This window comes from Ammospiza nelsoni, chromosome 2, assembly GCF_027579445.1.
Source record: "Ammospiza nelsoni isolate bAmmNel1 chromosome 2, bAmmNel1.pri, whole genome shotgun sequence".
In the NCBI taxonomy this organism is placed as follows: Eukaryota; Metazoa; Chordata; class Aves; order Passeriformes; family Passerellidae; genus Ammospiza; species Ammospiza nelsoni.
Genome location: NC_080634.1, coordinates 84562181 through 84850538, shown reverse-complemented (window position 1 = coordinate 84850538; position 288358 = coordinate 84562181). Strand labels below are relative to the sequence as shown.

The following is a 288358-nucleotide window of genomic DNA, read 5'->3' as shown; positions in this document are numbered from 1 at the left end:
AATGTAAATATTTATAAAACACGCACAGTCACATCACTCACTGTTACTAAAATCATTAATAGTGTCTGGTTCTGGTTTTTATTGTCACAGTCACAGGAAGCTGCAGTGATGACAGTAGGAAAATACACATCCACAGTAAGTTTTAGATACACTTTGGGGAGGATTTTCTTCACTATCTTACTTAGGAGAGGAGTTATAATGGTGCATTTTAATTTATTTTCCACATGTGCATGTTGGTTACATTTCTTATCTGAAAGAAACTGTGAAACTCTCCCACTGCTTCTTGCCTGAAACTGCTCTCTGGATTGCAGTTCTGATTGTCTCCTCTTGAAATTATCATTAAAATTGTACACTGGCAAAAAAACATTTGTCATGGTTGGGGGTGCTGAAATATTTTCTGTTATTTTTATAGCAGCAGTTAATAATTCCCTGAAGCTATCCATTCAACTAAATACCTCATCTTTTTGCAGTCCTCTGAAACAGTGGTAAAAAATCACTGCTATTTCATTTCAACCTCTCAAGTGATGGGCAAAAATCAGTTGCCTAGCAAGCAGAAGTACTTTTGTTTGTGCTAAAAGGTCAAGACAAAAATGTGCTGAAAACTTTCTGGATACTTATATAAAGAGATGAGTTATGACTTGGGAGTTATTTATTGCACAAAAGAGTCTGTATTTGACCCTCTGCATCCTGCTCTCACATACTTTAAGGAGAGTAATAAATATTTCTCAAACAAACATTCTGATATTACAGAAAGATAACAGCTACCTCTGTCAGTTTAGATGAACTCAGAAATGTGCCTAGAAAATAATTTTTCATCTGCTATAGAAATGTCAGAGTTCCAGCTTAAGCAACAGCAGTATGAAATCCTTTTCTCTCTTTGACCACGTACTAAAGGAGCCAGCAAATGAAAAGCTATTGTGTTTATTTTCTATGGGCAGCTACCACATAATAATGTGGTAATACTTTTCATGGAAATCCATCACAAAATACATATTACAGTTCAGAATATACCATCTACTCTAACCTATACTATGCTTCAGTTTTTGAGATCTTTGTACTGAGCAGCTCACATGTCCCATGGTGCAAACAGGCTGCGCCTCTCAGATGGGTTGGGTGTATTTCTGGGGTGCTACAAGCTCAATTAGAGTGCAACATGAATTTCATACAGAAAACTTTGGAAGTGAGAGCTCAGTCTAGGTTTAAGCTTTGTGCAGATAATAGTGGGAGGGTATAAAGAGAATCTATGTGTTTTATACAAACATATTGGGCACACCTATAGCTCCTATGGTCTGGAAGTGCAAATAACTGCCTGTCTGCAACCAGCAGTAAAAGCAGCAAATTTAAGAGGGGGGTGGGTGGGTGTAGATGGAACCTCAGCTATCTTTCTTGTGATTTCTAGGTAAAAAAGGAGAAAGCACAGCACCTCTGTCACATATTGTGCAAAGCTGTCCTGTTCAGCCACACAGTACACTAGAAGGCATCACTGCATCCTGTGTCTCCTAGGGTATAACAAGAAAGTCTGACAGACAATGCATTCACTTTACTCTCACACCAAGTAAGAGATCTGTCTGGAGTAGGCAACCAATATGAAGCAAAATGCTTTCCCTTTCCGTACCTACTGCTGTGGATGCATAGAAAGTGGATTGCACATGAACACATGAAGAGAGAGAAAAAGCTTCTTATCTTTATTAAACTCTCAAACTTTGCCACCAAGTTTCCAAATTCAAAATACCTTATTTTTCTGCCTCATCTGTCTCAACCCAGACCACCAGCTAACTCATCTCTTGTCCTGCAGTGAGCTCAGCTGGGCTGGCACAGCCTCTGGCAGCAGCTGAAGTTCAGGCAGGTTCAGCATCCCACCTGCAGGGACTCTGGCAGGGTCAGGACTCTGGCAACTGATCCAGAAATCTAAATGGCTAAGAAAATGTTTACAGAAGCATTAAAATAAAATTTTGTTTGTGTTATTAATTATTCTTTCCCTTCAACTGTATTGTTTGTATCAACCATTTCTGAAATTACTGTTCTGGAAGCAAATGTACTTGCATTCTCACAGACTTTTTTAACTGATGATCTTTCTCAAAATCATAGAATCACAGAATCTTAGAATGGTTTGGGTTGGAAGGACCTTAAAGATCATCTAGTTCCAACCCTCCTGGGGGGTGGAAGTGGCCAGGAAGACCTTCCACTATACCAGGTTGTTCAGGGCCACCATCCAATGTGGCCTTGGACATTTCCAGGGATGAGACATTCACAGCTTTACTGGGCAACTTGTTTCAGTGCCTTGCTATCCTTATAGCAAAGAATTTATTCTGGATATCTAATCTAAACTTGCCTTCTTTCAGTCTAAAGCCATCCCTCCTTGTTCTATCCCTACAAGCCCTTGTAGAAAGTCCCTTCCCAGCTCTTTTGTAGGCCTTCTTTAGGTACTGGAAGGTGCTATAAGGTTTCCCCAGAGCTTTCTCTTCCCCAGGCTGAACAACCCCAACATTCTCATCCTGTCTTCATAGGAGAAGTACTTTTCAACACCTTCAAAAAAAAAAAAAAAGGAAGAAGAAGTGGAGAGGTGTTTATGATCTAATATCCTTCCTAATAACCACAGTAACCTGAATCTTCTACAGAAAATTAGCATTTATCTCTTCCCTCGTGTAAATCATTCTAGCCCACTTTCCCAATTTGCCTGATGGTGAAGGATTGCTAAGCAACACCACACTTGCAGGTCAGCTGTCACTTCATAACTATGCCAATGTCAATTTTTTTAAGGCCCACACTATATATTTTTCAAAGATTATGTTGCCATTTAAGAGCATTTAAAAGTACTTAGCTAATCTTCCTACTGTAATACTAGCTCTTGCTTAGTCTAAAGCTGCGTTGCTATGGATGAATATTGCTTGCAGTGTCTAAATATTTGGAAGTAAAACCAGCCATTTTCTTCAGTGGTATAATGAAGTGTGGTATAAGATCAAGCCTGATTTTAATTATAAGTTGTCCTTTCTCTTACTCTGCCTGCCTTCCCTGTTTTTCATGCCAACAGCAACTGTTTAATTTGACTTGAAGGAAGCTAAACAGTTAGCCTCAAGTAGCAGATGAATCATTCTAATATCTGATAACTTTTCCAAATAAAGGCCTCTCTCTCCAGGAGCAAATGTCAGTCTCCATCACTTAACAAGCTTATCTGAGCCCATGAAGTGAGCAGGGACATGCTTACACTGCAAAGCTAATGGTGGGGTTTTCAGTGTGTTGCCAAACTGCTGAGCAGCACAGTGACATTGCCGACTTCCAGACAAAGTTCAGCCCTCAGCCTGTGCCTGAGCAAGCGCTGAAAAGGAACAGGTATAGGACAAATTGCAAAAGTTCCAAAGCACACAACCCCCAAAAGCGTAAGGTGCTCCTCAGTGGGCCTCCACTGGGGCTGGGGCATCTCCTGCTCCTGCTCTGCTCAGGTGCTCCAGGGGTGCCCTCTCCCTGGGAAGCCCTAGCACGGCCCTTACAGTTTGATCCAGGCACTCACTGACTTCAGAGTGCCAACTAAACATGGGTTTTCATAGAACTAAGCACTTGGATACAGCACAGAGACCTTTTTAATGCCAAGTATCTCATTAAATTGTCAACTTCCTTGCAAGCAGCACTCGGAGTAGCAAGAACAAGCATGGGAGATGAAATTCTCCGGCGACCTGCGCTGGTAAACCAGGACTTCCAGAGCCAAGTGCTCAGGGCTGTGAGTTGAAACAGGGCTTGGCTTGCACCCGAGCCCCAGGAGCCCAGGGGAGCCAAGCAGAGCCATGGAGCAGGCTCTCCTTATGCCCTGGTGGCAGGTTTGCTGGGCAGCATCTCCCTCTGGAGGCTCTCCCCACATCCTGCTCCCCCCAGCAGCCCCAGCTGGGCAGGAGGGTCCACCCCAAAGCGCCATCTCAGTGTGAGGCCTGGGTGAACCTGACTTCTCTTGGTGCATTTTAGCAGATGTCTGGCTCAAAATAGCATCTTCAGACTATAAGAGCATTCTGTAAAATAAGCATTTCAGGAATTGTTTTTCTAATCTGTTACTGAGCCTGGGAACCTTTCAGGATGGTGAAATGCTACTTTTTCTCCAATACTGATCATTAGACACACACTTTTCCTAAAAGTATGGGGAGGCTAATGGGATCAGATGAAATTAGAAAGTCAAAGTTGGTGATTCTAAGAACAGAATCTAATCAAACACAAACATGAAAATTGTCATCACTTTTTAGTGATGACAGCAAATTTAAATTTACAGCAATTTTTCTGTTAAATTATCCATGTGTTTTCACCAACACAGAGGTTAGTCATTCAAGTCATTTTAATTATATGTTTGTATTGCTGTCTCATTTTTTATTTGTTTGGATTTCTTGTTTATTGGATCTTTGATGGGATCCATGCATACTGAGGTTTCTCATACTGCTCTGAAGCTACATTTGGATTATCACAACCTTCAAAAACTCGAAGATGATCCTAAGAAAATTGAAAAGATGGAGCCAGAGTTTTCAGAGAGATTCAGTGACTCCAGTAAACCTCTCCAGAGCCCCAGGATCTCCCTCATCACAGGGACAGCAATATGCTGCCTGATTTTTTTTTTTTTTTATGGAAAAGACAGAACACTCACATGCATTCAGCATGATAAACACTGAAAGTGAAAAATTTCTATCCAGCTTCTAAAATGTCAAGCAAAATGTCAGGTAGCACTGTAATAAAAAAGGAACATCTAACATAAAACAGGAGTGCTCTGATTAGCACATTGCTTTCTAATGAATGTCACACATTCAGCAAAACCACTGGGCTTCAGAAGTAATGAAGTAGTGATTGGATAAAAAAATCACAGAGGCTCACCAGTAACTCCCAGAAAAGCTCCTTTATGAAGCGAATCTTTATTTGGCTGCTTCTGTAATTGGACACATCTTAGGATCAAATTCTCTTATCAAAGAGTAGATATTAAGACCTCACTAAGGCAGTGGATCTTTATGGATCTAAGAAGAAAAGTTGGCATTCATTGGTGTTCCTCTAGGGAGAAGGGAGAGTAAAAAAAAAAAGTTTTAATTCATGGTGTTCAGCTGATGGAGAATGGCAGACCTTTGCAGAGATGGTGATCCAAGCTAATTAAATTAGATGATGGAGACTTCTCTTGCTGCCACTCAAGATAGAAAATCCAAGGAAGAATGGCCATCCTAAAAATAATCATTTATGAATCCCACAAAATAAGTCCAGTGGAATAGACTCCTGTACATTACAGGAAATGAAACTGAACTAAATCCTGCAAGCAAAATTTGTCTTGCAAATGGGGAAAGTGAAATTTGCAGAACACATCCTTGATTTTTTAACCAATTATCATTACCACCCTGCAATCCGAGGGAAGTCTACTATCATGTTAACACAAGACCAAGGATGCTTCTGGCCAAAGGAATCTGTAGTGAAGGCAGACCACTCATGAGATGTGAAATAAACTACGACTTGCAATTTTTTTTTTCACCCATCTCACTGCAAATGGTCCCAACTCCTGACACCTGCCACCTTTAACGCAGTGCTCCAGTAAGCTGCTTGTCAATGTTAGTACAGTGTTTACTGTACCAAAATCAGTCTTCTCTTTTTCAACACAGTGCTTTGAGAGACACAATCCAGAATGTTTTATTGCCCTCTAGACATTTTACAATATCTAGCAATTTTTTTTTCTCCCCAGAGAGATGGGGCATTATCTGCTTTGATTTTGTACTTTTAAATTCATGTGCGCTGCTCCTCATTTGCTCATACTTCAGAAATTCAAAGACATCTTTTTCTACCATTTGTATCAGTAATTAACCATAGCTTAACAGGCAATTTACTGAATGGCAATGGTGGGATTCCTAGCTTCAATATATTAAAGAATTGCATCCTTTGTCCCCTACACATTTATTGTTATTTACAGATTTATTGTCTCTTTAGCTAGCTACACAGGTGTTTTTCTTCAGCTGTTTCTCAACTGGTTACAAATATCCAAAATTCTTTACAGACGATCAGACCATTATTCTGACCTAAGGATCGTGTGTAGGTTTTTTTACATGTATTTTTAATAATTGATAGAATTTGTATGCAGTTCTGTTGATACATGATTATCCCACTTCCTTTTGACAGCCTCTGTAAACATCCCATTTGAATTCTCAATAATTTGGTGTATATTGCTATCCTTTTACTGTCCATTTTATTGGAATACATAAAAAATCCTGACATTTTTTGGAATCAGCTTCCTTTGAAGTTCAACAGGATGTCAACACCTACTGTCTTTTGCATCTTTTCACAGTTGCACCCACAAAATACTGTGCATTTATAATATAAAAATAATCACCTGGCAGAATAACAGCAACCCAGAGGGCCAAGGTATCATTGCTTAATAGATCAGAGCTATGGACTCATAAAGAACAGAACTGTAGAATTATCCATATCTAAAATGACACAAATTCTCAAATTATAAAACCACAACATTTGAACAGTTTAGTATTTTCCTTATACTAGCCACAATTAAATTAGATTTTGCAGCTATTGCTATGCACTTCTAGAACTAAAAAATATTATCAAGTTGTTGCTAAAAAATGTTATCTGGATGTTGCTAGATAAAGAAGAGTCATCAAATACAAAATACCCACGATGGAGAGCTTCAGTTGCTGGTACACAAGCTGCCCAAATGTCATGAGATTGACTTTACAGATGCAGTTTCTGGACTCCACCAATGATTGCTTCATACAGGTGAAAATCCTACAAAACATGGGAAAAAGCATTTTTGTGGATTCAATCCTAACCAACATTGTGGAGTAAGCTCAGAGGTAGATAGAGGCTGAAGCACTTAAAGTTGGAGCTTCTGGAAAGATCTGCAGCTTCCAAAAGACATCCATATTTTTCTGGCAGCTGTGTGTGACCGGTATCACTGCTAAACAACAGCTGGAGCACATCAGGAGAGCTTCTAGACTGCACTCTGTGCTGCTCAAAGAGAAGATCTCTCACGCTCACTGGGAGATCTGTGTGTGATGTGATCCAAGGTCTGCAAAATGGCAATAACCAGCAGTCTCATTTTAAACACATGCTCTTGATCCAAATCAAAACACTAATGTAAATGCTTTCCACTAATCCCATGCCCTGGTAGTTAAGTCCTTCTATTACAAATTTGCAATGCTGTTGCTGTGTCATGGTGTTGGTTCGTGACACATTTTATCTTCGGTAAATAAAATAAAATTAAGACTTAGGAAAAAATATTGCTTGACAGTGGGTCAGATGAGTACCCTGAAAGTGCAATTTAGCTTTCTGGGCTTTTGGTTTAAAATAAGGTTTTTTCCTAAAATAAGCAAAGCAGGAACCTTTGCAACTGAACTCAAACGTTTCAAAGACCCTGAGAAGGCTGTGTCAGTAAGGAATTGCCACCTGTAGATAAACAGAGATGGCAAGAGAAAGGAAGCCAAACCCAGCCAAGCCAAGCTAAGCCAACCCAAGAAATGGAAGGCAAAGCAAGGCAAAGCAAGGCCAGAGAAAGCATATCATAGATTGTTGTGAATTTGGTGAGGTTTATTATCTCAACACGTTTGGTATCACAGAGCTGCTAGTGCAAGATAACTTTCAGATCTGTCAGGCAGCTGTGTTAACAAGCCTTGCCTGCTCATGTCCAGGACTCAGCTGGGCTGCAGCCAGAGCTCCTCTTCAGTGTCTTTAGAGGAGGAAGGTAGGCATGTTGCTAAAGCCATATAATCTCAAAATTCACTGGGGCCAAATGTAGATCTGATCAGGAAGAGAAAGGGGCTCAGGAGTGTCCATTTCCATATGTCCTATTGTCACCCTGTTTCTCCTCACAGAGAAAAGCAAGGCAATCTTCCCAAGAATATTTCTGGGATTCACATTCTCTGAACCTCAGAGAATGATCAAAACAATTCTTGTCTCATTTGCTGTGCCTGTGTTTGTGCAAAAGTAGAATACAATACAGAAATTGTTTACCCAAAGTGATGTTGTTTTGTTTCCTTGGCCTATCAGGGCCAAGCATGTGTGTGTGCTGGGACTGTCAGCTGACAATCATGAAAGGCTGTGCAGTGGAGTGCAGTTGAGTGTTTAGCAGATTCAGTTTAGATGTAATGTAATATAGTATAGAATAACACAGTATAACAAAGTAATGAATTAACCTTCTGATAAGATGGAGTCCTCCTCATCATTCCTCCTTCGTCAGGGGCAAAAATACCCACTGTATCCTAGCACTCCTGCATGCTCTTAAGGTGCACTCTGAATCTCTAGATTTGCTGCCTCCTCGAAACAGCTCTCTCTGTGCAATGTTCTTTTGCCTCCCAACAGCCTTCTCCATTTCTTCCATGCATCTCCCCTGCTCCCAAACTTCAATACTGCAGTGGATACCCTACTGCATCACTGTTTCACTGGTGGAAATATCAATTAAAATATTTGAGTGGTTATTTTCAACAGCAACAAATGAGTTGTCATAGGAAAGCATAGAAATAAAAGTTAAAAATCCTCAGAGTATTTATTAACTCTTCACATTAAAAGCAAACCTTGGTTAGATGCTATAAGCCAGATTTTGCAATTCAGAGTCTAATAATCTCCAAAAAACTGATGTTAGAGGATGTACACGCAACGTACAAGCATGAAGATTTTCCATGTCATGTGCTTCTGTATGTTTCCACCTATATTTTTGTACAAATAATGAATGCATAAGAGGATGATTTCCCCACAAAACACAAAAATTAAAATGCTTGCTGTAAAAATGCAGACAAACAAGTTTAGCCAAGAGATAGCTCTAGTTTAGGATGGATTAATTTGTTCATTATTATTCTTTACAAACTTTGCAGGAAGCCTGACAGATAAAAACTGGTTCAAGATCTGTATTTTCATTGTCAGTGATGCTTGTGCAAAATCAAAAAAAATATATGTCTTGGCATGACAGTAATGCACCAATAGCCCAAGGCTATTTCTTTTCTACACAGATTTTAGTGTGAAAATGGTAGGAAAACCAAAATAATTTTCAAGCTGCTAGAGGGTACTGTCAACTGTGAAAAACAGAAAGACAACTATAAACATAATTATTCAAGTGCACCCTCTGAACTAACAGGGAGATTTTGAAGGGCTAGCAGAGAATTTTTAAAACGTGCTAAGCAAGACCGAGAGATAGTAAATTATTATGGTGGTTTCCTCCTTTGAAAAATACTTTTACAAAAGAGATATTAAGCAGATTGATTTGGTTCTCAGCAGAATGCATGTGGAGGGCAAGACCTGATGGCAGTTTTTAACTCCATTTCTTCAGCATCCCTATTAGATGTTTTGCATGGCAGTACCTTCTAAACAAATTTGCTTGGGATCAAACTCTAACTATAGATTAAGACTTAACTGGAAAATCTGCAGAACTGAAGAATGAGTATTTGGTCCTTATGCATGTAAATGAAGAGGTCCTATTCAGAGTATTTTTCCTTTTGTAACATGAAAGAGAAGATTCCCAAAGGATCGCTTGAGTGCTGTCCCTGGTCTGTGAGCCCTTTCAAAAGGCACATGCCCTGGAAGGAAAAGGCACCCATTGCTGTGGTGGCACCTGTTACTGCAGCTGCTGCTGCTTTTCCAGGTGCATGGCAAAAGAGGGCAGTGGAGCACTGCACATTTCAACAGATTAAACTAATGATCCCTGCAGGTCTTTTCTCTACATTTCTTTGCTGCAAAAATTATTACAATACCTAGAAAAGCAATCATGTTGTATTAATAACATCCGGACAGTTTAAACAGAACATCTCTTTTGCTTCCACTGAAAATGGCATTTCTCTCCTAGGGAGCCTTATAATCGATTGACTGAAATTTCATTACTTCCAAATCTCCAGTCACAGGAGGTATTGCATTTTCACCCACTAACAGGATTCTCCAGGTTGGTTTCTTTTGCATTATCTCTTTCACATGCTTTCCAGGGAAGTTTGCCTGTAACATGTCTCCAAGTTTAAAACAGCCAAGTCATCTCATGAAATGGGTTTGGTTTCTATTTCTGTGTCCCTAACAAGACACCATGTTTGTTTTAGCCAATGTACCACGGACAGTCATTGCTTATGCTGGGTTCTTTCTTAATTTATTAGGCAGTTCTACCTTCTGAATCTTTCCTAAGTGTTTCTAGATTTTGTCTGCACCACATCCATTTCAAAATGTGTTCGTTCATGCAACTTTAAACATTTAACAATTCACTTCAAAATGTGATTGTTCATGCAACTTTAAACATTTAGCAACGTCATTTGCTGTTCCCATATTTAACAAAAGAGCTTGAAGGTCAAAGGTATCTTCAAACATTTCTAGTTTTACACTGTAATATAACCAAATCTGCAGTTTGGGGTTGCTTTGGTTTTTCTGTTGGAGTCTAGGATGATGCTTCCTTTTGTTGAAAGTGGCAGTTCCCACTTCAGTGTAAGTTGACATATATTATATGTTGTTAAAAATAATTACATATTACTTAAGGGGAATGGTCACAGTAAAGAACCCTGCCCTCTCTACCAAACAACCCTCTTTCATCTTGTCAGAAAGCCTTTAGTCTTCCTTTAAAATGACAAAGGTTTACAGTGTCAATATACTCCTTGGGATGGCAGTGCTCTAACCACATTTATTAGCAAAGCTCTTTACCATTATAAGCCAAACTCTGGTACTCAAATGTCATTCATTACAAAATCTCACTTTTTATTTAATGGCTATAACATGTCAGCACTGTCTTCAATATTCCTTTGATGCAAAAAGGGGATATGGCATGATAAACTTTGATGTGCCTCATCCAACCTGAAGTTTGAATTATTTATAAATGTTTGGAAAATTACATAAAATTATAGTGTATGATATGCAATCCATTACCACTACATTCTCAGATCAAAACACAGTAATCACCAACATCATTATCTTGTTTCAGAGCAGTGCCAAGGGCAGCTCACTGGACTGGGATTTGCTACTAGTCCAAGTAGCAAATTAAGGAAGTGCCCTAGCCTCCTCAGCCTCAGTTTCCTCTCCTTTAGCAGGGGGACCAACACCCTTCTTTTCTGTTTGGACATCATGGAGTACGTAGTTTTTGTATTTACAGTATAGAGGCCGGATATTATTTCTGTTATTACAGTTTTTGTTCTATTTTTACAGGGATATTGTATTATTGCTACTGCTACAGTCTTCTGCCTCCGGGGTGCTGGGTCTTGAGCAAACTCAAATGCAGGCTGGTCAAAGTCGACTGCTGTTTACATTTGAAAAATATTTCAGAAGTGTGAGACCATCCTTTCCACACCAGTGCACTTAAACGTACAGCAAAATCAATAATTTTCTCTACGACTGACTAGGCTTTTTCCAGTAGGTCTTGCACAGTTAAAAAGGCATAAACCACCCTCAAATATAAACAGAAAAAACTTGCAATAGTGCTAACAGCGCAAAAGAAAAATATTTTTGTGAGATGTTTACAGAAATACTTTCATGCTTTGGTTAACTCCCTGAGACAGAAAACCTTTCTTAAAGGAAGAAATATTGTTGAGTCTTTATTTTTATTTATTCAATTTGTCCTTAACTAAGTAACAAAGCAATATTCTATTTCAGAGGTGTACCTAAGAAGTAATTTAAAACTAACTCTTCCTTTCTCCTCTCCTTCTGATGGAGATCTCCTTCTGAGATCTGATGTCCTGAAATAGGTTTCTGTACACATATGTCTTTAGATTGCTTTTTAATATAAAAACTATAGATTAGGATTTTATCATTTGCATTTTATATCAAATGATAAAATTTATATAAAGATAGATAGATAGATAGATAGATAGATAGATAGATAGATAGATAGATAGATATAGATAGATAAATAGATAGATAGATAGATAGATAGATAGATAGATAGATAGACAGATAGATAGATAGAAAGAAAGATATACACACATACAAAAACAAAGAGCTGAGCCAGTTCAAGTCAGGTGAAAATCAAGTGACTTTCCAAATCTCAGTGTTGGTTATAACACCACAAGAGTTTCTGTGGTGCAACAGCACCAAAATAAGGGCATTCCACACATGAAAGCTGAGGATTCCCTTGAAAGAGAGAATCCTTTACCCAAGGTGCTGAGTAGAAAAGGAGACACCATCTTGACCAGGGGTAAAACCCACCCAGAAAGTTAATTCAGAAGTGCCTTTAATTTGCAAAGGGGTTTATTTCCATTCTCTCTCCTGTTGGTATAAGTGTAATGAATGGCCAGAGAAACCTCACACTGTCAGGAGTTCCAGGAGCTGCTTTTACAAGCCAAACCAAGTGGTTTCACCCTTCATTTCTGGGGCAGCGACCCAGCTCATAAACTATGTAAAAAACTGTAATAAACTGTGACCTAAAGTTAAACAAAACAAGGAAATCAAAATGAGTTTGGTGGTAATAGGCAAATGAAGTGACCACTTGCAATTCAAGCATCACTGATAATAAATGTGTGCTTGTATAATATCTCTTTTAATTTGTGATAATAAATCCTCTTGGTGCAAACCTTAATGTAACAGATATTACACAGAATGCTTTGAAAATTAGAACCATTAAACTGGTAAAAAAGAAACCAGCAAAATTCAGGTAAGTAGAAGGATTTACATGTGGGAATATTTTTTTAAAAAAATGACTTTTTGCACATAGGAAAAAACAAAATTAAGCTTTCCTTAGCAAGGTCCATTATTCAAAGGACAAATTATTCTGGTCCACAAGTACCATCTGCTACTATTACAGCAAGAGAATGAAAAATGTAGTCACTTTATGCTTTGAAAGTGCTTATTCTCCTCTCTCGTGACACTCAGAGGGGATGATAATTTTGCATTTTTCAGTTTGTCCCCTATCAGGGCACAAAACCTGCTGCCTACACAGGAGCAAGGAAATCAGGTTTCTAGCAGAACACCTCTGGTGGGAGGAGGATGAGTCTGATAGGTGGCTATAGGGCTGCATGTTAGGATTAAAAAGCATGAGGAGATTGTGTTGGAACTGAAATCAAGCAGTAGACACCATCCAGCCAGTTATGAAAGCAACATTACACTCTTACAGCAAAAGTGCTCTGCGACTACCTACTAACTGAAATGCTAAGAGAAAAATAAATGTATTTCATAGTCTATGCAACTACTCTACTCATACAAATGTAGGTCAAAAAGAAATGAAGTTACAGTTCTAGTGCAGAAATCACAGGACTATAAAAGAAAGGTTATTCACAAGCTTAACTCAAACAACAGCTATCTTAAAAATGAGAAATGAAGAAATGCATTTTACTACACAGACCAATATGTTTTTTAATTGAGTATCCAATAACAGATAGCTACATGCCCATGCTGGGTCACAACATCATGTTGTTTGATAAGGCACATCACTCTAAATGTTGTATTGTGCATCTGAGCTTGTTTTCCAGACTGCACCAGAGTGACTGCCACAATACAGCATGGCCTGAAGTCACAGCTCTGCAGTCCCACTCCTCGCCAGACTCTGGAGAGCCTCTGTCAGGGTCGACTCTTCTGTCTTCAAAGTGCCTGTCCACATGAGAAATGCACCTGGGAAATGCCATTCCCCAGAGGATTTGTCTGACATCCATCCATCCATCCATCCATCCATCCATCCATCCATCCATCTATACTAATCTTTTTCAACTAAATTAATCTTTTCTTCCAGCTACTAGCAAGGTATCCGGCAGAACTTTTCCCACCCCACATGGCACACCTATCACTGGTACATCCCATCCAGGATGGTGCCTTTCAGTGAAACCCCTCCTTGCTGAATTTCAGGAGGCTTTAAGTTATTTTTACAGTTATCACAAGAGCCATTTCATATCTGTAGTCATCCAGATGACCACAGTGTCTATAAGAAGTCTAGATTGCCCAGCTGACATTCATAAATTAGTAGTAGAATATCCATAAGCTTATCCAAGAGTGACTCCATTTTGGTTCATACAGAGGCTCTCAGGGGTGCTGATTCTTTCACTTTCTTTCATGAATTCTGCTGAACCAAAGGCACACATTACACAGCTATATTTTCCAACCAACTATCATGAACATTTATATTTCCTGAGATAACAGTTTGCCTTTTAATTTAGCAGCATTTTGTATAGAACACACATTACAAATTAATAGATGTTACTAGTTTTAAGTTCTGTGTATTATATCAATCATTGCCAAATCAGCTCAAAAAAGGTACCTGGCTACACAGGCTGAAGAGTGACAAAGGTGGCTGGATGTCACCCTAGCTGCATGCCTTACTTGGTTGCTACTTTCTGCAGCCTGGAGAAGGACTCCAATTGTTTATTAATGCCTATATGTATCCTCAGAACCAACGCCTGTGCTAACAGAAATTGGCACCACTCCACTGAAGTCAGCTGAATGTTTGTAACAAATGAACAGCTCCTCCACAGCAAGCAAAATTCTGCTTTCCTTTATGTATCATCCCACATGCCCATAGGATTTTGCCTTGGTGATTAAAAGAGAATGACTCACAATAGTGGCTGCAGTGTCTTCCAAGCCAGTCCCCGCTTCTGTAGTGCTCTACCCTCCTTCCAGCTGACCTTGTTTGTGTGGTCCAAAGTAAGAGAAGAAACCCTTGGCTCATAATAAAGATAATATTATTTCATAATACCATTAATATTATTTCATAATACCATTACATGTTTATCCTTGGAATTCACAGCGCCTCCAACATGCAGACTCCAAACTAAAGGAATTTGGTGTCAATATCTTGTTCCTGGGACAAGAACAGTCAAAACATTTCATTCCTAAAGTCAGCAGCAGGTTCACAGAAGTCTGGAATAAATAGATTAAATATACTATCTATTCACCTGAATACTGTATAAAATTTTAAAAAGGGAATTGTTGTGTGAATTTAATATACGATACAGAACCTTACTGCTTCATACATAATTTCGTTTTAGAACTAAGAGAGCTTTCATGAACTCAGGTAAAAAGCAAGTTTTCTCTTCCACTTTCAATTTAAAATCTCTCCAGGCTTGTAAGCCCACATGAGAGAAAAAATTAATGTCACTTCAGAATTCTCAAAAATAGCAGTTTATGCATTCAAATATGTAAGTTTTTTTCCTAGGCTCAAAATGTTTTCATCATTTTTGATACATCTCTAAGCAAAAAAATAACAACTGAGGTATAGAAATGTGGTTTTTCATGTGTTTAATAAGGTGGGGAATGGCAGTGAGCCTGTATACTAACAGGAGAATCAGTGTTTAAACCCCTGACAACAGATGCACTGTAGCTCTCATTTATCTTGGATTTGCACTGAAAATAATTATTCTTGATAGCTCCATCTTGTAAATTTGGAGTAAATTTCACCATACACTTAGGTGTAGGATGAAATGTCAGAATAAAGGGGACCCTTGTGCAGCTTCCCTGAGTCTGCCCACCATGCAGTCAGGCAGGCAGGTACCGCAGCACAGCTCCGAGCGCTGAGGAAAAGGCTTTTTCTGCCTGGGAAGAAAAGGTTCAATGGCCTTTTGCATTAAGTGCCTTTTTCTCTAGTTAGCAATCTGCTTTCCACCTAAATATAAGCTGTGAGTAGCCTAGGTATGAGATGACAGGTTTGGTGTTGAAGCATGCCATTCCCATGAGATTGCTTGTTTCGTTAAAGCCACAGCTCACATTTTAGCCAGGCAGTATCTGAAAATCCTACAGTACCAACTACCTGTATAGCCATGACAGCTAATGTGACAGGCTTTGTACAGCTGAAGATAAACATAAAGATAAAAACTGGACCAGATTACAGAAAAAATTACACTACACAAGGGTATGACCAGCATGCTTATACTATAGTCAGAGCGATGTAACTGAATTAATTTCTAGCTCCTAGAAATGTGCTGGAGTCCCCACAGAGGTGTAAGAATTAAGCAGGCTATAAGTATATTGCAATTTTTGTCTTCAACCTTCAGGCCACTGTGATCTGTGAAGGCTTCACCCTCCACATATGAGCACAGTGATCATCCTGCTCTAGCAGTGCACTGCCGGGTTCCACTTCAGCTCCCACCTCACCATATCCAAGAGTATTGTATAGGATAGGAACTGTAGATGTAAAATGTAAGGATGATTAAGATTACTGGGAACTCTCTTCTGGAGAGGAGCCACATTTTCCTTAGTCTTCCTTTTATAACCCAGGTCTGTAGGTATATACCTATAGAAGGCGTTTTTTGTTGCCCTTGATGTCCCCATCCAGATTTAATTCTCTCAGGGCTTTACCTTACCTAACCCTATCCCCAGCTGCTTGGCCAATCTCACTGTATTCCTCTCAAGCTGTCTATCCTTGCTTCCATCCTCTGTAGGCATCCTTTTTGTGTCTGAGTTTGTCCAGGGGTTTCTTGTTCATCCACATAGGCCACATGGCATTTTTTCCTTATTTCTTTTTTGGGATACATTATTCTTGGCCTTGGAAGAGGCAATCCTTGAGTATCAACCAGTTGTATTGGGCCCCTATTCCCTCCAGGGCTTCATCCCACAGGACTCTACCTAGCAGATCCCTGAGGAGGCCAAGGTCAGCTCTCCTGACAAGCAGGGTAGAGAGCTTGCCGTGTTCCCTCCTCACTGACCTAAGGATCCTAAACTTCATTTTTTCATGGTCACTGCAGCCAAGCTGCATTATGCTGTATCAGTCACTAGAAACATACTGATGTCCTTCTGTGTGCTCAGTGTCTCCCTTTTATCTTCACTGATACCAAGGCTTCATTAAACTCCCACTCAGTTATCGTACCTCTTAAGCCAGAATGGTGTTGCAGTAGAAAATAAAAACAAGTCATTAGAATGCAGATTAGTGGCAAACTCATTTTTAAGCCCATTTATATACACATATCTCACAAGGGAAGTGATGATAGCATGTTCAGGAGTGCATTAATCATAAGAGCTATATAAGAAACCTGCACTGCAGGTTACCTAACTATGTCACATATAGTGTCCATGAAGAGCACTACTTAATGAAGACCTTGTTTCATTTTTGCTGTAGGTAGCACAATGACTTTGCTGGGTATCCATTAAATAGGGTTCACAGCAGTCACAACTCAACACTGAAATGGATACTGAATAGCAAATAAAATTTTCTACATGAGTTCAGCTTTACCCCAATACCCAATAAATACAGAAGAGGCTATTCATACAAAAAACACTTTTTTTCCCTAGCCCTTGGTAATACACTGCTGTATTTCATGCAAACCAAAACATTTTCTTACTGAGGTGTTACATAAAATATCATAATACCCAAAAAGCATCATGATCCTGCATCAGGTTTCTCTGTGAATAAGTTTTAACACTCATAACTTCAGGAGGATTCTTTCATCGTTTGCACTCAAAACATAAATACAGAAGTTTGATTGCATCAAGGAGTTGTACATTTGTACTTTTGCAAGAAGATACTGGCTATTACTGGTTTGAGCCAAAATATTAGAGTTCTGCTATCTTTTCTCTGAGATGTTCTTTTCTCACATATATTTCTTGGTCATAACAGGTTAATTACCTAATAGGATTTTTCCCTGTTAAGTAGCGACTTTGTCTCTTTGAGGTCAATGGAAAACACAAGACATAAAATCTATTTGTTATTAATGTAGTTCTTCCAGCCCACATAGCCAGAATTTTTTTTTCCAAAGTGAATGGAGCCATAGCAATTTCTTTATAAAATGATTAATTTATAACCCCAATATTCAACATCATTCATCTCTGATCATTGAGTCCTCAAGAAAGCACCTGAAACACTATCTCGTTTTGAAGTAAATTCCAACTGGGCATTAATAGAGTCAAGTTTCAAGGAAAAAGGAAAAAAAACATTCATGTAAAGAATCTCAGCTTGCTCTAGAGTTGAGTTGCAAATTTCTAATTTCATCACACATATTGTGCAAATGTATATACATATATACAGGCATATGTATGCATGTATATTTATATGTACATACAGTTTCTGTACAGGAAAGTGGCAATTTTTGTGCTCTAAGCTTCTCATTTTCCTTTCCATTAGCATCACTTCTTAAAATTTAAACACACTGGAGTCTCTCTTCTATTGCCTTGATATAACACTTCTTTCTTTTCCCAAACCTTTGTCTTTCTTCATCAGCCACAAGCAATTTTTTCCACATTTTTTTCTCAACTGTAATCCACATTCAAACTATGCTCTACAATGAAATATTTAATGTCTGAATGTCATCTTATTTGTATCCTTTACATATCATTTAATGACTTGTAAAAACACCAGTAAATATCTTTAGCATTCCAAAGTAATATATCAAAACATTCAAAATAAGAATGCAATTTTCAACAGCAGAGAGTTTTATGACCCTCTCCAAGCTAAAACTCACATTTTCTCACTTAGGTAAAATTTTAAAAGTTATCAGAAAGCCTCTAAGAAGAGCAGATGCAACTACATATACCATACCAGCAACGCATATTAAAAGTAAACTGTAATTTTTTAAAGTTATTTTAATAGATATTAGGATATTTCAACAAAAAAAATAGCTTAATGTAGAACAGCAAATAAGCAAGTGTGTGCTGCTTTCCAATACACTCATCATTTGGTCAGCCCACTTCAGGAAAATCAATCCGTGCAGTTTGTCTACAAACCGCATTACGCACAAAGTCACAGCTCTGAGGATTGATGCTTAGAAGGAAAGGAGAAAACACTCATGCATCAAAGAAAAACTGGGGGAAAAGTCATCCATTGAGAAACAGCAGTGGAACTTTCCTGTATGTTTGAATGCCCAGCTGCAGCCCTGACGTGCCATGCAGCAGGGAGAGAGCAGCCAGGCTCATGTACCCAGAGCAGAGATGGATCTTTAGGTGAGGAGCAAACATGCCTGCTTTCCATTACTCCCTCAGACCACCTTTTCAATAACTCCTCACACACAGAGTTTGTATGAACACCAGCAATGCAGGACTGTTATTCTAGCCAAGCAAGATGCAAGATATGGCCTGCTCACGCTGCAGGTTTCATACACTTGTTACAGTGACACTGTATTCCCTAATACTGACCCCAAATTTGTCATTTAAAGGGCCCTGCCACTTTCAAGTGTTAGAATGGTGGCATCAGCTGTACAATTAATCGCAACCATCCCACCTATGAGCTGTTTAAAAACAAATTGGGCCAAGTTCTTGTCACATTACCAATAATCTAAGGCTCACAGATTTTAAGACTGTGAGGAACAACTACCAAATCATCGCCTTGCATAGAACAGACAGTAGAAAATCTGTCCTAGACTGGGCCCTCCAACAAATGGGGCTGGAGCTGCATAGGGCAGATCTACGTGTTCTGCCTTACAGCGGCTGGAGGCTCCCTGCTTTACACTCACCTGGAGGGGAAAAAGTCTAGCTGAGCACTCGTTTGACACAAGGACATCTCGAGAATGCAGCACTGTCCATCCCTGGACCTCGGCTAACCTTTCATCTCTGCAGAGACCCTCCTGTGCTGGAATCATCTTCAATGCTCATTTTAAGCCTGTATAAGGGAAATGGTGTAAGATGCACAGAGGGCACACCATGAAGACACTGATTCTTATTAACCCATCTTATAGGGAAGAAAATGGAAAAAAAGAAAATCTGTGATTTTTTATTGCCTGGTTACTCTTGTTACATGCCACGTACAGAAAATATTTAATAAATCTGCAGGGAATTTGCCTGACTAGGAATTGAGTAAAGAATGACTTATCCAAAAAACATACTGCATGTTTAAGTCTGATGTGACAAGACTGCTAGGACCATGGCAAAGACGCTACCCTGCAGTAGGAATTAATCCATAAAATTCATTACACTTCTGCTGATGAAGCAGTGGTAACTTCACAGTCTTTTTCCACACAAAAAAAAAGGCAAAGATTTGAAATATCATTTAACACAGTTTTTGAGCAGCCTATTAAATGGACCAAAAACATACTTTCAGACCATGAAATTACTAATTTTTGCAATAGGGTAAAAAATTTCTCTTGGCTTAAGTAGAAACACAATAACAAGTTATCTGTGCTTTAAACAAAAGTGCTACTCATTATGCTACAACCTATCTTACTGCAAAAAACACTTACAGGTGATCTATATCTACCTGATGCACTGCATCTCAGTCACAGGGGATATTTCAGAGTTCACCTTTGAAACGCTCTCATACATTAAAAGAGAGCAAGATGGTGAAAATTGTTGAGTTGAGGCACGAGCACAAACCCAAAAGAGAAATAAAATCATCACCAAACTTCTGAGCAAACAAGTAAACAATTACAAAAATAAGGTCTCTACGTATTCCACGATAATCAATTCTACCCTTTTTACTGTTTTAATATCTCTCTCAACTTAGGTAACATCATGCTGTTACAAATTCACATGCTAATCTGACAATGTATCTCTGACTGTCAAAACCAACTGCAAAATTCCACACACAGCTGATCAAGGCCAGGATATCATTCCCTTCTATGAGGCATTGCAGCAATAGGAAAAGGTGTGTTTTAGATCTTTAGGGTTTTACATTTGCTAGTACACAATAATGAACACACAGAGTATTGAACTAAAGCCAACACATCTGTGACTACAAGTACAAATCAAATTCCATACTGCTAATCATTGCTCTGCTTATTTTTCAGTTCTGTCAGGCTGGAAAATACCTATTTGATTGTATGCAAACCTTATATGCATATTTATATATAAATACATATATATTCACCTTATTTAGGATAAAATCAGGCATTAAAAAAAATTCTAAATCTTGTCTCCTAAAAACAATATGCTTAAAAGAATAATGAGCTAGCTGGGAACGCTAATGATCAGACAATAACTGAAGGGACTGTTTCATGTTTTCTACAATTATTAAGTTGATTAATGTCAGTTATGATAGGTAGTACAAAATATGTTTGGTCATATCAACAATTCATATATTTAATCACCCGCACACATATCTCTTGATATTTAAAGATTTCTGAAAATCACATTAATTTGCCACACTTCATCCAGTTCTATAAATAACAGTTTGGTTTACTGTGAAATAATTAACACTAAATGGCAAAGCCTCTATAACTGTCTCACCCGCTAGCTCCTGCCAGCTGGGAGAGGGGCAGAAGGTGTGCACTGCTGTTAATTCGGAAGGGAACATGTGACACAACCTGACATGTCAAAGTGTGAAGAGATTTTTGCCACCTTGGTAAAAAAAAAGTGTACTGACTGGAGGAAGAAAAAAAAAAAAAAGATGAAGAGGACTTGGAGGTTGTTTTATTTCCACATCATTACATGGATAAGGGAAAGAGAGCTATAGCCATTTTTAAATGTCTGTAAGTTTCCCCCTCCTCCTCCCTGTTCCCTTGCTGCTCAGAGCTGTTGAGTAACAGACATTTCAGAGCGTGCATGGGGGAAGTAAACAAATGCATTGCTACTGTAGTTGCAGGGCAAGGAAACATTGATGTCACTGCTTTTATAATCACATTAATAGCGTGTGTTAACGGTAATGTCATGTTTGATCAACTAGTCAGGTCAAAAGCCCTTCAAAATACAGTCTGAACAGAAGCACAAACCAAAATGGCAAGAGAATCGCCTTCCGACAGTTTCCTCCACGTACAGACCCCCGTTGCAAAGGTGAGCTTTCAGTCACCAATACTCAATGTCAAATCACCCCAAATCACACGATTACACTTTACAGTTGGCTGAGTCCCTGTTCCCCTGCTTGAAATGTGAATTTGATGTTTCTCCTCCTCCCCACGGTGTACACGCACCCACACCCTGCGGCACCCGAACACATCCCGCCAGGGATAACGCACACCAGGGATAACGCACACCAGGGATAACGCACGCAGCTGGAGTTTGCTCCTATCCCTGACAGCTTGTCTGTCAAGGACAGAAACAGTTACAGCCCAAGTGTTTGGGACCATTTTCCTTTCAGCAGGTCTTTTCCACTTCAAACACAATGTGTTGCTGTCTCTGCTTCAGCACAGGGTATTCAATACAACCAAACAGTAAGAGCAGAAATCGCCAACAACAAATTCTCTCAGGTGGGAAAACGGTTGGGCAGGATACATCCCCTCTTGTGTCCCAACAAGTCAGCATGTACATGCTCACCAATTGTGTACTTTTGATGAACATTTTCTGAAATTGCCCAGCTTGTGGTAAACCCTTTTGAGTGTTAATCCTTTTACAGAGAGTAGCACATAGGAAATGCAGTGTCAGTGAGACCAGACACGGAGCGCTCCTATCCAGAACTTCCCATGCACATTTTTCCATCATCTCCCCCGTTTCTTTCCATCAACCTGGCCCTAGAAAGGAGAAACTCATCCTGCTTCACATCGCCTCCCCGAAGTCTGCCTGCTGGCACTAGCCGGGTACCTGACATCCTCCCTTAATTTTCTGTAACTTCCCGATTTGCCCCTGGACAGATGAGGCATTGACTTTCCCCATCCCCTGGGCTCACCTTTTAGGTCTGCCTGGCGGCGCAGCCACCGCCTGCATACCAATGTGGGGCCGCAAAGGCAGCGCGGCGGCCGCGCTCCGGCACCCGCACCCCGCCGCTCCCGTGGGCGCGCTGCCTTTGGCGAGTTGGCACCTCGAAAAATTTAAAGCGGGGGGACACGGACACGGGGGCAAGCACAATTTATCCCGGCCAGCAGGACGGGTCCTTCTTGTCCCCAAGGGACACGCATGCCTGCGTGCAGCGGGCGCTCAGGCACGCACATCCACGGGTGTGTGTGTAAGCGGCGTGTGTACGGGGCGCCTGTGCCACATCCATGTGCGTGCGTGTGCGAGTGTGTTTGTGTGTGTGTGTGTGTGAGGGGAGGGGAGCGGAGCGGGAGGGAGAGAGGGAGGCAGCCCCGCCGCACCCGCGCATCCCCCGCGCCGCGGAGAGCGGAGACTCACCGGGTCACCCTGGTCTCTGAAGGTCAAGCTCAGGTTGGTTTCTTGATCGCAGTTGTCCTCCGGGCTCTTTCGGCTCGGTCCCTCGCTCGCTTTCTTTTTTTTTTTTTTTTTTTTTTTTTCTTTTTTTCTTCTTTTCTTTCCTTCCCCTTCTCTTCCCCTGCTCGGCCGCGGTGGCGGCGGCTGCCGCCCGGAGGGGCTCCCGCTGCCGCTCCCGGCCCCGCGGGGTGAATCCCGGCTCCTAAGCCCTGGCCCCGCGGCGCCGCTCAGATCCCATGGTCGCAATCCACATCGCGGCAGATGTACCACAGAATCACGTAGAGGATCAGCAGGATGGCGAAGATGAACAAAGCCACCAGGATAGCCTTGGTCACCGGAGAGATGAGGGACTGCATGTCACCCGCGGACCGCCGCCGAGGACAGACGACTCGAGAACTACACGGGGGCAGCGAGCGCGGACGGATCCCGCGGCCCCGCCGCCACCCCCGCCGCCGCCGCCGCCAGCGACCCGGCGGGCAGCGGCGGCTGGCGCCGAGCCGGTGGCGGAGTGCCGGGGGCTGCCTCGCTCAGCGCCCCCGCTGCGGCGCTCGGGCGGGCGCGGCGGCTCCCGGGCGGGCGGGACGGGGCGGCGCGCACGGACAGCTCGGCGCGGCGGGGCGCCCGGCCATGGGCACCGCGGCCCCCTTCAAGCCCGCCCTGCGGCGGCGGCGGAGCGCGGCCGGGCGCCGGCAAACTTAGGCGCGGGGGCGGCCCATGGGGGACAGGTGTCAAGCGGCCGGTTGCCCTGCAGGTCTCCGACGAGAGCCATCCACGGGGGAGGGAAAGTTGCGGGCGGGACGCGGCGGCCGCCGCCGCCCCCGGCCCCAGAGGGAGCGTGCGGGGGCAGAGGGAGCCGCGGGCAGCGCGGGCAGCCCGGCCGCGGCAGCCTGGGACCGCGCCGGCCGGCGTGTTCCGCCCAGCCGAGGTGTTCCCTCCTCTCCCCGCCACTCGCCCCCTCCTCCCTCCTCCTCCTCCTCCTCCTCCTCCTCCGCCGCCTCCTGCGGTCCCCCCGCCTCCCGCGGCCGCCGCGTCGCGGGGGAGCCCCGGGTGTGTGCTGTGGTTCCAGCTGTAGCGGGGTGCGAGGGAACGGGATTCCCTTTCCCTGTCCATCCCCTCCGCCTGCATTTAGCATCTTCATCCCCCATATTCCCCATCAGAGACCGACCTGGAGCGCGGGCCGGCGGCGGGGAGGAAGGCTGAGGCTTGTCTCCGTTTTCTAAGCAAAAAGGTCACTCCTGCCCACCTCGAAAAAAATAAACTTTTTTTTTTTTTTTTTTTTAATTCATGCAGGTCGGCATGGGTCACAGCCTGCCAAGCTTCCCTCTGCGGTTGTGTGGCCTTTGGCATATGCACCAAAGGTGCACCAGGACAGATAGCACGAAAATAGGACAGGAAGATGGAAATTGTACAAAAGAGCATCGCTTGCATATTCACCCCCAGCAGCAGGTCTGGTTTAGCTTTCAACTCACCCCCGAATTCTGCAGCGCCAGAAGTGCCCGTGTAGTGGCACATCACGTGCACACCAACCTTGGCACTCAACACCTGAAGTGTGTCCAGACACCTGCCCGGCACAGCTGATCAGGACCAGGCTTCCAGGCAAGGAGCCAGGTGCCCCAAGCCCAGCCCTGCGCTGTGAGGCAACCAGGGATGCAGGCACCCCTCCCTCAGGTCACCCAAGCCGGTGGCCGCTGAGGGCACCCTGGGCGGGACACAGGCTGCTCCTGTGGTGTGAGCTGCTTCTGGTACGATGCAAGGAGTTGCCACCCTTGATCTCCAGTGGGGACTGACCAGGTGCATCTTCACAGAAGATTCTTGCTGGATTTCAGTTCTGACTGCAGTTGTATCAAAAATACAGAAATGCAGAACATAATTGAACCGTGTAAGAAAGGGCTGAAAGAAACCCTGAGACATCAACCCCCCAGGAAGGACAAGAGCAACATTATCAACAGGGAGAAAGAAAGACTTAAACTTCAATATACAAAAAGTGGATAAATGAAGGATAATCAAATTTGAGGGGAAGAAGGTAAGATACTGCTATATAAGTATTCCAGGCAAAATACTCTAGAGGGAAAATACTCTTGTTATTAATGCCAAGCATGGGAGTTTAAGATGGAGTGGAAAGAAAATATTAGGAAATATTAGGAAAGACAAATATTAGGCCCTTAAATAAGAAGGCCTCTAATGCAATGAAATGTCTAAAGGGTATGAGGTAATATCTCAAGAGAATGTGTTGCAGGACACATTTTACAGCTTTTCAAAAAAACTAAGCTTTTTTGTGCAGAAGGGATGGTTAGCAGCACACCACCCCTGTCTCTAGTGCTTTGGTTCCCCATCTGCAGTATGCAGATGGCCATTTTTCCACCTTTTTCCTTTCGTATGACCACCTTGCCTTGCAAAATTTTCACTGAACCTTTTTTGTCCTTTGAAATGATTGCATCTTGTTCAGAGCTGTCTTGCTGCCGGGGTGCAAGTACCAAGTTCATACAATGCAGCTTGGACTCCAAACAGCAACTCTGCTCATTGGTTTATAATTTCTAATATAAAGGAGTGCTAGGTTCTGGAGGCAGATGGCTGGGTGGTCATGTGCTATTCTTTGAGACAAATGTTTTCTAATCCACTTGCTGGACATTAGTATTTCCTTTGTAGGAAGGTGACAAATCCACACAGAATAGTTGTTCAGCTCACACTCAATGGTTTGTGCATTGCCATCAGCCTTCCTTGGCTTGGCAGCTCTCGATGAAGTGGTACCAAACCTGGCAGGGCCAGGCACAGCAGTGGGAATGGCAAGGCATGGCTGATAACCTCCGTACTCGTCAGCAGGAGAAGCAAAATAATGCACCATCATTTCTGAGACCAAAATGTGATTGTGTAATGTGCAATCTGTTCTGAACCCGTTTTGAAATCCGTTTGTTTAATTTGCATGTACTTATGCATGAGGGCATTCCTGAGTAATTAAAAATATATAGTCTCTCTGAGTTTGATGTTCTGTCACTGGTGGAGCCTGAGCCAACACAAAAATCACAAGTTAAGCAACAGATATATTGCCAAAGCTGTCCTTAGTTAAGAAAGCTGATTTAAACAAGGAAGTAAACATAAAAACCATCTTAGTTTTCAGATGTCTTATTAGTAAGCAGCAGGGAAGAAGGAAATCAATCTTTGCCAAGTGAAGAGAGATAACAGTGACAGAAAAATCATTTTAATTTCCACCTAGTAAGCTGATATTAAATTAAACAGGAATACTAATACGTGTAGCTTTTAGTTTTCTCTTTCTTGATTCCCTTTGAAAATGTGCTGCATCAAACATACATTTGCAAGGAGGAGCATGCAGAAAAGAAGGGTAAAAAGACCCAGAGTCACAAGATAATGCAGGCAGCTTTAAATGCCCAAATTAAATCCCATGCTAATGTGAGGGATGCTTGTGCGACGTAGATGGTGCAAGGAGCCCGGGCTGTTTCTTGGTAATTTCACCAGTAATCTTAGCCAAAATGAAGTTATCCTTGCTCCAGTTGGCTTTCCAGTCCTCCTGCCAGGATGTTTATTGAGACCTGCTCAAATCTATTGGAAAGACAGGGTCAGCTTTAAATTCCCCAGGCTTGGACAGTCTATGTCATCCTGGATTCCACTAATGGGAGCAAATCCTGAGGATTCATGGTGTGTCCCTGGCTTAGGAAGGGTCCAAAACCATTGGATCCCTGGGACTTGGCTGCTGTGTTTGACAAGGAAACAGCCAGTGTTGTGTGCTGGTGGATAAGGCTTGTACAGACAGAGATTGATGCTCAGAGAAGTTTAACTGTTATTATTCTCTCACCATAACCCCAAAATTGGCAGCTAAGCAAAATCAATGTGTTTCCCTCTTTCAGTAAGGACAGCAGCAAACTGGGCAGGACACTGATGAGTTGAGATTGAAATAAATCACATTTTTTAATTCCTTTATCAATGAAAACATCTAACCAGCCTAATACCTTTTTTTTATAGGGCAGTTGCTTTTGCATATAATTTCAGGGGTGTCAGTGAAAGGCTTGTGATTTACACTGGTGTTGGCTAGAGGCAATTCTGGTGCAGGTAGTCAAACACAGACTGATCATTTCTAAATATGTCCTCTCATTGCATGCCCAGTTTCTAATGGCTTAGTGGGAGTTTTAAATCCAAGAAAAATACAAGAAGACATTTTCTGGTTTATTAGAATGATTTTCAGATTTACAGAACAATTCCTTGGAGAATGAGTGTCAGAAACATGTCTAAGATGCCCAGTGAGTGCACATGGCCAACTGTTCCTGGAATGTGTCTGCATTGAAGAGGGTCACACATGTTAGAAACACTAAAGGCAATTGTGAACAAACAAGCTGGAGTGCAACGGTTTGTCTGGGATTGCTGCACAGTGCTCAATGCATGTTAATTTACCCCAACTCTCAGTCTATTATCTTAAAAATTTATATAGTCAGTAGTTTTTTGCTGTAGAAAGTTTTATTACCCACTGACTTCAACAAAACCAGTATTTTACCTAATTACAAGAAAGTACAGTTAATTAGTGAAAAATTGAGTCTAATCTACTAAAATAATAATTGAATGTGAGCAGAAACAATGGAAAACACATTTTTAAGGGACTGAGGTGCTTATCAGAGCCCTCCAACTCTATAGCATCTTACAAATCATTTCCAAGCCAAAAGTGATGGAATGACTGCCTGGCAGCTACCTCTGTAGCTTTAGTGATTTTTCTGAGTGGATGCATGTCTATATCACAAAAACACTGATGGAAGTGGCAGTAATTAGATTGGACAAATCCACAGATTACATGTCGGGCTTCAGGTACCGCTTTTTGGGCCAAAATGCACTGTTGCTGAGACAGTATTTGTTCTGTAAATCAGAAGAGAATTATCAACCATCTCACATTTCATGATGATGGACACAACGCAAAAGCCTGGGTAGACATGAACACGCAGCATGAAGAGCAATCAAACAAACAGAACATATCTTTCTCTCAAAAGAGTGAGCCAGAAAACAAGATCTGAGTTATCAGATACCCTAATTAATGGACCTCCCTTTGGGAAGCTATTTGGATGAACAAAAGTAATGAGAAAAACCATAGGAGTTTATAATCCATATGCAATATTCAGAAGATGCAGTTTAATGTAAGGGGGTGTAAGAGTTTACATTTTGGAGAAATTCACAGCAAGGAGAGGTATAACATAATGGTCATTTAAGGGGAGAAGAAAAAGCTCCTATTGGCCAGAGCAAAGAACAGATTAACTGAGTTTTAGGCATAATGCAGCTTGGAAAAAAGTGTTCTTTATAGAATACTTGAGAGTAGAAATGCAGGAGGGAGACAGGAGTTACATATTGTCAGGCTGCATCACATCAGTAATACCCTCCTGGGGTACTGGAGTTCCACTTACAGGTTAGAGTGTTTGGGAAAAGAAAGGCAAGAAAAAGGAACTAAAATTACTCAAGGCTGTAAGAATTGAATCTTTATCAAATCAAAGCTTCAAATTGGGGCAGAAAATCAGGTATGTCTACTTTCCCAGACTCTCCTGAAGCTACAGATATAAGCCTTCCCATGTTTTCAGGGGAGATAACAGCAGAGGATGGACAGATCTGTTTGCCTTTGTGTTTACTTAGAGGCCCTCTCAGCCTCTCACTACTCATCTGGCTTATGGCACAGGCAGTTACATTTGGGGTAGTCCTTGTGCTATTGCCTCACACACTGCTGGGCCTGTCCTTGTGCTGCTCCTGATCCAAACCTGACCTCATCCAAGAAAAAGAGGGAAGATGGTTTGTGTGATGATGCAGGAACTGGTATGGCCTGGCCATAGGGACCATATTCACTGTATTCCCCAGGTTGAATTTCATCCTGTACCTAGCTGAGGCTGTGTTTGATACCAGCTGGATTTATTCTTGATATCATTGTCTGCTAGAGTGACTTGGGGTTTCTAAGATACCACGAGAGCAAGTTATATGTCCCTTGGTTTTACAGTGGGGTTGGGACTTGGGAAAGCTCAGTTGTACCCCTGTTTGTGGCATTGCTTTGCTAACCAGGTTTGGGTGATTTACTTATTTCTTCTGTCCAGGATGAGTAGAAAGGGGATGTGATTGCGTTGCTGTATTGTTGTGGATGTAACTGTGAAATACTGCACGTTCTTGAATATCATCCTTTTTCAGATATCAGCCAACTGTTACTGGCTCTTAGGGAGAGGAACATGTGATTTGACAGATACACTTCCCTCACGAGAAGAGTCAAGCTGTTTCGAGAATGAAGGTACTCCTAAAATTGCCACTTGCTCAAACCCCAGATGCACTTTTTTTCTTCAATTTTATCAACAGGAATTTGAAAACCTGGAATAAACTCAGCACGCAAGTTAAGAGAAAGGAGGTTCAAATGAGTTATCTCTGACCTAATTGTCTACAAACACTTTTGATACATGTCTTTTGGATTAGAGAGCAGAAGAGAGCTTATGTTAGGTATGTGTTCATCCTAACAGATAGCTAATATGGCTCAGTTGTGTTTCCATCAGATTTCAAAAGAGAAATTCGATGAAATTTTAATGCCTTCTCCTTTCTACCTGGTACAATTGTGGAGAAGTCTATAATTTTTTTTTGTTTGACTCTTTAAATATGCTAATCTAGTCTTTTTTTAAGTTAATGCAGGGAGAGAGAAGTATACAAATTAATTAGACCCTTCCCTTCCCTTCCCTTCCCTTCCCTTCCCTTCCCTTCCCTTCCCTTCCCTTCCCTTCCCTTCCCTTCCCTTCCCTTCCCTTCCCTTCCCTTCCCTTCCCTTCCCTTCCCTTCCCTTCCCTTCCCTTCCCTTCCCTTCCCTTCCCTTCCCTTCCCTTCCCTTCCCTTCCCTTCCCTTCCCTTCCCTTCCCTTCCCTTCCCTTCCCTTCCCTTCCCTTCCCTCCCCTCCCCTTCCCTTCCCTTCCCCATCCTACACACTCCTACACAAACATTTTACAAATACCTTAGGTTATAGATTTATTTGCTCTTAAATAAAATCTGTCATTTAATATCATACATTTGGAATGAAAAATATCTACTGAAAACCAAGCCCAAGGTGAACCATTTAGAAAACATCTAGAGGTTGCCTGACATCATATTGAGTTCAGTGGAAGAAGAGCTGGTGGAGAAGGTTTCATTTGTTTTTGCATGCCCCTTTAGAGAATCCCTAATGAGTTAAAGATTTGGATATTAGACATCAAAACAGAATCCTTTCAACTTTAAATCATTTTCTCTAGCCAGTGACCACAGAACTGTACTTTGGGACTAATGGCTCCATTCCACCACTAGATACACAGTTTTGCTGTGATGGAGGTTGGCTCCAACAATCAAGTTGTCATTTAAAGAGCAGAAATATGTCCTGAAAAAAAATGATAGTCCATGTGCAGCGTGAAAGTGATTGATATAACTAACAAAAGGCCCCATCCTGGGTCTGTTTGAAAGATGAGGAACAATGTATTCTGCAGGGAGTGAACTGGTTTTGTCTTCTATCTGTCTCTTGATAGTAGTAAAGAGAGGTTAGACGTGGTCACTGTTAAATGCTGTTATCCTTTAAGGGCATTTGTATTTTCTTCTATAGATTTTTCTTTTGCAGGAGTCACATGTTTATGTTCAACTTGCTCCTCTGTTTCCATGCCATAAGTCAAACTGGCCAGCTAAGAGAAATGAACCCCAAGCTTGCTTGAGGAGCAGGTTAATACCTCTGGCTTGATGGGTGCTGGCAATATGTTGTACTTTCTTCTCTGTGTAGCAGAGTGGGGGTGGTGTCCCCTCATCAGAGCCCACTTTGATTTGAGCAATTTTTCTAAGGGATAGCAAAAGGCAGCCTGTGTTTCGAGTATAGTCAGTGGAAAGACGAAACGTGTATGCAGCAAATAAGGCATTGGGAAAAGTAGGTCAGGGCTGGTCATGACAAAACCACTTGTTTAAAAAAATGTGCAGGATTACCAGGTTTTGAACAGATCAGTCCTGCGTGAAACATGTAACTCGGCTGGGAAGCTTTGTTTATCACAGATCTCAGGAGCCTCTCAAAGCACCTGTGTTTACTAGCAGATGCCCAGCCACTGACAGGATGAGGCTTTAATGAAGTTTAGGAGGAGGAGACTGCTACTAAATAGGAGACTGAATTTATTCAGAGCAAATAAAAACTTGGTTTAAGAAGTATAATGAGTTCAGCTAATTCAACTTATTCACACTAGCAGAAATTTCTAACATTCCAATAACCTACTGTGATACTGGGAAAAAATATTTTTTAGGTGGTCCCAAGAAGCCTTTCAGATTCAAGTTTGACCTAAGTATAGCACTCAGAATGCCAGATTTGTCTTTAAGGATTTTATTATTTTTCCCTTCATTGCTATAGGCTACACTGTGCTGCAGTAGGGGTGTGTTTTCTGAAACAGATATTCAAAAAGAAACCATATTGGAATACACAGTACAAGCACTGAACACTTTTCCAAAAAGATAGGCACAGAAGTCAAGAAAAGTGGAATTATGCTCAATTCAAAGCATCATGCCTGATTATCGGGCAAAGAAAAGAAAGATAACAGTGCAGCATGATCAGTAACAGATGAGGATTTTGGCTGTGTAAATGTTATTTTCCTATCAGAATCACACTGTCTCCATTCTGAGCCCAGAGCACGTGCACTGGCTGTCTTCTCAGACCGTCCTTTTCAAAGGGGCAGCTCAGCTTTGGGTGCATGGGTCAGATGCAAGCTGAGGAGATCCATCCAAAGGTTTGTGTGCCTGCAGCCTCCTGAGAAGTAACAACCTGCTATTCCTCACCAGTGTTTTGTGAAAGAAGCACGATTTGCTGCACAGCAGAGCTTATCACCCAGATTTTGACAAAGCTAGTCACAATAGCTTGGCACTTTTAATTGAGCTTTATGGAAATCCTGGCAGCTAAGTTTGCCTGTCTGTCTTTTAACTGTGCTGTACTTTAGGGAAATACTGAATCATGGAAAAGCAAACATTCTCTCCCCTTCAAGGACATGGACACTGGAAAGCAGGAGGGGAATTAAGAGGGCATATAGTGGATTGTTGAGAATTTTCTGCTGGAAAAATTTCCAAGGAAAAATATTCATCTCCTAAAAACAGGCACTTGGTAGAAAAATTTCAGATTTGGAAAGAGCATTTTGGTTTTCACTGGGAAAATGGGCGTGTTGGTTCTGCCATTCCTAGCCAGATGAATCTTACCAGCTGTGCTCTCTGCCTACAGGACTTTATCAGAGGCTCACTGTGGAGCACCAAAATAGTTCAGTTCTGCACCATCTTGGCCCTTCTCCTGCTCAGTTCTCTCTGGAATCTAGGCAAGTGGGGTAAGACTGCCATAACCTGCATTCCCACACTTTAAATCAGACCTACACTCACCTGTTTGTGCAACATCACCTTATCTTGCAGTGTACTTCAATGGGCAGAGCTGGAATGCATCAGAATTGGGTTCAGTTTCCTACTCTGACCTGGGCTCCACAGAAAATGCTAAAGAAATCAAGTAGCCTGAAGGCATAAAATAGGGATAATAATAATTCCCTTCATTACAGGTAAGGGTCTCAGGATAACTATGGTAGAGACTATGAATAACCATATATGACCAAAAATGGAGCATATCAAAACACAGATATGTATTGTCATCAGATAGGGGAACAGATTCAGAGACAAGAGCTTGAAAACTGCCTACCCATGCTGTAGTCATTAAAGCCATCCTGAAGGCAGGCAAGGGCAAAATTAGATGTGCTCCTGATGCTTTGGCTTTTTATGCCTCCTGCATTTGAAACAAGTTGTGGAAGCTACAAGGCACCAGAAGCAGTGTTCTTTGCCCAGTATGACCAGAACAATCCTGCTCCATGTTGTCTGTGCCAAGAAGGAAAGGTCAGATCTGACCTGTGACCCTTTTCTAATGTCGGTGGCAGGTGCCCATGGGAAAAATTAACAGCTTAAAAGATACTCCTTGTTGAAAAACATTCCTCTGAGGAGAGGAATATGGAAGTGCAGAGCAGAATATGGAAGTGAGGGAGAAAGCTTCAGTGTTGGGGAAAGACACCCTTCCTACATTGAGCAGACTGTAATATTAAAAGATTTCTTTTTACATTAGTGAAAAAATCTAGAGTAATATGTAAAAGTAAAGCCTGCCAAATATTGAGGCCAACTGATTTCAACACAGAAACGAAGTTGCAAGTTCTCATGTCTCAAGGGCATTGTATATTTTTTATTTTAGCACAATGTGTTAAAAGGTGGCTTTGGTACAATAGAGTACAGGTTTTGAAAAGTCTGAAAATGGAATAGACTTGTAGACTGTTCAAGTGTCCTCAAAATATTTTACTGCAAAATCTGGAACCAGACATGATATTCAAACACAAAATACCAACCACTTCGAGCATCATACCTCAGAAGTTATTAAAGGATCATATTTTTGTATCAAGGATAAATTTAGGAGATAGGCTAAGCTTTACTGAAATTGTTGGTTACAAATGTGTCCTGTTTGTCTTCATAAAAGATAAAACTGGCAAGATTTGATTACAGTTAAATTGATTAAATTAAGTTAATAATTTCTCTTAACTAAGGTGTAGAATCTAATAGAAAACAGTTTGGAGTCTTTCCTTCCGTATATCTCTGGACAATCTCTGTCCTAATTAATTTCTATTAATTCAGATAATATTCTTTATAATATTGTTTCCTTTTTTCCAATTTTGTCAAAAGCAGGAATTTATTTGGCAAAAGTATTGACATTTCTAACTTACCGCACCTAACAAGCAAGTAGTATAAGAGCCAAAATATCTTGAAAATATGCATTGAGCATTCTGTCCTTTACTCATACAGTGCTTCAAACAGGATTATTTTCATCCTTCCTGTTGTGTAGGAATTGGGAGAGCTTGTCCGAAACGTTTCAAAAATGTATATGTTAAGTATGAGATCAAAACAAAAGTAGAAACTAGAATGGGAAAGTGGCAGAAAATCATGTAGCAAACACTTTGCCATTTTTGTTTGATTTATGCCCTTGCATTTGCATGGCAACATTTTCAGCTGAATCCTGAACCATTAATGTCAGTGAACATCTATCATTAATGGTCAATAACTTGCTAGAATGATCTGATTTTTATAAATTGCTCTTCAGTTCTGTATCTGCTCTTTTCCCCTGTTCCATAGCTATTTCTTTGTTGCTCTGTTTATTTACGTTGAGACCTGCAGCTACAGATCAAAGTTTGCAACTTGATCTCAGCAATGTCTGGAGCTAATTAAAACCTAGTTGTAGAGGCAGGTTGCTGAATAATAGCAGTTTTGAAAGGATGTAATAAGAGTTCTAGTTGGATAAAAATTAGTTCTATCAAGAAAAGAGAGCTCCCAGCAGGTAAAAATACCCGCATAGTACAGTACTAATAATTCCTAAGGGTGCCTCTGCTGAGTTGTTTTTTTTCATTCATTTCTTCTTGTCTGAGAGCTCCACCTAATGGAATCAAAAGGAAGGTATCAACCTTTCAGATTTTCCCCTAAAATCCTTTTTACTTTCATGCTGGTGTCTGCATGTTGCCAGGGAGTGTGGGAAGAGGTGCATCTTTTGACTTTTGGAGTAAAGGACAATTAGTGAACAGGAATTTTGTACTATGAAATCTCCTTTTTTAGTAGCAGAGAATTTGAACTTGCTGCAGTTTCTGTAAAGGCCAATTTAATATAGGTAAACTAAATGTCTCTGAATTTTTGCAATCAGTTTTCTTAGCTGCAAGATCTGTCATCTTGCACAGTCAGGGCTTCTTACCTGTGCACACCACTACTGCATATCACTGCAGCACTTTCCAGGGGTAGCTTTCAAGATCAAGGTCTGAATCTGCAGAGAGAATAAATGAGACAGTAGGACTACTCTTATTTACACAAACTCAGAAGAGAATGCCATTGTTACTGCTCTAAAGTCTTTGGTGTCAAAGCATTCCCAAAGATGAAATTTCCACCATCAGTATTACTCCTGCAAACATTCAGAAATAATGAATGATTGTCCCTTCCCTCTGCCCTCACCAAAGTCATGTATAATCATAAAAATCATAAACCTACCTTTTATATTACATTTATTCCAGATTTTTTTATTGTTGCTGCAATAGTATTTTCAAGGTTTTCTTTGCAATAGGGAGGGGTAGATATTTGCCCTTTTTGCAGTGAAATCTGAGATCCTCACAGTAAGCAAGATCCTTTACTATCCAAGACCTGAGGGACATGATGTAGAACATCATTAAACCTGCAGCCTATAAAACCAAGACAATTTTGTGTAATATTTTTAATAGCTTAACCCCATTACATAATAGTGTTATTTTGCTTCAGCACAGAGAGTTAAACCCAACAGATGTAACAAGGCCAGCAAGAAAAGCAAACCAACATGAATACTTGAAAATGCAATAAGAATGCAGTTTGTTGAGGAATATGGCTTCCTGATACCTGTCAGACTAAAATCATTTTACTCTTCAAAGTCTAATTATAAACCAATGGGTTCTAGATTAGAAAGAGAGCTGTAGGTGCTGACAAGTGTCTAAGGAAATAGAGAGAAAAGGCCATCAGCAGACAGGCAGTTTCTACTGGGATAGAATGAGAGCAGCTGAATCAGATGCTCTGCATTCAAGGTTGCAATGAATGGCTGGAGGTCAGGTAAAGGGAAGTATATCCAGACAATTGTGATGCTTTAAGTACCATATCAGTATGCCAGGACTCATACAGTAGTGTTATTATTGTATTGATATTGTTACAAATATTGCATTATAAGCCATGTAAACTGCTTCAATTCAAAAGGAAAGAACTCAAATAACATCCCTGCATGACTTGGTGGAAAAGGTAAGGAGGTCACACTATTGCAAATTTCAACTTATGAATGAAATTACTGGATTCTGAGGATGTACAGAGGGAATAGAGTGTGGGAAATGGTAAACTCACTGTAGGAAGATGACTGGGCTGAAATCAGGGAAAACTGCGAAGTTGTATTTGAATTCTGATGAAAGTTGCAACAGTCCTGAAGTTACAGGGTGAAATGCAATTGCTGCTTCCTGGATGGAATGTGGTTTAGCATGCATGAAACCTATTCCACAGTGACTCCCCACATATTCAACCTGCAACCTTAAGCACATTGAGAGGGATGAAATGGAGGGTAGAGCATAGTGGAGACATCTCAGCCAGGCTCTGTTGAAATCCTTGCAGGGAGGGGAACTCGATGGTAACGTGAAGCCAATGAAGTGCACAGCACCTGCCAGCCAGGGGAGATGGGAGCAGATGTACTGCTGCTGAACCAGCCACTGTGGCAAAATCCCTCCCCTTGGGTGAACTTGGTTCATTACAGCCTAATTGTAACATTAACACACACCTCCCAGGTGTGCCTGCCTCCAAGGTACAACCACCCCTCACTGGGCACATGCTGAATATTTTCCTGACCGCAGAGCACAGTGTTAATAACACCAAGGCTGTGGGTTTGAGCCCTGTGTGTGTAAGAGCTGGCCTTGATGATCTCTCTGGGTCACTTCCAACTCAGAATATTCTGTGATTCTGGGATTTAAGAGCAAAGCGAGAGAATTTTACAAAAGTATGTATGACGAGTCATTTAAGGTCCACCCAAAATTAAAGAAATAGTGTGAAAGTTAAGAATGGGAAGAAGTTATGGAAGACTCCATCATAACTTTTGAGATCAGCTGACAAGGCTGAACCTGCCTTCTCCTCCACAGAAATGCCTACTGGATGAGAAGAAACTTACTCTGTGTGCTGAACCATTATCTCAAAATAGCTTTCATTGGTGATTACAGTTTGTCTATTGCTTTAAATTTGGCTTTTGCTATTAACTGCAATCTTCTAAACTTAATTTCCACAATTTTCTATTATCAGACTGCTTATTGATAGTGTGTTATTCCATAAACTATTTACTGTGTATCCTTCAAGGGTGCTAGCAGTCATACTTCATAAAAGTGGGGAGATCCAGGAGGAGGTTCCTATTCCTAAATTTTTATAAAGCATTCAGCTCTGATAGATTGTGCTGATTGCTCAGCACAAGTTCCTGAGCAAGTCAGCCAAACTGCCCTCCAATACAGCACACTGATCAGTGGAGTCCCTGTAATAGGACACTGGCACACTGGGCAGACACGAGGGTCTCAGATTTCCCAGGGCACTCACAGACCAAACAAATATAAATGGTTCAAGGAAACCCCCCTTTTATGTGACATTTACATGCTTGCCCCACAGAATATATCATGCTGCCATTGCTGAAGTCAGAATAATGGTTCCAGGGACCACTGGGGTGATCCACATGGGTATTCCTACATCCCTGTCAAATCTTGTGGTTTGTACCTGTGGATAAGTGCAGAAATAAGGCTTTGTTCTGAAGGCCTTCCTTACACATCACTGTAAATTTGTTCTGCTCTGGGAAACTCAGAAATGACACATATGGCCATGCTTACACTTTAAACGTGGTGAAGAAAAAACATGAGGGTGTGAGTCTCCCAGAACACCACTGCTCATGACTGCTTCTTGCCTCAGGCTGGAGCTAGGAAAGGCTGCTCCCAGAAAGCTGTGAGGGAGCAAAAGGCTACAGGTACTATAAGCTTTCTTCTTGGCAAGGAGGCTTAGCTGATTCCTAGAAATGAGCAAGCTGGCACCTACTTCTAGCAACAGACAAATTTTAAGTAATCCTGTGCCTAAAGTCTATGTAACATCTCATGTTCTGGTTTTGGTAGATCCTGATTTGTCGAGTGGACACTCAAGAGCAATACTACAAATAATATTTCATTCACCAGTGTTTTCTATATTAAATAGAAAATGAAACATGCCGTGGGAAATGCAATTTTTTTAAAATGAAACCTTGATTTTATTAATTCAGCTACAAGGCATCCTGGACTGTAACAGTCTGTTTTCTGGATTATTTTATTCCTTATATACAGCAACAATGAATGATCTTCACCTCATTAACTTTATGTGTCTACAGTCTTGTGATTATGTCTGAAGCACATCTGAACTTCCTTTGCTATCAATGGAGGGAAACAAGCACTTTCTAGTGTACCATTCATTTCAGAAAGCAACTTTAGCATGAAGTGTGTCACTTTGTAGAAACAGCCTTTTCATTATATGATAAATGGACTCTAGACAGCTAATTCAGATATATATGTCCAGCCTTGGTCTTATGAATCAGGCTCCTGATGCCTACACTAGACTGCCATGTACATTTGGAAGAGCAGCATGACTTTCAGCTGGGTATTACTGAGAAGCCATGGGTTAAAGCAGTCTCTTTTTTCCTCCTCTCTGATTAGGAGGAAAAAAAAACAGTGAGAAGTCTGGAAAAAGAGGATGGTGAATAAAATTTGCTGAGATTTACTTCTCAGTTGTTCCACTGGCCAACCCCATGACTTCTACTGTCAACAACAGCTGCTCCATGAGGCACCAGAGTCAGGCTGCTCCTTTTGCTCTGGTCTACAAGTTCCCCAAGATGCTGTGATGTTTTTATCCTGTCAGCTCTCTGGGGCTTCCCCTCAAGTGGAATGTGGAGGGAAGTTTTTGTGAGAAAGAGTTTGACTGCAGTATGAATGCTGCTGATTCAGTGCTCCAGCTGAAGTCCCATAGGACATTTGCTAAAATTGGCAGATGATGCAGAACTCATTTCATGTGATTCCTGTCATAGCTAATACTTCAAAGTAGCTGATTTCTGCTATGTTGTATGCCATGCTTTTTGTGCATTTCCTGCTTCCCTCCTTTTCCCTGCCCCAACTCCTCCTTGCTTCAACATCTGCTTTTCCTCACTGTACTGTATCACTGCCTGGCCTGTGCATCATTTTTGTGATGGCTGTGTCTTTTGGGGTAGTGCTGCAATAGAGAGACAGCATCTGAAAAATGAGAATCAGCAGCAGTGCAAAGATATAGTTTTATGGATCTCAAAGAAAAAATTGTGTAAGGTGCACCGATCTTTTTACATGCTTTTATTCTGCTGAGGATCTAAAATCAGTAAATGCTGCAACCATTACTTAAGAAAGAGGAAATTAATACAAGTGTGAAGTCAGCTGACTGTAAAGATCAGGCTCATTCTTTCATCTTTGCGAAAATTGTTCATCCACTCTTGATGGACATGAAAATTAGTTTAGCTGCCTCTAAAGCTTCAGCTATGCTAGTAAGTTAAATATGCAGAGGATTGTTCTCTGGCAGGGGCCAACTGACCCCAAAAACCTGCACCCTTTGAGCTTGCAGACACCGACAGCAGCATGGTTACTTGCACACAGTGTGTTTGGACCTGTCAGTGGCCCGTGCTGACCCCTGAGCCATGCCTGCAAGTTCCCTGGGCATCTGGTCAGGCTAAAACCATGACCTGAAACATTTTTTAAGTTTAACAAACATTTCCAAGGCGTGTTTGGTGTGAACAGCCTGCATGTGGCCTCAATGTCCAACCTAGTGTGACTGCAGGGTCAGGTGGTAAAGGGGTGCTTGTCATAAGCAGTCATGGGGAAATTAAAACTGTGTATAAACTATGCTGAATCCTGAAAGTGACTGTTATTGCTACTATTTTATTCTTGGTATTCAGCTCATTAGTTACCATGAATTCAAAATTTATGAAGGTTGAAACTTTATAAAAAACACCTCGAACTGGAGAACAAATTAAGAACATTTCTTTAGTTGTGATCAATTTTATAAAATCTTTAATCTTAAAAGTCTATTAAAGTAATAAAATTTAGAAAGATATGGGAATATCTGCAATTGACTATGAACACTTGGTAGATTGTTCTGCCAATTATTTATGGAAATATGTATTCCGTAAATATGGAAGTATATTTGGTATTATAAATGAGTATTTTTACATAAACTTAAAACTGGAAAAATTTTGTGATTAAACTCATTAAAACTAACATTACTGCAACACACTTTGTTAAAATAATTTCTTTTTTCTAAGTCAATAGCTCATAGGCTGATCTTTTTATTTCTTTAGGGAGTATCAGCTGTGCCAAAGACAAAAATTGTCTGCTCTGAGAAGTTAAATTATTTCCCTGGCTAAAATCCAGAGACAATATTGTTCTGTTTGAAATATCCAGGCAAATTGGCAAGATCTATGCACCACCCCTCTTTAACTGCGCACTGTGAACATCTCTGTGGAGAGGTCCAAAGGTTTTTGCATGTGAAAACAGGGAGAGGATAGTCCTACATACTATCCCATGAGGACTGAAAAAGTGATTTTGGAGCTATATGCTGTCTCTAACTGTCAAATAAGACTTACAATGCATTTCAGAAAGTCATCTGTGAAACAGCTCAAAGAAGGAAAATGCAAACACACCACAGTCAAAACCAAATAAATATGGATAAAATTGAGGATTCTCCTGCTTCCTGCCAAATTGAAAGTTGAAAACAAAATTCCTCTGTCTGGTCAAATAAAACATCTTTCATTTAGAAGAAAATGTTTCATTTGTTTCTGTGACATTTCTGGGAGAAACAAAGGGGTTTTGGTTAAAACCAGAAGTAAACTTCAAAATCATCAATTTAAGGTGCTATACTGCATGCAACTTGACATTAACTGGAGCACAAAAGTCATTGAATGAATGAGTTGATTTGTCCTTGTGGGGATTATTAAAATTCATAACATCTAACATTCTTTCCATGCTGCAGTGCAGGTTACTTTGAAGTTTCTTAAATTTCAGACCCACTCCCATGAAGTTCTTAACCAGAAGCAAATCTGTTCTTTGAGATAAACCTCTACGATTCTGTGAAATCGATGTTTCTTTTCCTGCCAGTGTAGCACATTAGGAAACACCACTGAAGATGCCACTTTACTGCCATCACCTTCAGAAGCATGTCTTCCACTGACTTTGCTGATAGCAAATGGGCTGTTGCTACAGAATACAATATTTTCCTCTGAAACCAAGATATGTGCTGACTTCAATGGAAAATTTCCTGCTAATGGAGCATAGGATTAAGTAAGATGATTTTATTTTTCACCTCAGTGAAAACATAAATGATGCAGTTGCTTTCCTTACCTCATCTTTTGTAAATAATTAGCTATACTGCAATGATATTTACTTTGGAAGTATAATTTAGTGGGCCAGAAATTGTGAAATGTAAATATTAGAGCCTAACAGTGATTTAGTTTGAATATATGACAGCAATTGGCTAAGTTCTTCCAACCCCCCTGGACACACTATCAGTGCTTTTACTTAAACTTAGTCTTTAAAATAAAAAAGTCTTTAAAAATAAAAAAAATAGTCTTTAAAATAAAAAAACAAGTCTGTCTAGTTTTGTAGGGATATGATTTGAGTAGCAAGGCAATTATTAGATATTATTCATACTGTCATTTGAATCATTCTTAGCTTGAGGATAAGATTATGAGTTCATATTCTGTATTTGTGCTTGGAAGTTATTTGTTACTATTTTATGTTTTTTAATAGACCAATAAGAAATTCTGTTCTATGCACTTGTGGTGTAGTGTTCTTAGAAGAGGTTTCAGATTAGACATGGTGCAAATACTTCTCGTTCCTGCCTGAACATTAAAGTGAACAGCAGAATCTGGGGGAAAAAACCCCAACAAAACACTGACAATGGATCAACCCTGCATGGTATGTGGTCCTCTACTGTGAAAGCCTTCAATAAGAGAATTTCCCAGAGAAACTAGTGAGATTGCTGTAGTGGCTTTAATAGATTTAGAGAAATGCCAGCAGCAGATTCTGGTGGAAGACACAGAGAGGGGAGCCCAGGCAGCTCCATCTGAGTCTGCCACCATGTGCCCCCTGCTCCCATCCCCTGCTGGAGGGAGAACTTTTGAGGGGCTGGTCAATCATAAACAGCATCTCAAGTCACACAGAGAAGGTGGAGCTCCAGAGTGCAGCTCCCCACTGTGATGCTGACCTGGGCGACACATTTCCCAGCAGGGCCCCTTTCTGTCCCAGGGAGACACTTTGGTCAGAGCAGCCCCTGCAGTAGAGTCCCTCTGGCTGCAGCAGCATCACTGCATAGAGCAGCTGCTGCACGTGTTGGTGGTAATCCAGTTCTGCAGAAGACTCTGGTCTTAACCAAACCATATTTTTGCAATCTATGCCCTGGGTCTAAATGGAAGATGGCTGTGGCTTTGCTGCAGTGGATGGCAACTGCCAACACAGAGGAGGGTTTCTGTGTTTCTGGGACTGTGTTTCAGGGTCACAGATTTTCAGCTTCAGCCCAGCTGGGCATTCTAGTTTTAATGCAAAAGCACTTAGATTCAATTAGGCCAAACTATAGGAAATCATTAAGAGCTCAAAGATTTCTAAATTAGATCTAGCTGAAGGGTGAAATGTACATTTTCACATAGCAGGCACAGTGTCTGCCAGGGGAGGTCTGTCAGGGCCGTTCCAGCTCCCTGCTAGGAACTCCCTCCTGACAGAAGGAAAAGAACTTTAGCCTGCTTGAGGCATTATATAAAATCAAAAGTAGGGTTAGAATGAAATTACAATTACAAAGTGCTAATTGAATCATGGGCACAGTAACTGCTGGAGCTAATTAGAAAGGGACAGGGATGTCTGTGTACCAGTCCCTCACTCAGGAAGGGATTTGCCCCAGTTCAGGTTCTTCATATCACTTGATTTCCACTCAAAGCAGCTACTGGCAGACAGAGAAGTGTTTGGCTAATACAATTTCCCATCTTGGCATTTTAACATAGAACACTTCAAAGAGACAAGGGTTGAACCACATGCAGTGTTCTCCCATGACAGATTTTTCCATTTAAAACTCTGATTTAGTGCAATTTAGTGCCAGGTGAATGAGAATTGTCCTGCAATTGTATATAGGCATGTCAAAGCTGGAATGCTTCTAAGAAAAACAAAACACAAAGCAAATCAGTTAAATCCAGTATGAAGAATTAAGCTTCCCTTCTTTATTTTATACATTTATTAGTTATTAATTCCATTCCATATAGTGTAGTATACCTTGAACAACAAAATAAAAAGCACTGCAAAACTCATTTTTACCTTTCTGAAGCTTATTGTGCTTTTATGCTTCTTATAATGTAGATACTATACAAGATAATAATATGCTATTATGGATGATTTATTCATACATTGTCCTTTAAAAAGGAAAAAAATGGCTGTGTTATCATTGCAATTTTTGGCTTTTTTCACTATTCTTCTACATTTGTCATTTCATCATGAAGTAGAGCAGACAAAGCCACGTGCTAAATAACAGCACCTCTCTCTCAGCTGGAAATGTGAGGAAGGAGAGCTTGCATTAGAGGGCTGGCTACTAAGGAAAGAAAAATCACAGCACAACTTCACCCACTGTTACTCAGTAGGAAATGAAATTTAGATTTTTTTACCATTCCCTGGCTTCAGAAATATGCATACCTCCTTAAGCATTAGGTGCACTCAGGTATGTGTTATGTCCCACTGTCTGAGACCTACAGAAATCAATGGATACTGACACTGACTTGGAAGGGGATGAAAGTGGGAGGAATTTTGCCCACTGGTACCATTAACTCTTTGACTTTTCCAGGTTAGTAATGTGAAAAATGTTAGACAGAGCAGGAACAGATTACATACTTATTAACCATTTATACAATTTCTACCATTAATTTGCTTCCAACTGTCACAACTCAAGCAGGTTTTTTTAGTGTGTTAGCCATAATTATAATTGATTTTCATCGCCCCTTCTGTAAGTAATGCTCACAAAAAATAAAGGAACTTACTGTTATCTTCATGTTGAAATTATGTGAGTGGGGATTGCTGCTAAATAGGGTGCTAGGAATTCATGAGAGGGACGACAGAATGACATTGATATGTTTGCAAACTCAGTTTTTACTTCCATTGGTACTTGTAAATATCAAATGTGTATAAATTGTTAAGTTAATATTGTAGAGAAAAAACACTGCTGCTCAAGGGAAAATGAGAACAACTTCTATCATTGTCTAATTTACCATAGAGCCAGTCTATGGCAGCTCTTCTCAGGGAAAGAATGTCATATCATGATGCATAAGAGATGTAAACAGAATGAAGTCTTCCAAGTGTGTATCTTTAACAGCACTGAGAAACCAACCACAGACTGAACTGTGACTTAGGAGCTGAATAGAGTTTAAAGATTGTTCCTAACCCAGGGAATTTAGAAAATGTATACGGCAGAGGAGCTACAGCAAGGCTACCAGACTCAAATAGAGGAGATACAGCAAGGCTATTGGACTCAAATAGACTTTTTAAGCAATACCTTGTGAGGCTGGTATGTGTAAGATACAGATTTTTGACCATGTTAGGCCAAAAAGAGATGACAAAGGAACATGCAAGCCTGAGAAGATAGGGATGGTGTAAGGAACAGATGCTGCTTCCTGCAGGAGAAAGGAACCTGGTCTGCATACGGCTCCATGCCTGAAGAGTGAAGAGCTGTTCTGAAATGCACAGGCCATTCTGAGTGTTTCTTACAAGAATTTTAGGAGTCTTTCTAAAAGGATAAAAATAAAGCACATTTTCTTTAGCAAGTTTATCTTGGGAAATTAAATAATGGTAGAAATTCAAGCGTCATCAAAGTAGCTCAGCATAATTAGCTGCCTTGAGACCTTCAGGATTTATTTGATGCCTATCACAATTTCCAGAAAGACAGGAGAAAAAACAGACTTCTCTAGGCTGACTCAAGCAATCCTAAGTAAAGGAAATGTTAGGCAGAAGTGCAATTATGGACCTGATCACATTACTCCAAATATATATTGATTAAAAATATGTAAAGTTAGAACAGGAAATCAAACCAGATCAATAAAATTAAACAAAAATTTGCTAATTTCCTTACATGTTTGTAACAGTTAAAGATTTCTTTTCTGTCCTATCATGGAAAAAATGAAAATTAATTTTCTTCATTGATTTAATCACTGCATTTACATGTTAGGAATTTAAAACTCTAATTTTTCTCACAAGCTGAACAAGCAATTGTTGATTTTATGGACCTAGTCAGTTTGTATCCTGTCATAATCTCTTGCCAATTATTTTCCCTATAATTTTAATGGCACCCTATGTACTTCAAGCAGTGTGGTCAGTAGCTGTAGCAAGATCCTGGAACATTATCCTATAGATGAAGAATTTTCCAGTCGGATTTTTAAGGACAGATGAGGTTATCAATCTTGGATGAGGTTTTACTGAGCTCCCCTAGATGGCACTCGGTATGGATACAACTCAAACCGCTGCAGTAAATCTTTCTTCACCTCAGCTTTATGTATTTTGTTAACCAATTACTCCAAAGTCATTGTAAAGTGAGGGTGAAAATTCAATTTCCATCTTCAGAAGCAATAAGAGATAAAGCCAAAGAGGGGGAAAGTAATATTCACAGTGCTTTGCACAGCAAATGGGGTTGGAAAGTTCTGCTTCTAAGATCATAATCACATAATCACTCATTATTCTTTTATGTTCTTTTTATCTTTGTTTATTTACAGATGATCCCTTCCATATAATATCTTGCCACTGGCATAACTACAACGTGCATGACTCTGGTTTTTTGCACCTCACAAAGCTGGAAGAAAGCAACTCACTAACAGAATTTTCATGCCACTTAAAGACACATTCATGTGTCTTCTTTTGTGTGAAATGATATTAACAGAGAAGGACGCTTGATTTCTTGTTTCTGACACTTCACCAGCTCCAGGAGGGATTTTTTTCATCGATGGTGAAGATGCTAGATTTCTAAAAATCCCCTCTTCTTAATTTTTCTACCATCCTCTGAGTGCCTAGCTTGCAAGTGGCAAGCCAAAGCAGCATACTTCCAGCCTAAAGGGTTAAAAGGGGAAGTGTATTTTTGTGCTCAGCCTGAGTTTTGAGCATAACCTGTTGTGGTGTTGATGTGAGGGTCCCCAGGACAAGGTGAGAGATGAGAATTGACTCCAAGTTCTCAGAAGGCTGATTTATTATATTATGGTATTATATTATATTAAAAGAAAATAATATACTAAAACTATACAAAAGAAAGAGAAAGGTTACAGACAGAAGGCTAGAAAGGAAAGATAATAAAACCCCATGACTGACCAGAGAGTCTGACACAGCTGGACTCAGATTGGTCATTAAGTAAAAACAGTTCACATGGAACCAATCAAAGATGCACCTGTTGGTAAACAATCTCTAGGCCACATTCCAAGGAATCAGATAATTATGGTTACATTTCTTTTCTGAGGCTTCTCAGCTTCTCAAGAGAAAAATCCTGGCAAAGAGATTTTTCATAAAATATCATGGTGACACATAACCTAGAGGAATATGTGTGGGACTGCAGATGCATCCTCTTGGATGTCCACTTGGCTGTACCTCCTGGTGCCTGAGTATGTACCCTGAATATGCTGGCTATTGGGGACAGGTGGGCTGCAGGATGAAGTGCTGCCCTCAAAACCCTTGCTCATAAAAGTGTAGTCTGCAAAATCCTTTAATAGCTTATAAAACACAGCTAAATTTCTGGGCTTACTTTCATTAGCATGTTCTGTGAAAACAAAATTGAATGGTTATGCCCAGTGGCTGCTTTGTCTTTTATTCAAAATACGACACACCAATCGATGACATAAGGAAGGAAACAGAGCTACCATTTCTGGGAAAAATCTAAACAAATCCTAATTTGCAAATAACTTTCACTCAATGCCATGCTGTGAACCAGAAAGAAACACAACAGAAGGGAAAGAAACAATATACAGTCACAGAATCATCAGTGCTGGAAGAGACCTTTAGGATCATCAGGCCTAACTACCAACCTGGCCCTACCACTGCAGCCCCTAAACCTCTAAACCATCCCCAGCACCAGCCCCAGGCACCACTTAAACACCTCCAGGGATGGTGACTGCACCACATGCCTGGGCAGCCCATTGCCTGTCTCAGCCCAATGCCTTTTCCCCTGCTCCTCTCATGCAGCCTCAGCAGAGCAGACACATTCTCTCATCCTGTCATGAGCCTTGTTGCCCTTTGCTGGACACGCTCCATCACCTCAATGTCCTTTTTCACAGTGAGGAGTCCAGAACTGAATGCTGTATTTCAGGTGTGCCTTCACCAGTGGTAGAACTGGTGAATCCCTTTCTTAGTCCTGCTGGCTACACTCTTGGTAAAAATGTGAGTTTTTATCAGCAACAATTATTTGCTATAATCTTGAAAATAAAGGTGCTAGAAGGAGAATCCCGTTATGAAAGAGTGAACGGTGTAAGACAGTTTGAATTTTTAAGTCACTGTCAACAATTTCACCAAAACAAGAAAAATATTGCTGCCTCAAGGCCTGAGCAGAATTTCTAGGAGTCCAGAGAGCTGACACACGTGTCTGAGATTGGGTCCATGATGGCAAGGTGCCTGACTCCTGGTCCTCTGACCAAAACTTTTCATTGTCCAGGGGACTGTTAGCTATCTGGGCTATTCTGGAATGGATTTTTATAGTTGTTTTTATACAAAAAGGACAAGTCTTTCTAATTTCCCAAGGAATTACTGAATATCTTTTAAAAACTTTTCCACTTGCAGCTCTTGACACTTAGAGCCACTAGGAATCATCAAAGGCTTTTGCCAAAATGGGGAAGGAATACAGCAATAGGTTTCGAGGTACACATAGTTATACAAGCAAGGCCCTTGAAGTCAAAGAAATGAAAAAAACCCCCACCATGGATAATGCTGTCATTCTATAATCCCTTCCAGACATAAGGGTTTGCCCTCAGCTGTTTGAGTCAGTAAACAGGCTCTCAGCATCAAGCCACTGAAAACAAAGCCTAGTGCAGTGATGTGTTTAAAAGCAGCTTGTGCATTGCACTTGATCAGCACATTTTTCCTCTTTATCACTTGCAGAAAGCCTGACTGCTGTCTCTTGAGAGGCAAATCATTTAGACTGTGTCTAGGAGAGCTGTGATCTAAAATAAATAGCTATCATCAGAGTGATAGAGTGGCACATACGAGTCATGGAGCCTCATGATGGCAGTCTGATTGCTAGTTTGGAATCTTGTTTTATCTGTGCTAGCATAAGAACAAATTTCTATAAATATGTGGTAGAAAGGGTTCAATTTGTTCTTCATATAATACTTGTTTTATGCTCTAGTGGAGCCAACTGAGTCACTGAAGTATCAGCACACTGTTACAGTGCTTTTTAAAAGAAATATTCTCACAGAATCCTAAATTGTGTATGTCACTAATCATGTTATCATCAAAATTTGCAGGTGAGTATTAGCACCCTGCTTCTTGCAACCTGCAGCTTAAACCCAAGTGCTAATATAAGGTGCTCTCAAAAAACCAGGCTGCAGAGGATTGAGGCTGGACTTTCCAAAACAGTGGGAAGATTTTCCCTGGGGTCTCCTGCATCTCAGTTGCTTCTTGCTTAAATGAAGGGTACAATCTCCCTCTTCCACAGGAACAATGTGGTGGTGAATTCATTCAGTTTCTTGAAGCACCTATATCATGGGACACAGAAAGAGTCATGGAAAACAGATACACCACACAAGCTGGGCTGAAATAACAACCAGGGAACAAGGCAAGAGACTTCCAACAGAACAGCATGCTGACAAAGGAAATAGCTGCTCAGGAAATGATTCCTGCCCCCCCGGGCACAGAGTGATATACCAGGACCAGTGGGAAAAACCCCAATCTTTTTAAGACTTGCATCACACTAAAGATTCCCAAATGGTGCAATACAGCATGTAGCAGCTGCAAAATGTGTTTCCCCCCTGGTATATCTTAACTTTGGAGACTAATTTTGTAATTTTGCCAAAGTACCATTAACAATTTGATTAATGTTACTGAACACCTCTATTCACACAGCCTTGAAAGAGTAAAAGCTGGAGTCTTCTACAAAGATCACCCTGACTAAAATGAACTTCTCAGCTGTGCTTACCCTGCAAGTCCAAAACTGTGCATTTTCCCCTGTTGGAAAGATGCTCACTGCTTTGCACTGGAAAAGCTGAGCACTATGTGCTACTCTATCAGTACTACTATAAGGTTATGAAGACTTGGGCTGCTTCTGTAGGAAAATTTGATAAACACATTGAAATTTTATTTAGCCAGCTCCCAACCTTTATCATGTGCTTTCCCACAGTGAGTAACTAAGGCTCCCTTTTCTGTCTTGTAGCAAGGACCAATGGGAATTACATTTCACAAAGGATAAAGGAACCTAAACTGTTGGTGTCACTGCAACAGGAGATGTGTGTTGTATACAGCTCTGTCCTGGTAATTGTGACATTAGAGATCCTGAACATCTTCATCACATTTTCATTGACAAGGGACTCAGAAGCACACAAATTCCATATTGCTTTTGCTGACTAATAGTGTACAAAGAAGTATCCTGCTTTGATATTCTTACAAATGGCTCTATTGAACAGTAGGGAGGGAAACATTCCCATGGAGAACTTAGCATAATGCTCAGTGCTGCCTGTGCTGCTCTCCCAACAAGTCCCAACAAGCTTCAGAGAGAATAAGGCACTTTGTGGTGCCACAGATGCCAGTGTTCAAAGTACAAACATAAAATGAGCTTTGTCTACAGGGAGATGCAGGCAACTTCCTAAGTCTGTGTGGAATCTGCAGATATTGTTTTGCTTTAGCTAGAAAGGCCTTAGTTGTTTTTCAAAGAAGAGTGAATATAAGCTGACACCCCTTCTTCATGTCTTCTGTATCAAGTCCCTTGATAAAGAGACAGCCCAAACCCAAATGTCCTCCTCACAGCACTCACGTCTCAGGAGTACCTCATGGCCTGTGAGATATGCTACTGTGAGGTTCTCTAAAACTCATTTGCTAAAGTTTATTTAAAACTTCACTGGATAAAATGAAGAATCAGAGGTAGAGTAATGCAGAAGGCTGCACACTGCACCTGTAGGAGGCATGCTCTCTTTTCTGAAGACAAGGAACTTTAATCATTTCATATGAGGTAAAAACCACACCAACATTTAAAATATTGCAATGAGAGGGTTACTATGGAAAGACAGCCTCCTGCATACTGATGGGAGTTTTGCAATGCAGCTTTTAAATGTTGCTTCAGCTTCCTTTGGTCTTCTTTAGACTCACTCATATGTAAAGTTAGAGAAGGAATTAATAGCCAGTGGGGGGGGGGGGTTGTGGTTTTTTTTAGGTTTTCAGCATATGACAAATGCTCTGTTTCTGGTAGAAAGCATTTTTTTTTCTACTCCTTTTTGTTTGGCCCATACTTTCTTCTCCTTCCTGGCATATGCTGAAATGACAGAACAGCTCTTCTACTTCAGTTGCTGGATCTGTGTCTGATTTCATTAAACATCTGCAGATTTCCCGTGCCTCAGCTTCTCCATGTAAACACTGTCTTGAGATATCATTGGCTGAAAAGTATGAAGAAAAGAATGAGGATGTAGGAAGTGTAGAGAGCTGGGCAGGGTTGTATTTCTGGAAATTTTATTTTAAATCATTATTAAAAAAAACTTGTCAGTTTCTGCAACTTATTGGTAGCCCAAAGGCATACTCAGGAAAAGGGAGATTTTATTTATATGCAATATAAACTGTGAGGCCAGGGAGAGAGACATCATAGGGTATTCTTAACAATGACAAAGAAGGGATGGAGAAAGAAAGCACTGCTGATATGACACTTTAAGAGTATTAATTTATATTGTTTGCACTGGCCTAGGTATACTTTCTTCTTTCTGCTGTAACTAAAATAATTCTTCAAAATTTACTAGTATTCCTATTGGAAGCAGGGGGAGTTTATAACAGTGGAAAAATTAATTCTGGAAGAAAGAAACTCTGAGTCTTTGGTGTGAAGCCAGTTATAGTTTGGAAAGCAGAGGCTGAATTATGGAGGAAGTGGTTTTTCTGCTGGTTTTGGCAGGCTTTTGGGGCTTTTTTTGTTTGTTTTTATTTGTTTGTTTTTAATTTAATCTCCAATGCATAGAGCTGGATCAGAGCAGCTACCCCTCAAAAATCTTCCTTAAAAGATGAACAGGACTGTATATATTCATTTAGATGTTGACATCAGTTCCCCCTGCTATGTTTCTACTTTGCAACCTCATCATAAAATTTCACACTGGGTTAAATTCTGGCATGATTCAGAAGAAGATGAGCCAGGAATTAATGAAGAGGAAGATTCAACAGCATGATAACCAGAAGCTAATGCTACTACTGCTTGAAAAACTAGGGTAGGTGAAAAAGAAAGGGAAATGTTATGAGCAGAAGATATTTGCTATTCTTAATTTCTTTATAATCTATTCCTTTTAACTTCAGTTCTCCAAAGAGATATTTTTATCAGTCCTTATTGTTAGCAACATCAGTTGCTTCTGTGATTTTCTTACAGTCTAGTTATGAAAAAAAATTGTGAAGTTGTTGAATATCAACTGCTACCTAGAGCCAAGTTTTGCTTATAAAGCCAGTTAGATGAAAATGTCAGATTCAAAGGCTGAATACAGAAGAATTTGTATAATTGTAAGTTGAGCTCATCCAAAACAAATGTTAGTAGAGCAGATCTTATGTTTCCTCAACCAACATAGGCATTCACCTCTGTTAAGCTGTCTTGCTACATCTCTTCTACCACTGCATAGTAAAAAAAAAAAAAAAAGAAGATCTTATAAAAAATCCAGCAATTATTTCCTTGGGAATATGCATTCATTACAGTGATTGCATAGTACTCTGACTGTGTGTCATTTTGCTCTTTACTTGCTCTCCAAGGAGCTGGGATTAGTGTTAACATGACATCCCAGCTAGCTCAGCAGCTAGTCCTTTATTACAGGTTCTGCTCTGCATCTGAGATGAGACTGCATGTCTTATTAAGCACTGGCCTTGTGATGCATGCTAGTAAAGTCACAATTTTTCTGTTTATAAAAGAAAGAACAAATTATGTTGTCCTGGAGTTTTCTCATAACAAGATTTTGCTGTACAAAATCTAACTAGTTTCGTCCCTCCATCACTCTTCTTAAGTCTCACCTAAAAGGCCACTAAAGTGATTTGTTAAAGGCTTGTTAACAGGCTGTTCCCTTCCTGTGACTTTCCCCTCATGGCTGTTGTGTGAAATAACTTTCTGTAAGAGAAAAGGAAACTAATCATGATTATTTTTCAATGTATCTCACTCATCATAGGAGCCATCAGTGTTTATCATGTAGGCCCTACAATCATCAGCGATGACAAATGCAAAGACAACGAAGTCATCACCTAATTTTGAGGCTCATTTACCTCTTTATCTCTAGGAAAAATTACCTGTCTGGAAATAGAGGGATTTTTCATTTTATACATAAGACAGGCAATTGTGGCTGAAGTACAACAGAGCCTTGGGAAGCATATAAACATGGGTATACTTGCTCCCCCTCATGATGTTCTAACGCTTATACATACGTAATACAAGGTAACAAGTGAACATTTCTGCATACCCAGTGCTGAAGCAAAAGTGTGTGCATAACTAGTGGTTTTCATCAGGATCCTAAATACTCAGTCTCTGCCTGTCCAGGTTGTTACAAACTGCTCTGTGAATGGTTGGGCTACGTGACCTCTGTACCATGGCTGGGTGCTTTTTTCCCCCAACAGATTGTCTTTGTTATCTTCAACATTCTCAAGAGTGTTTTCTGATTAGAGATCTAACATTGCCAGCTGTATCTTCCTGATAACCTCAGCATGCTCTGCGGTCACTGAACAGGTCACATGCACTTTTTACGTGTCCACAGCTTACTAATAAAATTCATGTCTGTACTGCTTTTGGCAGCACCTTTTATTAATACATATTAATATATATGACATATATACATTAATATATTTTTATTAAAAATATGCTAGTAGTGATCTCTTCAAGTTATAGTTCAGAGGTAGCCATAAGAAGATAGTGTGACCACAAAAGTAGGGGCTCTTCAAGACATCCCTTGAGGAGATGTGGGAGAGAAGGAGTGAGAAGCAGTCTCCTACTCTGCCCCTCCACTGCCTGCTCTCTGAGAAATGGTGTTCTGGGAAGGAAACTGAAGCCACCCATCCTGCCAGTGGCTTGCCATGTCCCACCACCATGTCAAAAGTCACCATCTGCATCTTCACCTCTAGCTCAGACACATCACATGGCCCCACAAATGCCAGCCTCTACAGTGACCAGAGGCGCCTTCCTTCCTCCCCTGAGGCCCAGGAGCTGTGCATTCATTTAAAAGGGAGATCAGTGAGTGGTTTGTGTGCAGGTGGCTCTCATGTGAGGGTCACTTTGCTTGGGACAGGGTGTTGTGCCATAGCCAGCTGTCTTCCCATTGCTACGGCAGAGATCTGGAGTGCTGGTGGGTCAGCTCCTGAACAGCTGCAATTTGCAGCATGGATTTTTCTGGTTTATAACCAAGATCTGTCACAGTTTTCAGGTTTGGAAAGGACAAGATGGGTTCAATGCACCAACTATATCCAACTTCAAGCTGTCTGATGAGAGAAAAGACACAAGCAGCTCACTAATCCTTCTCTCAGGCTTCTGCATCCATTATGTTCCTTCCAGTCAGATGGAAACAAGATGAAACTTTGGAAGACTCAAGTGGTATTGAAAAGAGAAGCAGTGCAGGAGCACTGCCCAGAGGAAAAAAGATGAAAGCACCCCTAAAACAGGGAGATGAAAAAAGGAACTTTGCTTAGCTTCCTTTCTCCTTTCTGAGAGGCCTCAAGAACCTTCCTCAAGATTCACATCTATTGGACAAGCTATTCTTAACAGGAAAATTGAAGGACCTGCTCCAGGAATTAGGTATACATTCCAGCTTCCTGGCAATAAATAATGGAAAAGGATCTGAGTGAAGGTATCAGTCAACACATAGGGTGTTTTCTTCCTTAAAGCCAGGAAGCCCAGTCTATATTTTCTGCTGCACTGCAGTAATGGTGTAACCACAGTCACTAAAAATTACCACACAGCCACTGGCTCTGTTCCCACCCCCAGTGGGATGGGGAGAAGGATCAGAAGAAGATGAAATCCATCAGTTTAAACAAGAACAGTTTAATAATTTCATTAAAATGTAATTAATAATAATAATCATCACCGAAGTGGTAATGGAGAGAAAAGGAGAGAGAGAGAGAGAGAGAGAGAGAGGAATAAAACTAAAGAAAGACAAATGATGCACAATACAATTGTCAGCACTTTCTGACTGATGCCCAGCCCATCCCCAAGAAGCTATCAGCCCCTCTTGCCCAACTCCCCCAGTTTATATATTGATATTCTGTGGTATGGAATGTCCCTTTGGCCAGTTTGGATCAGTTGTCCTCGTCATGCTCCCTCTTTGTTGCTTCTGTACCTGCACACTGGCAGAGAGGATGGGAGCCTGAAAAGTCCTTCACTTAGTCTAAGCACTACTGAGCAACAAAAATCCAGAACACAGCACTGTAATTTAAATTAATTTTGTCCCAGTCAAACCCAGGATGTCCACTCTTGTGATTTGAAGTATCGTTACTCCTTCAGAAACATTGGGAGGCTGTCTTTTAATTTCACTTGGCAGATCACAAACTTTATTATAAAATTTGTCTATTAAAATTGATGATTTCTTTATTTTTTTAGTAAGTGTTTATTGATCATAATTTCTAATTTTCTCCTGTTCATTCAACTCTGTCACAGCTGTGTTTTTTGGTCAATATCCACTTTCTAGTAGCTAATCAACTTCGACTTGCAAAGTTCAGATTTTATTGATTGGCTTTTTAATGGCCGTTTTCAAGGAAAAAAAAAAGACTGTAAACATTTCAACAAATATTTTTAATACAAAACTAAACACTCCAAAACCAAATCCAAATTAACCTCAGTAATCTGATCTCCATGTAATATTAATTATTTGGTGGCCATTATCCTTATTTTTATGTGAACTCTGCCCCCCTGCCCCTTGTGCTTTTGCCCAGCCTAGAAGCCTCTTGAGGTTGTGCAGTTCTACAGTTCAGGTATGGATGGGAGGGCTGCCAGTACCACTGCAGAGACAACACTCAGCAGTGCAGTAGTTCTGTAACAGAGCTATAGAGAAAATAAGAATATTAGCAGATCTCTCACAGCTCTCTCCTTTCGGTATTGTGGGGTTATGCATTAGAGCAGTGTTCATCTGCAGGGGATCTATTTGAAAAAAACTGAAGTCAGAAGAAAAAACACAGAAAATCAGATTTTAAAAGAAGCAGCTTTTAGAAGATGTATTTCCCTAAACAAAGCCCAAGATAAGATGCCCTGTATCTGAAAATAAATAGGAATAGAAAATAACCTACCAAGTAGACCCATTTTTGGTAAAAAAAAACTCCTCTAGGTCATCTTGTAAAGTCAAGTCAGATCAGGTTTACTTCAATAAGAGATAAAAAGCCATTTTCAAGGTCAATAGCATCTTGTTGAATAGAACCCTTGATTGATGCCTACTGGTAGCTGGCAATATGATGTGAGATGAAGGAATTCATAGTACCCATGGGAAATTTTAAAACAGTGTCAGCTTTCTCAGAAATGACATAGTATGCTTGTAGAAAAGTTAGAGGAGCAAAAAATTCAATTACCACTACTGACTCCTGCAGCCAAACCAAGCCCATCAGAGGATCTTTTAAAAAAACCAACCACCAACCAGCCAAAGAATCTTCTGGCTCTATCTGTTCATTAATTTTAATAAACCAACCTGGTTGGATCCTTTGAAAATCCTACATACATCATGCCTGTGACATTACTCACATGAGTAGGAAAAAATCTCCTGTCTCCAGGACCTTTGTGGAGTACTTAAATGAGTAAGAACACGTTATTTTATAAACAAACAACCTCAGTGTGGGGTAGATGTAAACAAAGAGGGTAAGAGTTATGACAAACAGGAGATGGGGATGAATCACTAAAAGTCATGTGATGGAAATGCAAATGACATAAGAAAGAATTTGAAGCTTCCAGAAGAAGAAAGCAAAGAATGCTTATGACTATTTGCAGATTTCAAAGTAATTAATCAACATTTCCCTCTCCTCTTCTGTTTTTGAAGCAATCAGTCCTTGCCAAGAACAAGTGGAGTGGCCCTTTCGTTAAAAAGTCCTGAAGGAAGCTGAGTTCAGCTGTGGTTTGCTGAAACAGTTGCTAGTTTTCACCCCTGAGATGAGCAAAGCCTTAGGGGAAAAAAGCAAGTTCTTGATTATAAAATACATTATTTTCACAGTACAAGGACTTAATTCATATCAACTGCTCTGCTCAAGGGCTGGATGTTAGATCTAGATTCTGTACAGCTTTGTGTGGAGTCTAGAATAATGGTAACATGCTGTTTGCATAATTAAAAAATCTCTGCTATTTTTTTGTCCTAAAATTTCAGCTCTTGAAATGATGTGATTAAGAACAGACCTTTTTGTTTTCTCAACAAAACAACTCTTCACTGTCCGGTTTCAGAGAAATAGTTACAAACAGGAATCATGAATGTTAAGTACAGAATCTGGTAAGACAAAGTACACTATTTTAATAAACTATTGTAGTTTTTTTAATAATCTAGTATAATTTGATGATCAGTATGAGGTTCGTCCAGAGCAGCTTGCTCTGGCTGACCTTGCTTCAGATGGGGTGTTGACTAGAGGATTTCAAGAGATGCCTTCTGATTTTAATGATTCCGTGATTCTGTGTTTGCAATGTCAGTCTTCATTATGATTGTAGAAGGGTTCATCTTATAAATAGCAAAAAAGTCCTATTGTTTTCTGTTGCTATGTGCCAGTCATTTCCCAAATGTTTCTCCCTGTAGTAGTGAGTGTGTGAATGGAATACCCTCACATACAAAAACAAAAACACAGTCCTTGCTCTTATCTACTCTGTATGAATAATGACTTAGGTATGATAAAAAGTAGAATTGGAATTTCTTTTAAATACCTGTGTCAGAATGATAATTTGAGCCAATATGAAGATGACATTTCATTAATTAAGTCAGGGACAAAGTTGAAAAGTATGCAGGTGCCCATCTCATAATTCTCTCAAAAGAATGCACCTCTGATGTGTCACATCTCCACCCAGGAGGTAGGGAAATCTGAGAAATGAGCCTTCATATGCAGCCCCCATCTCCCACTGTGACCATGCCAGTGTGTGGATGTGTGAGAGTCGTGGTATTTCAGAGGACTCTTAGGATGCTGGCACCATTCCTAAGCAGCCATGTGTGAACATGCCTTGAATACATCACCTACAGAGCCTGAGCATTGTAAACCTGAAACACAGTAAGAGATCAGTAGAATCAATTGCACTTTCATTCTACAGAAAATAAAAATCATAGAGTATTACTTGCATTGAGACAAGCAATCACACGTTGCCATTTTTTTCAAAAGATATCTTTCATGGTGTGTCTTAAGTTGCTGAAGCCAGTGCCTTCCAGAGCTATAGTGAAACTGTAAACAATAGTCCAACATGTACCACTAGTTTTAGAGCAGCTCTTTCCAGCATTTACTTTCTGCTCTGAGCACTGCAGAACTAAGGAGAGTAGTCTACTTGCCTTTTATTAGTCAGTATTTTACCAGGAAGACTCAAAATATTTTTTTTTTAAGATAAAAGCATGGAGAATTGTTTTGAATGCAAACCCCTCTACGAAGGACACTTGAGACTGTAATGTACTTTTGGAGGACAGTGGAAAGAAAGCTTATTAATACACTTTTTAAAGTTTTCCTTCGTTAGAAGTGGTTACAATATGTTCAATATACTGACTGTACAGCAAAGAAATCCTGCAGGAGAGAGAACAATAAATCCAGTTACCAAAGACTTGGAGTTCAGAACCCATAGGTATCATACTAAAACTCAAGTTCCTACACAATACTGTGAGAGAATAGAATACATTAATTGAAGTTGCTTCCACCCTCTTTTTTATGGAAATCTAGGCTATTACAAAACTAGTCCTATTTGTAAAACAACTGAGTGTCAAGGGCACACCAATGAATCATCACTCTGCCAGAACTGATGCCAAGAGAAGCTGATCTGGAACAGAGACTAGATACAGTTAAAGGAATAAAGTAGGTATTTATTAAAAGCATCAGAACCACAAACCTCAGGAATGGATGGCTTGCAGGGAGGGGGAAGCAGTATTCACGAAGCTGTGAAGATTATTTTGCACTTGCTGATCATCTTTAATGGATGTATTTTACCCCTTCTCTCATTCAAAATGAAGGATGTTATTTCAAATTCTCAAGTTCAACTAAATAACATCACAGAAGGAAAGGTCACAAGCTGAGAACAAATGTCAGTCTCTATCAGCATTCTCACTAGCAGTTCTCCTTATCTGAAAAGCTACCCAAACTGTTTCACACAACTGCTTGCACTAATAATTACTTATGTCCTTGCTGTGTTAGTTTAAATGCTTATTGAAGTTGGCCACAAAAACCTTACATCTAAACAAAACAGTCCTTAGCTTATGGACTGTTTGCAAATGAATGTGTGTCTGGGACATCAAGACTAACATTTCCTTCATGTAGTACTCTGTGCATTGCTGTGCTTCAACATGGAGCGTATACAAAACTGACTTAGCTGGTACCTCAGTAGCAAGTCTGTGGCTGGAAATGCTACTTATCTGAGCCTTCCAATAAAATTTTCATATTCAGCATGTGGAACATCATCAACTTCATCTGGCTCTTCCAATACAAATCCAGCAAGGTGAATGCAATGATCTCTTTGAAAACCACTGTCTATCAAACAAGGTTGTAGGTTGTTTTTCTTGACACATTCAATCTATCTGTATGGAAAGTTTTGCACAATGACATCTTCCTTATTTTCCACTCATCTAGTGGGAATGTTCATGCATTATCATTTTACTGAAAAACAGAGCAGTTATTCTAGCTGCAAGGATAACCTTGTTCTCTAAACTGCTTAAACTCTTTTTGCATGTCCTTTTGCCTTCAGAAAACAAAGTAGTGTAAATGAACAAGGACCACAACATTTAACAGAACGTTTGTCTCTTGTTCTGTCATATTAATCAAGTGCTAACAGTGCACTCGTAGTAAATATTTACAAAATGCTTTCTCTTGTTCTTTGGGAACACATTCTAATTGCTGATGCAAGCCAGGAAGGATGTCACTGGTCTTCTTACCCATCCAGGCACACTGCTGGCTCATGTCCAGCCAGCGGTGAACACAAACACACAGCTCCTTTTCTGCTGGACAGCTTTCCAGCCACTCTGCCCCCAGCCTGTAGCTCTGCCTGTGCTTGTTGTGACCCAGGTGAAGGATCCAGCACTCTGCCTTGTTGAACCTCACACCACACACCAACCCAGATCCCTCTCAGAGCCTTCATACACTCCTGCAGATTCAACACTCCAGCCCAACTTGGTGTCATCTGCAAACTGGCTGAGGGCACACTCGATCCCCTCATTCAGATCCCTGGTGAAGACATGAAACAGGACTGGCCCCAGCACCGAGCTCTGGGGAGCACCACTGGTGACCATCATCCAGCTGGATGGAACTCCAGCCACCACCACTCTCTGGGCCCAGCCATCCAGCCAGGTTTTATGGAGTGAACAGTGCACATGTCCAAGACATGGACTACTAGTTTTTCCAGGAGAATCATGTGGGAAGTGATGAGAAAAGTTTTGCTAAATTCCAAGCAGACAACATCTACAGTGTTTCCTTCATCCACTAAATGAGTCACTCTGTCATAGAAGGAGATCAGGTTGGTCAAATGGGACATGCCTTTCCTAAACCCATTCCAGCTGGGCCTGATCCCTCATTGTCCTGTGTGTGCTCACAATGACACTCAAAATGATCTGATCCATGCTCACAATGACATTTAAAATTATCTGCTCCAGCATCCAGGTCTGGCTGATAGGTCTGTAGCTTCCTGAATCCTCCTTCTGACCCTTCTCGTGTAAATGGGGGTCACATAAGGCCCAGTCAACTGGGACCTCCCTAGTGTGTCAGGACTGCTGGTAAATGATGGAAAGTTGCTCCGTGAGCTCTTTCACCAGCTCCCTCACCTGTATCCTGGTGGTGACCACACAGACAATGAGGAACAGCAGATATATCATGTCTTACTACTCCAGAATGATTTTGAAAGCATCACAGAGGCGACGTACAGAAAAAGATAAAAGATAAGAAAGTAAGTATACTTTTAGTTAGCAAATTACCTCCATTTTATTTTCTCTAGCATGAATTTTCTGCACAGGAATCAAAATTAACTCTAAAACAAGGTAGCTACACTCTAATTGTAAAAATTTCTTTTTCAGGGCAGGCAGGAAGCGGGATGATTTCTGGGCATCTGTGAGTCATAGCATGCAAACAGAAGACAGATGGGCATGCTTACTCAGCAGAACTTTTTATAATTCAGTGTAACTATTCTTTTAGTTTTTTCCTTAATTACATTTACATGAGGTGAAAAGAATAACAGGTCCTAGGATGTTTGACTTGGATTTGCCTGATTTGCACAACTATAACAGAAAATATTTCAGGATTCCAGAGGCTAGGACCAGATAAAGCCAGAGATTTAAATAGGCCCATGCTTAGTACTCCATTTCTATGAATCACATTTACAAAATATTACATTAAAAAGAGGACTAGAAAAGCTTGGACTTAGTGCTGTTTGTACTAAAAATCTGCTAAAACCCTGTCTGTCACTGTAGCTTTAAAATATATTTTTAGTATTGTGTTTCACTAGTCTCAACAGTATCAACACGCCAGAAAGCCATGCATGCACGGAAGAGCTGGAGGCCCAGGAATAAGGTTTAAATGTTAGGATTTTCCATGAGCTGAAAGGATCTGACCAGTTCAACTGCAGTGGAAATAGGTTGCTACTGCCTAGCCCTGCCCCAAGCACCAAGTTTTTGGCTTGCAAATGCTTCCAAGAACCTAGGCTATTACTTAATATCCTATTATCTAAGAGCAGTATTTTTGTATTCTGATCAGTGTGCTGCATGCTCCTCCCAGAAACACAAAACTAGCTTAGCTCCAGTTTGAGGGAAGAAAGGTTGGAACATGCAATAAAAAGTCCACTGGGCAACAGATCCCCTTCCTCTCTTTGCAAGTCCACACCTAGACACAGACATTTTGATTTTCTTCTAAACCCAATACCTAAGATGAAAAAAAAAAACCCAAACAAACAACAAAGCCAAACTACCTATGATTTTTCCATGCTATCAGGTGGTAATAAATTAATTTTGTTATCTGGATGATGTCTGGGAACAATGAAAATAGGAAGCCTCTGGACTGCAGCTGTGCTGATCTTCAGCTCTCTTCAGAGACCATCTATGGCAGCAGGGCTAGAGACTTAAATTGTAAAGATTCTTCACAAACCACAGGTGCTGTAGCAGTTAGAGTTTTGACATACATAAATACTGCAGAAAAGAAAGAAATAGTACCTACAACTTGGCAAACTTTCTGGGCTAGGCTTATTTGGAGTTAGTTGAGTATGCAGTCTTAAATGGATGGCCCATGAATTCCTGTTATCTGTTTTTTTAGCCTCTATGAATAAATAAACCACAAACCATGAAAAGATTAGCAGCGTTTTCTCACTGTTGATAAGTCAGAATCCAGTCAACCAGTGTAGTACTCCAGGTTTCTGCTGATTAAAAGGCTCTCAAAGATTTAACTGATAGAAATTTAAAGTCCCTTCGTTTCACAATGGACCAAATCTCCTTCTGAGGGGATGATAAGATAAACTGTAGTGCTTGGCATAGTGCCATTCAGCAGACATTTAGTCAGTACCAGCTAGGACTCAGCAAACAGTCAGTCTTGACTGAGGTTTTGAGGTTTTGCTCTGTATTTTACCAAATCCAGAGTGTGTGGAACTCCTGTGAGAAGTCAGATCCTCCACCTTGTCAGCAGAACGTATACTCCACAGTTGCTCTATTGCTGAGTGAAGCTCTCGGGAGGAAGGGAAGAAAGTTCAATCTTTGTTCAGGCAGAAAGTTTGGACCCCTCCACAGATGCAGCTGGGGCTGTACACTGCCCTGCACAGCTGCATCTGGCCTAAGCAGGCAGCTGGGATCTGCCAGTGTAGGAGCACAGAAAATACCGATGACTAATACTTGCCACTCACACCCTTGCATTACTTCCAGCTTGACTTAGACAAGACTGCCCTTTTCTGATATTTTGTCTTGCCATATTCTCAGTCACTTCCAGAGGGAAACGTAACTGACATTAATTTTTGTTATTTAGCATTTGATCTTTTGACAAAAGCCAGCATTTGGTCCCCAGCAGGCAGTTTGAGGACAGCTGAACTGCTGTCTAAGCAGTCACAGAGGAGCTGGTTATATCACATAAAAGCCTTTTTGTGTCATGACTAATTTCAGATCCTCCCTGTTTCTTATGCAGATTCCAGCCTTGCTTCCTCATGCACAGAGAATTAAATTCTATGCCTGCATCTCCTTCTGGCTTCTCCTCTGGGACACAAACTTATTCAGACAAGCTCAGGAGGCAATAGAAAGACATCACCAACAGCACTGGCTACCCACCCTGCAGGACTCCTTTGCATTTCAGTGCATGACTGCCCATGGCACTGTAGGGCTCCAGGAGCCAACCTTCTTCCTCTAAATGTACTCTAGGTCAGTGGCCCTCTTTTTCCTTACCATTTCCCAAGAAAACTGTCCTGCTAGGTCAAACTCTAGATTGCACTCTCCTGCTCACTGAGATTTTAGCTTTCCTGACTTTGGTAGGAGAAGAGACACCTATGTCAGGTGAGTGAGTATCTCTGAAGTTCTGTTAACTACAGCACTCCTGACTAACATCTGCTGAAGGATATTCCTCTTCACAAGTGTAGCAGGGCTTGTTACATAATTTTATCTGACCTTTGCACCTCTGTAGCCTCATACATGCAAATGCCTGATACTGGTAAGAAAAATCTGAGATGAGGTAAAGTGAAAGTATGATTGCCTGCCCTATTTTAGGTTAATTTATTCCCTAAATGAAATTAATGCACACAAAGGTGTTCTGTCCTCAGAAACCATACTCATTATGAAACAAAATTCAAATATGAATAATTAACTTACTTTATTGTGTCAAATTTGGGGCAAAACAAGACTACAGAGAGGAAACAAAAGACAAACAAGCACATAGATTCTACTGAAACAAAGGCTTCACTTCTATTTTAATTCTGATGAGACAGCTGTCTTGCAGCTTCTGCTGCTCTGAGTAAATCTGGCAATTTTCTTCACTCACAGACTACTGCTTTCGGAAGCAAAACTTATTTTGGTTACAGCTCATTACTCACATGTTTCTGTAAATATTTTATGAAAGTGACATCAGGTGTGTCAAAAGGCACTCCTTATGACTGCTTCTGCAATTACAAAGCAAGTCTCCTAGATACTATTTTCTCTTTATTTGGGTAGATTAACTCCTTATGTAATAAACATGCCTTCAATTTCTGAGCATCTGTACTGTATTTACCTCAAAGGACAGACATACTCCCCAGAAGGAGCATAACATATTGTGATTCCCAATCACCCTGATTATGGGATCTCCTGAAAAATCCTGCAACTTTATCCCATGCTTAACTTTTCAGGAGATATGTATATCCAGGTCTTCACCTTACTCAATACAGAAAGGGTGCAGAGAGATACATCTGAAGCCAAGGGGTGGGAATCACTCCCAGGTTGCCCTGGTAGAAATGCAGCTTGTGCAACTGTTGATGGAATTTTCCCATCTATTTGAGAAGAAAGCGCATGTTTCCAAGACAATTTAGGTATCTTTCTGTTGTGCATATCTCTCTATCTGCCTGCTTTCCCAAAGACAGACAGCAAGAATAACGACATATAGCCTTGGAGTTTGAAGAAATTAGTACTGCTTTTTTAGGAACACTGGAATAAAATCTTTTGCACTCCATCCATTACATATTTAATAGTAAGGGGGAAAAATGCTGAAGAACCCAAATCTTCTCTGCCAGTGTTTTCCCTGAACTATTTTCCTTTGCATCCTGTTGCCTTTGCTCTAAGTTTTCTCAGATTGCAGCTCCATAACACAGCACCACTGCCTGTGATCTCTTCAGGTTCCCCATTTCTGAAGAAGAACAAAAGGTCTTGGCTTTGCAGGTGACATGTCAGCTTTTCTTCTCAGTACAACACAAGGTTCTGGTTCCTTGCCCAGAACCTTGAGGACCAAGCACCAAGCCCAAATCTCTCTGAGCCTTCTTGTAGAGCTCTGAAATCCAAATCAAAGCTGAGGTTGAATTCTTCATCCTGATTTTCCCCTAGACAGCAGAGGCTAACTTCACTCAGCCAAGAGCAGAAACACTCCCTCAGCCCTATCCTCATCTGAAATACATTTGAGCAACCAGTCAGCTGCTTTAAGCAAAACAATGTTAAAAGCAAAGAAAATATTTTAAATTATATGCAAAGCCTATAGAAATAATTAGTAAAGTATAATCAACCTAAAAAAATCACACTGAATATGACTGTTTGAGTATGCACCAGAGAAAACAAAATCAAAATTATAGATATTCTAGCACAGAATTTATAAGAGAGATACATAAATAATCTAGCCAAGCACTGTGGGAGTTGCCTTCGAGCTAAAGATCTGAAAATACTTGGTCTTTAAACTAAATATTTTGTGACCAACTGTTATTTGGGACCAGCTTTGTTAGTAAGATTCACAACAATTTAAGAAGAAAGGTGCAATAGCCTGAGGCTAGAATTCAGTAATTTTCCCCTGCAGTTCCTTTTTCATACTGCATTTAGTCAAAATATTACAAGTCCAGTGCAGGGAAAAAAAAAAAAAAAGAAGCACAGAAATTTTCAGCTTCAGTTGGTCACAGCACAAACTATGCTGACCTTTTCCAGACAATTACATAAACCAGCAATGATAAGCAGTAGGGATCCCTATTAAAATACAACCCACAGCTTTTTTGTGTGTGCATGCCTTCTTTTTGACCCACTGTTGCTGGCTACACAAAAGAAGATCTTATGAAGAAAAACAACAGATAAGACAAATTCCAACAGAAATAACTTCCAAATACGAGCAGCAAGTATAATCACAGCTGAATCCAGCATTTGCTTAATTCACCAGGGATGGTCTGAGGCATTTTTTATCCTTCATATTCAACTCAAACTAGGCATGCCAGTAAAACCCCATTCATCTGTTTCATGAGTCATAAGCATCTTTGTTCTGTACGCTTTGCTGACTGCTTCCTCTATCTGAGGGTGGAGAATGTGCTTTGTGTAAAATTTCAAATTGCGTGTAAGTTCTCTCTGGCAGAGTGCATGTGCCCTACCCAAACAACCACCTTCCTTTACCACATATTTCTGCAGCTGAAATTAGCTGAAAACTCTCAGGCAGGAAATCCCTCAACGTGAACTACAGAGTTGTGCTTCCTATAGCTCCTATTGCTCATTCATTGTGTCTGCTGGAACTCCCAGCTCCTCTTTGCCCAGACATGGTAAAAAAAATGGAAATAACTGAGAAGGTCATTGGTTGCTTTGGTTTGGTTATTTTAACAAAAGGTGTAGGCAATTGCATCTAACAAAGAGAGTAACTCAATCTAGCATCGAGCATTAATGTTGCCTTGTTGGATCACCAATACAGTGATTGTGGTTGGGAAATAAGGTATGGTGGGTTTTTGTTTGCAGAAAGCACCTTTCCATAGAAAAAGAACAGCAACCTTTCCTGCACAGTTTGGAGGAGATCAGGTATCAGCTCATGGCTACTCCTCTTAACTTTTCCAGCAAGACTGGGCATTTCTCAGACATTCCCCAAACAGTGTCTGAGGATGACAGCATAAATGAATGATATTTTCTTCTTGAAAACAAGCTCAAAACCACAATCAGTAAAGCACTCATGGCAACATAAAACCTCATCCTCGTCTCAGCAAAAAGAAAAAAAAAAGTTCAACTTAAGCTTCTGAAAAAGTATACTTCTGAGGATGTATAGTTAATTTTTTTCTTCCACTCTTCCCTTCTCTACTAAGGAATGTTTCTGAGCTCTAAAATAGCTCCACACAAAATTAATATTGTTGAAATAATGAAGGGTCTGCAAGCCAGATGCCTGAGAATTTGATCAAGTGATCAAGTGTTGATTTTCACCTTCCCATATGATAGACTAGAACACTTGAAAGAGGATGCAAAAACTTAAGCGATGTAAACTTAATCTAGTTAAACAATATTATATTTCGTTTATATAGCAAATTAGTTGTGTGTATCAACCTCATCTTTTATGCTTTAAAATCCTTTATATCACTATAAAAATGCTTCACTGAAGACATGCTGAGCACAGAGCAGAAGGCAATATATATTATATTGTAAATTACACTGGTAATTAAACATACTTGTAAATTCACAGAAAACTTAGAGTAGTATAAAAAAATTAAAGTTGTATAAATTATTATTTGTAAATAAAGACTAACAGGCATGTGCAAGAACAGCATAAACTTGACATTCAACTGTTGCCAAAACTGATGTGCTGAGCTGATGTTTTTCTGAAATCCCATTGTGTTGAGTTTAAAAAGTTCACTGCAAAAGGGCTGGGTGAGAACAGAACTTGTCAGGTCAGATGCATGTTTGTCCATTGCTTCACCCTCTTAAAGCATCCTCTCCTGCCCAGCATTACTTTTGAAGCAGAAAATTCACTACTCTAAGACAAACAAGCAAATCTTGATTTTCCCTCTCATTAGCCAATCTTAAGATGTGAAGACTAAGGCCAATGAGTAGAGGTAATGCAGCAGAGAAAAATGCTGTGAAACCTGAAGGCGTTTCAAAATATTCTCAGCAGTGCATAAGACAGTAAAGAAGAGATTCTTCTACCTCTGTCTCAATGCTGTCTTCAGAAAGTGGGCTGGGAAGGTAAAGTAGAAAATGGCTGGCAGAGCAGGGAGGAGGCTTTGGACTAAGTTAAGCCTCTGGAAATCAATGGGTTGTTGCTGCTATGTCAGAGATTGTAGACATCTGCTTTTTCTGGCGGTATCGGTTTCGTGATGCCAAGTTCCCCCAGCACCAGAACGTAACACAGCTGAGGCTCAGTGTGCTGCATGCTCCTGCTCACACAGCCTCTGCAGGAATGTTGCAATAAAGCTTTGGTCAGTTTTTCAGCTGTGCTAATTTCAGCTGTGCAGCCTGAAACATATCCTTCCTGGTTCTGTATCCAGGAAGACATAAATTATGTTTATGCTACCTGTGGTTTGTTCAAGTCATCCAATGAATCTGCATTAGCTGTATCCAAGGTCAGCACCAGGCACATTTTATCTTGTTAAAAAAATCTGAGCTAAATTTTGGATGTTTTAAGGGTGTCAGTCCACAAGTAGAGATATGGAAAGAAATTAGAAACAGAGATTCTGGTGTTTCAAGATCACAAACCAGGAACAGAAACCTCAGTTTGTAACCTCCCTATTTGCATCACTAAACAATCACTGCCTTTGCTCAAAATATGGAAAGTCCTCTTTGAACCTTTACACAAACCAAAAATAATTTTGTACATTCTGTACCCTAATGTAGCAGTGGAGGTCTGTAGGACTAGGCTACTTTAATTATAAAAGACAATTCATTTCCCATAATCACAGAATATTCACAGAAATAGGCTAAGGGCACCTTTCTCTACCTTCCTGCAATGTTCATCTAAACCACAGGCTGCAGCTGTCCCCAGTGTGCCATCACATGGTAGTCTCCTACAGGAACCCATGCTAACAGGATTCATATGGAGGGAAAGGCAAAATATATATATTTAGCATACAAAGCACAGATGTGAACACACAATTAGTTCTTACTAATAAGCAGGAGGAAAGTAATTACAGACTTCTGTAGTGTTTTTTACCTTTAAAAAGATTCTCAGTAGCACATACATCAGCAAATGCTAAGTAGAACTGGGGACCACCTGTAATAAAATATATAATTAAGGAAGAAATGCCCTTTGCAGATCTATAAACATTACTGCCCTTCTGAGATGTAAGATATGATCAACTGATGTGTTCCACTTTCTTATCTGGTTTTGAAGTACTGAAGTCTGTCACTGCATTTAACACAGTACAGGCTGAAGCATAACAAACCATCCCAGTCATTAGGGCTTGGCAACAAATGAGATGCAACGTAGTCAGTAGCAATGCAAGAACTCATCAATACACATTTGTGTCCTGATCCCTACTCGACATCTGATATCACTGTGTAGTTTTAGCGTCTTTTAAATCTTGGCAAGCAGATTTTACATTAGAAGGCTGCAGGGGAAGGGTCTGCAGTTAATCTCTCTCTCAACATGTTCTCCTCTCTGACTTCATGGCACCAGACATAGCTGGGGGTGCTTAACATTAAAGCTGTGGTGAATTCCTTTGCTGGCTCCTGTCTAGTGCTTTCTGCTGACAGCAAGGGCAAGTCTAATTGACTTTTCCTCTTACCCAGATGCAGAAGAAGGAGACAAGGCAACAAAATGAAACAGCATCTGAGGAAAATAAGGCAAAGCAATGATAAGAATAGCAAAGAATAATAACTGAGATTTTTAAACCTGGCAATAACAAGCCCCATAAGTGAAAATCCCGCTCTATAAGGACAAATAAGACGTCACTCCAATTCCCCAGTCCACTCCTGACAAAAAAAGGCAAGAGGATTTGTTGTAATTTGTTTAAGCTTTCTGATAGCACTCCAGGCACTTAGGAAAACAGCAGCATAAAAATAAATGAGTCACAAAAATGGATGTGGGAATGACAAATGCAAGAGCTATTTTTCTCAAGTGACGCTTGCTTTCCACATTTCCTACATTCTGTGGAGAAGTTATTCACAGCTAGTGTTCTCAAGGCAGGAAGAGTTATGCTAGCTTGTTTTATGAACCCAAATTTTACGAGTTCAAATGGAAAATGCTGTATTGTTTGACTGAATGGCTTTTCTTAAATTACACAGGCAGGAAAAGGGGGTGTTCTAGCTGTGTGGTTTGTGTTTCACATACATACCAGTTTGCCATTTTGCCTTGTATTTATCATGTTTTGGTTTTTTTTTTAATTTTGCAATGTATTAAAATTTAGACAATCAAGAACATTATAATTTTACTTTAGAAAGCTGCACTTTCTTTTTTGCTTTAGATAATAAGAGGAAAATCTAAAAATACAGTTGTGAATGTTCTTGATAAGAATTAAATTGCAGATCTGCCTCCCCAGATCCCAGCATTAGCAACAAAACCACATATAAATATGTATATTTTTATTCATAAGATATCCTTTAAGGGAAAAAATAAAAGAGAACTTGAATTATTTAGTCATACCAAGTGCCCTTCTGTTGTATATGCTTTTATTTTGCATGCAAAGGGAGAAAGGCAAAAGTGAAAAGGAAGCAAATAATTAGTAGAGAATAGGAGGAAAAACTATTGTCGTCTATATATGGAGAAAACTCCCAACCTGCAGTTTTACTCTTGACCTTCAACTAAATTTAAATCACTAGTTCAAAAATATTTTAGAAAGAAAGTCCAAATATGAATGAACTGATTAATTTGTGAAACAAATTATTACTCCTTGCAAGTTGAATCATGTAATAATTTTAACTGCTTTTGTTTTCTTTTCAGCTGGACCACAATGTCAAAATCAGCAACTCCTCAACTCTCTGTTTTCTCCACCCAGAGAAATATCTAGACTTTCCTATCATTGCACTGTTCTTTCCACCACTGTAGTACACACTGCAAGGGAAACGATACTAACAGCCCTCCTCTGGGAGCCAAACTCAGGAAACCAACTTCTTTTCACCAATGAAATGCACAAGAACAGCCATGTATTTCTGTGTCATGATCTGAAAAAAAGCTCTCTGGGCTGGGGAGGGAACCTCGTGTGCCGGCTCATCAGTATCATGGAGCACAAAGACACAGTGTCATGTGCTCCTAAACAGATGAAGTGATGAACCACGAGAAAGATGCTAAAGCAGAAAATACAGTGCAATGCTGAAAACGATTTTTTAAAAGGAGAATGTTAAAGTTTTCAAAGGGAAATAAGAACTATGGTTTCCTAGACATCTTTTCAAACACCACCCCCACTGAGGGGACATTTGACTGTTTGGATTCTTTTGTTCCTCAGACCATCCATGACTAGCAATGTGTTCAGTTCTCTTGTGCATGACAACAGATATATTCTGGGTATTCCAGTATTTAAAGCACTGCAAGTTTCTCACAGCCATGATTTTGCATTCATGTTTATAACTATGCTTTTTCTAGATCAATGTCTTCCTGTCTTCATGAACAGGCACCAAATGGAGCATCTTTCCCAACACATACATGACTTGAGTTTCTTTTGGCCTCTTAGTCCGTAGCCAGGCTATGCTTTGACAAAGACCACTTTCTTTCAAACTGTACTAGGGCTTGCAGCATTAATTTAAAAGCTTTAATCACAAAATGGTTTAGATGGGAAGGAATCTTAAAGATCATCCAGTTCTAACCTCTTGCCATGGTCAGGGACACCTCCTGCTACTTTACGTTCTCCTAGGCTACCCCTTGTCATCTCATTACACTCCCTGACAAAGAGTTCCTCCCCCTCTTTCCCATAGCCCCTTTAAGGCCAAGGGCAACAACAGTGCACTTCATAACATACTGGAGCAGCTGCAACACAGGACTAAAATAGTTTATTCCTGTCAGACTGTAGATCGCTGAAGTTGCCAACAGCATTTGCCACAGCATCTTAATGAAGGAGATCTAAGCAAGGAAAACAGAGATGGTTTTGTTTTGTCAGTGGAGCTCAAAAGATTTTGCCCTGATGTGATGCATCTCGCGTGCACATACAAAAGTCATTATGAATAAAATGCCTTCACAGATGGCTGCTGAATTCTTGCCATGTTTGTCAGATCTGCTGGCCTCTTTCAAGAATCCAGCTACACCCTCACCGTGTTTACGAAACGGAGCAGTCACATAACTCATCCTACATAACAGAGGTGGAGATACAGAAGAACAAACCATAGAAGAATAATTAGCATTCATTAAACTTTAGTTTTCTTCCTTGTTCTAAATCAGTTTTTTTTTAACCCAAGCCATCAACACAGCACATAACCTGGGATTATCGCATTGGAAATTCCTAAATCCTGGTTATCTTAGAGTTCATGCTGTTGGTATCAAACTAAAAGCCCCTCAAAGGCCACTGAGGCAGCTCATGTCCCTGGGCCAGGTGGCCTTGTGGCCCACTGCAGGAGGCTTTAGGTGCTTGGATCAGAGGCCATGCAGGAAAGAAAGCCCTAACAAGCCCTGGTTACACAGAGCTGCATCCCATGCAGTGACATGTATGACTGCTTCCTTCCATTCTTATGGGAAAGATGTCTTAGGCAACTTGATTCTGAAACAATGAGACATGCAGACTTGAGCTTGAAAGGAAGATATTCAAGAATAAGGGAACTTTTTTTACTGTCTAGACAATGTCAGTACTGGGAATACCACAAACATTGCTCTGTTACTGAATATGAAGGCATTCCAGCTCTGTTTTACTTCTTGTGAATATAACAGTTTATGAGAATGAGCTATTTTTCCTTTGAGGAGAAAATGCAAATGGGAACAAAAGCCTTAAATAGGAAATGTTTAGATAATTTGGCAAATGGCAGCAGTACTTGAACAACTAAAACATATACTTACATGCTCCTGTTTTATTTGATAAAAGACTCTAATATATGTCAGGAATGCCAAAATCACATTCACTTAGACTTGGAAGGATGCAGCTCAATCAAACTGTATAAACTGAGTGTGACACCTGTTTAAGAACAGCTTCAGTCAGTTTTCTCGTTCATTTCTCTCTGAAGAGCAGAGACAAACAGAACTTAGCATCAGGAGAGACAACATACAAAACCTGCATTAAGTTATAATTTTAAAATTTAATTATTTTCTCCTTGAAAAAAAGAGAAAGAAAAATTTGGACATCAGATGTTTTTCAAAAGGAACAAACATTGCATTACTAAAAACCTCATTTTGCCAAAAAGAGAGGAAAGGTATTCCAGATTTTTTTTTCAGCAAGTCAAACATTTATATTAAATAAAAATTACTTTAAATACTTAAAACAAAATTTTTATGGTAAAATGAAGAGATAGAAGAAACAGGTTTGGAAAAATATGTAGTAAGCCACTAAACCTGAATGTCAGCAGTTAAATACAAAGACAAGTCTATACAATTAGCATAAATTTGAAACATTATTAGAAGAATCAAGAGCTCCTATCAGCAAAAGGAAAAATTTCTCCTTGGAAAAATTTATACCATAGCCTGCTTTAAAAGGCTTTATCTTAAAAAAAAAAAAAAAAAAAAAAAAAAAAAAAAAAGAGAAACCCAAAAAACAAACAAAAAAACCCCCAATCTTTTCATTATAATTTATATATAATTTATATAATTTATAGGCCTGTGTAGAGGTCTATACCATCTACTGCTACAACCAGACTACTTACAGCATTTATACTAAACTAGATATTTCTAGCTCACATTTTATGAAGAAAAACTGCCATAAATGTCTCTCTAGACACCAAAAAGCTTAATTTTCTAGAATTCAGTGAAGATACTGTAGTCTAATAAAACAAGAGTTAAAGAGAAAATATGTTAAGGGTTGTTTTTGAAAGGAGTGCATAAAAAACAGTATCTGTTTTAGATAAAATACAACATTACTAAGAAAATTGTTTTAAGAGATACAAATTATTTCATTAATCAATAAATTGCATATTCTCTTATGGAACTAATCTTTGATGGCATCCATGTCATAAAATAACAGTTACTTTATAAACAACTTTTTGCCTGATATCTCTTCCAATGCAGATCAGTATGCAGAAAACTGATCTAAAAATCATATTTCCTTTTATGAACTGTTATGAAAAAAAAGGTGTAATAGATTTTGGACATAGAAAAGTAAAGATAGATAGACTGAAAGATAAAAACCAACAAAACAAAGAACAAAAATTCCTGTGGAAAAATCTGAAAAGGAAATAATAGCCAGCTGGTATTTATAGTGGGAGAAGTGGGCTGAGCTTTAAAGGAGATGGGCTTTCAGTTGCCATAGATCTTGGTACCAAAGCACAAAAGCCAGTGCTGAAAGCCATGTAAGCACACTGCAATTATTGCTGCTACGGGAGGGAACAAGAGGTACCAACAGAAAGAGGACATTTACTGCAGGAAAAGCTCAGGGTGGCAAAGATCAGGTAATTTGCAGAAGTTGTTCAGAACCACCTGCAGAAACTCCTTTCTGAAGCACTATTTGTTATCAACCAGCTCGTTTTAGAGGAATATAGTTTGCTTCCTTGGGAAGAAACACTTAGGCTACAACTCCCTGAAGGGGGCCGTAGTCAGGTGGGGTTGGTCTCTTTCTCCAGGCAGCAGCTGACAGAGCCAGAGGACACAGTCTTAAGCTGCACAAAGGGAAATACAGGCTGATTATTAGGGAAACATTTTTTTATGGAAAGAGTGATAAAGTACTGAATGGTCTGCCCAGGGAGGTAGTGCAGTCACCATCCCTGGATGTGTTTAAATAAAGACTGGAAGTGGCACTTGGGTGCCATGGTTTAGTTGAGGTGGTAGGGCACTGGTTGGACTCGATGATCTTGAAGGTCTCTTCCAACCAAGTCATTCTGTATCTTAATGTCTGCTCTCTTGCAAAACAAAGAGCATCAGAAAATAGCACCCAAGGGGGAGTCAGCAGAGATTCTGGAGCCTCTTTGGACTCTTGCTTATTCTGAATATATCTTTAGAATTGGGAATACTACTGTCACTTTAAAAAAACAAAACAAAAACCAACCAAAACCTAACCAAACAAAACCCAAAGAGAACTGATAAAGTTTTTATAATTTCTGACCAAAGATTAAATAGGGCTTAACAAATTCTTTAAAAAAAGTCATTATTCTATTGACTGACTACCCCACAAGCACTACAATTGCTTGTGGCCCTAAAACTTCCCTTACTGATAAAATATTACAGGAAACTTAGCTGGTGGAACTACCCTCTTGTCACAGCTCAAGATGAAAACACTGGGAGAAAATAAGGTGCTACATGTTTGAGTTTAAGTTAAAAATACATACAAATGTAAACATTTATATCCTCACAGTGAGAAGAAACCTAAAGACCAGAGCATATTCATCAGTAGATGCCAGGACAGAAACCAGAGATGAAACTCTGCCCTTCAGTTTGATCTCCAAATGAGTAAAAAACATGAGATACTTATGGCAAATATTCTTCTAATACATGCTGTTAGATGGAGCCACAGCATCAACACACCCAAATCCACTCAAATGTGTGTTTTTAGCCTCAGAAGAATTGTATCTGAGATATAGTCAGTACAGAGTATTGCCAGATTCTGGTGAATTGTAAAAGCAGAAAAAGACAACATAATTCCTAGGGTTATTTTCATGCTCATACAAATTTTATAGCATGTAACAGAACACAAGGGTGAATCAAAACTTAGTTTGCCAATCCTGCCCATCTCCTTTATTTTTTCCTTAGTGCTGTGTTTCTCCATCTGCTTCACCATCCACAGACAGTGGCCTATTACAGCGACCTGTTAAGGTGTCCAGGGTGAGAGAAGGATGAGAATCTTGTTTCTTGATCAGAAGGCTGGATTTATTCATATACGATATATAATACATTATAACTATACTAAAAAGAATAAGGAGAAAAGTTGCCGAGGCTTGCTAAGCTAAGAATAGAATAGAAAAGAAGGAATAACAAAGTCCTGTATCCAGGGTCTCTATCCCCGAGCTTGGTCCTGTGATTGGCCCCCAACTGTAAACACGGAACATGATCCAATCACAGGAGCACCTGCTACATTTCACAGCAGCCGATAACAATTGTTTATATTCTTCTCCTGGGGCCCTTGCTTCCCAGAAGATGCACAAATCCCAAAGAAAGGATTTCTATGAAAAAAAGTCTGCAACAGTGGCCCTCTGATTGCAAAGGGTGTCCCTGGGGGACAGAGCAGTAAGGTTTTAACTGCACCATGAAGATCTGGTTTTTAGCAAATAAAAACCTATTTGTCTTTCCTTTGCTTCTTTGGACACCTGGAGAGCTATGATGTTTCAACCTGGCAAGGTTGAAAACTCATAAGTAAAAGGGGAAAAAATTATAGTGAGACAGTAAAAGAGCTATAAGGATCTTATTTCAGACGAGGAACTGGGGAATCTAAGAAAGAACATTTCCCTTCATAGCTCAGAGACAGCTCTTCAGTTGTGCACACCACAGATTTTATTCAAACTTGAACAGTTTCAGCTAGGTTTACAACTTCCAGCCTTCATTGTGATGCTGTGTAAGTCACATTTTTATTCAGGTCAAACCACAGACCATGCATGCCTTTTTAAATTCCATTAGAAATAAGCCATTCCTATTTCATTAGAAATAAGCCATAAGGCAACCTCTTCTCCTACTACAGCATCTTCAGAGCAGGACAATGCCCACACTTTCTGCAGAGACTTCCTGGCAGAGGCTATGGACAGTACAGAGAGAGTAAAAGACCTGCTAGGACAACAATTGCTGGCTGGGCAAGACAGAGGTGGGTGCTATTAGAAGAAGTGGGTCTCAGATTGTAACTATTACTCTCACAATAGGAAAAAGAGCTTTATTACTAAATGATTTTGATCTTTTACAGATAAGTTTGCTTTATGTGTGAAACAACAAAGCCTGGATTTTTTTAAAATCAAGTCCACACATAGAAGACCTGGTAACAACAAATCAGGAACCTCATTTTCACAAAATATCAGTGAAAATTTCAGATCATGAGATTATCATATATCATTATATGTCATAGGATTGAAAAAAATTACCAGATACCTATAAATTTGGAAAATTTATTAGCCATAAAGTGGCTAGTGCCAGCTAGCTGTGCTCCTGTCTCAAGGACTGAATTAAGTGGAAAACACAAGCTGTAGTACAAAGTCTAGTTATCTCATGTCTGTTCAACAGGAAGTTGCTTTTACCTCATCTGAAGAAGGTAGCTTAGATGAAGAGTAATTTTGGCTACAGGAAGCTACAGAGCCCCGTTCTGACACAGTAATATCCGAGAGATAACTAGGTTTTCTCTGTTAGCTCTGCAGCTCTTAGGCAGGTAGCATGTTTTGGTATGATGTGATTAAAGAAGTGTGCAGTAGTCTAAGGAGTCAGGTTCTTTTTGGCAAGGCACCAACTGCTTAGGCAATTCTTAACAACCACCATAAACACTCTGTTAAAGTATATCCTTTGAGTAACATTAATAATTTCCTGTACATAAGCACATAGCATTAATGGCAAGATACACACTGATGGATTACACAATGCACATATTCAATCTTACCTTCTAGGCTTGGAGTCTGGCACAAATGGGAGCTGCTACCCACTACATAATGTTGACTTCAATACTACTCCTGCAAAACTCAGATATTTTAATGAAAAAGCTTACCCTTAAATTAAAACACAGCATAATTTTAAGTGTTTTTATTAGTACAGTTAAACTCTTTTCTGCCGTAGAGTAAATCTGAAAATAACCTGATTAGGCACTGTCAAAAAAGAAAAAAATAAACATTCATCAATTTATGAACTGGCAACAATGATTTGACATTCCACCTTTCCAGCTGGCAAGGTCCTACAAATGTTAAATAACAGATATGGACCTCTCTGAGGAAAGTATAGGTCTATGACTATGAATCCAAGTCAGCTACCTTCTAAATCACACTGTGTCACTATATTGTTTATTATCCAGTCAATAAACAGTGCATACCTGGGAATTGAAGAACCACATTTGGTGGCAGAGTATTTTTTGATACATGCCCCTCAACACAGCTCAGCACAAGTGTCAAGTACAAAACTCAAAACTATTTTCTTCTGACTAAAGAAAAAGCAGGTGCCCTGGTGTGTTTTGCGATGGGTGACTTTTCCTGAGGAAAAGCAATGAACGGGAGTGCCTGGTTTAAGAGAGGGCAGCGGTACTTGAGCACCTGAGCATTCATCTCTGCCATTAAAACCTGGGACCAGAATTAAGCCCCGTAGCCTCCTTTCGGAGCTCCTTTCAGTTCGTAGGCAGGCTGCACGGCAGCGGTCAGGGCTGAGCAGCACGGCAAAGTTCCACCCCTTTATCTCTACCGGCAGTGAAAACCCAGTTCCCGGCCCCAGCCGGCGGCTCCCGGAGCTATCCCGCCTCCCAGCTGGAAGGAGGGCCCTGGGGCGCGGCGGCCCGAGCGCGCTGGGGCGGTGCCCTGGCCCCGGGGCGGTGCCGCCCTCGCCGCCACAGGAGCAGCTGAGGCGGTGCGGGGAGCGGCTGTGGGCAGCGCCTGGTGTGTGTCTGTGTGTCTGCGAGTTTGTGAGGCGGGCAGCCATGTGGCGCTGGAGGTTCCTTCTCTTGCCGGTGCTTCTCGCCGTCTTGGTCTCCGTCAGAGGTGAGGAGGGGTGGGAGCTGCGGAGCGGCCCTGCCGCGGCTCGGGGAGGCAGCGCTGCCCTGCCCTGAGCCCCTGGGGCGGGGGCCGAGCGCTGCCGCTCGCAGCAGTGCGGCTCGGCCAGGCTGTCCCGGGAGCGAGCCGGGCGGGTCCCTGGCTGGCCGTGTCTCATAGACCGGGGAAACAGCGCTCTCCCCCTCCAGGCTTTTATTTTTCCTTCTTTCTTCCCATTTTACTGGCTGGAAAAGTATTCCTGAGCTTTCTGCCCGCCTTCCGCACTGTAAACTGACTAGTTGATCATCCGCGGTGAATTACATGGTCCTCGCCCCAGTAGGGCCCTTGGGTGCAGGGTGGTCCTGAAGGGGGGTTCGGCTCCTGGGGAGCTCGGCCGGAGCGCAGCTTCCATTTTAGGAGAGAAAGCGGAGTCACGGCAGTCCCAGGGCATCGGATGGTTACTCACCAGAAAGTCTGCCGTCACACGACCGCCTTTAAAAAATAATTATGGCAAAACTGCGCGGTGAAACACGTATGTTTCTGAGAAGCTTCTCGTTGCTTCAGTTTGTATCAGGAACAATTTTCCTGAACCCTGATCAAAAAAGTCTGTATGTAATAGCACGTTGGTATATGGTAAAAAGAAACATTTGGGGGTGGAGAAAGTAGTAAAGTCCCCAGCAGGAAGGTGTTTTTTCCAGGCAGAGGACTGCTGAACTGGAATATGCAGTCCAAACTGTCATTTCCCATTCATATGACTTGTTTTTAAGAAATTTCTTCCTTCTTTTTACTATAATAAGCCTACTTGTTGCTATGCCTGAGTTGTTGGGGTTTTTTTTCAGGTACTTCATAAAAGCAACACCTAAAATCTTAAATATCTACCTCTTCACTGTGAAAGAGAAGGAGAAATGCATGCTCTTAACGTTGATTGGAAGCCGTCGGTAGCGCACAGGTGATGCCAGATAAGCAGTTTGACAGCAAGGCTGCTTGAATTCAGTTCTCCTGGGGCCCTGTTGTGGTCTCGATTTGCAGGTTGAAAAAGCTGAACTCTTGGAAAAAACAGTACAATTTTATAGAAGCCAGCTTTAAAACTGACAGATGACTCAGGCTGCTTGCATTTATCATCTTACTACTTGTGTGGAACATTTCCTCCTCTACTTCTGCAAGCAGTCCTTGTGGTTGTAGCAGCAAGATCTTTGCTGTGATGCTCTTAACAGGTGGAAGTACTTGGGGACACTGAGAAACAGTGTCTTCCTATACTTTTTGCCAAGAAGTGTGGAGATGAAAAGAGATGTCAGGATTGTGTTTTACTGGAGGGAAGGTACACAACAACTGCCTCTAAGGTTTTTGTTTTAAATTCTGAGGAAAATTATAGATTGCTTTTAGAAAGCTAGTTAATTTATACGAGTGCTGGTTAATGCCAATAATGCAAACTGAGTAGGTAGGTTATAATTAGTTTGGACACTTTAAACAAAATGTGTAAGAATTTGAGAACTGCAGAGAATGTCAGCCTGGAGAGGGTGGGGCTCTCCAGGGGAATTTCAGATTTGTGCTCATGCCATCTTAAATGACAAGAGCAAAACCTGAATTACATGCATTTGAAAAACTCAATTTCACTGTTGGTGGACTGTCTGTAGTCTGAATTTACAGAACTACTATGGAAAGTTAAGCATCCTGCTTTATCAGCAGTTCAGCTGTTTTGAAACTGTGTGGAGTTGACTATTTTCACTGGGGGACTGCTTGCTTTTATGATTCAAGCAGAAGAATCTGTGCTCTAGACTGATAACTTCTTACAGGATTATTCATTTTAGGCATAGCAAAGTTGCAAGTGTTAAATCAATGTTCAACATATCAACAAGGGTTTGAATGTATTATTAAGCAAGGTTTTACTGTGTTATTTGAGCTTGCTTAGAGAAAGAGCTCACAGTTTTAACCTTAAAGCTGCAATTTAAGTGTTGTCTCATCTGCCAAGTATGAACTCTGCCAGTCTGGCAGAGCTGGAATTTAGATACCGTTGGGGCTGTATCCATAGGAAGGTAAAATACGAGTTTTTGTATCACGTTTCTATAGGCAGTCTGACAGCTTGCCCCTCCTGAGAAGCGGGATCTCTGCTTCCCTTCCTTTTTTTTTGTTTTTGGTCTGGTGCCCATCGAGGCGTGCACTGAGATGATTCAGCAGATGACTAATGTGCACTGAGTTAGCTCTGTGGAGTGTTTGATGGGTGTTCCTGCCGGCACAAGGGAGTGGCAGGGCCGTGCATGGGAGAGTGGAAATGAGCTGGGGACAGGGAAAAAAGGGCAAGAGGTTTCCTGCTGTGGCTGGCTGTGAGGTGTGAGACCAACTCAGCCACCTTATGCCTGCAAAATCATCAGGTTAGATCTGTATCCAGTTTGAGGCATGTGGTTTTCAAAACACAATGCAGAAAAAAAAAAGGATTAGGCAGCATGACTTCTGTACAATGTGTATGAAGACCACAGCAGATGAAGAGTGAAACAAAAACAAAGCCTTGCATGATACTCTACATGTGAACTTGATGATCTTAGAGGTCCAAACCAAGCTCAGTGATTCTCTGATGAGCAGCAAGAAACTGCTGTATTCGGACACAAGGCTCAAAAGTCTCCCTTATCTACTGCAGAATGATCAAAGCATGAAAAGCTGTCTGCTTACTGTGGGCCTGGAGTTTGGACTGGGATATATGGTTTAAGTATCTGTTGCAAGTCCTGGGGAGAGCTTGTTGATTGAAACGCAGCTGCCAAAAGGAGTTGAGCAAAATACAAGCTGGCAAATGAGGTACCCATGTTGTAAGATCAGTAGCCTGGGGTGAAGTGTGGGTAGAGATCCCTTCTTTCTAAGACCTCTGTCATACAGGGCCCTGAGGAAGGGAAGGAAGCACTTGAGCTCCTGAATTCTTGCTGAGGCAATTCAGTGTTGAGAGAGATGACTAGTTGGGTGGAAGATGGTGAAATGATGGTGTCTGTAATCCAGTAGATGGAGCTTTCAGCTGGGACAGGGAGGTGCTGTAGGGACTCCTGGAGAGTGAGCTCTGCTTTCTGGGCTCTGGAGCTGTTTGCCTTTTAAATCTGATTTTAAAAACCTCAACAAAACCAATAATAAGCCAACAAGCCACCCCGTAGTTTTCATTGGAAGAATTTCAGTAGCAGTGCTAGAATGCATACATGGCAGCATGAACATGAAAAACAAAGTGCTTGTTTCTCCATCTTTCTATTTTCTCTAATGTGAAACAGCTAATAATTTTTTCATGTGGTGTTATATAAAATGGCCACTGCACTGTTATATCAAAGTGATGTCACTGCAACAATCCATAAGCTTTCCTTAAGCCATAACTGTTAGTTACCGTGATTTAACTTGGCAAGAGCTCAGTGTGACTCAGCCTACTGCCATCTAGCCAAGACCGATTTCAATATTTTCCTGACGTTTCTCTGGTTCATATGATTGGTTTGCCTGTGCTTGAGACTCTTGCCTACTTTAACTCTTGCTGTCTTGAATTTCCCACTGAAACGACTGTATTTCATCAGGTGTCAGCTGTGTCAGAAAATGCAACGATAGTAGTATTCATTGGTTAAGATCATTTTGACAGGAGCATTCCACTTTCTTCTAGCCTTCTGCAAACTGCTTTTGGCACAGGAACCTGCTCTTTGGAGCCTAGTAAAAATGTTTTGAGAGAATATTATGAGCAAAACAGTCTCAACTCATAGGACTTTTACTTAACTTATTATCAGTTAATGCAAACTTCTAATCATGGGTTTGAGAATTAAGAGAAAAAAAGTTGATCCATCAAACCCTAAAGGTTTTAATTTTAAGCCCAAACAGTCCTATCTACTCTATATCAGCTTCCCTGGTTTTCACTGCAGGTTGTGCTCAGCCCATCTTCTGTGCCTTTGCTGGGGTAACATGCAGAGCAAGGAGGTTGTAATGGGCTTAGTGGTGTCTTTCTGCTTCTCCTTCATGCTTCATGCTGATCTTCTTTTGCACCTCTTCACTTTTTAGTGTTCCAGCCACTATGAGGGTCACTTATGGTCCCTCAGGGCTGTCACTGTTCCGTTGTGGGTGGTCCTGGTGTGAGTGGCCACACTCCCTCGGGGGTGTCTTTGCCACAGTACTTCCAGCAGGTCTCCTGTTGGCATGGACCCTCTACTATCCAGAGCACATTTACAGCCACACGTTCCCTCTCCAGTCCCCCTCTGAGTCTCTCAAACCATGTCTTCCTGTGTCTCCTGTCCCTGCTGGCTGACTCTGTGTGTGCTCCAGCAGGAATACTCTGTGCTTCTGAGACCAGTAGAGGGTTTGGTGTTATTGGAGATTAAGATCTTTCCTATTGCTTCTTTCTCTCATGGAATTTTGTCCCATCTGTCACTAAGAAACCATGACTAATACTTAGGAAAAAAGTTTCCACAGGAAGGATGTAGCTGGCCACTCTCTTAGCTGGGGGATTTCTCTTGGAGGGGGAGAGATACCACAAAACTGGGCTGGGGAAAAATGGGGCTAGGGCAGGTCCTAGCTTTCTTGCTCTCTTGACTTTGGAGAAGGATGGTTGAGCTGCTGCTTGGTGGGGGAATTTGCTGCCAGAGCCCCAGCCCTGCTCTATTTTCTCCTGCCATTGCTCATGAGAGCAGCCATTGAACTGGGACCTTATTGGCACCCTGCCTCACTGGAATGGACGCTTGCCATCTGCTCGGGTGCCTCAGGGGAAAAAAACCGATACCCCAGCCGTGTCCCCTTTCCTGGAGGGTGTGTCTGTCTGCCTGGCTGCATGTGGCAGCTGCTGAGGAGGAGCCCGGCATCTGCCCAGCCCTGCTGCTTTCTGCTGCTGCCTCAGGCTTTTTCACTGCACTCTAACCCACGCCTCTGCCTGCTGGGACACCCCATGGCCCCTGCAGCATCCGTGGAGTTTCTGCTGCCCGGGCTGAGCCCACCCTGGTGTCCCAGCCGCCTCTCCGAGGTTCCTGCTGCAGCCCGTTTTTGCCATCCCCTCCATCCACCATTACTGAGGGTGACATGGCTGAGCTGTCCCACAGCGCCCCCTGCAGGCGCGGGGGCATCATGGCACGGCACGGCCCGGAGCCAGCAGCGCCCCCGCTGGCTGCGACCGGAACTGCAGCGAAGGGGAAAGTGCCTGTGGCCAAGATGGCCGGGATCGGATTCCTCCCGGTTCTGTCTGCTGTGGCTGCCGCTGTGCTGGCGTGCTTGTCTTCTTATCCATACACACATGTAAAGGCATAGGAGTTCTTTACTATCTTTGCCTGAAATCCCTGCAATTTCCAAGTTGTAATAATTCAGCGGGAAGGGGGTCATGGTCTCTTTTCCAAGGGAGGTTTCCTCCTTTTCAAACCAAGACAGTTGTGCAGTAGCAGTGTCAGTGCCACTGTGACATAACTGTAAGTGGCACTGGGCAGTTCATGGCCTCTTACCATACAGGGCAGCCTGCTGCTGAAACCCTGCCAAATTCATGTCCTGTACTTTCATTGACCAATGGAAAAGAATCATAGGATGGTTTGGGTTGGAAGAGACTTAAAGATCATGTAGTTCAAATTCACTGCTGTGGGCCTGGACACCTTCCATAAGACCTTCAAAGCCCCATGCAACCTGAACACTTCCAGGAATGGATCATCCATGCAACACATTTTTGAGCAGCCTGTACCCAGGAACTGTTTGGATATAAGTCTTCAGATACCTACATCTTCTGTCTCCAAAACACATGGTATGCTTTTGAAGTAAATTAAGACTATTTATGGTACGTAACAGCACATATCTAATTTCTTTATCATTTTTCCAAAGGCCTCCTAGTAGGTAATTCCTGGTCCTCAGGTGATGAGGACTTCTTCCTTAGGGATTTCAATGGCTGTTGGAGGATAAGTTGTGTTCTAATTCCGGCACCCTAGGGGCTGGCTGGTACTTTGTCACCCAGTTGAAATTGGGATAAATGGCTATTGGTGAGACTGCCATGATGTATTCCTGCATTTGTGTTCAGTGGCTCCCCCCAGCTTCATAGAGCTGAGGTCTGCTCTTCCTGGAGTGCAGACATTGTAGAGTTCTACCTTTCTAGATGCCAGGGGATTAGAAGGAATATGATACACCATGTCTGCTCCACGATCTTTCCCTCATTCTTCGATAGCTGTGGTTTTGATTACTGCTAAGCCTAGCCAAGGCTGCATTCTGTCATGCCAACACACATGTGTTTGTTGTATCTAGGGTGCCACCTATGTTATCTTGCCATGTAGAAAATCTTCTGGCAACTCCTGTCTGACTTTGCATGGATTGGTGTTGTGAACATAAAGGGGCTGCTCTACTTGCCAGGCTTCTTCAAACTTCCCTCTCTCCCATCACATTTACTGTTTCAACAACTTTCCATGCATGTCCTATTATTCCACTGATTTCACACTGCCTGATGCTTGCACTGTGGCTTCTGAGACGAGTCTAAGCTGTGTTTTCTCCCTCAGTACATAAGCAGAAATTTCATGGACCTACTTGGCTAAAAATAGCTTTCTTTTGTGCCCACACCACAATCCTGTACTGGCAAGTCTGGTTAACTGATCAGCCTGGTTACTATGTTTCTTAAATTGCCTCTGAATTTCAGATGTTCTTATTTACAACATATGTTCAAGTTATTTCTCTGAATAGCTGTTGTATTACTTTGCATTCTTGTGATGTTGGAAATGGTTTTCCTCATTGCTGATGATTAACATGACTCCAGTCTTTGAGCCATTTCTGGACTGCATTAGTGATCACTCAGGAGGCTGTGTATCTGTATTCTCAGGGCACTGGGGCTCCCAAGTGTGTTCTAAGGCTAACAGAGGCCATTGCTTCTGCAAACTCATGGCAGCCTCTTCAGCAAATAACTTGTCATATTTTACAGCCTTCATGTTGATTTGCTGGCTTCAGATTAGTAAGTTCAGGCTGGGGAAAGACAAAGATTACATGGTGCCCATTCCTTAGTACTGTTTTGGAGGTTTTTCCTTCAATCAGTATAGCATCAGTACCATGGAAAAATTCTCCAGAGATGTTGAACCTTTGTGGATGGTGCCATGGAAGATGGTAGGGTTGCATTCCTACCCCTTGTAACAGCCAGTTCCAGATATATTGCACACCATTCCAGGTGAAGGCAGACCCAAAGCTAGTGTTTGGAAGGTTGCTTGGTATGATACAAGGTAGTTTTGTTTTTCATTTAAAAAGAATAATTTATCTATATGTTTGTAAATTCTAGTCTGGAAAGATTTCCCAGCTTGCTGCAGAAAATTGGTTGCTCCTTCCACAGGTACAGTTTTCACCTGTTGAAAATAAAAGCAGTGGTACTCATCACAAATTCCTTTTCAACTGGTTTAGCCTGTGCATTTGATGTGACTGTGAAGCCCGGAATAATAAGATGCAGAAGATATTTTTACAAAGAATTCCAGAAAGTCATAAGGCAAATTCCTGTGAAAGTACACGAACTTACATCTTTGTGGTGTAAAGCCGATTTACAATAGTGTTTCTAAATCCTAAGTGGGTTTTTTAAATGTAGAACAGTGCCTTTAAAATATATAGTTGACATGTCAAATGCAGGAGTAATTCAAACATGTTTTGGGAAAAAGATTATTTCGACAGGAAGCATTTACATTTTAAGTCAGCTCTGATCACACAGCATCGTTGGTTGAGTAACAAATGCATTTGTTTTACTCCATGCACATTTCAGCCACTTGTGAAGTTTCCACATGCTATAAACAGCTAAAATTGGCATCCTTCACAGTACTTGTAAAAGAAAAGGAAGGCCTCTTGACTGGAGCAATGGTTAGTTAAATGCAGATGTTAATTCTGCTCTACTTTTCTCATAGCTTGCATCCTGTAAAACTCCCATTGGATTTCTTCTTGGTCCCAAATTTTTCACAAGTAATGGTATCCATTTCTTGATGTGAGTAAAGTATCCACAAAGCTCATTTCACTCTGAGCCCAAGAGTTTTAATGATGGTAAAATCAAACTTTTTTTTTTTTTTTAGGATAACAGTCGTTCTTTCATTGGTTAAAAGTTAAACTCAGTGTACAAGTTAATATTTCCATGAAATAGAAGTTCTTTTCAATTAAACACTCATCAATTTAATTGGTAAAAATCTATTTTAATTATCAAACTGTCTTTGTATGCTTTTTTGCTTAACCACAGAAAAATATTTCTTGTATATTTTCTGTGTGTGAAGAAATCTAACATTCTGAGGCTAGCATCAAGTGAAAATTTTTGAAACTCCACTATTTCCAGGAAAGCAAATTAAAGTGATATTGGTAGGATTACTGTTTTTATGACTGATGCAAAAATATTACACTCTAAACCTTCTCTTTCTGGAAAAAGTGCAGTTAGAGTGTTTAGACATATGTTTTACCACCAATTTTTTTGTTCCCTGTGATTTGGAAGAGAAAACTATGTGAAGATGAAAGGAACTAGTAGTGATAGTAGCAGTGGTAGAAGTGAGATGTGAATAAGACGTGAGGCTGTTGTGATGGGTAGTATACAGTGTTTATTAGAGCTGATCCTATTGTTGGACAAACCAGGCAGCTCTAGAGTCACACAAGTCCTTGTTAATTTTAGAATGAGATTTTGGGATACGCTTTGGGGGAGGGGCTTGGGGAATTCTTTGCAGAAAGCTTTTAGATAAGTCTGTCTTTTTCTGCATTTTATATCATTATCTTTCAATCTACGGATTCTTCCCTCACCTCCAGCTACCCATAGCTGTCTGTGATTTTTCAACACCAGAAGTGCCTTCCTGCCTACTCTGTGGTTCTCAGTCCACCCTGGATGCCAGGCCTCTTGCAATTTGATCCCAAATTCAGTGGTTACTTCACCATCTATTCCCTGCTCTCTCCCTCCCCAAACGTTGCAAATGGTTATTGAGACATCTCTTCTTCACCTCAGAGCTGTCCCTGCTTGTCTTAGCCAACAAGTTTGCAATCTGATGTACAATATTCTTCTCCACTGTTCTCACAAAAACTTTCAACTTTCCTTTTTTCTAATTTGGCCTTCTGTTAAGGTCTTAGTATACAAAGCAGAGATGTGGACCTTTTTTCCCCAAACTTCAGGCAAGACTCGTGATTCTGAAGCTTGTGGCTGTAGTGACAACTCCTCTGCATCCAGATTTCTCCTCTCTCTCCCTTCCCTGTCAGTGTTGCTTCTACTCCAATCCCCTGTCAGTGTTGCTTCTACTCCTATCCCTTGGGCATTGCCATTGTGTCTTTGTCACTGGCTTCATTGCAGTTCTGTGTCCTGGCACAGCTCCTTCAGCCTGCAGTTCTTACCTGTCCTGCATCCATTCTTATTGCTTTCCTGTGATGTTCTATTAAATTATTACATTTTTTAAAATAAGTAAATTTATAGTGCAAACTAAGTCTGGCATGTGAAATGGCAGGCTGCAAGTGATTAGCATTGGAACATAAAATCTAATTTGATTTTAGGAGGTGATACAGAATCAAAGTGAAGATGATCCAGATAATTCTTAGAGTGGACATGCAGAATTCTTGTTAAAGGTTTTGTCTAAATATAGCAGTAGTACTTTCACAAGATGCAGTTGAACTGGAAATGCTTACAGTTCCACTGTGAACACATTCCAGCTGTTTTTCTGGGCTCATGAACACACTGAAACTACTAAGAACATAGCCTTGGTACAAAAGGGAAAACTTGCCTTTTTCCTCAAGTACTAAAGGATAGGAAGTGGAAAGGAAAACCTCTCAACCTTATTTTAAATGAGAAATAAAACTTATACCATGTTTCTGGCTTGCCATGTATTTGTGCAGACTCCTGTGATTCAAATCATTGCAAACACTGTGCTGAGTCTGGTTTCCTCAACCCACACCTTCCCCACAGGAAACCCTCATCATAAAACCCAAAGTCTTTCTCTTTCTGTTAGCACAGGAGGTTGTAGCTCATTTCAAGTACACAGCTTAAAAAGCCTGAAGAGTCTTTTTAGCCATAACTGAACAAGCCACAGTTAAAATGAAGAGCCTGGAAAACCAAAGTCAGTTTTACTGTTCAGTTAATGTTTCTGGTTAGATTACAGATTTTGTTTGAACTTTACTATTAGCACACAAACTGTATTGAATTGTTAAGAATTGTGGTGAGGAAGGTAAAAGAAACAAGCTGTGAAATTGTCATCTTACAAGTGTCAGCAGACATAGGAGTTCTGCTTTCTGTGAATCTTCATTTCAGTGTGCTGCTATAAAAATAACAGTGTTGATTTGGCTCTGTAAGCATTGCAAGTGTATATTTCAAATACATTTTATTTTAAAGAAGGAATTTGTAAATGAAGATCCAAGTTCCATTAATTTGTTCAACATAAATTATAATTTGACTTATTTTCCTTGATCAGAGTGAGGATTATTTACCAGTCCAACAGTTGAGGTTTTGGGACTGGTGCCTATGCCAATTATTATGTCTGCCAAATCACAAATTTTGGGTTTTTAGTACTTCATCATTTCTTATGCCAGAACTTCACCATACTTCATCTAATGCAGATTGCCCCAATCTTTTCCTCCCTGAACCTTGCTGCTAGACTTTCTTTTTTTCCTCTGAGCCCCCCATCACACCGGGATTCCTCTTTCTTCCATTCCTTCCTGCCCCAATCCAAGAGGCCACCTGAGATGCAGAGTATGAGGATCAAACAAAATGCTGATTGATTGCAAACAAATTCCTGACTGTTAGTTGAGGAGTGAAACCTTTAATTATCATCTTACACACTTTATTGCTGTATTAAATGTTTTACTGATTTGGGATGAGCAGAAAAAGCACACAGCCCTTGAAGTCATGCCCCAGACATCACACAGTTGCCCCGAAGACACTTCTCCCTTTCTCTGCCCTAGACTGGGCAGGGTACTGAGCTCTAGAAATGCATGAAGAGGTTTGGCTGCTTGTGATGTGGCCGCTGTTTTGGGGTGCACACTTCAAGTCAAGAGGCTGCCTGGAAGTCAGTCAGAATGGTTCTTATCAGGAACTGCTGAAGCTATTGCTAGATGTAAGTGCAGAAAACCTCGAGGAGTAACAAGAGTCTTCAACACTGGAAGAGGGAGTGGTGCTGATGCCGTAATGGCTTTGAACTTCGGAGGATATTATGAAAATTTGCAAGGATTGCACTCCTCAGTCCTTGAGGACTGAGATGCTTTCAAATGTTGAATATAACACAATTTGACTAGTCACTGACACCCACAGTACTGAATATTAATAATGGTAAAACTTTGGAAAGCACCTGTATTTCTTACTGCTTTTCAATTAATCCAGACATTCTTGGAATCGGATTCACTTTAATTATCTGTGATGCCAGCCAATACTGGGAAGGTTTCTTAAAGGTGTTAGAGGGGTTAGGATGCTGCCATTATGTTGGTTGCCCAGGCATACATTTTATTACCTCTAAGCTTCTAGGAAATAAATTCATTATTTACAGGGCCAAGCTGTCCTTTGGTTTCTTTTTACTTTAGCATGATCAGTACCAAAGTGTCCTGTAAAATTCCACTGCCACATTACAATGCAGTGTAAAATGTGAACTAATATACATTAACAAAGTTAATATATTTTTTTGCTACAAAAACTGATTGGTATAATAGTTAGGGAAAGAATATTACATAACAAGAGTAAATGTGAGCCTTGTGGTCAGAATGCACCCGGTTATGGAAATTCAGGGTGAGTAGTAGCTGCAAGGCTTGTCAGCTTTGTGGAAGCTTAAAATCCTGTCTGTTGAACAGCTTCAACTTTGAAGCTGTAGACTGTGAGCAACATGTAATTAAAGAATTTTGGTGTCTTAGGCTTATACAAAATGAACTACTGACATTTCTTATGCCAAGACAGAACTTCAAAAGTGTCTGAATGCAAAGCAGGTGCACAGTCCTTATTGATCTTGGTGAGATTTGGGAACAGGTTTTCTTAAGACTGCTGCAGAGCTCCTGATCCAGCCCCATGATCACAGAGGCAGTGGTGGAGATCAGAGAGGTCTTGGCCCATTGTGAGCCTCTCTAGAGGGACGGTGATTACCCTGAGACCTGGGAGGAGGGGCAGGGGTCCTCCTTGCCTGCTCCAGGGGGTAAAGGACAGGGCTGGCTTTGCTCTCTTGGTGCAAGAGAAGGCAGTGGCAGCAGCGGCTCTGGGGCTGGCCTTGATGACATCAAGGAACTTCATGCTTAATGCACAGAGTGACCTCAGCCTGGTTTAGGGTTGCTGTGAGGAAGGTGCCATGAACTGCTGCACACAGATGCTGACAAGCCCATGTTTCTGTCTGCCAGTGTGTGTTGCTTTAGTCCCTGAATTGACACAAAAGGTAACTTAGTAATAACTGAAATGCTCACTAATTTTAGTAATGCATTTATGTTTGGTAAGGGCAAGTACATAGGTGAAATAGCATTAAGCATAGTATATGATACTTGCAGTCTTCAATTGTGGTCAGGCCCTCCTGAAATTACCAGTAAGAAGAATGGAACAAAAAATTCAAATAAATACATCCAGTGACTTTTGATTGCTTGCCATGTGGATTCAGTACCTTTGCTACATTTTGCAAAACACTTTTCCTCTCCTTCGACTTCACATCCCAGTGTTCCCAGAACTTGTCATTTCTTGGCAGAAGTTTCATGCTTCCATCACCCAGATGTTCTTCTAGCAGCTCTTGTTAGTGTAGCTTGGGTTTCTGCTTACAAACTTCAGGAAGCAGAGCAATGTATTTCAGTTTTCATTTATAAAAAGAATTGCAGACAGAGTGACTTACTTTATTTTTAGTTCTGTGACTTTGCAGCACAAGGAGTATAGTCCAGTGGCTAGGATTGGCCCATGTCACAGAACCATAGGTTGCTGAAGCTGGTGCCCTTTCAGTCCCACCCTCTGCTTCAGAAGAGTCACCCTCTGTAGGTTGCCCAGGACTGTGGTCAGCTGGGTTTTACTTATTTTGAGTTTGTGTAGGTGGTGCTTTTCTGCTTTCTGCAGTGGAATGTGAATATGACCAATCTAATACTGTAGCAGAAGTATCTGAGAGCAGTGACAGGTCTTTGCAAAGGTCTTGGCACTGTTATTTGCTTACTTGGATCTCTTGGATACCCTCTAGTTCATCAACTATTCAAAGCCTGTGTTTGCTCTTTTTCTTCTACCTACTGTTTTCCCCCCAGTTAACACAAACTGTGTTGGTTACTAGCAATGGCCTGGGGAAATTCAGGACCCCTAGACAGCTAATCAATACGATTAAGCAGAAGCTGTCTATTGTTTACATTGTGCATTTATTTATACATTCTAGCTCTACTGCCCATGCTGCTCATGCATTTCTTATTGGTGCCTTTGCTTGTCCATGCATTTTGCATGCACTTCTCAGAATATGTGATTGGTTACAGTCCAAGTGGCTCACAGCTCTCTGGTATCTCCTTCTTGTGGTCTTGGAATTCTGTTTCTTAGCTTCTTTCTTATTTTAGCACAGTTTATGTCTTAGTAACCTTGATGAATTCCAGAGAGCCCTAAGAAGATTCTGATAAGAACAGTTACAAGTGAAATGGCTGGTGCACACTGTAGTCTGAGTGGTTCAGGTACTTTGCTACAGATCTGTCTCTTGAGATCCAGGTATTTGAGATACAGAGGTGAAAGGAAAATAGTGTAGATACTTCTTAAGTATTCTTGAATCTGCTCATGCTCCTAGGAGCTAGAAATACCTACTGTATTGTTCTTCATATGCAATACAATATCTGCTTTATTTGTAAGTATTCTTGTTTAGACTAAGAAAATGCTCATAAGCCCAACTGCTCTGGGTGTTCCTTAAATCTGTAGGGAGTGCAGCAAATTCTTGCTGACTTTTCCTTCTTGGGCCCTGATAGTACCTTTTGTTCTTTAGCTTTATCTCTTGTTTTATAATTACTTTTTTTCCTGGAACCAGCTGAATCATACTGAGCTTTTCTCCTTTAGACTAAGTTAGTGAACTTCTACTTTAGTTGGACCCACCCATACCAAAAGTGGAGTGAGTACATTTATAAAAGCAACTGCTTTAAAGACATAGGAAGGTTTGTCATGAACAGTGGAGAAATAACTTTGTTTGATGGGAAAGCTCACATCCAGCATATCAGAGGGCAGATTTTTATTGTAATGAGTTCCATAACCTAAGTTTTGACATTTTTTGCTACCTTACCTCAAAAAAGTAGTGTATATGAAAAGCCTGATACGCTTGCTGCATGCTTGGAAAGCAGAATTTTGGTGTCAGAATAGTAATTCCAGTCAATAAAGCATGATTATATTTTTCTTTTATTGACTCTCAATTTTCTTTATTCCTCTGTCAGAGCATTTTTTAATGTGGGCTTGGCAGTGAGCAATCTCATCCTAAATTATTTCTCTGTGAAGTTCATTTGCAAAAATCCCTTAAAATAGCAATGTCACTGAGCACACTCTTTTACAAAGGTTTCCTCATCTTGAGGGAAACCACTGCAGCTGAAGCCATTCTGAGTTCCTGGTCTGAGTTTTATGCTGGCAGTGGGAACTCTTCATGTAGCCTCTTTTCTGCTCCAGGTAAAATTTCAGCTGCACCAGCTTTCTGTAAAGTTGAGTGTATGTGCTTGTTTTTCCATCTGCCTGGAAAGAAACAGGGTTCTTGAAGTATACACAAACCAGTGTGATGTTCATTGTGTTAGTGCTATACCTTTGACTTTGAGACAGATGGTGTTGTCAGTTCCTGATGGTCCCTCCTCTGGGTGCTGCTCTGGTGGAGTGTTTTGAGGAGTGTATTTTCAACAAATTCTTCTGCCTGCCCTCTTGGAGTTAGACTACCAAATTCTGAGCAGGTCCTGTCTTAGGCATGCCTCCCAAGGACTGTAGCCTGAGAGATGTATGTGCTTGAGAACACAAGCAAACTAGAACTCAGGTTTGAGGAACAGCTATGCCTGTTAAAATTTCTTATGAGTGCTTTGACTTTTTTTTATCTGTCGATACAGAGGTTTCTTGGTGTAGTCTAACCAAAGGAGTAACTTCAGAAGTAACTGGCATTTGTGTCTTAGCACCTTCTAACTTCACAGAGGTTTGTAAAATTGTATTGCAAGCTGATGTAGACTTCAGATAAATGACCTGCTAATATATGGCATTCTCGTGATCTAACAGAGCTTATGGTCTCCATCTGAAATAAGAGATACCAAGTAAAATACCTTCTTGCTTTCTATTCAAGATCTATACCTACTTATTTTATCCAGGAGATTTTAAGTGTGCTTTGCTTGTGCACCACAATAAAGCCATCAATCACCTCTGTTTCCATGAAAGAGCTTTTCAGAGACCAGGTAGGCCTGTCTCCTTACTTTCTCCTTACTTGGCTGTGAGCAAGGTGGTTTTAGTTCAAATGTTACAGTATAGGAATCACTTCTTAGACTTCAGATTTCAGTTTCTGCTGTAGCAGTTCAGTTGGCACATTTGTTTTTATTCTGTTCCAGTTGCTTCCCTATTCCAAAGGGAAAAAAAGAAAGTATCTTACTGTCCTGTCTTTTCTTTAAAAAAAAAAAGCATTATTGATGCAATTACCTGAGAAGGAAAAGGCATTGCAATTTTGACCTTAGTTACATCAAAAGATATCACCAGGTATATAAGCATCTATCATTCCTGATACTAGACTCATGACTTAACTTGGTCTGTCATGTAAGTGAAAAGTGCATTTTGCTTCTAGTTTGATTTTGATGTTTATTTTTATTCCTCTCTTCAGACTTTGCAGTAGCTGCTTCTGATGCCTCTTTGGTGGTTACATTCTTAGAGGAAAAGCCAGACACATAATGCTTTATGCAGGTATCTTCTGAACTAAGGTAGTTTCTGTTTGGACATAACTTTTGCTCTGACTGGCTTGATCCTCAGTAGGTAGAAGTCTTCCGGCTTCTCTGGGGCTGAAGCAGTATACTTAGATGTCTTTTTCTTGAATGGCTGATAGCTACTTTCAGGCCTTTTTCTTTTTCCGTGCTTCAGTGAAAGTAGGGATGGTGAAAAAATCAGAACACCCCAAACAGTTGCTTTAGCTATGCACTTATCTTCCAAGGCTCTGCTGTTGATCACACCACCACATTTGTGCTGTGAAATCAGTTTGTGTCATCTGTGTCTTGAGTTGGTGTGTTTGCAGTTGGCTGGGTAAGCAGCAGTAACTCGAGCATCTGATTTAATACAACGAGAGACAGTGTTCTTTTCCTAAGGACTGAAAATAGAATCTAATCTCCCTGTAGTGGAGACCCCATGGTGGTGCCAGCTGCATTTAGCTGTGTTTTAGGAAGTTGAAAAAGTTCTCAAGATCATACATGCTAATATCTTAACCACCTCCATACTGCTAATCCTAGTTAGGGGGAAAGGTAAGTCATACAAACCCATAAAAATTAATTTTTAATGCCAAGGTATTAACTCCATTACATAACTTCCATAATGGCCTTTGTGCTCCGAAGCTTTTCTTCACACTTGAATCTTGTATGCTCTCATGCATTGGAGCTGTCCCCCAACTTATTTTGTGGTTCAGTGGAAAGAAGGGTGGGAAAGAATATGCTGTGGGTGGCACTAAGGAAACATGCAGTGGCAAGAATAAAGTGCATTATTGGCTGCAGGAATGCATGTTCCAACCCTTCAGGTCATCTCTATAGAGCCAGTTTTTAGTGTGGTTCCTTTATTTTTTCTGAAAAGACATATAGATAGTGACCTGGAGAAATGGAGAAGAATGTCTGTCTTCAACCCTGACTCAGAATATTCTTCTAGATTGACTCAGGAAGCAGAAAGCATACTTCAAGATTGATCACAGACATGTTTAAGACTTTATTAAATGTTGGGTTTGAGTAAGAAAAAGCAGCGTCCTTACTGTTTCTTTTATCGTCTACAGGCCAAGATGACTTTTCCTTAGAAGATGCAATTTTAGGAGGTAAAAAAGTTTCTTTCACCTGTTGATTTCTTAGTATTACTGCATGACCAAGCATGACAATTTGCCACGTATGGTTTGTTTAAACCTCAGTTGAACAATTCAGCCATGTGTTTGTCAAGGTGTTGACCACACAGAACTCAAATTTGTCTTTTGAAGACTTAAAGATTTCTCTTTGAAGTGAAATTGTCTTGCTGTATAGATTTGATCTTGTGCATTTTGATGTATAGGCATGTACTTAGATTTGTCCTTTGTCCTTCATGTAGCTTCTGAACTGTGTGTTAAATAGTATTTATTTTTTCCCTAACCATACCTGACAGAAAGTACAAAGAAGCCTCTTGTAACTCAGAAGACACCATCATCAAATAAAGGTGAGATCTAATTGGCTTGTAATGGCTTTTACTGTGAATCAAGTGTGTAGTATATGTTCCGGTTTGAGATCCTGAATTTTTCTATTTAGTGGCACTCAGGGTTGTGATATTTCTATAAAAGACAGCAGTCCCCTAACAGCAAAAGGGTTTCTTCATTTTGGAATCTGCTCTCAGAAATATGTTTTGTGATTTCTCAAAAAAACCTGTGAAAATTACTTCTGTGGGCTTTCAGTCTACATGTTTGGAGCTTGCTCACCTTGAGCTGGCCCTTGACAGGTCACATCATCTCCAAAAGCAGCAAGTTGCTTGGCAGGTAATGCTGGTAACTTTGTAGGGCTTTTCTGTGAGTCACTGATGAGTGAGCACATCTTTCATTTGTGGAGAAAAGGTTGTGAGGTCCATTTTGTTTATAAAGTAGTCTAAGAGTACATGTTTTATATTAAATTTAAAACTTCCCTTCTTTCTTTGTAGATGATTTTGACTTGTCTGATGCTTTTGATTTTGGTAAGTATTCTGTTTTCCTGGATACTGCTCAAATGTACCTGGTGCAATGTCTATATATCCTTTATGACCTAAGTATAGTAAGGCACTGAGTTTATTAGGGTAGCAGACTCTTGATAAGACTAACTGCAGCCTCGTTTTGTTTGTTAATCTTAAGGTTCTGGATCACCAAAACTGTCGGAATTTCAATAATTTCTTAGCCAGCTTCTACTTGTTTCATTGCTGTTTTTTCACTAGATGGCACTGACTCCATAAACTATTACTTATGGAAGTAAATGTTAATTCCAAAGTAATCTCTCCCATTTCAGGAAGTATTTTTAGTAGCACAAGAAACATTAATCTGTTATAAATAATTTGAAGGAAAGTACTTTTTCTAATGTGAAGGTTGTGACAGAACTGTACAGAGATAATTTCTAAGACCTCTTATTTCCTATTTTGTGGCAAGCCAAATGAAATGTCATTGTGGAGACCTATATTCCCTGTACTTTGTCAATTTTACAAGTGAGATACTAGACTTTATATTTTATTAAAACCTGGTAATTTTAAAAAAGAAAACAGCCAAGTAACCTGTACCTGCTAGAATAATTAAAAGAAACTCAGCCTTTGAAATCAGATGTGCAAACTAAAATGCTGCATAAGACTTAATGAGTTTTTCTGTGTATGTTCCATCCTAGCAAGGATCTGACATGCTGGTTAATGTAGCAAGAAAACCCTTATTGGCATTAAAACATAGTTTCTTTAGCTAAAATAGCCAAAGAAATACAGCATTGGCTAATGAAAAGAAAATTACATGGGGAAGTTTTGATATAATATTTTAGGTCAGATCATTTTTCAATTTTACTCCATGCTCTGCTTTTGGTTTCTTCACACTAGTAATTTTGCTCAATTTATTCTAACTCTTATTTGTCTACATACAGGTGATTCCAAGCCACAACCTCCTGGAAATCCTAGAGAGACTGGTAAGACTGATCTAACAGGAATTTCTGAACAGTAAAAGAGTATTTGTTAATCTCTCCTAGTCCCTTTGAACATAACTGTGTTATAGTCTGGTTTTGTTATCTTAACATTTTCTTTTTTTTTTCTCCTAAATCTCTCTTCTGTTTTTAGATAACCCCAAGAAAGATCCACCTAAAGAATCTGGTAAGGCTTCTGGTACAAACTCTTGGTTTTACTGTCTCAGTTACACTTCCAGTAATTGATCCTTGTTAATTGCCTGCTATGGATGTCAGGTGTGGCATACATCAAACACTGAAGACTGAGAAAAAGTTGTCTTGCAAATAAGCTTTGCACCAGTCTTGAAATTCCATAACAAACCTGTTGAGTCACTTTCACTTAAAAACCGGATGATGTGGGGAAGAGGCAGGATAAGACTCTGTGTGTGTGTGTGTGTGTGTGCGCTTGGGGCAATGCTGTACTTGGCTGCCTGTGGTTAAGCATCCATGTATTGCATTGAGTTCTTTCTTCTCTACAAACTGAATCCCTTCTAGTCATGCTCAAAATTAAGTAGCAGCTGCCTGTGATCTTTATTCTTAAAGGATCTAAATTAAAGGGAAAGCTCTAAGTTAAAGGGTTGCCTTTTTTTTTGTTTTGTTTTATTTAAAGACCCCATTAAGAAATACAACTCTTTGTTTTTGAAAGATAGGTTTTAAATACATGTCCTTTCCTGCATGTTCTGCTTTAGAGGTCCTCCCTATCTTTGCCTAACCTAGAAAAAAAAAACAGATTCAGAAGGATGCAGGTGTGATGATGCCATTATTCACACACATGGTGGTAAAGAGCCCTGGAATGCAAGTCTCAGTTCTTGTTCTTTCACCTGATGTGCAGTAGATAACTTGGATTTGATTCTTGCATGCCTCAATACAGTGCTTTTGGCACCCAACTAAAACATCCTCTGATGCAATACTTTTAGTTTTTCTGCCTGAAAAAAATGATTTGCATTGTGTAAACTAAATATTCATTGGGCAGCATTGGGAAGGAGGAGAAGGTGCCATGAGGGAGACAGGAAGGCTCCATGAGGTAGGGTTCATAGGGAAATGAAGAGGGACTACTCCAATGTCCTGCAGTAAATCAGAGGAGGGAATTACACTTGGACTGTTTGAGACTTAAGAGACTCAACTCTGAAGAATCATTCACAGTTGCAACCTTGAAAGTTAATGGTTCTTTTCTGTCCACATTGTTTCTTTGCTTTCACAGGACAGTGAGATTTGGGCTTTTACAGTTAAGCAGCTTATGAGGCTCCATGCTTGCTTAACCTGATTTGTGCAGTGCTACCTGCTCTTGGACAATGACTTCTCTCAGCTGTTGGAAGTCCAGAGAGAGGAGTGCTGCTGTCAGACTCTGTAGTGCTGGGCTGAAGGGACTTGACATTGTGAGGTCTTTTTAAAAGGTTAAATGCTCTGACTCTAGTGCTGAGCCTAAAGCCACCACAATTTCAGTTGAATGGTCTTGAGAAAATTTCCATGTTATTGTATATGCCTTGATGTATCTTATTCACCAAACTTAAAACTTGGTAATGTTATTTGTATTATTTTATAGACAAATTTGATGATTTAGATCTATTGGATGGCGGTTTACCAAGAGAAGGAGGAAGTGATGGCAGTGGCAGCAATGGTAAGATAGCAGCTTGTGCTTCCTATTGTTTGTGTGCCTACCTGAGCTTTTGATTAAAGCCTGCTCACAAGCTGGTTAGACAATTAGAGACCTAGTTAGAGCTGGTTAGCTCTAATTTGTAATGCATTTGGTTCTGGTATCTGAAACTGAAGAGCATATTTTCGAGTTCAAAAGTAACGTGTTCTGTCTCTGCCAGAAAAAAAGCCCCAAATACTTCAGGGGTAAAACTTATCTAGAGCAAACATTTTCAGTGATTTTTTACTGTTATGCTAAGAAATATGGCTTCTAAAACTGAAATGTGAATGCACTGCTTACTTCAAAATTGACTATTAATGTAGTTTTTAAGGTCATCCAAGTGCTATTTTTGATCTTCTATGACATACTTAGTTTTTTTAGTTATTGTAGGTAGGAAGCCTATGAGTGGGCCAGAAGAGGGTCCACCTTATGTTCTCAAAGATTTCCTTTGTTCCACAGGAAGAACTGTCATTTACACTTCCAAGTGATGCTTAGCCTTCACTTCTTTACTGTGGTGGTAGTGAGGCAGGTGAGGAAGTGAGAAGTTGTAGATGTTCCATCCCTGGAAGTGTTCAAGACTAGACTGGATGGAGCTCTGAAGCTCTGAGCAGAAGGTGTGCTTAGTGGAAGGTGTCCCTGCCCATGGCAGAGGAGTTGAAGCTTGGTGATCACTAAGGTTCCTTCACCACCATATGATTCTATACTCTGAACAGTATAAAACCATTTCATAGCTTGCCACACTTTTTTGGTAATTTGCTATACCTAAAATTACTGCTTTACTGCAATTTTAGTATTTCCAAGTCAGAATTAGTTTTAAGTATCTTGATGGGGTTTGGGATATGCTAGTGTTTACTCGACTTCTCTGAAGAGCTGTCCTAGGTGGAGACTATTGATGCCACTGTTTTGGGCAGCTTCCTCCTTCCAAGGTGCCTTTGGGGCAGTACTTGAAAATTGGAAGGGGCAAGAAACATCTGTGGAGACTTGTGTGGTGGTTTCATCTGCACAGGTTCCTGCCTCAGTGGTATGAGCTGCACAGTGACAAATTTAGAGTTAGCATTTGTAGAACTTCTGACTTGCTTGTGAAGAGAATTGCAAAGGTTGATGAGGCTGGGATTTTAGGAAAAGATGGTTCTGTGGAAATACAGCTGAATGTTACTCTGAAATTATATGAGTTCTCTGTGGTGGTGCACAGGCTTAATAAACTAGATTTCACAAATGTTATTAGCTCATTTTGTAGAAGTGCTGAGCACTCAGGGCTGGAGTTGGCACTGCTCTGAGCCATGCTTTGAAAACAGAAAGTTTCAGTGCCAGTTTAACACTGTATGGATATAATAAATGGCTTGTATTTTTGGATAATTAATTGACAAAATGTTTGTCACTTATGATATAAGTGTTCTTTAGACATATAAAATGTAAACTCTCCATTTATTTTTACAGAACGGAAAGGTCCAGCTCCAAATAGTGACCAAGAAAGCGAAGGTAAGTGCATGAGTGTGTGTGTATGATGTGTTTAGATTGTTTTCTTGGGGTTTCTGATTGCTAATCTTCTGCTAGAATGGTCACTACTGGGAGTGGGTTACAATTAAAAAGCTTTTGTGCAATCTGGAATTCTTTTAAGCTCTGCTTCCATAGCCCTTTAACATTTCTATGTTAAAAATGATTCCCAAGTGTTAAGGTCTCAGAGATGCTGGTGCAGTGATTGCATGCATACAAAGTAGATATGGCAATGAAGGGGTTGCTTTTTTAATTAGTGGAACTTAAAACAGGCATGCTTAAGTTCTTTAACAATGGGCACTGCTAAGAAATCAGTGGTTGTAAAATGAGAAGATTCATTTTTCATTGTGCACAGTGTTGTTTATTACAATTTCATGTAATTTCAGTTTAATTTTTTTGGAAGTGTTCACAGTATTTACTTTGAGACAATATTTTGATGTGGCTTTCAGCTCTGAAAAATGTTTATAAACATCTCTGTTTTTTTCAGGTTCTCAGGGAGTATTAGCTGGAATTATAAGTGCTGTGGGTGCTACTGTAGTTGCATCAGTAGGTAGTTTCATTGCTTACCAGAAGAAGAAACTCTGTTTCAAGCAAAGTGGTAAGAGTTCCAAATTAGTTTTGGTTCCTACTGTCAGGAGAGAGGCATTTTTGTATTTATATATGAACTATGAATTGATCCTATGCATAAAGTAGTTGTAATACCCCAGTGAATTTATGTTCACAGGGAGTAACCTTTCCTACTAGTCATCTAAGACTGACAAATTCCTTGCCCAAAAACTAGGAAGACTCAAAGCTTTACATTTCCTAAAATAAAAGCACTTCTGGCTAAAATTAAGTAGGAGAGACTGCAAAGAATACTTTTTAAGGAGAATCAAGCGAACGTTAGGATTAGAGATATTTGAAAAATACTTGGTAGTTTCTAATTTTGTAAATTTTGGCTTTGTGTCTTCACAAGATGCTTGCCTACTTATTAGTTTTATGACAGCTTACCCCAGTATTCATCCCCATATTAATCTGCAGTGATATACTGCTTGCTTCCTTTCCACCTAAATAAGATACAATTTGGATAAGAAAACTTTGGGAGTACTGTGGGTGATAGGATGGGCAGAAGCTTTGGTTTTGTCTGTTTCAGTCTTTCTGACTGTTTAGTGAAGGGATAGAGCAGTCATTCAGCCAGGCACTGCTGTTTTGTAACTTGGTAAATTTGGAAACCAAAAAAGATCTCTACCGTGTATGTTAAAATTAATGTGTAGACAAAACAGGGCAACTCAACTACTGTCAGTAGCCCACTTTTTCATTGCTGTTTCTTCTCTCAAATGATCTCTATTTATCAAGAACCTCAAATATAAGGCAATTTGAATGCTAAATATCTGGTTTTTTTCCCAGCAGATGAAGAGAATGTGAATATGGATAGCCACAGGGGAGCACAATCTGAGCCACCTGGTAAGACAAGAATCTAGATGGAAGATCAGCTCTTTGCTGGGGATCCTATAAAATGTACTTTATTGACCATACTAGAGAAGATGAATTGTGCTGTTTTGTTAAAAAAGAAACAATTAACAATTTTGGGAGAATATGAGCTGACAGTGTGCCTAGGTAGCCAGGAAGGCCAGTGCCATCCTGGGCTGTATCAGCAATAGTGTGGCCACCAGGACCAGGGCTGTGATTGTCCCCTCGTACTTGGCTCTGGTGAGGCCACAGCTTGAGTGCTGTGTCCAGTTCTGAGCCCTTCACTTCAAGAAGGACACTGAGGTGCTGCAGCATGTCCAGAGAAGGGCAGTGGATCTGGGGAAGGGCTGTGAGGAGTGACTGGGGAAGTTAGAGATATTTAGCCTGGAGAAAAGAAGGCTCAGGGGTCACCTTTTCACTCTCTACAGCCACCTGAAAGGAGGTTGTAGCCGGGTGTGTGTCAGTCACTTCTCCCAGGTAACAAGTGATGGGACAAGAGGAAATGGCCTCAAACTTTGCCAGAGGAGGCTTAGATTGGATATTTGGAAAAATTTCTTCATGAAGAGGTTTGTCAAGCATTGGAACAGGCTGCTCAGAAACTCTTCAGGAAAGCACAAGAGTTGTCATCCATGGAGGTATTTAAAAGATATATAGAAATGGCACATAGGGACAAGGTTTAGTGGTGGACTTGGCAGTCTTGGGGTAGGAGTTAAAATGGATGATCTAAAAGGTCTTTTCCAACATAAATGGTTCTCTGATTCTATGGTTTTACCATGATGACAAACTTAGAACTGAATCAAGCATTCATTGCCACTTTTGAGCTTTTTATTGAACAGATTTGTTTATTGCCTTGAGAGTGCATTGAAATGCAGCAGCTTAGAGAAAGTGAAGAATTGAATTTTCTCTGCAAAAGCATCATTAGAGGCAATTGTGAAAACGCAAGCCTGCTCCATCAGTGTGATGTATAGCTGCAGTTGGAAGCTTATCAGTGCATATTTTTTCTGATTAGAATCTGAAATGTTTTCCAACTATAAACTGATACAGAACACTGCAAGAATGTATAGTAAAAAATTTATGATATTTGGACAGTGATGAAACTACACTGGAAACAAAGATGACTGAACTCACTAGCATGTTGTAATTAAAGCATTCTCTGTTGTGAACATAGAGTGATTCTTGTATGGAAGAACCATCACATGATTAGTCTTTCTACAAAGGTGAGCGAAGCAGTCCAGCTGGAGAGGGACAGTCCTTCTCGGACGTCCTGGCTGGCTATCCAGCACCGCTAGCGGTAGGGGAGCACTATCCCGATCACCGCGGTTCAGGACAGCACCTAAGGCAAACGCTCTGTGCTATGACAACAGTGTTACCTTGTGGTAGGACGTGGCTGGGCTTATGGCTACAGTCAGCAGAAATAAGAAAGCGCTCTCCAGCTGTGGGGAATGCAGTTTTATTGGGTCCCGGGGGAACCGACAGTCAAAGAGGCAGAACAGGAAGTTAAAATAGCTTATAAGGAGGGAAGGACACAGGGGAGGAGTCAGTACTTGGACAAATAGGGTTTCAGAGGGGAGTGGGATACAAAAGATTGACTTAGGGAGAACACCAATGGGGATAACTTGAGGGTGGGGCCTGGCCCCTGAGCCAATCAGTTGACACTCTAGCTGGAAGTTTCTAGAGAGTTCTAGAAAGAAGGGTGGGAGTGCTGAGTGATGGACAAGGCACCAGGGAGGGATTTGAGAAAGGGTACATTCATCTCCAAGGCAACTAGGGAGGAGTTGGGATATCTGGCAGCACAAGGGGGAAGGGGGAACCAGGGCAGAACCATTACGTGATAGGGGGGAACAGAACAGTCCAACGTATACAGACACAACACAACAGGTTAGAGCTGTGGAGGGATCTCATTTAAAGCAGCAAACACTGAGAACCTCACCCTTCCACCTATGGTTGTGTAGGGGATTTGGATGATGGAGCAGGTGATAAGCTCCAGGAATCCATGGACAGAGCTGGAGGAAATGGTGTAGGGGAAAACTTGGCCTTGTGCCTGGTCAATGAAGGAAAAAGCACCATAACCTCATGCTGAAGTTCATTGGTTTTGAAGTACTGAGTATTAAAATCTCAAAGCAAGATATATATTTGCAGTATATTCTTCTGTGAGTTTAAACTTAAACCTGCAGAACTATTTCTGGTTTTTTTAATAATTGAAAAATAATTATGCCTTAATTCTCTTGGGTATTTCATCAGTTTGTTATAAACTTCCACCTGGTTCATTATCTTCTTTATAAACACTTTAAGCTGTTAAATATTTAAAACTCTCAAGTACAAAACATTTTCTTGTGACTGGCTGTAAGCACTGAAGAGACTCAGGTATCCTCAATTCAGCTGTGCATTAGGGAAGCAAGTAGCATCATTCAAACTCCTCTACCAAAGGCAGTTAAAATATGAGCTGTAGTTGGGTTATGCTAAATTTGTGGCCAAGATTCACTAGAACTCAAAAGTGAAATGCATCAGAGGATGCATCTCTTATTTTAACCAGCAAAGTCACACTTGGGATGTTGTCAAATATGGTTACTTCTACCTATTGATCTAATCTAATATTGATGTCATATTATGTCCCAGATTTCATACCTCTGTTATGTTTTGCAGACAAGCATGGTCATGTGTTGAGCTAAGGGACTGGGCAGCCATGGTCATCATGGTGCTGCTCCTGATCTGAGTTCTGGGAGTCAGCACATGTTAGGTCTGCTTCTGGTGATAGATGTGCCTCCATGGCTTCCAGTTAGAAGCAGTCTCTTATTAAGCCAGGTCAAATGGTATAGCAGAATAGATCTGCTATCTGTGTTTTTAAAATCTTGTGTAAACCTATCTTTGACTTCCTGAACCTAGGAGCTTACTTTGAGTAGCTTGCTTTTTGTATGAGCAGCCTGTTTGCATCTGCAGGACCTGCCAGCCTGAACTGAGTGCTGGGTTACAGTGCAAGTGTAGATAGCTTCCCTGTATGTAGTAGGATGTGGTTATTTGTGTGAGAAATCTGGGTGTAATATTCCTTGCTGTGCAGCCTGTTGGCTTCATAGAATCAAGGCTCTGCATTCCTAAATTTATCATAGGGTATCAAACATCTGCTGAGTGTTGTTGACTGCATAAACTGTTACATAGTAATGTATAACTTACATTGTATGCTAACTCGGTGCGCTAATCTTGAATTGGTTTTCACTTTTCAGTTCAGCGCACACTTCTGGAGAACTAAATAAAAAGAAGAGTGGTGAAGAACAGACCTTTGGAACTGGATAAACAACCTGCATTCTGTCAAAAAAAAAAAAAAAAAGGAAACAAAAAAAGCATAGCAAACAGCAGAGCCTGAAGTTTCATGAGAAAACATGAAACTTGTGTGAAACACCTCTGGGACTGTGACTTAGACCTGAGTACTTCTGTATGGTTAGCCCTGTGAAGCATTGTTGCACACCAACACATGGCCTTAATGACAGGAGTGTAGAAGTATGTTGTGCCTTTACATTCTTTCCTTGACTCCTCTGACAAATAGGTGTGTCTTAAGTGCATTCAGTGTATTTAACTTTTCCTTACCTCTCCAAAACCAATATGCAATTAAGGTTTCTGTTATGTTATTGCTCTCAGGCAATAGAAACATTTTTTTAAATAACCTGAACTCAGTGAGTGGACCAACAAACCAGCTTGGTGTATGTTGTGGGCACCTGAAAGCAAACAGCTCACTGTGTATGGATGGTGGATCTGGGTGTGGGTGCTGCTGATCCAGTCTGTGTGGCTGCCTGGGCCAGCTGTCAGGGAAGAGCTGCTTGTGCTTGAGCGTACAGGAGACAAGCATTCTGTTTTGTTTTTAGATATTTTTTCATTGCATCTGTCTGGTACAGATTGAGAAAACCCAAAGTTAATGCACACCAAGCCTTCATCCTTTCTGGCTCTTCCTGCTTGGCAAGTACTGGTCAGTTGTGGAAAAGCCTGTTTTGCAGATTAGAAACATAATTGGACTTGGTATTTCTGGTGACATTGATGTTTGGCATCATCTAAAAAGTTGTGGATGAAGAACTTGGGAGTGGGGATTAACATTTTCAGATTTCCATAGCCAAAAGCTTAAGTAAAGATAGTGCTGAATTCAGAAGGCTTATCATACATGTATAAGGGACAGAAACAGTGCCACAGTTCCAAACTACAAACAGCAAGAATGACCAGAACAAGCCAGTCTCACTCCACAGGCATCCACTGAACAGTAGAAATAGCAAACACGTGAGAAGTGCTTTTGGACTCAGGAAGGATTCCCCTAGGGTTATCACCTATGGTTGCATCCTCCTCTGAAAGCACTTGTGACCAGTGCTGTGGCTCTTGAAAGCAACAGGAAGGTTTCAAGGATCTGTGGAAACACAGAAAACTACAACTCATAGCAGATAAAGGACTAAATTTGGAATAATAACTAGTTCTGTCAGGAAGGAGTGGTCTGACCAGTTGTGTTGGCTTTCATTCTAGTTGCTTTAAATTTTCATGCAGTTTTACCATTTGTGTCTTATTATTGGGCTTCAGCCACCTGACAAAGTTCTACAGGAAGATGGCATTTCTTGGAATATTTTAGAACTTAGAAATTAATGAATTTGGATATTAAACCTGTAAATATATCTGTACATTCAGACGTGAATGTATGCCAAGGATAATTCATTTGAGAATTTCTTGTACATGTTTCTTAGCTTGCAACAAAGCTTTACACAAATTTTAGTATTTTCTTATGGAATTAATTTGTAACTCTCTTTTTGCCGTATGTTTGCTTTTAGTATAAAAGTGCTAAAGCTTTTAAGTGTGTTTGAGTGTGCAAAAATGGTTCCTACATTAGCATTTGATTTATGTAAATACAAAGAAATGTACTGCTTGCCTACATGAATAAACAGATATATCTATGCCAAGTGTTGAATAAACAAAAATAACTGTTTGTTAGGGATAAAATGACAGGAGGAGCTCAAACTAGCTTTTAGCTAACCAAGACTGTTGAATCCGTTTTCAGCTTCTGTGAACCCAAAAGTTACTTACTAAGTCCTATCAACATTGTGATTTTTCTAAAAATAAATTTAAAAAAAAAGGTTTGTGTGTTCTTCTCCTCAGTACTTCTGAAAATAAAAAAACTTGGTGCTCACTCTCCTAGGGAAGGATCCTTTAAATATTTTCACTACCATCGGCAGCTCAGGTTTATTTCCTAGAGATGTTTTAATTATTTTGGAATGAAGTTGGCCAGAAGCAGCAAAGCTTTATGCTGCTTACCTGTGTGAAGTGTAGAGACGACATCTGTCTGTGAAGGACAGGCATGGTTTTTGAAGAAAAAGATTTGGAAACCCTGAAGAGATGCACTTAGATGTCTTAGTATGGGCAAACTTAACAGCATTCAATTTTCCTCATCCAATTATCATCAGATCCTGGAGCAGTAGACACTTTTGCAGGTCCATGTGTTTTCTCACCTGCTGATGTGAGAGGACCATAAGAGAATGAAAAGGCAAAGCAGGGGTTGCCAAGTGCCTAAATAGTAACAAATTTACTGATTTTTCCAACTTACTGATTTGTCCAGTTGTGGTTCTACAGCCTGGAGCTGTGGAAGAAAGAAGAAAGACTGGCTGCTGCCACCTGGATATAAAAGGTTACACAGAAGACTTGAAATTTCAGTCTGTTGTTCTTGTGAGAATGTGCCAGTTTATGGGTTTCTGTTACTTACCTGTGGATAAAACAGCAGTTCACTTGCAGTTACTGGGGTATTAATTGTTGCATTGCTATTTGCCTCACTACCCACAGAAAATTTGATCTAGTTTGTTTCTCGCTCACCTTCCATTATGTTACAGAGCTAAATATTCCAATTCATTATTTCTCCCACACATTGGGACAGGAAATATAATCAGTTAACCATTATTGACCACTCTACTGAAGTGGTTTTGCAGTCACATCCCACAGATCAGCTGCTGCCCATCATGGTCTAATGAGCTGCCATTGACTTTCAGATGTGAGAATTAATGTAGTTTCTATACAGGTTTCAATCAGACTGTACAAAGGAATGAAAAAAATACTGCCCTTTCTGAGTCCAAACTGCAACTTGATCGCTGTGAGGTACCTTCATGATCAAGCTGAGTTAAAATGGCTGGCAACAAAGAGCCCTGTCCCAGTCCTGTGGTACACCTTCTTCCCTTCCATTTCTTACTCTAGTCTACCTCCTTTGAGGATGAGGAGGGGTTACCATCAGTAGTAGGAGGAAAAATAATCAAAGCAGGATCTTATTGTAGAATAATATATCACTTTAGCTTCTACAAGGTAGCTGCAGTGGCAGATTATTCATCCTATTGGTGGAAAAGACTGTTTGAAAAGTGGTTTTCAAATGCAATGTTCATTTCAAATACTTATTCAAAGTTATCCAAATTAATTCATTGGATTGTGCAAATGAAAGCAAGCAAATCTTAATCATAACATTTGGCAGCTTTTTGCTGTAGCTCTTATTTGTGCATATTTCAGTATCTGTGCCAAATTTTGAATGCCAAGGAAAACATTTTAGTGCACTCAGTTTTCAGTATATCTTGGGCTGAATTACACTTTCAGTGCTGCTTTTCTGTGTTGGCTTTTTTTTTTTCACTTGAGGCCACAATCTCAACCACATGTTCTAGGTGTGTTTTTCACTTGAGAGGCAAGTTGAAAATGTTACTTCCTTTTTGCTCTTTTCTGTTACACAGATACAAAGACACCTTTAAAAGGAAGTGAACAGATTATTAGGAATGGGAAAAGGACTTAAATGGGGAAAACCCACAGTTTTCCCAAATCTCTGTATTTGGAGTAAATTTAATAACCACAAGAATAAAATACATGTTCCTCCATCTGCTTGTGAAGTCATTGAACCTTTAGCTAGTACGTAGTAATTTTAATCTTGTGTTGCCAAGAAATTGTATCACCAATTCACTTGTGTGTTTGGCTTACATTTACATGAATGGCTTATATTACTGGATGCTTCAATATTTTAATTAAAGCACTTCTGTTTTTATTAAAAAAGATGAGTGGTGTAGGATATTAGTGGCATTCCCAAGTAGTTCTAATGTATAATTCAGTTGTTTCATGTCCAATAGACACATGCAGCAGGTTACCCACACCAAAGAGCAATGTCTGACCTCTCTCCATGGGAAGATGGGGCTGCCACTGCGATGAGTTGTGACTGAACTCTTGTTTCCTTTTAGCTTGTCTCATCTGAAAAAGGCGTCGTGGGGTAAAAGTATGTGGTGTAAAGAACAGACAGGCACACTCTCTCCTTTTCTGCCTCCATTTAAGTTTCTGAAATATTGGAGTTTTCCTTAAAAGACAAGTAAAAAAGTAAAAAAATGTAGGCAATTCATCCACCTTGTCAGGTGAATAATAGAACTTTGTTTTCCTTTATGCAGAAAAAGAAGGGTCAATGATTTTTCAAGTGATAAAACTGCTATTTATCATCAGGTATTAGCTCATATATTTCTTTTTAATACACAGTATTTTTTACTTGCTATCTTGGGCAAGCTATTGTATGCTTTTGACAGCACTGGGATTAGGAAGTTCCTGTAATGCTCCCAAGAACAGGAGAGGGATAAGCATTCAAGACATCCTGACTCCTACACTAGATCAACTCCTTCCAGTGCTGCCCACTTTCATATTGTTATTTAGCTAGACAGGGCAATAGAAGAACTGAACAAGATGTGCATCATCTTCAAACTTCATTTGAGAATGTTCCATATCACATTGAAGTTGTATCAGCAGGCAGGTGAGACAGAGCATTTTGGGAAGACTTCACTTGCAAGAACAACTGTTTTGAAGTAAAGCTACTGAACATGTGTAAGCTGTTCAGACCTGCCTGGGACTATTCCCTAACCTTGCCAACATTCCTGTTCCCTTCAGGCAAATTCATCACTTGGATGAAGATCAGCACATGTGGCCCTGCTTTTAGCATTCTGAAAAAAAAACAAAACAAAAAAAACCCAAAAACAAACAACCAGTGGATTTATGGGATTGCTCATTTCATGGTATAGTTCTTGTTTTCAACTGACTGAAAAAGTCACCTCTTCAGCCTAAGTGTCCTTAGCTGTTCTGAGACTGACCAATTGACCCTGACATGGAGAATGATGATACTCAAATCGAACTGTAGAGCTTCTATTCGTAGCTTTAAGCCAGCCATTTATAAACCATTCTGCTGCTTCAAATTTGGGCAGGGCAGAGGGAGGCAGTTGACTTACTTGAACATCAAGCTTCTTGAGGACCCAGAACCACCAAGTTCTATCAGTCCATCTTATGCTGCTGCACCTGGTTTTTGTAGTTTCCATAAAAGCATGAGAGCTGATGTATGTTCTGGGTAACTCAACAGAAATGCAGCTGGGGGCAGCCTGTGCCCCACACCAGACTGAATCACCCTGCAACACCACAAGTGCTCAGACTGGCCACTCAGGGTAGCAGAGTCCTGAGCTATTTGCTGCCCTAGATACGAAACAGCTCCGACAAAACCCCCTGCAGCTCGTCCCCCAGCACAAGGGAGGATGCACAGCAGTCACCCTGCTGGTGCTGGGCACCAGGGTGATGGCTGCAATCCAGTTCAAAGGACAAGGCTGGGTTTGCTAGAGAGATGCATGAGATAGCTATGATGCTATGACAAAACTGGATTTAAACCACGTCGGTAATTTTAAATTAAGTCCATGTACAGACAGATGCATGATTTTTTTGGTTTTTCATTTTCCAAAGCTTTGTATCATCACAGTCAGCACTATTTGACATCTCTCCCCATGAAGGATATGTATTGGATATTTGTATTAAAAAAAAGCAAAAACAACAAAAACCAAATTAGATCAATAGAAACAGTCATGATGGGCAATGTTTACTTCTGAAGATAAGCATCTACCGGGGAGCAGAGCATGCTTCAGTTCAGTAATCCAACATCACATTTTAAATTTATGAAACTAGTTTTATTTGTCATCCCTCTGTAGCCAATTCCAAGCTGCTGCAAAGTGGATTCCTAATCTCCATCCACTTCCTTTATTTGGTGGCCTGAGTGAGGGGTTAAGTCTGACATGATTTTATCAGCTATTATTGCTGAGCCAAGAAACAAGCAGGAAAGTGCTGCTTTGAGGACAGAGTATGTCTGAGTGATCCTTTCAAGCATGCTTCACAGAAAGACAGTCTCCTCTTACAAGCTACCTGAGCTCCCACAGCACCACACCCTACTTGGAAGGCAAGGATGTCAAACAGGTTGGCTTTCCCCTCTGGGAAGGAGGTGGATCCAGAGTGTTCAGGCACCCTCCTCATTGGGTGCTGCCGCTGCTTCCCCAGCTCTCTGTGCTTCCTGCCTGGACGATAAATAACTTTCTTGGAGCACAGGGGGCACCTAATGTGCTGCTCACGGCTTGGCTCTAGCAGGGTTGCTTGTTTTCATTACTTGCCCTGTAAGCAAGAAGGTTTTTCTCTCTCTTGCAGAGCTTGGGTGTAGGGGTAGGAAACTTTTTTGAACAGAGGTGAATCCAAGTGTCTCCCTCAAACCTTGGCACTGCAGTTGCAATATCTACCATCACTGCTTGGGAAAAACCAACTGGTGCAATCAAGGCACTGCACAGAAGAGCATGGAGAAATTCAGAAGTATTTTTCTTTTGTGCCTTGGCTTCCTCCTAGTCTATGTGAGAGGTAAGTGACCTTCACCTTGGCTTATTTCAAAGGCTAGATCATTAAAAAAGAAAAAAAAAAACCCTAAAACCAAAAAACCTAAGCTCCCAACCCTTAAAAGAGATGTTTGTTTGTTTAGAAATGCTTGCTAGCTTTTTTTTTTTGGTTTTTTTTGAGCTACTCTTTCATGAGAAGCATTCAAAAGTGTTTATATGTGCTTCACCAGTTTCTAAAGAGATACATGTCTCCTGATTTATTATTCATAATAGCTGTGCTAGTTGAAGTTTGCTTATTATAATTTCTTCTTTTCTTGCTAGTGTTGCTTCCCTAAAATAATTCACAAGCTTAGGCTGGAGTATAAACTTTTTTAAATGGAAGCTGTAAAATGAGAGCTTCCAGGGAAACTTAAGTTTACACAGAGATCTGTGGTCAAACAATGATTTAATGTCTTAAAGCTTTTCTTGATTATTGGTATTTTGAAATCTATGAGTTTTATTGTAAAAACAAATTCTGATGCAGTCTAAAGGTGTTCATGGTTTTATATTGGTGCATATGCTTTAATAATTATAAACTAATATTTCAGTTACCTTAGTAAATGTATTCCACAAGCATACTTTTTCATGCAGGACTAATTAAGAATTTAATAAATTTTGCACATATTTTTTGATGAATGAATAGCAACAGAGAAAATGTAGCCTTTTCATACGGAGTCACTTTACTATATTCAAACATAATTTCTTTCAGCACAATATTCTTTAAAACTTTTGTTGAGGTAAAACCAAATAGAATTATTTTTGTGTGCATCTGCCATGTGGTGTAACCTTTTCTTTTTTGTATATTAGCAATCCTGCAGAAACTTTTTGTACAGTGTTGGCTGCAGGAATAATTCATTAATCACTAGATCATTAATCACAAATACATTAATCACTAGTTCCAAAATAGCAGCTGCTGCTGATCCTCCCACCACCCCTGATTTAAATGAAGTCCCTAGGAGATCTTGCAGTGATGGGCAGTGAAAAACACCTTGTCTTAATTTAGCTTAATAGTTTGATTTTAAGAAATGAGGAATTATTCAGAGGTCTTCAGCAATTAGCGTGGCATAGAAAGAGCAGAGCAGAGACTGTGCTGGCCTGCATGTTGTGTTGTGAGCAGTGATTATTCATGTAGTCTCTCACCTCTTGGCATGCAGACTTTCTTGTTCTGTAGCTGTCATACGTTGAATAGTTCTGTTCAGACAACTTGAGCATGAGCAAGCCAATTTGCATATACTCTGCTATTTTAATTAAAAGGGTAGTTAGCCTAATCATTCTTCATTATACATGCATTAATTTAGAGCCAGTTCAGGCTCTGCTTTGGGGGAGAAGTCACTGCTGAAAGTTGCTGTGGGCTTTGGGCACAGTCTTATGACTCTGGAAACTATTTAATCCACTTTAATTAAGCAAACTTAGTTATTTTAAGTCTGTGGCAACAGCCACTGAATTTTATCATCAAAGTATTCACCATGTTTCAGGGATATTTACAAGAACTTCCTCTCAGACCTAATCAAGACGTGATATGAGAAATGCTTGGCCACATTGGTAAAAAGCTGATCTAAGTACTTATGAAGGGAATGTCTATGGCATGATTCACCCTTTTATAGGCAGTTTAATTCTCTTCTAAATTGTAATCCTCTGTGATAGCATCTATAAACTACCGGACAACCACAGCCAGACCAGATGACATCATTACCCTCTTACCATCCAGCATTTCCTTTATGTTCAATTAACTTGAGTTAGTTAGCTAGACTACCTTGATGGACACATCTTGACAGAAGCATAACAGAGCCAAGAACCATATTGCACAAGGAAAGTGAAATCTGATACAGTTCAGAAACATACATGCTCATTGCAGTATTCGATTTTTAGCTACACTCTAGATTTTGGAATTTCCAGACTTAGGTAGGTTACATGAAGACTCCTATGTATTTGAGCTTCAACAACTAATTGTGAGGCTTTTAGCCCAATCTAAATGAAATAAACTTCATAGAAACTTCTTTCACTGAATTTCATGGGAATATCCCTCATGAGTTCCTACAGCTTGGCTGATCTCTGGTAATTCAGGTTTGGCTGTGTGTACACTGCCCATTTAAGGGCTCAGACACAACTCAGGCTGCTCCCCTGTAACTGAGATCATGAAACTTTGAAACATGGGTCCCACCTGGGCCACAAACCTGCGTGCACTCCTGCAGTGGGGAAGCTGTGCGACCTGGGGGCTCTCCCCGTTATGGACCTGGAAGGCAGCTGAGGCTCCCACTCAAACCTGACTGCTCAGAATGCTCCTCAGGCTCCCAGAGTAGATATAATCCATATATCCATGGTCTTTAAGGTTGACTGATGGATCACATGTTTAGCCAGTAACAAAGACAGTGCAAAGACTGATATGTCTGACATGGTTTACATTTACTCCATCAGGTATTGAATGGTACACAGGTAAAGGGAACAGCATTTGCTAGTCAGTAAACCAAGGACCTCTGTTCAGCTAAGGCTTACAAAGCTTTTGACTCAGTTGTAGTCTCAGTTAATCAGTTGTAGTCTCACTTAATCAACTGTGCCCTTTATGGGGAGAAAATTGTAGACCAGTTTGAATTTGAGACCCTGTGTGACTTAGTGCTGTGAATAATGTAGTTTTCACTGGAGTTAAAAGACAGAACAGGGGAGATGACAAACACAGTCCTGCTTTTTCTTATACAGCTCCATGTATCAGCAGCCCTCACTGTTCTGTGCGAGGTCCCTGTGGACGTGCTGAAGCACTTACAGATTCAGCAGGCAACAAATTCTCTTCTGGTGGCTGCCAAAACTATTTCACTCCCAAGACCTGAACTGCAATTATCCTCAAGCACATCAGTGCTATCAGCTAAGGGTGGAATTGCAGTTTGAAAAATCCACATACCTGAGCTGGTTGAAACACTAACAACGGCAGAACTGTTGCAACATCAGAGCTTGGGAAGAGAAAACAACTGGTGCAGTTACTCAGCTTCTCAGGTTCACTTTTCAAACATTGCTGCCATGCTGCAAGCCTGGCAGCAGTGATCAACCTGCCTGAGTATGTATTATTAACTTAGTTGCACCATCAATTGTCAAACCCTTTCCATCTCATTGCAGGTAATAAAAAACAAATAAATGTCAGAATTCTTTCAAGATTAGAAATCAATATAAATAGACCTTTCTACGGCATTTTTGCCTCATAGTAGGAGGAGATAGATTCAATTTGTTTTGATTAGTCTCCCTTTCCACAGGCTGATATCTATAAACATTATGGGAAAATACTAAAAATACTTAAATCTGACCTACGTTATGGGAAAATACTAAAAATATTAAATCTTACCAGTAGTCAGATTTACCTGAAGGCAAACACACCATCTCAGCTGAAAGAATGGGCTTGGATGAATTATGAAAATATAACAGTCCCACTTCCACTGAATAAGCATTGCCTGTTATTAATAGATTTTTAATTTGTTAAGAATTCGTGCAAAAGTTAAATCACAGCAATATATTTTCAAAGGGCAACAACGCTACAGAAAAGAGTGAATGCAAAGGCATTAAGTAGGCACTAAGATTAGCAGACAAGTTGAAGTCCTTCCTTACATCCCTGGTCTAATTACACCAGTGGTGAAGGAACCAGGAGCTACTGAAGGTCAAGAGCTCTTTTGCATGCATTTTACCAGTGTACCTGGTGTGAAAGTGGGAAGGGGAACATTAAAACACATTCTGAGAGCAAGAGAAACAGCAAAGCCTGGCATCCCTCCAACTACCTATATTCCATTCAGTTCTCTCTCTTGTCTCCAAACTACTCACTGGAGAAAGTGGGGATTAGCCAGCTGGTACTTAGGCAGCAAGTGGCCACTCTGAAAGCCCAACCCAGCTGTTGTCTGTGCCACACTAAGGATTTCAGTAGGAATGCTCATACAGGTCTCTTGCTTGAGTACAGCTCTCATGTAATGCAGCCTGAGACTCTCAGACCAAATGGCTGGTGGCTTCATGAACCTGTAGTGACAGAGAGAAGCTTTGGATGAAGAGCCCACACCATGGGCTAAGCTCTTCTGCCTCAGGACACAAAGCTGAAAATCTGAGTAAGGTGCACAGGAATATGTATGTTGTTCCTTCCTGGGAGACCTCAATTCTTTTGCTCTGCCTGCAATTTTACAGCACACACCATCTCTTCTACTCTTACTCTCTAGCAAAATACAGAAAATCATATCTGTTTTGTTTTATTTTATGTATGCAGGGCATAACAGATCATAAAAAACATCAGTTATCTTTGAACAGAAAGGCAAATGTAATAGAGCTAAAAGATTTTTGTTTGTGTTTGGTGAGACGATGTTGCACAGAGCTAAAGCAATACTGCCACTCCTACTTTATTAGTGCATCTTAGTTGCTGGTAATTATTTAAATGTGTTCCTGTATGAATAAGCAAAAGAGTCCTTTTCATTTCCCCTGCATTTAAACTAAAACCAGAAATGGCCTAGCAAAAAATAAGAAGCCAATAATCAGGTCCATATGTTGTGGTGTATATGCTAGGCCTTGGATCTTAATTATAGATTTTAAGGCATACTCATTCTCCACCCCAGCATCAAGGGGTTGTAATGGCAATCGTTGTTAATGAAACTAAAGGTCCTTGAAGGAAAAACAAGCTACAGTAACATCATCAGGAAATATGGATCATGGGGCTATGACATGAAAGAAATAGTACCTGGTCATCGAGATTTTGTCCAGAGTGCCCACTCTGGGGTGTAAACCTTTGTGTTCTCCCAGAAATGAGTAATTTCCTTTAAACAAACATAATTGCTTCCTGAACAAAGTTGGACCAGGACATGGGTATGTTCCCAGTCCCATGCATGGGAAAATACATACTATTTTCTCATTATAGAGTAAATAGGTTTCTTGATTTCATTATAATCATAAATGGTATGTGCAAAGAATTACTTACGTTTCAGCTAGAAAAAAGCCATAAAATGAGTTTCATGAGTGATTTTGGTAACATATTGTTCCCTTTTATAAAATTTTTGTTCTCATTTTTAAGTCACAGACTTCTTTCTCTGTCTCTTTCAGCTTCATAATGTTTTAAGCACATTGTATTCACAGAACAATTCCTTTTTAATTACACTGAAGAAATCATACTTGTTCAAGTCTTTAAATACTGTAAAATCAACTTATTCTCCCTATCTTTCTCAAAATTAGAAATTAGTTGCTTCTAATTTATTTGTCACACACATAAACTCATCCCAAACCCATGACTACTAGCAATGCATCAAAAACCAATTAATTTAATCATCTTAATGAAAAAATTATTAATCTAACACAATGCACATAAATGCATTTTAGTTGTGTGTCCAGAAACATGTACAAACACATTCAAACACATTTTCTCGTGGATTTTAGCTTCCTTTTTAATACTAGACTATGCACATTAAAAATCTGAGAAGTTCATTTCATTTGTCGCATAACCTGATCCTCACTTAGAATTATTCATTTTTGCCTTATTGAAATCTGCGTCATTTTAAGAGCCACAAGCTGTGTTCAACTGGAGATTGAAAATTGCAGAGAGATGTCATGGTTGCCTTTTGTCAGAAAACTTGACTGTGTTGTCATGACAAACTGGTAACACTCACCTGCAGAATCCAGCCTTGCTCCGCATGAATTCAACTCAAAAGCTGTGGGACCTCAGACCCTTGTGATCAAACAGATACGTGGTTAAAGGGTGGTGAATCCACTCAACATTTAAATAACAAATTAAACCATGGACAAAAGACGCTACTGTCTGCATTTTAGTGACTGGATATTTGGGTCACATTTTCAGAAAACTAATATTCAAAATTTGTGAACACTAAATGCAGATGTGCCTGAGGACATGAGTTTGCAAGCATTTTCTGAAATTCTCTGTTATAAGTCATGGAGGACCACCCACAAAAAAACATTATTACAGTAATTTTATCTCTTTGTCAAAACACAGATACTCCCAGAAGAAAGGTTAGAAGTAATGCCAAGAAATAGCATACTAGCTAAAAAAGCAGCAATAGCAGAGGTTACTCTGAGATAACACCACCTGCACAGCTAAATCTCTTCACAACTTTATCCAGATTAAAATAAACAACAAAGACAACAGCAACAAACACAAAACTCCCAACCAAATAAAAAAACACAGTAGAACAAAGCTCTTTCTGCCTCACTAAAATTTCTTTCATTCTTGTTATCATCAGTATATTTCCAAGTCTTTCTATTATGGAAGCTGATAAAAAAATATGGAAAATTAATTTATTTTGGTCTGTTTTTTCTGTGGAGAGCTTCACTAATTTATTTCTTTTATCATTTATCTTCAGAGTTCTCTGAAGTGACTGCAGCTCCTATTGAGCTAAATATTTTCTGAGACTCTAATGTGGTTTTGTTTTTAGACTGACCATGGTATGTATAAAGTGTGAACTATTCAGCTATTTAACCAACTATCCTCCTTAAATTAGGCTCTTAAAAATGTCTAGGTACAGTCTCAGAAATGGTAATTAGCATTTAAAATTCTGCTTCACAGAATCTTACTCCTTGTGGTCATTTTTTGATGTTATTATCAGAGGAAGCTGGCATTGAAATCCAAGCAGTCTTTAGGTTTATTGCAGTATAATTTACCATGCTGCACAGATGTCCTCATCCAAACTGCCCATCTGCCAAGGTTTATGTTTACATAGTCAAAGAGATTTCACTGTGGACTCCTGTCTTACTCTCAGGCAGTCATTCTGTGCTGATGTCCTTTTCTTTTTATTGTTTGGTTAATAATTAGAAATATTAAAAAAAAAATCAATCTGAATTATTTTTGAAGATTTTTCAGTCCTCTTTTTTCTCTTAGAATTTCTATAGCTTTCTTCTGTTTCTCACTTGAAGCCTCAAAACAGCACCTTTTGTCTTTTCACACCTTTTCCATAAGAGAACAGACATAACAATAGGAGAGGGAAGTGTTGGTATTGTCCAGAAGAAGGGCAGGTGTCAGTAAATGTTTCAGTCTGTTGCTTTAGTTCTCATGCAATTGAAAGCATCTGGTTCATCGTGCTTGAATTTCATAATCTGATTAGATGCCACCTTCTATTTTTGTTTTTTCCTAACTTCAAAGAAATATTCTACCTGAAAGTTTTCCACAGTTTTCCTTCACAAAATGATTTTGTCACATTCTCTTTGCAGCATTAGGACCTCAGTAGTTTCTTTCCATATTGTTAGTTCCTACTTGTCGTGACCTGTAAAAAGAAGCTGGTTTGGCCAGCTTTGTTATTACAAAATTATTTCTCCTGACTCTTATTCTGATTATGGTTACAAAATTATTCCTGATAACTCACTCTAACAAGAAAAGGTTTTAGCCATTGATTGTGGTACCCTGAGGCAATGGGGTTTGGGTCAGACAGCCTCCTCCAATACTCAGGATGCTGATCAAAAATGAGGATTTTGCCAGAGGTCTAAATCAAAGGACTGTCAAGCTTATGTTGCTTGTACTGCTGGCACCAAAGAAATGCTTCAGAAAAATATAATTTGACCATAAAAGTTAAGGCAATGCCAGGATGTCTGCCTGTGCATAGCGTGTCTGCATCAAGATCAAAGGGTCCCATGGCTGGGGTGACAGCCCTTGGAAAGAAGCTCAGGGCCAGTAAGGGCTGGTGGTACTCAGGGCTCAAACAGAAAATATCTTCTGATGAAGCAGCTTGTTTATTTCATAGATTTATGTATTTAATGGATTCGTATTTAAAAACCTGTCAGAGTCTTAGATTATGGCTTTAATAATGGCTTTAAATTTAAAGAGTAGTTTTAAATTAGATATGAGGAAGACTTGTTTTTTACTGTGAGTGTGGTGAGGCACAGGAACATGTTGTCCAGAGAAGCTGTGCATACCCCACCTTCAGAAGTGTTCAGGGTTGAATATGTCAGTGAACAATCTGGTCTGGTGGAAGGTGTCCCTGCCCGTGGCAGTGAGAGTGGGAAATAGATGGTCTTTAAGGTTCTTTCCAACACAAACCACTCTATGGTTCTATGATTCCATGAATATTATCCACCTGAAGACCCAATCCAAAAGTTATTCAACTTGGCAATGTTGTCTGAGGGGCCAAGGCAGAGGAGGGAGAGGTGGCCAGATGAGGCAGCACTCCAAGAACAAATCAAATAGTAAAGAGATAACCTACCACTCTGCTGGCATTACTGGGAAAGTCTTATGCTGTTACATGTTTTTACTTACCAAACATATTCTTCTTAATATTTCATTGGGACAGTTTTGCTTTAGAAGCCATTCCTACTTTGCATTCCAGCCTTGTTTTATCTCTTCCATCAGACCCCGTCTATAATTAAGTCCAAAGACGTACATTGAAATCCTCGTGGGAATCAAAACATTTCCACTTTATATTCCAGCACTGACTATTATTTGAGGATCACACAGTGTTTCACCACTGATAATTAATCTTTCTGGAAGCTCTTTGACACAGACAAGAGCTATTATTCAGGAACAGTGATTAATGAGAAGAAAGCCATGAAGATGTACAGGACCTGTCAAGATGAAGGAGCTGAGCTGAACCCTGAGCACTGCTGTGCTGACAAACCTCTGGCAGCCTTTTTCTTCCTCAGTTTCTTCACTTGAACAGTGATGCCTTTCTTGCTGTGAAGTGTTCAAGACTTGCCAAGAAAAACTCCTTAATGAACAGTTAGGTATTAAGCCTTTTAGAAGGGATAATAAACATATGCAGATCAAGAGCAGCTTGAGGCTTACTCGATAGAGCTCAGTAATGCATTTCTGTTTAGGGAAGTCATAGCATGTCATGACTTTTTGTGGGTTTGTGTAGGCTGATCTTATGTTTGGAATGCAAACACAAGGATGATGCACCACCCTGGATGAAAACCAGTGGATACATGTTCACCAAGTATGTGCTTCATGAAGCCTGTATATTACAAGGAAAGTGGCAGATTGCACAGTTAAAAGCAAAACTCACATGAATAATTGTGTGTTTTCAGTTCAAAGTCATCTATTTCAGTTTATACATTTAAAATATTTCCCAGTTTTCTTTGCTTGCTAGCTTCAAAAGTACAGATGCTAATTACTCTGCTGTGGCATTCAAAGATATTGTGTTCATCTAACAGAGAACAGGAAGAAATTGTTTTTCCCTTTTTAGCTTTTTTCATTTACAGAGGAAAATAAGTTAGATAAACACATCTTAAAATATTTTACTTATGGCCCATGTTAGAGTAAGAATTAAAAAAACAAAGTTGATTTGTGTTGCAAGTGATCACAAGGCAGGCTTGACATTAAAACTGCTTGCTAAGCTGAGCAAATAAAATAATAATGAAGATATTAAAAAATGTTAATATATATATTATTAAAATAATAATAAATGTTAATATTAATTAATATTAATGTTAATATTAAATGTTAATATTAAAAATATTAATATTAAAATGTTAATATATATATTATATATGTTAATATTATATATATAATATATATTATATATAATATATATTAATATATATATTATATATATGTTAATATTATATATATTGTTATATGTTAATGAAGATATATATTATATATTATATTTATATTATATATACATATAAAAATGCATATATACATACATATATATTTATATATTATATATGTAATATATATCATATGTTTATATATATATATAACATATAACATATAAAGTTATTTATATTATATATTAATGAAGATATTAAAACTTCTCACCTAGTGATTTAGGTTCACAAGTACTATGCTGAATGCTACTTTCAGCTGTCTCCTGGCAATAGTCCTGTGCCCTCTAGCAGGCAACTTGTGTTCTTCAAAGGACTGTTTGTACAGCAGCTGAATATGATAACAGAGGAGAGCAGCTTCTCTTTGGCCTACCTGAACAAATAACTTCCTTGGATTAAATGAGCCCATCTCTCACAGTCATTCAGGACTGTGCTGTGCAGAGATGACAGCTGACAACTTGTTCTGTGCCTGCTGCTGTCTGGATGGGTCTTTCTTTTGCCTCTTACTGGTGTTCTGCTTCTGTACTGAGCCCTCAAGTCTGGAGGTGATGGAAACCTGCCTGCTGACTTAGTGTCTTCTGTCACATTCCTTCTAGGTCAAGATGATTTTGATTTAGCTGATGCCCTTGATCACCCTGGTATGTAAATTTTCTATCCTTATTTTACTATGGTATTTACATCTAATAGTAAATCTTAAATCTTTTTCCTTGAGGAATGGAATATGAAGTGGCTACTACTTCTGTTAAAGATACACAGAACTGAAGAATGCTAGGTTTCAATGTTTCTATCATGAAATGAAAATCTTCTTTAAAAAAACAAACAAAAAACTAGATTTGAAAACACATTCCTTCATTTTTGGCTTCTGCTGTGATACATAAAGTTTTATGGAAAGCAGCTCTCTACATTTGCTCATACCTGCTTTGGTTAAGTTGAAGCTGTTAATGTCTATTGGCATGTCATTGTGTCCAACAGATGACATCATCACCAGGAAACCCACAGTGATCAGAAGACCGACAAGACCTGTATACAGTGAGTAATAAATAATGGGTCATAAAACTGATTTTGTGCATGTAGGAAACTTTCACATGAGGCTCTTTATCATATTTGCTGCTGTGCTTTAGCTGAGATAATGTGTGATTAGCAGCTGTCTTCTTAAAGTAAAAGAAGTGCTCTTTTTACAATTACCAGTTACATGTCTTTACTGCTTCCAGTGAGGCAATCGAGCATGGCTGGCCAGTGAGAGTATTTTATTTCCTAAAGTCCTTCTTCACCCTTTTCTAGATGGTTCTGAACTCCCTGGAGAGTATAACAATGGGTAGTTGTTGCTAAAATTGGCTGTTTCTCTACTTTTTTTCTTTATTATCTTTATTTGTTGTATATTTATTCATGATGCTTGATAACAGAGTTGGAAAAGAATCAGAACAAAGACAGGGCTCAACCAGCCACCCCACTCTTTTATAGCACTCTTCTCATTGGTTACAGCTGTGGCCTGTTAAAGTCAGGCCTGTTCCTAATCTTTAATAATTGGCCCAGCTGCAACTCCTTAGGGGTAAGATTACTTTCTACACTATCTTTTTCTTATAGTCTCTCCCCCTACACAGCTGAGGCCAATTACAGCCAGTGTCCTCTGGCATTCCATGCACCTCTGCCTGAGTTAAAGCTCTGCTGTAGGCACCTCCCTTGTGTAGCAAAATTCATCACAACAGTTAGTGGAAGGTAATGTTTATTTACAAAATCTCAATGTGTAAGTTGATATTTACCCACTGACATTGTTCCTGCATTCTGTTTAATTCAGCCATGCCCTCACATCCACCTGCTCATGAGCACCAAGATATGTGTGCTTAGGTGGCCTGGTGAGCATTGTGGGCAACATGAGACAAAGCTTGCCAGCTTCTGAGCTCTTATCCTGTCTCTGTGCTTCTTCTTGATCAGAAATGACAAGCAGAATCCACAGATCTTTTATATCCTTTAGCAGTAATCAGGTATTATAGAGAGGTCCTTTGCCTCATAATATTTCTCACTCTGGTGCCTCTGAACCCTTGGTCAGGTTGCTGCCCACTATATTTTTTTTCACTTGTTTGGAGTTCACAGGCTGTGTGCACAGACTTATTTTCTGGGTGGATGATCAGAAAAGTAGTGATATGCTGCAACCTTTGGTGTTAGAATGCCTTTCTGCTTTTCCTCTGCTGAGAAGTCATCTGTGCTGTCATCAGAGCACAGGCCTGTGACAGGTAATGGTATTTTTGAAATGCAACTCTCTGCCGAGCAGACACAGGGAGGACCTACACCTAACAAGTACAAACCAAGTCATGTATTATGAATTTGTTTATTTTCCTGCCAGATTTCCTGGTGACATCAAAGCATTTCTGAGTTGTTACTCAAATGAGACTAGATACTGTGCTAAAGCAGCTTCCCAGTCCTCCTAGGTATAAAGAACAGAAGAAAACAGATTTCTGCATGGTGATTTTCCTGTGTTTCAGGAATTCTGACACGTCTATAATGAAAAAAAAACTTGTCTAATTGAGGATCTATCTAACTGTCTGTGGCAACAAACACTGTTACAAAAATTTAGATAGGTTTTGCTATCCTCTTTGTTCTGATTCACTGTACCACTCCACACATATAAGCATCAAGAAAGGGATTCTTGGAGTGAAAACATCCATCCAATGTATTTCTTTCAGAGCTCACCATCATTCCATACACACCTTAAAATACCACCCACTCACTCATATCCACACCTGCATGTTAGAAACAGAGTTCCTCTTTATGCATCTACAGCTCATGGACAAATTGTTTATTGCATGGGAAGATTCCATCCCAGGTACAGCGAGACACGTGTGTGATGCTGGGCAATGGTCACAGCCTGGTCATTCACTGGGAAACTTTTGCATACAGACATTTAATTCTATCTAAAAACCTTCATGGCTCAGGCAAATAAAAACAGACTGTCTCTCAACCTCAGACAGATGTGTATGATTGCCTGAAGCAAGGGGTCATCCTGACCTTTACATAGATATTTGATTCAATATCTCCCCAAGTAGGTTTATTGCTCCCTCGTATTTGCTCTCAAAATGGATATTCAGTTTTCCTAGTTCAATAAATAACATTTAAGCCAAACATACATATACAAATTTTAACCACAGACATAAATGTTAATTATTAAGTATGTTTTAAAAATTAGTACAGTTACATATTATAACATAGCTTATTTTATTTTTGTATTTGCAGGTATATTAAAGAGGTATTGATTTTGATTCAACTGTAAGATTTATTCTGACATAATTTAAAACTGGAAAAAAACTTTGTATTTTGAATAGAAAATACTGTGCTATTTGTCAATTAGTGTGTGGGAAAATGTTACTATAAGACTTTTCAAGAAAAATGTTATAAGTTATTTCAATTTGTGGCACTGACTTGAAAAAGGTGCTTGTCAAACATGCAGTTGTACACGTTCTAATGAGAAAGCATTTTATTTCCCTCAAGTATTGTGTGTAACTCACTTTTCTATATCTTCCTCCTATTCATTTTTAGACAATGATCTACATTTAGGAGATGCTCTTGGTGGGGGTGAGTACTCCCTTGTTTCCTTGAATACAAGGGGATTTTTTTCTTCCATAGTCTTTTCCTGAACTCTGCCTAATTTCTAAAAAGATATTTCAGTACTGCAGGAGGTGCAATGGTCATGAGAGTTATTACAGCTCATGTACATGCAGCCCTTCTGCCTGAGGCCGTCACAGAGTGGGGACAGCACCTGGTCACCAGTGACCTTTGAGAGCCTCCAGCTGCCCTGCCTTGCATGAACTGAAGTTGGCTGGGGCTTGCTGTACCATGGCAGAGCACCCCAGGCGTGGCTGGGGAGAGCAAATGTCACCCATTCAGCTGGGATGGCTCAGGGTGGAGTCCTCTGACTCCAGCTTGAAGAAGGTGGTGGCTGTAGTTTCTTCAGTGACCAAAAATGAGCCTGTTTCAGAGATCAGCACTGGTGAACACAGCTTAAGCTTGAAGCAATCAAGCTGTTGTAACATGCTGTTAACATCCAGATATTCCCATAACACCCAGACCTGACCTCAGAAGTATTCTGAGTACAGTACTGTACAGAGCTGTGCAGACATATGAATCCTTGAGGCTGGGAATTTGTACACCAAATTTCATTTAGTGTGTTTAGAGATATACCAAGCATGTGAAGAACACTAGAAAGGTTCTTGAATACTGCAGTTACCCAAAATGCAATTAGTATTCAATTAAAGCCTAAAATTCCCCTTTAATCACAGCCACACAAAAGAAAAATTGCACAGAACCTCTGAATCAGCTGCAGTGGTCTGGTTTGCACGTGTTTCAGTCTTAGAAAATGACACTTTTGACATTGTTTCTTTTTTTTCCATTTCTAACTTCCCCTGTGGCACTTCATGCCTTTGTATGAATGATATATTAGTCCAGATTTAACAAAACTGGATCTAATTTTGTTAATAAGTCCCATGTTTATAATTTCATTTATTCTTCCCCGTAATAATTCTTCCATTCTTGCAAGCTTTTATTGAGTACTGTTATGAGAGGATAAGTTAAATATGTTGGCTAAAGTATTAATTAATAGCTTAAGTATCTTAACAAAACCACATCTATTCATTCCAAGGATGGAAAATTGTATTTCCATTGTTTTTGATTTCTTTGTTCCATTTTCTGTTCAGGTTCTTAACTGACCTTCATGCATGGTATAATAAGGTTAAAGTTATGTTTCTCATTATCAGTATTTCTGAAGACATTATGTTTTCACCAGCTGTGCCACACAGTATGTCTTTTTATGCTTAGAGAAGACTAAGTGCAGCATCATGATAAAAATTAAATGTGGAATTGGTGGTTTTCTGCTTTTGTGCCACAGTGAGTCTTAGTTCATTACACAGAGCCAGAACAGAGCAAGTCCTTCCTCTGCTGAATATAATTTATTGGGAAAAGTCAGATTCAGCAAAGCTTTATGACTCTACCTAAAATCTGTAGGCTGTAGGCTAAACTCACTTGAGGTTAAGCATATACCTAAATAATTTTCTGGATCAGAACCTAAATGGTGCTCAGAAACAGAAGAATTGTATTTAGCAGCTAGGCAAGAAGAAAACATAAAAAAGGGCATCTGGCATGGTTGGAAGGTGAAAGATTTAAAGAGAGGGGGGAAATTGCTATTTATTTCTGTGACCTAATTTTGATTTATGCAGAGAAAAATCCACTGTCTGGCATTTTTAAGAACAGTTGAATACCTCGTTGAATTGGTTGACTAAAGGGTAGCAAGAGAAAACTGACTCTATACACACAGAGCAGCAAGCCTAGATATTAAATTTGGCAGGCTTTGATCTGGGTGAGCTCTTCAGCATTGTATATGCAGTTTGGAAACTGCCTTTAGTTTCAGATCTCCTGCTCTGCCCAATGCATCTCTTTCTAATCCTTTGGCAAAAAATTAAGGTTAAATGCTAGCACAAAGTTCTGAACAACAGCAAAGCTGAAGTCTGAGATAATTTTGCACTGTTCAAGAGCAGAAAATTCATTATGCATTAGATAAATTCAGCATCTGTTAAATGAAACTAATCTGCAGGCCTTATTAAAACCTGCTGATGGCAATGAGATAACCTGCTGCTTCCTGCCCAGCCTAGAACACAGTTTCTCTGTTGGCTCTGAATAACTGCACCACTGACACCCAGAGTGACTGACACATCTTGCCCCCCAGCTGCCAGCTTTAATCAATGTTAGCACTTGCCAGATATATGTAAAATATTTTCCCTCAATGTTTTTTGTGAATTCTTCTCTTCTTTCGAAAATATTCCCTATTCACTTCCAAGTCAGTTTTTATAGCTAGCTATTTGTTGATATAGTGCTTAAATCTTCTTAACTACTGAAAAAGCCCTTTTATTAATTCATGGGAGGGCAAATTAGAAATAGGTATAAAATGCTTTTATTTAAAGTTCCCAGTTTTGCCTGTTCAATCATCTAACAATATTAATTATCAATAGGTGACATCTCAAGAAAACCTTTATACCCACCTCTTCCACCACGCCCAGGAAGCTATGGCAATTCTGGTAAGACTACTTGCTCACAAGAAAATGTAGTGCTATCAGCTGTTCAGAGCAGACATTTTGAATACTTTAATCTCTTATTTCTCTAGTAATAGCATTTATCATCCTTTTCCCACGTCTTCCTTTTGTAATCATTGTTTGTGAGCCAGGGGTTAGAAAGCTTTTTTCTGAATGTTAGTGTTGATACCATAAAGTTTTTCTGTTTGTTCAAAATGTGGACACTGCATATTAAGTGGCATGAGACTAACATTTAATCTTGTTTGTGTTTTCATTTTGGGCGTGTATACACTGAACTATGCAAAGGCTCAAATTTGACATCTAGCCACAGGGCAGGGATAAACCTGTGCTCAAATCAATTTGAGATGTGCATCTGAGATGGCCCTGGGGCATACACCAGATGGGGCTGGGCAGCCTGTATTGCTTTTGAGTTTGGTTCCAGACACTTCCTTAAATAAAGTAAATGTGGTATATCTATTCTGGCTGTCACCCTGCACCTGTACAGTCCATGGCTGTAGTGGTGAGCCATGGACAGGTCCTTCTGGAGTCCTTCCTGGAAAGGACCCACTGACTCTGCTTCAGGGGTCACTGGCACTCAAGGTGCCCATATTGTACAAGGATTTGTGTTACTGGGAGCTCAAGCCCACATATCCCACAAGTGCCCAAAACAGACACAGAATACATGGACACCAATGTGTCTATGTATTCTGTGTCAGTACTTCAGCTTTCAGGTGAATTTTGGTAGGTGACTGTTCAGTGTAAGACATGTGACCCATCCACCATGACGAGGCTGGGATTTCAAAGGTCCCTCACTTTTCCCTAGAACGCTACAAAAGGAGTGGACAAGAGAGCTGAAGGGGTTACCATTGTATATCATTTTGAAACTGGAATCTTTATCTTGCAGGAGGTTTTGATGACTCAGATCTGATTGGTGGAAAGCCTTTACCACCAGGTAACATTTGCCTATTTCCCTTCCAACGTGATCCTAACACCTGTAAATTGGAGCAGGTTGGTTTTGTTTTTTGTGGTAATCTGTCTCTGGAGGTATAGGACCACACTGCACTTTTTTATTTAGGTTATTATCCTTCATGAAAAAAACATGGGTTTAAGCCTGAAGCTAGAACTTGAAACATATTCCAAAACATTTTTTAGATGTCAGAAGCCTGCAGGTTTTATCCCTTTGAATTCAGCAAGGAAAGTCCAAAAACAAGGGGTATGCTGAAACAGATGGACCAAGACTTAAGATCTTGATGTAAACTACTGATAAATGAGCTGATTGTCTGGGAGTAGAGAAGAGATAGAGTATTCTGTCCTCCCTGTGAAATCAGCTTGATGTAGCCTGTTACAGATGGTCCTTCTATTAGATTATAACATTCTTCCCCAAAAAGGAAGTTTCAAGAGAATGAGCAATTATTCCTCTGGCCAGCACAGCCATCAGTGGGGAGTGGAAGGGGAGCTCCTCTCTTGTAGTGTTGTTGGGCCACTCTTTTTGCCCTTTGTACATCACGCTTTCCTGAGTAAAGACTTAGTTCTCAAAACAGGATGACAAACATTTCTTTGATGAAGCTTCACCCTCTATTCCAGGAGATCAGGAGCATCATTTCAATCATGGAGGGAACACAGGTATAGTAAATAATTTACATTATTCTGCAGTTGATTTCTAATCTTTATGAAATACTGAAACAATTACAGCCTTACAAAGTAGCAGATATAATAAATTAGGCTTTAACACATAATTTTCACATCAGCTGTAATATAATACAATTTTTTATTCATCTGCCTAATTCTATAGTTTCCCCAAACTATTTTCATAATTTGGTAAAGGCACTCTTTAGTAGACTATATACTTCAGACAAAGCATTTAAGTGCCTCTGAAAAAAAAAAAAAAACAACAACACCTTCTCTTTCTTTTTCCACAGATTCAGGTCTAATTGCTGGAGTTACATCTCCTGTAATTTCTGCTTTTGTGATACTGATTGTTGGATCCATAGCAGCCTACACCGCTTACAAGAATAAGAAACTCTGTTTCAAACCACGTGGTAAGGCCCAAACAGTTTTCCACTGATTTAGTGGTGAAGTTGGTGGGAACTTGACAAACAATTGTCTCTGCCAGCACAGAGATGCCTGGCAGTTATGGCTCTGTGTGAAATCAGCCAGGGTGGCCTAGATCAGTCTCAGAAAAGCTGGCAAAGAACACTCACAGTGGAAATACTCAATGTTCAATTTTCATTTTTCAGGTGGGGCTGCAGTGTAAAGAAGAGTTGCTGTCTGATCACAGGCTCCTTTGGTTGGTGACACTCTACACTGCCATTCTGACAGAAGAAAATCTTCCCCTAACGAATGTTTTCTTGAGACATTGCAATCCTGCTCTCTCTAACCTGATGTCACTTTTGCACCTCAAGATTTATGTTATCAAAAATATGCTTAAGGCATCCAGGGATTGTATTGCACTCTCTGACCTGCATTCATAAAGGCCGGATACAGATTTTGACTCAGAAGTTATCATAAACAACAAAGAAATCAAGTCTGATATAAGCTAAAAATCAAAGGATTCAGGTTTGTGAGGATTCGAGTCACCAAACACTTTTTTTTTGTTTTCAAAATTAGCCAAAAAAACTCAGTCCTTCTGATAGAATAGGAATAAGGAGTTTGCCATTTCCTTTCACACCTGTTGGGTTTCTCCAGTATATTTCTGTAATGTTTACTATGTTTAAAGAAAATTTGTAGTTGTCTAAAGGATTAAAAATTTGAATGCCTTTACTTTGTGTTTATGTCTGAATTTTAGCAAAGTGAAAGGAAGTCTAGCTAGAAAATTAATTCTTAATTTTACAATATACTGAAAAGATTATGTACATTGATAAACCACTGTTTAAAATGAACAGAGAGGAATACATGCTAATTTTATTTATTTATTTATTTTATTGATTAATTACTGAACTGGTGTTTAGCTCTTCTCAGGAACTAGAATTTTACATGAGTTTCATTTCTGTTCTTGAAAACTTAGGCCTGACTCTAGGAACCTTTGAAGGTACTAATCTAGAAAGATTTTTTTTTTTAAATATTATTTATAACTTCTGAAAAGGGAAAATGTGTACAAGGATTTTTCTGATTCATTTAGAATGAGTTTGGGATGCTTCAATCTCTAAAATCTAAGTCACAATGACTTCTGAGCTTCATATTATGTGGAGATGTGGTTGACATAGTTTTTCTAGTTAGACAGTTCCACTTCTTTCCTTCATTCCTGAATGCCCTTGCTGTGCTAACAATATCCTCATGTAGACAAACCTATAATGAAAATTGACACCTTTCCTGTCTCTCTGCCTTCATTTAGCTAACTGGATCAACAAAAAAATAGCAAGTGAATGAAATACAGATGAGAGTTGGCAAAACTAGCAGTTTACTGACATAATTCTGCAATAGAGACATTTTAACTGACATTTAAAGCATAAGGAAATTGGTGTGGTTTTGTCCTCATTTTATATCCAAAGCATGGATTTGTTACTGCAATCCCACATATATGGAGGTGAATATGATTTTGTGCTTATTACATCATTGAGAGGAAGGCATATACTAAAAAAGTAATTTTTTATATAATAAAATGCTGTTTATCTGAATTATATTTTCAATAGATATATATCAGTTGCTTGCTTAGACTACCACTTTTTTTTGATCCTGAAAAAAATTATAATGTACATCAGTTTAAACATAGAAATATCTCAACAATATACAAACAAATGAACACCTTTGTGGCTATCACTTTCAACTTATAAATGAGAAAAAATATTTTTAACATGGCTTTCAAGGACATTTAGTATTAATTGTTAAATATTAATTTCCATGTTAAGAGTTAAAACAGATTGTTGTATATTTTGTCGGACAGACATAAAGATTTGATTAATGAAATGACAAGTATTTTGGTGTTACAACTTCAGTTGTTTGTCCCACCATGAAAATATATATTTCACTTCTTTCTCTTCAAAATTTTCAATAAATAAAACTGTGTTTTATCTAAGATGACCCAGGTTTTGTTTGTTTTGTTTGCTACTTTCTGGGACATATGAGGATCGATGCATTCTGTATACAAGTTCAAATATGTCCCACTAGAGAAAAGGAAATGCTTCAAACTAAGGAAAAATTATAGGAAAAAAATGAAAACAACTATCTATTATTTTTCTCTCTCTCCTTTTTTTTTACTAAGTGTCTAGAGAAGTATCTATGTGCAACATTTTTAGTTTAGCTATACTATGACAATTTATTTTAAATTGTTCATAATATTTTCAAAATAATTTGTTACTTGTGTTGATATTAATAGCCCAAAATCAGATTTATTATGGAGAATTTGAGCAAAACCCATGAATCTGAATGGATAAACCCTGACTACCCAAGTGTTTGACCCTCTGAAGCTCTTTGGTCTAATTTGTCAATATATACCAATATGTCAATATACCAGTGTGCAGATGCACTTTTAGGTGTCAATTTCCCTTTTAATGAGAATGATGATGATGGTAAAAAAAAAAATAATTTTTGCATTAACTATTTCTAGTATTATTGTTTCCAGTAATTGAGGGGTTATGAAGGGAAGGGAAGGGAAGGGAAGGGAAGGGAAGGGAAGGGAAGGGAAGGGAAGGGAAGGGAAGGGAAGGGAAGGGAAGGGAAGGGAAGGGAAGGGAAGGGAAGGGAAGGGAAGGTTGGTTAACTGGCTGTTAGAACATTGAACTCTAGCTTGTGATACTGGCTCTGATACTTAAAATTTATTCCATACATAAAAAAATATTGCTGGCACACAAGTAATACAGATTATCTAAATATAGACATCACTTTTTTTACCAAAGAGAAACTTTTTCTTAGTCTTCAAGTCCCCCAACTGAAATAGATCTGCCAGTAAAATTATCTTAAAGAGTAATCAGGGTACTGATAACTATGTTGTCTAGTTGATATGTCTACGTAAATCAATGGTGAACACAGATCCGTGAGAATTTTGTTTCTGTGGGATAAATAAAACTCAATTTCCTATGTGTTTGTGTTTATGTCCATCCTTTCTTCACCATCACTACAGAGCAATGACATCCTCTTCTCCAGTGGACCTTTAGGATTATTCCAGGGTGTAAGAGAACAAATGCTGCAGCTTGGAGTGGCAACAGAGATCTCTTGCAAATGGTTGGAAATGAAGTTTATATAGCTGAGTCGTACCACTAGGCAGTTTTTTCAGTGGCACATTCCTTGAAAGTTGTTTACCTCTGCTGCATAGATATTGATGTTCACAGCAGATTTTGAAACAGAAATGTCTTGGCTAAACCACATGAGCCTAAAATTACTTTGCAGAGACATTGTATGGCTGAATTACATCACAATTACATGACGTCTAGGCTAGTGAAAAAAGCATGCTGTGTGAGAAAATGTGCATTTATTTATGCACTTGTGAAAATATTTACAGCCCTCTGAATAGCATGAGCTTCCTGACACTGGAAACACCTCCTTGCTTATCTGGGTGACAAATGATCAGACCGATTCTGTAGGGGATACGATGGCCCCAGGGAGTTAGGGGCAGACCCCCTTCATTCGCGGTGAATCCCGGGTATGTGTGTGACCACATGCCGCGCTGGAATCACCCTACTCATGCTCTGAGACCCTTTTCCACGCTCCTTCATAGAGGCTGGTGTTTTCCTCTGGGCGCTGCGCGGCGGAGTCTCCCCGGCCTGTGTCCCTTCCTCTCGGGAAGCGTGTGCGTGACAGGGAGGCTCTGTCGCAGCGCCTGAGACCCGGGGGACACCTGGGACATCGGGGCAGGGACGGGAGGGAACAGGAGGAAGGGGAGCGAGGGTCTCTCCTAGCCCGGGGTGGGATCTCTCCCATCGCGCGGCGGCCAATGGAGCGGGAGAGCGACTCCCGGAGCGGGGCCCGTGTCGGGCTGCGGTGCCGGGCCGAGCTCCGGCTGTGCCCGTGTCGGGCTGGCCTCTGGGGTGTGCCTGTCCAGGGAGAGGTGCCGGGCCGAGCTCCGGCCGGGCTGTGCCCGTGTCGGGCTGCGGAGCCGGGCCGAGCTGCGGCTGTGCCCGTGTCGGGCTGGCCTCTGGGGTGTGCCTGGCAAGGGAGAGGTGCCGGGCCGAGCTCCGGGCCGTGCCCGCCCGGGAGCGAAGCGCTGAGGGGCAGGGAGCGGGCCCCCCTCACAGCAAAGCCGGCGCCCGGGGCGCAGCGGGGGCGGGGTGGGTCGTGCCAACCCCCCCGCCAGGCTCTCCGCCGCTAATGCCTTTTCTCTGCCGCTGCGCAGGAGTCCCTGCGAATGTAATTCACCTGCCGGTGCCTCCAGCAGAAGGAGGCTAATCCCATTGTGCGGTTTAGCGGCCCCCCCGCCCGCAGGTGAGGCGGCAGGAGCGGTGGGCGCCGCGGACCGAGCCCTGCCCTGCCCTGCCCGGCCGGCCCCCGCCTGCCCAGCATGTCCGGTGAGTACCCCCGGCCCGCAGAGCCCCGCCCGGCTCGCCCTGAGCAGCGATCGGGAACGATCGGGAGCGCAGCCTGGAGCCCCCCGGGGCTTTGCCCTTCTCACATCCCGGTGCGGGAGAGGGTCCCTGCTGCTTTCTTATCAGCAGAGTGCTGTGCTGTAATGAGCAGCTCCAGAGGAGGGTTTTAACTGTCTGGGTGATGGGGTGAAACAGGTGAACTCATTTATGTATTCTGCTTGTATGTACAGCTTGGCCTGCTTAGGTCTGTGTGTGCTTTCCTGGTGGATCCCCAGGGTGACAGGCTGGGGCTGGCTGTCTCAGTCCAAACCTTTCTCATGTCCCTTCTACATAGCAGCGGTCTTGGTCTGAGTCAGTTATCCTTAAAGCCATGAGGTGCTGCTTTTAGGGTAATCACAGGGGTTAAGTGCAGGTGCTGCTCTGGTTCCTGAACATAATCAACTTTTTTCCTTTTTTCTCAGTTTTGAGAGCAGTAGCTCTCACAAATCTTGGTTTCTTGAGCCATTTGAAGGGTGTCAGTCATGTGGACTGAACGATGCCAATTTTGAATTCATTCAAAGTACGTAGCACTTCAACGCTGGGAAAATGCAGAAATCTGCAAATTAAAGGATTAGAGCTCTGTGATTTTGTTTGGTTGAGGTTTTTTGTTGTTTGTTTTTTGTTTGTTTCAGTTTTTTGGGGCTTTTGTTTTTATTTTTTTATTTTTTTTCTTTTGGTTGACAGAAAGGTGTGGACAGACTGGAAACATCTAACTTGATATGTACCATAAACTTCCTTGTGCTACCTCTGGATTGCTTAAGCAATTATTTCTAATAATTATTACCAATTATTACTAATTTTCAAACTGGTATATTACTATTTTGGGACTAGTTTTGGGTGTTATGTGTTGTACTTGTTCGCATCTTATGATATTGTTGTATTTGAGTTTTCATGAGGATCATTTACCATCTGTTGAATAACAATACTGCAGAGTCTTGAAGCAGAATGCAACAGTTTTCAGCTGAAAGACACATAATAAAAGCTACAAAAACCTGGAATCAAGTGCTCTTCCAACACAAGAGCAGTAATCCTGCCTACTAAAATTCAGCACTGTTTTAATAAAAGATAAGACTGAATCTGTTTTTGGATGAGGGAGAACTTCATTAGGCCAAGAGAATTATTTTATACCATTGAATATCATTAAATTTTGTTATAAAAAGGTTTTTGTAAAGTGTTTGTTGTTTGTATTCATTAGTAACATCAATGTTTCAACTATTAGATCTAAGAAAGCATGGAAATTAAAACTGCCAGCTGTCATTTGTGTACTAGGGCAAGAACTGCCTCTCTGCTGGAAACTTGCATAATAATTTTTGATAGGGCTCTGACTCAGGTTATTGTCTGACACTATTGTTCATATTATCTACTTATAACAAAATACTTCTTGATTGCTTATAAGATTGTGGGTGTCAGGAGGAGCAGAGATTTCTGTTCCAGGACATGGCTGTGCCAGGCCAGAGGAGTGAGATGCCTACAGCTTGTGTTCCCTTTTTTGGCAGTCTAACACACCTTCATGGGTACTTCTGGGGGAAGATCCACAGGGTCCTTGTGCAGGAGAGGGAGTAACAGAATTGGAGTCAGGAAATGTGCTGTGATTTGGAGCTGTGTCACTGTCGCCTGGGGTCTCAGAGAGGTGCTTGGCTCAGTGGGTGCAGGTGGAGGCTGCAGCCTGCTCATCCTGCAGATTGTCTCTGGAGTAGGAGGGGGGAGGTGACAAGAGAGCAACAGATGGCATCAGGGAGGAATTTAGGAAAGCAGTTGTGCTGTGTTGGTGAGTATGAATGGCAGGAGGCACTGGGGACATAACCAGCCTGTTGGAAGCTTTTAGCTGTTGATTTATCTGCTCTTATTTTTATGCATAAAATGACAATGTGTAACTTAGAATGTTCTTACAGAAAAATCGTAACATAGGAGTGTCTGGTCTCCTGTTGCCATTTTGCAGCGGGCAGCTTGGCAAATTTGAATTGTTACATTAGGAGTTACAGCTGGACTAAATTTATGCTTTCTCTGTCTATCAGAAGAAATAGAAAACTATTATTTAAAAGCTATGTCTAATGGATTATGAAAAAAAAAACCTCCCTACCCTACTTAAACTTGTCTTGAAGTTAGAACTTGGGTCACTCAGAGCTTGCTATTATCAGTCACTCCTGAGTCTCAAAAGGGGTATCTGGTGTTTTTTAATCCTCTTTTTCTCTTTGAACATGAAAGTGAGCACCACCCTGTCTGCTTGCTCTGTTGGTATTCTAAATAAAGCTTTTAGGTGCCCTAGAATTATTTTCCACACCTGTCAAGGAATTTTGCCTCTGGCAGTGTCAGAGGTACTACTTCTGTGAGTAAGTAGCATAAAAAGTCAGTGATCTTGGCTAAAAAGGCTGTTACAAGTTCCACCTAAGATCACCCTGACTGCAGTGGTTCACATGACTTTTGCTGTCTCTTTTGTGTAGCTGCACAGCTGGTTCTAGGATAACTCAGTAAGTCAATTCCTTGAAGATCCTTGTTTTGTTCTCAGAAAGTATTCTTAGGTAGTAAAACTGAAGAGCCACTTCTGATGATAAAGATTTCTTAATTTGCATCATCATGTGCTTTGTGGTAATCCAGACAAGAGAAATGAGCAGATTTATAAATTCATATGACAGGATTTTAATAGGACTCTAAAAATACGCTTTCTTTTCTCATAGCTCAATTTTAGCCAGTGTATTGTATTAGCCATAAGGGTGCTCAACTTGAAAACAATTTGCTTGAAAACTTAATACCCTAATCAGTAGGTGCTGTCCATCAAAAAACATATTGTCATTCAGCACAAAAAATTAAAGTTATGCTTGTCTCCTTAACACTTAAAAAAAAAGTAAAAAATAAAAACCAAACCAAAAGAAACAAAAAACAAAACATCAAAAAAAACAAAATCCCTAAAAACCCCAAAAACCAGAAAGACCGCCAAACCAAAAAACAGTTGCAATGAATTTAAATATCTGCACCTCTGGCTTTCAAACTTAAAGATTTGCTCTTTTAAAGTCAGTGAGTGAAACTCTGTATATAGTAGACTTACTGTGTCAGCTAAATGGAAACTTTCAGGAAAACCATTTACTTCCAAACATGTATGTGAAAACCTGACTCTTACTTTCAGTTATAAAAATAAAATGTTTATTTATTAGGCTATATTCTGAAGAATTTTATAAACAAGGCAAGACAAATAACACTCTTTTCTTGAACGCAAGCATTAGATGAAAGGTAATAATAAAATAGTTTTTATTTTTAACGCCCAAAGGATCCTTAATGAATTAGTGATGCCCCTGTATGATTTTAAAATCATTAGGATTTGCTTCTCTCTTAGCACCAGAAATATTTTAATGTTAAATATTTTCAGTCAATAGTTTTATTATCTATTCAATTATCTCTATGATGGTTGACTGTATTAAGAAGGCTGTAAAAGGTATCTCACATCTGATTCTCAAACAGCTTCTGTTCTTTGTAAGGTATCAGAAAAGTTTCTTAGCAGCAGCAGTTGTTTGGCAGTTTGCTTCCTTGGGGTTATGACCACAGGGATACAGGGCACAAAAGCATTTGGAGGACGTGGTAATTTTCCATACCAATTTGCTGAACCATTTAATGAGTAGTTTGTGTATTTTTCTATGTATTACTTAAGTAAAGATTCAGCTTCTGTAGCCAAAAGAGTTTGCAAAAGCCATGTGAAGATTGTGTTCAGTTTTGTGGTTGTTTTTTAAAATAGTATTTTAAGATAGGAACTCCCACTCATTTCACAATTTGTTTTTTTCATATTAACCTAACTCCCACATTCCTCTCAGTAGTTGTTTTTCATACCTTTCTTTGGCTGAAGATGCTTGTTGCCTAACATAGAACTGCTTTGCTTTCCTGATCTTTTGCATCTTTTCTGAGTAATTTTCTTGCTGAATTAGCCTTCAGTGGTTTTCTGGTTTACATTGGTTTTTAGGGATGCTTATATTTATTCCTTTAACCCTCTGGGAAACTGCAGTAGGAGCAGTTTACTTCACATCCGTTGTTTTAAAGCAACTCCTTATTCACTGATTTCTGGAACACCTGTAACTTGCTTGAGCTGTTATTATAATGGGACATTTGAAACTTCAATTCTTCATTTGCTTTGTCTGGAAATTGTAATTGGAAATGTTACTGGAGTTTGCTCAGCTGTGGGCTATGCAAACTATTTTAAGTTGATGATTTGGGTTTTTTTAGCCAAGTCTGTCACTTACTAGGATTCTCCTGAGGTGCAGGGATGTGTGGCAATGTCAGTGAATGTATTGTGCTTGAGATCAAGCTGGCTGGCTGGAGATGAGTGAAAAAGGGGCAAAAAGTCGGGGGGAAAGGCAGCACACCAGTGGGCCTGTGTTTCATTCTGGATTTGGAGGATGTGAAAAATAAAAATGCTTAATATCTGTTAGCTTATTGTGGGCATCAGCCATACTTTACTGCATACCTTGATGATGGTTAGGGGCTAGAACTCACTCATTTTGTCAGCCTCTGGCTGAGGCAGCATGAGGTCATTTGTTGAGTTCTCTGCCTGTAGCTCTGTGAGATTCTTTCCTGGTGTTTCTCACAGGCCCTGGAAACTGTATGACAGGTTGTTTATGTTGGTATTGTTTGGTTGTTTTAATTTATTTAATGCAATTGCCTGTCCCTTAAGATGATGGTGGTTCTAAACAAGTATTTCAACACAAGTGTTTATTGAAGTTTCAGTCGAGCTCAGTGGAATTCCCTTCATGTGTGTGACCTGCTCATCTTGTTCTGGTTAATTTTGCAGCCTAGAGTGTATCATCCTTCTGCTCCAAGGAGGCTGTTCACCTTGCTGAGGTATAGGTCCTCCCCAGAAGAGCTCTGACAGTGGTGGTCATATCACAGGGCAGAGCTGAAGAAGCAGCCCCTTATGATCCTGCCATGGGAATGGTGTCTTTACAAAATCCATTTTCTCCTGTTATGCAGGAGCGTAGGTTGCTTTCTTTTTTATTGTAACTTGTTTCCTCATATATTTCCTGACAATAAGGAACCCTTCTAAATTTCCTGGAGTTACCTGAGGTAGGGATACTCAGCTTCTGGGAGATGTACTGATCTTGATAAGAATTTCTCCGCACTTGTTCAGCCAGCACCAGGTACCCCAGCACAAAGAAGGCAGAGCAAAAATAATGTTGGGTTGATTCAGTGGCATTATGGAAAGAACATTTCTGGCTAATTCTCAGCATCTTGTTCTTTTCCTTAGCTGTTGGCAGTGTATAAGCAAGAACATTTTCCTTACTGGTTGTATTATACTATGTTTGTTAAATATAAATCTAAATTTTTACAGATCACCTTTTTTGATTGACATTGTGTTTCAGCAATAAGACCTAGGGAATTATCTGTTTAAAGCAAAAATTTTATACCTGCTATTGTGTAAATGAGGCAAACAAAAATAATAAAAATCAGAAACATACATTCTGCCCTCACATTCACTGGGTTTTCTATTCAATTGAGACTTCTGGGGGGAGTCTTATCACAGGAATAGTTTTTATAATCCCAATGTAGTTGTTAAAAGCCACATACTGTTGTTTATCTGGAAGAGGAGGGAGCAAGCTAAAAGGGCTTACCTTAAAGTTGTAAAGTGACTCTTCTGAATACTTTTTTGCAGTAACAGATCAAGCCTTTGTGACCCTTGCTACTGATGATGTGTACTGTCAAGGCGCTCTCGTTCTTGGACAGTCATTGAGGAATCATAGGACATCCAGAAAATTGGCAGTTCTAATTACTCCAGAGGTTTCCAGTGGGATGAGGTAAGTACTAATGAGCATTTGGAGATTTAAATAGTGGAAGAATAAGAAACAGCATGAAAGGTTTTAATAGGTTTCTGTGGATTTCACGGCATTATGCCTAGAACTTCCCTCTTGGCTAGTGATTTCTAAGAGGAGTCTCAAATAAATTCCATTATAAGCTCCTTAGCCTACTAAGAATTCACTTGTAGAAGTAGAGCTTGTGGCTTGAATTTGTATTATAATTGAGAAGCTGAAAATTTGGTACTAAAGTTTTAGTTTCTTGCACTACTGTTGTTTTTCTCCCAATTTTTTCTCTCTTAGGATGAGATACATAACCACCTGTGGCATCAGAACTCTCCATAAACCTAAGGGCTCAGTTTAACATGACTAATGTTCTTAAAATCATGATAAGAAATTAGTTTCTTTTTGCTTTTTTGTATAAATCACTTTGTAATTTGTGTTGTGATTCTACAGGCACTGCAGAATAGCCTTTACAGAAATCTTGTTAAGTCTGAACTCAAGCCCTGTTATTTGGAGGACTGTGACACTTAAAAGATGTGTCATCCTATAGCAACTTAAACTCTTAGTTCTGCTATATCTTAGGAAGTGTGAAAGCTCCTGTTATCTGTAGTCTATTTGAATGTGTTTGTAATGCCTCTGGCTCAAGAAATATATTTGCACATTTTTGCTATGACTGGATGCACAAAAATCTATTTTTACAGACTTTTGAAGTATGGACATTATCAGAGCGCTGTAACCTTCCTAAGGGAATACTGTATCCATTTGATGCGTGGGTGGATACTAAATCTGTAATTCTTTTCACGTCCATTGAGTAGGAAGAAAAGAATTTATATTATGTATTTTAAATCAAGGATAACATTAAAAAAAAAAAAAAGAAGAAAGCAGATCACTGAAATAAACTTCTAATAATCTCTTCATTTAGTTCTTTGCCAGTTAGTTCCTGTTCCTTGAAGATTAATCAGGTGAAAGCTAATGATCCTGAAACCTAGATTTTGAACAGAACAGGTTTTCTTTTTCTGTGTTTGTGAGACATTGAGGACTTTGATTATAATAGCATAGTGTAAGAAAATTAGCTGTATTTTAAATACTTTTTTTCTTGCTCCTTGAAGGACAATTACCGACTTTGGTGTTACCAATAGAATTCCCATAAAATATATGCATAGAAAAATAAAATGTTTAGCTTAAAGTCTCATTTGAGATGCTACATAGTAGTGAGGAAGTATATGTGGTGAGCAAATACACCTTATAAAAGGTGCAGTTTTGAAGCAGTGTTTACTTGTGCACAGTAGGTACAAATGAGAGTGCTGGCATGTCTCATCCTGTAAAATGCAGAGGGAACACGGTATGGTGCTGTTCTTTGGAATCAGTTGTGCAGGATGAAAGCTGCTTTAATTTCTGTTGGTGTTTCTATAAGAGATAAGTGAGTAGAATGAGGATTGTTTTTTCCTTCAAACAGCAGCTCTCACTTTTGAGATGTGCTGGCCCCCATAGTGGAGAAGACAGTATTTTATGGCCTGATAGCTACCTCTTCAGCAGGCTGTGTCCAAAGACTTTTCACTTCTGACTTCTTATATAAGCAATCAATCTAGCTTTGGTTATTGTCATAATTAATGTCATGCTGTGTGTCACTGTTGTCACGCCTGGAGTGAACTCTGATGAACTTGTCTAAATCCCTTTCTTTCTCTCCACTGTCCTCTGGCAGGTCAGTCCTCAGCAGTGTATTTGATGAGGTGATCGAGGTGGGTGTGCTTGACAGTGCTGACTCAGTCCATTTGGCTCTGATGCAGAGGCCAGAACTGGGTGTAACCTTCACTAAGCTTCATTGTTGGACTCTTACTCATTACAGCAAATGTGTCTTCATGGATGCAGACACTTTGGTGAGTGGAGAGGGAGCCATGGAAACATTTGTGTCTGTCTCTGACTGTGGGATGCTTCCTTGCCAGGCAGCCTTCAGGAAGTGACCAGATTTGCTGGCGGTCACAAGGTCGCAGGAGCTCCATCCTGGCACATTTTAGCAATTCTCAGAGTTGTGCTGGCTGCATAAAAATAAATTCAGTTTGGAGAGCAGCCTCAGGACTGTCCTCAAAGGAGATCACAAACTCTATGTACTGCGTCTCCTGACAGAAGTTTTAAATAGATCTCTCTCACATGTCACAGACATCTTTTGTGAAAAATCCTTTCTTTAGGATTTTTCCTTCTTCTGGGAAGCTGAGGCCCCAGAAAGAGAATGTAAACAATGGTTATCTGCTGCTGTGGAATGTAGCAGGTGCACCTGTGATTGGCCCATGTTCCATGTTTACAATTAAGGGCCAATCAGGGGCCAAACTCTCTGGGACAGATTCACAGAGAGCTCCCTTGTTTATTCATTCCTATTCTATTCTTAGCTTAGCAGCCTCTGAACTTTTCTCTCTATTCATTTTAGTATAGTCTTGATGTAACTTATATCATAAAATAATAAATCCAGCCTTCTGATCATGGAGTCAAGATTCTTGTCTATATCTGTCACCCTGAGGAACCCTTGCAAGCCTTGCAACACTCACATACTTTTTTTTTTTTTGGAATTATTCTGTCAGGAAGGCAGGATGGTTTTAAAATAGAAAAAAAAAGAAATTCCTGATGTTACCTTTTTTTTTTTTTTAAGTTTTTAGATGTATAGAGATAATTTTGGTGAGGACAATCATGTCAGCCTTCCCTTGTGCTTTCGTGGCTCACTCTGAAAGACTGGGATGCATTTTAATTTAATAAGATTGTATTTGAATTAGAAAACAAATTAAGTTATTCTTCTTGAGGAGGAAGACTTATGATTTCTTGCTTTACATTAATGTAAAAGGAAGAAGGCAAAATTTGTCTTTTTTAAAAATTCAATTAATTTTATTTGTAAAAAAATTTCTCCTGTTTTTCACAGTGGCTGTGAAAGGTGGGCGTCCTGACTTTCAATGACTGCACAGGTGTCTTTCCACAAACTTTATCTCTGCTTTAACCTGATTGATTTTCCCACTTCCTTGTGAAGCTGAAAAGAAAGCAGAAAAGCAAATATCTGATCTTATGTTACATCAGAAAACTGGCAGCAAGAGGCAGTTTTTCTATTACTCTTAGTCTATTGCTTACTAAAATGAATTAGATTCCAAATTTTCATTCAGTTCTGTTGTAGTTATTAAAAATAATTGACTATGGAAAGGTGAGTTAAGAAAGAAGGAAATTGTGTGTTTTATTTATATGTGTATAATATTTAAAGGGACCTTGGATGGTCTCCCAAGCCTCATGAATAATTTCATAGGCTTTTCATGTTATCAGAGAAACCATGGAGAATCACAATTAATGTTGCCTTATTATATCAAAAAGGGAGGTTATGACCTCTAGCATATTTTACAATGGCACTGCTTTTATGCTCTGCAAGCCATGTACTAAGCCAAATTATTAATTTACTCCATTGGTACTAATATGGCAATTCTTGCTCTATACAAACATTTACTCTAGCATCGTTTTCTCTTTTCCTGCTCTCCATAAGGTACTTTGCAATGTTGATGAGTTGTTTGATCGAGAAGAGTTTTCTGCAGCTCCTGATTCTGGCTGGCCTGACTGCTTCAATAGTGGTGTGTTTGTGTTCCAGCCCTCCCTGAAGACTTACAACCTGCTGCTCCAGTTTGCTGCTGAGCACGGCAGCTTTGATGGTAAGGGGCAAGGCATAAGGAGTTAAATGCTAGACAGTTTCCATGCTATCAGGCAGAATGGAGGAAGGGAGGAGTTCTCTGGGCTCTATGTAAGAATTCAAGGTGCAGAACTTTGCCTCTTAGACTGTATTTAAGACCTGCTGACTTGCTCTGGACTGTGCTCCTCAGAAAAGGGCAGTGAAGGGACATTGTGTCTGAGTCTTGCTAGGTTAATTTTGCTGTCTGGCTTAGGAGAGAGAAACACACCTGATCTTCAGTCTTTTGCTCTGAGGGAGACCAAACACTACTCCTTTCTTCTTGTAGTACAATAGGACTTCATTTACACTGAGGCTGCATTGGAATGAATCAGGTGTTACTCGCTTGTACATGCTCACATGGCCATATTATCAAGTCCAAGTTGTAGTCCCATGAACACACCAGTCTCAGGCTCCAGTCTCACTCCTATCCAAATTTTGATACAAATTCGAGTGTACACATGTTATGGTAATACTGTTTTGTGTATTCTTTAGGAGGTGATCAAGGCTTGTTGAACAGCTTTTTCAGCAACTGGGCAACAGGAGACATTGGCAAACACTTGCCTTTCCTCTATAACCTGAGCAGCAGCTCTGTATACACCTATGTTCCTGCTTTCAATCAGTAAGTAATAACACTTCTGTAAACCTCTGTAGTTTGTTAAAGAACATCCTTTTGTAAGAGAGACTAATAGTGGCATATTCTGTTAATTATAAATTACAGTATCACAAATGATCTTATGTAGAAACCATGCAATGGAAGCTTAACTTTAATGTGAATGTCTGGACACAGGGAGAGTCCCAGAGTTGGCTGCACTGTCTTTTATGTTCTTTCAAAGAAGCTTCTTTCATTTTTGACAAAATGGAATTACTTTGGCATTAGGTTCTGGCAGGTTTACTTTTAAGCTTGTTCCTTTGTTCTCAAGTAATTTCTTAGAGAAACAATTGGCATTGCTTAAACTTTTTGAGACATTCCTTCTATGAAATGAAATTTGTGCTACTAATTATATGATTCCAGACAATACAGTTGAGAATCTTATCTGGTAAAAGGCAAGTTGGATTTAGGGTGTCATGAATTTCCATTCTAGTTGCACAATACACTCTTATTGGAAGATGAACTTAGGCCAGTGCATTTATTAGTAATTTTTAATATGGGATCAGTAATACCAAGTTTTGGTGATTAAATATTTCAAGTGGTATGTATTTTTTTTGTGAATAGAGCCTGAAAGAGGACTGGAAATAGTACTGCATGAGACTGTCAGTTTCCTTCATGAACTTTTCCACTAGAATTAGCAGCTGGAAGCAAATGGCAACGTAACTTTTTGTTTTCTGTATGTGAAACAAGGTGAATTAAACCAGGAAGATAAAAACAAAATATTAATAAATATAATCTCAAATGTGTTGCTCTTGCAAAATGCTAAATTTTGCAAGAGTGAGTAAGCATGTTTCTTCTAGGAGTTTATATAAGCTAAGAAATATTTTATGTATAGACCTGTATGTTTGATCTCTACAGTTTTGGTAGAGATGCCAAAGTTGTTCACTTCTTGGGAGCAACAAAGCCCTGGAATTACAAATACAACCTTCAAACAAAGAGAGTTATGCAGGATGGCACCACATCTGGATCTTCTCATCAGCTGTCATTTCTTGCCCTCTGGTGGAATATATACAGTGCCAGTATATTGCCTTTGTTGGAAAAACTTCAAAAGATGGAAGAATCAGAATCTGAGGAATGCAAGGTAACTGATGAGGAGTTAGTGGGAATATGTTGGAATCAAAACCAAAAATTCTGGAAATTGGTAGAGGAAGAAATTATATAATGTGGTGGGCTGAGTCTGGCTGTATTCCAAGTGCCCACCAAAGCCACTCTATCACTCTGCTCCTAAGATGGACAGGGAAGAGAAAATCTAAGGAAAGGCTCATGGGTCTGGATAAGGACAGGGAGAGATCTCTCACCAGGTACCATCCAAGGTGAAACAGGCTGAACTTCAGGAAATTAATTAAATTTATGACCAATCAAATCAGAGTAGAGTAACGAGAAATAACCCCAAATTTGGAGCACTTACTGCCATCCCTCACTTCTTCCTGGATTCAACTTTACTCCCTGTTTTCTCTGACTCCCCCCCACCAATGGCACACAGGGATGGGAGGTGAGGACTGTGGTCAGTTTTCTCTGTGGTCATGTTGTCTCTGCTGCTCCTTCCTGCTCAGGGATTGGATTCCTCACACTCCTTCCCTGCTCCAGGTGTGGAGTCCCTCCCAGGGGATACAGTTCTCCATGGATTTTTCCAACATGAGTCCTTCCTATGAGCTGTGGGATGCAGTTCTCAGGGACTCCTGCCCCAGTGTGGGTCTCCCATGGAGTCACAAGTCCTGCCAGCAAACCTGCTCCACTGCAGGCTCCTCTCTTCATAGGTCCAGTGTTGCTGCCAGGAGCCTGCTCCATCCCAGGCTTTCCATGGGGCCACAGCCTCCTTCACACATCCACCTGGCTGTGGTGTGGAGTCCATCATGGGGAGCACCTGTGCTCCACCAGGGGCCTCCATGGGCTACAGAAGGACACCCTGATGCACCATGGGATGCAGGTTATCTCTGCTCTGGCATCTGGAGCACCTCCTCCCTTTAGTTCTTTAGTGACCCTTGTGCATGCAGGGTTGTAGCTCACACATATTCTCACTCCTCTGCCTGCAGTTGTCCAGTTACAAGGAAACTCCTTCCTCCTCACTTTAAGAAGGAGGGTTTTCCTCCTTCTTAAATCTTATCCCAAAGGTGCCACCACCATCACTGATGGGCTTGGCCTTGGCCAGTGACAGGTCCGTTTTGGAGCCAGCTGGCATTGGCTCCATTGGGTTTGGGGGACTTCTAGCAGCTTCTTACAGAAGCTACTCCTGGAATCACCCTGCTACCAAAACCTTGCTGTGTAATGCCAAAATGTGTGGGAAAACTTACTATCTGTTGGTTGGTAGGAGAAGTGACAAAAGTGGCAGTTTAAGGAGGATTTCTTGTATTATCTGCTTTCCCAAGATATCCTGCAGCCATCTTCTTAATTGATAGAGTTTTTATGGTAATGTACGTGCAGAATATGATACAAATTAGCCAGAGAAGAGATAACCTGGCCCATGAAACAAACAGACTTTTGTTTTTCTTGTAGCTAGATTGATACAGACCATATAACTAGGTCTTGAACTGTAATAAAATTTACCTTTTCAGTACTACATTTTAACTTGTTTCATGAGGTCATAACAAATAAATGAGGTTTGCAAAAGCAGTGTTAATTGCATTTAAGATGTTATGTACAGTACTTCCATGTCAAACATTTATTGATCTCTTTATGGTTTTTTTTTTTCCAAAGGATATGCAGCAGTGTGCTTTTCATTAATAGAATAAAAAAAAATCTGTTTATAAATAGATGATTTCTTAGAAACCAGTAGCATAAAAAAAATGTGTAGAAGTACAATTTTTAATTTTGTATCCAGACATTACAAATTAGATCCCATTTATGCATATGTAAATATTTTCTTAATGCCTTATAATATTAAATTATTAACATAATTGAACTAATTGCATAATCCCCTTAAGATCAGTTGAATATTTACCATCAAAGCCCCAGAGAATAGTTTGGCTTATTAACCTCATGACAAATTGGAAAGCAGAGAAAGGAGTGGGTAGTTTTTGATCTTATACTTTAGCATGCTTTCATTTTCAAGGCACTGCGTATTAAAGAAATATTTCAACTATGGTAAATGAAGGTGGAAATACCTGTTAGATTTACCTCATGATGCTGGTGTACTCATGAGTGAAAAAAAAAAAAAAACTAAACTGCAGCATGCTCTGAATCTAGGAACATATACTTTTTTTGCATTTATTATGTTATTGCTTTAATGATGAGAGTCCTCTAAGGAAGTGCAACTGTTGTAAATAAGTTATTCCCGTCCTGAAAACTTGTATTTCAGTGGTGAGATGTTCTTGTTTTCATTAGCACTCTTTCAATGGAGTGGAAGTTACCCTGAAGAAGGTCAGTCCTTACGTGGACAGTTCTCTACAAAAGCCTGAGCCCCCAGAGCAGACAAGTGAAGTAAATCCCACAGCATGCTCACCCGAGGAACTCGCCTTCAAAGCTGTGAGTGCGTTGTTTATTATTATTATTATATGCAGAAACAAAGTCTAATTATGTACTAAAAGGAGATTCTTTCTGATTTGCAAGATCATGTCTTCAATTTGGCTGTAGCTATTGAATTTTCTCATTAGCATTAAAAATAATCTTAAGCCTATGTATTTTCTTTAAACTTTAGTTATGCATGTATTATGTGTCTGGAAGTTGAAAGAGTTTGCTTTGCATTTTAGGAAGAGGTTATTTATTCAAAGTTGTTAAGTACTTAATCAAATGTAATATAAAAAAATCTGCTACCAAAGCAATATTTTGAATATTAATACTTTTGTGAATTAATATATTTAAAGCTAGAATCCTTTCTATCATTCCTCTGTAGAAAGCTTTTTCCCACAAGTGTTGACTCAGAAAACTGTTTCTTAAATTTCTGTGACTTGAGCAACAAGGAGAGCTTTGAAAAAATCCACTAATGAATATTGCAGTCTTTCTGCTTCTTTTGTCACTTCTCTTGTATTTGTGTTTCTGTTGCACTGAATCTCCTTATTTTATTCAGGAATTAAGTTGGACTTAATAGCACAATCTCTGCAGGTGTAAGTCATTACTTATTGCATGATAAACCACATTACCCCATGGTACAACTGGGAGAAAATGTAATTAGTGTTCTAATGTCATCTGCATTGTAATTTGTGAATTACACTCTAGAATGATGAAGACAACTTTCAAGATGTTCTTTCCTTCATTTCTTTAGCCTGTAGTTACTCTATAAAGTAAAACTGTAATTTTCCTTTCCCATTTGCCCTCTTCCTCCCCTTCTTCCCTTTCCCCTCTTGGTGTGAAGGAGCTGAAGGAAAATTGCAAACCTCACAATTCCATAACTTAAGAATAATTTATTTGCAAAGTATGTATTTTCTTGTGGGCCTTATGCATCTGACTTCATTGGAAAGGCTCAAACTAAATAGGGACACATTATCAAGATGTTTGTTTGGGGTAAAAAATCATAATTTTTATCTAAAGCGGATTCATTAAAATTTAAATTTTTATTAGTATTTTGATTACTAGGATTGGCTTATCAGAAGACCATATTAATTGGAAAGTAATAGCTTGGTTCCTTTCTTACTTAGGAATACCATCATTCCACTTTTTGTTGCCCAGCTTCAATATACTTGTGGAATTGTTTTGGGGGAAAAGACTTAAGAATGGGATCTGTCCCTTATGTTTTGCTGTCTGTCAAAAGCAAATATTTGGGACAATATTTTTTGGGCAATCTATTTTACCTCTTTTTTGAAATACTTTGTTCTGTTCTTATTTCATACATATAAAAAGCTTACATGAGAGCAAGCTATAATCCTGAAATGAGATTTTTCTTGTTGAAATTTGGCCTCATGAATGGTCAGAATCATGAATGGTAAGCTTGTTTCCCAGGCTGTATGTGTACTCACTGAAAAATGACAGCCATTTTGAACCTATTTTAGGGTGAGATGAGCTGCCCTCTGGAGGTACTTATCCTAGATGGATTGTAGTAGGAGCTTTGATTCAATGCCATTTTTGATACTAAAACTGGGTGACATGAATTTTCTCCTTGTTGATAATGTGCTTCCTTGCTTTCCTCCCATCCATTGCTTTACCCTCCCCCAAGACTGAAAGTGATTGTACTGTATTTTATGAATTCTCATGAAAAGGCAGTTGTGAGAAAATATTCCCCTAATAAAACCTCAGTGGCTGTATTTTAGCAAACTGTCCATGAAGTCAAACCAAGAGATTCTAACGTCCATCCCTCTGAGCCTGACAGACCTTCAGAACAACCTGCATTGCAACCTGCACTTCAGGAAACCTCAGAAATGGTACATGTAGCTTTGTGCATTCAACATCTATAGATAACTGCATGTGCATCTTTGCTGCCAACATAATTTTAGGAAAGCTCAACTAATTATAATGCAATGTGCAAATGAATTCCTTAATCTTTTAGCCATGTAATTCCTTAATTTTTTCTAATACTGTGTTGTGATCCCTTTCTAGTTGTCTTTTCAAAACTTTGGGGTTTTAAATATGTATTTTCCTGTGCTAATCCCCGAATAATCAGTGCATGGTGTTAATTTTAGTTCTCCAATACTAACACAAGCAAAGCTGTTTGGGTATTTTGTTTTTGTTAGTTCTGTTATATTTTGTTTTGCTGTGGGTTTTTTTTACCTGCTGAAGTGATGTTTCCAAGCAAGTGGAAAAGGAATGTGCAGGAGCCTGAGTGACCATGCTTTCCTTTGTGGTCTTGCACTCCATTTATGGACACTTGTACATGTGGGCAGTGTGAGAACAGAGGCAGACTTGGTGTGGATGGGGTTGACAGGGTGTCAAGGATTTGTAAGGCTCACCACACAGCCATTTTCCTAATGAGGGGTTTTGTATGATTGTGATGCACTGTAGTGAAATACTTAAAGACTGAGAAACAAAACTGTAGCTCCTGTGCAGCCAGAGTTGTTTGGACCCTAGCTAAAATTCTTCATTTCTAAAAACATTATGATTCTGTTCATCTTGTTAATGGCTTCCAAAGATGTTGATAAAACTTGCCAATGATAAAGAAATCTTGACACCTTACTGCATGTTGGTTGTATGAAATACCTGACCTTGTCTTCCACAAGTCCTATTCCTTATCTGCCCCAAACTGGCAGATGTAATGGATATTCCAGGGCATTTAGGCAGTTTAAGACATTGATTCCTGCCCATTAAATTCTATTCTGAAACATTTTTACCTTGAATTTGTGAAGACTTCACTAGAAAGCCATTCTTGTTGATTTCAGTTTTGTTTACAACATGAGATGGGTTGTTTTCCTATGAGCCTCTTTGAGTACTAGTGAAAGAAGGTTTTAGAGGCTGCCTTGATTAGTCCTTGTTATATTTTATCTTTATTACAGGTTATAACTGTGGGGATGTTCCATTTTTTGCTGGCATTGGCCAACTGGAGACACAGTTTTGCTTTTACATGGTAGAAATTATCACTAATAATGTGTCTCACATTTGTGCACCTATGATGACTTCACTTTGAATCAGCATTTATAATTTTGGAGTATCATTCAAAATGAACTAGCTGTTGGTATAATGAATAGTGTCCATATTTTGAATTAATTTATTAAACAATGTGTCTCACATCTGCTAAATATTGATCTCACTGGATTTCAAACAAAACTAATTACCAAAAATTCTAGAAATGTATGTTCACATCAAAGCTTGTTGGAGACAAGATTTGAACAGATAAATGATAAATTCTTCCTTGTAGCAGATATTCTACTCTAACCAGGCAGTATTTGTAATATTTTCATTGTATTGTTGTTGAGTATGCCAAGATCTGAGTTAAGATCAGTAAAATAAATGTTTTGTATGTTCAAAGATGCCATGGAAAGTAGTAAAACCATAGGAAAATGAGGTCACATTATCAAAACAGGAGTGAACATTTGATTATTGTTTATTTCATTGTTTTAACTGGGAGTCTACAGTGCAGAAGTTTACCATTTAAGGTTTAGCATCACAGTATTGAAATAAGAAAAATCAAATGACAGTTTTCCTACTCTTCTTCTCTCCACAGAATGAGGTTGCACATTTTGCTTCAGAGCTGTCTATTCACTTCAAACCAGCAAAACCAACTCCAGAAGATGAACGGAGGAAATGGGAGGAAGGGCGCATGGACTATATGGGGAAAGATGCTTTTGAACATATCAAAAAGAAGTTGGATGCATTTTTACACTAAGACAGGGTGTACTGTTATGCCCATCATGATAGATTTCTTTATAAATGCAATTCTTGAATACTTGGCTGTCTTAACCAGTTTAGCTGACACCAGTTAGAGGTGATTATGGATCCTCATACATTTTTGGGGGACCTTAACAGATGCAGAATCTTGGTTTTTAACTGATAAATGTGCCTCGACTTTATTGCTACATGTGTGTCATCTTCATTGTTCTTACACAGTGCCTTCTAAAGAATAATGAACGGTACCTTCTGAGTATAAACTCTCATGTATTTATCACTCTTCCCTGATGCACCCCATATGCAGAAACATTCATGTGTAGGAAACATGTTGGAAGTTGAGACTGTTTTGGAAATTGAATTTCTCCCAAATAGATTATTCCCAAAGTACATTCAGAAGTTGCTATAAAGTATTTAAATAAAAAGAACTTATTCTTGAAACCAAATTAACACCTTCAAGGGTTACCATGATGTAGATTTCAATATGAGAAAGAAGTGATGAAATCCTGACCTCATCGGAATCTGCAACAAAACTTTTTAATTTAAACACATTTAGGATCAGAGGAACTTCAGACTTCATCTGAGATCACTAGTGGATGCTCTGCCCAGTTATAGGCAGCTGCTCAGGTCCATAACTAGTGTGAGAAAGCATGGTTTAAAACTCTTTAGACAGATTGATAATGTATGTTAACCTTTTATAGTGTTGCCACAGGATACTGATGCTTTTTTAAATATTGTAAGCTTTAGTTGCATATTCTGAATTGTGTGGTCAGAAGAAGAAACACTGACTGTGTTCTGTAAACCTTCTGGTGCTTTTTATAAATTTGTTTACAGTACTTCAAACTGCAGCTGATAAAGGCTGTCTTTGGCTTAGCATTGTTGCCCCTTAGTGCAGGCAATTTGAGTGCAACTGAAAACAAAATTGGCACTCATTTTAGTAAACAGGCCCTTTGAAGGTCTTTTAACAATAGCTGTGTGTGGGAACTAATAAATCTCTGAATTCAAAATTCCAGAAAAAAAATCTACTGATGAGACTGCATTATATTAAGGACACTTATGGGGGAGTGTTTTGTGCATTTGTGTACTTAAGTTTGACTTATCTCAGTCAGTTTACTTTAACAAAGAAGTAAAATACTTTTTTTAAAAAAGAAAAAAACTTTTAAAGAGTCTTGACATTTATGCTAGTATAGATTTGACAGTTGTTTGTGACCTCGTTCAATATTGGAATAAGAGTTCTGCAGTGATGTTGCAGGACTTGAAAAGTTTTGATCTAAATACATCACAAATTTTGGCAGAGAGATACCTAATGAAATTTCTTGGGAGTTCTGTCTAAAAGCAATGATGTACCATTATGCATAGATACTAGCAGGAAAAACAGATAGCAGGATAGGAAGGACAAAGAAAATTTAATTTCTTTTTCCTCCCATCAAAAACGATGAGAGAGTAGGGCAAGGAATAAATGCACAAATCAGGAAAGGAATGAAAGAGTCAAAAGGTCCCTTAAAAGAAGAAAAAAATCTTTGAGTATCTTAGAATTACTTCCTAATATTCACATTAGTGAATTTGCTTTCACTTTTGTAGGATATTTCTGATTTTATCTAGTTCTCATTTATCCTTAAACTCTTAAATGGGGAATCCCACTGGTGTGTCTGTTGAACACAAGCTTCTAGGTCCAGTTAGGTGTTTAGGGGCAGCAGAGAAATTGAGAACAGGTCTCCCTCTGCCTGACCCTGGCACCCTGTCTATCCTGTGTTCCTGGGTAGGTGACCCTTACACTTTAACACAGGTAGGTGTGTTCTACCTCTTGGTGCTGTGGCCCAGTGGAGCAGCTGCAGTGTGCCCTTACTCACGTGGCATTTGGTTATCCCTGTTTCTTAGTCATTCTTATGCACTTCTGAGAAAGTCCTCTGGTTTATGAACATTGCTGCTAATATACTCCTAACAGCTTTTGAAGACTAGGTAAAGCTGTGGCCAGCAATGTGAACTCATGCTTCATGCAGCTGTACATTTTATATTAACTACTAGATCTTACTTGGTACATTGATTAGATCATGGAAGAAAAATTACTGATGTGAAATTAGTAACTTAAAGGTTTTAAAAATAAGCATATGAATTTAGTCAAATGTGTCATTGAGTACATTTCAAACTGTTAATATGTACAATGGTACTCTGTGTGGCTTATACAGTGTTTTGCAAAGAATTGTAGTACAATAATGTAATGGAAATAAAGAAATGGAAAAGACATATGAAGTCATGTCCTTAACAAACAATGAAGAGCTACAGGTTGTTTACATGATGCCAGGGAACATTACTTGTGAATAACTATTTACTTTAATTTATTTTTTAATTTTATTGAATTGCGTTCGAGACATTAGCATTATCTGCTGAGCAGAATTAGAAGTTGAGAGTAATAATTATTTCTACAGACATACATAATTATAATGTTTAGGACCTCTTGTATTACCAAACAGTAGTTGGTTTATTATATATCATGGAAAAGTATAGCTGTTAAGAGCCCTGCCCTAATTTTTTTGTCCTGTCTTCACACATGAAAAATTGAACTAGTTACTGGTAATGTAATGTTGCAGTGGCTTCTAGCACACAACTCTTGCCACCAGGGTGTGAAAAGTGAGAATTTTGTATGTGAATCCAGTGCTGTGCTTCAAGGAGAATTCTGGGCTTTTATGGCCATCAGTTCTGAGCTCCTGGGTCTGAGGGGTGTTATGGGCTGCATGAGCCCATGAACCACAGTGCTGAGCTTTGCTAAGTCAAAATGTGTCTTGAGAAATAAAAACCTACCAAGCTTCACCTGGATTTTTTTTTCCCACATTAAAGTGTGGTACAGCCTCGAGTATTTTTAGGGTAAAGAAAGTTAAGATGTGTAGATTTTTTGGTGGCACTATTCATCTTTGAACAAGGCTAGACTATGACTTAGAGTTGTGGGGTAGACTTTGTGTTTAGAGAGGACAACTTGTGTTTAAAACAAAACATGCTAATTTTTCTGTCACGTGCCTGTAGGTATTCAGGGCTTTTATTTGCCATACAACAATTTTATTGGGTGCTCTTCATGTATAAGAAGGAGATAGTGAAGGTTTGCCACAAGAAAAATTCTTGAAAATTTAGACATGTGGGTTAATGAACTTTCCTAGCCTACAGGAAAAGGAGATTGGTGTTCTTGAAATATCTGTCTAGCGTTTTGTGAGGACATTTCCATCTGGGTTGTTCTTGGGAAATAAGTTTTCTTTGTCCCTCTATATCAGTCAGCTCACAGAAATGTTTTTTTAAAGCTGGTACTCAAAAAATTGCTTTGTTTTGTTTGGTTTTGTTCACCTTGATTTTTCTATCCATGAATGGGAGGCTGGGTTAGTAACAGGTGCTTGGGACTTTTGTGTGCTCCCATAAACAGCTTGGTTCTCACCAGTAAGTCTACAGTATGTCTATTTATTTCTTAATGGATCTGATTCTGTTGCTTTCCTAATCTAAACTGTTTTGATTCCTATGACTTTGAACATAACATTAAATGGACATGTTTTCTTAATTCATATCTCATTAATTCAAATCTCACATTCCAGTTCCCCCCAGTTTTCTTTTTATTGTTTTGAGATTTTATTTCTGTGGTATGAACTTTTGTTGGTTTGGGGTTATTTTGTTTGTTTGGTTGGTTTTTTATCAACCCAACAGATGAGATTAAATGCATGGTAGTAAATTTTTAAATAGCCTCCAAAAATACATGTCAGTTAAGACTGCTCACTGAAGTAGTCTGCATTTTCAGCGTATTGGTTGCAAAATCTTTCAGCTAAAATTCTGTTCATCCTAAGATGGGTGGCTTATAAATAGTTTATTTTGTGCTAAAAATTAAAAGCTGTGACACTCAAGTTATATTTTGCATTCTTGTATAAACTTTCATTTTGTAATAACATTATACCATAATTATAGTAAAGGTAACTAAAAAAAATACAGTGATAATAATTGACTTAAACTTATAGATAATAACTGCTAGAAAACTGAGAATTATATTAATGAAGGGGAAAGAAATACTGTTGCAAGATTTTTTTTTCTTGAATTTTACTCTGTTGTGAGAAGCCTTTCAACTTCAATAAACTGGAGGTATAAAACCCCTAAAATTCCAAGACAGCCAGTCTCTTAGTTGTGATTATTTTAATACTTTTCAGAGCGGCATAACATTTAACTGCCTTGGAAAAGTGTTTGTTCAGTTTTATGGCACTGTGGATCATTCTGAACAATGACAAATACATAAACTAGGTAATTTATTTATTTTAGAGCAATAAGATTTTCAGAGCCTTCTCACAGGATTAAGTACTTGGAACAGAATTAATTGCATGTCATGGATGGGTACCTGTTTTGTTTTGTTTAGTTTAGAGGCTTTTTTTTTCTTTCCAAACCTCCATAAATTCTTTCTGTTTCCAAACCTTTTACTTACAGCTTTTAGAGAAATGGCAGAGCAGAAGCCAAGGTTGTTTGGATCCTCTAGTAATCCCATTTATCTCAACATGGAGAGTTGCCATTTCTATTCTGGCATTCAAAAAATCTTAGTAATGCAGTAGTAGGGTAATTAAATGAGAAACAAGGTTTTGAATAAATCTGAGTCTTTTTAGTGGAGTTGATTAGATGTAACATTATAATCAAAACATCCTACAAAAATCTTCCAGGGTCGTATTGAGTTCAACACTATATATATATGCCTGTATTTGTGTAGATTAACCTAAAATCTGTAATGAGCAAAAGGTTTTTTGTTACTCCTTGGTCATTTATGTAAATGCCTCTCAAATATACTCAGAGGGAATTTCAAGCTGGATAAATTTTGAGCTCAAATTGCTTTTCTCAGTTTATTTGTTACACAACTATTTTGCATCCTTAGAAGATGGGATCTTGTGATCTGTGTGCTGGCACTCCCTTGAGTCGCAGCAGGGAACAAAGCAATGTGTCTAATATTTAAACATGGTGAAGTGAGGCTTCTGAGAAGCTTATTGTCTCACTCCTGTGAGACTTGACAATTACTCTGTTGAGTCAGTCTAATGCAACAATTCCAAATGTCATTTAATAATGATCAAAGGAGTAAAGTGGAAGTCAGCTTCATACAACATGAATGTCAAACATTTACACAGTACAACCACAGCTCTTTCAGTAAAACAAATTTCATTTGTTACAGAGTAATACTTCTCTCTCTATGGTGTCTATATTAAACCATGTGTAGGCACATTCTTGTATGGCTTGGAGATTGGCCAGTGGTTTCAGGTTTTCCTAACAGGCCATTTTATGTAGTCCTTGTGCCTTGCTACAAAGGGAGAAAACATACAATTTAGGGTTTATTCTTATATTGATATATTTTGAAAAATATCATTATAGATGATTTTGCAGGGAAACCTATGGAACTGAATTAAGAATTTCTTCCTTCTAATCTTATTCAAGAAGGTTTTATGACAGAATTTGTGCCTGTAAGTGCATTTTATGTGAAAGGGCTCATGAGGACAGCTTGAGTGTGATGTTGGGTTCATCTGCTTTATGGGGAATATACATTTGCCAGAAGATCAGAAGAACAGCTTCTGCACAGCTTACATGTCCTTTTTAAAGTGTATACAGACAGAAAGATTTGCAACCAATCCATGGCTAGGATCTGCATGAAACACATTAAATAATTAACTTCCTTTTCCTGCTTACTGTCCCCTCAAAATTTGTACATTTTAAGATACATTTAGCTTTAGACAGTGAAAGGAACTTAGGGGTGAAAATAGTTTTCTCTCCTGTCCTCTGTTTTTTGAAGTGACATGCTTCCAATTCAGGAATTTCCTGTTGCTTTGCTCTCCTTCTTGCCTGCAGATCCTCTGTGTGCATTGTCTGCCCTCTCCCTCTCGGTGTGGGAAAAGCATTTTTCCTTGTGCCTGGCTGAGGTCTCCTAACAGTTGACAAAAGCTGATTCTCTATGCTGCCAGTCCTAATTTCTCCTCCTCCTGCCTGCAAGTGCCTCTGGTTTTCCACAATGCCAGCTGAGATAAAATTATCTGTCTGGATGTCAGAAAGGCAACATGGGTATCTACGTGACTCCTTAGCATCTGACTCTATACAGCAGTTCAGCAAATTTAATTTGCAGAGGAAAGAGGAGTTAGACCAATGTTTAATGTTTAAATTTATACAGGGTGATTTTTTTCACAGTGCGTTTAGAGGTTGAGTTCTGGGTCTTGCTGATGTACTGGCCTGCCTAGTCTGGCTTCCTGAAGTTTGGGTCTATGCTTGCATGCTGAGTGGGTGCATGATCACCATCCCACCTCTTGGTAAGTGCTCTCATCATGGCCTAGTGTGGGACCGGGCATGTTCTTGTGTGTAAGCCATAGAACATGCTGAGTTGGAAAGGACCCAGCATGATCACTGGCCCTGTGCAGGACATCCCAAGAGTCACACCATGGGCCCGAGAGCATTGTTCCAATGCTGTTTGAACTCACAGGCTTTGTGCTGTGACCACTTGCGTGGGGAACCTGTTCCAGTGCTCAACCAACTTATGTATGAAAAACTTTTTCCTGATATTTAACCTAATGATTGGAGTGGGTGAGTGGGGAAGCCAGTGAAGCGACCTGAGAAAAGACTTATCCTTGTACTTGAATGATAATGTAGATGTTACTGAGCAGGCTGGCTTGAGAGCTTTTGGCTTTGTTCCCCACTGAGTAGTAGGATTTGTCCTCCATCTCTGAATCAGCCAAACTGGCTTTAAAACATGTGGTCTTTTATGCTCTTTTCTCACTGCATGAATCCAGTGAAATGCAGCTGCTCTGGTTTCAGTCCCTGTCAGCCACAGAGAAGTGTCAAAACTGACAAGTGTGTAGCAATGCTGGTGCAAATTTAAACACTGTCAGGAAGTGAGAACAAGCATTGTTTTGGATGCTTCTATTAAGTGTGACATTGAGGCATCCAATTAGTTCATTTTCATGCGTGCTCTATGATTTATGTGGAATGTTTTCCACATAACTTTCTTGTTGACCTTTTAGAGAAAAGGTGAAATGGCAAATAACCTGGAGAATTGCCTGGTCAGCTATTTAGAGACTTGCATTTGGTGTTGCATCATGGTCACAACCTATGCTGTTTAAACAGCAGTGACTCACCCCACCACAAACTAGCACACTAAGGTGTCAGTCAGGAGGTTCCCTGAAACACTGCACAGGGTGAATAATCCAGACATGCATCCTCTTTTGTCCCAAATCTGGTGAAAGGGATCTGCTGGGGCAGCTCAGGAGCTGAGAGAGAGACTTGTTATGGGCCTTCTTGTCTCTTCTGTTTCTAAAACAGAAAATTACACACAGGCAAGCTTGGTCCTTAATTGAGCTGCACAGGTGTGGTGCCTTGAGACAGCAAGCTTTAAGGAAACATGTCACCTGCAGTACCTGCTCTGCAGCTCTTACCATCCCTTGATACTATTTAAAGCCTGGGTGACCATTACCTGTATAGCAGGAGCTGAATATAGAGCGTTCAGGAAGACTTTGAAGTTTGAATCTGAGTCTCTTGCCCACAGTCTACTTTTTGGGGGGAGGAAAAAATACAGGAACCTTCATTTGAAAATCTCATTTGACACAAAATCCCTGCAAGAGCATGGTTAGGATTATATCTTGAGAGATGAATTTATTTAACCTAAGGGCAGCAAGAGAGGATTAGGTATTTTAATACCCTCCTTTCCCCTAATGACTGTACAGAGTGCTGACACTTCTTTGGCTTGGGGAAGATGACCTGTATACAGAAGTGATGAGACTGTGAGGTGAATTTTTTTTCAACACCTTCTACTGAAAACATAGTGCTATTTCACTAAACAAAGAATATTTTTCGGAGGTATTATGGCATTCCTATGAAATCAGGAATGAATTTCCTACTCAAGTAGGACATGCAGGCTTATGAAGTGGTCTCACAGATAAGTCTCAAATTTTGCAATCTTCTCAAGGCAGCGGGGTGATGATTTTCAATGCTCTCACAAGTGAGATGACCTAACTACATGGAAAACACATATCAGTAAGAATTGCTGTGGTTTAACATTTCAGAGTAGCTAGGTACTGTGAGGGGACAGTATGTAAGAAAATAAAGACAGTGCAGAAGGTAATCTCACCCCTGAGGAGTTGCAGCTGTACCAATCACCAAAGATTAGGAACAGGCCTGCCCTTAACAGGCCACAGCTGTGTCCAATAAGAAGACAAATGCTACAAAACAGTGGGTTCGGTGGTTGAGGAGAGTTGGAGTTTGTTGGTTTTGCTGTGAAGAAGAAGGAGTCGGTGCTGTGAGAAGCTGCACATGAGAAATCACTGAGAAGGTATGGGAGCTGTGCAATAAGATGACAACAAGGTATTTTGCTACTGCTCTTGAGAAGCTAACTTTAGCTATCTAATTTTTAAAACATCCTTGTCAGTTGAGTTTTCCCTGGGAAATCTTGCATGACAGACAAATAAATGCACAGATAATGAGGCAAAAAAAATGCTGTAATTTAATAGGTGCTTATTTCTGAGAGACCAATACATTTTGGTATATTTCCAAATTAAATGTGCAATTTTATTTTTATTATTTTTTTCATTGTCATAATCCTTTCATTTTTGTGCAAAAGGTTAATTTTCATTAAAAACATAAGGCCTGAACAGGGATACCCTCTTGGGCTCAGTTCTGTTCTCTCAACAAGAATATTTCCTATACAGACAATTGCTGTTGAAAATTTGCTTTTCTATCTGTCATCATTTGCTTAAGTTGTCAGTAAGAAAATAAATTTTGATTCATTTATTTGGTATTTAATCCTGAATTATTCACTTGACAGTTAGATTATACAGATGACCCCTATTTTTTTTAAACCACAGCCTTACTTAATTTCCATGGATAAGAGAAAAGGTTGAAAAAAACAATTAGTGATTACTAATGTCCCTTTTAGTTATCCCAGTATAATTTAATCTTTATTCTCTTTATGACTGTAGTCATGTGAATATGAAAAATTACCAATTTCTTTAAAGCTAGCTGTACTTTGACTTTGGTATTAGACTATGTTTTGTTATTTTCATTACACCAACAGAACGGGAATGTGCCACAGCATGGCTGCAGCCACGGCTTCCATATATTATTGTAAGGAGAGAGCTGTTGTGGGACTGGAGTCAGAGTCTTGCAATGCTCTTCCACAGCTCTTCTCATTCTCCTCACCACAGTGTCAAACAAGGGCTCAGTGTCAGCTGAAAGAGGATTTGCCTCAGACGGATCTTGTGAGAGATTGAACAGTAGTGGAGGGTCATGATGGATTACCCCATCCCCGAAACATGGACAAATTCCTCTTCTGAAACAGGCCCCAGAGGCTTCTGGCTGAAATACTGGAGTGGCATAATGAGCTTTCCATACAGTGCCACCTGTCACAGGAGAAGCACATTTGAACAGCTTAATGTCATTAGAAGATGGGGGGTGGTCCCTGAAAGGCTGGTTCATGTTTAAATGATCTGATTTGTTGTTCCAAGGAGAGTTTTATGTCATGGTTATTACATACAGGGAAAAGGTGTTGTGGAAGCTGGCAGGGATTCAAGTAGTTTTTGTGGTTCACAGGTACACCTTGACTCTGGGTACCATGTGCAGCATATGGGTGGTTAGCCCAACAGCTTCAGTACAGATGGAGTCTGCCACTTTCTTGTTCCCCTTTAAAACTTTTCATGCCTCTTAGAGGTGGGAAAATGGAGAATGTAGTCCCCAGTTTCTGGATGTATATATTGATAGATTGTTCTTCTTCTGGCTCTGTACATCTGAGTGAAGAAGTACATTTAGGCAGAAACTGAGCAGAGTTTATTTCTCTGCTCATGTTCCAGCACACTTCCAAAAAGGGTGGTAAGTGCAGGCCTCTAAAATCTGAAGTCTGGTTTTTAAGTTAACATGAAGAAGGCAAATAGCTCGCAGCTTTAGAGCTTGTACTTCATCAAGCTCTTCTACTGACCATGGGATAAGCACAGGTTTCTAACTTGTGGTGAAGAAGTGGTAAATTACTAGGACTACAACTGAATGTAGTCCTAGTACATTACTGGGACTTTACTTTACATCAGGATATTTTACTTCTCCTTCCCTTCTCCTTTTTCTCCTATTCCTTACCTTACATTTAGAAAGCACTACACTGAACTCAGAGGCAAGGATGTGCCCAGAAAGAAGACAGAAATTAGACACTATGTCTGAAAAAGGAGACAAGAAGAAAGAGGACATTCACCACTTGGAGTCACTTCTGTGCTCAAAGCATTAAAGACCTGACAACTGCATTGTCCCTACGTGGAATTTTCTTTTTGGTTCAATAGACTCAACTGAACTTTTCTTCCTTTCTTCTCTTGTGTCCAGAGCTGTTCTTTATATCTGGACCCTGCAGCTTTATTCTTCAGTCTCTCTCTTGTCACTGCCCTAGAACAATTATCTTGTGAATAAATAGAATTTTAAAACTTCTTAAAAAGTGAAAGAGAACAAATAAGACATATTAAGGTTTAGGTAGTATCTTAGATTAAAATATCCAGTTGCTGGCTAGCTGGCAGGTACTGTATTTCTTTATTTTCACCACACAGTTTCCACATCCTGCTTCTGCACTTTTATGGAGGGATGCTGTCTCAATGGTTCTGAAATGTTTACATGTAAGGAAATGAAAATAAATTTTAGATATCCCCATTTCTGAAATTGTGAAAGGAAAAAAAAAATGTTTTCTGAAAGAAAAAGGGTTAGAATGTGGTGGTGATATTGCTAAGGTTGTGGGTTCAGTCCCCAGATGGGTCATTTCCTTAAGAGTTGGACTTGATGATTCTTATGGGCCCTTTCCAGCTCAGACTATCATAGATCTGGAAATAAGGATGAAGTCTTTCAACTTTCTGACAGCATATGAAGGCAGACAGATACCCCTTATGTCTGTTTGAGTATTTGCTTTGTTGCTGGCTGGATGTCCACTGCATCCTCAAGCGTATCCCTGTCTTGTTACCAAAATAATGTTTGTTTTGTGACAGAAGTGCAAGCATCCTCTGTGATATCAAGGTGCCCAGGGCATGGGATTTGCTTCTTCTGCCTGTTGGTCAGGCAGCATAGATATTTCTTACAAGGTGTTAAACAAGTACTCCCTGGGACATGCATTTTTTCTGATTATCTGGCTCTAGTTGGAGTGCTGTTATGATATTACTAAAATAACCCTTTATTACATGAGATGGACACATGGACTTCCCTAGATGTACATAGAATTAGTGATCAGTGCTCAGAAAAACTGAACTAAGTATTCATTCTTTTCCATAAATAATTAAGCTGAATTCTTTATAATCTATACACTATATGGCAATTTGGAGTAGTGAGTGTAGGGTATCTGGAGAGAACTGTTCTGATTTTGCTAAATTTTAACATTCAATTTTCACAGCTGCAAATTACTGGAGTTGCAGAGTGGGAGACAGACAAGTCCTTGTTAGTTCACTTAGAAGGACAGAGAGAGGCTGATTCTAATTAACCTGTTTTGGTGAGCTGAGTAGACAGCTGGATTACAGAAGGATAAAAGAAAAGAAAAAAGATAGTAGAAATCAGTGCTGATAAAAGCAGTGGGGGTTTCACACATCTCCAAGAGGCAAAGAGGAATATACAATTTTCCACTGACAGAATCTGAAGGGTGCATGTGCATGTTGGGGCAGTGTGTTGATTTAGTATATCCAAGGGAAAGGAAACCTGCTGCTTCAATCCAAACATGTCTCAAACCCGTCTCGTAACAATCAATCAGTTTAATGAGCAGAAAGAAATGGACTGTCACTAATAAGACTTATGGTGCAGAAGTAAAAGAAAGGACTCTTTTTAGCATAGACACAAAGGGTTCTTCTGGCTTCAGGGAAGGCCTTAAATGGTGGGTCCTGCCTGGGTGACATCAAGACACAATGGCTTGATATCTAGGTATCTAGGCTGCTCAAGAGACAGATGTTAATAAATAAGCGATGATAATAAAAGATGATAATAATAAGTAATGTGAGTATGACATACTTGTAAAATGAACTAGAACAGCCTGGTCTGTCAGCCCAATCAGAAGAAACTGCAGTTGCAGCAAAAAATCAAAATTTTTGGCCTGGCTGAAAGCTGAGCTACATATTTGATTAGCTGGTGTTTTATATGCAGAACATGGTATTGTTTTTAGGCCCCTCAACATAAACTGCTCAATGAGAAAAAAATGTAGAAAGGCATGCATAAGAAATCGAAATGTGCACATGGCTTCATTGGAACATGAAATGCCACAAAATTCACCTTGCATCTGCATGTTGTATGCATAGCTATTTAAGTAGAACTCATATAGTTTAGAAGAAGAAGCAATGTATTTTAGGCAAGGAAAACATCAGGAGAACCTGAAAAGCAATTCTTCAAACACCCCATCTGATTGGAGTATGAATTTGGTCTCTCACTAAGGAAGTGGGGCATGACTCTTCCAGCAGGAATATTATCCAGGAATTAGGGCAGTCAGACAGATTTCTCTGCCGAGAAACATTCTGTGTTCTCAAAAAATGGTGTGCAATACAGAGAAATAAAGAGAGATCTCTAAGAATAGTAAGAGATTCTTGAGGCTCTACTTAGGAAGCAAATCCCTTCATCTCAGGTGAGGCAAGACAACAATCAATGAGGCTTTGCAGAAGAACTGAGATTTTGAGACAATGAATGAATTCCATACATATATATGCGTATATGTACATTTTAACATTATATTCCATTGGAAGCTAGAGGATGTTGCATCATTTCTGGCCTGCAGGAGGGGGATGTTGTCATGGACGTATTTTATGAAAAATCTTTTTGGTAGGATTTTTCTCCTGAGAGGCCTCAGAAATTAAATGTAAACAATAATTATCTGCTGCTGTGGAATGCAACAGGTGCATGTTTAATTGGTCCCATGTGGTTGTTTTTAATTAATGGCCAATCACAGTCCAGCTCTCTCGGACTCTCTGGTCAGTCTCAAGATTTTATTATTACTTTCCTTTCCTTGCTAGCCTTCTGAAATATTTTCTTCTATTCTTTAGTGTAGTTTTAGTATATAATTTTCTTTTAATATAATATAAATAATAAAATAATAAATGAGCCTTCTGAAACATGGAGTCAAGATTTTCATCTCTTCCCTGGTCCTGGGCCCCCTGTGAACCCCACCACGGGATGTTTGTACTCACTGTGCTTCTGGTGCCAGCGCACTGCATGCAGGAACAGCCCGCAGTAGTGGAACAGGAACTCGTGCCTGGAGTGCTGCTCTGTCCCCTGCAGCAGGGGCAGCAAGGTGTGCCCGTCCATGGCCCTGATGGAGAGCACCAGAGTCACCCAACAGCTTCCGAATTTTAACTCTGCAGCTGAAGCATGAGCTCTACTCCCTCTCTGTGTGCAGCATTAAGATTTCCAGGGTCATCACTAAACCAAGGTGCTGTTCAGCTAATGAGCCCTGAGATTTTTAATTGGATGAATGTGTGGAGCCCAGTAATTAGCAGCTACTAGAAGTTTTTTCATTTACAGCTGGTTCACATATCCTGCCTGGGGAGATCAGACACCATTACTGTAATTTTCCTGGAAGTGATAACAATAGTGAAGGCATGGTTCACAGGTTTTAATTTTGCCACCTGAAATAGAAAGCGCTGACAGCTTTGTGAGCTCCAGGCTTTGTAAAAATAATTTTAAAAAAAGGAGACACTTACTGAACTACCTAGCAATTCAATTGCAATCTGGGTTGTCACTGGGTTTAGTTGCAGTCTACTAGTACTTCTATGCTTTTTGCTGAAATGGCTTAGCCACCCATGTTTTCACGTGTCCTTTAGAGAAGCCTGGTTTTTTTAGTCATCCTCGTGTCCCAAACCAACCAAGTTGCTTTTCAGTGATAGGAGAACTGAGTTATCTAAATGGCCCTTGATAAAACACATGTGTTTTTTTTCTTTGCCTTTTTCACTTAAGCAGACAAAGCTGTGCAGAAGAAAAAAAAAAACTAGAGAATTGCCTGGTATAGGAACAAAGAAAATTTAAGGTGTGGCTGTTAGATACATGACACAGTCAGCTTCTGTCTAAATAAAGGAAGAGAAGCAATATGATTTATGAAGCCACCTCTGTACCTGTCCTGAGGCACTGTCCCTCCAGCCAGTTGAACTACTGTAGGATAAATGTCCATAAGGCTTGTGGGTTCATCGATGACTGTCCCCGCAGGCAACACTCCTGGCCACCTAACTATGCCTGCAACACGGATTCCTCCTTCCCAGCCTCCCATTCCTTTTCCACCTGTTACAGAAGGGGGAGAGGTATCAAAAAGATAAAAGAATAGAAGATAACAGATGTTTATTGTGCATGTATGGGAAAATGTTTTAAAAATTTTAGGGTATTTCATGCACCTTTAATGAAAACACACTAAATCCTGGAAAACAGTAGACTGTCATTCGGCAGTGGCTCTTCTCATTATTTGTATGTGTGTCTTATTTATCTGCTTGTTTTTAATATGCAGTTCCCAACAGCAAGAGTGAGTTTTAAAGACATTTATTAACTAAATTGTATTTTTAAATTTTGTCAGTTTGTCTCACTGGGATATCCCCTGTTCTGCTGTATGTGGACATAAATAGTAATGTCTTTCGATTTTTGATATCTAAATTGATATTGTATCCCCTCTCGCCTTCTCTCTAAGCAGGCATGATTTCAGCATTGTCCTCTCATCCTGAACTCCCCAGGCACATTTCTCTTTCCCTCTGGACTCTCTTGTTACTAATACACTTATGTTCAACTAGTGGAAGTGAATTCCTTAGATTAGTTTGTAAGCTATTCAAGTGAGCCTCTTTTGCATCTGTTACTGGCATGGAATCTTCAAATCAAGAACTGAAGGCTAATTTTACATTTAGGACTGTGTGTGGGAGGATCCCAGCTGTATCAAACATTGCTTGTGTGGCTCATCAAGTAACTTAGTACTAGACAATGTGCATTGTGATGCTGAGCAAGGTCGACATGCATATGACTCTTCTTCTGTAGGGGAACTTGTGATGGATGCAGCTTTCAGTCTTCATTATACAGTAAGTGCCAAGCTGCCCAAGATGTCACAGTGGCTTTTCAAGGTTTAGTAAATCTGGAGGAAGCACATACAAGAGATTCCAGAGAGCTTTTGTCACTGTGTTGCAAGCCAGTCATAGAGAGTCTAGAAGAAACTTATATAGGATGGGTGGGAAACTGGAGAACTACAGTAAGAAAAATAGGCATCATGATATCTGCCAGTGTTGACACAAATAATCAGTAGAGAGGAACCTTCTGAAATTCAACACAGGTAAATGCAGGAACCTGCATCTTGGGAAGAACAATTCCATGCCCCATTACAGGCTGGGGCTGACCTGCTGGAAAGCAGCTCTGCAGAGAAGGATCTGAGTGTCCTGGTGAAGAGCAAGTGCTCCCTGAGCCAGCAGTGTGCCCTTGGGGCCAAAAAGGGCAAAGGGTGTCCTGTTGTGCACTAGGAAAAGCATTGCCAGCAGATTGAGGGAGATCCTGCCCCTCTACTCAGCCCCAGCCCTATGAATAGCAGATGTTATTCTTTTTTTCAGCCCTACAATCCAAGATTGTAATCCCATCGTATAATTTATTAAATGTAGTATTTTTGAATATATTTTTCTACTACTCTTTTTTTAAGAGGAAGTCTTATGCATGTATAAACTACTAAAATTTACCTTTATATATCCCATTCCATCCACCCAACTGAGAATTTCCTCTGTGAGCCTCTAAGAATCCTCCATGATCAGATGCAAAATAAATGAAGGTGGTATTCTTCAAGTTTTCTTTGTCAATAATATCCAGAAGCCTGCCTATAAACAAAGCAAAACATCAGCAGATGCAGTCAGATTTTTTAGGTCTTGACTCTACATTCAGTGAAGACTGCATCTTTCCATTTGCCAAGACAAAGCTGATGAATGTTTATAACATTTGTGTCTGGTGTCTATAAAAACAGGAAAATAAAAAAAAAAATTGGAAAATAAATGAGTGATACTTTTATTCAAGCTACTCAAAATACTCTGTCAGCTTTGTTCTGTAGATTCTGCACCAAGAATTGTCTTCACTATGTAGCCTCAAACATCTTGAAAATCTTAAATAATAGTGCTGCTCTGATTACTAACCATAGAAAACTGCTGTGTCTCACCAGGAACTGAACAAGGACTCTGAGACCAGGCTGCATACTGTCAACCAAAATAATTTCCTGATGTCAACAATAAAAACTTCATGAACTGTAATTCAAACCTAACTTCATAAGGAATGTTTTCTGTACCGATCCCATCAAATGTTTATATAGAATGTGATTTATCTTCAATTAATTGTTTTCATCATCTTTTGCATCAAATATATTTGCCAAGGACAGCTTCCATACCTACAGGAGCAGCAGCAAAAGCTGAACTGCACAAGAAAAAAGCAAAGCCAGTGATCACCACTTTTGCTCAATCTCTTTTCCTTTCCTGTCTGTCCTTGGTGAAACTAGTTGTTGATCTTAAAAAACACAAAAAAACGTTGCGATTGAGTCTAGGCATATTGGTTCTGAATTAGATCCCAAATCAAGAGCTATCCAACTCTGGAAAGTTTTGTCCTCATTAGCTGCTGTCATGTTTCAATTATATGTTATTTATATCTTGACTTCTGCTATCCATCTCTGCTTACAGAGCCTATGTTTGAAGGTGGCTGGTGCCAAAAGAGGAAAGAGAAGCATGGCTGAGTACTCTAGTTCAACTGGATCTTGCAGGAGTTTTCAGCCTGTCCATTGAAAGCAATCAGGTTCCTCTCAAATTACGATTTTGTAGACATGGTTTTGGGGGAAAAAAGGTTCAGGGATTGAATTGTGACCTTGACAGGAGGCAATTACTTTGCTAATAGAGCCTTCATTTTTGACAAAACAGAAATAGCGGCTATCTCTCTCTCTCTCTCTCTCTCTCATTGAAAAGAAAAAAAACTAAGTAAAGGTTAGGTTTTTAGACCAAATTACCCAAATAGAAATTTAACCTGCTTGGTACTCAAGAGGCCAGATTATTAGCTGAGTTAATACAATTTATTAAATGAAACTCCATATCTTCAAACTTTTGGCTAGGAGAGGGTTCATACATTTTGATTAACATCATGATCAGAGACACATTTGGTTATTTGACTGCATTTAATGCTTTAATGTAGAAGAATGTCATTAAAAAAAAAGATAATGAAGAAATCCTTACAAGAAAAGTTTAGGCTTTCATCTTAATAAAATAAGAAATATGTATTGTATGGTTGTGGTATGGCAGTCTCTGAAATCAACTAAGTAACCAAGGTGAGTTCACTGATTTTTACATATGCCAAAAGGGAGTTTGGTGATCACCCCTTTAATGCCTTTTCCACATCCAAATGAATAAAGAATTTTCTTCAAGACCAGCACTTACCCACCATCCAGTCCATCTCCTCTACATTATCTCCATACAGGCCATGCCTGCTTCTTCCCTGAAACTTCTCTGTGGTAATGAGAGGGGTGTGAACATGTAAAAGGGAAACAAAGAGAAGAAATGGTCTATGCTTGTTTCTGAAATAAAAGAAAACAACAGTCATTTCTCTTCAAACTGTCACTCAACCCAAAATATAACAGTGGTATTGCAGTTACTCTCTCAATTTATATTTATATTGTTGAAATCTAAACAATTTTTATTTTTACATCTTTTTCACTTTGAGGTTTTGAGAAGCAGAGGAGATTAAAACATACCCCTCATAGATGTTTTTTTTCTATGTTAAGACCAAAACAGTAATGGGTCATTTCTTTTTTCCAGTTCCAAATTAGACAGGCAAAACATTAAATAAAAAGCTAGAAGAGGTCATAGCCAAAAGACTGACACATTCCTAGAAGCAAGAACAGGACTCACTTGCCTAAACTTAAACATGGATGAGCATCGTGAGCGCCTGAGGTGCCCTCATGGAAGAGGTAGATATCACCCACAGTGAAACTGTATTGCTTCAACATCAAGCCAGGTAGGACATCCTAGGAACCTGAGATTACCTATGCTCAAAGTTTAAGAGAATGAATTTATATTACCTCACATTTCCTTTAAAAAACAAACACACAACCCCTAAATCCTGACAGAAATATGGATATGCTCAGATTTAACACACAAATACTTTTAAAGACTTAGCATTTTTTTTTTCAATTCCAGTTGAGGTTACTGATAATAAATGAAGGACACCTTTGGGGAAAAGAAAAACCCAACCGAAACCACAAAACTCACTATCACTCTCCTGTTTGTAAAACATTAACTTCATATGCCACTTTGTATGACAGTCTATTCATCACCCTAGGATAATTTTTCTGTTCCTCCTGGCAGAAGGAACAGTATTTGGCCAGGACCCCTTTGTATTGCTTGTTCCCCCCCAGCATGCTCCTCACCTCTGCTGATTACCTTTCAATGAATGTAATTGCCTCCTTCAGCATATTAGAAGTAGTTTTTTGTAGGTTCATTGGTTGTTCAGTGATATCATGGTTTCTCATCAGGATGCAGTTCCAGTGCTTGGTGAAACCATAGCTGGAGAACCAGGAGATGAAATGAAGGAGACCACAGAGGGCCAGACAGATGATTATTTTCCATTTTACTGGGAATAAATTGGCAAGTTTTCCAATCACAAGAGTAAATACTGCAAGGATGATCATCTGAGTGTAAAACCAATATGTATCTTGCAAAGACTTGGCCAATTCAGGGTCATCTGAGCCTTGACACTCATTGAGAAGGGTAAAAGGCATGCCATAAAAATAATCAAAACCATGATTTAAAGGATGGTGGCAGTGATCATGGCGAGTTTTGCAGTTCACACCCATATGCCACTTCCCTGTAAATAAAAAGCAAAGATCTTAAATCCTGTATTTCTCTGTTAAGGTGCAGCCAAAGGAGGAGCTGGTGTGGAATGGGGACAGACTGAGGGAGCAGTAGTGCAGTGACAGACATTGATGAGGTCCCCTCTCTTCTCAAGGCTGAGCAGCCCATCTCCCTCAGCCTTTCCTCATAAGAGATACTCCAGTCCCCTAATTATCTTCATTACTGATGAATAAGTTAAACAATACTGGGCTCAGTGCTTAGGGACACCACTGGTGACACCTTTTCCCTGTGCCACTGATTACAACACTCTGGGATCAGCTGTTCAGCCAGCTCTCAACCCACTTCCCTGTCCACTCATCCAGCCCACACTTCTAGAGTTTGCCCATGAGGATGTTGTGAGAGACAGTTTTAAAAACCTTGCTGAAGTCAGCCGTATCATTAAGACCACTGTGCTGAAATTGATAAAAATAAGATCACTGTGGTGTCTTGTTGCCAACTGGCAGATAACATTTTTCTGCTCTAATGCATCAGTAAATATCTCTGCTGGTTCATCCTAAAGCAATCTGTACTGGGCAAACAAGATTCTTTCCTTTGAATTTACTTCCCTTTGCAGTGTGTATTTATGTATTACATACACCTCATTTTGGATTTACCAGATATGCTGTACTCACATTGGACTTGTGGAAACGTTCTAAAAACCCTGCTGATGTTGAAAGTTATGCATACAAGAAAATCTAGTTTAACTGTTCCTGGCAATTTAACTGTTCCTGTCCAGTAGCAACCTAATTAGAATAACCAAATATGAAGAGGCAACAACTTTGTTTCATACCTACAAGTGCTGTAGAATAACCTTGCTGGTGGAGTATTCTGGCAAAAGTGGTTTCATTTGGTGGGAGCCCCCCTGAACCACCGTTCCAGAAGAGAACCTGACGCTCAGTGCTGGATGCCATGCCTAGAGAGGAATCATAGTCTTAAGAATTAAATAAGACAGACTTCAGATCTCCAGTCTTCTGAGACTGTGCTTTCTAATGAATGGGACTCAGTTGCCTAAGCCCAGTGCCTTTTTATAAGCTATTTCCTCTGCCCCAGGATATCTTGCTTGACCTCCAAAATTATGTCTTTTCCAAGTTCCACATCATCACGTTAGTCCAATACAGATTCCTCAGCTATGCTGGAGTGTCTACAAATGACAGGAAGACACCTACATCTGGACATTATTTCTTACAATCAAAATTCTGTCAAAATATGATGTTAACAACAACAACAACAAAAAAAAGCAGATGAGTTTTATCCAGAACAAAGGTTTACAGGGTTAGGGGAACACACTTCTGAAATGTACAGTTCATAATTAAATTTCTCTTTCAGCAAATCAGAGTCACATCAGAAATTCAGAAACTACCCTGATTATTACTGCCATATGCAGTGGCTGAAGTCTTCTGTCATAAATTAACATGGCTGAAGTAAATCTGTTTTAAGACAAAATTGCTGAGAACTATTCTACAGCCTGACACATTTCACTGGGTAAACGTTTGCCAGGATATTAAAAATACTACATTTAATATTATCCTAGCGCCACTGAACATAACATCACACAATTTTCTTCCTTCTTTTTCTGCCTCTGGGTGCTATACAGTGTTTGGATTTTTGCCTATTTCTGTGTTGTCATTTAGCCACACATAATGTGTTTTATATGGGGATTTTGCCATAGAAATCAATCATTAGTCATCTCTAACTTTTGCCCATTTTACTGAGACTCCAAATCCCAAGATTAATGGTTCTTTAACGGGGTTTATTTAAGGGGGATTTTTTATATCAACACTGACTAGACTAACTGCAGCAAACCATTGTAGAGAGGCCCAACCTGATCTGATGGGGTATCTGCCAGTCAGGAAAGCAGCTCTGCTTGGAGTACAGACAGCTGCTGCAGCAATGTGCTGAGTGAGTCTCACTCCATCCTTTGCCAGGCCATCAATGTTAGGGGTCCTAAAGAGAAAAGTCCCATCTTTTTATTACACAGAAATTCATGGCATGCTGCTCATCCTGATTTTGTTGAGCATATCATCATCAAATTTACAAAAATGTCAGCTAGAAAGGTTCTGTGTTTTATATATATTTTTGAGATGTCTTGACTCCTTAGAAATGAGACTTCCATGGGCATATGTGCTTTTATTAATAACAAAAAAAAAAATATGTGTGGGGGGAGAAACAAGGTATCTCATGTATGTCCCACACCAAAATCCCATGCAGCAGAGGGAACAAGAGTCTGTTCACAACACAACATCCAAGAAAATAATAGGCTAGAACAAGGACACATCATTCTCTCAATAAATCTATATATAGGTTGAAAACTGCACTAGGGATAAATATATTGCATAGACTGACGTGTCATTTCATAATGAAGCTACTGGAGTTATTAAATGATAATAAATTCTAATTTCATTCCTCCATATTTCAACCCTGGAATTAAGGGAATTTATATATTATACTCATGCCTGACAAGTACAGTGCACAGACAAATTTGGAAAGTTCTCAGTCCCAGAAAGTTTCTCAAGCATGCCTGGATAATTATGACTCCAGTAGGAATTACTGTAGAACATGCATTTTGAACATAGTTTGAAAAGAAGTGTATCTAGATAAATGAATAAATTAACAATTAATTTAAATGCTAAGTATCATCAGTAGGTTTTTTTCAATGAAGTTCACCAGGAAGGGAGAATTTATTTCATACCTTATTGTATCATTGCCATAGCAACCCACATCTCCAATACCAAGGTCATCAGCCAGTATCAGCAAAAAGTTAGGTTTGGAAGGATTTGATACACAGGTTCTTGGAAATAGGCACAAAATTAGCCAAATTTTTAAGCATCTCCTAAAAGCAAAAGTAAAGAGGTAACATTACAAAAAAGCAGTTGTAAGTTTTATAATGGACTTTAAACTATATTCTTAAAGTTTTATGGGGACTCAGTATAGGTGCAAACAGCAACCAAAGAATGCCAGCAGATGGAGCTCCTGAATATGCACAGAAGTCCTTGAGTTTTATAATATTAGTATAATTCTCTGGGGTTATTATTATTATTACTATTATTATTTCACACAAGAATTTTGTCTCTGACTTTTTTTAATTGACATTTGCACTGATCTCTGCAGATGTTCCCAGCAGAATGAGTGGTTGGTTAATTACAATTGTCCTGAGGCATCCCTGTATGGGGGTGTAGGATGCTCCTGTTAAGGCTCCTGGAATGAGTGGGACAGGAGCACAAAGGTGATTGGATTGCTCATTATGGCAATGGCTTGATTGTGGGATTTACTGCAACCCCTGCTACACAGTGTCTGGAAAGTGCTCCTTAAGCCATGGGACCACCTGCAAAATCAAGGTGCAGCAACAGGCTTTAACTGGATTGTCTTCCTAAAAACATCTCTGCACATTTTAGTTTCTCAAAGTGTTTGCCATTGGAAGCTTACAGATCCTCACCTGAGGTAAAATAAATGTGCCAGAACACATCTTCTGACTGCTAGTTCATCAGCAGATACTACATTAGTTCATTAGCAGATATTACAATATGATCAATTATAGTGAGTGTACTGTACCACACACTATATACTCCTAAACCTCCATGTCTTGTAAAAAGTAGGCAAATGGGTTTTGGAATACCAATAGAGCCAAACCTGTATTAGCTGCTATTGGAGTGGTGGTAGCAGGGGAAATGTAAGATTATCTGCTTATATTTTCTTGAGCAAAACACCTAAAAATCCAAGGAAGGTCCTCAGTAAATTTCTTTCTTACCATTGTTTTTCTCGGTAAACTTCATTGTTTTCCGTTTTATGAAACAGGTACATAGTCAGTCATATAAATTCTGATGGAAAAGGAAAAGAAAGAAATCCAAACTCAGAAGTTCTGTTGATTTTGCATGCAAAGTCTGGTCTGTTTACAGACCTGCTGCTGCTAACTCCAGGGGGACTTGTGAGAATTTGGAAAGAAGGCAAAATGTTAATGGCTTTTAAAAAGTGCTAGAGGTGCCTATTACTCAATACGTGCACAGAACTGTTGGCGTTCACTGAAAGAAATGTTTTCATCATTTTATAAATGAGGCAAAACTATTATCTTACTTTTTATTTAACCTCAGATCAACTTTAAGAAAAAGAATCTAACTTTTACTGTGAGCTTATGAACTTCAAAAAATATATCAAATTAAAGTAATCCTGGAAACTAATGTTGTCACTGTGATTCTTAGGAGAGGGGCTGTATTGGTCTTTGGTTTAGATGCCATCTAGTACATTCAAGAAGGGGTTTATATCTGAATTGTTACTAAAAACTTCTAGAAACTAGAAGTTACTAGAAACATAAATACCTTTACGATTATTTCCTTAAAGGACTCCAAACCTTAATGTAAATTTAACAGGCCAGTTTTTCTACCTGCCGACTCTATGAAGTCAACCTGGACTTTAAAAATCTGGAAATTATCTTTTTATTTGTTAAATATTTATTTTTGTCAGGCAAAGCAAATTTTATGAGTGGAAGTGATTTCCTCTGCTTGCTGAAATAGAGTCACTTTGGAAAAAAATGGCTTGGGAAAATACTTCTTTTCCTTGTGAATGACCTAAGTGATCTACAGATAATGTAGAATTGCACACTGGAATTGTGCAAATAGTCCTGCAGAAGTACATGGTAAACTGGCTCCAGTGGGGACTGGCACATGCTCAGCTTTGGGGAGCACACTGAGCTAAATTAGAGATGCCATTCATTCCATCACTGAGAAGAGAGAAAAGAATTGGAGCTATCCCACCCATGCAATATCCCTACTTTTCTTGCTATTTCAAAAGAGCACAAGAACAAAGATGTTGGCTGTACCAAAGAACAGATTGAAAGTAATAGGAACATTTCCTTTCTATAACAACTCAAGACATATTTGTAAATACAGAGTGAATTCTAAACACAGAGAACTGAAAAGTTCTATCTTGCCTAATGAAAGACTTGGGTTATTTCCTCCAAAAATAAAATACAGCATTTTCTGAGAGGTTTTTTCTGCTTTTTAGTACAAAAGAGTTTGCCTGGAATGTCTGAGGAATACTAAGCTGCTCAGAGCAGAGTAAATCCTGCCTTATGCATTTCAGAGGATGAGCCAGATAACAAAAAAAAATTGCAGATATTGTTATTCTGATCAGGAAAACAGTATTTAAAGAGTCAGAACTTGGGGTGCCTTGATGATTTTTCAAAGCAACATCTAGAATCTTGTTTGGCTCTGGCTGAGACAATAAGGGAAATAACAAACCTGAAAAGGCCCCAAGACCTACCACCACCAAAAGAAACAAACAAATCCTCCAGCAAAACAAAAATAAGCCCCTCAATCAAACAACAAAACCCCCAAGAACAACAACAAAGCAACAACAAACCCAACAAACTTGATCATTGTTAGTTATGGCATTTTCTACAGTGTTGATGTTTCCCTTTGCTATTGGAAAGATCCCACAAGGCAGGACTGGAAGCTCATCCTCCCTGCCCAGTGCATGGGTCAGAGATTAATGGGAAGGCAGCAAAGCCTCTGTGACTCAGTGCAGTGGCTGTTGGAAGAAAGACCTTACTGTGAATGCAGATTCCAGGACCCCACTATCCAAAAAGGCAGGCTGTACTAATATGAAGCAAAGGACTTGCTGCTGGGATCTCAAATCTTTTTGAGGTGGCAGTGTAGTGGTGCTTCACTGCCACAGCCTGGATGCAGCTCCCCTGGGGCCCCAGTGGGCTGGGGCAAGGATGAGGCAAGTGCTGAAGCCACTAATCTGTGACAGCAAAGGATGACTGATGGCTCTGGTCATCCCCTGTAATGGCAATATCTTCATGGTGCACCAACAACAGGCACAGCTCTGCCCTCCCAGACACTGTTAGGCAACATTACATTTAAGGAGCTTGTGGTTCAGGATTAAGCCAAAACTATTAAAGTGAAAATCTTCAGTCTACACCAAGTAGCTGAGGATCAGCCCCTGTGAGCTCCTTTTAGTGGAGAAAAAGAACCAGACAGATCTGAACATCTAAGAAACCCCTTGACTTCACTAAGGGTGTTGTTCAGCTTTCCCTTACAACAAGCTCTTACAACAGCTCTGCTATCTTCCAATTTCTCCCCAGAGGTTGTTGCATCACAGCCAGCTGGTCACAGCAGGCACATCAGTGTTTGGACAGAAACTTATGAAGAGTCCCTCAGAAAAACCATAAACTTGAACTGAGTACTGCTGGTATTCTAAAGATCTAAGTACCATTGGATGTGGCACCATCTGATTTACTGCAAAGCCATTTTAGGAGCACTTCTCTTACTGAAGGACTACAAGAATGACCACACTTACTAAAAAAACACCACAATTTAAATATTCATATTCACATTTCTTTTAGGGTTTGATTTCTTCTGAAAGCAGAGCTCTCTCTGATTCTGTCTGTGATGAACCCACTGCTGGACCCTAGGGCTTGTCCAGTTTCCTTAGCTATTAAATGAGAAAACCCAACCTAACAGCAGCCTATAAAAATCAGCAATCTCTTACAGAAATCCAATCATTCATCAGACAGCAATCCCCTCTGTAAGCCAGTAAGCCACAATAAAATGATCATCAGGACTAATAAAAAAGGCCAGCCCCTTTTAACAACGTGGAAAACAAACCCTCTTCTGAGTTATTCTTGCTCTGAAATCCCTCTTGCTCCTGGATGTGCTGAGCAGTCCTGATTCTCTAAAAGGTGTGGGGGGGAAAGTGGGCAGGAATTGGCTCCTGATCTTCCTGCTCTCCCTTCCCCTCCTCCAGCGTGGACACACTGGGATCCCTGTCAGCAACAGCCAGTAAACTGAAACAGCCGTCAGATGGGAACAGCTATGCAGGTTTTCATGAATTCCAGGCAAAGTACAAAGTCCTTACTGTTCAAATATTAGCACAGCATGGCTACTGCCTCTTCTCCATTTCCTATCTGGTTAACTCTGAGAAATTCTATATAAAGTCTGTCGCTGCTCTATTTCAGTGCTTCAGAAGAGATGATATAGTAACAAAATACACTACAAATGGCTTTGTTTCTCCCACACAGCTTTTCCAGCCTTCCAAATGAGATAAAAGGACTAGCTTGTCTTCCTTTTCTTCTGGGATGTTGTTTTTTCTGTTTTCATCGCATTTTCTAGTAAGGTAGACATACCCGTGCTGAAGATGTGTTAATTTCTAGTGTTTACTATCCATCCCCTTCTTTCAGATCTTAGCTCTGCTGTAATACATTTTACAATTCAGAAGGTCTTGAGCAATTACTTGGAGTAGCCTTATTTATTTGCTGACATTTTGGTTCTCTGTGCTACTTGAATACAGCAATTGCTGAATTTAAGACTGTGTTCTAGAGAAATCAGTAGGAATTGGTGAGATGGAAAGATGAAGCAGTTAAAACTATCAGATTCATATAATCTACTGGCAGGGATAACCAGGGATGGAGACAGTTTTTTATTTTTTTACCTACTTGCACTTATGACTATGCACAGTTTTTTTTATGTTGTGACATTGGGCTACTGTTATTCACATCTATTTGACTGTAATACTTATTTTGTATGACTGCTTAACAGCTTGTGATGCTTCTGGTGCAGACTTGAAAAAGTAGTATTTCTCAAAAATTACATCATGCTTTGGGAATGGCAGATCTTTAAAAACTGCCAATAGTACAAGTATTAACTTTCACTGGCTTTCATCCAAATTATGACTTAACTTTTCTTTGACTATTTACATCTTTCACACCATGTGTTCACTACTGAAGATGGGCCTATACTGCTGCTGACATGACTTAAAAATGCAAAGTAAAACAAACTGCACTGCCCCTGTCACCTCCACCCCCCCTCCCCCCAAAAAAATATAAATATATATATCCCACACCTTCACATTTTTTCCTGCTAGCAAAACTCTATCGGGAAGCAAAGACCTTACTTTCTGTTTCTTACCACTAGGTTACTGACCTAACACAGAGTTACCAGCCCTGATTACTTATTGTATTCCACAGAATTAAATGTTAAACAAACACTTTTTCTAACAAAAAAAAGTAAAGTAAATAAGTAACACCAAAGGAGAAAGGGGGATGATTTTTATCTCTGCAGCTTGAGCCAAGCAGTATTTCCTTCCCTTCAGCTAACCAATTTTTCACTGCACCTGAGCACAGAATGCTGCTGTTTACTCCCTGCTGTAAACAGGCAACAAATTCTCTGGCAGGAAAAACTTTTTTTTTTGAGTCACTGTGTATTTTACATTGTTGTTTCTTTTCTGGCTTTTTACACATGTCTGAGCACTAAAATCAAACACTAACATTCATTCAGCTCCTTCTCCCTTTGACAAGCTTTCTGAGTGAATGTAGAGTGGTGAACATAAATACTGATATGACACACACAAAATTTCATAAGATCACTTCTATCTCAGTTGTTGGGAAAAAAAAATCTGTTTGCCAGTCTTGTATCTCTTAAGAGTAGCAGGGAATTACAGTGGCACAATGAATCCTTTCAGAGCACTAATACATTTAGGTAGAGTGGCAGGAGGAAGGTCTCTAAAAGGACCTTGGAAATAAGCAGTCCCTGAAAGCCCCTTTGAGTCACTCAGGCATTCTTCCCTCCAAGATGGGGACAAGAGGAATGCTCTCCATCCCTGCCTGTCTCATATTTAAAAGAAAAAAAGATGCAAACTATGAAATCTGCTTTTACCTATGTCTTCAGCCTCATCCCAGCACTTTATTTTCTCATGGTATTAAATGCTGTGTATCCTGTGGTGATCCTGCTTGTGGATTAAGATAGGGTCAAGGACAAATTTCACCTGAGGTAACATACTGCTTACTGTTCCAAGTCCATATTCTAAGCTGTAAAGTAGCACTATTGTGCACTATAAAATAACCATGCTTAGAGCTCCAACTGATTATTTTTCAGCAATCCCAATAAACTTTGAAAGCAACAAGGAATGAAAGAGTATAAAACATACATATGATACATACACGTGTAAAGCTTTTCAAAATTCCCTAGAATGCTATTTCCAGAAATTATGATAGAGACACAGCCAGAGACTTCCACTGAAGAAACAGATCTCACTGCTTAAAAACATGAAAACACTCAAAGAAAAAAAATCTTGGCAGCTAGTATTACTGAGGGATTGTACAACATCTGCTTAATGAATCAGATAAGTGCAAAACATCAGAAAAATACAGGCAACTATTATGTAACTTCTGTTTACAAGACTCAATATGGACTTGCACAGTAACTGAGCTCACAGAGCCTTATTAACAATGATCTGGAGCTCACATCAGAAGCCATTGGCACAGGCAATCAGACATTGAAGAAACCCTACTAAACTATAAAAATTGATGCTTATGCTTTCCTTACAACAACATTCTAAATTGACACTGCTGTATTCAGTGTGCATCTAGAGAGTGACAGCATTATACATTATAGCATTCTTCTATTCAAGAAATCTGCTCCTTCAAGATTTCACAGGGAAGCTGTACCTGTGCAAGAGCCTTACACCTCAAACTATCTCTGTGAGCGCTTGTACAAAGGAAAAGACAATTTTAGTTCTCTGGCGCTCACAGCCAGGGTATGATCAAAAAAAAAGGTGGGGGGAAATAATGACACAATTTTTAATACGGTTTCATTTCCTAAATGGTGATAAATAAAGGAACCACAAAAACTTAAAGCAAATGAAGCATCAGGAAAACTGATTCATTTGAATCCAGGGTTCTTAGGAAAAAAACCCCAGGTGGGCCAATTCAAACAACACAATTTTAATTTGTCTAAGTACAAACAAATGCATTCAGGAAGGAGCCAGAAACTTGCCAACGTGAAGAGAATGGCAGCAATGGCTTTGCAATGTAGCAATGCAATCCTGAAAATAATTAAACTTATAGAAAGCGACAGATTGGGCACAGTCACCATCATGATGTCAGAGGTAAAAACGAAATTCAATCAATCCTTCTAACTTTTTACAAAGGAGATCTTATTGCTTTCTACAGCTAACTGAAAGGAGGTTGGAGTGAAGGAGTAGTCAGTCTCATTTCCCAAATAATAAGTGACAGAACAAGGGGAAATGACTTCAAGTTGCGCCAGTGGAGGTTTAAACAGGATATTAGGAAAAATTTCTTCAGAGAAAGGGTTCTACAGCATTGAAACAGGCTGTCCAGGAAAGTATTTTAAAGGTACAGCCAGAAGTGCAGAGCATCAGTTATTAAATCTGGCACCCCCACATAAGAGATCAGAGGACTCCAACAATCCGGCCTAAACAGTTCTGCAAAATGAGACCAAATCCCAGAGAGGCCCAAACAGCAAAAATTGGCCAGCAAATTTTGTGTGGACACACTGGCTTTAAATAATTCTTATTATCTGCAAACCTTATCCAAAACTTATCCTTTTTAGCAGCTGTTACTACTCATGACTGCTCTACCATTTCTTTCTCCAAACTTTTCAACCATAAATGAATCAACTTCCAATAACGTTCATTCTACTTGCCAGTAATGCCACAAAGCCTGCAGCTGCCTCAACAGTCACTTGAAGAGATTTAGCCAAAAAAAGTTTTGCTTAGTTTATTAGGGGGCCGAAGCAAGGGGACCTAACTCAACATGGATTGATGACAACTTTCTCCAGCCAGCAGCCTCATCTAGGCTCTGGTTTGGGCTTCTTTTCTCAGCTTTGCTTTACAGAAAGCAAGCTTCAAGCCTGAAACTGCTAGAAAAATAGTCCCTTCTTCTCCAAAATTAGCTTAGTAATTCTCCCATCCTCTATTTCACTTCTTGAATGCATTCCTTGATTAGAATTAATCATTCTTGATGTGTTGAAGTGAAGAAAAAAATAGAGATAAACTTACAGAGAATAAAAAAACCCAAACCTCTACTTTAAAAATATCTCCTTGTTAGCAAAATATTTATTGAAGCCAGGCATGTCCCATGTTTCACCATCATCCCCAAAAGCCTGGCACTGCCACCGCTCACTGAGAATCCACCAGAGTGAAAGGAACTTCTCATTCTTAAAATAGCTGAGAGAGCTCCAACTCCAGCAGAAAAATTAGAAATTAATCCTTGTTAGTTAAGCTAAATGACTGTATTTACACACAGCAAAAGAATTTGCCTTCTAGTTTTCTTTGTCTAACTTCAGATAAAAAAAGAAATAATTAGCACACTGCTGCAAAACTCAAGAGTAAAACTCCAAATTGTTTAACACTTATTTAAATATTAAAAAAGTGAATTGCAATTATTACATATATAGAAATAATTACTGGTGATGTACAAAAGTCTCTCTCTGCTTAGCTGTTGGCTGAAAGTAAATGTTTGCTTTGCACCTTGTACAAAAGCATGCTACAGAACAGCTTCAGCTCAGTAAATAGTATATTAAAATGTAACTACAAATGTTAATTTCATATTACATTATGGCTCTGTAGGAAGCACATTCAGCATACCATATGCCACATACTGTTCCACCCAGTTGACCCCTTTTCTTCCATAGCTTTAAGGTATACAGATGTTCAGAAGAGAAGAGGCAACAAGTGGGGAAATACAGAGAGAAGAAATGAAAAGCTCCCAGCTGGTGTGAGCACAGCCAGTTTCTCAGTGCTTGCAGCTGGTGAGCCAGAAACAGGTGCTGCTCATCAACCAAAATACAAGGGATGCCCTTGCAAGGATACCAAAAGCAGGAGATCATCAGTAGCTTCTGTTTTTTTCCCCTTTCTATTCTGCCCTCTCAGGGAACCTGCTTCAATAGTGCTGACTAGGGGGATACAGTTTTTAGTGGCCTGGAAAATACCAATCCTTGCTCTCTTGTATTGATTTTATTACCACTTAGCTTTGTGCATTTTCAGTTAGTAACACTCTCATGGCAAGTTACCCAAATTTTTAAATTTATTATGGCAGCACCCTGCCTTCAGAGCAACAGCAGTAAGATGGTCTGGCCTTAGGCTGCAAATTACCTCGAGCTTTTTTACATTATGATTAGCAGTCCCTGGTTCTAAATTACCTAATTGGGCCTTTTGGCTTCAAGCTACTCACCTAGGAACACAGAACATTCCTTCCATCCAGGACAAGAGCAGGGCACAGCTGGAAAATCAGAGAAGGAAAGAGGGCAGAGGAATGAGATTAAAAGAGCAGCAACTAGGGGCAGGGCTGCTAGAGGAAGAGTGAAGAACACAGGGAAGCAAACCAGAGGTAAATCATGCTTTGTGTTTGTCCCTATGAAATGATGATGATAATAATAATAACCTCCAAAAACTGGAGTTTGGTTTGAAACACTTAGAAGGGGAAAAAAGCGCAGCTTGTTAATTATTATACTAGGCTGATTCTCCCTATCACTCACTGCTGCAACCCTGATCACACATTTTTTTCACTTTTTTCGACCTTCTGGACCAGCTCCACCGGCAGGTGGAGGCTGAGAGCTTGGCAGAGGAGGATGGCATTAAGAGGCTGAGGCCATCCCCCAAAAAGAGCACAGCTCTGCTGGCAGAGCTCGCTGTTCCAGCTCAACTTCCCAGCACTGTCCCATGGGAAGTGCAATGGAATTTGCCTCGGGAAGCTTTGGTCCACTCCCACCCCAAGCCCCAGGGGCCCAGGGCTCGGCAGCAATTGATGGCAAATTCCCCTTTTGCCAAAGATGGCTCAGCTCTGTTGAAAGAAGGAAAAAAAGAAGTTGTCTCCAAAAACATAGGCGAGGGTGGGGTTTTTGGGGGACGGGGTATTTTTTTGGGTTTGGTTTGGGTTTTTTTTTTTTTTTTAACAGAATAAAACCATCCAACCAAAAAGAGGAGGGGGAAAACAAAAAGAAACCCAAACAACCCTCCAGTCTTTTACTTACTCTGTGCTCACTCACTGCAGGAGCTTTGTTCTCACTTCTCTCCTCACCTCAGACTTTCTGATCTTTGCTTCCAAGGAAGGGTTATCAAAATCACGCTTCATTTCATCAGAGTAATTGGCAGGTGTCAGTCTTGTTTAAAAAAGTGGGCAAAGGCATTTACTTCATCCTGCCTGCTGCTGGGAGGGCTTCCCTGCCTTCCCCTGGAACGTGTTGAGTAGGGAAGAATTGTTCTGAAGCAGATGCTGGACATCCCGCTGCTGTTACTGCCAAGGCAAACAAGACCTTGAGCAGCAGCTGAGGGAATGCTCTTGTATCTCAGGCAGGGAGACTGTCAGCCACAGCACACCGTGGGGAGAACCACCCTGTGGATGGAAATGGGAGAGCCCAGCCCGATGCAGAATGAGCCAACCAGCTCCCTTGGGATCAAAGGAAATCCATCACTGCATTGTCACGTTGGTGCGCGCACACGAGTCCTGGCAGCCGGGCTAATTCCCTCTGATGTTATTACAGCTCCTCTCTCTGTGAGCTCTCTCCTGTGCCAGCACTAACACACATGTGGCTGCACAGGCTGCCTTGCCGTGCATCTTATCAGTCCCACGGGGGTGCTGGACCCCTCTTTTTCCTGGCTGTGTGTGCTTATACTGGTTTAAGAAGAGAATATAAAGGTGTTATGCTGTAATACACTGAATAAGGGCTTTTTCAAAGAAAGGCAGAAAACAGGACAGAGATTCTTGTTGCAGACATATTCTTGCTCAAAGGCCAAAATTACTATTAATAAAAACCACTATGACAAGAAGGCGAAAACAGACTTTACTAACTAGCCCTTGATATTTACAATGATGTTCACAGCATCATTGGTGGGTGTGGTGTACAGAAATCAAGGGGAGCATTAGGGTCCTAAATAGTATCAGGATATAGCAGTAGTTACTGCAATATTTTCACTAAAAACTTCTGCCCAAAAACGTAATTGGTAGCTAGGAAAAGGGGCAAAAAAATGAGAATGCAAGGAATGAGGTTCAAGCTCTGCTGTTGAGAGTAGGATGCTTGCATGCATTAAGGAGAAGATATTAAAGGAAAGCCTCAGATATATGAAGACAATTTTTGTTTTTTTTGAGGGACTTGGAAAAACTAGGGAGAAATTGTACAATTCAGGAGGCAGCGGAAAATTCCTGGATTACAAACCACGACTCAAGGGAAGGATCCACTGTGCAAAGACCTGGTGAAGAAAGTAGGGGTTTGGGTTTGGCCCTTTTACTCCAGGGCAGATCTGATCACACCATTTCCAACTCTCACATCTGTGGAAATTCACCCTGTCCAGCTAGAAAGGCTCCTCCATCTTGTGTCTCTGACCATCTACCATAATCAGAAGCATAGTAAGGTGATGTGATGCTTTTAAATCACTCTTTGTTACCTGCATCTTTAGTTTGGCCTCCAGAGAAAGAATGAAAAAGAGTGAAATAAATCAATTTATGTATCATCTCCTGGTTATTAACATTTTTTCTTGATTTCTGAACTTCTTTCGTATAGATTGAACATCTATTTTAAAAACTACTTGCAAATTTGTGTTACAAATAATTCACTAATTGTAGCAGTAAGAAATAAATGAACTGCCTAATAGTAGAAAGTCAACTCTATAACAGGCTCATGTTTGAATTTTGCAAGTATCCCAGTCTTCTGCTGAGATTAGTAAATTCCCTTATAACAAAAACTATCAACAAACTCTGAAGGATGCTAAAGTGTGCAGGAACAAAATAGTGAAGCTCCAGTGACAAAACAATGCAAACTGAAGTGAAATCCTGAAAAACAGGACAAGTAAGTGCTTGCTCTTTATAAATTACTAGTAATTTACAATAATAACTTTAATTGCTTCTTTGTAAAACACATGTGACGTTATGACACGCTGTGGAAATTATGAGGCAACGTTTTGTCCCTTCAGTTTTATGGTACTGACAGATGCTGTGTGAGTTTTGAAATTTATAATCCTGATTTTGACATTTCCAGGTACTGCCATTGATTACTGATATTTTGGTTTGCCCCTGCAATGCTATTTAGCAGCACAGACAGTCTTGTTTGAGACAGTGTTCAAGTGTAGACATCACTGATATCAACCTGCATGTCCAGGGACAAAACTATTAATTAAGCCTGACAAATTATCAGAATATTCTATCATGGTGTCCACAGAGGCTTAGCTTGAAATACTGAAAACTGTGATCTTTTTGATGATTAAGTGCTGAAGTCAAGCTGAAGCACTTGACCAGTGTGGGTCCAGGAAAGCTCAAAACCAGCTTAAAAATATTGTTCTTATGTAAAAACAAACCATAAAAGATCAAATACGACAATACTACTTACAGAATTAATTATTTTTTTTTCTTGTTCTTCACAGATCTCCTTTCAGTAAAACAGATAAATATTTCATGTCCAATTTTCAAATGAAAGGAGATAATTATGTTTTTAGCAGCTTGATTTTCATGCTCAAATATTGCTTTCTACTGTGTTTGAAAACATTTTCAGTATCCAAATTTAGATCTTACGAGTTTTGTAAGATGGTCTTGAAGTCCTGTCTTGAACACTATCTACGTCATCTTAGGCTATGATCAGCATAAATCAATGAGATGAAAACCCTGCTGTGACTAAGCAGAAAAAGTCAGTCTTACCGAATTATTTGCACTGAAATAGTAGCCCATGAGTCTTGTAGGAAAAAGAAATGTGAGCAAATATATGAGCAAGCAGATTAGTATTTGCCAGAGTGTTTCCAAGTATGTTATTGTCAAGGGAGCCTTTATCATTGCCTGACATCACTCCAAGTGTAATGTGCTTTCTCCCCTGAATGGTTGTTGATCCCGTGGCACTCTGGAGACTAGCAGGGGATGATCACTGTGCTTTCATGTGCTGGCACCTGTGTCCAGGACAAATCCTAGCTCAGATGTTTTCCAGTACTCCCTGATCCTAACAGATATACGTATCCTACAGTGCTGTGAAGTATTTCAGCAGAAAAAAACCCTAGTTTGCTCATAATTACAGATATTGCACCTGTACATTCCTAAAGATGCTGAAGAATTGAGAGGACATAAAATCCCACATACTAAACTGGTTTGAGAATGGAAGCGATATCCTGGAAAATGACTGAGAATATTGAAAAATTCCAGTCTGATTGCAGTAATTTCAGCTAAAGAAAACAATTCATTTTGAATATGAAAAGACCTTTAAATCTTGCCAAGAAAGAACCAGTTAAACAGAATGCACTCAAATGAGGAAAAAACCCAGACATTTCTAACAATGGAGGAAGTAGCAGCAATCAGAACATGTGAAAGTGATGGATTTAGCAAATGTCTTGAATTTTTCACAGTAAGACTAAGCAAGTTTCTTATCAATAGCACTGATGGAGCATCTGATTGAATTATAACATGTGAAATGCATGAAGTCACAGCATAAAAAAATATTTTGCTTTTAAGCTCTAGGGCTTTGTTTACCAGCAGATTTCCTGGGGACTGAATTGTGGGAAGCAAGAGAGGAAATAAAACCAAAATAAACCAAATGTTTACCAAGTAAGATGAATAAGATAAATTGGTCCTAGCACAGAAGTTAAAGAATAATTAAAAACAGTGAAGTAAAACAAATGGGCAAATTATGTTCTCAGATGTGTAACTATTCTGATATAGCAGTGTAAACATGTCTATGTGAGCAGATGTATTTACAGCCCTACAAAGAAAAGCATTACCTGCAAGGCCGCTTAATTAGAAACAACTATTCTAGCACCAAGAAGAAAAGAACTGCAGCAAAAAAAAAGCACAGAAGCAAAGAGATTGACCCAAGTAATTCTAGCTCTTTGGAGTGAAAATGTAACTTGTGAAGCAAAAAAAATACCTTAATTCTCCATTTTTTTTTCCATAGAAAATTATTGCTTGTTTTCATAATTACTGCTTGCCATCTTTCAAAGGATCTTTTCTGAACATATTACTTGTCAGCAGGAAACACAACTTAGATCAGGGTATCTTGTACAATCCTGTCACTGAACTGGTGGTTATCAGTGTGGCACTGCTGTGGCCATCAATGTCAAAAGGCCCTTGCCAGTGCTGTTTAGGGAGCTGGAGGCAAAGGGAAAAGAACAATCCTTTCCTTTATTTCCTTTCCATGAAAAGAGGCTGACTCCAACCAGAAGAGCCCCACCCTTCTCACAGAGCTCAGACAGCCACTGCCCAGGTTGTCACATTTCCAAGCTCTACACCTTGCCCAGGACAATCAGCTGCCATCATCACTGCTGCTGGAGTCACTAGCTACCAGGAAAGAAGAAAGCCTCTCCTAAGAAAGATTTTCTGAGGAACTGCAGGCAAGACTATTTTCTAATGATTTTGGAAGCAGTAGTCTGCAAAAATCTATCATAGGGTCACCTTATGCATTGCCAGGATAGCAAAAGGGAGATAAAGATAACAAAATTAAGGGAGAACTCAGTCCAGGAATCACTTAGAAATTGAGTGCAAAAACCCAAAGGAAAGCTTCTGAATATACATTCAGAATCATTACTTGTACAGCTCTAATCTTGGCCTGCTTCAGTGCATTTGAACTATTCATTCACTTGTCAGCAGATGCTCATTAAAACATGGTCTTTGGATCATCTGTCTTGAGCCGTCCCTGAGAGTGTCCAGCTTAAAGCTACCTCTACTAAATACTGTGCCATTGACTGGAACAATTATTTTATAAAGGCTCAATTTAGGGAAAAAAATGATCCATGGGCTCAACACCCCCAAAGGAAACACTCTTAATCTTTGAGAAAGTATCAGGTTCTCTCCTTTATAGGTCAGCAAGTTTATTATCACCTTCCTTATCACACCAACAGAACGGGAACGTCCCACAGCAAGGCTGCAGCCACGGTTTCCACACCACGTTGGACACAGAGAGCTGCTCTGGCACTGGAGTCAGGGTCCTGCGATGCTCCTCTACGGCTCTGCCAATCTTCCTTATGATGGTGTCAAAGAGGGGCTCCGTGTCAGCCGAGAGAGGTTTGGCTTCAGAAGGGTCTTGTGAGAGCTCAAACAGCAGTGGAGGCTCATGATGGGCCACTCCTTCCCCAAAGCATTGGCAAAATCCTCTGTCATAACAAGCCCCAGCTCCAGGAGGACTGAAAATGGGAGTCATGTAATGAGCCTTCCAAACTGCTCCAGCTGGCAGGAAAGAAAGGATCACAGAAGGCTGGTTATAACAATGTCAGTTACAACAAGGAAGAGTGAATGTTTTTCTAGAGTTCATTTCTGGATGCACTTCAGCTCTACACTTATTAGCTAATGCAGTAATTTCTGCTGTTGCTGTACAATACCGGCAATGCCAGTAAATTCTTTGCCAAATTACACCCGAAGTACTTGGGAAGATGGAATCCCAGAACAACATTGTGTTAGAAAAATGTGCCCTCCTGTAGAGTGAACATTATTCTTTGAGAGAAGATGTGTGGCGGTGTTTGCAGGGGTCCCAGGACGAGGGAAGAGAGGAGAATCTTGACTCCATGTTTCAGAAGGCTGAGTTATTATTTTATGATATATTATATTAAAAGAAAATTATATATTAAAAGAAAATTATATATTAAAATTATTATAAAAGAATTGAAAAAAAGATTTCTTCAGAAGGCTAGCAAGGAAAGGAATGGAATGATAATAAGATCTTGTGACTGACCAGCGAGTCTGAGACAGTTGGACTGTGGTTGGCCATTAATTAAAAACAATCACATGAGACCAATCAAAGATGCACCTGTTGCATTCCACAGCAGCAGATAACCATTGTTTACATTTTGTTTCTGAGGCCTCTCAGCTTCTCAGGAGAAAAAGATCCTATCAAAAGGATTTTTCATAAAAGATGTCTGTGACGAAGCAGTGTACTCACTGTGCTTCTGGTGCCAGCGCACGGCGTGCAAGTGCACGCCGCAGTAATGGAACAGGAACTCGTGCTCCGAGTGCGCCGCCGCTCCACGCAGCAAGGGCAGCAGGTCCCGGCCGTCCATCACCCTGGCATGAGAAACACACCACAGGGCTGAGGTGAGCTGCACAGGGCTCTGCTCCCTCTGCACACCTCTCCCTGCAGCTGGCAGCTCCGGACAAGAAAGGGGATTGCAGGTGATGGCAGGGAGGGGCTGAATCTCTGCGGTAGAGAAGAGGTGACTGAACTCATAGATATTGATCTGTCTAAAAAATGAACAGGACTGAAAAAGAAAGCATCAAGCTCTTAGAATGTGTTCCCAAGCTAGATTTTCCACACTTTTGGGAAAGCAGGAGGAATAAAGATGCATTTGTTTGTACCTGTCCTGAGGAACTTCCCCTCCAGCCAAATGAACTACTGTAGGATAAATATCCATAAGGCTTGTAGGTTCATCAATAACTGTGCCTGCAGGTAACACTCCTGGCCATCTAAATATCCCTGGGACACGGATTCCTCCTTCCCAGCCTCCCATGGCTTTTCCACCTTTCATTAAATAAAAAGAAAAATAAAAAAAAAAAGTTTGATTTAAAGTAATTTTTGCACAAATTTTATTGTATTATCATGTTACCTTGATGAGCCTTCTTTACTCTCTTGTTTTTGCTGCTAAGCTCCTACTGAGCAGTAGTGAAAATATGTTCAGTAGACTAGATCCCAACAATCTCAGAATTCATGCTTACAAAGGACACCTGCCCAGGTTAGAATTTACTCCATTCTTACATGCCTAATTAGAACGAGACATATTTGCTTCTTGGTAATAAACCAGTGTTACCCCTTGAGTGTATAATCTTACTGAAGCCTTAGGGGTGCCATAATTTCTTTACTAGTTGTTGCTGGGTTGTCACTGTCCCTAACAGCTCTTACCTTTGTATATTCCATTCCAGCCACCCAGCTGCCTTCCACCTTCTTGTCTTTCCAGCCATCCACCATGGTCAGAGGCAAAATAAACTAGTGTAGTTTCTCTCAATCCCTCCTTGTCAATAGCATCAAGAACCTGGCCTGTAAATGCAAGAATATGTGTATATTAAAAAGCAAAAATATCCCTCATACTACTTAAATTTTAACCTCTGACTTGCAAACATTTACCAGTGTAATTTCTTGCCTACATAAGGTTGCTCATTGTTTAAGATTTTTAAGATTGATATTTTTTGTTATGATTTCATTGTCTCTAAAACCAGAAAATTTGTGCTGTGTTGTCACCACTACTTTATTATTGTTATTTTAACAGGGGGTGCAAGAACCACAGTCACAGACAAAAAGCCTGTATTGTCAAGGGCAAAAAAAATACCATGTACTGTAAAAATATGGAAAGAAATGATGATCTAAAAGTTAGTGTCTGCATCAGTAGTGGCCATCATGAAAAATATGGAAAAACATAATGTTACCCTTATTTTATGTTTCTAGACCACAGTTAAGATTTGCATTACATTACTGCAGGGCTATAATATGCATTAATAATGAGGTGCCTTTAAATTTAAAATTCTTGAGCTGTTTTTGACGTTCTTAATTATATTTGCAGTATGCAAATGTTTGACAGGTTTGAAACCAAATTCTTCCTGTATGTGTTCCTGACTTTTCTCTCTTTTGCAAATGTGGATACTTTTTTTCCATCATGGCTGAATGATAAATATTTCTCCTTCCCCTCCAGAAAAACAGCCTGAAAAATAACACGAATCTTATTGTGGGGGGCATACTGGAGAACACTGATGAACATTTCTGAATTTATGATGATGGCTGAAAAATATCCAGTATTCTGCTTAATGCAGCAGTCACAAATAAATAACCTGCTGTTTTTCATCTGAAATTAATTTGCTTATTGATTTTATCACTTTCTATCATGTCCTGCTTAGAAATTACCACAAGAGGCTGAATTGACCTGGGCCTTACTAATCATAGAAAATGAAATAATTATCACATATTTAGTAAGAAGAGCTCCTTGACAGGAGCTAAGGGAACATGGTTAAAAGTGGTAAACACTTGACCAAAAAAAAAAAGTGAACATTTAGCCCAAGACTAAAGAAAGTAAAAAACCAACTCTATAAGTCAGCAGCACTCACACAAGATTGCCAGATGTTCATTAAATGCTTATGATTTTTTTGTACATGCTTTTAATAATCGTCCTTGCTTTTTTAATAAAAACTTTTTGTTTAGACCTATGTATTTGATAGCTGGAGACATTGTTATATGTCTTGTTGACTTACCCACCATCCAGTCCATCTCCTCTACATTGTCTCCATATAAACCGTGTCTGCTCCTCCCAAGAAACTTCTCTGTGGTGAGGAGAGGGGTGTGGGAATGCAAAAAGGAAAGAAAGAGGAGGAATGGCTTGTGCTTATTTCTACAAAACAGAAATCAACACTGTGTTATCAGGGAGGAAGGCCCTCAAGGCAGATCAGTTGTAGTGAAAATGGTATTATTTTTGTGTAGATATTTCAACAGTCCCTTCAGAAACACCTTACTTTGTAAGATACTCTAACCCAGTGATTAGGATCCCTTAGAATAATTTTGGGTCTGTATAAAATATCCTTTTTCTACCCTGAATCATAGATAGAAAATTTCCAGATTGAAGTTCCACTTCCTGCTACTTCAAAGCACCACTGTGCTATTGAAGTGAAGGCAGCAGGTTCATCTCCTGACACTTATCAGTCCAAATGATAAGGCTACATCACAGCTCTGCTTCTCCTTCCCTGGCCCACACACATTTCTGACATCACCTGCTATTCCTTCTTAAAGCTGCAATGCTGCTCTCATTGATAGGTATACATATTTCTTAGATGTAGCCTAGAAATATTCAATACAACCCATGGAAGTTGGCAAGTATTAATCAGCTTTAGTGAAGTTAGGAATAAGGGGTGTCCTTAAGCAGCAGCTTTTTTGTTAAATTACATGATACGTCTATTTATATTATTTAAATTTAATAAAAATAACAGTACTTATAATCCTACATAATACTGTAAAAATTATAAAAACTTATAAAGACATGAAAGAGGAAAGTGATGTTTACAGGTTGCAAAATATACAGAAAGTTGCAAAAGAACCAGAAAATTTGTGGACAAAGGAAGTCTTCACCTTTCAATAAATGAAATGGACTCTCTCAAGATAAGGGACGTAGTTCTGTCTGTCACCATTGGCTGCTCAGTAATTCCATGGTTTCTCATCATAATGCAGTTCCAGTAGCGCACAAATCCATAGCTTGAGAACCAGGATATGAAGAACAGGAGACTGAACGCAGCAAGGCAGGTCAGTGTTCTCCAGGGGACTGAAACCAGGCCAGTCAGTCTCCCAAGGACAGCAGTGAGTGTAATGAGCCCGATCATCTGAGTGGAAAGCCAGAGTTTCCTCCTGAAGGCTCTGTCCATCTCTGGTGTTTCTGTTGGCTGACAGTCGCTTATTAGTGTAAAAGGCATCCCATAGAAGTAGTCAAATCCATGTTTTAGAGGGTGATGGCAGTGGTCATTGCGGGATTCACAGTTAACACCTTGATGCCACTTCCCTGAAAACAGAGGTTATTAAAATATAAAAAGATAATATTTTAATAGAATGGACTTTTCCTTACACAAAACATTTCGCAAAATGTGGTTGGTTGTTTTCTGCTTGTGATAACTGCTTTATCCTACACAGAAATATACCAAGTATGCAGTTATATAATGGGATTGACTAAAGTAAACCTCTACAATTTATAAATTTTCAACACATTTTTTTGTGCTCTGTATATATATTCACGCCCTGTAGCTTCAATCAAGCATTAAAAAAAAAAAAAACCAAACATATAAAGACAACTAGAAATTGAGAAAAATTTCAAACTGAGCAAAAATGTATGGCCTTCCTGGAGACCTGTCAAGTATCAAACAGAAGAAAGCTGTCCTTTTGTAGGCATAGGGGAAAATAACTTTCTTTTGTTGTCCCTTTACCTTCCAAGTGCTATGCAGACTTGTTCCTGGGAGGTTTTGAAGCGCTTGGTGTCAGGACTATGGCAAGACTCTGTGTTGGTGCCAGATTGTTAAGGGGAGATATGGATAGAGTAGGTAACTAGCAGCTCATCTAACTGCTTGCCAGACAAACCACTGGATCCAGAAAAACTTGAGCTCAAGAGATCAGGACTTCTCATGAAGCTGTATATTTGTAAGTAACTTTGATGATCATTATATCTCTACCCACTGACTGAGAATAACAGACTTTGTTTTATAAATATTTTGCCATTTATTTGGATTTAATCAAAATTTAAAGAGTGAAAGCCTACTTCTTTTAAATACTGAACTCCTCATTCATTAGAAGGAACATCTCTTGTCCTTTTACAACACAATTTTTTCTTCATTATGAACATACCAACTACTTTCATGAATGGCACATCAAAACCTTCCTTTGCTTTCCCTCCAGCTTATTCAAATGGCCTGGTTAGGCACTTATGTAGCGACATAGTAAATTGGCTCTTTTTGTGCAAACACTGAGGTTTGAGAATGCCTGAACTGAGTGAACAAAATCTACCACTCATCAGAGGCTTAATGGCATTTTTTGCAGATCTTGGATGTCAGATCAAAATGGACATTAAGAACTTTACTCAAGAACTAATTCTTACTGTAGAGAGAGGAACTGTGCACTTCCAGGATGAAGTTATCCTCAATAAATGGTTCAGTATGTTATCAGTACATGTAATAGCAGCCAGCTCTGAGTGGGTTTCAATAGAATTGGAGTGCATTACAATAGGAGCAGAAAAACTGCCCCTGGGGAGAAAAATTACTGTTTCTTGGCTGTAAATAGAAATAAAGAATGAAAGTTCTAGAGTAGGTGGATGAATTGCTTTGAGCTAAAATCTCTACTCAGTTTCCGTCCTGACATATTCAGAGCCAGCTGTAGACCGAAACAGGTTTGTAATCAATACATAAATGCATAGGTCATAAATACAGGTGCAGCTAAAGTATTGTTGGAATTCAGATGCACTTCAACACCTAAATCTCCAGCTGAGGTCAATAAAGGTTTCTGACATGCTAGAAAAGAATCAAATCTGCAGCAGCTAAACTAAGTGTATAATTAAGATAAATTAATCTCTGAGGGCATTACTTATACAGCATTGGTTTTCTGACTGCAAAGAACCTTCAAAGCATTTCCCAACAAAAAATCTCATTATCACCTCAGGCTGCAGGTTATTAATAGGATTTAACTTTGCAATTAAACTGGTTGTGCTCAGGGCAAAACAATCACAAACAATTCAGGTGAGACTACTTAGTGCTCATTCAGCTGTGGTGACATGAGTAGATGTTAAGATTTTTTTGCTTCCTGACTTGAATGTAAAATTCTTGTGGTATTCTGTGTGTCACCTATCACTGGTGCTTTCCATCATCCCCCATGGTGCAATTAATCAGGATCTGTCAATCTGGTTAATCTAAGTGATGCTTTTGGCACCTGTGGTGAGATTTTTAGCTGAGATGCCCACAGGGAAAATGCCTCCCCGTTTTGCTTCTGGGAGGCGAGCTGCAGGAGTCCTGCCTCAGGGCAATTCCCTGGGGAGAGTGGAGACAAATCTGATTGTTCTGCTAGTGATAGCATGCTGAAACCAAGATGCACAGTCTGTTCTGTGAGCTGATTTAAACAACTAAAGTAATATCACCACAAAACTAACAGGAGATGGAACTTCAGTAATGCAGAGTTTGAATTGCTCAGAGGGCTTCTTTTAGTTTTGTCTGGTGTGGTTGAGATTTATTCTGTTGAATTAATAGAAATCTATTTCTGCAGGAAGTTTCATTAATAAATTCAGTTGGTTTGTGCAGCTAATATTTTTATGTGCCAGATACAGATTTGGGATTTTGACATTTTACATGCTCAGTTGAAGTAGGGCAAATAGCTGATAAATCAGCCAGGAACGTTTGTACTTTATCAGTCTGTGGAACTATGTGACACATCTAAGACATATAATTATTTGGAACAAGATCATGACCAAAAGTTACAACTGTACTAAAAAAAAAATAGAGCTATAAAATATAAAGTAAAATCAAATTCACATTGATGCTGAAGAAGGCAGTGGTTTTGGGCTGTACTGAAATCTTGGTGAGCTACAGTGACATGCTGTGACTGAAGAAAAAAATAATTGCTTTGTTTGTTTCTGAAAGGCCCAATCTTGTGACACTATTAACTGTCTCTGATGTTTTAAGTAGCAGCTGTTCCCTTTTGTGTGAATCTGCTCTGAAGCGTATAAAACATCATCATGCATATTTAAATGACACTCATATTTTTACTTTTAAAAAATGAAATAGTATTGGAATAAGTATTTTATACCTGGCATAATAATATTCATGAGTTAATACAATTTTCTGTTATGTATTTTAACAACCACAGCTGTGTTTGAAAGTGGGTCAAGGGTAAAATTGCCCTCTTTATCATATGCTTGTTCTTTTAGGAGAGGCACTTTTTGGTCAGAGTTTCTATTTACATATTATTCTTAATCAGAAAATAAAAATATTACAACAGAAGTATGAGCAGTTACTAACTAAAACAAATGGTTTGAGTGAGATGAAACACATGCAAGAGGATCTTTAGGAGAGGAGTGCCCCCATACCTATCAGTCCTGTGCTGTAGCCTTGGTGCTGCAGTATTTTGGCAAATGTGGTTTCGTTTGGAGGAAGCCCTCCTGAGCCGGCATTCCAAAAAATAACACGGTAATCATTTACAGCATCCATCCCTAAAAATGCAATAAAAAAAATCTGAGTCAGTTTAAAGGGTTGAGTGCTTTTATCCAACACACATTTTTGTTTCCTGATTTCATTGAAATGGTAGTGTTAACATTTTTCCTAATGCTGTTTGTTTGGGAAAATGAATCTAGGACCCTAGATGATATTAAGACAGAGCTAGGACCCACCATAGTGCCTATTCTTTCATCTTTGTATCTTAATATTGAGACTTTAATTTCATTTCATTTGAAATTACATGATTGTATAGGAGATTTTCTATGTCACAGTGGCACCTGTATGCAATGCCCTTCCTTAGTGTGAATGTGAGGGCAGGGAGGAGCACAAGGAGACTTCAGCCCCCTGTCAGCCTCAGACTCCAGCTCACTGAGGGCTGCCAGGGAGCTCAGGCTTTCCTTGCACAGTGGCATGGCTGATATCTGAGCCCCACAGAGTGGCTATCTCCTCTTCACCTGCAGGTTTACACCCTACCATTTAGTATTTTATCCTGGCATAACCCCATCATACAGTGCTATATAAAGTTCAGTCTGTCATTGTAGCCCTGAACATCTCTGGCCCTGCTGTTACAACGGGAAAGGGTCTGTACAAGCCCTTTCAAACTACTACTGTTTTCAAACTACCAGTCTCAGTGGAGCCGTCATGATAAAAGCAGGATGACATATCAGCTTCAAAATGCCTCAGGAATGAAGGCTCCGAAGATAATTTGCAATAGAACAAGCATTTGAGGGTTGCTGTTAGAAACATGTAGAGCTATTTGTTTTTCATACCTCTTCATCTCAGGGATGCAGTTTGACAGGGTAGTGTCTTTTCTTCAAAAACACAATTGGGAAAAATAATATTGCTGTCAAGCTGTTATCTCCTAGGACAGATTAATTTTGACAGATACGTAAAGAAGCTTTCCCATGAATGACTCATTCTGCACCCTGACTAGAGGGAATGGGCACACATCTGCACAGGTCTACTCTGCTCCCTGCAGGGCTGAGCTGCTTCTGACATCTGATGATGAGTCACCTCTGACAGAAATTAATTTAACTAGTGCTTTCTAAGTGTGTTGTTACTATTCTTCCTGCTTTACATAATGATTTTTTTGAATGTAACAGTTTGCTCTAACTCCATTCTCACTGCAATCTGTACCACAGAGCATCAAAAGGCAGCCAAAATTGTGCTTTGGGGGAGACCAAGATGCTCTGCAGAGCTTCTCTGCTCTGCTTCCCCCCAGAGCAGTTCACAAATACCCTACAAATAGAGAAGCCACCTCAAAGCCTGTTTGACACCTCACGTGTCTCAGTGAGGATGGAGCAAAACCTCTGTTTGCACACCCTCATTTCTTCTGTGCCCCTTGTATGACGCTGTTCTCTCATCAATGGAGCAATGTTTGCAGGGTGTGAGGCTTTGCAAGGCAAACCTGATCGGAGGGGGTATCTGCCAGTGAGGAAAGCTGCTCTGCTGGGCGTGCAGAGCGGGGCTGCAGTGATGTGCTGGGTCAGCTTCACTCCTTCCTTGGCCAGGCCATCAATGTTCGGGGTCCTGAAAATGCAACCAGTGCCACCAGATATCAACCAGAGAGTCTTTCAAGGGAATAAGGAATTATATACTTATCTTTATTTTCAGAAGTTTGTTCTATTTGAAGATGGCCAGGAAATATTTTTGTAATTTGTTTAAATTTTCTCAAGTGATGGGAAAATATTTCTCTTTTTCTTTCTTTATTAAAAATCAGTATCTGGATTAATTTTGAGATAACCTTTTTTTTTTTCTTTTTTTTTTTTTTTCCTTGTCCTATGAAGAGTCTTGCAGAAATAATAGAATTGTAGAATGGTTTGGGCTGGAAGGGACCTTAAAAATCACAAAATTCCAACCCCCCCTGCCATGGGCAGGAACACTTTCCACTAGATGAGGTTGCTCAGAGCCCCATCCAAGCTGGCTTGGAACACTTCCAAGGATGGGGTATCCACAGAGCTTCTCCGGACAGCATGTTCCAATGCCTCACCACCCTGACAGCAAAGACCTTTCATTTCCCCAGAGCTGCCTTTCCTACACTATCTTCTTACAGAGCTGTGTATCAGCCTCAGTGCATCAGTGTCATGGTAATTGGGTTGCCACAGGGTGACAGTGCTTGACTAGACAAGATGCTCCATGACTTACAGTACTGATAAGGAAGCTAACAGGGTGCTTCTCATGACATTTGTATCGAGGGAGAAGGAGAAAAAGGGAAAGGAATCCTGCATGTTTTCACACTGTGTGGCAATCTCTCAGGGCAGCATGAATTAAGCCACACATCAGTAAGGTGTGAAGAGAGTATTTTGCAAACAACTGGCAACCAACATAAACAAGCTTGCCTAGCATGCTAGTTACAGACAAGGCAATATCTTACATTTCAGAATACAATATCCCCCTCTTCCAATTCAAGGTGTGCCTACTTGTGTTTTAGACTAGATTAAGCTTCAGTTTTACAATTTTGTTTTTGCGATTATCAGTTCAATAGTGTTCATAAGAAGGCAAAACCTTCATTAGAATTTTGAAAGATCCTGGATGTTTTGTTGCTTTGTACTTGTCATGGATTTCTCCCCCAAAGACAGCTGCCAGGAAACAACATCTGCAGCATTTCTTATTCTCTACAGCCTTTCACCAGAGGTGCAGTCCAGTATAACTGGGCAAAGCAGTTGGTGAAGTTCCACCCTTCAGCACAATTGCCATCCCAGTTAGCTGATAAATATTCTTCCTCAAAGGAGCACTGGGTGCTCCCAAACTGCTGTTTCAAAATGCTGCCATTTTTTGCATTTCAGAGAACCTCTTGCTAAGACAGCCCAGATGCTTGTCACCCTGCTAGTACACCCTGAATGTAAAAAGAAAATCCATGCCTTGGGGATGATGCTGTGGAGGCCTGGCTTTGCTCCCTGTGATCACCAGCTGCCTGTCAGGAACTTGCTGACTGAAGCCTTTCAGGGTAAGATTCCAAGAACTTTGCTGGATGAGGGGAGGGATTGTAGCAAATTTCATTTTGTTCATACATGTTGCAAGCCATCAGGCAGCACTGGGACACAATTTTCAAAGAGAAGGCAAATTTTATGTCCTTGAAGCTGAAAAGAGAAATATTTCCTGGTAACATTGCTCATTGCAGTCATTAAACTAATTTTGAGGTGAGACTGGGAAAAAAATTGTAACATAGAATTAAAATGAGGTAATGAGGCCTGTGTATTGGAAGAGGGGACAATTTCTACCTTTGGGTATAGCTGTTTCTAAAGTGTTAGGCAGTCAAGAATACACAAGAATGATTGTCATATTCCCACAGTAAAGCAGCTCCACACAGCAGAGCTGGCCCTGGGAATGCCCTCCAGGCTGTGAGACAATGCTGGGCAGAGGGTTTCAGGTTTACAATAAATATCACACCAGCTCTGTTCACCCTTAGGGTCAGTTTCCTTACCTGATAGTGTCATTCCCATAGCAGCCTACATCCCCTATGCCGAGATCATCAGCCAGCAGCAGGACAAAGTTTGGCTGTGTGATGGTGGAAGGATGGGTGAACGGTGCTTGCAGAAGCAGACCAAAAATCAGGGGTGCAACCAGGGGTGACCTGAAACACAGAAGAGTGAAAGAAGCCAGTGACCTGGCCATTCATCACTCCCCTGCACAGGTTCAGAGACCCTCCATCGTGAGCTTGGCTGCAGACCAGACCACTCTGTCCAGACACTAAGTGTTCATCATTTACCCAAACTGAGGTAATGAAGAGGAAAATGTCAGAACTATAACTTCAAAAAATATCCTTTCCCGATTTTTTCCAAGTTTCCTGTGAGCAGTCTCACATGGGAATTTACATGCAGCAGATGGAATACAAGTGATTTTGCTTCATGGCTTTGGATGTTTATAAAGGGTTGTTTTGGGAAGCTGAGAATGGGATCAACTTCCTCTGACATGGTTTTTGCCTGGACTGGGATCTTTGGGTAGTGAAAAAGTAAATAACAAGAAAAAAAACTAAAAATCACATTGTGTGAGAAACAATGCTACTCTTTTATAACACAGTATTGCATCATTATTAACCTTCACTCACTTTAGATCTAAGTATGATACAACAGTAACTCAACTCAACTTTCTTACCAATGAGATGTTAGTTGCCAAATCATTTCTGCATTTGGAGTGTTCAAATCCTGCAAAACCAAGAGTACTCTGTCATAGTTACATCTTCCTAGTAGCAATAGCTTGCATATATTTCATATTCTGCAATAAAAATGTATTAAAAACTTACTCAAAGCCGGTTAACATTAAGTTTTATTTACTCCAGTGCACCTCAGATCAGACCCCAAATGAAGAAGAGTAAAGGCATTAATGTTATTTTTATTGCTAGGCCAATAGCAAAATATTTCAAAATAGCGAAATAATTCAATTTTCTTACATGAATCATGCATATAAAAATATTTAGTGTTCAGAAAGGAAAAAAAATAGTGCTTTAAAATCCAGTCTTCAATATAATTTACATTTCTATAACCACAGACAATTGCAGCATTGTGCTTTTTCACATAATATGCTAAGTTTCTTTTCAGGCTTGTAAGAGGAATTTTTAGTTGTAAAAATTCTAGTCATCATTTTCCAACAATTATAATTTCTTGGAAGAATTCATGACCTCTTGTTACTTAACTCTGAGAATGAAGAGGTTTCTCTGGGGGATTTCTTTCACTGTCAGGACAGTGAGATTAAACTATTTGAAGACTTTGAAGTAGGGGCTGAGTGAGCTTCATTCTAAAGCTTTAAAATAGACTGCTTTGAAATTTATCCCACTCCTGGCTCAACTGTCCCAAGCACCTCAGTTTTATGAATTGTGTTTTTTTCTTATTTATTTTTGTTTTCCAGAAATGATGTATTAAGCAGTTTAGTCAATATTCATAGTTCTTGCATTTTATCCATCAATACTACAAGCTTCAGTGGGAAAAATTATATTTCTGTGCTTAGAAAACTGGCATCCAAAATATTACAAGCAGCAGAGCTGAGGCAGCATTGCTATCTAGAGACACTCAGTTTCCTGCATGTGAGGTTGTGCCTTTGCTGCATCCTAAGCAGTTATAGGAAAAGTACAAGGGAACACTTCAGTCATCTCTAACATTTATATCCTATAAGCCTCTAAAACAGTTGAAGTAAAAGGGAGTTGGACATAATCAGATTTAATTGTGCAGTTGGTTGACACACAGTAGAGAAGCTCAGATTTAAAGCACAGCTGGAGCTCAAGGCTGAACGTCCCCAGAAGCTCCTGTAAAACAGCAGGCAATATACAGAAAACAGCTATTGATTTGTTTTACTGACTGGTGTTATCCCTGTCAAGTCATTTCCTCAGTGAAAGGTGATGGGAGCCCAGGCAGAGAAATCAAAAGCAAACATTCCCCTCTGCTCTCTGAACTGAATTTGGCTTAAAGCAAAACTCCTTCCTCCCTCTCCCATTGTTAATCCCTCCCCTAAAGTAATTTAGTTTTTGTCCCTTTCTTCATCTGTTTTAATAATCCTGGGGGGGGAAGAGCTTGCATATCTTTCATATTTTATCAATTTTTTCCTTTATTGATTCAAAGTTTATAATCAGTCTTTACCTTTCTAACAAAATACTTACAAGATACTAAAAATCTCATAAGAGGAAATACTTGTTTTAGACATACTCATATGCAGTTTTTTTGAAAACAGTACATATTTGTTACGTCAGCTTAGCAACACAGTGAAAAGTCACACAGTTAATACCACTTAATTCAGTGCTATTCAGTCTGTGAAAATTTCTTTTAAAGATTCCTATTTTGTAGACTTGATACCGATAAAAGCAAACCCAGACTTGTAAACACATAGCCTGCAGCTTTTATTTTGTACATAGCCTTGTATGAGAAGAATGTTGTTCTAAAGGGAAAAGTATTTTAAAAACGCCCTTGAGATATTTTTATCTACAGAAGGAAAAAAAAAAAATTCCAAATAGCCATTAACATTTTGCTGTGTATTTCCCAACATAGTAAGGGAGGAATACAGTACCTGGTCGAGTTGTGTTCAAAGCAGGCAGCTGATGGACTGGTGACTTAAAATGATCCCGAATTTTTTCAGCCCGAGGAGAGCTGCTACTGCGCGGCGTTTCTGAAGGCAGTCCCGAAATGTGCCCTGGCTGCACGTCCCACAGCTCTGCGCAGGGAAAGCACGCTGTGCCAGAGCTTCCGAGCAGCTGCATGCTCTGGCTTCTCATGGAGTCTCCAGCTGCACTTCCCCCTGCTGTTGGCACAACTCTGACATTCACACGGGGAGTGAGGGTCTGGCTGGGGAACGCCACAGAGGCAGCTAAAATCCTTTCTGCCTAACCACCAGTCTCTCAGGGAACAATCTCCTTCAAGTCTGAGACATTCCTGTGAAAGGTACTATAAATAATAGTTCCCAATAAACATTTTCTCACTTCCACCAAGGAAAAGAGAAAATCGCTGTAGCTACGGAGCAGCACTTCTTTGTTGTAGAAATAGAATTTGAGCTAATTTCTTCTCTTTATGGCCACCCTGAGTGCATGCTGCAGTGTGGTGGTTGTCTCTGCACATGCTGGGACAAATAGTTCTAGGGTGGGGAGGAAATGTTGTTAAGAGGCTTGAAATTTCTTTTTCAGAAAATGAGTCATTCAGCTTCACTTGTGAGTGCTGCCTGATTCCTAGCCATTGCTCAAAGGGATAAATTAAGGTTACATGCTGGCTAGTGCTTATTTTCTTGGTTTTGTTTATGTGAGTCCTCTTGTACTGAGTGTTTTGGGACAGCATGAGGCATTACCCAAGAGCAATCCTGCTTTACTAACAGTTTCCTGCATTTTTGTGTCTTATGGGAGAAGGGAGATGTGTTGGTGAGTTGGTGGTATAAATTGCAGTGCTCAGGCTGGATTGCTAGGGGAGCACCTCTGAGGCAAGTTAGAGCACGAAAGGTGTTCCCTTCCCTTCCCTGTTCCCTCCCACCACAGCATTAACATGCTGGAGTAGTTACAGCCAACATGCACAGAAGTAGTGATGTGTCTGGTTTGACTTCTCTCAGAGTCTGCTTTCTGATCCCCACCTGCATTGCAGAATCCCAGTCTGCACCTCTCTAGTTCCCATTCCCCTCTTTGTGCCTTTAGCACTTCAAGGATATATTAAGGTCTACAGGGTTTCTTGTTGTCTGATGCCCTCTACTGCTGCATGTTTTCTAAAAAGAAACACCTTCTGAGCTGTTCTGGGTTTTTCTGCCCAGGTTACAATCAATCCCTCCTGACTGAAAGAGCTTCTTTTTGCAGCTGGGGCCATCTCCACAGCTCTCATATCCTTGTGTTTTTTCCAGGACTTCTTTCAAATTCTACAGAGTTTGTAACAGGGAACCACAAAATGTAACTGCTATGTTATTTACTAAGTTTAGAATACAGCAGAAAATGGAATGCATGCCTGCAGTTACACAACAGGAAAGTGCCTTTGCTGTCCTTTACATAGCCCTCTTCAAGCATAGAGAGAGCCGGACCAGTTTTCTGCTCTAAGCAGCGCTTGTTGAAGTCTGGTGCTGGGAATGGCCACTGGGCACACCTATGGTGTTTTATGAAGTTAAAGGAAGGAGGGCTGTGCTTGTGGTCTAAAGATTTTCAGAGTGACCACTTGTGCCCATTTTGGTGTTTGATCTTTGAAGGAGGAGAAGGTGAATGCACTCTCACTGGTGCTACTTGAAGATGGCATTTTTAAAAGGTCTAGGCAAAGCTAATTCCGTTCCCAACCAATGCACTGAATTTGCAATAGCTGGTTTTCTGTAGGGAGATCTTTAAAAAGCCTGTATTTTTTCAGAAGGTGGAATGAATGTCGAATTTTGCAGAAGCCTTGCATACTCCTGTCTTTTTCCCTAGTTTTCTTTACTGAGTACTGGAGGCAGTAACACTGTGTGATGCTATTAAAGTGCTTCAACATCCTGGAGCTGAAGTGGGGTTTGGTGTAGGATATGATGATTTAGGGGCTCCCTCTAGCGACTACTGCCTTCTGTTTGTTTCAGAGCACAGCGGATCCACACTCACCTTTCTAAAAGTCATTACACAGCCATGATGTAATGTTATTTCTTGGAACTCTGATTTACACTAGGTCTTCAAGGCCTGGGTGCCCAGGAACAATTGCAGAGCAATTACCTGTCGTCCTGGAGCACGCAATATGGGTTTGTAACCTTGGGAAGAAGCCTGGCTCATGTATTCCAGGACTGCTCTGACACATGGGCCAAACTGCAGGAGGTGGGGGTGAGTGGGACAGATGCTTCAAAAGTGCTCTCCTGGTCTGGGGTAAAGCAGTAATTCAGATACCCCAACTCCTGTCCAAGGGTTGACTTATCTCATAGCTAGGGAGTAATGCGACTAATATACTTAGAAGGCTGTATGGCAATTCATTGTCCACATGGTTTCCAATAGGAGACATCATCCAGTGCTGTTTCTCCTGCACCACAGAATGGGTTCAGATCACCTGGGTTTCACTACAAAAAATTAACTGTTCACATCCAAGCCTGCCCTCCAGACTCTATGTTCAATGGTGAGACAGGCACATTGAGGGCAGCCCAGCTGTCCTACAATGCTATTCTGGGATTAGATGAAACATCCTCTGAAGGTTCCAGTCTATCTTTAATGCCTGTACAGAGGGAATTTGTATGGCTCTATATTCAAGCTAGATTGGAATTGTTTAAAGTGATACCAAACCATACTTTAGTCATTCTAGTAAGAGATCAAACAAATGAATGCTACGATATAAAAAAAATGATGAAAGCTATTTTTATTACAACATTTTCAATAATGTTCTGAAAGGTGAGTTTTTATTTTTTAAGTTAAAGGAAAAACATCTAATATGAATTAAACAGTCCTACTATTTGAACAATGGAGATGCCTTTAATTTAATTTCTAAAACCTATATACTTCTTATTCTCTTGGGACTGAAGCTGTTAGACGTGAAGTATTTAGTTATATTTTGAGCTGTAATGGAAAAAGCATAATCTAAAATTCCAGAAGACTAAAAAGTTAATATTTGGAGTAAGATATATTTTTTATTGCATTCTTGGTGTGTATTTCTCAAAACATCCAACTTCAAGGCACAAAAAGGCAGTGACACAAACCCGTGAGCATACATGAGATCAAGGAAGCCCGGTGTGAGTACTCTGAGAACCCTCACTGTTTTTTTCTGCAGCACTGATGAGGCCTCACCTCGAGTCCTGTGTTCAGTTTTGGGCCCCTCATCAAGAAGGACACGGAGGTGTTGGACCAGGACCAAAGGAGGGCAGCAATGCTGGTGGTGGATCTGGAGCAAAGCCTGATGAGGAGCAGTTCAGGAACTCAGGGTGTTTATCTAGCCTGAAGAAAAGGAGGCTCAGGGAAGACCTCATTGCTCTCTACAACCACCTGACTGGAGGCTGTAGCAAGGCAAGAGGACTTGGTCTTCTCCCAGGTAGCAAGCTAAATAATCAGAGAAAATGTTGAAAATGCTTCAAGTTGCACCAGGAAAGTTTTAAATTAAATATTAGGAAAAATTTCTCCTTTGCAAGAGTTGTCAAGCATTGGAGCAGGCTGCCCAGGGAAAAGGTTGGGTCACCACGCCTGGAGGTATTTAAAAGACATGTGGATGTGACACTTGGGGACATGGATTAGTGGTAGACTTGGCAGGCTGGGTTAATGGCTACACTCAGATGGTCTTAGAGGTCTTTTCCAGCCTAAACAATCATGTGATTCTCTGTCTGAGTGAGAATGTGTGGGTTCCAATATAAACAAAACAATGAACATAGTTACAGTGAAAAGGGTTTCTGGAATCTACGTGAGACAGATTTTGCTGGGAAACTTTCTTCCTCTGATGTTTTACTATCTAAGGACAAGAAGATCAGTCTTGGGAGAAACAAAGCCCAACACAAATGCAACCTACTTCAGAAATCATGATTCCCAATGAGAAAAAAAAAATGTCTCTACTACTAGATATGAGTTGTTTCTCATCTATATAGTGTAAACATTCTCTCCTAATTTCCTTCTCTTAGCCACTGGTATCTGATTGAGAGATCTGTGAATTTCCTTGAAATGAACATTTTTTTTATTTTACTTTGGTTGAATGAATAAATTGTAGGAAAAGTTTTTATTATAATATTTAAAGATAAAACAACTCATACCAAAAGTATCTTAACCCCTCACCATCTGCTGCTGAGAGAGGCTCAGAATCACCACAGCAAAGGGCTAGGACAGACGCAGGTAGGCAGAGCAGGGTGAGGCTCACAGCACTCAGCAGTAAACACTCAGCTTTCTCATTGCCATTACCATGAGTCTGGGAACACTCAGACAGGATTTTGACACTTACCTGTATCATTGCTTTTGGAATTCAAATAAGGCCAAGTTTCACCATTGCAACCTCTGTCCTCACATGCACAGCTAAGTCTTTCCTTCAGCTGTGAGGAACTGTCTTGGGCTTGCTCTGCAGAGCTGCAGTGATGAGAGAGGAGACCTGAGGGTCACATTTGATTCCCCTCCCAGGCTCAGGACAGTGCCCTACTTCTTCAGCAAGCGCACTAACCAGCAGCTATTATCTGAAATCAGGTCAGGACACCACTTCCTCCTCTTGTGGGCCAGGTTTTGGAATGAAACTGTGTCATGCTCTGGGCTTTCATCAGCAGGAGTGACTAGGCTGTGAATGTCAGAGGTGTCAGCTTGAGATAAGCGCTGACTCCCTTCTGAGGGGAACGGAGGGCCCCACATGTGGACTGGTTCCGTCCCACAGTGATGGGTCAAGTCCAGCCTCTCACCCACCACCACTCCCAAGTCCTTTTCAGCCAGGCTCTTCTTGATCTGTTTATCCCCTTAAATGCCAAGTTACAAAGCATGCCATGAAGACTGTCCTCTTTCATTTGTTTTTGTATGCCATTATCTGCTTATTCTAAATTTGGGAAGCTACATTGTGTGAGGTGTTAACTTGAGTGTCTTTTAGTCACAGTGAAAAAAAAAAGGTAATTTTCAGTATGATTCACCTCAGCCATGAATCATTTACATAAGTAAAAGCCAAACTGACACAGAAGTGCCTGTTTCTCCCCATGGGCTAAGGTCAGGTACCAGAGAGTTACCTCAAAACATGGAGGCCTCCTCGTGGCAGATGCTGATGTCTTCATGAAGTCAGAAGCACCTTTTCCTGAGTGTTTAAAGAAAGTCAATCTGATCTCCTATATTCATGACCATTAGGGTAAGAAAATTGAGCAATGAGGCACTGTTTAGCCACAATGGTGTGTAATGTTGCCATTCTACCTGGCTCTTCTCCACAGACCAGGAGTTTGTGCATCCCAAGGGATCAGTTTTAGTACAATTCCTTTGTGAAGAGAACTAATGAATATATATAAGCAATCACCATCTCCAAAGAAGCAAGTATTTGAGCAGACTAAAACAACATATAAGCTCTAAAGTTGTGAATTAGAGAGTAGGATCAGAGGGATGGGGTTTGCATTATTCTCAGTTTACCAGAAAAGAGGTTTTCAGCTAAAATGAAAGGTGTATTAGAAACTAATGAAAATGTGAAGATAGCTACAGGCACTTAAGTAATGCCTCCAAGGAGGTAGGATACTTATGGCAATACAAGGACTCCTTTTTCTTTTTGCCTCTATGATATTAAATCAAGGTGAGGGAAAAGATTTATAGAAAATTTCTCAAAACATTAGCTTCTAAATTACAGAAGAAATATTCTTCTTTCCACCCTTGTTTTTCAACCTGGTTAGCAAGAAAAAACAAAACAGAGCATTTGGCTGCTCAGTGGTCGGAGAAGGATCCATTCATGGTGGGAAATTGTGGATGAATAAATTATAATTTCTCATACCAGGCTGATCTTACATACACACATGTGAGTGTGTAGATTCAGGTATGTCAATAGAAGGAAGAGAGAATTAATAACAAGGTGGGCCTAATCCAATTAGAAGAGTGACCAAAATTCTTAAAATGTTTTTGTGTGTTGGTGTAATTCTTGGGGCTGTCCTGAGCAGGATCAGGAGCTGGATTTTGATGATCCTTGTAAGTCCCTTCAAACTCAGGATATTCTATGATTATTCATAGAACTAACTCATAACTAATCATAGAATCTGGCAGAAAAGCTTGCTTCACTGGCACTGGTGCTCCAGAAGCTTTTTTTGTTTCTTTTTCTCTTTTCCTTTCTGCTTTTCTCGTTTTGCTTTTCTCGTTTCCCAGTTGCAGTGTCAGCAGTGATACACCGTGTTTAAAAGGCAGGGGAGTTTTCCTGAGCGCTTTGTTCTGTGCCGGGATGGGAAGCGCGGTGGCCGCGGCACTGCTGCCCGCCGGTGGGGATGGAGCGGCCGCGCCGACCGCCTACACACCTACACATCACCCCAGCTCCCTCCTGTGCTGATGGTGATGGCTGGGCAAGGTTATCCAGCAAAAACCAACGATGGAGACAGTGAAATTACCTGCTTCCCCCCACACACTTTTTTTTTTTTTTTTTTTTTTTTGGCATGTTCTAAATATCCAAGTATAGTAGTGATGAATGCGAGAGAGTACAGACATAAATAAAGCTGGACAAAGGGATTTTGGAAAGAACAAGTAAAGAAAGAAATAAAATAAGTGATGGAAAAAGTAGCAGAATACATGCTTCTCCTGCTCCCACTACTCATTGCACACACTGAGGGTGGAAGGTGTATTTCTGGCAGCCTGAGAGGCAGGGAAGTGTACCATCATCCTTTTAAAGACAAAGATTGTCAGACTCAGCCTCATTTCTCATCAGCCTGCTCTGCTTGTTTGCATCAGCCCTGACTCACTTCCAGCATAGCAGCCCAACAGAGCATCACCATTATTTTGCAGGTTGAGCACTGGTAAATTTGGTTGGTATTTGCAACTGATAATTGGATAGAGACGTAAGTGTGACCCATCATGAACTTCCTCTCAAAAAAATTATCACTTGTAATTAAATGCCAGACTAACACAGGACTGAAAGTTTGCATGGAGCAATGGAGTCACTGGCGGAAGGTGGCAGCCGCAGCAGCAGCAGCAGCAGCAGCATGACAGTTTTCGTGCTGTTGTCTCATCTTCACTCACTCCTTCTACACAACTACATCTCTGTTACCTCTCCCACTTACCATTGCATCAGACGTGCACTTCACCCCATCCACTCACTTTGCTCTTATTGTCCCCTTCTTGGGCTGATGGGGAGATGGAAAATCTACTCTTTGAATGAAAGAAAAAAATCAACAGTGTCTATTGCAAAACAGACTCATTTAGCTTTCCAAATCCCTGCCATCCTCTTGACTTTCCTGATCCGGAGACAAAGCTAGGTAAGAAATTCTGAGACAGCAGTTTGCCACCAAACAGTGCTTATGTGCTGTCCTCTGGAAAATCTTTCCCCCTTACTCTTCTCCCTTTAAAAATGTCTGCTCTCCAGTGGTGCCAGGAATTATGAAGTGGCTGTTTCCAAGTTCCCTTAATGTCAAGGCAAACACTTTCTCAGCACAGGTAGAACTGTCACTAACTCTTCCGCAGCTACATGAAGTAGTTTCTATTAGGTTTGTGGGGAGTGGAGCTTCCCTTTTTAGTGGAGTAAATAGAAACAGACCCCTGGATATTCTGTCTCCAGCTTCCACCAAATGTTCCAATGCAAAGTTAAATGCTCATAGTGAAGATGGGACAAAGTTTTTGTAGTAGCAGAAGTTACTTGCAATGCTCTCACATTGCCCTTCCCATTGAGATCCCCATCACGTTCAAAGCACACAATGTCCAGTACCCAAGCAATAATTTAAGAACTGTTCCTCACACTTTTCCCAAAACATGCCTCTTGGCTGACTGCACACTTCTAACTATGTTTGTCTCCAGATCAGAATTTATTTCCCCTGGGGCTTTTTCATAATATTTGTTGCTCTAGTATTTCCACAGGAGGATTATGGAGAAATACACAGCCCTCCATGTATTCAAAGCATGCTCCTGCTTATTTCAGTTGCAGCTGTGTATTTCAACACTTCTGCAAATGAGACCACAAGGGCATCAGTCAGACAGACAGAGAATGAGGAACATTCACTCAGTGACCACCTGTGAAAAATCTTGTTTAAGGAACTCTACAGCAAAGGCTAGGGCAGTCTGGAAATTTTCAGACCAAACAGAGCTTTGTCAAAACCACAGTTTGTAGAGCCCAGCATGTTCTCCTTAAAATATTTCGGACTGAACAAACTGTTATGAAACTGAAAATTATGCCCAGGGGGAACTGAGCTTTGACTTCCAAAAAGGCTGTTGGCTTCTGAGCCAGGGAAATTGAAAGTGGAAGTCTCTTGATTAAAAGGAGCTCATCAAGACCCCTCCCTAGGCTGAGCAACTTTGGGAAGCAAATAGCCTAAGCACAGTTGGGGGAATTCACATACATGTTGTGATACAGGACTTCCCACAGCCATTGGAAGGACTGACATTCATCAGGACTAGAGATAGGATCTGTAGATTGGCCAAAATGTTTTAGTAGAAGTGGTTTTAAGTCAAAACTGAAACAACTCTTGCCTTAAAAGAAGAAAAAAAAATCAGCATCTGTGGAAAGTAAATATGACTTTTCAGCCAGCTCTCACTGACAGAAAGAGAATGCAATTCTGATTTAAACAGGACACTGTAATGTCTCTTCTTGCATGTTCTACCTCATTTACTACTTCCTTTCAACATTTCTAAGATATATTTCTGGCCTTCAGCTTAAAACACTTTCCATCAATATCCTATTTTCCACAGGATGAAGTATCTTCCTTCCATCCACTTAGTGAACTGGGGAGGGAGGCAGGAAAAAAAGTCAAAGCAAACTTGCAAGAGAGTGAATGAAGATTATTACTTGGCCACATGGTTTGATCCAATTTACACTCTTAGGTTTGAGGTCATGCAGTACCTGATGACTACTAGCAGCTTGCTGTGCTGAACTGGAACCTGCCCTGCTCAGCACATAAATGTTTGCTGATCCTGTTGAAGCACACACTGAGGACCCTGTGTTTCATTAGCACTCAGGAAATGAACACCCTTCCTTCCCCAGCAGGACCTTTTCTGACCCACCACTCAGTCCATTCTCTGCCTCTCACATCTCCTGCTTTCTTATCAGAGAATCAGGCAGGGCAAAGGGATAATTTAGGAGGCCTGGACTTCATCCTGCTCAAAGAAGGATCAACACTGAATTCAGAATATGTTGCTCAGGGATTTATCCAAAAAAGTGCTGGAAATCTGGGAGAAATCAGTGGCTGACTGCACTCCCCATGGTGTGGCTCTTCACTAACTTCTTGCTCAGATTTTGGCTAACATCATGCTCTGAGTTATTCCCTGGTGTGTGCTGGGGTCATTGCTGTTCAGCCAAAGCAAAGGCAACACTTGTGCTGGACACAGTGGCCAGAAAGGACTAAAGGTCCTTGTACAGCCATTGCCACCTGCAGCCTGCTGTCTCCTGCAGCCATCATCTCTGCCTGTTGCTTGTCTGGCAAAACCTGCTGGCTCCTGGAGATGGTGTAGACCAAATGTCCAAGTTGGCAAGTGTCAGCTTACCCAGACAGTGTTTGAAGTGGCTGCAGCAGCAGCTGGATTGCTGAGGCTTTCATGCCTCACAGTGTGGCACCTGTGCCATGGCAGAGGAGGAAGAACCAGAGCTCTTCCCTATGTTTTGCTCATAGGTGCATGAGTTATGAGTTGTAAGCTGTGAATAAGAGAGCTTGTGAATTAGAAATCAATAAATTAAATCCTAGCTAAGGTCTCTCCTGTTCCTGCCATCCAGCTCCAATTCTATTTTGTTTCCCCCATCACTGCTGGGATCTATGTAACCTGCAAACTCCACGAGAGTCTTTTTACATCAAATATTGAGCTTCCCTCTTCCCGGTATTTGCATGAGCTTCCTTCTCACTCCTGTTTGGACTGACCTTGAAGAACAAACTTAGACCTTACTGATGTAATCCAGACACAAAACTGCTGGGAACATTTTCCTCTTCTTTTTGAAAGTTCCATAGAGATAGAATATGCTTAACATGAGAGAGCATAAAATATTGTTCAAAAGCATATACCCTGTGAAAGTCCAGAAGAAAGGGAGGAAGGAAGAAAGAAAACTCTTTTGAAAACAAAGAAAAACCCACATTATACACATTTCTTCTTTCAAAGCAAAATCTCTAGTCCTTTCCAAAGAAAAGGTAGTCAAAATTTTAAAATAAATTCCAAAGAATGCATTTTTCCTAACCTCATCCCTAGAAGAGTAGAACTTTGAGGGCTAAGGACAACCCAAGATAATTCAACCTAAGACACAAACCAGAGTTACAGAAACTGTCAGCTCCAGCACTATAAGCTTGGCAAAATTGTGGGACCTCTGAAATGAGTCTTAAATTGGCAAATGCTGAGCAATTTGAGAAACAGTCAGGTATAGAAAGGTCACATAATGAATATGCTCTGTATGTTGGCAGGGTGTGTGACTGTACATCATATGAAAGAGATGAGATGCACATTACATTAAATACATTACATTCAAAGCAGCTATACATCTGTCAACTGCACATTATTAAAAAGGAAAGAATGATATAACTTCACACTTTCTGTTAAAATGTACTGGAAAGAAAAAGTCCCTCATTGTGCTACTTAACACCATGTGAAAAAGAACCAGAATATGCACAAAGTTTGTTGCATTTGCAGAAACCTCTCTTAAATGCAAGATATCCTTGATAAAAATGTAGAATATTGTATGAACCAACTAGATACTAATTATTGCCTATCACACTTATTTAAATCTCTCCCAAATGCAGGATGCTTCACTAACTCCCACTCACTGAAGCAAATGTGTGATGGGGGTCTGGATGCACTTTGCTACCTTCTGCACCAGCTTGTTAGCAGAATGATCAGGGAGGAACTATTATCCTTTTCTTTCTTTATGCTTTGATCAGAAAATGCTGATCTGTTAAAACTCAACTTTGTACAGAAGCAGGTTAATTTTGAAAACACAAGTTTTCTCATGAAGCCAGTGAAAAGCTAATTTGACAGCAACAAAATTGCTGGATTTGTCAGTAAAAATATCTGAATAGTCTGTCAGCTTGCACTCTGCACACGTGGGAGTTCTCATGGTTCACAGAAACATGAAGTTCAGTTTCGACCTTCTAAGAAAGGGAACACCTTTGAAAGCTTTTCTTTCAGAAGACACAAGTTTTCCTCCAAGCCAAATCATGCGCCAGACCCTTTCCAAATGTCTGCACTTTGCACATTTGTCAGCAGCAGAAGGAAGAAATACAGCCTGGGAAATGGCTTAAGCCAAGAACACATAAGCCCACCAAAACCACTGGGGAAGCTTACACCACAAAATAAAAGTTAGATTTGCAAGTTTAGCTACCAAGTCTCTGGGAAAGCAACAGTAGAACATCATTTTTCCTATAATCAGACAATGTTAAAATCAACAAACTTTTGATGAGAGATTCTGGGCATAATTAATGCACTTCAGTAATAACAAACAACTCACTGCATGCATACCTATATGCAGGATTGTACAGACTTGGTTAAATGGAGGGCTCCTGTATAAGGACTTAAAATGCCTTTTTGGCAAATTCAGCACATCAAAGTTTAATAATAATAATAATCATATAGACAAAAAAAAAAAAGAGAACAAAGCAGCTGCAGCTGCACAACACATAAACACATTTAAAAAAAGGAGGACTTGCAGGTCCTTGAAACTGTGGTTAAGCCTCATAAATATCCCAGAGTAAAAATCCAATACACATATGCTTATTGCTGAAATGTCTTCCCAAAGCCCAGAGAAGATGAAATAATTGCTTCATTAATTTACCATGCTTTATAATTCTGAGCTCCAAATCACTTTTATTTATTATCTATCACCATGAGAAATCAATCAAAACACAATTCATAAAAACAGACAAGGAAACTGCAATATGCAGAGCATCTTTTCTTTACTAAGTGAGCTTATATAACACAATTCTCAGGTCCTAAAAATATTTTTCAAATAAAGTACAATTCATTATTTGGGGTTTTACTTTTTATCTATTCCTATAGCACTTCAATGCTTCTTTAAGAGCAGGGCAAAAAGTAGAATAGCTCCTTTGAGCATAAAATATTTGGGATTAAAAAAAGGCATAAATACTACCTACTGAACAAATCAGCCAGACAAAAGAAAAGGAAAAAGGACATCTGTTTATTCTTTCTACAGATCTGAATTTTTTTGTAAAACAGAGTTAAGCATTATATTCAAAACCACAGAAAAAGCCTCTGAGATACAAGTTTATTTTCTTAGTTGAATGGCTGGTTCCAGATCTATTGGATTTTTCTTTTTACTGTATTCCATAGAATGGATCATGGCAAGAAGCAAGGGAAATATAAAAAATATGCATGAAGTAGTATTTCCATTGGATAAACTGCTCAAAAGAAGATAAAATGCTATTCCTAAATGCCCAAGACCAATGTGTGTATACATACTCTCAGATATATACAGATACGTCTACATACTGTATATATCTACACACATATCTACATATGACTGCAGAAATTATGGAGCCAGAAATCCAATTCCAGCCATGGTGTTGTGCCTAATCTCACTGTGTTTCTTCCTGTGCCAGCCTTGTTTACATAGAAGTGTACACGTATTCCTTGGCAAATAGCAGTGCTTTGAAGATTGAGCTGTTGAAGTGTTTTACATGTCCTTTCTCCAGTAAAATAATTCTAATTAGTAAATGCTAATAGATTGTAGTAATTTATTCACTTTTTGCTCACAGGGAAGAAGCAAGACAGTGGCTGCAATTCTGTGTATTTTTTTAATTATCCCAGACATTTAGAATTTTTCCTTCCCCAGTATCTCTAGGGAAAGAAAAAAAAAAAACCCAAAACTCAGAACACAACAACTAGCAATTTCATTTTGTGGTGAGGAATCTACTGTTCAATGTTTTTCCTCCACATTTTATATATTAAATACTTTACTGGTGAAATAATGCAAATCTAGGATACACTTTAATTTTAGATTTCCTTTTCAATTGATAACACTTTGATAGTCTGGGGTCCTGGTCATGCTGTTATTTTTGGGCAACTCCTCCTTTGGTTTGCCACATGGATAACAAATTGTTTAAAAGGCAAAACCTCATTGTTTTAGAGTTGTTATCTAGAGTGTCTCATTGTCTAAAATAAATTGGCTTTCTGGTAATCACATGGTGGTTATTTCACAAGTATGTCTGGTATGTTTCCTGTTTTGGGTTTGCATATCAAAGTGAAGAAAATTCTTAGAAGCCTGTGGTGGATTGGGAGAGATTGAATTGGCAGTTTTATTACAATTCAATATTTTTTCTGACAAAGGCATAGGTAGAGAAGAAAATGGCATTAAGCATAAAAACAGAAATAAAGAGCTTCAGAGGAGTCTTACTGCACCAAAAAAAGTACCATCTCCATCCAAGGATATTTTAGCCCTTCTCCGTGGTATTGTAAGTTGAAGTTCATCTCCTTCTTCTAATTTTGCAATGCCTGGAAAAAGATTTGGAATATCTCAAATACACTCCTTTATAAATGGTACTCAAAAGTCTTTATGTGTCATCTTCCAAATATAAGCAAGGCTTGTTACTTGTGATGACTGTTTTTATCTTTAGGTACAATCTTAGAGTTTACAGCCTATCCAAAGCTGACACTTTACATCCTCTGTGAAGATGGACGATTTCAACCCTGCACTCGGCATAGCAGAGTTCACTTCAGCAAACACAGCAAGAATGTCTACCAGTGGTGTAGCCAGGTTCCTCATGTTATGGTGATGAGACAGTCACAATCAGCATTGACTACTACTGGCCCCAGACTACTCTGTCCCCACACTTCTGGAGGAGGTCTTATGAGCTTTACCAACCTAATGAAGTGACCACACATCAGCTGATCCACTGCAACAGTTTGCCTCCAGCCAGACACACTGGAGCTGATATGATAACCACGAGCATGCTGCCTTCGAGCTGCAGCTGCTGAGCTGAGAACACATCTAATGCCTGCTGTGACACAGCCCAACAGCATGAGAGAAAGCAGTCAGAACTCTTTTTTCCAGGTGAAAACAGAACAGTGGGAATTTGGGAAGCAGGAATCATGACGTGGCAAGACAGAGATCCTAGTTAGGAAAGGGGAGCAGTAATACAGGGGTAAAATCAGAATATAGATGAACTAGCAACATAAGCACCTTCAAAAAAGGGGCAAAAAATCAAAGGAAGTGTTTGGACATCCTCAATTGCCAGGACAAAGTATTTAGTTAGTTAGTCAGTTAGTTGGAATATTTTTTATGGGGGAAAAATGTAGCTGCCTGCCACATCCCATTTGTGTAATGTCATTACTTGCTGACGGTCAACTCCATCCCTCAGTGTCATCCACTTTTTCATAAGGCACTGAAAAAAAAAGTCTTGCTCAAAAATAACCAAAGAGAAAACCCCACCATTAAGGTGGAAAGACAGACAGATAAGAAATTATATATGGGGTTTTATAGGCCTTGACACTAATTCCTGAAATGCTACTGCAGGAATATACACATATATTGACCATTGAGCCTGCTGGACTTACGTTAAATATTTTAATTTGTCTTTCTTGTGGTGCTTCTAATTTGTGCCGTCATAAAGACCACCTTATAGGAATTAACTGTTTTTCATCAAACCAGACTAAAAATCCATCATCCTTTATAAGGAGTTAGAAATGTCACAGTAAGGTACGAAGGTATTGGATGGCTAACATCCATACATGACATTTCAAAGGAGAATATAGCAATTTAATATTTTATTGGGATGACTAAATGTGGAATTCAACTCCTAAGTTAAACTGAGTTCTTCAGTGAGGACAGTAGGAATTCCTCTTGCCTGCCTCAGGCATCTAACTGAAAGCTCCAAAATGTCTAACCACATTACAGAGGCAATGGAGGGAGCAAAATTGTTCAGATCACTGAGCTAGATGCATAATCTCCAGTTGCTGATATTTCATATAAAACTGTATTTTCTGAAAGTGTTCTGTAATTTTTCATTTAGCCAGATCCATGAATGCAAACCCTGTTCTTTATGACTGCTACAACACAATTGCCCCTCACTACAGATTCTAATTGATGTAGCTTTTTATTTGCAAACAAAGAAAAGGAAAATGCAGATATTTACCAGCAGTATAGCAAGAATTATTTGGATAAGACTGTGGCATATTTTGGATGCAGCGAAACAATGTCACCAGGCTGAGATCATCACCAAACACATGAGCCTTCTTCCTCTGTATTAGGTGTCCCATAGCAAATGTTGTGTCTGTATATAAAACCTACAGAAAGAAGAGGTGGAAACTTGAAACTTATTGTATGGAAGCAATAAAAAATCCTGACAAAAGTCAGGTGCTGAAGTGAATTGAGCTTTCTCACCTGGCCATATATGAAAAAATAACCTGTTTCTTTGATGACTATTTTATTTCCTTGTTCTTCTAGGGCTGTTCCACGTTTAAAGCTCAGGAGCCAAGGGACAATGCTTGAATCATCTAAAAGACAAAATAATTTTGGGTGATTGGAAATGTTATTTTCTTCATTTTCACCTGCCGAAAAATAACAAAGGCTGACTTCTAGAGAGAAATTTCAGTCTCCCTAGGTGGATTTCCCCACTGGAAAGATGATATTTGCAAGACCCATCCAGAGACAGGGATCTTCCAGATGCAGGGACCTCCTTGTTGTTTTTTGAAATTTTTTTGTTTGTTGTTGTTGGGTTTTAAAAAAAAATATTTATTTATTTTTTTTTAAATTTGCTGTTAAAACTCAGTTACTGCTTTGAAGTTAGGTAAAATTTGTTGAAACAGTTATCCCATTTAACTATAAATCATGGCACATATTCTTACCTTTCTGTTGGATATCACTTTTGCTGTCAGCAATCAGTTGCAAGCAGGCCTGCAGCACTGCAAAGTGAAAGCATTTTGAAATCAAAGAAACATAAGTCAGTAACAGAATGAACTTATGAAACTACTTTAAGAAAAAAAAAAAGGTCATGGAAGAAATCTCTCAGTCTCACAACTTATTTTAAACCAGAACAGTTTGAACACAGATTTTACTCATATGTACAAAATGAAAATTTCTGTCACAACATATTCTAGATGACTTTCAGAGAGTCAAGTTGGAGGCCTCAGGTAGCAGCACAAGTAACACTTGCTTATTTCCATATCTGGTCCTTATATAACTATGTACAGTAAGTCAAATGAGCTAGAAATCATTAGGTCAATTAAGCTTACTAATTTTCTAAACAAAAGCTTGAAAAAAGCCCCAACCCCACTAATAGACAGCAGATTTTCTCTGTTTGACATATTATTTAGAGAAATTACTTCCTATTTATAATTGCTGTAAAATATTAGTCGTACATACTTTCATAATAAATTCTCAAAGTCCATATATACATACTTTCAATATGTCATCAGATACCTACACTAGATCAACCTATACTAAGAGGGAAAATAGAGAGAGTTAGCAAATTAATGCACCCTTAGCAAATTCAGGCACACATAACAAATAACGTGGTATCTGTCAAAATGTCTTGCTCAAAACTGTAAAGATTGGTGACATTAATGAGAAATTAGATATTTGTTCAGAAAAAAATACTGCAGAATGTTAAAATATAAATTTGTAAGTGAAACAAAGATCTTCCTGCTAAGCATAAGTGTCAGGCAACAGGATAAAAGGAAAAGAAATAGCTGCATTTGCTTGGAGCAGATTTTAATCAAAACATCTGGTTGTTATGTTACTTTGAAGGATGGAAAACCGAGTAGTAATACTTACTTCACTTGACAGAGACCAAATGAATTTATTAGGAGTCAAGAGAAGAAAATTCTGCCATGGATTGCTCTGTTTTGTTGCCACTTTTCAGACAAGAAGTCTGTGGGTTAGATTTGGCCACACAGATTTGGCGATAATGGGGAATGCCATGGATATGTGGGATCCTGTTTCTGCATCTGTCAGTGGCACCCACATGGGCAGCCAAGTGTCCAGTAGCACAAACCTCTTTGTGCACAGCAGGTAGCCAGAGGATTTGGGTGGAAAGAAGTCTCTTTATGTTTCTAAATCTCCTTTTTAAGGAGTCCTTCTTGAAAACAGCAGAGGAGGGCTGGATGCTCACCAGCACTCAGCAGTGCCAACTGGCAGCACAGAAGGATTCAAGTGCACATCTGGGAATGCATCAATTCCAGAACAATCACACAACCTGCAAGCCCTCATGGTAATAGGAATTCTATCATCCAAACTCCTGTCTCCTACACTGAAATGTGTCCTTGAGTCTTTTCTATACACATCAATAATGTAATACAATTTATAGATTTTTCAAACCAAGAATTTAAGGGCATCTGAATTATCTACTTTAAGGCGGAAATAAAAAACCTCAAGCCAACACAAAATTAATAAAGGTATTATACTTCATTCATTTTTCTATCACACTTGTGAGCAAAATAATTTTCTGAAAAATAAACTTCTAAATAAAGTGAAAATGCAATTTTATGGAAACACACAACATCAGGCAAATAATTTCCCAAGTTATTAATTCATTTTGAAACAAAATGTCTTCCTAGTGAATGGAATTTGGTGGTCACCTAGTATTTCAGTAAGCTAAAACAAAATTTCAATTTTTACTTTTAAATTAACTCACTATTGTGGGCACCAAATTTTTCACTAACCAAACAAGAAGAGTTGTGATGATTCCCACTAACCAGCTGCTATCCAGCTGCATGCCAGTGAGCAGTGTCTACAAGGAGTGAAAGCTATGGCTGCTTTAGCAACTCATTAAACTTGCCTGCAAACTTGGTGGGCATTCTTCAAACTATCCTGATTCTCAGTTTGCAAGTGTGGATTTCTGTTTCAGCTGGTTGCAGCACCGAAATTGTAGTCAGCATTGCTGAGAACTGCTCTTAGTAATTAAAATCTGCAAGATCAGTACAGTTTGAGATCATCTCCGTCTTTTTAAAAAAACATTGCAAGTCTGCTTCATTCTAAACACATCAGATCTGCACTTAATCTCCTAAAAAATCTTTCTCTTTTCTTTTAATATATGCAGATATATATAGGAACAAGCCTCCACAGAATATAGTAAGCTTGTTTTTGGAGAAAATGCATGCAATTTTGTCCTTCATGACAAGAGGAACTAGCACAGTGGCCATTTTCCCTAAAGCTACAAGAGACAATATCTAAAAAAGTGCTTGAAGGATTGACCAACAACGTGCTTCAAAAATATGTTCAGAAGCCAAACTGACACATAACTATTTCCCGTATATACAAGTACTTTGACTTCAGTGGAACTATTTACATGCCTAAAATTGAGTAATTTATTGAAAAAAATCCAAGTAAACACTACTACTAAGAAGGAGAAGATATGGAAATACAAAGTACATTTTCTGGGTAAATTATCAGAAATTTTCAGTAAAAAGTAAATATTGCTAAAAAACACCAGCAATTGTACTCCAAGAAGTACCCTCATCTTAAGTGCAATATGAAGAATACATGTATTATAAAATACACATTGAATAGTTGCTATTTAATGTCTTTTAGCCCAGTGTAAGTCAAACCTGAGCAACACCTTTGTAGTCTAGAGGATTTTTGATTAATAATGAAAGCAAAATGCAGGATTAATGCAATACAACTTGAAAATGTGTAAAAATACCTGGACTGAATGTTACCATGAGATCTATCTGTATAAAAGTGTCTTGAAGATGTTAGACAGTCCAGATGCCTTTATAAACCACAGCCAGCACATGCAATGATGTGTTCTCTACTGGCTGAGAAATGCAGTCACAATTTAAAAAAATCTCTACTATCTTTTGCTGAAGAACAGCATATCTCCATGATTTAAGAACTTACATTGATAAAATAAAATTTCCCCTTGCATGTAAACTTTGTTATTTTTAAAATTGCATAATAATTTTAGTATTTTGCAATCTCACTTAATGATCCATCCAAACAAAATTTCAAGTTTAATATTTGTGAGCTCATGCATAAAATGTTAAGTTTTGATATCTGAGGTCTGAGACATTTGTGCTCATTTTTGCTGAAATAAAACCTAGGAAAAACCCTGATGTTGAAAAAAAAAAGAAACAAACCCAGACCTCCTTATACAGGTTCCTTTTTTGTCTAGATCTGTTCTCTGTAGGCTTCCCAAAGCACATTTAAACACCAGACAATTTAATTTATAATGACAAGCATTTTCTTGAAGCATTTGCAGTTTTTCTTCCCTTAACTTCTTGATTTCTCATCACAAGAAGTCTTCTAGTTTTTGCTTGTGCATTTTTATAAACTGGTTTTCATGAACTCTATCACAATAGAAACCTGGACAACTGGTTAATCTGATATTATTTAATAGAGATGCCTTTATATGGCATTAATTATGGATTCAGTCCATCCCTGTATTAAAATGCCCTGATCATAGTTGCATGGATGACTAAGAGCTAACAAACATCTTCAAAGAATTAATAGCATTATTTTGGCCTTCACAGAATTGCCAATAACATGTTACCTTTAGAAAAATAAGGGAAGTGTTTACTATGGATTAAGACTTCTATTATACAGTATACAGCAGAATGTTGGGTTTAAAACTTAGAGCCTATTTGGTGTATTTTTGACTATGCAGTGTTCTGCATAATACACAGCACTGATTTATCCACTCATTCATTCAGTGAAATTCTTAATGTAAAATTGCAGGAATTGCATCAAGTAATTTTCTCTCCCTCTTCATAGAAGGGTCTATTTCCTTTTGAGTTAGACTTTTGCCAGCAGAAACAAATAAGGATAACATATATTTTCAAGAAGTAGGCCTTTCTTTTTCCTTTTTCCTTTTTCCTTTGATTTTAATTTTTATTTCATATTTGACCTCTTCAAACAATGAAATATGAAGTATTGTGAATATTTGGTAAGGGAATTTTATATGTGGCATTTGTTTAAGCTAGTAAAAAAAGCTTACATCTCAATTCAAAGATCACTAAAGTCAAGTACCACTTGTAAAACCTCTTGCCATCCCTCTATCACAGATATCTGAAGTAACAACATACACAGTCAAAACACTTCCAACCAACAAATGTACCAATATTCCAGTACAGCAATTTTATCAAGAGCAATGGCAAAATTCTAACACAATGCTTCGAAGGTAAGAGTTACTTCCCACAGACATGACTGCTATTGGAGTAGAACCTGAAAATTGCTAGTAAAAAAAATGAATTGCCAAATCACATGCCAGGTGACGCAGCCTCATTGATTTGTGGAATTACATAGAATAGCTCCTCAGCTCCTTCATGCATGCAAGGAGTTGGGCAACCTCTGTACACCAAAGCAAATGTAGTCCATGGGGGCTCCACTCTGATCCCAGCATTTGTGCTTACAGAAGGCCTGATTCTCACCTCCCTCAGCCATGGGGATCAGAATCCCACAATAATGATCAGAACGAACCACTGAAGGAGTGTGAAAATGAAACCTGATGTTCGTACTTTGGCTTAGGCAATGGGACCTAAATCTTGTTCCTAGGCTCAAGTGCACATGCAGCTTTTAGGAACACACAGGCAATGCAATCAATAACTGTGAATGAAATATAAAATTCAGGAGAGGTCTTTTCTTGTGCACCAATTTTCCTCCACAGATGAAATTTGCAAAGAGAAAGACAAAAAGAAAAAGTACATCTGTTGAAACGTGTCCTGATATGACATTTGCCAGGAGTGTATGTTTCAAAATCACCCATTACCTCCTACTCATTGCATCAAGAACTCTGGTTCTGACTGCTGACTGTGCAGCTTTATTTGGAATTGATGCTTGAAACACTTCTCTTCAACCTACCCGAGCTGGAAATTTTTTCAAGACACAAAATGTGCAGCTACTGATGACTAATAGTTTTATGCATTAGCACAGACAAATGTAAACTCCACAAAAAAAGAAACAACATTGTGTTAAAGGCACTTTCATTCATTTGTCCTTTTAATTAAAATGCTTCACTTGTATGCATTAAAATGAAAATTCAGTATGCTTAAGAAAGGCTGTAGTAGGTCTAAAAAAAAATGATGGGGCATCCATTCCTGGAATTTGATGATTAAAGTCTAAAAATCCCAGAACTGAACGATAACTGTATTTATAAACAAGACATTAGTTCTATATGTTACTTCTGCTCTCTGTTGGAGCACAAGAGAAGGAATTAGATACCAGTGACATTTCCAAAGATTAACTTTCTAAGGAATTCATCCATATAAAAGTAAAATGATGAGTCAACACTTAATTATGAAATCAGACTTTGAGACCATGCTGAAGCAAAGAGAAGTAGAGCAAGAACAGGCACCTCACTCAGTAGCCTGATTTATTTGTCATTAATACAGAATGAGTGCCACAAATCTGCAGGACAATTTGGAGACTGATGGGATTCTGGAACCCAGATATGAATGTCAAAAGGTCAAAATGAAGGGCCTGTAATTCTGTGTACATGACCAAGTACTAGACTGGATTCAGCACCATGAACAACACCATGTTCTTCTATTTAACTCACTCTGCTAAAACAAAATTTAACATTGACTAGTAGGTTCATGGTCATCAGTGAAATCTGATCTGAGAAAATACAATGTTACTGAATTCTAAAAAAGCTGAATTGTTTGTAATTAGAGTGGGTGGAAAGCTAATTCTAACAGACAACCTTTGATATAAATGCAAGATTTGCAATTTAATTTTTTCTTTTATATATACAAAATATGAGGTTCATGTTCAAAAACATTTTTGTAATAGGTCAGCTTATGTAGTTTTTCCCTTTAAAATGAATGCTCATATTCTGTGTTTTCTTTCATCCATCCTAAATGACTTTAAAGCCACCTGTACCTTAAAAAAAGTTTACCAAAATAAGTAGCCTAATTGAAATTTTATGTGTTACAGGTATGATCAGAGGTGGCTACATGATGAGAAGAATCAAAAGTCTACTCAGAAGCACAGCTGAGGAGCCCCAAACCGGCTCATCTCAAACTGCAATAAGACAAAAGATGAAAGTTATTGTGAAGGAAACTGGATTACTTGCAGAGTACTGATGCTCTAACATTCATTTTAAAAAGTCATCTCCTTATTTTTTATGATATTTTTACTTCAGATCACTTTTTTTTATTTGGGAGTTCCTAGGGTGGGGAGGGCAGGGGAGTTCTGTGGTTCCTGTGGTAGGAAACAGGCTACAAGAAATACAATTTAAGCAATCATGACCTCAGTCCTGTTTGCGAAATCTTTCTTAGCCAAGATCTTGAATCAAAGACTGAAATAGAAATAGAATAAATCTCATATAAACCTATGGATTTTAAGAGATGTCCTAAATTAATGGAGTTTTTTTGAATATTGGAAGTAAGTGGAGTGATTATACTCTAGAACTTTAATTTCATTTAGCTTACTGAAGCTCAAGTGAAATACATTTCATGTTAGTTGCTCACTGAGAAACACATTTTTACGCAAAGCTTCATTTAGTCTTTACCTATCATTTACTCCATTTCAACTTCTCTAAATAGCTTAAGGTATCAGTTAAAATAATATAAAAGTACACATAAGAAGAGTGAACTGATTTAGCAACTCAGGAATATTTTAGTTACTCAGTGCAATTAGTGTATGTGTGCAAACTGGTATAATAAAATTCTTTATTTCATCTTATAAGACCTCATTGTGTTTGTAAAAGTAATGAAATATTTTATACCCAGAGGAAAAAAATATATCCCATTAATATGTCAACTCTATAATACACATCAGAGGTCTTTTATGGAGCAGTCTTCAATGTTCTTTGCAGAACCTTTTGAAAAAGAGAACCAGGACCAAAATAATCTTACTGGGTAGGCATTCCTTTATTAATTTTACTATTTATTGATAGGTTGTTTTAATGTAGAAATGATGCTAAACCTCTGAATTCCTTGTAGTCTGCCTCTTTTGTCAGGTATGAGCCAGCTTTTCTTCTTAAAAGCTCCTATTTCCTTAAAATTCTCATTACTTCTCTCTTTTTTTTTTTTTTGATGAGTATGCTTCCCAGAAAAGTGAATTGGCATTTTTATTAATAGATTTCCCTCCCTAATTTGATCAGAGAGAATTGAACAGTTAAAAATCTGAATGATTTGAAGTTGCCTTTCTCAACTCTAACACATCATGCAGATTTGGGATCTAACATTCAAAGTTTAACCTGCAGATAGCATAAATATCTGGTACCTTAAACAGCATGTCCCTACTCATGGCAGGGTGGTTGGACTACATGCCTTTAAAGATCCCTTCAAAACCAAAACATTCTGTGATTTAACATTCTGTCCTTTAAGAGAAATGCCTATGGTTAACACCATTCATTCACCAATAATTTTGAAAACCAGAACGGGCTCTGGGAGCACAGATCAACTGACAGGAGAAAGAAAAAACAAATCAAACACTCCTGCTTTTCTCTATAGAGTATCCAACAGCAGCACCCCAACCCAATTCATCATCTGGAATTTACCTTTTTCCTCTGTGTTGTCAGCAGACCGCCTGCCCCTGTTTCTACTCCCGTTCCAGATTTCCTTTTGGAAGCTCTCAGCTGCGCCAGCACCAGCAAGCCTGCTCTCCTAGCAAGGAGAAGCAGCAGTCAGTGAGAGCAGCCCCACACTGGTCCATGCCCTGCAAGTCCAAACCCAGCCCTCCAGCTTACCTGCCTGGAGCTAGCTGCAGACACTTGCAGGAAGGAAGAAACAGGGCTACCTGCTTTGTTTGCATCGGGGGACACGAGTGGTTGGTCTAGTGGAGACCTTGCCTGGATGCTGTAGATCAGCTCGCTGCGCAGAGCTTCTAGTTCTGTTTTCAGGATGATAACATGGTAAAGAGACACTGCTGCAAGACAAGAGGACAGGAGCATTGCAAGCCACAGGAATGTGACAGGAAAAAGTCCCGTGGTGCCTGAAACAGCACCAGGGGGGGCAGAGGGAGAGGAGGCGGTATCCTTCTGTTGGATGACGTGCACACAGTCCACGGATTTCATCGCTGCTCTTTCCTTACTAAAGCCAGAGGGAGAGTTCAGCTGTCCCCTTCCGAGGTGCAATCCATGTTAGCAGTTGCTCTCTGAAACTAAGGGCATCCAGAATAAGTGAACAAAACGCCCAGATCATTTCCTGTCATATGAAGCTCTTGATAGCACCATTAGACTTAATGTACACAGTGAACATCTAAGATTCTGTCTTCCCTCTGTTTCCACCTCTCTGTGCTGCATTTTGGAAACGAATACTTTCTCACAAGCTACCTTCCTCCTTTCACTTTCCACCAGTTATTTACGTGGCAGCTTGCTATAGCCATTTCCCATAATCTTTAAATTCAGGCACAGCCAATACCACAGGTGATTTTAAGCCTTATCTAAAAGTGCAGGAACCATGTAAGGTTTCCTGGCAGAAATAATGTGAAGTTTCCTGGCAGAATTTCATCCAGTGGTACTTAAAAGACATACACATATGACAGGCATGTACCTCTGTGTATATGAAGGCATATAGATGTACTCTGTATATATATTATATCCATGTTTATATTCATATCTAAAGTGTCTATATGCCTACAGAGGAGACAAATTATTAAAATTATTTTTTTTCCTTTTCTAAAAAACAATAATGAAAAACATTCCCAGGTATGAGTCACAAATTACAGGTTTCTCAGTTGTATGAAGATGCTAATTCTGCAGATCAGTTCATCACACTAACTTTAAAAGGGATGATATTTTATTAAACTTTTCTAATAAATACAGACTCTCTAAAGAACTCAAGAATCTGCATTAATGCAAAAGGGAACGTGAAGAAGCACAGAGAGGAAATTTGGTGGGGTGGAACTAGAAGTGGTTAAAACTAGGGGATGGAAAAGAATGAGAGAGGGGAAAATAAGAACAAGGTACAAGGGCAAATATTTATTTAGATAATTTAAAATTAAACACAACCCCATACATTAAACATGCATGCTGGCAACACTCAGGTGAATCCTGAGTTTCTGGTATAAGTTAGTCTTTCAAAATTTTATAAGGCTTTTCATCTTAAAACTCTATATTAGGAATTTCTTTCTTCTCTGTAACAGCAAGGATACCTAGACATCTCACATATTTTGCTGTCTTCTCATACAAAAATTCAACTTTTACCCCTTTGTTAAAAGTTCCTGTGGTCTGGGGCAGAAGAAAAATGATAAACAGTATCACAATTATGGCCAAAATCAATGGGTCAACCCCTCTTACCATGTAAGTAAACTTTATCTTCGCAAAAGAGAAAACTTTTACCGGTCAGTCCAAACACTGTGTAATAAATCCTTATGACAACACCTACCAGAGTAGCTCAGATCAAATTAATTCTGTTGAGAAGGAGAAGGAAGAAGGAACAATAATAGAGTGACAGCTTCCGTAGCCTCTCCCTCTTCTGTTTCCTAAGGCCACGAGAAATTTAGTGTGATTATAAGCTTTATCATCTTCCGTTGTGATGCAAGGCACTCTTTTCTTTATTTTGCCACCTCCAGCAACCACACACATCCTGCACAGATAAGTAAATCTGTCCCTAAATGCAAAGGAAAAAATATATATCCTGTATCTTGCACCTAGAAGCCACATAAATACAGTGAGAAATTATATAGAAATCAGTGTGGGGTGAAAAAAATAGAACAACATACCATTTCTGTTCTCACTGTAAAGAGTAAATTAGGCTGTAAATGAGGCTGCATTTTGAAGTAAATTTAATATGAAGTAATGTAGGGGTTTTTTAACAGAATAAGCAATTATTGGTACAAAGCAGACATGCCTTCAAGTATGCCTAGACATCAGAACATTACCAGCCTAGTACTGACTGTTCCAAAAATAAAAAATAATGTGACAGTTGGAAAAGAAGGGCTACTTTAGAAAATGAAACTGAGTGAGAACATGAAAGTTATAAGTAGCTATCCAGGAATACCAAGAAGCTATTGGCCAGTGAGGTCTCTGCTGTCATTAATGTATCAGAAAATATCAGACTGGTATATAAATAGCAGTGCTCTACCCACTTCTAGAAAAAATAGGCTTTTCCCAGCCTCCACAGCCTTTTTAAATGGGGTCACTTTTTGGGCTGACAAAGTAATTGTGGTGAGATAGAGGACGTCTGTAAGACATCCGGCTCCATCTTGCTTATAATTCTGATCAATGACAATTTCAAAGGGGAGATGAGGAAAATCTTAACAGCCCACACATGGGAAATTGTTAAATTCAATAGGTATTTGGAGCTAAGCATCAAAGGGATTCCTCTGTTGGCCACCTTGTGTTCTGTAGATTTATAAGCAGTTATATGGTTTGAAAGAAAGTGTAAGTTCAGACAACTTTGGTGATGACAAAAACAGTGGAACAATAGCTAGTGACAATAAGAGGTCAATCATGAAAACCAGTATGAATTACCTAGAAATATACTTAGTTAAGCAACTTCTAATATAATCAAATGGAGCTTTAGTTAATTGCAGATTGCTAATTGCATCAAAGTGAATCACAAAAATTACTTTTAAAAAAAATCCCAAAAATCACCAAACCCAAAAAAGCCCCCAACCAAATAACAACCCCATGCCAGCTGCAGAGCCTGGAACCTGGAGTCAGTGTCTCAATGTTTGCCACTATGTCTTGTCATAACATACTGTCCTTATGATTCCCCTTGTTGGCAGAGCTGCAAAGCAAAGTCAGTAAGATCAGCACATGCTGCTTCTGCTGTGTTTAGAACTAAGGTGTGACTAAAGAGGACTAAGGGGTGCTCAGATCAGCCTCCCACCAGCAGACATGGGAAGGTGATGATTTCAGCTGAGCACAAGCTCCCAGTGGAATATTCCCGTTGAAATAGAATATACTATTTGGATATATATGCTGCAGGGAAAGAGCACCGTGCTTTTATATTGGCAAAACCTATTTGCATATAGCTAAGACTGACAAAACTGGACTGTGAAAAAGGTCAAAAGTACAGAGTTAATATAATAGACCTAAAGAACTAATCTCAGAAATGGTGTTCAGGTTTTGGCTAGCAGCTTGCTTCTACTGGACTTCTACTCAGCTTTCCTGAAAATCCTTTTGCAAACTTTTGTACCACATCAACAGTTTTGGGCTCAAGAAATACATGCAGCCAGCAAAACTTAGGGGCTGCCTCAAACCAGTTCAAAGCAGTATTTTCAAAACTATCGCTACAAAAGAAAATTTCATTGGATTAAACTGCAGAAAAGTAGCCCTGGCCATCTAACTCTGCAAAAAAATAAGAATAAACCCTTATAATAAAGGTACTCTGAAAATATGGTCTCAATTTGCATACACAGTACATGATCTGTGCATATACCAGTATCTCCTTAACCCAAAGTATGAGCTATGTTGAACACTCAGATTAACTGACTAAAAAAACCTCTGTAGTTTAGGAAAACTATTAAGGAACTATTAAGAAATGCCTTGGTTTATCTAACAATTTTAGTTAACCAAGTCCTTTACTTCCAGGAAAAAGATTAAAAATTTAGGTAAAATTCAAAATAATAAATAAATGAAAACCAAACCCCAACACATTACCACTGAAGATGCTTAAAAGTGAGAGTGTTTCACTACGAGACAGGAAAATGGCATCCTGAACCCATTATTAAGGATTCCTGAACCCAAATTTAAGGCAGTTTAAAACTTCCAAGATGTTACAGGAGAAACAAACCCTGTAATTTTATGCAGGTAGTTAACTTTTTCTATTTTTTTCATTTCCATTATGCAGAGGTTCAGATTAAATTATAAAAATGGGTCCTGCTAATCTGAAAATTTATAAAAGATCAACATTTCATCTGGTGGGGAACCAAGGCAGAGATAGCAACCAATCATACAGGAAATTTGTGGTTTGACCAGAAACTGAATTCTTGATTTCCTGAAATCCAGTTATGTACTTTAACCACAAAAGCATCTTCTTTGTCGGAGAGGAAAAACCCATAATGAAGTTCAATGCACAAAAGAGAAGCAGTTGATATGACTGTGAAGTCTTGCGTAAAAACCCAATTTACTGAAGAAACATCAAAGTTTACTTCAAAACAAATGTTCTGTTTTTAAAAAGGAGGTTGAGCAGATGCTGCAGCCCAGAGATCCAGGCAAGTGTGTTGAAGGCTGCACTAAAAGTACGCCTCCAGTGGCAAGGGTCCAGCTTCACATACTTCTGAAGCAGCGGCAAAATGGTCCCTGCGGCTGTTCCAAGAAAGAGACCATGATATCTCGCCTTACCACACAAGACAGTGCACAGCACAGAAAAGGCTAAGGCTCCGTTCTGAAATTTTCCACTTAATTTCGAGTCCTTTCTGAAGATGGACAAAACAGGAGGACTATTTTAGGGGAGATCAGAATAAATCCTGTATTATAGTTTTCTGCTAATAAAGAGATCTGTATGTAAGTATTCACAGATATCCCTCTGAAATAGTACAAATTCCCTTCAAGAACACTCAATTAGTTCTTTCAGCCATTAACTACAGCTTAAACAGTAGCAAAACCAGGCAGGTTCTGCCTCACAAATGGATCCCAAAAGCACTCTATTTCTCCATACGCCACTCCTGTGGCTGTATATCTTACATCTTATTATTTTAACTTCTAAGAAGCTGTTGAATACCTTTCAAGCAAAGGATGTGTTATACAAACAGTTTAAGCCTTATTTGATAAATTATCTTGTTAAAAGGAAAACAAAAAATTCCATGAGATTTTTCTGAGGCAAAAAGGGTAATATTTTCTCTTTCCATCAACATTTCAAAATTGCCGAGGACAACATAAATGTGTCGGCATATTTTAGGTATGCCATCTTTGCTTCATTCCTTGCTATATATTACTTCTCTAGATATCCAGACAATTTGGGTCCAAATGCATACTACACAAAGTAAACCTACATCTGACTTGCAGCCACTGTCACTTTTTACATCATTATTACAGTGCTTTCAAAGAGAAGAGGAACTGACGCAGAAAGGAAAAACAATTATCATAGGTGTCTTTCAAAGTATGCAGCAGAACCAGCTAGAAAATAATTTTCAAAACATGAAAAATATAAAAAGACAACCCAGGATTTATATACTACAGCAGGTTAATGCCAGCCTCCTCCCCTTCAGCCCCCCCTTCCCCCCTCCATGATGTTACAGCAATTGCTTCTTACTGCCCAGGGAAAAAGGAGCTCTCTCATACAGCTGAAGCCCACTCCTCTTACAGTCTCACTGGCTTTGCTATCCAGCAACATGGAGAACTGCATTTCTCCACCTCTTTGACACTATGCAACTTAACAGATTTTGCACAGATGGGCTGAAAATGCTTTTGTATGATAACAAGATAAACACGGAGTTATGGCCCTTCATGTGGGAGTGGCCGCTTTGCTGCTGCTACAGCCTGGAGACCTTCAATAGGGGGCACAGGACAATGATTCAAGTATTTTCAAAATTTCCTCGTAGCTGTATTTGCTACACTGTCCCTGAGTCCTAGAGGACAGACAGGAAAGGGTTCTCTGCCTGACCTTTCCCTTTGAATTTTTGTAAATAGTTAGCCCTCACTAGACATTAAGTGTAATTCAAACCAGCTGTAGAACTTCCTTTCTTTCTGCCTTCAAGCAGCACAATCAGTTCCTTAGTTACTTGTCAAATAGCAGCAACAGCTCTCTGAACTTGGTATGTGAACATACATTTCTGTCAGCCACCTTGCAGCTTTGCATTATTCAGTTCATTGCATCTCCAGCTGGGAGTGAAACCACGTTCTTTAATACAGTGAAACCAAGTCTGCTCTTAAGCTGCATTGCCTTTCAGAGAAAGAAAAATTGCTGTTTTTCGCAGACATACAAGAGTTATTCTGCCCCCATCCAAGCTGAAGCACAACAAATTAATCACATCAATGTTTTCAAAACAAATCCAGAAAATAATCAGTGTATCTTCCTATCTACTTACAGAGGCAGAACTCGGTACAAAATCTAAAAGACCCTTTGTAGGGTCAAACAAGACATTTAAAGCCCAAGCATGTTCAATATCTTTGGAGCAAATAATTTTTGCTAAGTCAATGGTTCAGCATTTTCTCAAAACCTTATCTGTCTGTACTTGATCTTTTTAACAGACAGCAAGCCTTTGGCCTGGATTTCATTTCATAGAGTCGGGTTGGAAGGGACCTTGAAGATTATCTTGTTCCAAAAACTCTGTCATGGCCAGGGACATCCTCCACTAGATCAAGTTGCTGAGACCTTCATCCAGCCTGGCCTGGAATACTTCCAGGGATGGAGCATCCACAACTTCTCTGGGCAACCTGTTACAGTGCCTCACCACCTTCACAGCAAAGAATTCCCTCCAAATATCTAATCTATACCTACTCTCTTTCAATTGTAAGCCTTTTCCTCTTGTCCTGTCACTTCATGACCTTGTAAAAGCCTCTCCATCTATCTTGTAGCCTCCCTAAGGTACTGTAAAACTCCAATTAGGTCACCCCAAAACCTTTTCTTTTCCAGGCTGGACAGGCCAATTCTCTTAGCTTTTTCTCATAGAAGAGGTGCTCTATCCCTCTAATGAGGTTGGTGGCCCTCCTCTAAACTCCCTCTAACAGCTCCATGTCCTTCCTGTGCTGAGGGATCAAGAGCTGGATGCAGCACTGCAGGTGGGCTCTCACCAGAGCAAAGCAGAGCAATCCCTTCCCTGGCCCTGCTGCCCACGCTGCTTTGGATGCAGCCCAGGACACGTTTGGCTTTCTGGGCTATGAGTGCTCATTGCTGGGTCATGTCCAGCCTCTCACCCACCAGCACCCCCAAGTCCTTCTCGGCAGGGCTGCTCCAGTTTTAGTTTAGATGTTCATGTGCCCTCATAGAACATTTGCTATGATTTAAACAGTACTTGCAAATTCAGAGAAAAATTAAAATATGGTGTTTTGCTTGATATGAAGGCCTATACCCATCTACTAAGCAAATGAATATAACATCATGAGATATTCCAAGCCAGCTAGGCACTTGGTAGCCTAGCTGCTTATCAATTTTCAAGTAAGAGAAAGGAAATGCAAGACCTTGTGTTCTCCAGAACACTACCGAGCAAAAAAGTTTTAGTGACATAGTTCACAAGACAGAAACCTGCTTCTCATTCAGGGCAATATTCACATAAAGTACCCAAATCTGGAGTTGTTCCTGTACTTTCATTTCTTCCTTTACAATAATTAGAATTTTTTTTTCATTCCACATTAATAGGTATCATGAACGGAGTGTCCAAATGTACCACACCTACACCCTCCACCCACAGCCCTGTTTCCTAGGTACTGTGTTAAAATTTAACTATGAGCCTTGCAGTAATTCGGGAGAGGACATAAATTTTGCAGCTTCATGAAAGACAGCAGTAGGCCCTTATTTTCTGGGCTTGTTTTCATGGTTAATTGATATTAACCATGCCGAATGGGAGTAGAGGTGATATAAGCTTAGTAATTCATTTCTCTGTAAGAAAGTAGAAATTGCTTCAGACTGAGTATCCCACTCAAACTGTATGAATTAACTATAAATCTGAGTAGCATTATAGGATTTAAAATTGATATTTAAAATATTGCCAGCATACGTGGCAAAACAAGTCAGAAACACTTCAAAATGCTTTCTAATGGACGTAATACCTCGACCATCTCTCAGATCCCCAGACAGAGAAATTTTGAAATGCAAAATGTGTTAGAAAGTGATGGAGAGCCATCACATACCAGTTTAACTTACTAAAACTTCCCTAAAGTGAGGATGGCAAAGCTTAGAAACATATTTGTTAATATGCTTTTTCCCCTGATGTAATAGCTTTCCACAAAGGCCACATCTAACAATGCAGATGCCTAGTCCATGTGCTCTGGCTTTACTAAGTGACTGAAAATGATACCGTGGGGTTGGTCTGTTACCATGCAAACACGCTGAACACAGGCCACAAACTAGAATAAGACATTACCAGCACTTTTAATGTATCAATTTATTGCATATGTCAGTACATAAAAATAGAAAAGTGTTTTTTGTAAAATTAACTTTATTGTAAAAACCAACTAGAATGATAATGTAAAACTTTGCCACAATTAGCACATATACAATAACATTTATGCTTTGTCTACAAAACTTAAGAATACTTCATAAGATAGTTTTGGCTTAACTATATATTAAAGAAAAATCAAATAAAAAGCTTGCATCTCATAATCAGTGACTGTTTCTGAATTCAAAACATAAGTGTTATTTATAACTTCAATATGCTATCTCTATTTACACTTTTGTGGTGTTCTACTCTAAATTATACAAGCAGGATGGCATTGCAAATTATACCTCATGGGGTACATTAGGCTGATCCCACTACATGCAAGAGGCACTGGTTTTATATTTGGCAGAAGTGCCCCTAGCAAAATTGCCTGTCATTAACAAAAATAAAAATGTATTTTTCAAGAATTGATGAAATACAAATGGAGGTACATCTGCATCTTTTTGCTAAGAGAAAAGACCATACCTTGGACTCTCAATTCTGCCTTGCATTCTTCACTGTGAACATCCAACATGACCCAATTATTAGCTTAGAGATGCTGATATGCATATTTTGTATAAATAGTTAATCCTTCTGCCCTTCAGCTGACAGATTGTCCACAGCCTACCAAATGCATTTGTGCTCTATTTCTAATTTTACCTGAGAAATGGACATGAGGGCAGCTAAACCAGTTAATGTTTCTCCAGAAGAAAGCACAGCTTATCACTCTGCATTTCACAGTTCAGAAACAAATTCTGGGAATGTAAACTTGGGTTAGTAGGAAGCCTCAAGTATTTCCACGAATTAAAATGTGTGCACCCACAAGGTTTTATGCTTTCTTACAAGGAACTCTACTGCTACAGCTGTTGAACTCCTGACCCCTCCCTGGGAACTTTGTTTTCACATTAATTTTTTTTTTTTAACTTAAATTTCTTCCTATAAAACAGAAAATTCCTTTAATGAACATATTTAAACTAAGGCTTTCTTAGAAACCTGTGAAAAGAACTCAACTTCTTCCCAAACTAGAAATTTATATCTACAGGACAAATATTTGGGAAACATCTATACACAAATGGATAACTGTTATGGGAAAACATATAATGGCATTAAATAAAATAAATTTTAACAGTATCATAACACACCATTTGGCAATTTAAAGTTATTATTACTATGTTGCTTGTAGTTCAGTTTTTAGCAGCAGAAAACTGTGGTTTCCATCACACAGTCCATGAAATAAGTTTCCTCCCCTTTCTTTTCTCCCTGCCTCCCTTAAAGAATTGTATGCAGAGCAGTGGAATACTTGCATAAAAACATCACTTCCCTCCTATTTTCCTTCAGTGGACTTCATAATCAATGCAATGAAAAATAGCATAATAACATTCATTCACAAGTGTATGTGGCTAACTCATTAAGTGAGAAACAAAACTGTGCATATAGGGAAGGTGGAAGAAACCACACAAGTGTAAAGGATGCATATATGACAATTGTGTCAACTCACACACAATACCTGCAAAATTAAAGTTTCATACTTATGTCCTGCTGACAATATAGTGAAAACATATATGGCTTGATAATAAAAAGTAATGTTTAGATACAGCCCACTTTGAAGAGTTTCAGATTGCCATAATCTAACACTACATATTTGACTTTGTCTTAGCAACTGTGTGCTCAAACAGGAATACTTCATTTGCATACAAGTACCACACAATACTAGGGGTATTCTGGGGTTGAGAGTTTTGTTTTGATTGGTGCCAAGTGGGTTAAATGCCATGTTACTTTAGAAATTGATGCTTTGTGAGCACCACCTCCCCCCAGCCCCAATGGTATTTAATGTCAAGATATGACAACTTCTGACACAATTACTTTCTCTTCATTCTGTCTCCAACAATTAATCTACTCTTTTGGCTTCATCAACTGAATTTCAGAAAAGCAGTATTTGACTGCTAATTTTCCTTCTCTCCCTCCACCTCTATTCTAAAGCAATGTGAAGTAGGTGAAACAATCTATGCAAGCAGCTTACATCTCACTGTAGAATACATCAGGGAAGGGCAATGTGACATCTATCAACTCCTTTCTACCATACAAATACAGCCTCATCTCCCAGCCTCCAGTCAAACTTCTCCAATATACCGTGCCCAAGCACCCCTCTCTCCAAAAGGAAAAAAAATGGCACCACTGTAAGGCTGAAAAGATAGTTTTGGTTTCACTCAGATCAGATTGAAAAGTATGCTCTATGTTTTTATGTCTATAGATCCACAAAGATGTATAGTTTTTGATGAACTCTATGAAAACCTTAATAATAGTATCACAAAAGATACTTACCAGAGAAAGCAGCAACTTCTGGTATGTGAATGTTTTTTTAAAAAAAAAGAAATCACGTTTATGAAAAGACGTATCATCCTGTCTACAAACTGCTGACAGCTATTACCCACATGTACATAAGAACTATAATTCCATTAGGAGGCATAACCATTAAGGCACCAGTTCAGGAAAGCAGTTTCATTCAACCAAAGAACTTAAGCACAAGCTTAAAATGTGACTATCCCTCAGGAAACAGGTTTTAAGTGTGTGCTGAGATGCTTTTCTGAATCAGGACAACATGGCAGAAAAGTTTACTTAAAATTTTGAATCCAAAGGGCAGCTTTAAAGATCGTGTGGAAGATTTTCCAATTTGTTCTTTCTATTAAAAAAATATTTTGAAGAGGCAAACTCATCTGCAGCAGATGAGTAATTAAACCTGCAGAAGAAATCTAAACAGTTCCCACATTCCATTAGAGACTAAGTTAACAGCATGTCTTTGATCACAGAATTATTAAGGTTGGAAGAGACCTTCAAGGTCATCTAGTACAATCATCAACCTAACAAAACCATAATCACTCCTAAACCATACCCCCAAATGCCACATCCAGATGACTTGAATTATTCCAGAGCAGCTGGTGATTCCACTACCTGCCGAGGCAACTTAGTCCAATGGCTAACCACTCTTTCAGTGAAATTTGTTTTATAATATCTAATTTGAACCTTCTTTGATGCAAGGCCATCTCCTCTCATCCTTGTACTTGAAACATGGCAGAAGAGGCTGACCCTCGCTTTCCTACAGCCTCCTTTCAAGTGTTGTAGAGCAATGAGGTCTCCCCTGAGCCACCTTTTCATTCAACACACACCACTATACCCCTCAGCTGCTCCTCACAGAACTTGTGCTCCAGACCCTTCCCAGCTCTGTTACCCATCTCTGGGCTTGCTCCAGCCCCCTAATGTCTTTCTTGTAGTGAAGGGCCCAGAACTGAGCACAGGACTTGAGGTGTGGCCTCACCAGTGGCAAGTACGGGGATCACTGCCCTGATCCTTCTGGCCATGCTATTTTTGATACAGGCCAAGATGCCATTGGCCTTTTTACCCACTTCCACACACTGCAGGCTTACATCCAGGCAGCTGTTGACCAGCATCTCCAAGTCTCTTTTCTGCTGAGCAGCTCTCAAGCCACTGTTTCCCCAGCCTGTAGTGCCGCCTGGGGTTGTGACTCAAGTGCAGGACCCAACTTTTCATCTTGCTGAAGCTCATGCCCTTGGCCTTGGCTTGTTGCTCCAGTCCATCAGTGTCTGCAGAGCCCTCCTTCCCTCAATGACAGGACCATCTAGGACTATCTGCTCACTTGCATTATCCTTACTGTAGCAACTGTACACATTTATCTCTAATCATGTGATCATTGGTAATTATTTGAATTTCTTTCTTTAGGAGGTATAAATAAAGGGCACAAACATTTAACTACACCAGTGTAAAAGTCTGAACACAAAAACCTACTTTTACCTTGTATGACCACCCATTTTGCCTTAAGAATTATCACCTCAAATGGACAAGCAGACTAGTACTACCAAATAGTTTGCCTGTGCATTAGTGAGGAGAGCTTGAGGCAGAAAGGAGCTTAAATTGCACTGATCTCTTTCAGAAAAAGTTACTTCTATTTCCTATACAGAAATTGCCTGGGTAAAATCCTGAAGTCACAATGTCAGGCACATACAACCTTCTGTGCACTATTATAATACAAACAGCAAATGAAAATAAGGAAAGTATCTTTTCATCTTCAACTGCAGTTCGACATATATAAGTTTGCATAACCAGAGAAACCAGTAATAACCCAGGATAGTATACCTGCAAGTATACTTTACCATTTATGTTATTTTATATTATTTAGCGCAATAAAGTCTTCCCACTTTGCATAATATAAAATTTCAAGAAATAAAACACTAATCTCATGCATGGCACACTTTAAATGAACTCTAAGAGAAGCAAGTAATCATTGTGCTAACCATGGCTGTCCAAAAAGCTCACACATACAGCAGTGAATACTGAAGAGCCTCCCATTGTTCTAAATACATTCTGTACTACTTTTGTAGCAATTTTCTTTAATAGCATCTGTTGTACATATCAAACAAGTGGTATATATGGACAGAGATACCAAAAAAGTATGAGAAAGACATAAAATGGTTCATTTACAATGCTGCAAATGTAAAAGTTCTCTGGAACACCTTAATAAAATATCAGACCTTTCCAAGTTTAATTTCACTCTTTAGGCAAGTACAGACATGACATACATTTAAAAACAAACATTCTTTTACCACTTATCACAAATCAAGGTACAGTGCAGGTACTTGCCCCACTCCACCCCAAAGAAGAATATCAATTATATTATTGTTACGTTAGATGATGTTTTCGCCATTTCTTCAGGGGAGTGACTCTTTATTACTTCTTTGATGAACTGTTCAAGTGCAGTGAAATAACCCTGGCACTGCCAAGTGTCATTGTGAGTTCCATCAGGAAATATCGCCAATCTCTTAGTCCGAGCTGGGGATAATTCGTAAAGTTGCTTCATCATAACTGGTGGAATTAACTGGTCAGACAACCCAGAGATGAAGAGTGAAGGCATTCTGCACTGAGAGATTTTTCTGTAGGACAGAAATTTATTTTTGTAGCACCACAGCGGAAGATACCTCATCGGAAAGAAAGAGAACAAAGTGCTGGCCATATATGGGATGCTAAGAAAGGTGTTCTCCACCACGATGGCAGAAATCCTATGGGAATTTTCAGAAGCTAAGTGAATAGCTACTGCTCCCCCCAAGGAACGGCCAAAAAGAAAAATTTTTGTTTTATCAAGATCAGACCGAGTCATCACATAGTCTAAGACAGCCTCAGAATCTAAGTACAAGCCTTCTTCGCTTGCTTCTCCTTCGCTTTTGCCATACCCTCTATAATCGACCAGAATTAAGTTTACTTTCAGGTTTACCAGCATCAACAAAGCATTTGGCAACCTGTGGCCAATGTTGCCTGCGTTCCCGTGAAAGTAAATGATGGTTGGAGAATACGCTGCATTGTCCCCTGTGTATCTCAGCAGAATAAGATTGAGAAGAACTCCATCTTTGGTCTTGATGAAGATGTTTTCGTGTGGTATACCAGTAGGCATAGGAACATAAAGGCGAGATGAAGAGGGCTGTTCAGGAAAGTAAAGCAGGACATCCTGGAATTTATATAATATACCTGCTATTGATACAAATATTAATATAAGGAGTATAATGCCTCCGTACAAGTGAAAAGTCACTATCAAGGGCAAAAGACAAATACGGCAGAGACTCCAAGACCAGGAAGCCAAAGCTAGTAGCCATCTTTTGACAAAGGTCCAAAGCATCCATGATTTTTCCATTGTAGAAGTCAGTGATCTTTTACTCCAAGTAAATCCTGCAAAAGAACCCAAATGTATACATATAAATATAGGAAAAAGAAAAAGATAGCAATTTAAGCATTTGTACTTGCAGAAGATTAATGGCAAGCCAGTGTATTGGAACATTAACATAAAATTTGGTGGCAAACTCCCTTTGAACTTTTGGAAATCATCTGACTCTGTAAAAGAGGCAGAAATGCAATCATAAGGAAAGGCTTTAGAACTCTTCAAAATCCCATTTACAGTATTCCTGCAGGCAGTCCATTAACAGTATTACAAGACTGGTTGAGTAAGACCACAGTAACTTCTGCTTTCCCTCAGACTTTCCTACTACGCAAGAGAACAACCACACAGACTGTATCACCAGTTTGTCACAGCTGCTCATGTAAGTAACTCTAGAATTCAGAGAACACAAACAAAAATAGCTTTTATTTCTAAGTTGCTAAGTAGCATGCAGTAAGCCTGTGCACGTCACTCTGCAGCCAGTGGAGGCTCACCACACATGCCAGCACTGCTGTGGGTTAGTGGCTGCCTTTCAGCATCTCAGTCAACTCTGGCTACAGAGCAACTCCTGAAGGGCTCAGAAGAGAGAGACTCCTCTGTACTAAGATACCACGTTGTAGTTACATTTATGACAGCTTTTTTTTTTTTGCTATATTTTGATTGTTTCTGATTTATAACAATAATTTTCCACTATCAGATCAGTAATCTGCATTAAGTCTTTACCCGAATGGAAAATTTTATCATCATGCAAGACCACTGAAAACAGTCCATTAACTACATTATTCTCTGGTCAATGAAAAGCACTGCTGAAAATACCAAACATGAAAACAGACTCATGACAAAAACACACACAGAGCATAAAATGAGGAGAGTTATGTTAACAACAATGGAATAAACCTTTCCAAGCAAAAGTTATGTCTCCCATCATCCATACAAGCTCTTGCAGTATTCATTCCTGGTTCATATGGAAACATATGCCAAACCTACACAAAAACTACAGTGACCATTTAGTCACCACTGAAGTGAATAATCACACTACCTGGAAGGGACAACACAAACTCACTTGTTTGAGGACACTAAGATTACTGCTCTCAGTGTGAACACTAAGAGGATTATATGCTCTAAGCTATAAAGCATATAATAGGTACACTTTTGACACTAAGTTATAATCTCCTAAAATGATATAGCACAGCAATAATCTGAATTCAAACTCCAAAGGAGTCTGACATGCAGAGATGCATCCAAGCATTTTATACCAGCCATCTTGTTAGGCTTGAGTGGTAAAAGGTGAGCTCTGCAGCTACAGCCTTGGCATTCCACAGATATAAGCACCCAATCCGACCAGGAAAACCTGCCATCTCTATTTAATGCAAAAATTAGAAATAAATCAGAAATAAAAATAAATATGTCACATCTTAAAATTCACATATTAAGCAAACCCAATGTGATATTAAGCTTTTATACAGCATATCTACTCCCAGTACATAAAACTGGTGAAATATAAAGTAGTCTAAAAGAGCAGTTACCTCAACTTTGTTCTCTTGTATTATTTAGAAGTTCATGTTTACTATCCATATGCAAGTATGCACAAATACTGTCTATAGGAAAATTAAATTCTTGTGATCCATTTTCCTCGAAAAAACCTCACAACTATTAGAAGACATATAAAGTAGCTATTCAATTTCTAAGATAACTTCCTAAAGAAGTTAACAAACATTTCCTGCATTACATTTCAAGACTATAAGAATATTGATAATGAGATAGTAAAACCATTTCCTTACCTACACTATTCAACATTTTGCTGACTTTCTTACAAAATGAAAGAAACTCCAAAAATGTTCTCTCAACAAGATATTCACACTGTTAAACGAAACTACTAAGAGACATAGAATTAATAAAAGTGATGAAGTTTTGCAATGGGTATCCCACGTACACTAAGGATGATTATTTGGAGACTGATGCTCCCAATCAACTAACATAGATTTTATAAGCTATGTTAGTTTCATGAGAAGGGCACCACTTCTAATTTTATTTCAGCAGGATAATATTACCAAAATATGATAGTGCTGCTGTGTGATTACTTCTGATATATATATACATATATATATATGTAGGTATACACAAATATTTAGCTACTGGAATTGCAAAGCTAGTACATCTTACAACTAAAGCTTAACATTCACTAAGTACTTAAGAAGAAGAACAAACTACATAGCCACGAATGTTTCATGGTCACTACATATTTAAATAAAGCTGACCACTCTGCCTTATTGAACAATTGACATTACTACTGAAGTTTTTTTCCCAGCTGTGTGAAACTTCACTGGTTCCATTCATTTCCAGGCCTTCACACCTTGTTGCAAGATTTGTCAGTTAGGAAACTAAGACAAAAATTTTTCCTAGGTTCCTTCCCACCTTTCAATACCAATTAAAAGATCACTAGAGCAAAAAAGGATGGTTTCTTAAACAAGCCTAGAAGAGACTCTAAGCCAAATCAATATAACCTCATTTTCAATAAAGCTACAACCCACACTTTCTACAGAGCTCAAAGCAACAGAACTTCCAAACACTATCTTGGAAAGCAGAAGATGAAACAAATAGAACAAAATTTCCACTTCAAGGACAGAAATAAAATGGGCAAGCTAATATAGCTAATATAATAATTCAGTGAGCAGTAAGGTCAAGACGTTTTGAAGTGCTGAGATTTGAGACTGTTCAACATACTGCAAGACAACACACACAAAATTCTCTCCTTGGTCTTTATTTCCCACTCCTGGTGTGCTGGATGGGAAGTTATAAACCTTCCAAGCAGTTTACAATATAACATCTTGTGATGTAAATGCTCTGTCATGAATTACCAAGAGCATGTGTTGCATTTCTCTTGCATCTGTAATTTTATGACTAATAGGGGGCCAGAATAATCTGGAAAAGGCGTGAGAGTGGGAGAACAGTGTATTAGACTAATGTAAAAGTTTATTGATGTCTGATGTGGTCAATTTGAGAAACAGAGCAGACCCACCAACCCACCCAACCTGGACAAACCTGATCCCCCCTGTAGACAAGACTGCTTCTGCTCCTAGACTACAGCAACGAGTCATGGACTTGCCCCATAACTGTCTGATGTCCCAGTTATATAAAGAATCATTTACCCCTCTAAGTTATTGGAGGGCACTCTTACTTCACTAAAAAAAACATATTGGTTTTGGAAGAAATATTGTATTACAGCACTGTATTTCATGTAATTGCTGTAACTTAGAAAACAAGATTTTCCTATAACAAGGAGTCACATCCCATTTTACAGCATTCACAGTATTTCATAATCACTGATTATTTAAACTAAGTAAAAGGCTAGGTAAATAAGCATAAGATCATTTAAAATAAATTTTTCCTCTTGTCCCTCTGATAAGGTGCATTGGAAAGGCGAGCCTTTGGGAATCCTGATAATTCCTACAACTATTTATTTGGTGATGCTTGTAAGCTTAAAAGACAAGCCAAGACAGTACTGAAATACAAAGCTTTCCTGAGGAAACCATGGCCACATAGGAACAGCACTGCCATGGAACTGTATTGTCTCTCAAAACAGAATGGAAATTTGGAAGTGGTGAGCTTCAGCTTTGACTTGGGATATACACACATGTTAATATGCAGACACACACACCCCTGTATCTGTACATGTCCACAGCTGAATCCACAGCCTAGGAACTACTGCAGACCTCTGTTCTATCAGATGAACTACAAGTCCCAAAATTAGATAGCTACTGAAAATACAAATCGCTCAAACTAAAAAGTTTAGAGAAAAAAAAACCCTCTTAATGATAAAGGCATTTTAACAATATTCTATTTTGCCCTAATACTACTTTTAAATGGTTAACACCATTATCAACTGAAAAAACCCCACAAAAATTCAAGAATATATTTAAAACACTTAAAGGGATAATACTTTATATTTAAAGTATTTAAAGGGAACAATATTTCATTCATTTTGAATGGCAGCTGAAATTACTCTTATATCTGCCACAGGATCTGTTGTTTTGCCTTTGTCTATATTTTTAATATTAAACAGTATTATTTTCATACACTAATCATATCATAAAACATTTACCTTTAGATGTGATGATTTCCCAGGCTTCATCTCTGCCTGAAAGACAATTCCATTTATGAATTTTGAGTAAAATTGTTTTGAATTACACATGTAATTACTGTTTATCTTGTGATTTGAAAGAAGATTAAGAAGTGGTAAGAGCCAAACCCCCTAAAAATTACAACTTGTTCACTAATGAAACTGTGCATCTCATACTCCTCCTATCAAGCTGAATGTTTGTTTGAAATATTTGATGAATTTGAAAACATCTTATAATGAAGTTCAAGAATCACAATGAAATGTCCTGGACTATATACACAACACACAGTATATGACAATACTGTAATATTATAATAATATACATATATAATTATAACAATAACGTAGAGCATCTATACATAGTCCTTAAAAACAAACATTACAGTCTCTCCTTAAAACTAACTTTTAGTGCATAAGTAGCTTTAAACTTAGTGCTAAGAAGCACAATCAGGTGTTTAATGGCTGCTTCCTCATTAAAGAGCTTTAAAAAAAAAAAGTTAAGCCACTGCAATCCTTTGGATTTCAACACAAACAAACAAAATCAAATATATTTCTTAAGAAATAGCTAACAGCATCTGTTTGTCTCCACTTCATTTTCCTAGACTCTGCCTCCTCCAGATACAGATAACGTTTGCACAAGTGTTACATTTATTTATATTTATTCAGAAGACCTCTAGAAGTAGAAATATTAGGTCCTCGACTATAAAATGTTAGTTTCAACTGATCTGGAAGAAAACCTACAAGCTTACTAACGACCAGAAAAATAGACTTTCTTAGTACTAAAATCCTACAGAAACACTCATTAAAAAAGATAGAAAAGAAAGAGGAAAACAACAGCAAAGTAGCGACTCCTAACAAAGGAAAAAGTACAGTAGGAATAACTTAAGCATCACACATTTCATGGCTCTGGCTTTAAAATCAACGAGTCACTCGTCTTGCTTATTTCAAACAGCCGACATCCACAGCTCTGCATCAAGTTGCACGTATTGATAACTGATAAAGTTTTCCCCGTAACTCGCGTGATACTTCTCCTCCCAAATGACAAATGGTACAAAGTATCATCGTGGTGCAATGTCCCGAATTTCGATGATACTGTGTAAAAAAAAAAAAAAAAAAAAAAGCCAAACGGCAACAAACCAACATTGGCTATGCCTTAACTTGGAACTTTAACTTTCTAGAGACTTAGGCTGCTAAAATATAGCAATTTCGAAGCTTGTTGAATTGCTTCCTTTTTGACTGACGACAAACACCCAGTTCAGCCTTTTCAAAAACAATCCCTTGGCCCATTTAGAACACTACTGTCACCATCAGCCACACCTTCAACAAGCACCCATTTGCAGGAATTGTTCCACCGGGCAGTGGAGACAAACCAAACCCTGTTGCGAGACCTTGCTGCCAAGAAGCTGAAGGTCTGCGGGGCTTCACAAGGAGGCACCTGAAGGAACTTTGATCGGCACGGTCACGGGAGCAGCGCCTCGGCAGCCACGTCCCGCCGTGCGGGCAGAGGAGCCGCACACTGCCCGAGGCAATGTCCCGCCTGCCGCCGCCTCAGGGAAGAGCCGCGTTTAGTCCCGGGGAGACCCAAAACCGGACCCCAAACCCTCGGCCGCCTCGGCTGCCCCCGGCCCAGCGCAGCCTGAGGGGCCGGGACCGCCCCGCTCCCGTGCCGCGGCCCGCAGACCCACCCGCCGCATCCTCCCGGGCGGCCGCCGCCGGTGCCTCGGGCCAGCGCAGACCCCGACGCGCAACTTCAACCACCGCTCCTTCCTCCCGAGGCAGGAAGTCACCGCAGCCGCGGTTCCGCTTCCAGGGCACAGCTCGGCCCTCCTCCGTCGTCTCCCCGCCTTACCCCGCCCCGGGCTCTGCCGCCGTTCCCCGCCCCGGCCCGGCGCGGGGGAGGAGCGCGGCGTCACCGGGCTGGCCCTCCTCTTCCGGGCGCTGGGCAGCCGGTTGTCAGCCCGCCTCCGCAGGTAGCCGCGGCTCCCCGTGAGTCTGCCCGGGGTGGCCGTTCCTCCATGCCCCGGCTGTGTGGGCCCGTGCGGAGCGGGCGGTGCCCGTTCCCCCCGCGCTGTGGCCATGGCAGCGCTGTGCCGGGCCGTGTGGGGCCTGTCCGGACACCGCTCCCTCCGCCCGCACCGAGCGGCCGGGGCACAGAGGCCGAGGCGGGTGGTGTCGGGGGCCGGCTGCGTTCTCGGGGAAGGTGGAGGAGGAAATCACCTGGCACTGAAAGGTCCCGCCTGGGCAGCAGCGGGAGGGGAGCGCGGTGCCTTCTCCTGCCGTGCAGACCAAAGTCTTGGTGATGCCGGTGTTTCAGTGTCGCAGCCTCGCCGCTGAGTTTGACCCTTAAATGAGGAATCAGCTGGCGACCTTTAAGATAGTGGTTAGATCTTAGGTAGAAAAATTAGAAAAAACATAAATCCTAATTAGATATGGGGTTTTTTTTTAGACAGAACAACCTGCTGTTTTGTTACAAATACATAATTTTGTTTCGTTCCCAGAAAAACAGACTGATGGCTTCCGCACCTGTTTCACAGCCTCCTCCTAAAAAAACGGTGGCCTCTCACGTGCCTTTTGCAGATCTCTGCTCTACTCTGGAGCGAATACAGAAGTCCAAAACTCGTCCAGAGAAAACCAAGTATTTCAAGGATTTTCTGGATTCCTGGAGGAAATTCCATGATGCACTCCATCAAAAAGAGAAAGATGTCACAGATTCCTTTTACCCAGCTATGCGGCTTATTCTCCCACAGTTGGAAAGAGAAAGGATGGCATATGGAATTAAAGAAACTATGCTTGCAAAGCTCTATATTGAACTGCTTAGTTTACCAAAAGATGGAAAAGATGCTGCAAAGCTTTTAAATTACAGAACGCCTACGGGCTCACGTGGAGATGCTGGAGATTTTGCAATGATCGCCTACTTTGTGCTAAAACCTAGGAGCCCAAAACAAGGCAGACTGACAATAGAACAAGTCAATGAACATTTAGATGCAATTGCTAATAATAATGCTGCTAAAAACAAGGGTCAGTTAAAGAAAAGTCTTCTGCAGTTAATTACCCAGAGCACAGCACTAGAACAAAAATGGCTTATCCGAATGATTATAAAGGATCTAAAGCTTGGTGTTAGTCAGCAAACTATATTTTCAATTTTTCATCCTGATGCTGCTGAATTGCACAATGTTACTACTGATTTGGAAAAAGTTTGCAGACAACTGCATGATCCCTCTGTCTCACTTAGTGATGTTTCTATCATGTTGTTTTCTGCCTTTAAACCAATGCTTGCTGCTATTGCAGATGTCCAACAAATTGAGAAACAAATGAGTAACCAGACATTCTACATAGAAACTAAGCTGGATGGTGAACGTATGCAGATGCACAAAGATGGGGATGTGTACAAGTATTTTTCCCGAAATGGGTTTGACTATACCCAGCAGTTTGGTGCTTCACCCCTTGAAGGGTCATTAACGCCATTTATTCATAATGTATTTAAGAGCAATATACAAAATTGCATTCTTGATGGTGAAATGATGGCTTACAATCCCGAGGCACAAACTTTTATGCAAAAAGGAAACAAATTTGACATAAAAAGAATGGTGGAGGACTCTGATCTGCAGACCTGCTTCTGTGTATTTGATGTATTGATGGTTAATGATCAGAAGTTGGGGCATGAAGTACTCAGCAAAAGATATGAAATCTTAAGTAGTGTATTTACCCCGGTGAAGGGCAGGATACATGTTGTCCTTAAGAGAAGTGCCAGAACAAGAAAAGAAGTAATTGATGCTTTAAATGAAGCCATAGATAACAGAGAGGAAGGAATTATGGTGAAAGATCCCATGTCCACGTACAAGCCTGACAAACGTGGGGAAGGCTGGTTAAAAATCAAGCCAGAATATGTCAATGGACTGATGGATGAGCTGGACCTTTTAATTGTTGGTGGTTACTGGGGGAAGGGGTCTCGTGGTGGAATGATGTCTCATTTCCTATGTGCTGTTGCAGAGACGCCGCCTCCGAATGAAAAGCCAACCATTTTCCACTCCATTTGTCGTGTTGGCTCTGGCTATACCATGAAAGAGTTGTATGATCTAGGCTTGAAACTGGCTAAACACTGGAAGCCCTACCATAGGAAGGACCCTCCTGGTAACATTTTGTGTGGAGCTGAAAAACCTGAAATGTACATTGAACCTTGCAACTCTGTCATAGTTCAGATCAAGGCAGCTGAGATTGTTGACAGTGATATGTATAAAACCGACTGTACTTTGAGATTCCCCCGAATTGAGAAGATAAGGGAAGACAAAGAATGGTATGAGTGCATGACTTCAGACATGCTAGAAGACCTCAGAAGCAAAGCACAAGGAAAGCTGGCATCTAAGCACCTTCATATAGATGAGTATGATGAGCCACATGAGAAAAAAAGGAAAACTGTTTCAAAGGTGAGGAAAGTAATTGGAATAGCTGAGCAATTTAAAGCTCCTGATCTTTCTAGTGTAAGCAAGGTTTCAAATATATTTGAAGATGTTGAGTTTTGTGTTATAACAGGAATGGGAAAATACTCAAAGTCTGAGCTGGAAAGCAGAATAGCCCAATGTGGTGGCAGTGTGGTACAAAATCCGGGGCCGGAGACTTACTGTGTCATTGTAGGAGCTGAGAATGTCAGAGTGAAAAACATCATTGCTTCCAACAAATACGATGTGGTGAGGGCAGAGTGGCTCCTTCAGTGTTTTCAAACCAAAATGCTGGTGCCTTGGCAACCAGCCTTTATGATTCACATGTCTCCTGACACAAAAGAACATTTTGCTCGTGAGTATGATTGTTATGGAGACAGCTACACAGCAAACACAGATGTTGTGCAGCTCAAGGAAGTGTTCTCAAGAATGAAAGACAATAAGGCAATGCCTCTGGACTTGATTGCAGAGCTAGAAGAACGTTATTGGTGTAGCAGTTGTCAGCTTGGTATATTCAGAGGAAGCACTATTTATGTGGACTGTTATGCTGTTGTTAATGAGCCCCAAAGCAAAATCCCTGGAACTACACTTTCAATTAGAGCTTTGGAACTCCGTTTTTATGGTGCAAAAGTAGTTTCTCACCTTGAAGAGGGTGTCTCCCATGTTGTTGTGGGAGAAGATTGTTCACGGGTAGAAGAGATGAAAGCACTCAGGAGAACATTTGGGAAAAAATTTAAAATTGTATCCGAGCTGTGGGTGACACACTCAGTGGAGGAAGGAGTTGCAAAGAATGAAAATCAGTACGTAATTTAAAGCAGTTTTTAAGATTGGAGCAAAGGCACAATTGGACTCAGATTTTGTGAGGTTGTACTAAATTTTTTGTGTGTTTTTGTGTATATTTAAAGCTGGCTCTGGCTAAAGAATAACACTGAATTGCTGAAATCAGAGGAAGGCTTTTAATTTTACTGTTGCGGAAGCAAGAGGATGCTAAACGGTATGTTGGAGGGAAAAAAACCACCACAAGATAAATAATTTAAGCCTTTTAATCCACAAACAGGTCTCAGGAGAGATCTAAAATTTTACATAAATAAAATATGTTTGAAACTGGCTAGTTTGTTTTAGCTTTAATAATGCTTGCCTCCATTCTTCAAAATGGAGACAATAATTTATAATAATTTATAATTATTATTTTATGGAGATTCTGCTGTTTATTGTTTGCTATCGATTTGCAATCACATTCATGTTTTCTGGACTGGTTTTGTATGTATTCCCTATGCCAGAGAATTCAGTAATTTATAAACTTCATCTGGACTACTTTAATTTGCTTACATTGGTTTTAGCATTAAGCGCCACACAGCCTCAGAAGCACTTTGATTTTAGGATATTGTGTAGATTCCATGTTTCTTTGTGTAAATAGCCTTTGTACAAAAGAACTGAAACTTTTCATTGAGCTGATAATGAATTAATAATGACCTATATATGTATGAAATGTAAATCAATTACTTAAAAATTGTAATAACCTCCTGTGCTTGTTACAGTTTACGTGTGAATTGTGACAGGACTAGGCTTTTACAATTAACCATCAGATTATCTTTTAAAAATGCTTCTTAAGTTATTGTAGGATTAATTTCCAAATATCCAGTTCAATGTATATTTTTCCAATTACTAAATAAAATCTATTTTTAAAGTCTGCCTGGTATTTATTGTTAGTAAGCAGTCACTTTTGAAAAGCACAAAACTTGATTTCTTATTTTACTGTTAGATAATTAATGCATTATGTTTGAGGGGAGAAAGGTTGAGGCCTTGTTTCTTGTCATGTCAGCATTGGTATCAAACAGAAATTAAGTTAGGCAGACCACACAGAGTCAGTTTTTGCTGACCACTTTCTTCTATGCTTTCTGTGGTTCATGCAAAGTTCCTGTAATGAGAACTGTTCAATGCGAAAGTTCCTGTAATGGGAATTGTTATATAAAATGTTTAATGGAAGTATTGAAATATTGGTTAATTGGAATTGTATTGATATCCCTTATTATCTGAAATACACTTAATAGGTAAAATGTATTAGTCACTGTCCACAAATTTCCCATCACCAGGCCTGCTTTGCTCTTTTTCTGAGTGGGGCTGGTGTGGTGGGACATGGTTTTTGTTGGCGAGGATGCTGCCTTGTGCCTGCCTTGCTGTTCCCTCAGCATGCTTTCCCTCGTGGAGCAGCCCAGTTGCACCCCTTGACCCAACAGGGATTTGAATGAATGAAGGAAAGCCTGGCCTCTCTCTTGTTACAGAAATCCTCACCTTTCTTTTGTTCCCCTGAAGTTTGGATGTGACCTCCTTTCTAGAAGCAAATTAAAAAATTGTGGAAAGCTTGTCCCCTTTTTCCTGTAGTACATCTGTATGGTGAAACACTTAAAAACTATGTGGTTCCCTTTGCTCAATTTCCAGTTACTCATTTCTGAAAGAGTACATCTATATGTTTTAAGAGTCTGTATTAATATCCTTGAAAAGCAGAAGATCCACTTTACAGGTGAAATCAGTCAAAATCTGTCAGCTCTAGTAAATAACAGGTAAGATGTACTATTCTGTTTATGGCATCGCAATAATCTGGTGAGAGATTTTAAAAAGCTCTGTAGCTTGCTTGGGTTTTTGCAATATTTTGTGTCACTCTTTCTGTTAAAATACAATCAAAGGCCATTTAATCTTTTCAATCTATATATAATTGCAACTTGAATTCTTTCAAAAGAAGGACTTGGAGTTATAAAACGTCATGAAAAGATTAAAAAAGGTTTGTTTGAAGGTGACTAGGGAAATGCCTTTTAACATAGTTCAACTGAGCATAAAGCATCTCCAGCTGGTAACAGCTGTTGGACCACAAAGCAGTAGATGGGCCTGTAAAATTTTATGGAACTATTTTTTTTGCTGTAAGGGGATAGGAATGAGAGAACTCTGTATGTTTGACTTATACAAACCTAACAGTGAAGGAGCTTGTAGGTATAATGTTTCTCCATGTTCCTTTCTGGAAGCAAGGAAATTAAAAGGCATCAACCTAAAAATTATTTTCTTTTAGGAAAAATATATTTAGCATTGTATTTGGATGTTTTTAACAGATGTAGATTTTCTTTCTATGTAATTTTGGGGACGATTATCTTGAGAGAACATATAAGGGAGTTGAATTTAAGCTCAAACTGCAGGCATTAATGTTCACAGCATATGTGATTGTATTTGAAAACTGATGTAATAAGAATGTTTCAACATCTATAATTGTCACTAGATTAGTGACAAAATATATTTAGATCTATTATTCTGTTAATATTACAGGTAGAGGAACTATGTAAAGCTATGAAACCACAGTTCATTTTCTCCCTGTTGTACATAAAGTAAAATACATTTTCCAAGACTAAAGTTGCCAGAAATAAAATATCAGGGGTAAAAAAAAAAAGGATTGTAAAACACGAAATGAGCGGGTATGGTGTGAGGGGTTGCGTATTCCATTATTTTATCCTCAGTCTTTCCCAGAATAGAATGAATTCACATAGTCTGGTTCTGTATAGGGTTGTACTTGTTAAAATAACTTAACTATGGTATTTCTAAAGCTTTTATGAAGTTCAAATTAACCTTTTGAAATAGATTCAGGTAGAAGGTTGTTTTGTTTCATTTTTTATAGAAGTCCTTGTGGTTCTAATTGAAATTTTTATAATTTCTCTGGTGTTTTGTGTTTTGTTATAGTACAAGACCAGCTTGATGGAGAAAAGTAGAGCTCTAGATGTTTTTTCAGCCTTTGGAAGCCTTCTGACACTTTTCTGTGGTATTTTCATAGACAGCTAATATGGGATAGATGAATGGACAGGGAAGTGGACTGAAAGCTGGTTGAAATGCTTGAAGAGTTGTCATCAGCAGCTGAGGTACAAGACAAGAATCAATGAGCACAAAATGGAACAGGAACTTTTGCTTAAAACTAGGAAAATTCTTACTGTAAGGGTGGTGAAACACAGGAACAGGTTACTCAGAGGGGTTGTGGAATCTCCATTCTTGGTGATATTCAATGTACAATCAACTACAAGTTGCTCTACCTGACCCTTCAGCTGGACAGTGTTTGACTAGATGATCTCAAGAGGTGCCATCCAGCCTCAATTGTTCTGTGAATCAGCTCTGAACTAAGTTTCTCATTCTGATTTTGGGTGTCTTGTGGATGGTCAAAGTGTCAAGTGCAATATACATTGAAAATTTAATTTTTTTTTTTTAATTTGCAGGACAACAGATATAAGTATAGCTAACTCTCTTTATCAGCATGACTTTTAAAGCTGCACATTAAACTGGAGGAAAAAACAAAGCAAACCAAGAAAACCCAAAGCATAAACCAAACTGAGTTACGATGAACATCAAGGTTGTTCAGTCTCCTGAGCAGTGGAAAGAACTCTCTAAGTGCTGTGTATAAATGTTTAAATACTAGCCATATCTTAAAGGACAGAAAAGCTGGTGTTCAGTTTGAGGTGATATATAAACGTACCAATTGTGAAAGTGAAAACAGGCTCCAGTAATTTAACCGCTTTCATCTGATTGCCCAGTCTTGATTTGGGGGTGCTAAAGTAACAGCTACTTTCTTGTGATGGTAGACTTTACAAACATAAACACTACAGATCCAAGGAGGAGGGAGGATTTCTCCACGTTCTTGCAGATGGAAGCTTCCTCCTGCAGCTAATATGCTTTAGCCTCAGCAGACTTTGCTTTGGCAGCAACAGCAGCAAGCAGAGGCAACATGTTCTCTGAAATCTGTGTTTTTAGCCTGCATATCTTACACCTGCAGTCAATGCAATGTCTGGTCAAAGGCAGTTGGATAGGAGTTCCTGTTGGTGCATAAATACATGTATTCAAGTAAAAGACAGCAAATAGATGTGTAACACAGCTAGTCTCACTAAGTTTTTGTGGTTGCATTTTTTCCTTCTTGGTTTCCCACAGCTTCTCTCTTGATTTTGCCTCTTTTGACTAGTGTATTACAGATTTTATATGTCAGACCTGTGTGCTGCCAAAGTGGAATGAATTTGTACATACAGTTTAAAGTTAGTTCGCATACCTCTCTGTTATGCTACACTCTGCCCTGTAAACATGTTCACATATAATTATAGCAAACATAGTTACATACATCTGGATTTGGGGTTTTGTTGGGTTGGTTTTTGTTTGTTTGGGTTTTTGTTTTGTTGTTGTTTTTGTTTGTTTGTTGGTTTTTATGGTTATTTTGTGTTTTTTGTTTAAAAAATATTTTACTTAAGATCTCTGAGTGCTGTTACAGTAATAAAAAAAGATTATTCAAGGCAGAAGTAAATATGAACATGATAGGTATCACATTGTTCAGGTGTCTGAACATGGTTGTATGAAGAAAAGAGAAATAAACAGGATAGCCAGTTTTGCTGATTACATCTCTCTGTAACTGAAACACAGCAGGTGCTGGGAGTAGACTGCCTGACACTGCTATAGCAGCAACCAATGCAGAGCTGTGAGGTCACATGCATTAACAACATTAACAAAGTTAATAAATAAAAGACAGTAAACCCCCCCCAATTTTACTCTTTTCCCCCCTCTGAATTATGTGGTAACTTGAGAATAATTTTTTTCTAGATCAATTATTTAAATTCTTATACTTGGTGATGAAGAGCTGTATGAACAGAACAACTGCTGCATACAGATCTCATACAGATTCCTGGCAGACGCTCAGTAAAGGCATCTAAGTGGAGCACAGATAATATTTAAATTTTTAAGACTGAAATATTTAACTTTTTTTAGTGACTGGGAGATATAAAGAAACATTTTACCACTAGGAATAGACCTGGGCCTTAATATGTAATGGTACAGGAGAAATATTCTGCTGTATTTGTTTTGGATAACCTGCCTTCCTGACCTGTGTTTTTGGAAGACATGGCTGATTCAACCTTTCCAAAATGTTTTCCAATTTGGTCTCAGTGCAAAATGCTTTTAGAATTACATGCTTTGCCCTGGGTTGTCTTTGTTTATGAATTCTGGTCAGTCTTACACAATTCTGTGGTTTATTCGGGGTGCTGAACCTTTGGCCCATATTTTGGCTGCTGCCCAGGCATGGACTGTGGCTCAGTCGTGACCCTACTCTGGACTTCTGCAACTGCATGTTTGTCTGTCCAGCATGTGAGCTCCAGGAATTGCATGGAGGGAAGGGGGATTTCTAATTCAGAGTAACCAAAACCTGCCAGAACATGTGTAAATGTGCACACATATATATATATACACTCTATATGCATGCAACTTTTATTATGCCTTCATCTTTTGCAATGCTGAGGAATATTTTTAGAGATTCCAGAAGTGGTTGGGAAGGTGAGTTTGTGCAACACCATCACAAACAAGAGTTTGTGATGGTGTTGCAGAATTCATACCTATAGAATGCCCAAGGCTAACACACCTGCATAGAGTTGCTGGCATGACTGCTCCTTACACACAGACCTCTTCCTCCCCATTCAGAAAATGGACTGTGGAAGTTTTTCTTGGTCAGTAGAAACAAGAAAATCCCAGGATTCAGCACAGACCATTTCTTGCATTCTGCTGCCTCCACTAAACAGAAATGGTTCCCAGTTCCAGTTCTTCAAACTCTACTGTCAACCACCACCAGCTATTTCTCATTCATATACCAAAATTCTCATTTCTTAAAATAGTCTGGCCATAAAAAGCTGTGCCCTTAGCACTGGTCAGACCATCCTATCTGTTGCTTGCATCACTATTTTGGAGAATATTATTTGGCCCAGACCAAGCTGGACAACGTTATGGACACGGCAGGCCTGTGCCAGTGATCTGTCTAGTCAGGATGAGGAATTCAGTCTGAGTTGAGCATCTGGCATGAAGGAGTGCCTTGAGACCATGGAAAATACATTATACACCCTGGATTATGTTCAGGAGCAGACAAGAAACATGGGAAGGTGGCTGGGTTTTGTGGTCCCTGAGCACAAGCACAGCTCTGCTGTGGGAATTTGAGCTTGTGGGAGGACAAGTGTTCACGATTGGCCAAGCAGTTATAGGTAACTTCAAAACAGAATGAGTGCACGGAGGCCAAGAGAACAGACCACAGCTGCCTGTTACACAGGCTGAGGAGAGATAAAGAGTGCTATGTCCATGTAACCAAAGTGTTCTGTCTCCTGCAAGGGCAGTGGCAAGACTTTGCTGCTGTTTACTTAAGCCTTCACCCACACTTATCTGCCCTTTGGCTATATTCCAGAATTTCCATAGGGAATTTCAATATTCATTTATTATTGCACAAAGGTTTTAGCAATCAGACAACACACAAATCACATATTATCTTTTACAATTATATTAAAAGCTTACAGGAATTAAAATAAAGATTAAAATCATTTAGCAGCATTCACACAATAACAGTTCCCCAAAGATCAGCACAGGCAATCAAACATTGGCAGGAAATAAATAGTTAGGCAGGTGGCCAGCATAGATAACTTGAAGCAGGAACAGCCTTTGCATTATTAGTCAGCCTAATTTCCCCCTCCACACCAAACCACCTCCAACCCCAGCCTCCCTTCTATCCTTTACTTCTTTTAGGTGGGGTTACACCCTGCAGAATCCTGTGCTAAGTCTTGTTTTAAATGCTGTTGAAAGAGAGAGAGAAGCTATATCAATTAATACATTTATCAGGATGACTTGGAACTTAGTTAAATGCGAATAAAGAAGTTTATGCACCGGCATTAAGCAGTATGTGCTGTGCAGAAAATGGTATGAAATAATTTCTCTGTACTGGAGAGAATAGGCTGGACTGCCTGTTTTACAGACATCAATATACTGTGAGCAGGTTCAAGATGATCAAAGATAAGAAATAAGTTTTGCAAATATATCCTTCTAACTTAAATGTTGACCCATCAACACATCTAGCTTCAAAGCAGAACTGCTTGGATTTGCTAAACAGCCTCTGGAGATCTGCAGAGAGAAATGAGGTCTGCCTTTCTCCAGTTAATTGTACAAAAACTTCCGTCACTTCCATGCTATCATGCAGATCAATAATTTTTGTGTCCCAGCCTGCTCACTGCAGCTGTAAGCCTGGTGCCCTGTGAAGATTTTCTAAGGTAAAGTGGGTCCTCTTCTCAGGAGTTCTTCTTTGTAAAATGGTCAGCATATACCCCAGAAATTCAAAGGTAGAAATCCTGTCTTGATCTGTCCCACAGACATCTGTAAAAGTGAAATCTGATTCCCTTTGACTCTTCATACCTCTTTTCCCCCTTGATGTTATTAATCACTCATGATCCATGTTTTAGGAGAACAGTTAAAAGAGCTTTCACCCTTCTGAATATTCCACCTAGTTTATTTACAGTCTGTGATTTGAGTGTTTTCCAGAAATGGGAGGACCATGCTACTGCTGCATTGTACAGAAACATCTGGCTGCCTGATTCTCTGACTAATGGACCATTATACAAAGGGACCTCTAGAAGCCCCACAAACTAGGTGAAACACTGTGTGAGAGACTGGGTTGGTTAATGACTCAAAAATCAACCTCTTAACTTCCCAGGTGCAGAGAGCAGTGCACACTCATCACAGGAGGCTAAAGCTGGGCCTTGAACAAGATGAAGAGAAGGCTGCTAAGAGGCAAATCCCATGAGGCAGGACAGTGCTTTGTATCATGCCAGTGTCCTCCTTTACATAATGGCTCTGGTGTGAAAACTCCCCTCTGGGAAAGTATCTGGAGATTCATGAGTACTCTGAAGGTATTTTCCCCTTCTGATGGTTTATTGTTGACACAGCTGTGATGACCTGAGAGGCAGCTGTAAGGTCTTAAACCACCAAAAACTCCTGAAGTGTGCCATGATCCCTTCTGTGCATTATACCCTTCAGTGTGAAACTGCATGAAGAAATCCTACCTTCATGCCCCAGGGAAGGTACCTGGGCATTCCCACCTGAATGGGGCACATTTAAACCCAGTGGATGCTATTTTGTGGATTTCCCCCACCCCGATGGATCTAGACAGTGACCATTGATTTGACTGACAGACTCTGAAGTTGCAACAATCAAGTCTTGTGGCAGGACCCAACATGGTGTGACTATACACCTTTCTACTCTTATTCTTTCTCTTTCTTTTTCCTATTTCTTTCTATCTATATGTCTATCTATCTCTCTACCTCACAATTACTGTTAAATAAAAATCTGTACTATTGACTTCAGCATATGGTCTCATTTGCACCTTACTTCAGGCAGTGGCATCTCTCTAATAATTTTAATAATTAGATCTTAACACAATGTTAAGTGCAAAGAAAAATCTCATTAACAGAAATAAACTTACTTCATTCTTTTTTTCCCTACAAATTTAGATATCTAAAGCCAGGCTGGCACAGAGCCCGAATTCTTCCTAAAGCTGGGTGAACATAAACTATTCTTTGAAAAGGACTGATAAACATCCAGAGTTTTGAATGGCTTTTTAACCTCGATTGATGAATGAAGTATTTGTCATGGGAAGTTTCAGCCCCTGCTCTCAAAGCTGTTTATTTGTTTGACATCATAGAGAAATCATGATAGGAACTGATACAGTAATCCATATAAATGCCCCAGCCATTGGCCCACAGGATGCAATGAGAAGTCTTGGGCTGATGTGAATACTGTATTTCCAGTAAAGTCTCCAATTAAAAGAGAGAGACTTCATATACCACAGTTCTTCTGCTGATTAAAAACACATATATATTTCCAAAGTGTCAGGTCACAGTTTCCATTTTGGGGAAATAGCTTACCGATCAGCTACCATATTGATTAGGAAATGTTAAAAGGTACAGGGCTGCAGTCTGAAAATGGGATATGTACGGTGTTGAGGAAATTTGATGGTACCTCTAAAGTTCAATTAAACACATAGGTGTGCTTAAATATAAAAGAGTTAATGAATAATGCATTGGCCAGAGTTCCACCAGTATAGGCGGTTCTACATGGAGTCTCCATAGATGTGTCATAAGCAGCTTCCTTATGAAATCTTTCATCAGCACTAGTCCTGATAGTGGTTGCCTGTAGCACCATAGCCCAGCTGTGGGTCTGTCCCCCAGCCCAGCTCTGCTGTCCAAAGGTTGTCCCTAAGCTTGCGCCCCTGAATATTCCCATTCCAGGATAGTTTATAAGGCAATGCTGAGGTTGTTTCTCAACTCATCACTCAGAGAACCTTTATTCCCTTGCAAGAATTCCCTGGCATTCCTGCCTCCAGATGGGTTAACCCTTTCTTGCAGTTATGCCTTCTAGCCCTGCATTCCAGGTCATTAGTAAGCCACATATTACCATATGGAGCAATTACAATTAGACCTTCCCCTTCAATAGCCAGATTTCAAAGTCCAGACCATGCAGTGAAGAGCGCAGATCATTTAACTCCTTTCCTCTTAGAAGTTATACCTCAAAATTTTCTCTCTGTCCAAGCTCTGCCACCAATTGCTTTTGGTCTGTTTGGGTTTTGGTGGCATCCAGAGATATTGTATTTGTGAGGTCCCTTGTGGCAGGAAGGAATGATGAATCTGACTCCATGTTCTCAGAAGCATAATTTATTATTTTAAGATAGTATATTATATTAAAGAATACAGAAAGGATACAGACAGAAGGCTGAAAAGATAATAATGAAAACTTGTGACTCTTTCCAGAGCCTTGACACAGCTTGACCCTGATTGGCCAATTAGTCAAAACAATTCACATGAAACCAATGAGACAACCTCTTGTTGGATAAACAACCTCCAAATACATTCCACATGTGAGCACCACACAGGAGAAGCAAATGAGATAAGAATTTGTTTTCCTTTTTCTCTGAGGCTTCTCAGCTTTCCAGGAGAAAATCCTGGGCAAAGGGTTTTTTCAGAAAGTATGACAGTGACACAGAGAAACTCAGCATGGCTGGGTTTGATGTACCCAGTTGATGTAACTGTAACACTTTGGACACCTTTAGCTATTTGCAAAGAGACTATGACAGCATAATACATGCAGATATAAAGTACATAGCAATTATTCATTGCTTGGCACATGCAGATGTCAGCTACCTAATAAAGAGCTAGGCTAAGTGTCAGTGTGCTTAGTCTTCACCCCTTCCTATTTGATACTCAGAGACTCCAGGGCAAGATAGCTAGGGATCAATAATGAGGTCAGGTCAGGAAGACCCTGAGTCAGGTAAAGGCACCAAGGTTGGCCCTTGATGCTCTCTTGCTTTCATCTCTTTGTGAGTTCTCTTTCACCTCCTTCTTCCTTCAGAGTTCTTTCTTTTCCACCTTGGCATTTTTTCCTTTAGAATCTTTGAACCACTCACAGACTGAGTTTCAATGATTCTACCTCCACTGTCAACTTTACCTTTCTTATCTCACATGGTTCCACTCTGTAGATGTTGTCATAGCTTTTTCTTTCCTCAGAAGTCTGAGCCATGTTTCTCTACCAGAGGTAAGCCTTGGATTCTTGAAACACAGTCAGCTGAAATCCTGTGTGTGAGGGAGAAAAGGTTGTATAAAGGAGATACATATATACATATATATATATGTGTGTGTGTGTGTATATATATATATATATGTATGTATGTAATGGAACTTGCAAGGCACTTATTTTGAATTCAGAGAGAAGCTGCATGCATTTAGTGCTGTGTTTAGTAAAATTGTCTTTCCAGAGATTTGCTTTTTTTCTTTTCTTTCCTCCCCATGAGAATTTTGTTAACCATAAAGTGAGAAATCAGAGACAAAATGAAGGGAATTGCAGCTTGTTAGGAGTCAGACCTCTTTACATGGAAAGCAGATTATTTTCTTGTTCTCTCTTCCCCCCTTCACATTTTCAATCAAGGTGCCTGAAAAGAATGAACACTGAGCAATCAAAGTGTGAATGCCTGTGTCTGTGTCTATTCACATATAGTAACTTCTGAACCAATGGGCCAGTTCTATCCACATTTCACAAAGAAATAGCATTATCCCTCTCTCTGCCCACTCCTCAGCCCAAGCTCCAGTATGGGAGAAGAGAGGGTGGTAATGGCCTCTATGAGGGAAAGAGTCCGTGTACCTATCTGGGAAAGAAAATATTTCAGGTGCCAAAAGAACTTGTCCCAGTTTTCTCATTTTCTTATGAAGTCAATCCACCCAATGCACAGAAATAGGAACACAAGCTTCTTTGGTGGTGACACTCTCCTGCTCCGGTCTGCTGCTTAGTGCTCGCCTGAAGAGGGAACAGGGAACGCCCAATTACATGAAAATCTCGTACTTCATTAGGCATCAAAGTATCTAATCGCTGACCTGCAAAACTCTTTGAAACCCCTCTCACCTGGTTCTGTTGCTCAGAGAACTCTGTATGTTCAGCACTGCTGCAGAGTGTGATGCATATCCTGATGCACACCACTCTTGCAAATGCCATGTTTTTTATTTGCATTGTTTATTCGGACTCTTAGAACCTAGCACACTACCGCTATGTTACTGTCTGTTGTAATATGATGCTGATTGTAATTTTTATTTAGTGAGAAAGATACTAAAAATGCAATGCTATCACATCATTTTTATGAATATTCAATGTATCTAAATCAAATGGATATAAAATGACAGTACTCAATAGAAGAAGGCAATTTCTACCTGAACAAAAGAGCCAAATACAAGAAAAAGAGACCAATAGAGAAAACATTCCACAGATTGTTCCTTTCAGTTCAATAAACTACATAATTGCCAAGCTCACAGCATAGAGATAATGATTTTATAACCAATAGACAATCCTAACAAAACCATGTGATTAGTTTATTGTTTGGTTTAGGTGGTATCCCAGTGCTTCACTAGAGTTACTGGATAGCATGTGGGATGAATGGTTGCTGCACTGTCCAACCCTACAGGAAAACTATTAATTTCATAATTAGTTGTTGGTAATGCAGTTTCAGAGTATTCATTTTTCTCAGGACACTGAACTTTCTTCCTTAGAAATTTTAGAGCTATGGTTCAGTACAAATCTATGGCAGTGCTGTGCTTTTCCTGAAATCGCCACAATAATATGACATCAAAAAGTATTTTTTAAAGAAAGCTTTGTTCTTCAGGATCCAAAATATAAGATCCAAATATAAAAGGCAGGTATGATGATACAATTTCTTCTTTAACTCGTTCCCATATTATTTGATAATGTCATTGTGCAATATTGTCAGTTTTAATAGTTCTGTGCTCAAGACGTATATCTGTTTCCTTCATGGTTCATAGTGAAAGTTATTGACACTAAAATAATATCAGCTTTCATTTAGGGAATAGTTAACAGAGCTGTAAGTTATAGATTTAAGAATTAAAAAAAAAAAATTTAAATAAAAATGTATATTTCTATGGAAGGGCAGGGGGTGGGTCTAAAAATTCTTCTCCTGAATAAAAAATTCTACCTTCACAGTGAAAAACTTAGTGTTGTAATACAAAGAATAAACTAAAATTAATGGATGGCATTGGAAAGAGATGTAGTAGCTAATATAAAAATTAATTGTCCCAGGAAAAGCAAACTCAAGAGGGAAAGAAACACCCTTGTGCTGTGAATGATTTAGACATTAATGAGTCTGTGTTCATTAGCAGTGATGATTGTTAGCACTTAAGACAGCATAAAACATCAATGTCTCCTTTTAAAGACACTCATAAAGCAGACAAATTCTACAGCAATCAGAGCTGAATGAAAATACTTTAAAGTGAATAACAATCAAATCAAGCAATGACTTTGGATTTCTTCATTTTTCTTTTCTTTTTGGCTGGCTGTTCTGGTGCTCTGTAACCCAATATCGCTGACAGCAGCTGGCTCTTAATGCAGACAAAAGATTCCTTATGAATACTGGGTTGACATTTAAAGTCTCACAATCACTCTACTTAGGGAATACATTTGTACATGAAAATTTAGCTGACATATAACTGAAAAAATCTGCTGAAGTAACATAATTTTAACTTCCTGAGCACAAAAACAAAGAAAAGGTATTACTCTATGTTTTTGAAATTACCTAGGCTCTGTAAAGGTTAAATAAATGAAGAATTCAATCCAGAGTTCTTGAATCATCAGTCGGCATTCCCAAGTGCAGAAATGAACAAGACCAGAGTATGAACTATGGCACCACTGGAGTGAAGCAACTAATGAGAAAATGCATGTTTGAAAGATACCAATCAGCTTGCATAGGCTGGCCTTTACCTCCTAATTTGTAGTAGCTTCAATTATGTGAGAATTTTCACCTTGTATCATTCTTTTCTAAGTCCTTTGTCATAAAAGCCCTTTGTTATCTTCATTTTGCAAAAATAGGATTTAGCTGTTACAAACACACCTTAGGCAGGGTTTAGACTTCTAATTAGCATCTACGAGACCTCTCTAATTATTACCAAAAGCTACTAAAGCTTTATAAGTTATCCCTGGTAACATTCAAGGTCAGGTTGGGCTGTGCTCTGAGCAACCCGATCTATTTGAAAACATCCATGTTCATTGCAGGGGTGTTGGACTAGATAGCTTCCAACCAAAACCGTTCTGTGATTCTATGATTCTAAGCTCCTTGGTATCTTATCTTAAAAAAAAATATTTTGTCTCCCACTTCTGAATATGAAGAGCAGCATGTCAGTTTTCACAGCACTGAGCATTGCTATGATGAAGGCTGATAATATTCCATCCAGAGCTCCACAGGGACTCAGCTCAGTTATCACTTCCCAGCAAACCTGCTGCTGTGGCTCAGCCTGGTATGCAATGAAATTTGCTGTTTCTTTAAACCGATGCTGGTTGTTGTTATAACAAATGTTAACATGCAGGACGTGGGTGACGTGTTTTAAATATCCTGTGGCTGAGAGGCTACAGGGTCACTTGTGCCTGCTTTCCAGAGGTAAGCAGGCTGGAGGCCTTGGTATACTATGGGCATTCTTTAACTTATGTGTGGAAGCTGTGCAGGAGCACAGCATTGCCAGCTCTGCTTCAAGAGCTGGTTATATACTTCATCCAGTGGCAGGTTAATGCAGAATTCAAAAACCATGCTTCACAAGTGGATTCAAGTTTAGAGCTTCTGCATCCTAAAACAACACAAAGCTAATGGATTAATTTGTCACTGTATATATATATTTATATATACACTCACACATATATACCTTGTATATACATATTAGCTCTGTACATATATATATATGTATATACACATATAGGTACACATGTATTAAACTGGTGTCCTTCTCCAGAAGACATTTCCCCTGTGCATTTTAACTAGATGGAAATGCCTCTGGTTAGCCTAGAGCTCTGTGTCTAAGCCCTGGAGGTAGGTGACCTCTCTGGCACACCCACATCCTTGCTTACTGTGGCATGCCTCCTTCATAGGCAAAATAGAAAAAAGCAATCCTTTTTCTACATGCACCTGTGTATAGTTTTGTTTCCTTATGCCTGTATGAGTACTAAGAGAGGGATTACAGATAGTCAGAGCTTTCAAGATGTATTCAGTGAGAAGCCTCATCTGATTATTACCAATGTGTTGAAAGAGTTGCAGAATATTTGAAATATAAATCAAGAGTTAAAAATTTACCTTTACCTACAGAAAGCCACATGACTGTGTTTGTAGAAATGACATTTTAAGAAAAGGAAAATCACAAGATAAGAGAAATATATCATGTTCTTTATGGTTTTGTATGTTTGTATAAATGCATCTTTGAAATGAGAAGGCTGTTCGTTTGTATCAAAGTGCTGACATGACAAGAGCATCGCTTTTATTCTGATGATATCATCAGTGAAGAAGCAGTGCGTCTGCAGTAGTAACTGGCTTTTTCTGTTTTCCTCTTTTTAAAAAACTGAAGTTATATTGTTCTTTTATTGCTGAAAATGCATTTGCTCTTTGTGCTAAGTCAAGTCAACACAGGCAAAAAACCCCTGTATCAGTTAGAGCATCAAGAGCAAACAATTTTGTTCATGTGTCGTCCTCATAGTAGATGAAAGATCAAAGGCCATCAAAAATGCCAAAGTTCAGTGCTTTGTCTTGTGGCATTTTTGGGGCTCTTATCCTGCTTAAAAATATGGTTAAGTGTGGAAGTGGTTTTACTGACTCATGTATTTTTCAATTCATTTTTAGAAGGCTTGTATTTAAGCATGCGTAGGTCTGGATTAAAATTTAAATTTTATTTTTCACATCTCATATGCACAGATTATTCTGGACATCTTTAAACACAAGTGACATTTTGAGCCAGCCCTTTAACTTACAAAAGCCAACCTGGTACACTTTGACTTTGATGGAATGGTACTATTTTACACTAGCTGTGATCAAACTGTTTTGTTTAGTTTACAGCAGATTCAATATTTGGCAGATTTGGTTGAGAGATTCTGTGGGTGAAAGCACAAAACAGAGTGGAAACAATTTCCTTGTCAGACAGTATTTTAGGAGACAACCCGCAGAGTTCAGCAGAACAGAGAAAGCAGCAATAAAACTGAAATGCAGTCTATTTGTCACTGTGTTTTGACTAAACCAAAGCAAAATACAAGGTAAAATAAAAATATTTGGATGGAAAGAATGTCATTAAGAGAGATTCTCTTGACTAATCTTCAATATGTATTTGACTGAAAATGAAAGAAGGGATCCTTTCTTTAGAAGTATATACACTGCCACTGACATGTTATCAAACACAGGTACCTGTAAATATGAAAATATAGAATTTATGAGGCACCTACATAAACATGCCTCTGAATTATAAGACACATGTAAAAAGAGCAGAAAGAGGTGGAAAATACTTCAAGGCATTTCTCCAGAAAAATCATAGTTCTAAGTGACTCCAAGATGACAAGAAATGGCCTATATAGTTAAAGAGGTATGGCATCTCTTCAGAGCAGTGGGGATTCTTTTAGAGAAAGACAGAGACAATCACTAAAGAAGAAAGAAGTGTGGTTTTCTTATTTTCATCTCCCAAATTACATGCTGGGATTTCTGGGCCACTGTTTTACAGTAACTCTTTTAAAATTATTTTTTTAAATTTTAAAGAATCTTACACCAAAATTTTTCAATCTTTATTTTTCATACTCAAAACCCCTGAATAATTAATTGTTGCATCTGTTACTAGTACAGCGCAGTTTCCTGGAACAATATTTGGTTTATTCCCAGATTAAGTTAGTAAAAATATAGGACAGGTCTTAAGGGAGCAAGTAGTTTTAGGCTTCATGTTTAAGACAAGAAAAAACATTGAAAAACGTGTTTTAAAAATGGAGGGGAGAGTGGAAAAAAGGAAGGAAATTAATTTAAGGACAGAATCATCCAGAATCAATTAGGTTGGAAAAGACCTCTGAGACCATTGAGTCCAATTTACGACCCAACACCACCCTGTCAACTAGACCATGGCATTGAGTGCCACGTCCAGTCTTTCCAGAAATATCTCCAGGGAGGATGACTCCCCACCTCCCAGGGCAGCCCATTCCAGTATCTAATTGCCTGGTCTTGAACTTCATGCTATTGGTCTCAGCCAATCTATCCAGCCTGCCCAAAGGGACAGGTCAGTAATGAAATGGGGAAAGACTACATCAAAAAGAGATCAGAAAGTTAAGAATTACTGTTATTAATGGCTAGGAAAGGGAGGCATGGCCAGCAACTCCATTACATCTTATCCTACAAAGGAAGTCCCTCAGCTAAATATGCTATCCTAAAATTTTCAGCCATAATTTCTTCTCTCACAAAAAAGTCTTATTGACAGAACTGTCTCAGAGTGCAACAAGAAGCACAAATCACCAGAGGTCCCCCAGCAGACCCTTAGCTTGTAGTCTTTCTTGAATCTTTCTTTACTTAAAATTATTAAGCTAATTCTGACTGAAGGATGGCTCACAGCATGACACTGAAGGAAGGAAATATGCAAGTAAAGCAAACCAAAGTAGCCTTGCCTCTCCCCATTCTCCAACAGATGGAAGGAGACACCTTTATATTTCCTGGCACAGTAGATCCCAGGCAGCATGTACAGGTTTCCACAATGTTCAGGATAGATAAGTCCCAGGTGAGGTGTGTTGCAATGTTGTTCCAGGGATGACATATGCTGGCACTGCTGCTGGAAGTGGTATTCATACAAAGAGGCTTTGCTCTGAGGAGGAAGGCAATGGGGCTTTTAAAAGCAATGCAAGAACATATGGCAAAATGTTTTGACATTGTAACAGTTAGAAAAAGGGAGCTTTGAGAGTTACTAAACCGAGAGGAAATCAATCAAGTCTAGCAAGATAATGGTTTTGACTGAAAGATTTGAAGTCTATAAATATAATGGGGGGAAAAAAAGAAGAAAAACAGAACAGTTTTATATTAGGGGAGAAAAAGAAGACATTCCATTTTGGAGAGACTGTGCCTGAAGTGGTGCCTGAAATTGCCAAGAAAATGTATCCAGGGGCTGCCCAACCTGGACAAAGGGAGAAAAGAGCAAGAGGAGCAATTTTGGTGGGGTTAATAGGTAAAAGAATGGCAAGGAAAAGAAAAAATAAAGTGACTAACCAGTGATCATAAAACCAAAATAAATAAAAGGAAAAGGAATAATTAATTACTTTAATTGTTGTTATTAATATTAGCATTTAGAATTAAACAAATTGTTCCTGTCATTGGCATGGGTATGCAGTGAAAAAGCACACAGTGGCCTAAGCACCAGGTTGCACTGGGGTGGGAAATCCTTTCCATGTTTTTGGCCAGATGCTGGTTGTGCTTTGGCTACGTTCTAACCACTGTAAAACCTCAGAGAATACAGGTGCAGGTGCACGGGCTGGTGAGGGAAGTGGTGCTCTAGCCCTGCGGTGTGGGGCTGCCGAGGTCATGAGACTAGCAGGTAGAAAAGTATCCAGCTCTAGAACTACTCTTAACCCTAAATTTCCCTGTATGTATGCTCATGCTACACTTGGAGCAGGAGAACCATTTCCCATGGCCTGACCTACACCAGCCTCAGTGCAAGACGTGTTGCAAGTGCAGTAACTGGGTGTGCATCGCACAGACTCCTGTTCCCTCCAGTCTGCTGGTGGGGCTGTGTCACCAGATGTGCCAGCTGTTAGGGAAGTGTTTTCATTGCTGGGCTTCACTGTTGGAAAGTGGCTGCTGCCATGGACAGGAAGAGAAGGGAATATAAAGGGAGCTGCCATTGCCCCCTGCTGTCCTTATGGCTCTGGTGGCTCCTTGTCCTACACCATGGGAGCACCAGAAGGGGGTTCCTCAGCTCCAGAGAGCAGCGCAGCGCAAGTGTCCAGCCAAGGTCATCTCAGCATGGGGCTGATCTGCTCTGCATCACCACCTGGCAGCCCACAGCTGGTGTGGATTTGGGCTCCCTGTGTGGACTGAGAAGAGAGAAAATCCTCCAGGCTGCAAGACAGCCATGTGCTGGAATGACTGGCAGCAGGGACAAGATGATTAGGATTTTTTTTTTACAAAAAGCAAGCTGTAGAAGCTAGAACAAAAAACCAAATTTGCTGCAGTGTGTGGCTTCTCGTATTATCCCCTTATTATCCCCTTCTGCACTTGTACTTTCTAATGTAGCATAAGCACTACATATAGACATGCAAATTATTGCTACAACATAAACCTCTTTTTGCCTTCTTTCTCCTCTACCCTAGACTCAATCTTTTTTCTTCCTCCTCCAAAATCTTGAGTGCACATAATAAACCTTTTTCCAGATTGGGAAAGCAGCCTAAGCCAATGCCTTGATAGTACTTACATGGATTTATACCTGCTGAGGATTTGGCAAAAGAGCTGTTTACTCATAATTAGCTTTTTGTTTTGTGTTGGACAAATATAGCAGGGAAAAAACCCCAGAGAAATACATATTAAAAGAGCCATATAGAATGTATCACTGTTCCCTAAAATGTTCTTATTCTAACAAGTAATAAAGAGACATCTTGATTTCCTGCACATTTCTTAGCCTTTCTTTGAGTAAAATGGGCAACTGGGTAAAAAAGGTAAATATTTTAATAATTAATATTCTGAATGTGTGATCCCTCATGGCTTGATTTATTAAAAAAAAGATCTGCTCACCTTGAATCAATTGCTAATTTCTGAACTAATCTTTCTGTATTTGGAAATGGTTAATCATCATAATTATTACTTAAATAATTTATTATCAGTTTAATACCTACAAGTGAACTGTTTCCTAAATTTTCGTGCTTTTTAGAGACTGCTGAACCCCAAATATTACAAATCATATATAACTAAGAAACTTTCAGGGTTAGAAAATATTTGGATGAATAGCTAATTAAATTAGCATCAGAAAGAGATGCCAACTATCTAGCTGTATTTTAAATCTAAGGCTGGCTGCCTAATGCAGCTCTGAAAGCTCTGAAATTGCAAAGGCAATTTCAGTTGCTTACAGCAGGTGGTAGCATGTGCTATTAAAATAAAATATTTACTTCCAAGAAGGACTGCAGCTTAGTTAATAAGAACATGAGTAGAATGGGCAAGAAATCGACTGCTGTAAATGTGTTAAAAGCTTGCAGATTAGAAAATTGAGTATTTATTGCTTCTTTTTCTTCAATGTTTCCTCTTTCTATGCTACAAGACTACAGTACTGACTTCTTGTGGGACGTTTATGGATAAGTTAAAGACATATCACCAAAAATAAATCAAATCACATAACTCTTACAGGGTCATCTTCATCCATGAATCCCACTGTCTTTTTAATTACACAGCCTTTTATATGAAGTACTTTAAAACATGATGTAAATGGAATTTAAGAAGGTAAAAACAAACTGGTAATTCTGATAATCCATCTAAGACTGGGGTGAGTGGAAGTTCAGAGTCTCTACTGCAGAGTCCACTGGGGCCCAAACTGCTCCTTCTGTACGTGTGCCCTAAGATCATTTGGGTCTAATCCCAAAATGACTGTGACTTAGAGTTTGATGTTCCTACAGCAGTACCCCTGACCCAATATGTATGTATATATGATGCATACAGCCAATAAGATGAGGTGATTTACAAAGGCGACTGCACAGATACCATGTAGAAAAACACCTTTTTGTGGTGTTTCAGGATCGACTCCTCACTCATCTTCATTTTCCCTTTGCATCCAGAATATACCAACTTCAGACAGATTTGCAGATTTCTGTCCTTGTGTCCTCGGGAGAGAACCTCCATAAGGCCATGAATTCCTTTCATGGGGACAACATGTGAAAAACAGGGGGTGAGATGCCTGTTTCTCTTGTCAGAGGTGGTTTTTTATGAGTGTGAACATGGGCTTCCCACATAGGGTGTGAGATACTGCGATCAGCTGCACCTCCCCCTGCACAGCTACTTTCTATTTTCCTTTGGGCAGGTGAATTTTGATGTCATCGTTCAGACTGGATTCTAGAGGTAAAATGAGAGGCAATGTAATTAATGGGTCATAACAATCAGCAAGATGTCTTGCTTCTGGGCTGCAGTTGATTCTGGGTGAATTCTAGCAGCAGATATTTAGGGCAAGTTTATCCATAAAATTATAGTTACCATGGCATTTCAAATGCCTACAAGAGTGATAAAGCAGTAAACATATTGTCAAGCTGCTCATAGGCACAGCTGCAAACCTGAGTTCTTTTGTGAATTTTTATAGGTTATTTTTCAGTCTCTAAAGGCCCTTTTGCCCTCATTTACTGCATTAATACAATACCTCTAAAGGTTGTTCCCCTTGTGATATTAGTTTAGCACAGCATGGTCTTTAACTGAGCCATCTTCTTGGAGTCTGTGCAGTTATTTACAAGTACATAAAACCAGCAGTTACTTTAGAAAAGTAATTTTTCTTCTTACAGAAACTTTTAAGTAAGGTTTTGATATTTGTCAAAATAATTTGTTGGCTATCAGTTCTGTTCAAACATTGCAAAGAGAGGACCCATAGGATGTTTGTTTGAGTTAACATCAGGGGACGAAATAATAAAAAGCTGCAAGGGTATCTGAGACCACAGGTTCTTTACAAGCCATGTCCATCCTTTCGTGCCATTGATTTTGCACAACTGAAATATTTTTCAGACAAAATGTTTCCATTGCAAAGTGGAGATGGTTTTTTTTGTCTTTTACCACCTTGGAGACTCATTTTTAAAATCAAACAAGTCCATACCTCTGCAAATTGCAGTCTCCAAAAGAGCAAGATTTCCATTCAATGAACAGGTTCCTTAAAATTTCAGTGTTGTATTTGGCCGAAGCTAGGCTGTTACTCTGACATCCTTTCATTTTATACTGACCTACAATAACCTCATCATTTCCATACTCCCTTGAGCAAAAGTTGACATTTATACCAAGCTGTGTTAAGGGATCTTGATTGCAAATATCCTCTATGAATTTAGCAGAAACACTCTTGGATTGTGCATTACATAAAATTTCAATCCAGGAGCAGAGGCAGATAAAAGAAACTATAATCAACTGTGAATTATCTGCGGGTCGTTTATCCGGTTCCTGATTAATCACTCCATTAATCCTTGCAAAGACAGTGAGCTAACTCAGTGCAGAGCCAATTCCTGTGAGCTGGGCTTCTAAACTCAAGTGCAGTGCCATATGAATCTGGCTGTGTGTGTTTGGAAGTATTCACTTTGCACAGTTTGGAGCTCAAGTCAGTAACTGTGCTGTTCAGAAACTCCTGAGCTGCAGCAGGGGCCCTGGTCTCCCTACACTCATTCCCATTACTCAGAGCTCTGAGAAGAGTGACACAGAGTGATGCTGCATAATGCTACTGCAGATCCAGCATGGGCTGGCACAGAGGGAAGATGAATGAGGTCATGGATATCTGAGGGAAATTCTGCAGAAACACTTTGCATCAGTCTTGCTAACAGAAATTTCAATTTCTGATGCAGAATGAGGAAAATTAAACCAAGACACAAGCAGTGCTGTATCAGAAGTAGTAAACCCATGTGAGGCCAGAAGCTTGATGCAAGGAAGCCACCGTGCGAGTAGGTTCAGGTCCAGCCAGTAATTCAGTGATTATTGTGAACTGGAGTCTACACAGAGGTGTTTGGAAGCCTGTACAGTTTTGCCAAGGATCCTTATGATCTAGGTGGTTCACCTGCTTGCTTACCCCTCTCTCCCAATCCAGTCCATTATTCTGGATAGAAGAGAGCTAGCGTTTCTCAGATACATCATCTGTTTGTCCAAACGCACTGTGAGTTTCAGCTACAGCTGATAAAAACTCTGCTAAAGAGCTGCAAAGACCGCAAATTAAAACTAGGGAACTGAAGCAAAAGTATTACAAAAACTAAACAGTAAAACTTATACTTCAGTTATACTATGGCTTTCTAAGCTTTTTTAAGCTTTGAATTACTGAAAGATGTTTCTGGGTCTAGATGAAGGCACAGGCCTGCAGTAAATAGTAGAAGATTAAGGTTAAGCTAGATGACTGTATTTGTTGTTTTCAGTTTAAAAAGTCAACACAGTGATGCCTGCAATAGAGATAAAGCATGAGGTAGGTTCTGCAATAAAATCTATTGACGAGTCTCAGGTTTAAACTTCTGATTTCTGTGTCTAGCTTCCACACAGATATTTTTTATGAAGAAATAATTGTAAGGAAGATGAGAGGCTTTCCAATCTCTCCCTTCCCAGTGGAAACACTAGTACGAGAGAGGCAGGTAGATGGCAGTAACAAGTGACTAATACACTGCTGGATAATTACATCTGCCACAGGCTTATCTCTTAGCACAAGTGCCTCAAAATTAAAAGTAGGGAGTATAAGACAAATGTGAGAGATATTGAATTAAGCAGAAGGCAGAAAATAGCCTTTAGAGATTCAAAGAAACTGTCGGAGTTCAGTTGGGAAATGAAGATTTTAATGTAGCAGAGAGAGAAGCGTGGAAGCTGTCTTAGGGAAAAACTTCCAGGACCAGAATCTGCATAGAGACAGATACATTTTGGGCCTGTGACACAGATGTGGCAATATTCTGAATGCAAGGCCCTTTGCCATAATTTGCTAAATCAAGGTGAGGTACCTCTGCTTTCAAAGCAGGAGGAGAGAAGTGCTTTCAGGTGTCTGAGCAAGGCACATTTGTTCTCTATAAATGAAGATGAGGATTTCTGTAAAAGGGTTCAGTACTTCTACAAAAGCCTATGTCCCTCATTCAGAACTTCACAGAAGCTTTCCCCATTTCATAAACCTGAACCTTTGTTTAATGTAGACAGAAGGAAAGGAAGTCTTTGTAGTACAATTTGTGTAGCTGCATGTGAATTCACAAGTGAGTAACTTGAGCTACAGGCTCTCCATAGCGTGACACATATTAAAATACTTGCTCTCATGTTTTTAAACTGTTAGAACTGCAAGACTGTAGTGATGCCGGAGGAAGGTCACAGCACATATGTGCTCTTGAAGGAAGACCATTTTGCTGTGCTGAATGTAAAATTTAGGGCCTTTTTTGTAACCATGGCTATTCTCTCAAAATAGATACCCACTTTCAAAAGGGCATTCCCCACAGTAGATATCAAGTGGGTGAAGATATAGCACTGTAACCCAAGAAAAACATGCTGGGGGTGGGCTTGATCTCCAAAAGTTTTAGCACATTTTTTGATCTTTAGTCCTCTAAACATGAATAACAAATGCATCTCATTAGAAATGTAAAACAGCTTCTCCTCATCTTGGGTAGAAAAAAAAAAAAAAGATGGAAGGGTATACCAAATTCCCTGTTAAATTCCCAAATGCCTGTTCTTATCAGTTCTTTCTGTCCCAATAAGAAGTGCCAAGTACAGCTTGTTCTGGCCACCACTGATCTAAACATGTTTCTAAATAAAAATATCCTGGAAAGTTCTAAAACTGAAGGAAAGTAACTTGCTGGAATCTGAATATTACTTTTTATTCATCAGAATGCTTTCATATTAAGACATGTCTTGTAAAAATAAAAATAAAAAAAAAAAAACAAAAACAACGCAAAACAACAAAACCCCACAACCACTGATAATTTAAAAAAATGTAAAGGTTGGCACTACTTGATACAATTAATTAGGACAGAGTGGCTGATGAACCATGGCTGGGTGAGTGCAGTCTGGAACCCACTGTGGAACATAGTTGAACTGTAGCAAGCAGCTTTACAAAAAATAAGCCACAGAAATACCACAATTCTGAGAGGAATTTCAGCTATGGATTTAAACTGAGAAGCTTTTCAGGGTCAGAAGTAGATGGAGAATGAGGGCAAACTTGAGTGATGGCAATGGTGATTATACAGATACCTTGGAGGCTTCTCTCCTCTACCAGAGCAGCATACAAATGTTGTCCCTGAGGAAATGGTGTTTGTGCATGCTTACTTCCATACTCTGGCTGAACTCCTGGAGATTCTGTACCGGGAGTAGCCTTGTCCCTTCATGTAATACTGTATTGGGCTTGCATGGCTTGGTTTTGGTAGTGGGGACACTACAGGGGTGGATTCTGGGAGAAGTTGCTGGAAGCTTCCATCATGTTTGGCAGAGCCAATCCCTGATGGCTCCAAAGATGGATGTGCTGCTGGCCAATTTGGTTCAATATTAGAAATGGTGGTAACACCTCTGTGATGGCATGTTTAAGAAGAAAGAAAAACAAAAAGTTGTTGCCCAGTATTAATTGTGTCCAGAGAGCAGCAGGGTGAGAACATGTGAGGAGAACAACTCTGCAGACACCCAGGTCAGTGAAGGAGGAGGAGGAGGTGCTCCAGGCACTGGAGTCAGGATTCCTCTGCAGGCTGTGGTGAAGACCATGGTGCAGCCCACGGTGCAGCAGCTGAGCCCCTGCAGCCCATGGAGGTCCATGGGGATGCAGAGATCATCTGCAGCCCATGGAGGAGCCCCACAGTGGAGCAGGAGGATGCCTGAGAGGAGCCTGTAAACCCGTGGGAGACCCAAGGAGAGGGGCCCTGCTGCCACGCTGGAGCAGCCTGTCCTTGGAGGACTGCACCCTGTGGAAGCGGGACCCACGTGCAGCAGTTTTGGGGGCACTGTTTGCCCGTGGGATGGACTCCCACTGCAGCAGTTCACCGGGAGCTGCTGCTCGTGAGGCTGGAGCCACGTTGGAGAGGTCACAGAGAACTGTGTCCTGTGGGAGGGACCCCACGGTGCAGCAGGGGAACAGCTCCTCTCCCTGAGCAGAGGGAGAAGCCGCAGGTGATGAACTGACCATAACCCCCTTCCCTCCCTCCTTGCACTGCTGGTGTAGAGCTGGAAGGAGGGAAGGGTAGGGGGAATGTCTTTTTAAGGGCTTATTTTACTGCTCATTATCCTGCTCTGATTTTGTTAGTAATAACTTCAATGCATATTTCTAAGCAGAGCCTGTTTTGCCTGTGATGGTATTTGATGAGTGATTTCTTCTGGTCCTTGACTCATGAATCTTTGTTAAATTTTCTCTCCTCTGTCCAGTTCATGGAGGTGAGTGAGTGAGGGGCCTTGCTGGATGCAGCATTAACCTACTACAAATTCACATAGCAATGATGCTGTTCATCTACTTTTGATAGGTTGTGGACAGTTTACATAGGTCAAAGGGCAAGGCACGGATGGAATAAAAAAAAAATAAATATAGGGAATTAGTACAGCTGTTGTAAAGAAAACTGCATTTATCTCAACACAAAGGAGATGGAGAATGACCATTGTTTTGGGTGAGCATCAATGTCAATCAAATGGATCAACTGGCTGTGTAAATTACCTTCCCTGAAGGTAATCAAAAGGTGTGAATTTCTTCCCAAGCCACCCAGACCAGTAGTGCCTGCACTTTGATTCAAACATATGAAATAATGTAAAGAAACATTGTTTTCACCAGGGTATTATGTTCATGCTTGCATGCAATACTTTTCTTTCAGGTTCATCTTGAAATTCTCGAAAGTTGTAATTTAATACTCAGCCATCAGTGTATTTTTTTTTTACTTCTCTCCAGCTTGGTACTAGTTTTTTTATATGTATACTATAGTGTGGGAGGTAGATTAGACACTAACCATATCTAGTAAAAATGTATTCTTCCAGGAAATAAAAGTATATTGATCACAACTTAACTGTGCATTGTTGTACTTATATTGAAATGTCTGCAGTTGTTATTCTGTCAGCATTGTCCTGCTGCAGTCACAGAACTATCCATCTAATAAAATTCAACACAAGAAGTTGCTTTGAATCAGCCAATCTCTCAATCATTCCCAATCAACTGAAGGATGTTCATAACATCATCTCAAAAAGTCTTCCTACCATTCCTGCCCTGGTAGAAATAATAATTTATCTTTCACCTCTGGGTGCAATGACAATTGTGAAGAAGAATTGTTTATGTGTTATCAAGGATGCTTGAAAGACTGATCTGGCTCTAATCCTATATGACAGGGAAGGAGGCTGAGTTGTTGTCCTTGTACCATTAATGTTTATGTAATATTAGTTAGTAGTATTCAATGTAAGTAAAAATGTCAAATTTAGTTTAACTTGTACAGGTCTATGCTGGTTTGCTAGCTTTATTTCAGAGGTAGTTAATCAAGCATATCAATTCAACATCATTTAAAGGAGTGCCTTATCTTAGTGGGTATCTTATTTACTAGAATAATAATTGATAATTTTCAACAAAATTGAAGAACAGGAGCCAAGAAGACACACACACACACACACACACACACACACACACACGTTTTTACAAGTTTCTGAACCTGTTTCCTCTCCTTTAAAGCAGCTGTTTTTCAACTTAATGAAATAAACTGCTTTCAAGATTAACATGCCCTTCAGATGATTGCTGAAGATAAAGGAAATGTTTCAATTGACAACCAGATGAGATATAGATGATGCAATTACTTGCACATCTAGCTATTATAATATGTAGTGTTTTAGTATTAGTAATATCTCTATTTATGTAAATATAAGTGAAAATAATGAGAACACTTTATTAAATCAAATCCACCTTTAGCTTAGGTTAGTATTATGTGGCTATTAATCATCATTACAATTTGCCCTAACTATGAGAAAAAATAATAAGCTATATTAAAACAAATAAAAAAGGAATTAAAAAATACTAAATTAAAATTTAGACAGATATTTAATTGTGTAATGTCATAGCATTTAAGATAACAACACAGCCAGACCATGCATGTTCAGCACTGTAAATTTTATTCCTTGCCCATTATTATTATTATTATTATTATTATTAGTAGTAGTAGTAGTAGTAGTAGTAGAAGTAGTTGTAGTAGTACTGCTACAGTTGTAGTGAATAATCTGATACTTTCTCTTTCCTTTCAATCCACTTTTAAAGGTAATTTTTATAATTTGTTTTTCAATTTCTGTCTTGAGAGGGTCAAGTTTTGCTTTATGGGTTTTGGAGGGGGATTTTTTCGGTGGTTTTTCATTTGTTTGTGGGTTTTTTGATGCTGTCCTTTTAGTTCTGTAGATGATATTTCTGAAGGACATGAGCATGTTTTTGTTTATTCTATTAATTCAATGGAATTTATTTGATCCCAGCTTCATCTACATAGGGTTATCCTACCTAAAAGAAATAGAAATGCCTTAAATATGCTACATTTAATATTTCTCTTATACGTTCAGTTCAAGATGGTTTAATTAAACTAGTCACTCCAAATGGATTAGTTAAAACAACAAGTTAAAGTTTGTGTTTAACTATATTGTTTCTAAGATTTGGGAGGATGGATTCACCCTCCTCATGGGTTCCAATATGGTCTTAATGTCCTCACAATATTTTTTTTTTCTCATATACTTGTCTGCAACCATCCTTTTCACTTTAGTCTTTTGCTTTATTAAAAAGGGTGACAGAAAGTGGACTCTTCTCTCAGGGTTTAGAGTTTTTCAGGAGATATTTTTGATGCTTTCTAGAGCTTTGGCAGTTTCTTATAGTCATTCTGAAATCTCACTATTGAAGATGTTCCTCCTTCATTAGGTGCTCACTACCATGAATAAAAACCTTGGCAAGGAAAAGTGGAAGGGGAGAGACCCCACCTCAGCAAAATAATCTGAAGTGCCAGCCTAAGGTCCCTTCATATTTTAAACTGAGATAGATCTTTGAGTTCCTTTTGTACCTGCCTCTGGCAGACAAACAGCTGAATGCTCAGACACTTTTTCAATTCAAAATCAAGGTAATAATCCTAAATTCTAAATGGTAATTAGATGAAAATGCACATTTTTCACGTGTTTAATAGGAAATGCAGATGACAACAACATTTGCCTAGATGGTTATGTCCTGATTTTCCAAAATACTATTGCAGTGCACAAGTTTTACTGTGGCTGAAAATTGTGGTGAACTGCAATTCACTTTCTATTTGGATTTTGCTCTGAAGAGCTCTTTTTTGGTGATCTTGTCATAACTTTATTTTCAAAAGGATTTTTATGTCATAAAATGAATATACCTCAAAACCAAAGCAAGTTTTCCTGTAATGTTTTATTTTTTCACAAGATAAAAATCTAATTTACAGGCAATCTTACTAACCAGAAAGTTAAACATTTCATAGTTGTGGAGCACCTTTAGGGATCAGTCCCAAGACTGTTTTATTTGAAACTGTTGGGCCATTGGGTATTTTAAGGTCAGTCACAGGGGTTTTTTGTCTGCTTTATACTGTAAGAATTTCTCAAAATTTAGGGTTTTTGTCATTGTAGAATGGGAAAGATTTTTGGAAAGCTGTGTCAAAATACATCCCAGGCAAGGAAAGTAATTTTCTGCTTTATTATCTAGTGATTCAAGAGTAAATAATTGGGATTCCCCTTGGCGTGCATTACACTTCATGTGTAAGCGTCGGTTCTAGGACAAGTAACACCAATATAAATCAAAAATACATTTGCTGACAAAGTCTTTATTGAAATTTGTTGGTTTTTAGAGAGGTGCAAGAGGGTTTGTGATGGCCCTTCTCTTCATGACCCAAAGATCATGTCTCCGTTCACACACACAGAGGAGGCTGCAGATTTGTTGCTCAGTTTAGCTGTGTGACATATTGCCAAGAGATTTGGACCAGACACTTCTCATAAAAGGGTTATAAAGTCATTTATTTTATTCCTTCTACGAGTCAATTCCTCACATTAAATAAAAGCATGTTCTTGTTATGGAGGGCAGAATGAAAGACAGCATTTTTGGTCACTTTTTGTTATATTAAATCCTATGAGGGTCCGTGAGCAGAAAATTTATGTACATTAATAGATAAAGCTCTCAAAGGTGCCCTTCAACCTCCTGCCAGAAAGAGGAAGTGAGTGGTTATTTACATGCTGTTGTTTGGTAGAGGAACAAGCTTTGATCAACGGGCAGAACCTCTGAGGATCTGTGTTTGCAAGAGATTACTTAGGAACTGCACTGAATCAGCTCATTTGCTGCATGCCATATGCCCTTATGCTTTCATACATATTTTTCCTGATAGCTAGCACTTTCCTCTTCTGGGGAATGTGCTTTGGGCTCTCTGGCTGAGTGAAGAAAGCAGTAATGGAGTGGCACAGTATGGATGCAGGTCTCTGCCTGACATTTGCCAGCATTATGCAGCTGAGGAGTGGGCCACAGGTGACACAGCTCCACATCAGCCTGGCAGCTCTGCCCAGGGGTGAGGGGAATGAACCTTCATGACGAGCTCAGCCCTAGATAATGCTTTCCTTTTCTGTCAAGGTTTGATGTGAATGCATAACACATATTGTCTTTCACCTATTATTTCTCTGAGGCTGAGTGCTGCTGCTAACAGTAAAATTTCACAGGCTTACTTTAGCAGAATATTAATGGGAACTTCCTAAATCTTTGCACATATACATGCAAGGGAGAAGCTGCCTTTGGTGCTCAGAGAGATTTCAAACATTTACTTTCTGTCGAGCTTTATGCTTATACGTGCATGTGAAAGGTCAGAGATGGTCGTTCCATCATTTGGGATGAACACAGCTGAATTGAAATGTCACAGCAGTCCTACCTAGCAATTTAAAAGCTTTGGAGTGTTGCAAGCCTCCTGCCAAGCAAATAAAAATCAACTCTCTGACTGTACAAATTTACATGATTACAGATAATATATTTTACATCATGCTTGTGGAGTTTCTGAGCACCAGTAGGCACAGGCAGCTTTTGGAGTTGATTGGAGTTGAGAAGCTTGCTGTGCAGCCCTGGAGCAGAGAAGCAGGCTGCTCATAGCAGACCATGGAAGACATCAGTCTTCCTGATATGTGGCTGATAGATGTTAGCCTTTTTAGACCTCTCAGACATTACAAAGGAATTCTGTAGAGGAAGTCAGGGGATCTTACAGTGTAATAAAAGAACACGAAGAAAATTAATTTTAAATAATTGAAGAAAAGGCAGTGTCTCTGTAGGAAGGGCTATGCTAAAAAGAGACATAATCCCTTTGTAAAATGTTTATATCTAATGATTTCAGCATTTCCCTTGCTGAGAATGAATGCTGTGCAGGAACTTTCTGACTCAGGGGAAGGGGATCTACTGGAACATGTATAGGTGCTCCTTCCCTCAGAGAATGCCTTGTTGAAGAACATGATGCCTAGTTCAGATGGGATGAGGAAGGTGGAGGTGGACACCTTATCCATGGAAATGGAAAATGCCTGTTAATGAAAATAAATCCAAATATATGAAGATTCCACAAGATAATTTTTAATTTTAATTTTGTGTTTGTGGAAGGAAAATTAAATCAAAAGGGTAAGAACAAACAACTTGGACTCCATCTTTTCACCTGAGATTCTCCTGAGAAGAAAGGAAGTTGAGGTTAATTTATTTAGTGTATGGAGTGAATACAAACTATAATGAAACTCATATCCATGCAGGCTTTTGAAGTGTTTTCCTGACTACTTCTATAGTCATTAGGAATTTTTTCTCAAACAATCCTCCAGAAGTGATAATAGCCATAAGGGTCTGTTTAAGCTCTGTAGAAATTTTTTTTGAAACCTACAGAATTTGATATTGTGGGATAATTAATACTACTTAATATTAAGTTGAATGAAGCTACAGGTTTATGAGGCAGAAAAATTTTTCTATGTCATTTAATATAGTTAAGATAGTTTATTATTGTCTAGTTAAATTCTACAAATTAAAATCTACCAATTATTTTTAAAAGTTTGCATATTTTGCTTCCTTAATGAAGGCACAGATATTATTTGTTTAGGAAAAAACAACTACTATAAAAAATATGCTGTTTTCAACCTGCCCACTTTTAACATACATTCTGTTTATCAAATATAAAATTAGTTTGTATCTTGTACATCATCCCCTAAGTGGGTGCTTCATAGCATCAGTGCATCTGAACATATGTTGTTTAATGACCTGTAGCTGTCCTGATTTCCAGCATAACTGTGTTTTATATTTATATTTGAAAACAGTATCTGGTTGACAACAGGCACAAAATATCCATAAAAACTCAGAAGAAGTGATGGTCAGACTCTTAAGAGTCTAATAAGCCTTTCCTCTACCTTTCCTTTGTTTTATTTGTTTGTGCAGCTATTTGGGACAATACCTAGCTCTTCCTCTTCTCCTGGCACAGTGAAGCTCTGACTTTAGCTGTTGACACTGCAGTGATAGCTTTTCCTAGCAAATAGATAAGACTTTGGAAGAAGACAGTTTTATTCTCTGTGTCTGCCTTCAGAGGCATAAGACATAACCTCCCAGCAGCTAGATTAAAAGTCCTGTGAGAAAAAAGAGATCAAGAAATTCGCCCACTCTAAGCAACCCTCTCAGGCAAAGAAAGGACATTTCAGAGCTCTCAGCTGTTGCCAAAATCCCAGTAACCTGAATGCTGCTTTTATCATTAGCACTCATCAAAGCTTCAGAGAAGATGGAAAGGATTTTGAAGTTCCTAATTTCATGAGGGAATGAAGGTAATAAATTCATAGATCACTTGAGTGACTGAATAAAGAGAGCTGTCTGGGGAAAGTTGGGGATAAAAATGACATGAGTTTCATATGTTGTTTGTCCCTTAATAATAGTCAGGGAATAGCAGAAAAATGCCTTGCTGGTGGAGCCCACTTAGAGACCAGAGACCTCCTGGGGAAAGGATTTGGAAAATCTAAGAAAAGTTTCCTCTTGCTGAAGAACCAGCTGCAGTGTTAGTGTTACTGTGGCTGTGGATAACAGCAGAGGGGGAAAAATAGGAAGAAAAACTTCTGTGGAGTAGCCCACTGAATGCAGTCTGGTTTACAGACAGGAGCTGAGATATGGTCCATCTCTGCTGAGTAATCTGCTCTGGGTGTGTTTGGTACTAGTGATGGCACAAGTGTCCAGGTTACAGATAATACCTGTACAGATCAGAGAATGGAGGTAAAGCAAAGCACGTCAGTATTTAAACAATTATTGTTATATATGTGCACCACTTTCCCCCACCAAAAAAGCCAGTCACCCCTTTAACTTGTCCCAGCAAACCTAAAATAAACATGGAGACAGAAAACCACAAACCATTATTCTTGAGCATTTTTGTTTTGGAAACATAAAAGCAGAAAGGTAAATGATACTCTGGGGCAGCAGACCTCACCCTTACAGCAAAATGAGAAGCTTAGATGCTCTGAGGTTGAAAAAGGAGCTGTGTACATACCAACTGCAAGGCAGATATATTTATGTGTTTAATTGTAAAGAACTGAGAGATAAGAAGATAATTACCCTCTAAATTTGGTAAGGAAAATTAAGAGATTTTTTTGCTGCTCTGAGTGCTCTGAAAAGAGAAAGTGTAAACTAAGATTTGGATTTAATTTTTACAAAGTCTGCTTTGGGTCCCAGAATTAATCAGGACAACTGGTTGTCCTATTAAGCTTCAGAAAGCAGGAAAACACAGGGCTGCTGACAGACAGTCAGGCACCTGCCGGTTCGTGTGGAGGAACTGCACCAGTGGGTGCTTTCTTGTCTCCTCCACTTTGAGTGTACTGTGACAGATGGCATTTGGAATTGATTGGCGTATCTTGGAGGGTTTGCACTAATTTAAATTATCCTTCAGATTTATCTTGTAAAAAGTTGAAGTAAATGCTGTGACTCAGTGAATCAAGTCACTGAGAAAGAGAGAAGAAAACTCACTTTGAAAAATTCTGATAATGTAACTGCACAGAGTCTAAAGGGGTGAGTTAGAGTGTCATCTAAAGATCCATGCAGTACAGCTTGGGACAAGTTCTGTAGCATTGTCAGTTTGCAGATTTGCAAGGTGACTGTATCAGAAGTCCTTCAGATGACTCTCAAAGACAAATGGTTTATTTAAGCAAAGCTATATTCTGGAAAAAAAAAAAAAAGGTAGTATACAGTATACAAAGATATTTCTTCTTGATCAAAATTTCCCTGAAATGATTAATTGAAATAAACCACAGATGAGGGAGAGGATTGCATAGCATTCCCATCATCTATTTGTATTAAATCTTAATTTCTCTGGGGTGAACATTTTGCACAATATTCTAAATTTGTATTTTACCATAAGCCAGTGCGGTTCATATTCAAACAGGTGCTGTAGATTTGCCCTTGCTGCTGGCTTATCAGAAATGAAAGCCCACTGCTCCAGGAGGTCACAAGAACATTTTAGAAGTCGAGGAGAAGGAATCAGGATGAAGCCTTATTACAGCTAGTAATTAGAAGCAGTGACAGCAGCAGAGAGCTGCTTCATCGGCTCCTAAACTCAAGGACTACACTTGGGAGGATGAAATGTAAGTGCTTGTCGGGGAGATGAGCGAAGTTGCTCTATTGCTGCAGAGGTATCACAATGGAGACCCAGCGCTGTCCCAGCAAGGGTCCTGGCAGCATCCCAGCCCTGCCACTGGCAGCCCTCCCCTGCTGGCAGCGCTGCCAGGCAGGTCACCGCCTCCTCTCCTCCTGCGCTCGGCTGCCAGCAGCAAGGGGACAATATTGCTCGGCCCAGCGCCAGTTGCCTGGTGTGACGGCGTTGGATCGGCTCCTCACCTGACATAAGCCAGGCAGAAGGAAAGTAGACAATGTTCTGAAAGGTGAGAAGAATCAAGAAGAAGGTGACAGCAACCTGGCGAAGTGTCCAAACTGGGAGAGGAGGGAGAGGGAGTTAAATCTGGGAGGGTCACCTTGAGGCAGAGCGCCCACTTTTCACAGCACAGTGAGAGGTGGTTATTTGTCTTTTGTGAGGACTGTACTTGGCCCAGAGAAAGGAAGAGAGAGATTGATTTTTAAAATATACAATTTTTTGGCAATTAAGCATTTTATAAAGCAAATATTACCCCTTTAAAGTAGATTTCATGTTCACAGGAAAACAAAGTTGATGATTTTATAAGCATTCTGCTATAATATCTCTGCTGCAAACATTCTCCTAAAGCCATGGAGATGATCCTGAACTGAACTTTCTACTCAACACTTTCATCTTTTAGGATCTTCTTGACAGACAGACTGCCAGTTGTCAGAGTGTCTGTCAACTGTGAAAGCTAGCAGCATATGCTGAGACAAGCTGGTAAGGGCAGGGTAAGAGAGATGACTTCTCTGTTTACAAAACAGGAGCTCAGTAAAGTGACTACAGCAACTCTCAGGAGGAGCAGATGCAGCTGAAGGTATGAAAACAAAGCAGTCTGAAGTACTGCACTGAAATTCATTTAATGCACAAAGCAAATCGTCCTAATTCATCTTTAGAACTAAATAGTGCTCTGTTTTCTGTCTGATGATTCACTGTTATTACGCACATTATTGTTTACAACTAATGATTGCATAGCCTATCACTCTGTCAGGTTTCTGCAGTGCAGATCGTACTATCAATGCTTAATGGGTGTTACTGCTCAGAAGAGTGATTTACACTTTTAGTGTTTGCAGCCTGGTATGTCAGAAAGAAAAGCAAAGCAGCCTCGATATTACCAAAGAGACCGGTACATCTAATGAACCACCTAATGCTCTTCAGAACAGGAAATTTCAAGATATGAAACACTGTCAGAACCCTTCAAGACTTTCTCTATGGTAGTTTCTATGCACCCTTTTTCCACCCATGGATCTCTTCAACAGATGGTTTTATTTAAATTGCCTTTTTGAAACTGGGGAAGATCAAAAGAAGTAAGACACATGGCCTGCTGTCTCTACTGATCTCCTTTGGCTAACAGGTTATCATCTCCATTTTTTTGCAATATTTGGAATATCTTGTGCTCCAAGATTAGTTTAGGCAACATCCAGATGAACCTATAGCCTTGAGCCATTCAGGACACAGAGTCCTAATACCCCGTCCTTGTAGTCACTCTCCAGTTTTGTTTGCCCTTGGACTGAAGCATTCAGACCTGCCTGTGAAAAGTGGAAAAATGTAGAAGTGATCCCAGCAGTGATATAGAATCACAAAATTATTTGGGTTGGAAGGGACCTGAAGCTCAATGCCCCCTGCCTTGGGCAGGAGCACTTTCCACAAGACCATCCACACTAAAAGCCCCATCCAACCTGGCCTTGAACTCCTTCAGGGGTGGGGCACCCATGGCTTCTCTGGGCAAGCTGTTCCAGTGCCTTGCCACCCTCATAGTGAAGAATTTCTGCCTTATATCTAATTTAGATCTACTCTCTTTCATTTTAAACCAGTTCTCCCTTGCCTTATCTCTACCTGCCCTTCTAAAAGTGCATCCCCAGCTCTCTTGTAGCCTTTTTAGATATTGAAGGGCTGCTATAAGTACTCCTTGGAGCTTTTTGCTCTCCAGCATGAGCAACTCCAGCTCTCCTAGCTTGTCTTGAGAGGAGAGGTTCTCCAGAGGGCTGGAGCACCTCTAATACAAATACAAAGGTTATGTGGAGCCAATCTGTGACAACATCTGCAGGCCATGAAGGGCATTGCTGCTGCAAAGAACATTAATATCTTGACCTAATAAGTAAATAAATGCCAGGTGTCTCCATTTGTGCATTCGGATTAGAACAAAAAGTTTATCATGCAGCGCTAAAGTATGGCCCCAAACTCGTCTATCAGGCAGCTTGTACATCTTTGTGACAAAGCTGTCATGGAGACTTTGAAACACGAAATGAGGCAGTGCCTGCTTGGGTTATCGAAATTCAACCAAGAAAAGGAAAATCTTGCCTCCTTTCCTGGAGCAGAAGCTCAGTAATCACTGTAACTCCTTATTAGCTGGAAGCATATAACCAGCAAAGGGTTGCAGATCCAACAACACCAAAAGTAGTTTACAGCTACATGCTTGAAGAGGCTTATCAAGGCATGCTTAACAGAAAGTTTTCAAATCCACTGCATTTGGGAATTTATCATTAGACAGCAGTGTCAAATTTTAATGAGTGAAATTAGTTAATGCATGTGCAGTGCTTTGAAGATATGAAATATTATTTAAATTATGGGAAGTCAAATCAAGGTAAGCAATGCACGCTGAGAAATGGGGAAAGAAATATCTTTATATAATGATACATTGGCTTCATGTCCAGTGAAATTCTATACACTCCTTGATCAGTGGAGAGTCCTCTATCACCTTTTGGTAGGAATAGTTTCATATTGCTGTTGTTAACCTTGGACTGAAAACCAAAGCATCAGCTTTTTTTGTAGATTGCATAATTCCTGTTCCATTTTATCAAAAGAAAAAAGCTTCTTCTGCTTTTCTTTTGTAATTCATGTTTCACTAAGGGAACTTTGGAAAAATGATGTGACATTATGAAAAAGTTAGCTAGGATTTGAGGTGATTATTATCTCAGTTATAATACTGATTTCTGCAGCTTTTTTTTTTTAATTAGTCTGTTTAGGGAAACACATATTTGGGGATTAAATGATGCTTGGAATAAAAAATTGAATTTGCAATTAAAGACCACTTATAAATCTTAAGAACAAAGTCGATAAAAATAGATTTTAAAATAAAAGATGTATAAAAAAACATATTTTTGATTGAATTTTAATTTTTTGTGAAGTTTGGCAACACAAAAACCTGGTGAAAATTCTGGAAAATATGTTTTAATTTTATTCAATAACTTGAGCTTTTATAAAAGCATATGTATTTTACCTATATAAAACTGATTGGGTCATAAATCTTCTTTTTCAGTATTTGTAATAGAAACTCTTAGTCATCATGGCTGTCCTAGTGTAGAACTCATGAAAATTCTTCTTCACATGGGAAGCTAAATTACAGAACTGCCAGAGCTCTTCCAGTCAACATTTCTGATTTTAAGATACTCAGTCTTTGACTTAAAATCCTAAATAAACACAAATGCATGCCAGATGTCAAGGCATCTGCACAGACATCCAAGAATGTTTCTTGGTGCTGCAGATAAGGTACTTTATCTATTGGTCTTGCTAAAAGTGCAATGCATAAATGCCCTCAAAGATAGAGGGAGATTTGTGCTCTGCCTCATGGAAAAAGCATATATATGTTTTTTTAAATATATTTTTGACCTCTCAAGCACTTTCCTATAGACACAAGCATGAGGTTCACTAAAGGAAACAGAGGCCTTTTGGCAGGTGGTTGTTTATTCTTCAATTATCTTCCTTTGACCTTTTGGTGTTTCTAGATTTTGAAGCCAGAGGAGATCATGGTTACTTAGTGCTGTTATTATTATCTAAGCAAAGGAGAATGCATCGTGCACAAACCATAGCAACTAATGTACATTCATTGTAAGTCTGTAAATCTTTCAGCAGTGTGCTGCTATTGTGCTAGTGGAAGTGTCTATGTCTAAATTAAAGCTGGGAACATCCCCTTTATATTTGTTTAGGTAAGATTAGAACCAGAAGATGTTACTTTTACCAGTCCCAGCAATTCCTTGTGGTGCTATGATCCTGGCTGGGTGCCAAATGCCCACCAAAGCAACTACCAATCACCTCCTCAGCTGGACAGGGGAAAGAAAATATAATGAAAGTCTCATTGGTTGAGATAAGGACAGGGAGAGATGGAAGGATTCTTCCACTGCTCCAGTGTGGGAGCAGTGAAAGAATCCTTCCACAGGAGGCAGTCCTCCACAAACATTTCCAACATTAGTCCTTCCCATGTGCTGCAGTTCTTCATCATCTGCTTTAGTGTGGGCTCCTCCCATGGGATGCAGTCCTTCAGGAACAGGCTGCTCCAGTTGTGGATCCACCGGGGGCTCGCAAGCCCTGCTAGCACACCTGCTCCAACACGGTCTCCTCTCTCCATGGGCCACATATTCTGCAAGGAGCCCTCTTTACTGCGGACTTCCCATGGCATCACAGCCTCCTCTGGGCTTCCACCAGCTCCAGTGTGGGGTCCTCCATGGGCTACAGATGAATCTCTGTTCCACAGTGGACTTCCAGAGGCAACAGGGGCACAGCTGCCTCACCATGATCTTCAACATGGGCTGCAGGGGAGTGTCTGCCACAACACCTGGAGGAATTCCTTCCCTGCCTTCACTGACCATGATGTCTGCAGACTTTTGTCTCTCACATGTTCTCACTCCTCTCTCTACTGCAGTTGCTGATGGTTTTCAGCCCTTCTCAAGTACATTATTCCAGAGATACTACTACCATCACTGATGGGCTCAGCCTGGGCCAGTGGCAGGTTTGTCTTGGAACCAGCTGGTATTGGCTCCATCAGGCATGGGGGAACCTTCCAGTAGCTTCTTACAGAAGCCACACTTTTAGCCCCCTCACTATCAAAACCTGGGAACAGAAATCAAACACAGTACTCTGTAATACTGGGAAAACTACAAACAAATTATGCAGGGACTACACGGGCCACAACTGTGCTGGAGAATGTATTGAGACAGTGGAGAATACCGCAAAAAAAAAGCTATGCTCAAAGAGACTAGCAGGTGCTACTGTGCTGTGGCTTATACTCTATGATTTACAGAAGTGCAGATCCTGCAGGGCAATTTGGAGTCCTGCTCAGGGCATCTGTAGGGAACAGAGAGAGTTTGGCAGTGGAAAATGCTCACTTACTAATGCCATTCAGAGTTTTGATGCCATTCAGTGCCTTAATGCCTAGTCAATGTTGCAGGGCAGGGCAATGACTATTTTCTCTTTGACTTCACCCCAGATCGTATGCTGGTAACACAGCAGAAATCAGTCCTTTTCACAGTGTTAGTCCTGGAAAGACTATGGTTGCCACTTTTTTTTATTGTTGCCTAACAGACAAACCACTGATCCAGCATGCTGCCCATATGTTGCTTTTAAAATCCTCCTATAGCTTTACACACTGCCAGGCTAGGAGGGAAGAGATGGGAGGCACATTCCACATATTTAGTTGAAACGATTCCACTCAGCAGTAACATGGGGACACAGAAAAGCAGTCACAATGAGCCTATGGATTTACAACCAACACAGCCACCTCCCACCTGAAGGGAGAGAAGCCCTGGAAGCTCTTGTCATCAAGATTTATAATGTACTTTACGCTGAAACACATATTAAATACAGTGCATATATAGCTCTTCAGTCATGCTGAAGGGGTCCAGAATAGAGCTTGTTACACGATTTTAAAGATATTGGCAAAGTTGTCAAGGGACGCCAGTTTAATATCTCGCTGCAGTAGATCTGCTTACACTGTGCTCAAAAGCCACAGACATTATTTTTTTTCTTATGTGAGCCTCAAACCCATTCTTTTCAATATAGCAATATTGATCCTACCTTTGGGAATGGCTGGGCAAGCTACATTAAGGGAGCTGTACTGCTTGGAAAAACTGATAACTTGTCTCTTAGGCTCATGCTGTTAAATGAGATGAAGTAAAGCCTATTGTGGGATGCTAAAGAGGAGCTTACCAGCAAAAAGTTGACAGAAGCAGCACTATTTCCTGTCTGATTTTTATGTAAAAAGTCAGAAAAACTAAAATATAACAGAATGAGACAGGTGTGGGTGTAACATACACAGCAACATTTGAAAAGCACTAAAACCCTACTGAATACTAAAAAATATCAAGCTGCTCTTTCAGCAAGTGACAGTGGCTGATCCTTTCTGAACTGCTTCAGTTGCTGCATATGTTGTCCACCCTGTGCATTGCATGGTATGTGGGTTTGATGGAGGATGAAGAAAACTAGAGTGTCGCTAAATCCTTCATCCAGTTCCGTTCTTATGAAGGTGGAAAATAGGTTTGGTTCTTGAATGAATTGCATCTTCTGGATCAAACCCTCTTTGCCCCCCCAAATAAAACCAATAACAAGACATTCAGTTGTTAGATGCAAGGGAAAATCCACTATTGCATGTATCATCCAGGTTTGTAAGGAGCAGAGCACTGGGGCTAGAGCTCAGCAGAGAGTTATCTTCCAGTAAGAGAGTGGCTCTAGTATTGTGAACCAGCAACTTCACCACTGAAATGCAGAAGACCCAATTCCCCATGTGTGATAACATTAAGGAGTCCTTTTGGGAAGGTGATGAGCAGGAAAGCTCTGAGCGAGATGGCAGGAAAAAATATTTATCTCCCAACTCTACAAATAACCTGGTCCTCATGAAGCAAACCTGTTAAGCTAAGAACAAAAGTAGATGAGTAGGACATACGACTTTCAGTGAACTTATTATTCTTTTTACAACTAGCTGATCACTCAGTCTCTTCCCACTTGGAACATTACAATTAAATATTACACTATAAATTTGACTGGGTAAAAAAAAAAAAAAGATGAGTATAAAATACTACAGCCCATGAAATCTTAAAAACCTGAGTGAGATAAAGATTTGCTTTTGTAAGAAAGCACCCAAACTGTCTGCAAACCTTAAAGAGAAAAAAAAAATACTATTAATCCATTACACCCTCAGATATTGGGTCATAATATAGGTATAGAAATCTCTTGTCTATTATCCCTAGAAATGTATTTGGTCCAGAGTGGCAAGCTTTATTCCTGAATTTTTTTGACACTGAGATTAACACAGTTGGTTAGAGCAAGCCAAGGTCATGGATTCCATTCCTGCATGGGCCATTCACTTAAGAGTTGGACCTGATTATCCTTGTGTGTCCATTCCTCAGAATATTCTGTGACCATAATGGATTTTATTGAAAGTAGTGAAAAAAATCTCTGTCCACCCTCAAGGACAGTTGGAGTGGGGTGCTACTACCAATATCTGCTGCATCAAGCTGGGTCATGCCAGCAGGTATTCTATAAATTTAATTTGGATCCCTGGTTTACAGCAAAGAACTGGTTCAAATATATTCTGATCGCCTACTGCTTCCCTAAATTAATCCATCAGAAAAGTATACAAAATGAAACTGCTCTGAAATTCATAGATTTTCTTTTTAAAAAAAGGTTTTGTGATAGTAAGGCTTGTAAGTTAAGTATCTGCATTAAAGATTTGAATAAATTATTCATGTAATTAACAGCATATTCAAATGCACATTCTAGCTTCTACAGAATGAAAGAAGAGAGGGAAAATGGGTATATACTAATATTAATTAATTAGCGAAGCAATGTTAATTAGGCAACTATATAATTAGGTTTGGGACAATGAGATTTCTTTTGCAATATTTGTTCATATATTCTTCCTTCAAACCCAAATCTATGTCAAGTACAAGACCTCAGCTTACCTGATGTATGTGTTTTGGGAAACCTGATAGGAAATTGTCAGAATTTCCAGTGTGACAGAAAAGCATATTCTCTGAGAATATGCTATGTAAATACCATAATACAATTTTGTTAACCTGTTGGCTTTTTGTAAAAAAAAAGTCCTCTATTTCCCTAGAGAACTGTAGAATATCTGAAAGAACATGAGTGCTTGAATAATTAATTATGTTTGACATAAAAGCATGAAGATTATTGCTTTCAATTTTGAATATAGTAATATAAGTTTTTGTCAATTATATTCAGAAGCTACGAAGAGTTTCCAAAGCATGAACAGTAATAATCAAATAAAGCTGGTGATGACTCCTTAACTGTTATACTATGTCCCCATTCCCATGAAATTAGTTTTATAAGATAACTGCATAAAGACGTTCAGAAATGTCAACAAGCCAGGGATTCAAATTGTTGAAATTAGTTTGCATTATTAAGTTGATAACCTTTCTCTGCCTTGTTGTGATTCTGTCTTTATCTTTGTACTTCATCAGTTCCTTTTATCTTCTCCTTTGTATTCACCATCTCTCGTTAGTAAATCTAACTGTAGAGAATAATAGATGCTTACATCCAAGGCTGATAGTATTATTGCTGTAATGATCTTTAAAAGACAAAGGGAAGACAATAAAGAATGTAACAATTAGTTCACTTAGCTCTTCAGAAGGATAGCATCTCTCTCCTGTTCTCATTTTGTTACCTATTCATCTCTACTTATAGTAAATTTTTCATGCTGTTGTCATGCCTAGAGAACTGGCAGAAACTATTTATCTGGCATGCCTATTTTCTCAGTTGGGTTTTACTCTAAAATCAATGCATTTCTACTCTTTGCAGAGCTTTACTTTGTCTGAATCTTGCTTCTGTGTAGGAGCCAGGAAGCCTATTA

At 39.5% G+C, this 288358-nt stretch overlaps 8 protein-coding genes across 11 annotated transcripts; 4 read left to right on the top strand and 4 right to left on the bottom strand.

The window, feature by feature from the left end:
* Nucleotides 1-74834: 74834 nt before the first annotated feature.
* On the top strand, nt 74835-104799 carry CD99 (CD99 molecule (Xg blood group)). Its single transcript, XM_059493957.1, has 12 exons — nt 74835-74898; nt 76391-76753; nt 93547-93585; nt 93903-93953; nt 94425-94457; nt 95372-95413; nt 95562-95594; nt 96990-97064; nt 98517-98558; nt 99061-99171; nt 99963-100016; nt 103241-104799. The coding sequence occupies exons 1-12, from the start codon at nt 74835-74837 to the stop codon at nt 103264-103266; spliced, it is 933 nt and encodes a 310-aa protein (XP_059349940.1). The 3' UTR covers nt 103267-104799.
* A 4594-nt stretch (nt 104800-109393) lies between these two features.
* Nucleotides 109394-129267, top strand: XG (Xg glycoprotein (Xg blood group)). The gene is made up of 9 exons (XM_059467021.1): nt 109394-109691; nt 119794-119835; nt 120170-120226; nt 122729-122764; nt 125191-125256; nt 126155-126202; nt 126835-126873; nt 127170-127289; nt 127488-129267. Exons 1-9 carry the CDS (start codon nt 109631-109633, stop codon nt 127502-127504), a joined length of 486 nt encoding a protein of 161 aa, XP_059323004.1. The 5' UTR covers nt 109394-109630; the 3' UTR covers nt 127505-129267.
* Nucleotides 129268-131528: 2261 nt separating this feature from the next.
* On the top strand, nt 131529-151446 carry GYG2 (glycogenin 2). The gene is made up of 9 exons (XM_059493644.1): nt 131529-131687; nt 137374-137515; nt 139218-139392; nt 141024-141186; nt 141696-141822; nt 142711-142933; nt 145174-145314; nt 147033-147143; nt 148877-151446. The coding sequence occupies exons 1-9, from the start codon at nt 131681-131683 to the stop codon at nt 149036-149038; spliced, it is 1251 nt and encodes a 416-aa protein (XP_059349627.1). The 5' UTR covers nt 131529-131680; the 3' UTR covers nt 149039-151446.
* Nucleotides 151447-157484: 6038 nt separating this feature from the next.
* LOC132087432 (arylsulfatase D-like) lies at nt 157485-181192 on the bottom strand. The gene is made up of 11 exons (XM_059493640.1): nt 180620-181192; nt 171601-171670; nt 170545-170685; nt 169678-169799; nt 168646-168768; nt 167406-167829; nt 166404-166540; nt 164682-164816; nt 163101-163263; nt 162180-162301; nt 157485-158405 (listed from the first exon to the last, which is right to left on the bottom strand). The coding sequence occupies exons 2-11, from the start codon at nt 171651-171653 to the stop codon at nt 158050-158052; spliced, it is 1776 nt and encodes a 591-aa protein (XP_059349623.1). The 5' UTR covers nt 171654-171670; nt 180620-181192; the 3' UTR covers nt 157485-158049.
* Nucleotides 181193-185393: 4201 nt separating this feature from the next.
* On the bottom strand, nt 185394-199642 carry LOC132087433 (arylsulfatase D-like). Of its 3 annotated transcripts, XM_059493641.1 has the most exons (11): nt 199249-199641; nt 197350-197399; nt 196679-196828; nt 194663-194784; nt 193128-193250; nt 189647-190070; nt 188779-188915; nt 187442-187576; nt 186901-187063; nt 186488-186609; nt 185394-185778 (listed from the first exon to the last, which is right to left on the bottom strand). In XM_059493641.1, the coding sequence occupies exons 2-11, from the start codon at nt 197373-197375 to the stop codon at nt 185408-185410; spliced, it is 1773 nt and encodes a 590-aa protein (XP_059349624.1). In that variant the 5' UTR covers nt 197376-197399; nt 199249-199641; the 3' UTR covers nt 185394-185407. The 3 variants fall into 3 exon arrangements, with proteins under 3 accessions (XP_059349624.1, XP_059349625.1, XP_059349626.1); XM_059493642.1 differs by lacking the exon at nt 194663-194784 and having other exon boundaries at nt 199249-199642; XM_059493643.1 differs by lacking the exons at nt 194663-194784; nt 196679-196828; nt 197350-197399; nt 199249-199641 and adding an exon at nt 194025-194124.
* Nucleotides 199643-211000: 11358 nt separating this feature from the next.
* On the bottom strand, nt 211001-228324 carry TNFSF13B (TNF superfamily member 13b). The gene is made up of 7 exons (XM_059466973.1): nt 228263-228324; nt 222808-223220; nt 222619-222724; nt 215024-215080; nt 214560-214672; nt 214312-214462; nt 211001-212671 (listed from the first exon to the last, which is right to left on the bottom strand). Exons 2-7 carry the CDS (start codon nt 223132-223134, stop codon nt 212559-212561), a joined length of 867 nt encoding a protein of 288 aa, XP_059322956.1. The 5' UTR covers nt 223135-223220; nt 228263-228324; the 3' UTR covers nt 211001-212558.
* Nucleotides 228325-235472: 7148 nt separating this feature from the next.
* ABHD13 (abhydrolase domain containing 13) lies at nt 235473-242784 on the bottom strand. 2 transcript variants are annotated; one of them, XM_059494000.1, is made up of 3 exons: nt 242608-242784; nt 240905-240940; nt 235473-236816 (listed from the first exon to the last, which is right to left on the bottom strand). In XM_059494000.1, exon 3 carries the CDS (start codon nt 236779-236781, stop codon nt 235768-235770), a length of 1014 nt encoding a protein of 337 aa, XP_059349983.1. In that variant the 5' UTR covers nt 236782-236816; nt 240905-240940; nt 242608-242784; the 3' UTR covers nt 235473-235767. The 2 variants fall into 2 exon arrangements, with proteins under 2 accessions (XP_059349983.1, XP_059349985.1); XM_059494002.1 differs by lacking the exon at nt 240905-240940 and having other exon boundaries at nt 242608-242744.
* A 72-nt stretch (nt 242785-242856) lies between these two features.
* LIG4 (DNA ligase 4) lies at nt 242857-247048 on the top strand. The gene is made up of 2 exons (XM_059466796.1): nt 242857-242892; nt 243421-247048. The coding sequence occupies exon 2, from the start codon at nt 243433-243435 to the stop codon at nt 246169-246171; it is 2739 nt and encodes a 912-aa protein (XP_059322779.1). The 5' UTR covers nt 242857-242892; nt 243421-243432; the 3' UTR covers nt 246172-247048.
* The last annotated feature ends 41310 nt before the right edge of the window (nt 247049-288358 follow it).

Coding starts and splice junctions, on each gene's coding strand:
- CD99 (XM_059493957.1), top strand. CDS start 74,835: ATGGACAGTACAGAGAGAGTAAAAGACCTGCTAGGACAACAATTGCTG. Junction 74,899..76,390: donor GCTGGCTGGGCAAGACAGAG/GTGGGTGCTATT, acceptor AGCTCCTTTCAG/TTCGTAGGCAGGCTGCACGG. Junction 100,017..103,240: donor AGCACAATCTGAGCCACCTG/GTAAGACAAGAA, acceptor TTCACTTTTCAG/TTCAGCGCACACTTCTGGAG.
- XG (XM_059467021.1), top strand. CDS start 109,631: ATGGAGAAATTCAGAAGTATTTTTCTTTTGTGCCTTGGCTTCCTCCTA. Junction 119,836..120,169: donor TGATGCCCTTGATCACCCTG/GTATGTAAATTT, acceptor TGTGTCCAACAG/ATGACATCATCACCAGGAAA. Junction 125,257..126,154: donor AGGAAGCTATGGCAATTCTG/GTAAGACTACTT, acceptor TTTATCTTGCAG/GAGGTTTTGATGACTCAGAT.
- GYG2 (XM_059493644.1), top strand. Junction 139,393..141,023: donor TCATGGATGCAGACACTTTG/GTGAGTGGAGAG, acceptor GCTCTCCATAAG/GTACTTTGCAATGTTGATGA. Junction 141,187..141,695: donor TGAGCACGGCAGCTTTGATG/GTAAGGGGCAAG, acceptor TGTATTCTTTAG/GAGGTGATCAAGGCTTGTTG.
- LOC132087432 (XM_059493640.1), bottom strand. CDS start 171,653: ATGTACCTGTTTCATAAAACGGAAAACAATGAAGTTTACCGAGAAAAA. Junction 164,817..166,403: donor GGAGATGGACTGGATGGTGG/GTAAGTGCTGGT, acceptor CTTTGTTTATAG/GCAGGCTTCTGGATATTATT. Junction 163,264..164,681: donor ATGGAATGGGATATATAAAG/GTAAATTTTAGT, acceptor CTTCTGTAACAG/GTGGAAAAGGAATGGGAGGC.
- LOC132087433 (XM_059493641.1), bottom strand. CDS start 197,375: ATGATTTGGCAACTAACATCTCATTG. Junction 193,251..194,662: donor CAGATACCCCCTCCGATCAG/GTTTGCCTTGCA, acceptor TTGCATTTTTAG/GGATGGATGCTGTAAATGAT. Junction 188,916..189,646: donor TCCATTTCATTTATTGAAAG/GTGAAGACTTCC, acceptor TCTGTTTTGTAG/AAATAAGCACAAGCCATTCC.
- TNFSF13B (XM_059466973.1), bottom strand. CDS start 223,134: ATGAAATCCGTGGACTGTGTGCACGTCATCCAACAGAAGGATACCGCC. Junction 222,725..222,807: donor CTGCAGCTAGCTCCAGGCAG/GTAAGCTGGAGG, acceptor TCTCCTTGCTAG/GAGAGCAGGCTTGCTGGTGC. Junction 214,463..214,559: donor ATTTTTTCATATATGGCCAG/GTGAGAAAGCTC, acceptor TTCTTTCTGTAG/GTTTTATATACAGACACAAC.
- ABHD13 (XM_059494000.1), bottom strand. CDS start 236,781: ATGGAAAAATCATGGATGCTTTGGACCTTTGTCAAAAGATGGCTACTA.
- LIG4 (XM_059466796.1), top strand. CDS start 243,433: ATGGCTTCCGCACCTGTTTCACAGCCTCCTCCTAAAAAAACGGTGGCC.